General features: G+C 40.3%; 2 protein-coding genes, 4 long non-coding RNA genes and 1 pseudogene across 13 annotated transcripts; 3 read left to right on the top strand and 4 right to left on the bottom strand.

Moving 5' to 3' along the window:
• Window positions 1-64,512: 64,512 nt before the first annotated feature.
• LOC100688364 lies at window positions 64,513-70,188 on the bottom strand (annotated as a pseudogene).
• A 21,553-nt stretch (window positions 70,189-91,741) lies between these two features.
• LOC106557921 lies at window positions 91,742-171,942 on the bottom strand. Of its 5 annotated transcripts, none has more exons than XR_005380079.1 (11): window positions 171,623-171,942; window positions 169,855-169,937; window positions 142,143-142,194; window positions 136,102-136,168; window positions 134,021-134,092; window positions 132,884-132,974; window positions 132,157-132,283; window positions 108,760-108,841; window positions 107,672-107,871; window positions 106,720-106,840; window positions 91,742-91,800 (listed from the first exon to the last, which is right to left on the bottom strand). It is a non-coding gene; the product is annotated as an uncharacterized LOC106557921 (long non-coding RNA). The 5 variants fall into 5 exon arrangements; XR_005380076.1 differs by having other exon boundaries at window positions 106,720-106,885; window positions 171,623-171,941; XR_005380077.1 differs by lacking the exon at window positions 136,102-136,168 and having other exon boundaries at window positions 106,720-106,885; window positions 171,623-171,937.
• Window positions 96,054-104,239, bottom strand: LOC119877649. The gene is made up of 2 exons (XR_005380084.1): window positions 102,404-104,239; window positions 96,054-98,497 (listed from the first exon to the last, which is right to left on the bottom strand). It is a non-coding gene; the product is annotated as an uncharacterized LOC119877649 (long non-coding RNA).
• Window positions 114,468-208,971, top strand: LOC102154451. 3 transcript variants are annotated; one of them, XR_005380081.1, is made up of 6 exons: window positions 177,040-177,562; window positions 182,546-182,660; window positions 185,124-185,238; window positions 194,324-194,372; window positions 201,166-201,325; window positions 202,881-208,971. It is a non-coding gene; the product is annotated as an uncharacterized LOC102154451 (long non-coding RNA). The 3 variants fall into 3 exon arrangements; XR_005380083.1 differs by lacking the exons at window positions 177,040-177,562; window positions 182,546-182,660; window positions 185,124-185,238; window positions 201,166-201,325 and adding exons at window positions 114,468-114,835; window positions 143,948-144,079; window positions 171,942-172,157; XR_005380082.1 differs by lacking the exon at window positions 201,166-201,325 and having other exon boundaries at window positions 177,043-177,562.
• On the top strand, window positions 144,949-146,003 carry LOC119877650. Its single transcript, XR_005380085.1, has 2 exons — window positions 144,949-145,034; window positions 145,548-146,003. It is a non-coding gene; the product is annotated as an uncharacterized LOC119877650 (long non-coding RNA).
• A 3,876-nt stretch (window positions 208,972-212,847) lies between the features above and the next one.
• LOC119866347 (translation initiation factor IF-2-like) lies at window positions 212,848-230,482 on the bottom strand. Its single transcript, XM_038577919.1, has 4 exons — window positions 230,339-230,482; window positions 228,039-228,164; window positions 220,412-220,886; window positions 212,848-213,870 (listed from the first exon to the last, which is right to left on the bottom strand). The coding sequence occupies exons 1-4, from the start codon at window positions 230,480-230,482 to the stop codon at window positions 213,584-213,586; spliced, it is 1,032 nt and encodes a 343-aa protein (XP_038433847.1). The 3' UTR covers window positions 212,848-213,583.
• SLC38A2 (solute carrier family 38 member 2) lies at window positions 229,910-244,150 on the top strand. Of its 2 annotated transcripts, XM_038577436.1 has the most exons (16): window positions 229,910-230,227; window positions 231,449-231,645; window positions 232,043-232,124; window positions 232,287-232,402; window positions 235,331-235,404; window positions 235,497-235,589; window positions 235,720-235,801; window positions 237,237-237,319; window positions 237,716-237,774; window positions 237,865-238,032; window positions 238,639-238,718; window positions 238,834-238,934; window positions 239,490-239,614; window positions 239,998-240,142; window positions 240,246-240,343; window positions 241,142-244,150. In XM_038577436.1, exons 2-16 carry the CDS (start codon window positions 231,530-231,532, stop codon window positions 241,238-241,240), a joined length of 1,521 nt encoding a protein of 506 aa, XP_038433364.1. In that variant the 5' UTR covers window positions 229,910-230,227; window positions 231,449-231,529; the 3' UTR covers window positions 241,241-244,150. The 2 variants fall into 2 exon arrangements, with proteins under 2 accessions (XP_038433364.1, XP_038433365.1); XM_038577437.1 differs by lacking the exons at window positions 229,910-230,227; window positions 232,287-232,402 and having other exon boundaries at window positions 231,506-231,645.
• Window positions 244,151-244,520: the final 370 nt, after the last annotated feature.

Here is a 244,520-nt window from a genome sequence, read left to right as displayed (position 1 = left end):
GAAATGATGCTTGGATAAGTAACTGCTGGAAGTCCTATAGCTCAAAGCCCATGTCCTCAAACACTGTTTTACTCAGCTTCAGAATAATCCAATTCCCAAACACAAATAAATTCATTGTTACCACATGCTGTGAAAATTGTTCTAGATAATGGTTTTCAAACTTTTGGATTTCACAAACCATGAAAGCTAAAGGAAAAGTTGGAGAAACCAACATGGAGTTACCAGCTTTCTGTTTTTCCTAGGAGAAACATTCTTTTTTATTACCACTATTGCAAGCATTTATTAAGAGAATAAAAATTCTGGCATTGATAATATAATATTGTATTCAATTACACTGCAATTTAAAAAACTTTTTTAAGAAGAGAACATAAGAAATACGTAATCTTTGGATTAAGGACTATCCTTTAAATGAAATCAAGCTACGTTTTTAAATCCATTACATTTTCCTTATTTTTCTCATGCCAAGTACTTACGAGAACTTCTCTATGGATCAGCATTTGGAATATACTATTGCTTATTGGGGTTGGGAATAGGGGGATATCCCGACACATTTTATGATAACCTAATATCCTAATCTGAGAAAGGTAAAACAGACCAATACAACAAATGAATGCAGGCACAAAAGTTCTAAATGAACAATTAAGCAGATAGAATCCAGACCTATGTTAAAATAATAATAAACATTTATTATTTCAGGAATTTCAGGTTTATTTCAAGAATGTAAGATAGTTTCATCCCAGAAATTCAATCAATATAATTAGCCAATATGTTTGCATCAGCCAACCATTGCTACAATAATGCTGAATAATGGAACATTACAAAGTGTCAGCAGCACGCAGTAATAAGCTTTTTTCAGGTGTCAGTGGGATGTCTCGAGGTTGGCTGACTAGGCTAGCCTCAGCTAGAGGAGCTCTGCTCCTGTATCTCTAATCTTCTTTGGACCAGCAGACTAGCAAAGGCATATTCTTCTTAATAAAATCATTTCAATAATTACAATATATACGTTTTAAGGAAAAAGTCCATCTCTTAGCAAACTAACTTAAGAAAGATATTTTTTTCCATTATGATAAAGCTTACCTTGATTTTAGTCATTATCATACTCATTTCTAGATACCAGATCATTACACTTTCATTAAGGTCAAAAACCAAAAAAAATACAAGTTATCCCTTACTCAACACTGAAAATAAATAAAAGAACTCAATAAATAAAAGAAAAAGAGATATAAATATATCTCTGGGTTAGATGTGTTCCACTATTTAGAAGTTTTCATATTTTTAGAAAAGTTAATTTACTACCTATCATGTAATAACAGAAGCAGATGCCGACGTCTATAATCAACAATATTTCTATATTAAAATGTGTGAATATTAACACAAGATGTAAACATAGAGACTACAAGCTGCCTCACATCCCTGCCAGTCAGATTTTAGTTCCAAACTTACAAACTTGCCATTTTTAAAGTAAATTGCAGATAAGGGATTATGAACTATTATTAAAGAAGAAATCAAATTTTGATTACCAGCAGATTGCCTGCCTACAAAATCTCAGAGGATTAACTAGAAAACTATAATAGGAACTTATAAAGGTGATCACTTATTAAAGGCATAAAGTGCTTTGTTTATGCCAACAAAACTCAGAAAACATAAGGCAAAAGATAGTTTTTGTGATAGAAACAAGACCTTACACAGCAATGAGCTCAACAAAAGAGGATAGTTATTTTTTTTGAAGCAGACTTTAAGACTTTACCAAGGAACATTAAATAAATTAAAAATAATTGTAAGCAAATCCAATTTAATTTGATGGGAAGATATTATGTGGTGGAGTCATCAACTCTTTCAGATTAAAATCATTAAAATGTGTATGTTTAATGATATTCTCAATTTCCTATTAAAGATTTTTTTGGAATTTCATAAAAGTAATAACAATTTCATCTGGAAAATAAACAAGAATAAATAACTAGATTTTAAAAAGAATGGAATAATGGAAGGACTTCCATCAACATATAATATTAGTTCACTAGAATATTTACTACAAAACTATAATAATAAGAACAATAGTAATAATGTAGAAATAAAATGATAGAAATATATATTTCCCTGTAGCTTGTGATAAAGTCACTTTTGGAATGCTCAAAAATCCACTACAAATGTAATGGGTGAACTTGATAATAGCTTTAATTTTGTGACTTTTGGGGATCCCTGGGTGGCTCAGTGGTTTGGTGCCTGCCTTTGGCCCAGGGCGTGATCCTGGAGTTCCAGGATCAAGTCCCACGTAGGGCTCCCGGCATGGAGCCTGCTTCTCCCTCTGCCTGTGTCTCTGCCTTTCTCTCTCTATCATAAGTAAATAAGTAAATCTTAAAAAAAAAAAAAATTTGTGACTTTTTCCAAGAATATTTCAGTTCGTAGATCTAAGCTACTACAGGTTGTTAGACCTTTCAACCTTTAATTTTTATCTTCCTTTAGTGTACCTCAAACACCCTCACCACCAAATTTCCTTTTAATTTTTCTCCTGAGAAATTTTCAATTTAATGATATTTTCAGAAAGTATTGGAACCAATGTCTTGATAACAAAATGGTAACCTTGTGTCATGTTTTGCACTTTTATTCTAGACTTGTCTACCTAAAATGTTGCTGACAATAATAGAGCATGCAGAAAAGAAAATATCTCCTTACACAAGATTTTTTGTGTGCGAAACATTCCCTTCAAGAGTAAAAATTGAGATATTATGAATATCTATTCCAGATTTTGGAAAAATCAATTGGACCTAAGGTCATGACCACTTGCCTGCCCTGCGGCCTTGGTCACTGCTACATTTTACAATGGTTAAACCTCAGTTATAAGTAATGTTTGCTATCTATTCTCAGTCTACCTTTTAAGGATTTCTCTCTTGATATAAAGTCACAATTAGCTGCTAGAGGAACCTTGCCATTTTGTGTCACAGATTGACAAAGCTCCATTTCCATCTTTGTCCAAATAGTTGAAAAGTTAGAGAAACCCCATAATGGGGTGGGACTTTAGCAAAGTTTTTAAGTATTTCACATCTCCTTTGAGATCCCAAGTTCTACACTCAACGTTTTGCGGCAGGCAAAGTAACAAACTGCTGCAGGTGGCTCTGTCAGGAAATAGCCTCTCCTAGACCCCTAGGTGCAGTCCACTCACCAAAATAAGTGGAGATGGTCCTGCATTTCCCACAACTTTAAAAACAATACATACACGATTCTCCATCTATGCTACAAAACATTATTTGTATAATGAAAACAAGTGACATCATGCAAAAGGAATAAAATGTGTGAAGCAAGATGGTTTTCTTTTAAGTGGAGTTTGTGTTGGAATTGGAATTCAACATATCCCGATAATGTTGGGTAATGGACTGAGTAATGGAAGAAACTGAATAAAGATAAATTCTGGCAAGCAGAATAGAAACTGAACTAGTGTAGGATGAGGAAGATGTGTTTTATGAACGGTAACGTGGGTAAAATAGATGGCTGGGTTTGAGTCAGTGGTCACCTCAGCATGAGTCAACAGCAACACGACCTCATAAGGTGGCAGACACATGGTCTGACCCCAGTAAGGAAATGGTTTGGAGCCCTGGATCACCCTCATTATAAGGAATAAAAACCAATTCAAATGACTGCAGAAGAAATTAAACAGGATGGAAACCTGACCTCAAACTATATCATCTGAGAAAAATCAAGCAAACAAGTGATCTAGTAGAGAAGTCCAAATGGGAATGTGAACATTGCCCTCTGATACATAGCCGGCTCTGTTCTGCGTGCTGCAGAGACTGACAGGGAGACTGATGGGTGACTTGGTATAAGGAAGTACTTCATAATTTTCAAAATAGCCCAATGATGGAAATGTTGTTGCCTTAGGAGTTTCAATATCACTAGAGAAGCACAAACATAGCCAGGGAAAAATATCTCTTGACAAGGCTTTTGCAGAAATCAATGGGGAGTTTGGACTAAATGACCTTTAAAGTCTCTCCCAACCCAGATTCGTGATTCCTGTACTCTAAAACAAGTAGTTAAAAGCAGCAGAGGGATGCTCAGTGTCTCAGAGGGTTAAGCATCCAACTCTTGATCTCAGCTCAGGTCTTGATCTCAGGGTCTTGAGTTCAAGCCCCATGTTGGGCTCCACACTGGGCATGGAGCCTACTTTAAAAAAAAAAAAAAAAAGCAGCAGAACACAAGGGATGTCTGATATCTTAACTCCATTAAGTCACCCTAGTTAATGGAAATTCTCCATTACTCATGGCATAACATGGCATAGACAGAAAAGCAAGCCAGCAGTGAAGACAGACAGTGTTCAAATATTGGCTCTACTACTTGCTGCCTGAGTAGACATGGATTAATTCTCTGGGAGCCTCAGTTTCCTATAAAATGGGGATAAAATCGTGTACATCGCAGGTAGTGTACACAAGGAGTCTAGCGCCAAAGAGATTCTCAATCCACAGCAGATATTGTCAGTATTACCATGGAGATCCTGAAAACAATACTCCAGTTACAATGACACAATACTGATTTAGCACAGCCTGATAAACTTTACTGCCTTAAATAAAACCACTGACCAAATTAAATAAAGGGTGAAAAAGAATTAAAATAATAACCTCATCTTTAAGGAATTATACCCAACTTCTTTCTTTACAAGTGTGAAGATCCTTCTAACTTTTGCATCTTTCAAAATTGCTTAAACACCTGTTTGTTTAAATCCTACAGAGGAGAGTGTAAATTGATATCCCCTGGCTGGAAACAAACACAGCTTGACCAGTGATGTGCACAACCACAAGGGATGGGTGGGCTGAGAAATGACAAAATGGTCTCAGAGGGCAGCTTCTTTTTCCATTCATTTCAGTTCCAACTAAGGGGAGGCCTGATTTCTCAGCAGGAGGCCCATTGTTTTACTTTCTGTAAGTACTTTTTTTTTTTTTATCATGAAGTTCCTGGTGAAGAAATGTTTAAGAAAATCAAAATGTTGTCCCAATAGTTTAATTTTGCTTTTATTTCCCTTGCCAGAGGAGACATATCTAGAATTACCATATGACCTACTACTAAGTCCCCTCCTGGGTATTTACCCAAAGAAAATGAAAACATGAATTCTTAAAAGATATACATACTTGTATATTTATTGTGGCATTATCCGCAATAACCAAGGTATGGAAGCACCCAAGTGTCCATCAATAGATGAAAGGATAAAGAAGAAGTGGTATATATGTGATGGAATACTACTCAGCCATAAAAAAGAATGAAATCTTGCCATTTGTAACAACATGGATGGAGCTAGAGAGTGTAATAATACTAAGTGAAATAAGTCAGAGACAGACAAATGCCATATTTCATCCATATGTGGAATTTAAGAAAGAAAACAAAGAAAAAAAGGAGACAGAAAGATAGACTTTTAAATACAGAGAACAGATTGTTGGTTACCAGAGGGGAAGGGGATGGAGTAAGTGGGTGAAATATGTGAAGGGGATTAAGAGTACACTTACAAAAAAAAAAAAAAAAAGAGTACACTTACCGTGATGAGCCTTACTGCATAGAATTGAATCTTCATTTTGTACACCTGAAACTAATACAACACTATGTTAATTATACTTGAATAAAACCATTTTTAACAAAAAATAAAAGTCTTTTTCAATTAAAATTCTAAGGGTTGCTATTTTCCTGTCAGTGAGATAAGAAAAAGAGAAGGTATAAGCATAATTTTTATTATTTGTGTTTACCACGTTCTGGTTGAAAAAACCCGTCTATGTAATATTGTCTGTAAATACAGAGATTTCCTAAAAATTTTCCAAGAACTGTTCTCTAGGTTCAACTGCAAGTATACAGAGCTACGTGGCATAATGGGAGGACCTATGGGCTCTACCTTCAAGAGATGTAGGTCCCGGCTGATCTTGATTTGGGAGTCATCCTTCTCAAACATAAATAAATCACGTCACTCTTCTATTCAAAACCCTCCTAAGCCTAAAGCCCAGAATTGTTACCAGGCGACTCTTCCCTTGCTACTATCGGATCACATTCCCTGCCATTCTTCCCTCCCTCTATCCATTTCAGCCACATTGACTTTTGAGTGTGGGTCCACCCCAGGGCCTTTGCACTTGCTTCTCTCTGCCTGGAATGCTCCTTCCCCAGATATCCACACGTTTCACTCCCTCACCTCATTCAGGACTCTGCTTGAATGTCATCTCCACTGAACATTCTGTCCAAAAGAACACTCTCACTGAGGGGGGCACTTGGCGGGATGAGCACTGGGTGTTATCCCAAATGCTGGCAAATTGAACTCCAATTAAAAATTTTTTTTTTTTAAAAAGGAGTGCATTTGCCAAAATGAGCAACAGGTGTTATATGGAAGTGTTGAATCACAAAATTGTACAACTGAAAGTCATATTACACTGTATGTTAGCTAATACGAATTTAAATTGAAGTTTAAAAATAAAGAGTAACAAATAAATGAAAGCCAAAAAAAAAAAAAGAGAGAGAGAGAGAGAGAACACTCTCCTTCACTACCCTTTATCCCTTACCTTGCTTAATGATATTTTCTGAATGTTTACCATTATCCACTATATATTTATTTGTGTGGTTTTTACTGAATGTTCCCTTCCCATTAGAACATACATCCGTGAAAGGAGTGACCACATCAGTTTTGCTCACTGCTGTAACTCCAACAAGTAGAACGGTACCAGGCATACAACGGACACACAATAAATATTCATTGAGTGAACAAATTAAAGAATGACCTCGTACAAGACACGTAATCCCACTTGTGTTCCAATTTGTACATTTTTTAGAAAATCTTTAACTTCTCCTCATGCTCTCACATTCTAAGATTTTTCAGTTTCCTAAGCCAGTGTTCGCAATCATTATATTAGGAAAAGGAAAGAAAAAGTTCCTATCGTTAACTGGGTGGCTTATAAACAGAAATTTACTTCGCACAGTTCTAGAAGCTGGGAAGTCCAAGATCGAGGCACCAGCAGATTCTGTGTCCAGTGATGTCCTCTTCTCAGCGCATAGATGACATATTTTTGCTGTAACCTCACATGGCAGAGAGGGTGAGGAAGCTCTCTAGGGCCTCTCTTACAAGGTCATTCATCCCATTCATGAGGGCTGTAAAAAGGGGGAAGGATTTCAACATATGAATTTTCAGGGGACCCAGACATTCAGTCTCTACAAAGTAGGGCAAGAGGCAGCTCATTCCTTTCATGTCGCAAAGAGAATTCAGGACTTATTAAATATGTGATAACATATACCCTTGTATCTGCAGCCAGCCAGCCCAAAAGAGGGCTCTCAAAGTGTTGGACCAATCAGATTGTCCTCAGCTTGCGAAACCTGCTTTACACTGGGTCACTCTTTCATCATTTGTCCTCGATTACAACATACCCTATTTCCCTAATATGTTGAATAACTTTACACATTTCCCTTCTACAAATGCTGAGAGGTACACCCACCCCTATCTCAGAGATGACAAGCCAAGGGTCAGCTAGAATTAAAACATTTGACCAAGAATATTTTTCTCCCGTGCACAAAACCACAGTTCTAGGACCCAGAACACAGTAGCACATAAAATATTTATTGTGCAGTGGTGGAGCCGGGGTTGAAAGCCGTGTGATATTCTGGGTTCAAAGGCAGTTCTTTTCTGACTCTGCCCTGTGGCCTCTCAGTACACACTGGGTCAGGAAGGTCAGAGGCAATTGGAGTGAAGCAGGATAGACGCAGACTTGTGATGGCTCCTTCATCGATTGCCTCTTAGGGTTCATTTGGAGCCAGAAAAGGTTTCTCTTCTTGGACTCATGAAACGATAGAGCACAGTTAAAAAAACATACCAGGATGAGCGCTTAGGAATTCTAGGTTCAAGTCTTGCCTCCGACTCAGGACAGACCACTTGGGCTCCCGGAAGGTCAGTTTTCTAATCTGCAGAATGGTGTGCTCGGTCTCCTACTCAGAGGGTTCCTGAGAGCCGGGGTGGGGGGAACGTACTGCCTGGCACTTCGTAGGCCTGCAGTTTGGGGTATTCATGATTAAATGCCAAAGAAGTGGCCTGATCTCTGCGGATCTCTGTGGATCCACCTGCTGTGCCACCGTGCTCACTCGGGAGGCCAGTTGCCGCTAGAGGACACTGAGCTAGCAGGAAACTGAAGCCAGAAGGAGCCAGAAGGAAACCCAGGCGCCTGCTTGAGCTGATGGCCTCTCCCTACTGGCTGAGCTGTTGAACTGCATGTGCGATTGAGCATCACCATTCAGGCCGGAGAGCCTTCCAGAGAACAGTGCTCTGAGGACCACAAAGCAGACCCAGGCTGCAAGGAAAGAATTCTCTTTCAATGCTGTGATTAGATGGCGGCATCAGTAATCACAGGGGCATCTGCACATCTTGCACCGGCCACGGAGAGACAACCATCTCCCCCTGAAGTTTCTAACAACACTGGGTTCTAGGCTTGAATCACAATGATCAGAGATCTCTCTCAGTCTTCTTACTAATCCACTCAGATGGACACTTCTGGCAACCTCCCTGCATTAGTTTAGCAGGAAAATAAAAGTAAGTTTTATTCCCCTGGCTCATGTAAAAGATATTTTTTTTAAGATTTATTTATTTATTTGAGCAGGGAGGGCCAGAGGGAGAGAGAGAGAGAGAGAGAGAGAGTCTCAAGCAGACTCTGAGCCCCCGAGAGCATGACCTGAGTCAGACACTCAACCGACTGCGCCATCCAGGCACCCCAAAGATATTTATGTGCATATGTCATATACAGGCTCGTCCTCTGTTCCCTTCCTGACCCTTGTCTAAAGGAAGGTGAACTCTCTTAGAGACATCCGGACAGGCATTACCAGGAAAGGAAGCCAGAAATGAGAACTTGAGGTCATCCCCTGTGTATGTCCTTAACATAAGACAGAAGTATTTGCTCTCCCTCCATCCTGAATACTATTTCTAGAATTTTCTGTTTTAGGTTGCAAAATCTTCAACAGCAAAGATAGAATTCTATGATCTAATGCTTAATTCAATAAAGCTCTCAGTTCCAAAGGTTGGTCTCAATTGGCATCAGCATGACCACGTTACTTATGACACAAACAGGCATTTTTGAGAGTGAGATGTGGTGTTAATAATTATGATAGACAACAGACATAAACCGATGAGTCTGTGGTCACTTTGTGCTTAATTATGCTTCGAACCCATCCCACTAAAACATTTACTATCTTAACATTTTTACCTCAAAAACACCTTGCCTTAGAAAATTTCTTCACTTAAAAATTATGTGGGCTTTTTCTTTTTTTTTTTTTTTTTCTTTTTTTTTTTTTTTTTCTTGTGGGCTTTTTCTATACAAACAGGACTGGCTTCATTCCCAGGACAAGTTGGTATCTGCCTCCCTCCTTCATCTATTAGCTGTAGAGCCTCTCTGGTGACTATATTCTTCTAGACTTCCTCCTTTGACCTCCCAGGCAGGAGCTACACAACTACATTTGTCTTTTCACTGTGACTGCTTTAAAATGCCTCTATGTAACTGTCATTTCAAAAATAAATTAATTAATTAATTAAAAGTTTCCTATTCTAAACAACACCTGCAATCCATTTTTACAAGAATGAAAATGACCTATCAAATACTCAATTAGTGGCCCCTAAAAAGTAAAATGTTGCTTCTTTAATATGAATCCAGAAATAGGGACAGAGATAGAATATTGAATCAGTAGATCTGGTTGCTACGGACAAGAAGCAGATGCCCCGGGTTGTTGATGTAGGTCAAGTGACAAGAGTGCCCACCTCCACTTGGCTAGTTTCCTACAAACCATATAGTGGGTGTATTTGCTGGAAAGTCCCACTGAAAAGAAGGGAGAATTATGAACATGCTTAAATGTTACACATTAAAATTCACACTAAACGAGGAAGTAGAAAGGAAGTAATGGACAAAGAGAAGCCCAATGACAAGGGCCATAATTTATTGTTCTCTCTGCCTCCTGGACACACAATTTTTAAAAATAAGAATATCTGTTACTTAAAAAATCCTCTTGATTCTTCAAACCCCTCCCTGATTACTTCCAGGTGGGAGGTAATCTAGATGTGTAACAGCAAAGTAGAAAATAAAAATAAAACGTTTCTGTATTGAAAAAAAAATAAAGTGCTTTAAAGTTTCCTGGGCCAGGTCTTCTCTTTTTTGAGCAAAAAGCATTTCTACTTTTATTCTCACTTGCCCATTTGTTCAAAATAGAAGGTTCTAACACAACAACAACTTAAAAAAAAAAAAAAATTTCCTCCGGGGTCACTAGCTCAGAGACAAAAAGAGCTTCAATTAGGTGGTAGCTGTGTTATGAGCAGCTTCCATCCAGCATTCCAGGAGGAGTCCGGCAGTCTGCAAGGCATTTTTAAAAACAGCTCTAGATTTCCCTTAGCAGCCCACCCCAATCAGCCACAAATATATTTATTACATGATTTCACCAGTTATTCTAATAACAGCCTCTACATACCATTCTTTAAAAAAAAAAAAAAATGCCTAACAATCAGGTTGGTCGAAACATCACTCTGACTTATACACACACTTGGTCCCTTTCTTTCCCTTTTCTACGGCCTGCCCTGAAGCACAAAATGTTCAGTGAACAGGACCCGTCATTATTTCTCTAGGGACCCTGAACACTGGACTTCTGTTTAGAAGTTCAGTTCCCAAATACTTCCCCAGAACACTCAACCCACAGTTAAACCCTATTAGTTAATTTGGTCTCCATGAATACACCATACACGAGTTCCCTTATTTTCTGGTAAAAACAAAGTTAAACAAAAAATAAAAGATTTGCAAATGTTTTTCTCATAAATAAAAAGGTGTTACCCCAAAGAGCCTCTTGTTTAGAGGCACAGAGGTGGTCAAAAAATTTTTAAAAATGAAACTTTCTGAGCACTAAAATACAATTTGCACCCAAGTAAGGAGGAAGGTTTGATGCCAGTGCACATAGGCATTATAATTATAAATTAGCTGATTTCTCCTGGGTCCTGCTGGGCACGAAGAACATTTGGCCACGTTTGTGTCAATTTACCTGAAGTCATTACTCAGGAAACAGGCTTATGTTCCTCACTTAGCATGTTCTTTTTAAAGCACTGGGAGTGGTTCACTAAAAGAGCCTTTTGTGAAGCAATGAAACTCTTGCTAGGAGTGTGAATTTTACCCCACTAATTGCGAAATTCCTTTTTTTAATGTATAGGATTTCCTCAAAGGGAAATACCCTCATTCAGTGATTTGATACCAACGACATACCATGTTAAATTTCCCGTAAAATCTAATAAATTGAGGAGGGAAGTAAAATCCACAACTGAGTCTTTCCCTCCTTATGACGGGAGAGGAAAATTGCTCCCTCTCTTGTAGTGTTTAACCCTTGATTCACCAATGTCATCTCACCTTGCAGACTCCCATCCCAGGGAATGGCTGAAAGCATAGCCAGGTTCCCTTTATACTATGAAATACACTGCAGTACTTAAAATGAATTCTTTTCCACTTTTAAATCATGTTTATCATGCTGAAAAAATAAACCTGAAATCGTACAAAATGTCTTAGTGTCCAGTTTAAGCCCTCGTGTGGAAATGTCCATGTGACTGGGTTGTTTCCTTACCTGTAGATCACCTGAGTGTTGCCCACTCTAACTGGAGTACCTGAGCATGTTGGGGGGACAAAGAGGGTATGAAGGTAATTCTGATCTAGGACTGATGGAATAACCCCAATGACTAAGGCACTCAGCCCCCTATTCAACATCCCTTGAATGACAATTCCACTTGATTGCATTTTTCTGTTTATCACGTTTTCTGTTCATTTTATTCTCCAACGTGTATGCAACTGTTAATGGCCCTAATGGTGTCTCTGGCTGTCAAGAGATAGTAAGTGTAACTGGCCATCACTTAACAGCCATGCCTATCTGCTAAGGGACAGCATTTGTAAATACGGGTCCTAATATAAATGGTATTTTATGACCGTTATGCCTCAAAAGTGGGTTCTTCCTCCCCATCACCCCAAAAAATTAAGACTTCCTGGAAAAACCTTTCTCCCTGTATCCAATACTGCACACACCCCTCCTCTGAAAAGGAAAACAACTCAAATAGGACAACTTCCCAAACTTGTTGATGAAGCTCTGGTTTTGCTTAAGAAAAAAGAAATACATGAACATTTCTGATTGTCTCCAGCATAGAATTTCCTTTTAAGCCCCAAGACAATATATGTGTTGGCTTACATGGCATGGGCTTTCCCAAGGGAGAACATATCCCAATTCTGATGAAAATATTAGCTTTCCCTTATAAGAACTGGGAGAGCCAAAAAACAATCTCTTTGTCTGGAGCCAGTGCCCTTCACCCAAGCATATTATTATTGTAGTAATCTATTTCATTAAAAAAAAAAAAAAACAACAACAACATTTGATCAAAATTAAGTTAGGGTGTCTCATCGTCTGGAGCCTCTACTGCTTGGTTTCATTCTTCACAAGTCCATATTTGACCCAAAGTTCTAGGAGATTAAGATACCTGAATGAAAACACATCCTTGATTATTTTGCAAGCTTTCCAGCTATGTAGACCCAGAAACTAATCTCATAGAGTTAAAAGGATTTTTTTTTAAGATTTTATTTATTTATTCATGAGAGAGAGAGAGAGAGAAAGAGAGGCAGAAACACAGGCAGAGGGAGAAACAGGCCCCATGCAGGGAGCCCAACGTGGGACTTGATCCCGGGTCTCCAGGATCAGGTCCTGGGCTAAAGGCAGCACTAAACCACTGAGCCACCCAGGCTGCCTGAGTTAAAAGGATTCTTAATGTTTATCTAGTCTTATGGAGAAACTGAGGCTAAGAGAGGTCAACACCTTGCCAAAGGATTCAACTAAGCAGTACCAAGAACCAGTCTCTCCTGTCTCCTCATCCAGGACTCTTCCCATTGCGCGGTATCACCATAATTTAGGTCAGCATTCAATTTACGAACCATGGCAATGTGCACCCACTCTTTATTTTCACAAGTATCCTAACATTCAACAAACTTATATAAAACATATTTAATAACTAACTAGCACTTAGGGAACTATCATCTTACAAAAAATTAGTATTTGGTAAATCAAACCACCCAGTTTTCTGATATATTATATCCCTTCAATCAAAGCTCTAAATCTAGAAGAAATTCAAGCACAAAGCCGGAAAAATAAATTAGCAGGGTGGGCCCCACTAAATATGGCAGGCCTCAAGGCAACTGTTCCAAGGGGTGGGTGAGAGAGCAGCCAATCAAGAGCACCCATTGAGGGGCAAAGAAGCAGTGCAAGAATGGGGCAGAGGTGGATATTCAGAGCCAGAGACCCACCCCTGTGCTCAGGTTAACTGCCCAGCCTGCACAAGGCTAACAACCCTCAAAATAGCTCAGCCAAAAGCTAGCAACAAACACAATAATGCCCAAGAACATTTTTGTTTTGACAGTCTTCAAATTACTAGAAATTTCTTAACAATGTACCCCTCCAGCCCCTACCTTCAGGCATTATATAATTCACACTTACATAACCACCCTGTGACATTTCAATAGCCCTTTTATATTTCACCAAAACCTATTTTTCCCATTTTTCAAGGCGGATTATGAAAGCATCTTAAGGCACATGACTCAAACACTGAAAGTCATATTATCGCTGAAGATACTGCAGAAGCCAACTCCCACCACCTTTTGTACCCAGGGACACACACGCACACATACATCATTCCCTAAAATATAGGGAACTTTATACACAACTGGAAAAAAAAAAAAAAAAACCCTAGAAAAAAAAGGGGAAGGTAGTTTGTGTCCATCCAATATAGAATCTCCCAGGTAGATCAGACTCTGAATCCATCACCAGGGTTTACAGAATATCAGCTGAGGCCAAAGTATCACTGTGGTATCTATATTCCTTAGAGCGTTTGAATTCTCTTTTTAAAAACAGATCCTACTGAGCATTAAACCCAAATACCACACTGGTTCCTTTAGAGAGACAGAAAAAAAAAAAAAAAAAAAGAGCCAATTACTAGATGTTCAAGGGAGTCCCTCAATTATCCTGGAAAACAGAGCCCTAGACCAAACCACAAGGTTTATATTACCTGCTTCTCCGAAACTCTGGACGTTAATGCCCCTACTGTGGGTTCTTCACTCCCTCTGCTTTTCCCATGACACAACGTACCCAACTGTGTTTTAATTGCCTTTATCTGAAATTCCCATTAGACCATAAGCCCCATGAGGGCAGGGCACCCTGCCCAATGTTGTCTCATTCACCATTGTATCTCTAGAACTATCACTCATTCATATACAGTTCAACAAGTATATGAATTTGTTCAACAAATACTTGAAGACCTACTATGTACCAGGCTCTCTCTGTTCTGAGTGTTAGAGGTACAGTATGAAAACAACAACAACAACAACAAAAATCAAGTTACCAGATCTCATGGATAATACTGTGGTGAGGTGTGTAGGAGGTCATTCAGTTGCCTATCTCAGATTCCCTTCATCCAGTCAGCACATCCTCTCCCTGTTTCTGTGTATTGGCTCCCAGCTCCCAATGGCTCCCATTCCCAAGAGAGCTGTCCTCAGCTGAGGGGTGCTGCCTCAGCCAGGAAGTCACAGTGCCCTCTCCCTAAGTCCACAACCAATGACTAATTTACAGGGCACAAAAGGTCAGCCCCTTGTCTCCAGGTACCATTCAGGCACCACAAATTCTTTCCCAAGACTAGACTATGCCTGACACCATCCCCTCGCCTGACTGCTTTCCCTTATGCTCTCCAGCTTCCCTCCCTCCCTCAAAGTTTTTTCCTGCACAGCATTCATGCAGTTTGCATTTGAATCCTACCCTCAATCTCTGCTTCTAGGAAACCCAACCTAATGCAAGATGGGAAGACAGTAATCAGCAAGTAAATATGCAAGCGTACACCACGTCTGATGGTGATCACTGATTTGGAGACTCATACAGCAAGGGAAAGATAGAGGGGTAAACTGGGAGAGAGGAGTCCCATTTCAGCTAAAACAGTTAGTGAAAGTCCAATAAGATGACACTGGCAGAGACCTAGAGGAACTGAAGACGTGAGAAGTGTGAAAGCCTGGGCATGAACATTCCAGGCAGGGAGAAGCATGCTTGCTTCTCACAGCCAAAGAGCTAGGAGGAGGCTGGAATAAAGCAGCCAGGGGGAAGAGTGGGGGAAGGAGGAGTGTGGCCATAACCAGATGAGGAGACGCTGGCATCCTTAAAGAGGACTATCACGGGTTCTCATTGCAAAGTCATGGAAGTACCAGAACATTGAAATAGGAGCAGGACCTGAATACGAACAAAGTCACCTCGTGAGACTGAGTCTCTTGTCAAAATGGTATGGATGAGAAAATGTATGGATGAGCTTTAGTGTGGCATGATGGAAATGCAAGATGACAGATACCTTAGTAAAAATGAGCAAATAAAGAAGAGTCGGGTTCTCGATTCCATATTTTTCCATGAGGGTTTTTTTCCCCCTCTTCTTTTATGCTTACCCTCTTCCCACCTATATTCTGTTCATCCTAACCTGGAATGTGACTTCCTCTTATCAATTCTGAATTATTATACTACTATTATTTCACTACTTCGGTGATAGTAATGTAAAATACGTCACAGCCATATTTATGGGAAGGAACTGAATCGTAATTTTTTTTTGGTCTCTTCTCCTTCCTTCCCTTCTCTTCCTCTTTCTTCTCTTTTGCCTTTTCTCTTCTTTTCCATATTCTCTCCTTCTCTTGCACTTGGGAAATAGTTGCAGTAGTAAACAAATACGGATTGCTGCCATACTTACTCAAGGATTGTTCTTCCCTCTGTTGCCTGATACCAATCAGGACGGTAATGTCCACTCAATGAACACAAACTCTTATTAGCAAAAAGCAAAGTAGAACCTACAGAGTGATCCTCAAAAAAAAAAAAAAAAATGGATATTAGTACAGTCTGGGGTTTGCTCTGCTTATCATCATCGTTCCACCACATGGACAAATTTCTTTTCTACCTTTTTGTGGATAATAGTACTCACATGAAGAGTGATTCCACAGCATATATATCATAACAGTTGCTAAAAAGTAAGACTTTTAGCCAGTTTTCTGCATGCTCGACACTGTGCTATTCAATTTACATGTATCATCTCACTGAAAATTTTACCACAACACTGGGAGGTGGTTATTGTTATTATCCTCATTTCACCCGTGAGAAAATGAGGCATCAGAGTAATGTAACTTCCCCCAGGGTCACTCATCTAGTCCTGGGCACATCTGGGAATGCAGCCAAGGTTGAATGAGTCCAGAATGGGAGCTCTTGAATTCCACTCTACACTGCGTGCCCCCCACCCTGCCTCATTACATCAATTCACAACTTTTTTGTTTCCAGTTCCACCTATCTCTACCTCTCCCCATGCTCTGTGAGCTTCCTGAGAGTAGGGACTAAATTTTATTCATCTTTGCTCATCAGGCACAGTAAGAGGGTCCCGATAAAGTATATCTTTGTTTTCTCCACTGAGTTCCAAACTAAATGAGAGATAAGACAAAAAACTAAGGCAGACATAGATAAAAATATTAGCTTCGTTACTGAGAAGGACCAGGCTGGAGGAGGTGGGTTTCCTGGTGCCAAGTCCCAGAATTAGCCATACTAATCCTCCCAGTCAAGGACAGTACCAGGAAAACCACAGGCTTCCACTCTAAAATGTAGCACATGGTAGAGCAGCCCATAGTGTATGTGGAGAGAGGAAAAGGAGCGGAGCCATCCACACCTTATCTCAGTACTATCAAGTGAAGAGCCCCTAGTGGCTGTCCTTCCACAGAAAAATAAGGAGCCCAGACCGAGGAGGTTCCAACTGCCTCCACTGACCTCAGAACCTGGAACTCAATGTTCTTGAATTAGTTAGACAGGAGGGTTGTATTAAGGATAAAAAACAGGGCAGCCCCGATGGCCCAGCGGTTTGGCGCCACCTTCGGCCTGGGGTATGATCCTGGAGACCCAGGATCGAGTCCCATGTCGGGCTCCCCGCATGGAGCCTGTGTCTCTGTCTCTTCTCCCTCTGCCTGTGTCTCTGCCTCTCTCTCGCTCTGTGTCTCTCATGAATAAATAAAATAAAATCTTTAAAAAATTTTTAAGAAAAAAAAAAAAGGATAAAGAACAGCTTCATAAAAAGCCCAAGCAATATGACACATAATTAATCGGCACTCGGAAACCAGAGAGTCCAAATCCAGAGCAGATTTGGAGAGAGAACTCAGGTTTCTTAATTCCTATATCAAGTGTACAGTCTGCTAGTTCACACCCAGATGCCCCCCCTTTTAAGCTCAGGTTTTTACTGGGGGTTGAAGTGGCCTGGATCGAGGCCAGGACATCATGGCATGTCTTCTGGTCCTGGGGGTAGGGTACACACAGAAGTCCCAGTAAGTCCGAAGCCATCACTGAGAACAGGAGCCCCATGAGAACCAGAACACGGCGGGCCAGGAGGTAAGCACGCATGTGACACTTTGTGGTGAGGCAGCAGTGGCACCACCTAGAGCTTTCAGAGAAGGGGAGAAGCTAACAGAGCAGAACAAGAGTGGAGAGTTGCATTAGCTACCCAGGATGCTTTCCTTTCCCACTAGAAGACCTTAGTTGTGCCCAAGACCTCTCCGAGCAGTGGGATGTTTATAAAATCGCAGACTCTGCTCCCTACCATCCTATCCACCCCCTTTCCTTAATCATCTCATTGAATTCATATGTGTCAATATTTTTACTTTGGGCGGGGGAGAGCTGTTGAAACCAGAACCTATAAGTCAGCCAGTCAAAGCAAAATAGCATAGCCATGCACAGAATTTGAGTCTTCTTGGAGAGACAGTCTATACTCAAAGAAAATAATCTTTTGCTTAAATTGTCAAAATTGGCTCTTCTAGCTCTAAATATATTAAATTTTGACCTTCCAAATTGCTCTGGCTCTATTGACCCAGGGGAGTTGTTCTCTGCTGCCAAATAAGAAGTGGGAAATAAACACCATCTCAAGAATGAAACGTTGGCACCCTCTCACCGGGAACCCAAGTGTCACGGCCTAACCCTTACCACTAGATTTTGTCCAGAAATCTGGGTAAAAGAACCAGCCAAAACTGTTTTATCAATCAGCTATTTATTTCTGTGGACATTACTTTAGAGATTTTATCCTATCCAAATAACACTGAAGGTAATCATGTAATCAGAATCAAATTAAATGCCAACAAACCCCGTCACACCTCCCATACGTTTGTCACCCTAATAGCCTGCCTAAGCCTGTGCTCTCCAGCATGGCGGTGAAGAAGAGGTTCTGTAAACACTTCATCCTTATCTATTGTGGTCTGCTTTGCACAGATAAAATCAGTGGCCAGGAACCAGATATTTCACTGGTGGCCCCAGCTCTATCACAAATAACCCAGAGAGGATCAGGGAAAACCAGACCAAGGATGACTCAGTAAAATCCATTGTCTATGGGAGAGACATCAGAATAGGTCCAAATGGCAGTAACATTTGTGTAGAAGGAGCATGGGTCTATAAAATGTTATCTCTGGAGCTAAGCTGTTCAAACAAAAAGATAAAATCTTGAAATAATGGTTAAATTGATGTAATCTACTGTGAAAGGTTCCAACCCTGTCTGTGATATCATCCAAGGCCAAGTTAAATCAGGCGCGGTGGGAATGATGCTATCTCTGCCTGGCTCTGTCTAGACAAACACAACCACCTAAAAAAAGCATTAGGGTCCAGGTCAGTTGTCGACCAGAGATAATCTCTAAAATCATGGAGGCAACAGCAAAGCTGTTTCTCTGCTCACCTTTCAGCAAGACAATAAATGTCAGAAGGCTGTGTGTGTAGCCCCTGGGGTTAAATTTCACATACCTGATAAATTCAGGTAAATAAAGGTAACTGCTGGCATTCTGATTGGGCTTTAAAGACGGGAGATTAAGTTATTTTCCCTGGACAAACTGCAGACCCCAGAAATTATTATTTTGAAGATACAAAGAAAGAATTGATATAAAGGAAAGTGCTAGGTAATCAGAAAACAACATAGGTACTGGAAAATAATTTAATATTTTAAATATTAAACTCTCCATATTGGATTTCACTTGCCCCCTTGACTCATGCGGTTTTTGGAGTTAACGCAGTTATCAGAATCACTCAACTGTCATGATAGTTAATCTTGCACCATTATCCAGGTTAACTAGCGGTGTTGGTTTGGTTTGCGACCCTTTAGAAATAGTTAACAATGGAGTGGAAATCAAAATCACAACTAAAAAATGTCTGAGAGAGTTATCTATTTTCCTCAAGAATATTTACATAAGAGACCCCTGGGAGGCTCAGCAGTTGAACTTCTGCCTTCGGCTCAGGATGTGATCCCAAATCAGGGGATTAAGTCCCACATCAGGCTCCCTGCGAGAAGCCTGCTTCTCCCTCTGCCTGTGTCTCTGCCTCTCTCTGTCTCTCATGAATACATAAATAAAATCTTTAAAAAAAAAAAAAAAAAAGCCTATGTCTTTATAAAAAAAAAATTACATAAAATTACCTATCTTCTGAAATAAAAAGCCTATTTTTAAAATAAAAAGATTAAAATTTTATTTTAAAAATCTAGCACCTTAAAATGATACAAAATAATTTCTTTAAAGAAAACCCTTTTAAGATTTATTTATTGATTTATTTATTGATTTGTTGATTTGAGGGGGGCACGCACAAGTGGAGGGAGGGACAGAGGGAGAAGGAGCGAGAAGCTTAAAGCAGAATGCCCGTTGAGCATGGAGCTCAACATGGGGCTCAATCTCACAACCCAGGAGCTCATGACCTGAGCCAAAATCAAGAGCTGGATGCTTAACTGACTGAGCCACTCAGGTGGCCCAAAATGATACAAAATAATTTCTAAAGACACCGTCAACATTATTAAAAATATTAAAACTAGTGAAGGTAGTAAAAAAATAAAAAGCATCCACATTGGATACCTGTAAAGACAATTAAATAAAGCTCAGAGAACACATTTAAGCTTTAAGGTAAAGTATAGGATCCTAGTCTCTGGTACCTCCCTCGTTTCTTACTCCCTTCCATGAAAGACACTTAAAGCACCTCCTAATAGCCAAGGTTAGACAAATTATAATCCACTTTATACTGTTTATTTTAAAAAGCAAACAAATAGGCTAATACAAACATAGCGACTTTATCACACAAATATAAGAAACATCCATGACTTGAGGTGGTAACGCATGCCTCATAACTTCTCTCCTTCCAGATGATCCCAGGATTCATTTCTGCAGGATGCATGCTTCTGCTCCCATCTCAGCCCAAGAGAAAGTTTAAGCACCTTTCTCAACACTGTGTCTAACAACTAGCTGCTTTTTAGCCTCCTGGCTCCACTGGGAATTGGCTTAAAGGCAGAAATGTGCTGCTCAGTCTGGGTGATATGGATTTAAAAAAAAAAAAAAAAGTAAAAGCAAACTTTTAGGGAATTGACACTTACCCTGTGAACCATTTCTTGTGTAAACTGCCTCACACCTATCGGGCGAATGGCCACAAACAATCTTGCCGCTCACTTTTATGGGAAACAGCATTTCCTGAGTCACTTCTGAAGCGTCCCCACTCACAAAGGAGGGTGGCAAGGCCTCTCCTAAACTTTAATTTGCACATCGAAGATGTTTGTCACTTGAGCATGCTTACTGCCACCAACCTCACTTCTAGAGAGCAACGTCCATGACATTTTGGCTTTAGCCCTGACAACCCTGAACCCCACGTCCCTTCACTAACATTATCCTTGCACTGAATGACCAATGCCTCTCCTGTCTCTGTACAAGCTTTCCCAGTCACACCCGCCACCTCCCCCGCCACACTCCAAAGATGGCAGAAGGCCAGCTCCTCTTGGTTGACCTTAACCCCAGCAGATGTGCAGCACTGGTAGGTCGAAAGGACCACAGCTGCCTTCTGTAAGCTACCAACTGGCACCTCCATTCATCCCCAAACTCCACCTTTGAATGGTTTGAGGAGGGTACAAGAGAAGGGGGGGAACGAAGCCATCTTAAAGCCTGGCCAGGGTGACGGCCTCTCCATTCTTTCACACACGTGAGTTCTGAGGTGTGATGCTCCCTCCGAGACATGAGGTCTGTGGGAGTTGACAGACAGTCAGTGTGGGAATGAGAAGGGTTTCGAGACCAGCCTCAGCGTAGTTGTCCTACAGTGACTTCACACAGAGCCAAAGCATTGCCTTCCCTGACTCCAGAACAGATGGCCCTTCTCTCAGCCACACTTGAAGCTTCATCCTCCCCCTCCTTCCCTGAACATCCCTCCAGATCTCCACAACCAGATGAAACGCTCCCTCTGCGTGGCCTCTGTTGCACTGTTGCCTTTCGTATTGCTCATGATATTTTAAATGTTTAATTTGCATTATAAACATGTGTGATTGTTTAATATCCCTATTGTATGGTAATAAAGAAAGAGGGTTTTTTTTTTTTTACCTCCACAGCACCCAATGCTATGCCCTGATCTGATAGGAACCCAATAAGTATTTGTTATAGGGAACAGAGACAATGCACTTGGTCTGCCAGCATCACTGGTATGTTGCCAAGATTAATGTTTCTGTCTCTCACTCTAAAATATCTGAAAGCCTCAAAAAGGGATCTCCTAATAGAACTCAGTGAAAAAAATTCTAAATCAGGATTCAATTTGAGCTTTTATGCATGTTTTTTCCTAAAGGAAGGATTATTTAGACCAAAAACCCAGTGCTTAATGATTTCCTTATGTATGTAGGTCACTAGATGTGGGCAGAAATATGTAATATGATAAGGCAATATTTAAATCGTTAATAACAATTAACCATGACAGAACAGAGTGATTTTCTTTTTCTGCCACTGACATGCGCACGCTGTCCCTCTAGAGGGTGATTATGTACCATGCCATTGAAATTCCACTTGCCCCACCTCAAAAATTAAGTGTTTTATGATATGGAGGCTGCTCACCAACCTGAAGTATCTTAAATTTCTCCCTCTTTCTTATTGTAAGAATTGCTCTGTCATTTTCAACAGACTTTGGATCCAGGGACTCGTCCGGCCCAGCACTGCAGACAGGTGCAGCCAGCAAGCTCGCCAAATGGCAGGAGCCAGATCCTGGAAATTTGAGTTAGAGAATGACACACAAACCCATCATACCCGGGCTGACTGCAGTTCCCGGAACCACTGAGTTGCCAAAATAGGTCATCTTGCATTCATTCTCCAGCTTAACGAGTGAGGGCTTTGGTTTGTGATCCTTTAGTTAGCACTAAGAGGCAAAACCGAGGGGCGCCTGGGTGGCTCAGGTGGTTAAGCATCTGCCTTCAGCTCAGGTCATGATCCCAGGGTCAAGCCCCGCATCAGCTCCCTGCTCAGAGGGGAGTCTGCTTCTCCCTCTCCCTCTGCCCATCCTCCCCACCCCACCCCCTTGTTCATGCTTGCTCTGTCACTCTCTCAAATAAATAAATAAAATCTTAAAAAAAAAAAAAGAGGCAAAACTGAAATCACAAATGAAAAATATCAGAGAGAGTTACCTGTTTTCTCCAGAAACAAAGAGCTGTGGGTACTTCAGTGAGTGATTCCAGTGAGGGTGATAGAGAAATCATGTAAATCAGCATCCAGTGTCCTCGCCTCTCCCATCAGAGTGGTCCACCCACGCTTCCTCTGCCCCAGACGGAGTGTGATGGTGCTTCCATGACTGCCCGAGATGACACAGACATAGTATGGTTCAAAGCATACTAGGTCTGCATTCAAATCCCTCTCCAGCACACTGACTGTATAAGGATATGGATATTTATTTTTTTAGTTAAGTAGTATATGAATACGGGCTCATTTTAAGCAGCTCAAACAACAAGGAATAATATTAGGAAAGACTAAGTCCCTTATTCCCACTGATCTCATACTCCTCTCCAGAGACATAGTCCCAGTAGAACTTTTTTTTTTAAGGGAGGGAGAGAGAGAGAATCTTAAGCAGGCTCCACACCCAGGGCTCGATCTCATGACCCTGAGATCACGACCTGAGCCAAAATCAAGAGTCAGAGCTTAACTGACGGAGACACCCAGGTGACCTTACTAGTGGAACCTTTGGTACATGCCCATCTGGGTCTTCTTCCTGTGTGGGTATGTATACACATTTATATGACCATTAAATATATATATATATATATATATATAATATCAAACCTATCATGTAACTATTGTAGCTATCAAATCATTTTGTAAATACTCCTCTGATTTACTATAATTCACCAACAACATGCTTTAGCATTCCCTGTGTGCAGGAACTATGTGTGTTTCCAGTATTTATGTATTCCCTTAGTAAGTTATTTAATCTCTGAGCTTCAATTCGGGTCTTTTCTTGGTAAAGTGAGGATATTACATGATACCCCCTCCCAGGCTTAGAGTAGGTAAGAAAGAAGCCATATTCAAGGCAGAGATTCACAGATTCCCTCCTGGTGAGCACAGCCTGAAATCCTCACCTTTAGCTGTTGTTTATATATTTCTTTTCTTTTCTTTTCTTTTTACATATTTCTTTTCCGTCTTCAACCCCACGGGCAAATATTTTCCTTGAAGGCGGGTTCGGTGCCTTTTTAGTGCTGTGTCACCAGTGCCTGGACCAGAGCTGGCGGATAGTATGAGCACAGTAAATGCTCGCTAGTTGGCTGGCTTGCCAGCTTCTCAGCCGTACTCACCTGTACTGGTCCTGCCCCAAACTGCCAGCTGAGCAGCTGAGCAGGAATCACCAGGTGGGGGAGGTTTGCTAGCCTACTGACAGAGTGTATGTGGTCAGGCCCGGGGTTGCCTATTAGAAAAGAGTACATGGCCAAGGGCAGAGGCAGATGGAGCAGGTCAGGCAAACGTACTACGACGTGCCAAAGAGATGGGGCATGAGCAGAAAGGTGGTGTCGGAACTGGGGCTGAAAGAGGATGCCTACCAGTGAGACTCTAGGTGAGTCGGCTGATTATCTTCCACCTCCTGGGTGGGAAAGGCCTAGGCCACAGATACAGGCTGGGTCAAACGCAGAAGCACTCTGCCAGGGAGCTCCAGCTCTCGTTTTCAGGAGGCAGCACCTAGTCTCAGAGGTAGCAGGAGAGCTGCCCGTGCAGGGAGTCTGCAATCCTGCATGCCAGGGCTGAAAGGGGTATTGGCAATATCTAGTTCTATTAAAATGCAAGTTCCTAGACCCCACCCACAGAAGTTCCGAATTCTGATTCTGTAGGCTCAGGGACATGGTCCAAACTCTTAGATATATAGATGAAGAAAAGATCCAAGCAGTGTGCACGCACTAGAGTGGAGCCAGCGCATCTGACATAGGGAGAGAATCCAGAGGGTTGCTCGGCAAGAGGGCCTGGGAGGCAGCAGGAAGCCAGGAATGCTGTGTTTCGTTCACTCGCTCCAGTGCAAGGCAGCAGAGCACCCAGGTGGGCAAGGGTTCTCCGAGTCTGGACCCCAGACCAGCAGCATCAGGACCCCCTGGAACTTGCTGAAAAAGCAAAGCCTTACACCCCACCCCAGATCTACTGAATCACAGATTCTAAAACTGGGATCCTGCAAGCTGGTTTAAGAGACTCCAGGTGATTCTCATGCACAATCAGTGTTGGAGAACCTTGCCACAGGGGGTAGTCAGGTAACCATTTGTATTGCCTCTTGGAAAAGCTCAACTGGCTTCTGGACACGGGTGTACCTAATGTTCTGGAAACTCACTGGAAACCTCACTGCCAGGAGACTGTCAAGGTCACACCCAGGAGAATCTGAGAAAAGTGGAGTCATTTCTATCCAGCAGGACTGATCGGTTCCAACAATGTCCAGAAATCCATGACGTACCAGGACTCGATGATACAGTGTCAACTCCAGCTGAGATGCCACCGATGGGACCTGCTGTGGGACACAACTGCCGTCATCGTCATCCCCATAATCTCCACCACCCTCCTCATTGTCAACATTTACATAATGCGCCCTGTGTGTTTAGCACGGTTATTAGAACTTCATAAGTAGTTCTCTACTTAATCTTCACAAACACAAATCATACAGTTGGTGCTTATTTGTATTCTCCCATTTTATAGATCAGAAAACTGAGGCAAAGAGAGATTAAGTGACCTGCCGATAATCCCACTGCTCCGAAGAGTTGAAGCAGGGTTTTAAACCTGAGTACGTGGCCTCCGGAACCTCCACTCCTTAACTCTGGGCAAGCCAGGCAGCCTGTCAGTGGTGGTGGCCAAGAGCACTCATTTGGAGACAGGTCACCTGGATTTGGACTCTGGCTCTGCCACTTACTAGTAGCCAGTTGTCTATTAACTGCTCTCCTGGCTTCTATTCTCACCCTCTCCTGAAAATCTATTCTAAAATAATTATCTTTCATATGGAAATATATTTCCATCACTATCCTCTTTAAAATTCTTCCCTTTTTTCCCCTTCCTGTATAATAAAATCTAAGCATTCTATGCCACTTACAAAGAAGTTTCAATGTACTCATCTCGCTTCATCTTCTACTGTTCTTCGCTCGTGCACTGAGCCATGGTCATGCCGAAGAGCTTACTGCTCCCTGATTAAATCAGCCTGTATTTCCTTGACTGGAATTTCCTACCACGCAACCCCTCCCTCACTTGGAAAATTGCTACTTTCAATTTTGGCTAACCACTGCTTTCTTTGAGGAAGTCTTCCCTGGGGACCCCCTTTACAAGCGTAAGGCGTCCTTTTCTTTCTGCTTCCATTGGCAAAATCTATATTATCATGGCTTTTTTTTAATTATTTTTTTAAGATTTATTTATTTATTTGAGAGGGGTGGGAGTGGAGGGAGAGAACCTTCAAACAGGCTCCTGGCTGAGCATAGAGCCCAACGTGGGGCTTGATGTCACAACCCATGAGATCATGACCTGAGCTGAAACCAAGAGTCGGACGCTCAACTGACTGAGCCACGCAGGCGCCCTTATTGTGTCTCTTATATTGTGTTGGAATTGCCTGCCTGTGTCTCCTGTAGCCTGTGAATTTGGGGAGCAGAAACCATCATTTCATCTCTGCCATAGCCCCAGTGCATATTATAGCTGTAAATAAATATTGATTGAATAAACGGAGGGAGAAAATAGGGGACAGGTGAGCCCTTCACTCCAGAGAAGGCAAGAGACAAAGTTCAAAAACAACTAGAGAGGGAACTGAAGTAACAACGAAGTGATAATAGTTGGCATGAGATAATGCTCCAAGAATCCAACGTATAAACACTGCAGCATCCTAAGCACACAGCTGAACGTGATATGCATCATTTCCTGACGTGACATCAGTGAGATATCTTCTACTGGGCATCCAGTCCTAGGAGTCATTTACTGAAAAATGTCTCTACCTATCCTAAGATTTCTTGGTACTCTCTGTGACACAGATTTCTGAAAGTCCCAATAGGATTCTTTCCTCCATGGCTCTTGACAGGGGTTCTTCTGGTGGAGACTTAGTTCAAAGCTTCATGGCCAAGAGGAACCCCTCCCGCCCCGGGGATGACCACCCTCAAAGGCCACATGAGAGCAATGGCTGGAGTTAAAGAAAAGATCTGAAACTGTCTGAAGACACGAAAAGCCCAGACTTAAGACTTTAAACCATCAAACATCATGTCTTAATAAACCAAAAAAAAAAAAGACATTCTGTTAAATCTAGATTTTCCTTTTGTTAAGAATAAAATGAAACTACCCAAAACATACCTGAAGTTTCATTATAGTGGTTTACATAGTTTCATGGTGCATCTAAGAGTGCTTTAGGTCAATCTGCTTATCCGGGCACCTGGGTGGCTCAGTGATTAAGCGTCAGCCTTGGGCTCAGAGTGTGATCCTGGTGTCTTGGGATCCAGTCCTGCATCAGGATTCCTGCATGGAGCCTGCTTCTCTCTCTGCCTATGTCTCTGCTTCTTTCTCTGTGTGCCTCTCATGAATAAATAAATAAAATCTAAAAAAAAAAAAAGTCAGTCTGCCTGTCACTGATTTTGATACATTAATATGCCACTAGTATTTATAGATTCTAAAAGAATTTTTCATGATCTATATGATGTCATAATATATATAATAAAAGCAAACCCTAATGGCATACCCCTTTAATAAAAACCTTCCACATTAAAAAGCATCCCTAGTCTTTGAAAAGGCCTCTTTGAAAAGTAACAGCCAGCTCAAAACTGTTTCTGGGGTAAAATTCTCCAGATTTTGGTTTTCTTTTTTTTTTTTCTAAGATTTTATTTATTTATTCATGAGAGACACAGAAAGAGAGAGAGAGAGAGGCAGAGACATGGGTAGAGGAAAAAGCAGGCTCCATGCGGGGAGCCTGATGTGGGACTCAATCCCAGATCCCCACACCCTGGGCTGAAGACAGCACTAAATCACTGAGCCACCCGGGCTGCCCAAGATTTTGGTTTTCAATTACTGTTTAAAGTCTGCCAGATGATAATGGAGAAAAACATTCCCGAACGAATGATCTAGGACCTTTGGGCCCATTGCTGGAAAGTCTAAAAGAGGCAAACTATTAAAATGTAGCACAACCATAATTCTAACTGTAACGTAAAACACCATATCCTTACAGTTTGAAAGCAGCAAGGGTATCAAGAAACACAGTGCACTCCAGCTCTCTGTTGTCCTTTTGAGGACACGTGACCCCTGCTCTTCATGGGCTTACACTTTGTTTAGTGATTAGTACACACACACACACACACACACACACACACACACACAATTAGATTCAGAAGGAAGCCTATTCTACATATAATAGAATTGGTACAAATAAAAAAAAATGCTTCAATGCTTCCCCCTAGATATGCAAGTGGCTCACCCCCTCACTTCCTTCGGGTCTTTACTTAAAAACCACCTTCTCCATGGGAGCTTCCCTGCCTACCTTATGTAAAATTTCAACCCTTTCCACCCCCTAAAGTATCATAATCTATGCTCTAGATATTCTTGTTAGTACTTATCACTATCCAAGCTTTATTTTAATTATTTATCTTATTCAATGTTCCTTCCACTAGAATGTAAACTCTCTACAAAGCGGGGAATTTGATCTGTTTTGTTTACAACTTGATTCCCAGCATCTAGAACAGTGCCTGGCACAGAGTACATACTCAGTAAATATTTGTTGAATAAATAAATAAGTTGTATGGAGGAGAAAGCGGTTGATGAATGGGCTATTATTAAAATATCAAATTGACAGAAATAGAAAATTTACATGAAAGAATCCAGCTCATGAGTTTGGGCAGATGATTTGGAGACAATTGGGGAGAACTTGGAATGTCCTGCCAAGGTCTCATAAATAAAAGGCTTCTGGGAAAATTTGAGGGGTCATCTGGTCTACTTCTGTCATTTCTAGGCAGCCCTATCCATAAGTCATCCCAGACAAACCAAGCTATTCAGCTTTCTATTTACACAAGGTTCATTGCATATTCCTTAGAGGCTGGGGCAAACATCACAGAGCTCAAATTTACGGCCTGGTTGTTCCATTTTCAACCTCAGAGGGGGATATTTATGTCTTTGCAAAGCTAAGCCACTGAATTCCCTCTCAATGTTTCAAGAGATTTGCCTGGCTATAACTTCCATTCACTCTAACAGAAAAACTGGAAAGGAAAGGGTAGTTTCATGTGAACATGAATTTTTTTTTTTTTTTCCAACCTGAAGTCCCTGGAACCTACGGGGGGGCCCCTGGCTCATTGGCATTTACTGCTATGGTTGCACTTACCAACAGAGAAACTGCTAAGCAGTTGAAGCCTCGGGCAACCCTCGTATTCTTACCTGTTGGTGTACCCCAGGCAGGGTCCTAAACTCTACCTGCATCCATTTACAACACTTCTCACTCATCTAAATGAGAAGAAAAGGTAGACGAAGACATGAAACATGGTAGACATTGATTTTTCTCTATGAAAGGAAAGCAGCCATGTAGCTTGCTTGCACCCCACACTCCACTCTGCCACTTGTGTAGACAGGCCATTCATAGGTGCGGGTGTCCATTGGCAATATAAGTCCTAACCTGCTTCCCAACAGGGAGCATGTGATATCATAAAGAAAGGTAAACAAAGGCAAAGTGACCAAGAAAGAAATGGAGGATGGAGCAGGAACAAGGAGGCTTCGAGTCAACCACAAGCTGCACAAAGTAGGCATTCAATATCTCCTAGCTGAATTAAATTATCTGCTGAAAGCTGAACTTGTTTTTAAGGAACATTTACTCCCACTTAGTTGGTTGAAATGGGTCTTAACATATCTGACAATAAGCTATTGCACCAACTAGCAAAAACACACGCCTGGATGAGATGGAAAAACAACCCTAATTAACATTTGAAATTCTTCAGTGAAATATTCAACAAACTGTTAATAAAAACAATGCAAATAATTCAAATACCTACAAGCATAGTACCCCCCTTCTTTGACCCCTTCTTTTAAATCAGACAGGGAAATAAGAACTTTGTATTTCTTAAAATTATTTTTCCTGCACTTTTCACTCCATATCCAATATTTAGTATTTGCTTTTCCAATGTAAATATTACACAGCTCATATTGATTTTAGGCCAGGAAATGCATGGGTAGTATTCACCAATTGGGAGGAAAAAAACCCTGAAAACATCAATAGACATGAAATAGTGTAACACTGTCACCGAGCTTCTGTTTTGTTGTGAATCTATGCTCTGGGTTTCCCTGTATAGTTTCACAGGTGACAGCACTATTCACCAACTGTCCCATAGCTCCCATTTTAAAGATAAGCTTGTCAATAAAGTGGTGGGATGTATATAACCTACAGTGCCTTTTCCTATTTTGAAGAAGTGACTTGTGTCTCTGGAATTTGAAGTACTGATTTAAAACAAAGGAAGGATTTAAAATAAAAGATTTCACCCTTCTTTTACTTTTGTCTTTCAATATGTTCTTATTAATCAGTTTGCCATTGTACTCTGCCTACACAGTCAAAAGACACAGGTTTTATTGACAAATATTGAAAAATGCTCATTTTCATGGGCCTATAATTTCTAACTTGATAGTGTTAAGACTTTTCTGGAAGGGGAAGGGAGAAAATGAATATTGAACAGCTTCTCTGTGCCTTCTTTTTTGTGTGTTGGATGTTTTATATGTCAACTCATTTCGGTGTAGGTATGATATCCTTATTTTACCTCTTAGGAAACTGAGACTGAGTAACTGGCCCATGGTCATACTGCTAGAAATAGCAGAGCCAGAATCAAATCCAGGTCTGTCAGATTCCAAGGCCTGGGCTCTTGTCCAGGAGGGGACAGGAGACAGGACTATGCATCAATTAGAAGGAGCCTCAGAGATTGCCCAATCTAGTCCAGCAAACCCTCCCTCCTCCTCCATTTGCTTACAACTCTGCCAAATACATACATTTCACAGAGCAGGGCACGGAAAGTCAGATCACGTGAATCCTCTGCCAATCCACAAGGTATGCAAATGGTGAATGTGCTCATGCAAAGCGATATTTAATAATTTTAAAGATGTAAAATTATTTATTTTTACATTCCCCCAGCTCATCTTTTTTAAGTCAACTTCACTGAGGTAGAATTCATCTTCAAAAAATTTCACCCATTTAAGGTACACAAATCAACTAGTTTTGACAGATGTATATGTTCCTGAAACCATCTTGACAATCAAGATGTAAAACATTTCCACCCGCCCCAAAAGTTTCCTTGAGTTCTTCTACTCTCCCCTGTACTCACAACCCAAAGCAAAAAACTAATCTGCTTTGGTCACTTCTGATCAGTTTCTACTTCCTAGATTTTTATATACTTGGATTCACATAGTATGTTCTCTCTTGTGTCTGAATTCTTTCCCTTACATAATGGTTTTGACATTCATCCATGTTGTTCTGGGTATTAGTAATTCAATTAGTAATCCGTTCCTTTGTATTGCTGGGTAGTAAGTACTTAATTAGTGTATGGATGTACCACATTTTGTTTTTCCTTTACCTGTTGATAGACATTTGGGTGATTTCCATTTTTCTTGGATACACACTTCACAGTGGGGTGGCTAAGCCATATATTAGGTGTATGTTTAACTTTTCCAGAAACTGACAGTCTTTCACAATCCCCCCAGCAATGTCGTGTTCCAATTTCTCCACATCCTCCCAACACTTAGTCAAAATGCTCAGTCTTTTAAATTTCAGCCATTCTGGTAGGTGTATTGTGGTTTTTGTTTGCATTTCCCCAGTGACTAATGATGTTGAACATCCTCTCATGTGCTTATTAGACATCATAATAGTCTTTTGTGAAGTACCTGTTCAATTCTTTTACTCATTTTTTTATAGAGTTGTGTGCCTATCATTGTATTTAGATGTTCTCTGTATGTTCCATACATGAATTCTTTGTAAGATAGATGTTATGGTAGCTTTCAAGCTATGCCCATGGATTCTTGGATATTCCTTCCTTCACAAGGTGAAACTTAGTTCAACTCTCCTGAATATGGGCTGGATTTGGGGGTCTCACTTCTAATGAATAGAATATTACAGGAGATCTCTCTTAAGAGAGTAGGTCATAGGGGATCCCTGGGTGGCTCAGCGGTTTAGCGCCTGCCTTCAGCCCAGAGTGTGACCCTGGAGTCCCAGGATCGAGTCCCACATTGGGCTTCCTGAATGGAGCCTGCTTCTCCCTCTCTCTCTCTCTCTCATGAATAAATAAATAAAATCTTTTATTATTAAAAAAAAGAGAGAGAGTAGGTCATAAAAAGACTGTTGTTTCCAGTGCACTCTGTCACGGCCTCTCCCAAGCTACTCACTTGAGGAAAACCCAACTGCCATACCATGAAGACAGCCAGGGAGCCTATGGAAAAGCTCATGTGACTAGGGACTGAGATATGCTAGTGGACAGGCTTGGAAGTGACTCCTCCCCCAGCCAAGCCTTGAGATGACTACACCCCCAACCACCAGCTTACCTGCAACATTTCAGGTTCTTGGCTTTTGGGTGACATAATAAATGTTTGTTGTTTAAAGTTGTTAAGTTTGGCATTGATTTGTTATGTGGCAATAGATAACTAACATATATGCATTGTAAAAAATGTTCTTCCATTCTATGGCTTGTCTTTTCATTTTCCCAAGGGTGCCATTTGAAGAGCAAAAGCTTTTAATTGAATATTCCAATTTATTGTTTTTTTTTCTTTAATAGCCAATATTTTTGTGTCTATCTAAGGACCTTGGGCAGCCTGGGAGGCTCAGCAGTTTAGCGCTGCCTTCCGCCCAAGATATGATCCCGGAGACCCGGAATAGAGTTCCATGTCAGGCTCCCTGCATAGAGCCTGCTTCTCCCTCGGCCTGTGTCTCTGCCTCTCTCTCTCTCTCTCTTTCTCTTCTCTCTCTGTCTCTCATGAATAAATAAATAAAATCTTTTAAAAAAAATTTTAAAAACCTATCTAAGGACCTTTCCCAAGGACAAAAGATTTTTTTCCTGTTTTCTTCTAGAATTTTTATCATTTTTGTTCTTAGGTTTAAGAACCATTTTGTATAGGGTGTGAGGTAAGGATCAAGTTAATTTTTTCCTTACAAATATACAATTTCCCTCTACAAGTATATAATTTTGGTCATTTCAGGTTATTTGCATTCGTATAAATTTTAGAATCAGCTTCACAATTTCTAACAAAATAAGCTCCTGAGATTTTGATTGAGAATCCATTGAGGGGGATCCCTGGGTGGCTCAGCGGTTTAGCACCTGCCTTTGGCCCAGGGCGTGATCCTAGAGTCCTGAGACCGAGTCCCACATCAGGCTCCCTGCATGGAGCCTGCTTCTCCCTCTGCCTGTGTCTCTGCCTCTCTCTCTCTCTCTCATGAATAAATAAGTAAAATCTTTAAAAAAAGAGAGAGAGAGAGAGAGAATCCATTGAATCTGTGGATCAATCTAGGGAGAACTGAACATTTAACAATTTTGCATCTTGGCTGTATATTTTTTATAATATTATTGAATTTGGAGGATATTACTAGCATGGAACATCAGACCTAAAGGAAATTTCCTATTGTGTAATTATTTGTCTTTTTCCCAATTTAGTTTCACAAATGTTAGATTCAAGTCTAAACTCCACAACTTGGGTATGCCTTGGTTTCCTAATCAATAAAGTGGAAAAGCAGTATACTTACCTCTGGAGGATTGCAACTGGAAGGATAGTGTAGGAGAGAAGAATTCAAGAACTAGAGTCCTATTTGACACTAAGAATTTCTGCAGGATAAATGTATCCCTAGAACAATTTTGGAAAAGAATTCTCTAAGAATGCATCTTAAGTAGTAGATTTGTTTTGTTTTGATTTCATTTTCTGCTGATCTACAAATGGGTTATGCAAGCAGCTAATAATTTGTACAAACTTGATAAGAAACTGGCTTCGTTTCATTCACTATTCAACAAATATTTACTATGTACCAGGCCTGAATTAGGCAGTGGATAGGAAGTGTGTGTGTGTGTGTGTGTGTGTGTGTTCTTGTTGTGCATAACATACCTACAATTATGCATTTGTTTATCTGCATCTCCATGTAAATGTAGATGAAACTACTACAATTGCTCTTGTCCTTCTCCCTGTTATCTATTTGAGCTAAGACAAAAACTTTGTATCACTGATTATTTCAACCAGTTCTCAGTTTATTTTGTCCCTGATATTGTTGCATGAACATAATTTCTCTGGCCTTTGCCCTGGAGTTTGGAGAAGGAGGAGATGGAAACTGAAGTTAGAGGTAATGCCAGCCAGAGGATCTCACCCTATTACAGAGCTGAGGCTACAGGCATCCCGCATTACAGGGGAAATACAACAGGCAACAAATATCTACTATGCGCTTTTGGGTGCCTGGACTTGAATATATTGGAGGCTCTTCGTGTCCATATTGTCATAACTTAAACTGCATGGTTTACCTTTAATAACTTAAGAAGGCCGCAAGGATGCAGGCAGAGCTGCAAGGAGGTTCCTGTGATCTTCCAGGCAACTTGAAGTCTGGACCAGTGGTAAGAACAGAAATGGAGAGCACTGAATCGATGTGGGGAATATCACAGTGACTGATGGATTAGATGTGGGTTTGAGAGAGAATGATGCCCAAGTCACTGCAACTGCTACATGATCAATTTGTCTTATTCGTGTTGAATTTAAAGGGCTTTTGAGACCATCAAGTGGAGATATAAAGACACATGTGTCCTAGGAGTCAAAGGAGAGACCTAATCTAGAGATTTAAATTTTCAAGCCACAGCCACGTAGATGAAAATTCAGGCTTGGTCATGAGAGCTTGCTGAAGGAAAAAGAAGAGCAACAAGCAGGGCCCAGGACTGAGCCTTTAGGAATTCTAACATTTAATGGCCACGCGAAGAACATGAACCTAAGAGGAAATTAAGGAAGAACAGACAGAAAATTAGTTGGGAAACCAGTAGAGAATGGAAGCCAGAAGAAGGTTTCTAGAAGATGGGAAGGGAAGGGGTGAGAGTGGTCTTTAGTGTTAAATGCTGCTGAAAAGTCAGGTAAAATAAGAACTGGATTGGCAAACTATTTGATGATAGAATGATACAGTTTCCAGCTAAGGAAAATCTTATTAGTGAAAGAGAGAGAGAGAGAGGGAGTAAAAGGGGAAGGGAAGAAGGAAGGAATGAAAGAAAGAAAGAAGGAAGGAAAGGAGGGAGAGAGAAAAGGAGATGATTTCTTCAGACAAAAAAAAAAATAGAGGCATGATTGATTCTTGGCACTTGCTACCTATGGATCAGAGATTCCTAGTTTCAGATTCCTCTTCTCATTATCTTCTTTGGCTAGCAAGCAGAAAATAACTTTCTTCACCCTTTGACAGATTAGAATTATGTCAGTGCTGTCTCTTGAGAAGAGTTCTAGATGTGAGATTGTCTAGCTTACGACGAAAAAAAAATACAACCTCTCACCACTCAGACCAACATACTCCAGAAGGAAATGTCAGGCTGAGTGAGCGTCTTCACTCCCCATAAGATCCAGTTCATGACATCTCTATATAGCCTGAAGCTCCTAAGCCAGTTAGCAATCAGTAACCCAATGCCTTGATTTCATAACCATCATTTAGACAACTGAGAATTGGTGACGTGTGTAGACATTCCTCTGTTCTCGGGGGTAAATCAGCTTTGAAACAGAGAGAGGAGCATATCCAAGCAAATGAAAACAGAGGCTATTACCACAATATACGGTTTTTCCAAAGTTTCTTTTTGACATGAGATTTTTTTTTTTTTTTTGGAGCTTCTCAGCAGAAAGGCTTTGAGACTAGAAGTCAAAACACTTGAACTTAGTTTTGTTAAATACACCAACTTGCTTTATGATGTGGGTGAGTCATTTCACCGTGCTGAGCTTTGTTTCCCCATCTTTTTTTTTAATTTTTTTTATTTTTATTTATTTATGATAGTCACACAGAGAGAGAGAGGCAGAGACACAGGCAGAGGGAGAAGCAGGCTCCATGCACCGGGAGCCCGATGTGGGATTCGATCCCGGGTCTCCGGGATCGCGCCCTGGGCCAAAGGCAGGCGCCAAACCGCTGCGCCACCCAGGGATCCCTGTTTCCCCATCTTTAAATTTTAAAAATGTCTGCCCTATGTTTCGCTGTTGTCATCGTGACCAAAGGCCATGCACAGAAATGTTCCTTTAAAACACCAAATGACATAAAAGTGCCATAAAGATATTTGCATTAAGGTTTTGAATGTATTAGGAGTATGACTTAAATTTCCCAAAATGGTTAAGACATTTTGACAAACAATCTTAAGACATTAAGACAAACAATCAACAGAACATCCAAGAGTTTAAAACAGAGATTTCAAAACTATTTTATTTAGACATCATAATTCATATCCTATAATTTCCATGGTATTTTTAAAAATTCTACCCTGATGCTTTCTCAAAAACAAACAAATAAACCCGCAAGTAAATGTCTTACTTTGGCTTTACCTTAACACTTAAAAAAAAAAAAAAAAAAACCACACTTTATTCAATGGTAAAACTCCACACACCCATTTCAATTCTTGCCCTCTCCATGAGAACTTTCCTGGCTTTAGCTCCATAGCCACAGGGATCAGCTTGTGCTGTGCTCTTTTACCCTGGTCTCTATTTGTTCTAGTTATGTGTATGTTTTGCCTCTCCAGGTTCAGCTATGATAACGAGAAACAGCACCAAGCAATCCAAAGTACCACCCATAGCTCTTTTACAGTTTCTCATAGGACCTAAAGCATACCAGATATACATGTTTATTATTTTTTAAAGATTTTACTTATTTATTCATGAGAGACACAGAGAGAGAGGCAGAGACACAGGCAGAGGGAGAAGCAGGCTCCATGAAGGGAACCCGACATGGGACTCGATCCCAGATCCTGGGATCACGACCTGAGCCAAAGGCAGATAGATGCTCAACCACTGAGCCCTCCAGGCCCCCCAGATATACATGTTTACTAAATTCTTTTTTTTTCCTTTCTTTTCATGTTTAATAAATTCTTAAACTGAAATAGCTTCAGAGAGTGTGTGGGGTAAGGAACAAAAGACTCTGAAGTTATAAAACTCAGGTTCTAGCTCATTTCTTCCACTTACTAGCTGGTGACACTGAGTAACTCACTAAACATCCTGGAGCCTTCCTTATCTGTAAATGACAAAAGTTGGACTGAGTCCAGTCAGTCCCTTCAATGCTTTGAATAGCAAGATTGCATTGATATATTCTTTCCAACAATTACCTTCAAAATCTCTCCCTAAAAAGTACACACAACACCGCAGGTCTGTTTTCAGACCTAACTTCCAGTTACTCTCACCACTTACTACTATTACTACCACTACCATTGCCACCACTAGTAGTGCTTCTATTAGTAACATAGTGTTCATTGAGTGACTACTATGTGTCATGCCCCGTGCCAAGTGCTTTCCTTGTGTTATCTCATTTCGTATTCACCTCTCTGAGGTAGTATGCCAATCAAAACCTGTAGAGCAAGCTATAAAAACCAGTTTGGGCTCATTTAAGAGTATCAGGAAGCTCACAGGATTTCCAGAAGGGCTAGAGAACCACTTTTGATATTCTATGGACAGAAACATCACCGACAATCATCCCACTGTACTAGTTTCATGAGGCGGCCCCTGCTGCTCTGGAAAGTGGCTGGTGCAGCTGTCCTGTTGACACTCCTAACCCTGGACACTGAATGCCACCACTGGCACTTCCATCCCTGCCACCACTGCCGCCTCTGGAACTCAGTCCTTTTTCCATTATCCCAATGAGAAGTTCCTTCCGACCTGCAATGGTGGGGCAGGTGCCTGCACCCTAGATGCGAGGGAGGCTGAGAGGGCAAGTAGCTGACATGAGATTGTGAAAGCATTCCTTAAAGAGAGGAAGGAGAGTCTGCATGCTGCACAGCCAAAAAGAATGGCAAATGACCACTCTAAGTATCTCCCCTATTATAATCCCTATTTTTCAGATCAGGGATGTTAGACTCAGCAAGGTTAAGTAACTCGCCCCAGGTCATAGAGACGGCAAGTGGCCAAGTCAGTCTAAGTCCAGTAATGCTCTGTTCCCTCAGTCTCCATAACTTCCAGTGAACTTCCAGACTTCAAGAACAAGTTAGTTTGGGCTGTAGATTTCACTTATCTTCATCCTCTTCACTATTGTTATCACCATTATCATAATATTTAAAGATAGAATCTACAATGTTGTGGCTCAATGACCCCAGCTGCCCACAAACCTTCAACTCACTGGAATGTACCTGTTGATAACAATAGAGAGGAAGATGGATTTCAATTAAAACATTTTCAAAGTAGCTCCAGGGACAGAAATGAAAATAGATAACTCCAGACCGGGGTAAAGACATAACTCCTAACTTGGGAGCCGAAGATCAGCAGCAGGCCAGTGCTGAAAACTAGTATTTTTAGCTCCTAAAGTACTCACCATTTTGCAAAAAAACTCGGTAACAACTTTCCAAATTGCAATCTGTTTTCTCTGCAGCTGTTTCCATTGTAATTATAAAAGAAGAAAGCTCCCAGCTTAGTTATCCCTCGAGTGGGATCCATATCAAGAAAGACTTGGTAGAAAAAAAAAAAAAAAAGAAAGAAAGACTTGGTAAAAAGCATCCTCTTCCCCTTCGCACACACCCTCAAAGGGCATCCTCCAGAGCATAAGAGACCTACCATGCAATCAGGTCCTGGTTACCTGCGGTATGGTAGGAGAGAGAGAAGGGCAGCATGGGTAAATTAAATCTATCCATTGTCCCCAAACCACACTTTATGTTACGGGCATCAGTTTCCTCCACTGCAAGCCCTGTTTCAGTACTTAAAATAAGAGACAAAATTTCCAGTTGGGGGTTGCTCTTCCTGCCCTCTTCCCAGTGCTGGCTGCCGGTCCTCTTCAGTAGTGGAGGTAATAAGCAGGTAAAGGGTCCAAAAGCTAGCACAATGGGGATGGCAGGGAGAACCCACTGGCAGAAAGAATCCACAGGAAACAGGAAGGCAGTTACTCATGTCTGAAGGAACCAAGGATCAAGCTACATTCTTGCTCTCAAAGCATGAATTCCTTCACATGACTCTATTCAAATATTGAGCTTTGATCAATTTCTAGAAATTATTTTCAGCCTCTAAAACCATATGTATGATCTGCTCCATCTCACTGGAGAAAGTGTGTGAAATATGTGTACTCACTTGCCCTTAGTCATCTGATTCTAATTTAAACACACTTCCCAGCTTCCTCCTCCAACCATAACTATTCATTGCACTGAACATAATAATTCGCCTAAAACAAGCAATAAAAGGAGCAGAGCTTCCTTCTGTGGCCAGGAACTTTCCCAAAGCCTAGGCCTGCCAACAATGACATGCCTTTCACTCTAGTGCCTTTACAACTGCTAATAAGGCCTCTTGGTCCCTTGGAACCACAGCCCTTAGAGACAGAGGGCAAAAACAACAAAGAGGATAGACTCTCAGAGCAGTCATTTTGCTAACTGTCCCATACTGAAAACCCTCTACTCTTGGCAAGGAGAAGCCCACCAAGAGACTACTTAAAGGTCAGACACCAAGAGAACTTTGAGAGAAAATTCCATATCCTGAATGATTAAGAATGATTCTTTTTAAAGAAACAATAATGGTTTTACTTGTAGACACTTCAATTGGCAACCATGACAAAATTATTTTTGATAATCAATGGATTATTGATTATCTCAAAAGAGGAGGATTGGGGCACCCAGGTAGCTCAGTCAGTTAAGCATCTGCCTTCAACTTGGGTCATGATCCCAGGGTTCTGGGATCGAGTCCCACATCAGACTCCCTGCTCAGCAGGAAGCCTGCTTCTCCCTCTCCCTCTGCCCCTGTTCATGTTCTCTTTATCTCTGTGTCAAATAAATAAATAAATATTTTTGAAAATATTTTTATACTAAAAAATAATATATATTTTTAAATATATTTTTAAGAGGAGGATTATTTGTAGGGATTTTGAAACAATGGAATAAATTTTGGAAAGGTCTATTGTTTTCATTCATAACTTTGATTGGCTTAATTTTTTACATATCCAAGGTTTAAAGTACTATGATCCATATATGAATAGCCCCAGCAGTGATTCAACTAAAGAACTTTGAGACCTACTTTGGGTCCATCACTCTGAGAAGGAGACGAACCAAATTTGAGTGTGTTGAAAGGATATCACAATAGAGAATGAATTGCCTATGATTGCACAGCCAGGTCAAGAACGTGGTCCTCTGACTACTCAGGGCACTTTCTCCTCTACCTTTGAACTTCAGACTTTGAAGAACAGATATAACAACTTGGTGAGGACCAGTATGTTATGAGATACGATTGTTAGTTGAAAATATTGCACTTAGATCGAAGAGAATTATGTATGCTGAGGCACCATGATCACTGATCTTCCCCAAACTTACTTGTAAATGCCATTTTAATACCTTTGGAAATGTCTGCAGCTCTCTTCACGTAAAATGCACCCTCTCCTGCTCTCTGTTTCCCCAAATTCTACTTGGCCTACTAAGAATAAGGACAATAGTATGTAGTAAGTACAATATTTCAGGAAGCCCTCTTTGATCATTCTGATCTTCAACATTTCTCCACTCCCAAAACAGAGGCAGCAGATCCAGGAGAAGACAAATGAGGATTTTAGTCAGACAATACTGGTCTGAATCCAAAATCTGCTTTTTACTAAGTATACAGGTTTATGATCATTACTTATCCATGATGTAAAATCATATGTTTTGTTCCTATTACATTTAGTTTAAAAACAAAATCAAATCGGGCAGTCCTGGTGGCGCAGCAGTTTAGCGCTGCCTGCAGCCTGGGGTGTGATCCTAGAGATCCAGGATCAAGTCCCACATCAGGTTCTCTGCATGGAGCCTGCTTCTCCCTCTGCCTCTCTCTCTCTCTCTCTCTCTCTGTCTAAATAAATAAATAAATAAATAAATAAATAAATAAATAAAATCTTTTAGCATTATTGTCTACCCAGAGCTTCCCAAATAATATGCCAAGCACATTGTGACCTAAGAATGGATTACATTGGTCATAATAAATCTCTTTGCCATTTGGTGTAGCCAGGGAGAGCTTGAGGCATCTGAGGTGACCAGAGTCTTCCAGGTTTGCCACTTCTGGTCATGGGCAGCTACAAGCTCCTTGGTTCCTATAAAAGACACGGTGATGAGTTGTTTCTAGCATTCACTCCTCCACCCAGAATGGGAAGCACAGTGAAGAAGGTCATCTACTGCCAGGTCATCTGTGTCAACAGTCAGCTTTGGAGTAGCCACCACCCATCACGGATAAGAGACTTGGAGTCCAAAGTTGCAAAAGTCCAAGGTTGGGCCAGTGGCAGAGTCAGGGATGGGAATTAGTCAAAAAAGGAGCTCCTGTAAGGCTTATCTCAAAGCAGCAGACACAAAGTGTCTTCACCTATTTTGGATACTTTATAAACTTAAGGCTGGTCTTAACTTTTTAATATTATACAAGTCAGTTGCAGAGGATTTTTTTTTAAGATATTATGAAGTGTGACACTACAGAAAATATCAGAGTAGAAAATTCTAGGAATCAGTACTTCCTCCAAAACAATCATTGGCAAGAGCCATCAGAATCAAATATTTTGGAACTCTGGGGCCTAGTTAAACACTTAAAGAATCCAAGGGAGGGCCCAGTTAAGAAAGAGGCTAATTACACTGTGTGTTAACTAACTAGAATTTAAATTACAACTTGGGAAAATTTTTAAAATAAATTTAAAATGTGGAAAATTTTTTCAAAGAAGCTAGTAAATTTCAGTGTATATTAGCATTTTGCATAGCAAATACTACCTCCTACTACAGCTTTGCAACAGGCAGCTATGAGGACAATGGCATACTTTCCAACTGTGGCTTGCTGGTACCAGGGTGGGATATAAAGATTTTATCCTCCCCACATCGATGGGTGATACATTTTGATCTTTCTGGTAGATCACTGAGGGACAATCACAGAGGGTAGCCATTATTTTATAATCCTTTTGGGCTGAAGCCAGCTTCCCTGATGGAATTTGTGAAAGGATTTAAAGAAACAAAGACAAACAGGTTTTTTTTCTTCTTCTTCTTTTCTTACTGAATCAAGGCATTTAAGGAAATCTCTGCCAGGTCACTGGCTGGCCACAGAGATAATGGAATAGAGAATGTAGTGATCACACATAACAAGGAATATTATTCTGAGGAAAAAAATGATTTGAGAAAGTTTATAAACAAATGATGGCTGCAGTTCTCAACAAATAATAACTATAAACTTTGAGAAGAAAAATAATCTGATTTCCACAGTTACATTACAATATCCAAAGTGTCCACTGCTCAATAAAAAATTACAAAACATATAAAGGAACAGAAAAACATGGTCTATTCAGTGGGGAAAAAAAAGAAACTGACAGAAATCATCCCTGAGGAAGTGCAGGGATTGAACTTACTAGGTTTTAACTTTAAATTTAAAGATTTTAAATTAATCACCTTAAATATGATCAAATAATGAAGTAAACCAGAGGCTAAGAACTAAAGGAAATCTGAAGAATGCTATATGAGGAGGAAAAAAAATATCAATGAAGAGAAATTATAAAAGGGAACCAAATAGAAAATCTAGAGCCAAAAACTATAATAGCTGAAATTTTAAAATTCACTAGAGGGATTCAATAGCATGTTTTAGGAAGCAGAACAAAGTATTGGAGAACTTAAAGATAGGGCAATTGAGATTATCCAATTTGAGGAGCAAAAAAGAAAAAATAATTAATAAAAGTAAACAGAAGATAAGAGAATTCTAGGACACTATCAAGCGGACTAATGTTCATATTATAAACATCTCAAATGGAGAAGAGAGTGGAAGAACAAGAAAGGTAGATTATTCCAAGAAATAATGGCTGGAAACTTTCCATATTTGATGGAAAACATGAATCTACATTTCTAAGAAGTTTAAAAAAACTCCAAGCAGGTTGTACTCAAAGAGATCTACAATGACACATTATAATCAAACTTTCAAAAGACAAAGAGAGAAGCTTAAAAGCAGCAAGAGAGAAGAGTCTTGTCATGTACAAAAGATCTTCAATATGATTTACAACTGATTTCTCATCAGAAACCATAGAGACCAGAGGGCAGTGAGAGGAAATATTTAAAGTGCTGACAGAAAAAAACAAAACAAAACAAAAACACTATCAACTTAGTCTGTCAATCAATTCTCTATCTGGCAAATATATCCTTTAAAAATGAAGGCAAAAGTTAAGACAGTTCCAGATAAACGTATACTAAGGCAGTTTGTTGCTACCTAGCAGACCTGACTTATAAGAAATGCTAGAGGAAATCTTTTAGGCTGAAACAAAAGGATACCGGACAGTAACTTAGAACCATAGATAGAAGTTAATACCAGTGATAATGATAACTACACAGGTAAATATAAAAGCTAGTTTTTAATATTTTTGTTTATACCTCCTTTTTTGTTTTCCTATATAATTTAAAACTAAATGCATTAAAATAACTAAAAATTCATGTTAATGTATACACAATATACAAAGATGTAATTTGTGGAAAAAACAACATAAGAGGGGGAAACAGAACATGATAGGAGCAGAGTTAGTGTATGCTGTTGAAGTTAAGTTGGCACCAATTCAAACTATATTGTTATAAATTTAGAATATTAGCTGTAATTCCTATAGTAACCATTAAGTAAGTAACTTTCTACAAGTATATATAGAAGAAAATGAAGACAGTATCAAAATGGTACACTAGAAAAAATGCAAACACATAAGAAGGCAATATTGGAGGAACTAAGAAACAAAAATGACATATATAGAATATCAAATGACAGAAATAAGACACTTATTATTAGTAATAACATTAAATGTAATTGGATTAAATTTATCAATCAAAGGACATTGGAAGAGCAGACTTTTTTTTTTAAATACTCCAACTATATGCTCAGTTTAGACCCAAAGATACAAATAAGCTGCAAGTGAAAAATGAAAAAAGATATTCCATGCAAAGATTAACCAATAGAAAGTATGGTAGCTAAACTAATACCAAACAAAATAGATCTTAAGTCAGAAATTGCTATAAGAGGAGCTCCTGGGTGGCTCAGTTGGTTAGGAGTCTGACTCTTGATTTGTGGTCTCAGAGTCATGGGATTGAGCTCCAAGATAGGCTCAAAACTCAGCATGGAGTCTACTTCTTTCCCTCTCCATCTGCCCCTCCCCTTCCTCAGATAAACAAATAAAATCATCTTTTAAAAATTGCTCCAAGAGGGGCACCTGGGTGGTTCAGTGGCTAAAAGTCTGCCTTTGCCTCATGATCCCAGGGTTTTGGGATTGAGTCCCACAATGGGATTCCTGCAGGAAGCCTGCTTCTCCCTCTGCCTCTGTCTCTGCCTCTCTCTGTGTGTCTCTCATGAATAAATAAATGGAATCTTAAAAAAAAATTTGCTCCAAGAGACCAAAACAGAATATTGCATATTGCAAAAAGGTCAGCTCATCCAGAAGATACAATTATAAATATATATATAACAAAGAAAAGAGCCCTAAAATACATGAAAGAAACACTGACAGAATTAAAGGGGAAAACAGGCAGTTTTTCTAATAGTTGGAGATTTCAATGCCCCACTTTCAATAATGGATGAGACATCTAGATATAAGGTAAATAAGGAAACAGAGAACTTGAACGACACTATAAACCACTGAGGCCTAAAAGATATATAGAGAGTATTGCATCCAACAACAGCAAAATATATTTTCTTCTCAAGTACACAGAGAATGTTCTCCAATATAGACTACATGTTAGGTCATAAATCAATTCTCAACACATTTTTTTCCAAAACATTTTTAAAAGATTGAAATCATACAAAGTATGCTTTCTGGCCACATCAGAATGAAGCTAGAAATCAACAGCCAAAGGAAACTGGAAAATTCACAAATACATGGAAATTAAACAACACACTGTCACACATCCAGTGGATCAAAGAATAAATCACTATAGAAATTATAAAATACTTTGAGATCAAATTTCTAAAAATACTAAAACTTACTGATGTAGCTAACACAGTGATTAAAAGAAATATATAGCTGTAAATGCCCATATTATAAAGGATGAAAGCTCACAAGTCAACACTCTAACTTTACATCTTAAAAAACTAGAAAATAAGAGCAAAGTCAACCCAAAACTAGCAGAAGGAAGTAAATAATAAAGATTATAACAGAGATAAACAAAATAGAGAATAGAAAAGCAATAGAGGAAATCAACAAAATCAAAAATTGTTTTTTGATAAGATCAACAAAATTGACAAATTTTAAGTTAGACTAACTAGACAAAAAAAGAGAAAAATGCAAATAACTAAAATCAGAAATGAAAGTAGAGATATTACTACAAACCTTATGGAAATGGAACTTTAAGAGAGTTATATGAACACATATATACAGTTGTTATATGCCATCAAGTGAGATTTAACCCAGAAGTGAAAAGGGCAATTCAACATAAGAAAAAAAGTAAATGTACTTCATCACATGAATGAAGGTAAAAAATACATGATCATCTCATTAGATGCAGAAAAAAGCATTTGACAGAATTCAACACCTTTTTATCATAAAATACACTCAGAAACTAGGAATCAGAAAGGGAGATAGAACTTGGAAGACTCCTAACTGGGAAACGAACTAGGGGTGGTGGAAGGGGAGGAGGGCGGGGGGTCGGGGTGACTGGGTGGCAGGCACTGAGGTGGCCACTTGACAGAATGAGCACTGGGTGTTATTCTGTATGTTGGCAAATTGAATATCAATAAAAAATAAATTTATTATTAAAAAAAAAGAAACTAGGAATAGGAAGAAAATTCCTCAACACAATGTAAACCTCAATATTTTTGAAAAATCAACAACTAATATCACATTTAATAATGGAAGACTGAAAGCTTTCTTTCAAATATCAGGAACAAGAAAAGGATGCTTGCTTTCACCACTGCTATTCAACATTGTATTGGGACCCTAGCCAGAATAATTAGGCAAGAAAAAAATATATAAAAGAATCCAAATTAGAAAGAAAGAAGTAAAATTATCTCTACTGTAGAGGACACTATTATATAGAGAAAATCTGAAAGATCTACAAAAAACCCTGCTAGATGTAACAAACTCAGCAAGATCTTGCAGGGTACAAGATCAACACATAAAAAAAGACATTATTAAATGAATAATCCAAAAAGGAAAGTAAAAAAAAATCCATTTGCAATAGAATCCAAAAGAATAAACGACCTAGGAATAAAATTAATCAAAGAGATGAAAAATTTGTACACTGAAAAACTATAAAACATTGCTGAAAGAAATTAAAGAAGACCTAAATAAATGGAAAGATGTCCCATATTCATGGATTGGAAGAACATATTGTTAAGATGGCAATATTTTTCAAAACCGTGTATAGATTCAATGCAATCCCTATCAAAATTTCAAAGTTCTTTTTTATAGAAAGGCAAATGCAATCCTCAAATTCATATGGAATGCAAGGGGCCCAGAGTAGCCAATACAGTATTGAAAAAGGAAAACAAAGTTGGAACACGCACATTTCCTGATTTCAAAACTTACTACAAAGCTAGAGTCATCAAAACAATGTGATACTGGCATAAGGATAGGCATAAAGACCAATGGAACAGAATAGAGTCCAGACATAAATCTGTGCATTTATCGATGACTGATCTTCAATAGGCTGCCAGGAATACTCAATGGAGAAAGAACAGTCTCCTCAACAAATGATTCTGGGAAAACAATATCCACATAAAACAATGAAATGTGGACCCTCGATCTCATATCATACACAAAAATCAACTCATAAAAGACCTAAATATAAGGCCAGAAACTGTGCTTCCTAGAAGAAAACAGAGGGAAAGTGTCATGATATTGGTCTTAGCAATGATTTCTTGAATATGATACTAAGTGCACAGATAACAAAAGCAAAAATTGTCAAGTGGGATTACATTAAATTAAAAAGCTTCTACGGCAAAGGAAACATAGAGCAAAAGGCAAGCTATGGATTGGGAGAAAATAATTACAAACCAGGGGCACCTGGGTGGCACAGTTAGTTAAGCATACTCTTGGTTTCAGCTCAGATCATGATCTAAGGGTCATGAGATCCGTGCTCAGTGCAACATTCCTAGTTATCAAGGAAGTAGAATATGAAATTACAAGACATCATCACACACCTTTTAGGATGGCCATTATAAAAAAAAAAAAAAAAGGTAAGTGTTGGTAAAGATGTGGAAAAATTGGAACCCTTCTAAGCTGTTGGTGGGAATACAAAATAGTGTAGTCACTATTAAAAACAGTATAGAGGTTTCTCAAAACATTAAAAATATGATTACCATAGGATCCAGCAATCCCTCTTTTGAGTATTTTTCCAAAGAACCAAAATCAGGATCTTAATGAGATATTTGCACCTTCATGTTTATTGCTGTATTAGTCACAATAGCCAACATGTGGAAGCAACCTAAGTGTCCATCAATAGATGAAAAGACTTTTTAAATGTAATACATGCATATAGTAGAATATCATTCAGCCTTAAACAAAATAAAGGAAATCCTGATGTATGTGACTTGAATGAAGCTTGAGACATTATGCTAACTGAAATAAGCCAGTGACAGAAAGACAAATATTGCATAATTCCACTTATATGAAGTATCTAAAATAGTCAAATTCACTGAAGCAGAAAGTAGAATCTGGGAGGGGAAAAGGGACAATTGCTGTTCAACAGCTATAATGTTATATAAGATGAGTAAGTCCTAGAAATCTGTACAAAATTGTGTTCATAGTTAACAACACTTACACTTAAAATTGTGTTAGGAGGGTAGATATCATGCTATCTGTATTTAACCACTAGATAAATATACAAAATACATGAATAAATAAATACATAAACAAAATATTTTAAACTACAAGACACCATTTAACACTCATTAAGATGGCCATAACAACAGAAAAAAAGAAAACAGAAAATGTTTTTCGTTGTCAGTGGTGTCAAGAATGTGAAGAAATAAGAACCCACATATATTATTGGTGGGAATGTAAAATAGTGCAGTTTCTATGGAAAACAATTTGGCAGTTCCTCAAAAAAGTTAAATGTAGAATTACCATATGACCTGAAATTCCATTCTTGGGCATATTCTCAAATAAATTGAAAACAGATACTCAAACTAAACTTGTTTATGCATGTTCATAACATTCACAGTAGCTAAAAGGTGAAAACAACCCAAATGTCTAACAATGGATGACCATATCAACAAATTGTGGTATAGACATACAATGGAGTATTATTTGGCCATAAAATGAAAGGAAATATTGATACATGCTACAACTTGGAAGAACATCAAAAACATTAAGTGAAAGAAGCCAGACACAAAGTCATATATTGTTCGATGTCTTTTATGAAATATCCAGAATAGGCAAACACGTAGAGACAGAAAGCAGATTGGCAGTTGTCAGGAGATGGAGGGAAAGAGGGATGGAGAGTGACTACTTAGAGGTAAGGTGTTATTCTAAGGTGGAAAAAAAACGTTTTGAAACTAGAAGGAGGGATGCCTGGGTAGCTCAGTGGTTGAGCATCTGCCTTTGGCTCGGGGTGTGATCCTGGTCCTGAGATCAAGTCCCACATCAGGATCCCCACAGGGAGCCTGCTTCTCCCTCTGTCTGTGTCTCTGCCTCTCTCTCTATGTCTCTCATGAATAAATAAATAAAATCTTTAAAAAAAAGAAAAGAAACTAGGAGATGGTTGTTGCACAACTAATGCCACCGAACTGTACACTTTAAAATAGTTAATTGTGTATCATGTGAATTTCATCTCAGTAGAAAAACTTCATGTGAATTCTACAAAGTAATATTTTGCCATTATTTGAAAAACTTGGAACGTTTAATTTCATTTGTCATTAAAAGGAAAAAAGAGCAAATCTTTAAATGTAATTTCAGCTACTGTTAACTTTTCAATTATGTTAGAACTTGTTTTAAATTTTGTATTACGTATGTGTCTGAACCCGTTTTCTCATCAGTAGAGGTTCTCAAGGCTTTGAAGTGAGCATCGTTAGAATGTCTTGTTCAGGAATTGTATGTAGCCATTTCAAACAGAAATTTAAAAAAAAAACATTATTTTCATAAAAGCAATTTCAAATTTCTCCTTAAAATATTTTTTAAAAATTTTTGGAAGACTTCCACAAATTCAATATTTTGCATTACATTTTTGCATAACCACAATTGCACTGTATAAAAAATGCTTAATTTTTTTAACCAGATCTCATATAGATAACTCAGTTACTTCCAAATTTATCCATATACTACTTAAATAATTTTTTCCTATATGTACCATGGTGTGAAAAATGTTAGGAAGTTGGAAGCTATCTGCCCTTCAAAGGTAATGAAATATAGTATTGTAATTTTTTATTGTTAAGTTTTCTTTTCTTAAGCAGATCAAACTCCTACTCAAGGGCTGTGATCGTGCCCTCAATTGCTGGGCTTCTTTTCTATTTTCCATAGCAAACAGGGTTGGGTAGCTCAATCAATCCTTGTTGAAAAGAACTGAATCACTGGGAAAATGTTCCACTCTTTCAGGTTGATGCAAGCCTGGCCTTGAGGTGTTTACTTTGCAATGAGCCCAAAATCATATTCAGAAAGACACATGGTAAATATTTGGCTGTCTAGAGAATCTCAAGAGCTTTCTCACTGTTATGTGCTTTCAACTGTGGTCTTGCTGTTCCCTCAAACCTCCAGAAGATGTGTGTGCCTTAGGCTGGAGCCAGATGTGCCTGTTCCCTTTGACGGAAGTGGTAGCACCACATGGATCATTATCCTTGAACTGGAGTCATCACGTGACCAAGGACAACCCACTCAAACAGGAAAGCCTGAAGGGTTCCTCCATGGAGTTTAAACTCTAAGGGAGATGGAACGGTCTACTTTGTGAAGATCTGAAAACCAAACCAAACAAAAAACAACAAAAACCTCTCATTTCAACACCCACTCCTCATGGGGGAAAAAAAAAAAAATCTGTGTGTTTTGATTGGTTAGCTTTTTTCTCATTGAGAAATAATCGAAAGATCCAGCTTTACCAAACTTGCACGCTACATTTCCAGAAAATACACTAGAGTTTTCTTCTACAAACATAAGTAAAATGGAGGGGGGATCCATGCTGATGTGGAAGAGGGGGGATATTCTGGGCCAGATTTAAATGTGGAGACCAATTCCCGTAAAGTTTGTCTGTGTGCTAGTTTTAAAATAAAACCTCATTAGGTACCCTGCTTACAAGAGACTTCTTAAAAATTCTACAGAATAAACAATAGCTCATAGAAAGAGAGAAAGGACAAGTGAGGACTGAGAACATTGCCAGGTCTTAAAGGCTATTTTTACTCACAAAATGAGAGAGGAAGGACTCAGGATATATGGCCTCTGGCTCTTTAAGTGTCCAGCATTTCCACCTAGGTGCTCCCACAAACCTCAGAAGCACACACCTAGTTAAAAAGCCGGCCACATGCACTTATTTCTGGAGAGACTCCTTATGCCTCAAATGGAACATGCACTTAACATTTTTTGTCCATGTTGCTCTGGGCCTCATTCCAAGAACACATTCTGTCCATTATGGCTGGTTGACCCTCATAAGACACCCCCGGAGCTGTCATTGTCACCCATGTAGGGTGTTACATCTAATCCAGCCTTTTCTGGGATTTTTCGACAATAAACTAGCCTATCACTGAGACTTTAATTAAGGGAGAGGTTGAGGAATGGAAAGGGAGAGTGTGATAAACAAGCTAATGGCACTGACCTTCAGCTGACCAGGGAAAGAGAAAGAGAAATGATTTCCACGAAGCTAAGGACATTAATCTCTTAAATCACAGTTTCCCTACTATGCCATCCACATTTCACCAAAAGGGGGAAAGAAGGAGGGACAAGGGAATATTAGGAGCAATAAAAATTTTCCACTTCTGAAATCCAATCTTCTCTACAGCAAGTGTATTGTAGTATGAGATATGCTCCCCTTCAAACAGGGACACATCGGGCCCAGAGCACTGGAAGGGGGAAAGCAACATAGAAACCAGAGCCAATCACTCCACTTTGCAGATGGGGACACAAAACTGTCCCTTGTTCCTATTCAAAAACTGAGTTGATGAGAGAAACCCAGGTTTCTTGGCCGTCAGACTTGTTCTCTTTCCACTTCACCACATTCCCTAATCCATGCAGAATGCTGATCTAAAATGTACCTTTATACTGGGAATCTCTATCTATTTCCATTAGCCAGACCTTCAAAAATGGAAGAACAATAACCTTGGGCTGTACAACAAATGAACTTTGTTAATATAAACCCATCCACAAACAACCTATTTATTTAGTCTGTACTTGCCAAACTACCATCATGTAATTACATTACTCCCACCATTGCTTATCGATGTTTTAAGATAGACACTATCCATATTTGATTAACTCTGAGTATCCAGAATAATGTCTTAAACTTTAACAATATTAGCGGAGGTTACGAGAAAACTGATATAGTTTAGATAGTATGATGACCAGAAATCCAAAATATCCAAATCCTGTTCTACCGAACATCTCTCTTCCCTGCACACCACTGAGGAAGTATATTCTCAACTCGTTCCATGCTACTAAAAGTTGATCAAAAGCCTTAAATGCCAAGGAATAGCTTTCAGTCTTAGTCTTGGGCCTATATAGGGTATCCTGTTTCCTTATTCCAAATGAAAATCTGAGACCCAGCATGTTCAGGCGTCTTTTGGAGAAAGAGGTTGAATCTTCACAAAAGACATTGGCCAAACTCTCTCACCCAGGGATATAATAGCAGAGGCAAATTAAAAGAGTGTATGCAGGGCAGCCCCGGTGGCCCAGTGATTTAGCGCTGCCTTCAGCCCAAGGGGTGATCCTGGAGACCCGGATCGAGTCCCACGTTGGGCTCCCTGCATGGAGCTTGCTTCTCCCTCTGCCTCTCTCTCTCTCTCTCTCTCTGTGTCTGTCATGAATAAATAAGTAAAATCTTCAAAAATAAACAAATAAAATAAAAGATTGTATGCATAAATATGCAATGTCTTCTAAGGCAGTAACCCTTCTGGTGAACGTGGCTTATCAATGTCTTGAATTATAACCAATCGCTTTAGGGGCTCCTCTCTCGATGATGATCATCATCTTATACAGATGCTGCTACTGATGCTCATGGCCATCTAATGTAACTATGATACAAGATATGGGAAATCTGAAATCCATATAAAAACTTAATGCTGGAAAAAAAAAAAAAAACTTAATGCTGCCTCAGGACCTCCCTGACAGACACCCAGATCACAGAAGGCCACTGAGCACAATCCTTCTTGGCCAGTTCCTACCTGTCTGACTCCAATGTGAAGGAAAAAACATTCCCAAGCCTGCTCACCTAAAGTTTTTGTAGAATATTTTCACCACCTCTGGAACAATGGCCACAATATACTTTCTCTTCTAGTGCCCCCAGGTCAAAACTCATCTTTCAGAACACTCAAGTGAATCATGTGCAGAATCAGCGAATAGAATCTCCTCTTCTCCAAATCAAAAGCAAACAAATCCTACATTCTTTACTACCACTATCCCCCAGCTGAGTTTCACAGTACCTGCTATGAAGAAGATAAAGAGCAAGTGGGAACTTGATTAAGATGATAGATTAGGATGATAGATCAAAACTGAATCATAGTATTTCATGCTAGTTGTCTTATTCTTACGTTTGTGTTTTTTTAATTTGCAAAAAAATTAAAAATACATGTACAAGTGCATCCATGTCAATGAGATTCAGAGTAAACTTAGGGTCATTTGTTAATTGCTATGGCACACAGTCTCCATGTTTCAATTCTAAAAGCACTGTCTTCCATCAGATGCATTTTACTGGGCATCTGCTATGCTCAAGGTGCTGGTCTATGAAAGGTATTGTGAAGAATAAATAAAAATGAACAAGAATACATAAAAATGAACAGTTCATGCCCCCAAAGAATCTCACAATCAAGTAAGAGAAACAATAACAATAATATGAGTGCCACAAAGGCATTCTATGCTAGTATTAAAAGTCTACACTGTGGAGTCATACCTCCCAGTTTTAAATCCCACTTTGGTCATGTATCATTAGCCTCTGGACCTTGCACAGGTATAACAACTGCTTTGAGCCCCAGTTGCCTCACCTTCAAAACAGAGGTGATAAAAAATGGTATCAACTTTGTGAATTGTTTCAGGATTAAATGAGATTTTGTTTCTCCTTCTAAGTCAAAATGGCTAGCATACATAAAAATTTAGTTAACTTAGCTATGATTATATTATATCAGGTATATATCATATATCATATATATTATATAATTATACATAATGGGTGACACGCACAAAGCTGAATACATATATTAAGTGGTTTAAACAGCTACCCCTGCAATCAGTGAACTAGTACAATCCTTGGCCTCTCTTGATAGACAGATGAGAGATGATAGATATATAGCTAGATAGATACATAGATACATAGATAGGTAGATTATTGATAGATGATTGATAGATCAATAGAAAGTTAAACCAGCTTTTACCCAATAGAACTTAAAGAGGGAATTACCTCCCATTCTTACATCAAGAAAAATAAGATTCTTTTTTAGTTAGAGCTGCCACCTGCCTTTCTTTTCCACCTTTTCTCCTGGCTCTGCCTGAGATAATGCTCACTGTATGACTGTGTCTTGTGGGGGCGATGCTTCCTTGTCTTCTTTGATTGCTATGTTCTTCAGAGTGAGGAGCCTAAGGCCAGGTCCAGACTAAAGCAAAAATGAACATGGTGGGAGAGAGTGTCTCTCAAGTAATTTACACAGTATTGATCTAAAAAGCCCACTAAATCAATGTGATAAAAAGCAGTGAACAACGTTCAGAACTCTAGTAACACTTGTCAACAGTGCCAGAATGAACTAGTCTCTGCATTTTAAAGAAAAGCCTAATTAGTATAAATTATCATTGTGGGTTCATTCATTCATTCATTCATTCAATCATTCAAAAAAATGTGCAGAGTGCTTATAATATGCCAGGTACTGTTATGACTATCAGAGATATAACAGGGAACAAAACTAATGAAAATCCCTGTCTTTATGAAATTAATATAGGCAATTCATTATCATTGGGTCTGCTATGTGCTTAGAGTGATCTTTTCAGTGCCAGAGGGAGTCCAGACTATTTAAAAGCTACTGGGCATCGATCTTCTGGTGCTTTATAATCTTGATTACCCATGGAGGTGGAATGAAAATGAAACACCTATGAAGTAGCTCATTGCAATATAATGCAAAGCAATACAAAATAGGACTTATTTAAGACAAAACAAGTGTGGATCAGGTAATCAGAGTCCAAAAAACTCAAATGTATTTTGTACTTAGCAGGCACATTTGATGAATAATTTGAGCAAGTAAGTTTTTAGTAAGGAATTTTGTGGAATTTGAGGACTGAGAAAAATGGTGGAAACAAAATACAGTGGTCCAAATAGGGTGGGTTATTTCTATTATTGTTTATTTGCTTGCTCAAAAAAAGATACTCTATAATTTACTAAAATTTAGAGTAAAATAGCACTTTGTGGCCTTTGAAACTTTGATGTAACCCTACTATTTAAAATTATATTGGCGGTTACAGATTAATATCGGCCAAAGTATTCAAATTACACAAAATTGTATTTTATGTAGCCAAGTATAAGTGACTTCCAAATGCGTTTGATTTATGTCCAAGTTCAGACCATAGCCAATTTGCGAGAATGCCTGACACTAAATTTACTTGATTAAATTCCCCAGTCTCACTGTTTTCCAATGATAATTTCTAAGCTAGTCCTTTATTCATGTAGCTCAAAAAGCAATAATGACAATGTTTTAGGGGGAGGGGACAGGATAAGAGTCAGTTGTTTTTTTTCCCAAAGTCAGAGAGCACCATTTCAAGATTTATTTGAAAAAAAAAAAAAAAAAAGGCATACAGAGTCAGGAGATAATAGGGCAAGTGGACAGGGCTTGCTATTTTGCTTTCCATATTTGTTAAAAGCCAGGCCTGGGTGATGGTAACATAGCTTATAATCAACAAGTCTAGGAAGTAAAATATTTTGAATCCATGATGTATCTGGTTTTCCTCTTTTTCCAATAATATGAAAAATGTATTGCCTTCTGATACATTGAAGAGTTTATTGCGAACATTTTTAAGTATGCTACACTCTTTGAAGACATGGTTCCTTCACTTATTGTACTTATGGTCCATTGGCAAAAATAGGTACATGAATAATTTAAGATCATAATCAAAAGAACAACCAACTGCTAAGTGTGAGTTGCTTTGAAACTCTCCAACCTCTAAATTCTAATTCAAAAAGATTGTATTCTGGGTGGAGTCTCTCCAAGCACTTTTTCCTCAAGGTACCAAAGTATACATCAGGAGTCAATAGTGAAATAGCCATGCTTAAAGCCCTGGTAATGAATATTGGCCTAAGGAATCCAGCTTGCAAAATAACAAAATGGAAACTAGCACATATTTTAGAAGAAAGGTCTGGAAGCCAAGGAATCTAGCCTTTCAGGAAATAGAACATTTCTCTCTTTTAAAATGTGAGCTAAATTTAACTGAGTTCAACCAGAGTTACCCATAGATTTGACAATGATAAACAAATAGGCCATGATCACAGTCTTCATTCAGAGTGGTTTCTCAGCCTATCCAGAGAGAAGCCAGACAGGAGCCAGAAATTGACCCGCTGTCCAATGGGAGACAGAACTACTAGGCACCCCTGCAAAAAGCCATGTGAGATCTACAAAGTTTGTGGCAGTGGATGGAGGGGCTTTAAGTTACAACTACCATCGCAACCATGGTATTCAAAAGACAATGCCACTACAGTAATTATATAAATTGTTAGCAAGTTACTCAAGCACTTGAAATATGGGGAGGAAAGGAAAGAGTCAGAGATATAGCTATGCAGCCAGCAAATCCTACTATGGCCCCCAGAAGGTTTCTATATATAAGTGGCCAGTGACAAAAAAAAATAAAATAAAATAAAAATAAAAAATAAAAAAGTGACCAGTGACATTGGATGTTCTTCAGCAAAACAATCTCCCCCACTTTTCTCTAAGAACCAACCCCCAGTCAGCTTTTAGAATCTCATCTCTATCCTTATAAACCAGTTTTAAATAGTTTAGTCATGTATTCACTATACATGAAACGTATTCATGGATGGCCTAGTAATTCTCTTAATGATGTCACAAAATCCTCAGACTGAACCAAACCTGTAAGAGAGCCTCCCCATTTCAACAGACAGGACAAGAACCACTTGGAATGTCAACAGCTGTGACCAAAATGAAAATCATTTCTTCTAAAATTAGTGAGATTCTATTTTAGTATCTTTGGGCTCTTTCAAGGGTCCCGGCTGTTCTTTAGCACTTCCCCAGACAGTCCGTATACTGACGGTTATGCAGACTCTGGCCCTGCGGTAAGTCTGGTCTGATTGATGGACTCATAGCACTGCTCATTTATATGAAAACAATACTGTTGACAATGGTCGCTAAATGCCAAGGTTTGAAAACATTCATGTATGACCAACAACCCCTTCTACTCTGTGAACTAATTGCCTAGAAAAGGTGGGGCTGGTGAAATTAGGACTGAAAAAGTTGAAAAAATGAAGATCAATTATTGACTTCCTACTGTGCACAGAACACTATACATTATGCACCAAAGTGGGGTTAAAATAGGTCCCATAGATTCTGTGTGATCTATTGGGTAAATAATCTTTACACCTACAAAAGAACCTTAAAATGTACAGAGCAACGATCTAGAGGATGCCCTACAATTACTATTTTACATTCTCAAGGAGGGTTCTCAACCAGGATCAATTTGCCCCCCCACCCAGGGCATATTTGGCAAAATGTCTGGAAACACTTCTGGTTGTCATAGCTGAGGAGAGTGGAACTTACTGGCACCTAATAAGTAGAGGCCAGAGATGCTACTAAACATCCTACAATGCACAGGACAGCCCCTTCCAACAAAAAATTATCTGACCCAAAATATCCACACTGGTGGAGTTGAGATACCCTGCTCCAGAGCAGTACTGTCCGACAGAAGTTTAATCTGAAGCCACATATGTAATTTTAAATTTTCCACAGCTCCATAAAGACAAAAGGAAAAGAAGTGAGAGAGTAACTTAACAATATATTTTATTTAGCCCAATATATACAAAATAATGTTATTTTCAATCTGGAATAAATATTTTAAAAATTAAGACATTTTCCCCTTTTTTGGCGCTTTGAAATCCACTGTGTATTTTACACTTATAGCATATCTTAATTTGGATTAGTCACATTTCGAGTACTAAGCAGTCACATGTGGCTACCATATTGGAAAATGTAGTTTCCAGAGAACTGAAAATATATACTTCACTTTGTTGGTATCAAAACAGCTGGTTCTCTCCAACTCAAAAGAAATGAGGAACGTGATCTTCCAACTTCACACCTAGATTTTCCTGACTCTAAACAAGTGCCACGGCAGGGACACAATTCCTGCCAATTGTGGACACCCTTAGGGAAAACTCAAAGTATAGTATGAGAAGAGCAAGTGAATTTTAAAAATAGAATTGTCCTGCCACAGGCTGATGGACTTTGATTTCATTAATGTTATGGTAAATGAAACTGAATAGGACATGGCCAGAGAACAATTCTGAATGCTTACAACATAGAACACATGGGTCTACTCACCCATTATATTTGAAATCCTCAGAATGTATTAAAACTAGTTATCTAACAGAAATACTATAAATTTTAAAGTCTCTTTTCCTTCCACCCAAAATTTAAAACAACTTTTGAATAGCCAATAAAAAAGTTCCATTGAGTGCCAGATCAATCAGTCAGCAACATTTATTTAGCTAGCACTGTACAAAGACCATTATATTATGCAATAAAATGGTATTAAAAACAGCTCCTTTGAGTTGCTTACAATCTGCTTGGGAATAAATAAATGATAACATATGAAAACAATTTTAGGACATTTACAAAGCAACATTTTACTGAGTGCCTCTATAAACACTACTTTATACTCTGGGGCATCTTAAAATAATATGGTTCCCTTTGTTGATGTAGAAATAGCTGAATATCATAGAAATCTATTAAAATTTATTGCCCACAAATCAGCCAGCTAAACCAATTACAAACAATTGAGTGCAGGTTTATTTAGCGCACATAAGGGTAGTTAGTTAAATAGTCTGCTCTTAAAATAATTCCTCATGTGCTATCTCTACAGAAAAGGGAAATTTCACGGCTGGATTTAATAAAAATATCTATGCCACCACAAAAATGTCACAAAATAGAAAAACAACATTCTTTCTCACCTCTATTCTCAAATGATAAACAGACTCAGATGTGCATCGAGCAATGGTACCTTTGTGAATCAGTGGGTGTAAATAAACACCTTCTTGAGAGTTGGGGGACTCGAACCACAAGCTAAAGTCTGTGTCTTCTTTTGCCTTGAATTTAATGCCAAAAATATCCCGAAAATGGAAAAACACTGTCAGTTGTATATATTTATCTGGTATTTTTGTAGGCAAGACAAGAGTCTGCAGTAGTTCTTAGAACTTCTGACTGAGTTCAGAAATAGTTGTGAATGTGGACAAAACAGAAACATGCATGGATTCGCTTTGTGGAAAAATTATCTCCAGCATCTGGCTAGGCAGAGATAGCTAGAGATACTAAATCTCTGCCAGATATACCTAAAATGAGCTCCACTTGATCACATTTTAATTCAACGTTTCATATGTTGTTTTCTAAAGGAATAATAAGGTGGTTTGTTGCAAATAATGGAAAGCAGAATTCTGCAGGTGGTCAGATTGAACCTCTCTCCTTAGGGATTATCAATCTTCTTTACTGCTCATGAACAACAACAAATAGCCCAAACCACCTGATTAAAAAGTAGGCAAAGGACTCAGATAGATTTATCTCCAAGAAGATACACAAGTGGCTGAGAGGCACATGACAAGATGCTCGGCATCACTAACCATTAGGGAAATACAAACCAAGATCACAATAAGATACCACTTCACAGGCCTTAGATAGCAGACAGATGGATAGATAGATAGATAGATAGATAGATAGATAGATAGATAGATAGATGATAGAACAGAATAACAAGTGTCGATGAGAATGTGAAGACATTGGACACTAATGCATTGCTTGTGGGAATATAAAATGGTACAGTTACTGTGGAAAATAGCATGGTGGTTCCTCAAGAAATTTAACATAGAATTGCTATATATAAATAAATATATATATATATAAAAGAATTGCTATATAATCCAACAATCCTACTTCTGGGTATAGACCCCCAAGAATTGAAAGCAAAGACCTGAATGGATATTTGTACACCCATGTTTATAGTAGCATTACTCACAATAGTCAGAAAATGGAAGCAATCCAAGTGCCCACTGACAGATGAATGGGTAACAAAATGCAGTACCTACATATAGTAGAATATTATTCAGCCTTTAAAAGCAAAGGATTCTTCAATATTGTAGAACATAGATAAGCCTTGAAAACATTATGCATAGTGAAATAAGCCAGACAGAAAGTGCCAAATATTGTACAATTTCACTTCTGTGAGGTGCCTAGAATAGTCAAAGTCATAGAAACAGAAAATAAAATGGCGGTTGCCAGGGGTCCAGGGAGGGGAACCGGGCAGTATTGTTTTATGGTTACAAAGTTTCAGTTAGCTACTATCTCCACCTGATGTCACAAAGGCATCTTAAGGCCAAAGTATGCACAACTGAACCCACTGTCTCCTCTCCAATACCTGCTTCTCCTCTTCTGTTCCCGAAGTATGTATCACAGTTCTCTTTGTCACCCAGTCACATGTCTGGATCCAGTTTCTCCTCTATGCCCTCCTGCATCTAACTCATCATCAAAAACTGATTCTGCTTCCTCACACCTCATAGATCTACTCCACTTCATCACATTTTCCAATATTACGTCAGTCCCTAACTAGATTCTGTTGTCAGTTTGGTCTTCCTCTATTCATCCTTCACCAGGGGACCAGTGTGACCTTTCTGAAATGTAAATATGTACATATGCCTTCCATGTTTGAAAAACTAAAATAAGGACGCCTGCTACTGCCCTTACAAATGAGTCCTATTTCAGGAAATAGAGGCATAGATGCAAAGAAGGTACAATAGGACCATACCACGTGTACTATCTGTTGAACAGGATTACATAACTCTGCTAACATCCATATGTATCCCCGATGAAGCATTTGCGAATTACATCACCTCTGTCATAAACTCATCTCATGGAAAAGTTCTTCCATATTTTTACACTCCATATTTTCTCACTCTTGATTCTATTCTTAGTTTCAATAATTTTCCAATCTCCCAATTATGTGTATCATATATATATATATATATATATATATATATATATTTAAGAAAAATGTAAGATGGCAACAACATCCACGATATCACTAAGCAGTGAGCATATCTTGGAAAAGGAGAAAGTTGCATTTCCATGGGATATGAGTAGATACAAAACTGCCTGTACCTACTTCCTGCTGAAATGTAACTCTGCTGGCATCCTGGGAAGCTGGACTGTAGGTGTTGGAAATGCAAGGGAATGTGACTAACATCAAGTGTTTTATATTACAATATTCCAAAGATGAAGAGTGTGATGAAATTCACAAAGAGGACATTCTTTAAAAGGGATTAAATTATCATTATCCACACTTAACAACTTCGATTTTGAAAACTCCATCCAGGCAACCAAAAAACTAGTATAAATAATGAATCAAGACCCATAGCTTTCTTGGAAACCCACGGAAAAAAGAAAAATGTATGAAGTATGAAAAGAATCCTATTCTCAAGAGCAACAAAAAGCAAAATACTTAAAAATCATATTTTCAGGGGTGCCTGGGTGGCTCAGTTGGTTAAGCGTCTATGTTTGGCTCAGGTCATGATCTCAGGGTCCTAGGATTAAGCCCTGTGTTGGGCTCCCTGTTTAGCAGAGAATGTGCTTCTCTCTTTCCCTCTGCTCCTCCCCCTACTCCTGCTCTCTCTCTCAAATAAATATGTAAAATCTTTTTTAAAAATCACCTTTTTAAAATATATGGGAATTAAGTGAGAGATCTATTATAGTTCTAGATAAGAATATTGAATTTATAAAGTTAAACTTCAATGCAATTATACTTAAAATTCTGATAGGATTTCCTTGGTAATTTGATGAAATGTTTCTAAAATTTACAGAATAAATTGAATACATTTTATCTTTTTTTTTTAAACATCTCATTTATATATTCATGAGAGATACAGAGAGCGAGGCAGAGACATAGGCAGAGGGAGGAAAATTGAATATATTTTGAATAAATATAAAAATTTCCTACTCTCCCCAGTTTACTTTTTAAATTTTTTTTTTTCCTGGAGTATAGTTGACACACAATGTCATATTAGTTTCAGGAGTACAAACAACATAGTGATACAACATCTCCATAGGTTATGTTCTGCTCACAACAAACATAGCTACCATCTGTCACCACACAACACTGTTATAATATCATTGACTAATTTCCTATGCTGTACCTCTTAGTCCCATGACTTACTCATTCCATACCTGAAAGCCTGCATCTCCCGCTCCCCTTTACCCATTTTGCGCATCCTCCCCCTTCCCCTGGCAACCATTAGTTTGTTCTCTGAATTTATAGGTCTAATTGTTTTTTGTTTGCTTGTTTATTCATTTGTTTTGTTTTTTATAGCCCACATATTAGTGAAATCATATGGTGTTTGTCTTTCTCAGTCTGACTTATTTCACTTAGCGTTAAACCCTGTAGGTCCATCCATGTTGTCGTAAAAGGCAAGATCCCCTCTTTTCTTTTATATGGTTGTAAATATTCCATTTTTTATATATTCCATTTGAAATAACATATATTATTCCATTGCAAAATGTGTGTATCTATCTATACAACATCTTCTTCATCCATTCACCTATTGATGGGCACTTGGGTTGCCTCTATATTTTGACTATTGTAAATAATGCTGCAGTAAACATAGGGGTGCATATATCATTTCAAATTAGTATTTTCAGTTTCTTTGGGTGAATCCCTAGTAGTTGAATTACTGGATCACATGGTATTTTTATTTTTAATTTTGGGGGGAACCTCCATACTGTTTTCCACAGTGGCTATATCAATTTACTCTTCAGTTTATTCTTTCAGAAATTGCCAGGCAGGATTTTAGGCCCTTGCCTAATGTATACCTCTGGCCTTATTACACTTCATATTGGCTCTTCATTCCCATGCCTTTTGTCCTGTTGAGGTACTTGAAGGTCAGGAACATCATCATTCATCATTTCTACCACCCAGCATGAAACCTGGCTCAGAGGGAAGACTCAATAAATATTTCTTGAATAAATAATTTTCAAACTGGTTAAATAGCTGTGCCCACAGAGTGATGATTAACAGACCAAGAGGGCAGCCACCAGTGCCATGAGATAGGATTCTCTTATTCCACCCTAATCATCGTTTCATCAGTGATTACGTTTGTACATGATACACTTGCTATTTTGTCAATGTTGACAGTCTGGGAGGATTAAATAATAAGCCGGCAGAAGTGAAAATGCTCCCAAACGCTGATAGGAAATAGGTCCAATTTAGGAAGATGAAGTTCAGTAAGGGCAAGAATAAAATAGCACACACACATACACATCTCTGGTAATGAAGGTTGGAGAACATGAGATGGGAACAGTATTTTGAGAACATACTTAGGATCTTGGAAGCCACACTATGTTCCAGAGGTCTCCAGACTCTGGAATAAGGTGACTTTGTGTGGTCTAAATAGTCCTAGACTCACCTTGAAAAGCAACGGGAGATATAGTTTCCAAATTCAATAACAATCTGCCCAGGTCTGGATAGTAACACTCTACGACCTATCCCACAGTTTTCGGCCAGTGGTACTCCTACTGATGCTCCTTAGCGTCTACAAGGCCTTTGTCACAGAGACCTTTATCCACCCCTGTTCCCTGGGCAGCTGGATAGCACTGCTGGCCCAGGTAGTGGTGACAGGGCTGCTGGCCCTTAGCACCCTGGCCCTGTATGTCCCTGTTGTCAACATGCACTCCTAGGCATGGTGCCCCCAGATATTCACATACCCTTTCCCTGCCTCCAGGTTTCAGAGAAGTAAATAGTATTTGGAACATTTTTTTAAAAAAATTATATTTTGTTTGGATTAGAATCACCTAACATTGGCTTTCATTTTCAATTTTTATGACATCAGTTCAACTGTGTCCCCTTTTCTTAAGCAAAAATATGATTTTGTATCACTAAACAGTAGGTTCTATGAGTCTTGGGAAAATTAAACTTTGCCCTGAAGCTTCATAGCATGTAAGGACTCGACTAGATTCAAAGTTAGACAAGAACTTGGCCCTCACCCTTTCCCATAACCATTAGAATAGCACAGTTATGGCTAAATGCAGATAAGCAGTCAAGGCACTTGTTCTGCTTGTGCACTTCAGTGTTTTCTGGAAGGTTCTCAAATATAGAGATATACCATATAGGAGTTTCCTCCATCAAATAAATTTTCCTTGAAGATCGTATCAGAACATCAAGATATGGCAGAGCAAGGCATATCTGTTAAAAACAACATGAGAGACCTCCCCAACCAAGGACTTAGGTGTGGTACCCATGCCACCTCTTAAAAAAACATCTTTGCTTTTCTTCCTCTGTCCATCTTTCTTTCTCTCTCTCTTTCAATATGTACAATCTTGCTTCTAACAATGCAGCACAATGGAGATCGTAGACAACTTTAATTTAACATAAACAAGTTAAACTTTAGATTCATCTCCATTTTAGACAGATGTGAAATTTGTCTTTCTAAAAGGGAAATCAATGACCCAAGTAATGGGTCATTGATACTTTTTCACTATAGCCCATGAAGTGGGCATCTTCAAACATGTAGATACCAGTCTTCAAGCCTCATAAAACAACACTACTTCCTGTAAAGATTTCCACATACAAACAAATTCCCCTGCATGCCATGAGGAATGCTACAAAGCAAGGCAACCTATAATTACACTTCCAATAAATGCAAATGCACAAAATAGTTTCAAAACGGTTGCCACAGATTTCAGCAATACCTTTTGGTTTACCATATGCATAACCGACTAGCTCGAACTTGACTTAAAAAATCAAAATAATGCTAAATGCCTGGTACATTTGTAGAAGGAAATGCCAACAGCACCATGTGCTACAGATAAGTGAGACTATGATAGAAAGTGAAGCCCAAGAGATCAAAATTCTTCACATCTACTTCCTCCTTAATAAATTATTATAATTTCAGACAGTATTAATGGAACCCAAATATCAGCTGAAATCTACTTCTCCTTGATTCAAACATCCCATGGGTTGTAGAAGACCAAAGTCCTCTCCAAAAGTTCTACACAGTTGGGGGGATGAAGAAAGGTGTTGCTGGTATGTTGACAAGGCTGCCTTGCCTCTGAATGCCTGCTTCTGCCTAATTTGTTCATGTTTTTGTTTGGTTCTTTTTGTTTGTGCTCACCCTATTCTATCCTACCTGGAACAAGGTCTTTCCCATTACTCTAAATCGGAAAACAAAAGCATGAATGCTTAGGACAGACTTTACTAAAGGCTAAGGAGTCAGGGCAATTTACAACTGCAGAAACAGAAACAATCTCATCAAATATTAAACATTCTTGCTCTTAAAAATCCTTCAATCACCCCAATTGATGGGAATTTCCACTCACTGCCTTTACCCTCTGTGGCCCCCCAGCATCACAGCTCCTTCCCGGCTACTCTCCTCTTCTCCCTCTCCTCTCCTTTATCTTCCCAACCCCAGCTCAACTCTCTGCCTGCCCAGCCTTCAAAAAATTCATACTAAGACCCCTTCAGATATTTAGACCCAATATGGTACGCAGCAGAATGAAACAAATCTTCAAGGGACAAGATCCATTTACCTTTGAAGCCAAATGTTGTTGGTCTTGCCCTTTCCCCCATTGATAGTATAATCATGTTTGTTTGTTAATGTAATTTGTCACAGGATTTGAAAATCTGGAGAAATGAATGATTTATGTCTTTGTATATCAAAACCTTTTTAAAATATAAAATTCAAATTAACCCAAGTATTCAAAGTAATTCTAATGAGCCAGGTCTCACATTTGGAGGGGGTAGGGAGCACATGAAAATTTATTACTGTCATGTCTTCACCATCAAAACTTATGATCTTGGTCTTGCCTTCCTGCCTTTTTACAAGATCAGAAGAGACACATTGGCAACTTAGACAACCTTAAAGTGAATTCCAGGAGTGTCACCGACAGCATGACCTTTGGGACCAAATCCTACAACCAGAACTTCATCATTTTTCTCAATAAAATTCAAACAACCATCATTGGGTTTTTTTTGGGGGAGGGGCGTCATTTTTTATTTTATTTTTTTGCCATTTTTGATCAGCGAGACCCTGACATACTTCCTGATGCCAGAATTTGGCTGTTTGGCTTCAACCTCTACTTTTCCCAGCACAGTTCCCTTTGCACGGGAAGCATCTCCAAAAGGATTGGCTTTCAAGACTGTGCCCAAATGGGCTTTCTTGTCCTGTTTATCATGCCACGTCTGATCTCATCGGTGACTATGAAGATTCCTGGCAATATGACACTTGCCCAACCTGCCAGCACCATGGCCCTAAGCAAAAGAGACACCAGGTCCCTCATTTTGTGTCCATGTTTGTTCAGTCTTAAACTTCTCCATATGGAGGGCCATGCTGGCTCAGTGTCTTGAGGCACTTTCTCTGATACAACTATCTCCAACTGCTACAGAGCCTCTAAGAAAGATGGGAGTGGTCTTAACATGAGTGAATTGTGACAGTTAAGAGACTAATCTTGGGCAGCCCAGGTGGCTCAGCGGTTTAGCGCCACCTTCAGCCCAGGGCCTGATCCTGGAGACCCAGGATCAAGTCCCACGTCAGGCTCCCTGCATGGAGCCTGCTTCTCCCTCTGCTTCTCCCTCTGCCTCTCTCTGTGTGTCTCTCATGAAAAAATAAATAAAATCTTTAAAAAATAATAATAATAATAATCTTTTCCAGTTTCTAACTGACTTTTGTTATCACATAAATGTGACCCTAATTACTTTCTCTTCCAAATTGGGTTTGTTTGTTTGTTTGTTTTTTGGCTTTCTGTAGATCAAATTTGTTTACAAATCATGTGCCTTCGTACTGTTTTCAATAATTTGTAGTCATGTAATAAATGACAGTTAAATAGGGGCAGAGTCTTTCATTCTCAAACGTCACTATCTGGAGTGTCACTAATCCTAGTATTCAATTCCCAAATATGAAGTAAGTCTAAATGATACCACACTTTCACACTTTTCTTTTTTGGTCGGGTTATTAATCTAATAATATCAGTTTGGGATCAGTATACTTTGAAAAAAAAAAAAAAAAGGAAGAAGTATTTTTGCTAAAGAGGAAAAGAGTTCCCAGGTTTACCTTTTTTCTTCATCTAGCCAAAGCCATATTTCTGGCTAAAGGTGTTTCTTACTCACCTTGTTATTCAATTCATGGTTTAGAGATGCCCTGGAGGCAGAGATGATTGCTGAAGGCTTATTCTATCCAGCCCTATGACTCATCAATCCTATGAGTCCACAGTTTGTAATTATAACATAATGGAAGATATTATTTTATGAAAGGAGAAGCTATGACTTGTCCAAAAAAGGAATACAGCTTATAGTAAATATAAGAGGAATTAGAACACAAGTTAACAAACACTTTCCTTTTGTATGAACAGGATTTGAAAGAGTCATTTTAGATAGGAAACAGAGACGCCTAAAGCTTAATTTATTATTTAAAACACTTGGTTTATTCTTTATGAAAAATTTATCCTAAGTTATGTGGGTTTTCTCTTGAGAAATTAAGCTTTTGAAGAAAAGGGTTTAAATATTTTAATATTAATTAAAATGTATTTTTACTAAAAAAAATGTATTTTTACTTATTCAGTTACTTAAGTTTATATTTTAAATTTCCTTTTACTGTTGATATACTTTCACTTAATTAACAAAAAATGCATCACTACCATAATATAAACACACGTGTTTTAAAAAAAAGCAAGCGATCTGCCAATATGATGAGTAGCTACATTTAAAATGCAAATCCTTTATGAACCAACTGACTTACAGTAATTGTGCTGTATTTTTCCATTACAGACAAGAGCATTTTGGACTATCTTATGAATTCAGAGTCCAGGGAATTCCAATGAGATAATGTCATTGACCTTGAGTACAAATAATCAGTGGTGAATATTGTAATATGATAATGTGAAAGTTGCAAGGAGCTCATTCTCAGACTCTACCAGAAAACCTGCTAAATCAACAATAGGATGAGACACAGTGTGAACTAAGAGAGCAGAACTCTAAGGCATGTTACCTAAAATAGAAAGGCTTCTAAACAACTGAGAGATTAAGTGTGAGCTCTCACGATTAACTGCTATTAAATTAGTTTGGCTTGTGAGCATCTATCATGTACCTATCAGCCCTGTGTCACTTAAGTGGCCAAAGGTAAATGTCAACTTTCAGCTGAGCGGTTCTCATTGGGTAGTTCCTTCTGCCTATTGTATCATATAAATCAACTAGTGTTCCTACCACTCTGAAAGTATGCAGCTTCCTCAGAAATGCCCGTTTCTGCAAGCAGCACAGTCCTCGGTGAATAAAAGACAAATACTGACTCTTTAAAGGGGAATACCATAGGAGAACGGGATTATCTGAGCCACGCTATGTACGTTTACACCCACAGGCTGCCAAAAAAATCCTTGATATTTGTCAGAAATGCAGTTGTAATTAGGGAAAGCAGGAGAAAACCAACCTCAGTTTGCTAACTGACCTGAGGCATCTAATTTATGTACATGTTCATTTTGTTAAAACATGCAAGCAAAGAGCTATTGGAAGCCATATGCCATTCGTTATGAAAAGCACATTCCTTTAGTCTTTGTAACAAAAGCCATATGGCTTTCCGAAAGTTAATTATATCATAAATATGCTGTAATAGTGGGGAGTGTGGTCTAGCAATTGCTGGAAGAAACTTTTGAGACCTGGCTTTGAGTCAATTTCTCAATGGATTCCATTTAGAACCTTGGGGGAAGTGACATGGTCATTGAGCCTCCGTTTCCCAATATTCAAAGTGAAGACCATAATAATATGGAACCTACGTGGGAGAAGAAAATGGAAATGTCTTCCCACTTAAAGGTAAAATAATGCTTCAGACTATAACTCGGGTCAATAAAACAGTAAAGCAGTAAAAGATTTTTTTTGAAATACTGATTGGTTCATCAAAACGGTCTCTTCCTCCTTCTAATACATCCTTCCCACCATTGCCAGAGTAGTCTTTCTGGAGGTTGTTTAACTCCATTGTTAAATGTTACTTATAAAATAGCACTTGAACTCTATAAATGGCCTTTATAGTCTGCCCCAGCCTGCTGTCCAGATGCATCTGCCAGCAGTCTCTCCCTGCCCTGACACACAGGCATACACACCATATCCCAAGACAGATCATTCTCGTTTATTTCTCTGTGTGTTTCAAGGTCTGCTCCTCTGGCCTGCTCCCTTGGAAGAGGCCCTACCTCCTCTTCACCACTTATTTCCTATATGCGTCAAGACCCAGACCGTCATCTTACCCATGGTGAGATGTTGGACTTCCTCAGGCCATTTGTAGTTCCCTGCTCGAAGCTACCATGGCACTTGCTGCATACCTTCTTAAACACTTATTAGATTGTGCAGTCTTTATTTGTAAACATACCCCCTTCTCCTCCACCAGAATTGGGCTTCCGAAGTAGAGAGTCTAAAGCCTGGCAAATAGTAGGTACTCAATAGTATTGAGTTTACTAGTTTATCGTCCACTTTTTAAAAATAGAGGCAACTGGCTATTTGACCCCGGGAGTCAAGTTTTTAACTAGTTTCCATATTCATTTCAACCTTTCAACTCTCCCTCCATCTGTAACATTTTCTAATAGTCCAGAAAATGACCCCAAGGGACTCATAATGTTCTACCAACAACAGACTCTTCCACTGCGCTATCTTTTTGATGCAAGAAAATGAAAGGATTTTAGAACATTTTTAAACAAAGATTAAAGCCAAGAGTTTTCTGGTTAAACTTCAGCTAACCAAAAAATTAAATGAAACACAGTCCTCATTCCTGAAGCATTTCAGTTAATCATGGTTTTATGGAAACTTAATCCAGCACAGAGGCTGAACTGAAACAAGACAGCCAACAAGTCCAACAGATAATTACATCTTCATCTGACATAACCAAACTGGGTATAGTTGTGCATGGCGTAATAGTAATGAATGTAAATTGTCTAACATTAAATTCTCATCTCAGCGATACAAAACATTGCTCTAATAGCCTAATTTGACTTTTTAAAAATGTTACTTCATTATGCTTCTGGTTTACACTTAAATGAGACAGAAAAACCTCTCTCAGACTCCATAGGATTTGGATTTTCTAAAAAGTGGGTGTCCAAAGAATCCTCGTTCAGAAACTAAATCATCTCCACATGTGCTAAGAGTAGCAAAAAGAAAGAGAGAGAGAGAGAGAGAGAGAAAGAAAGAAAGAAAGAAAGAAAGAAAGAAAGAAAGAAAGAAAAAGAAAGAAAGAGAAAGAAAGAAAGAAAGAAAGAAAAGAGAGAACATTTATGTCTGATACGCACATAACTTGGAAAAAAACCAAAAGAATGTCTGAAAGTTAAAGAGGAGAGAGGGCAGAGAGTCTGACTTACAAATTGGTTGGGAGCTATTTTATAGGGAACAAGTTTTAGGATCTGATTTAAGGGCAAGGCAACAGGGAAATACTAATAATAATAAAGGCAAGAGGGAATCATTGATATAGTTGAGCTCCAAAACTTTAATTTCCTCAAAATAGTTTCCAGATGGTTAAGAATGTCTTTCTATGTACAGTATTTTCAGGAGCAAAATAAAAAGTTATCCATTAGCTTACATGGTAATTTTTCAGCAAGATGCCACATTCATTTTAAATTGTCATTGCTGATATCAACCCTTTGATGTTGGAGACACCTGCCTGGGGGCCAGCAGCATACTCTATCAGAATGTCAGGAACTGTCACGAGGACCTGGGCCCTGGGAGACAGGGCTGTGCGTCATGGGTATGTAGCAATTCTGTGCTTTGATGTCTACTTTCCCTCCAGAAGGAGAGTACTAACCAAATGTCTCAAGATTTTCTCCTTTCTTCCCTCTGCATCTATAGGATGCAAGTCATGGAATGATTACAGGGAAGAAGTAACGAAAAGATTACAGAGGGAAATAAGGTGGCATTTCTTGATTCTTCTTTTCATCTCAGTGACAACAGACCCAGACTGGGACTCAGAAGACTGGAAGCTCATCCTCAAACCCATTTCTTTGCTAAATTAATGAATTTCTCTGTACTTCACTTTCTCTGCCGTCCTTCTATTTTCTTAATAGAAATATGACAGTATGAATAACCCTAGTAACTGCATGCGCATTTCTTAAAAGTCTACTATATAAACACAACGACTTTTTAAATTACCAAACCATGCATTCATTCATTCATTCGACAACTACGTTTGAACGCCTGCTATATATCAAACTCTGCTGAAATTTAATGGTAATTAAAACACGGTACCTCTTCTCATGGAGTTTAAAGTCTAATTTGGAAGCCAAGGACTGATCAAATAATCACACACATAGGGAGTTACAAACTGGTGTGTATATAATTACAATACACAGTTAGTAGCGGTGGTGGTATTATCTTCATTCTACAGATAAGGAAACTGAGGCCCACTCCCGGGGATTAAATAACTTACCTGCTGTCATACAACCAGTAAGTAGAGTCAAAATTCAAGCCCAGCCTCTTGTTCCTACCGTTTGTCTGCTGAAACATGTCGAAAACTATGGTTTTTTGGTAAAATAATCTAGACAGCATGTTCAAAACCTATCTCTGTCCCCTCACTGTTCTGCTGGTGATTTTAACCGCCTCACACAAAGGATAAATTCCACTTGGTAACTCTTTGTGAGAGTTACATTTAAAACAAAGAAAAGCAAAACTTTCAATTCCTTTCAATCAGAAATTTGATCTACTAGGATAAAAAAAAAAAAAGGAGATGATTTCCTAATTGCTTTTAGAAAACAGGAGGCTCTGTTGCTCATGTTTTAGCAAAATGTCTTCTCCCATTGTCCTTGCACAGTAAGCTGTACATAGGTTGATAGAATTTCTACCCTGAAGGAAATGATTCTAAAATTTGATGCAATGCAATGTGAAATGGTGCCATCAGTCTATATTTGAGTCTTAAAAATAAGGTGGGAAAGCCAGACCTGAACAGACCTCGCTCCACACCATTTTGAGGCTAGAAACGCATCTACAGAAGGTATGTTGTTGTAATTACTACAACATTTTCATATCAAATCATGCTGCTTCCCAGGCTTCAGCCATGCCAGAAGATTTCAAGAGCAAAAGAAAAAAAGGAGCACAGCAAAGGAGACGTGCTCTGACAAGTTAGTGTGGAATGCCTTTTGACTTTTTCTTACAGCGGAAAGATTCTTTGGGGGATGAAGATTAAGCAATCATCAGAAATGAGCCTCCTCATATGACTAGAGAATTAGCACAGAGACTATTTTTTGAACTTAAAGCATCAGAAGCCCAGATTGAAATGAAGAATTACTACAAACAACTAACCATCGTTACGCTTGATACTGCTTACAAGACAAAACAGGAATCTTTTGGGCAACTGCCATCAAGATGTGTTAGGGAGCAGGAATTTCACTCGTGCGCAGAAAATTGAGAACATGAAAAATTGTGTATAGTTGTTGAGATGTATAAACATCTGAAACAAAAATAACACAAGAATCTATAAAAGCACTTTTCTTCTCAGCAGGGTCCATGAAATACATGGAGTGCTGATTAGTCCTTATTTTGTAAATGGGGAGGGGTGGGGGGAGGAAGCCCAGCTCTAACATGACAAGTTAATACTTTAAGAAAAAGAATATACCAGAATATGCGGGCCCACATCACTCCTTAACAGAACTCCAACTTGAATCTCCTAAACTTGTCATGAAAATGTTAGCTTGGGATCCCTGGGTGGCGCAGCGGTTTGGCGCCTGCCTTTGGCCCAGGGCGCGATCCTGGAGACCCAGGATCGAATCCCACGTCGGGCTCCCAGTGCATGGAGCCTGCTTCTCCCTCTGCCTGTGTCTCTGCCTCTCTCTCTCTCTCTTTCTGTGTGACTATCATAAATAAATAAAAAAATTTAAAAAAAAAAAAAAAAAAGAAAATGTTAGCTTTAAGCAGGTGTGCTTTCTCAGGAATGGGAGGGGTCCAGCTAAATAATTGGTGATTGGCCACCAGGAAGCAAAATGTAAATGAGGAAGATAAGTGGGGGAACCTCCCCACCCAGTATCATATTAAAAATAAGTGTCTTCACATAGGTCAGAATGGCAGACTATTTTCCATTCCCTTCACTCGACTCTTTAGTCCTGTAAATAAATAAGAATGCTCTTTCTCCACATCCTCTCCAACTTTGGTTTTTTCCTGTCATGTTAATTTTCCCCATTCTCACTGGTGTGAGGTGGGATCTCACTGTGGTTTTGATTTGTATTTCCCTGATGGCAAGTGATGTGGAGCATTTTCTCCTGTGCTTGTTGGCCATGCGGATGTCTTCTTTGGTGAAATGTCTGTTCATGTCTTTTGCCCATTTCACGATCGGATTGTTTGTTTCTTGGGTGTTGAGAAACGAACAAAGGGTAGTGGAAGGGGAGGCGGCGAGAGGTGAGGTGACTGGGTAACAGGCACTGAGGAGGGCACTCGATGGGATGACCACTGGGTGTTATACTATATGTTGGCAAATCGAACTTCAATTAAAAAAAAAAAAAGGTAAAGCTTAATAAGTTACTTTCAAATGGGTTAAAAAAAAAAAAAAAAAAAAGAATGCTCTGAGCAAGATACACCCAGCAAGAGACACACCCCTTTCAGACAAAAGCTAAGCTTTGTCTGCTTTCCCAAGGTGGCCTAGATTTTAGAGCTAAGATACTGAGGTGGGAACAGTTGGAAGAACTGGCTAAACTAACTTTCTCCGCCAGAAGCGGGCGTAGGAATGATGTAGGAAATAAAGGGATCTCCCAGACCAGCTTTTCCTGTTTTAAGCCACTTATAACCAAGCTTAGGGGTCTTAGTACATAGGAGCCTAATGACTGGATTTCAATTTGAAGAACGAAATGATTTAGAATGAAATGCAGCCAGCCGCAGCGCCGCATGACTAAGAGTCCACTGAGGCAGACCTTTTGTCTATTAACAAAAGACCTAGGAAGTGTTATGCCAAACAAATCAAAGTTCGATCTTTAGGGGAACTTAACAATTGTCTGGGAAGTGCCCGCGAAATAGCCATGCAAATTTTCAAAGCAACAAACCGTAAAAGCGAGCCGTATGGCTCAAACTGGGTAATGAATCACAGCCAGTGTTTATCAAATGCCAGACACTTTACAAACATCTTAACCTCCATTTCACAGATGAACAAACTGAGGCTCATAGGGCTTATTTGCCTTGCCCAAGGTTACATAGAGGTTGGCTATATATCCTGCTCTTCTCTCTACCATCACTCACCACCCGTAGATACAGTGCCCTACTACTATTGTAGCGCGGGTAACCTGGAAAAATCATTATAAAATAATGTTGAATGAAAAAAATAATATGAACTGTGTACATCACAATCATGTAAAAGTTCATATGCAGGTAAGAAAGAAATGGAAGGAAATAGGAAGCACATTTAAAAGTCGTGTTAGGGTGGTAGGGTTATGGAGGAGTCTTGAAAATTCCTCTTTATGTTTTTGCAAATAGATAAATACTTGTCAAATGTTTAAATGATTATGCACTGAGGAGCATGTTCAGAACCAGGTAATATCAATCACCAGGGAAGACTGCCCGGATAAGGCGGGTTTTCGTGACCATCTTGGGGTTATGTTGGCCAAAGGGAGAAAGAAGTTGCCAGAGCAGTGACAAGGCTCTTAATTCAGCAAATTCAAAGGCACTAAAATAAAGCAAGGCCAGTGCAGCATGGAGACAGTTGTCGGGAAGGACGAGATGTCTGAATTTTATAAGCTGGAAAATAAAGAGTAACACCATGACAGCGTATGAGGAACTTTATTCTAACCGCTGTGTGCAGGATGGTTGAGAGGACAGAGACCAGGGCAGGGAAATCACCAGAAAACTGTGGAATGAGAAAAGCATTTGATGTGGTACAAGCTTCCAGTCTTCCCTCAAAGCATAGCATTATCTAAACCACCCCATAAACTACCCTCAGATAAGCACATCCGCTGCATGTTCCTCTTTTCGTAAGTGAGAGTTGGGGTACCTACAATCTCAGTGATCCCGTGAGACTTGTACCACACCAAGGTGATCACACGCATGAAGCTCAACAGGTATATAAATAATATGAATTAAATCTATTCAATGCACTGAAGTGTTGCTCTTCCCCTGCCCTTGAGAAACCCAGGAGAGCTTGAATAAGCCTCACGTGTGAGTGGGTATCCACGACACACCCATTAGAGAAATAATGTAATTAAAATGAAATGCTCTGACTTGCATTTCATTAGTCACCGATAGATAAGCCAAATATAGCGCAAAGTTTAAATATGTCTAGCTGGGTGGTGGACAAGCTGCTAGAGGTAAGTAAGTGAATAAATTGACGTTTAAAAATAGCTGCTATTTTAGGGCCATACAACACAAGGGCTTTGTGCGCTCACTTTTGTGTGACTTCACACCATGGTAGGAGCACATACTTCAGGACGACTGCTCTTGTTCTAATTATGGAAATGACGGGACTGATCGAATTACTCACAGCCTATCTTGCATTACACCAAAGAAATGACTGGGCTTTGATATGATGACTGAGAATTACAGCCATTTGATAGGATGATTGAGAATTACAGCCATTTCTCCAGGCCTTTGAAGGAAAGGAAAGCTCAACTGATGATACAAACGTAAACCAGGGCGGTGGAAGGTTGTTCGACCTTCCAGACCGCTCAGTGGGCTTGGTTGTTTTTACCCTTAGCTACTCCTGCCTCATTTAAAGGAAACTAGCTCATAGGAAAAGGAGCTACTGTAATCTGGACAGAACTACTGTTTTTTGATGGTTCTTTTTATAGGTATTGTTGATGGGTGTCTCCTTTGTATAGTATCAGCTAGATTTTAAAATAAGCACTTTGTCCAACTAAAAAGGATCGGGGGAGAGGTAGAATGACTGATGAGCCTGTAGTGGCCTGATGTCCATAATCTGATTGGTTCACTCCCCATGTCTTTGCTCCTAGAAATACCACCAAAGGATTCTGAAGCTTCGCCTACCTCATGGGTTCGGTGGCTTGCTGTGGGTGGTGTGGTTAGGAAAACAACCAGGTCGGGGGGGGACCCCTCTTCATTCCTGAAGCTGAAACCCTGGGCGCTTGTGCAAAGGGAGAGAATGAGACTTCTCCTGGGCTGCCTGGGGCAGGGAATAGAAAAATCAGTGGCCACACGGACACAGCACAGTCTTGTCCCTTCATGCCCCAGACAGTGAGTATTATATGCATGATAATACGGTTTCTGCTCACATTTATTTTCACCTCCAGGTAGATGGTGGTTATTAAAGAGTCAATTGATCCACTTCCTTGGGCAATGCCCATTCATTTTTGACATTCACCCTTCCCCATCCTGCCGGATACTCCTCCACACGCACAAATACGTGCCAAAAGATGAGAAAGCCAAAGTTCTAAGCCAAGGTGTAACAGTATAGCTTCCCAGATGCCAGTGTCTCGATGGCAGAGTCATAAATGACCCTCCCCACGGTGCTGCAGGTCAAGTATGGAAGGACACTGAGACGTCATGGCTCCAGATCCAGTTTTTTTCTCCCCTTCTCCGGTTAGCCTAAGCTAGGGCAAAGGGTCATGAACAAATGCATGAACTAAATTTCTACCAGCCCATAATTTACTGAGCAACTTACACAGAACTGCATAAAAATAGCATAATGGTTAACCCCGATTAGTGTGTATTTTCCTGCCTTTCCAAATCAGGTTTGCTTCCTCTCCCTGCTGACCCGCACTGTATTCTCTCCCGCCCTACCCTCAGAAAGTGTTCACAAGAGGGGAGTCAGAAGACTGATGGTCCTTCAGGACAGAACGACTAATGAGGCTTTCAGTGGGCCCTTCTTTCGAATAAAGAGCTGTAGGTCCCTGCAGCTGATAAGACCAGGGCCCAGGAAAGGTCTGCTTGGAGCCTCTGAAATGCTGCCTGCCTTCCCCCAGGATTCACACACATCCTTGAGTTGGCCCCGATGCCAACTGCCAGGAGAACCAACTAGCTGCTCATTGCTTATATTTCATTTATATCCATTCCACCAATATTTATTTCTTGGTTGCTGTGGCAGCATGTTTATTTGCTCTGAGTTCAGTATTTAAAGGAGGCTGTGAGGGTAACGTCCTTAACCAAGAAATGTGAGCTGTGTCTACATCCCTGGAACCCTGGGCTTCCTGGCCAGTAGCTTCAGACGCCCGGCCCCCGTTCTCTGTTGGCATGCTTCCTAAAACTGGAAATACTGACCCAAAGAATCCTGCTCCTCAATCCTTCCTTTATCAACAGCGACTCTGGAGGAGGCAGGAGAGCACCATGATGTCAGCAGGACGCTGACAGGGACCTTCTTGGCACCTCCTTCCCCGCACTCACCAACACCCCCAGGTGAGAGCAATGCGGCTTCCGTGCAAGCAAAACTCAGCACAGAACTGGCCGGGTTGGGTTTATGTGGGCACACACTTATGCTGCGTGATCACCATCTTCCCCCTTTCCCTCTCCGAAGCTTCTCGTCCTGGTCCCTCAGCCCAGGCCACAGTGACTGATGGCATGAGCTGGGGAGACGGATACTGAATTCAAATCCCAACGCCATTGACTCCATATCAAGTTTTGGGCAAGTTTCCTAATTGCCCCGAACCTCACCTTCTCCATCCGTAAAATGGGGATATACGACCACTCTGCAGACTGATACAAGGATGAAATGGAATCATGCGTGCAAAGCAGTATGCCAGCTACCTAATAAGCACTCAATGAGTGCCAGCTACTATTATTAATGAACCTCCATACATGTAGGTGCTCAGTTGAAGCGGTACCCTAGGCACCATTCCACTTTTCCTTCTCTGTAGTCGACCTGAACTTTGGGCCAATTAATTCTACCTCCTAAATTCCAGTGAAATCCATTTCCTCCTTCCCTTCCCTGCGACAATAGCTCAACGTCTTTTCTACTATTCTAATCTTTTAACTTACCTGGTACATTCATCCTCTTCCAACCATTCTGCGCACTTCCCAACAGTGTGAATTTTCCAAAATGGAAAGGTGTTCCTGACATTCCCCGTGTTTGGGTCCTTGGGGGGGCTCCACGTGTTGCCTTCAAGATGTGGTCCTGGTTCCTCCGAGCAGCATTCAGAGCGAGGACCGCATCTCACTGCCCCCTCTCCTTCCTCACAGAATGGTTTCTACCTCTTACAACAGCCTCAGGTCCAATTGCCTTTGCACAGACTGTTCCCTGTACATGTTCTTGTCTTGACAGGATGGACTCCCATGTATCCTCTTTTTTTTTTAAGATTTTATTTATTTATTCATGACAGACAGAGAGAGAGAGAGAGGCAGAGACACAGGCAGAGGGAGAAGCAGGCCCCCCTTGGGAGGCCTGGTGTGGGACTCGATCCCAGGACCCCAGGATCACACCCTGAGCCCAAGGCAGATGCCCAACCGCTGAGCCACCCACGCGCCCCTCCCAGGTATCCTCTTAAGACTCCATAGCCAGAGTTCTTTCCCAACAGTCTTCCTAACTCCTCGCTCACACATTAGACTAGTTTATTTTCTGTTCACTTGTCTGTCTCCCTTTGTTTAGGACTGAGTTCCTTGAGATGAGGGGCTGTTTATCCTGCTGCATCTGTATCCCCAGCAACAAACACAGATGCTGGGTCAGTTCATCCAACAAACATTCAATGAGCCAAGCGCTGAACTCGGTGCTAGGCACACACTTGCTCTCCACCACTGCATAGGCCCCTGTGGCTCTGTGAGTCTTGGTGCCACAGGGAAATGTGAGCAGGATCTGACTACCTAAGCTCTGTCATCAGGATTCCCACGCAAACCTCAATAGCTGCCCACTGGTAGATGCAAACCCTTCCGTGTAAGTGTTACCTAAATTTAGTCTCACAAAAACCCCGGAAAATATTACCTAAGTTTTGCAAATCAAAAAGCTCTGGGAGACTTAATGGCTTGTCCAATGTCAACCGGCTGGTGGTTGGCATCCCTGGGTATTAGGAGAGGCGGCCTTGCACAGCAGTTATGAGATAGCTTTTGGAGCAAGACCAATACCAGTTCAAATCCCAGCCTTTCCACATCTGAGCTGTATGGGCTTACAGAAGTTACTTCATCCCTTTGGGCCTGAGTTCCCCTCTCTTGGAAAGAGGGAGAAATAATACTTATCTGTCAACTTCACATGGGTTGTGTGAAATCCAAATTAAAAACTGAACATAAGCTTTTCGTCCCAGAGCCTCTAAGATGCTCAGGGGGACCCAAAATCATTTCAGAGCCCATATTCTTAATCATTCCATGGTTCTTACTTTCTGAAGAAGGATTGAGACTGAGAGGAGAAAAATCAATTCGATCAGAAGTTATACAGGGAACCTGAGGTCCAAACCGAATGCTCTTGTGTCCAGTAATCAAGGACACCAAGAAAATGACCTGTGCGCCAAGTACATTCTAGATATTTCTTAGAGAATTCAGATCTTGTCTGCCACCGAGTCATGAGGCTTTGTGAGGCGGGGAAGTCCTTCAAAAAGTACAAATAGACAGGATTGTTTTCATTACTAACAGTCTGAGTTGGGGCCTTCTGAAGGTCCGGTGAAAATGTCAGGTTATCTAAACATCATCTCCTTCTCCTATCACTTCTGTGGGTAGTAGGCATTTGAATACCCACTAAAATTAGTTGTTAATTTTGTCAGGTAGAGTATTTTGGTCCCATTTTGTGAAAATAACGTGACCTACTTATAGGTGTGGTATAAACGGAATAAAATTGTTTTCACCGTTAATCGTAATCTTAAAGCTCTAGACAATGATAATAATATTACACAATCATTAAGCTCATACTATGTGCCAGGTACTGGGGATTTTTTTTTTTAAATACGTTATTTCACATAATGGAAGAACCCAGTGAGCTATCTGAAGCCTAGTTATCCTCAGCCATTCCGTACGAAGTACCTATTAGATAGTAGGCCCTGGGCTCTCAGGGAACCAATATAAGTAACATGCCTCCCCTGTCCTCAAGGGACTTACCATGCAGCTCCAACTTAGATCTCGCCTTGGACAAAAGAGGGATAAATAAATACCTAGGTAGACTCAGTGGAGTAGTCCGCCTTAATCTAATACAAGCCAACGGGAAAAGGAGGGTAAATCATCACTGCAGTGTAGAGGCAGTAGGAAAGGAAAGTAGAGCTGGGAAATTAGGAAAGTCTCCATGGAAAGACACTCTCTGAGATCACGAGGCCTCCATAGGATCGTCTTAGCTCTCGACTCCAGTGTCCTTTGCTATTCTCATTAGAATTTCCATTCTATTTATAATTTTGACCTAAGTCCCAGCACCTGTTGTGATTCTATCTCGCAATCAAAGTAAGAGGATCTGGCTTGCCTCTGTGTGTGTGTGTGTGTGTTCACAGGGTTGCTCCCTTGCAAACCGTATTTTCCCATGATCTGCCTCTCACCCTTGACATAGTGTGACTGCCACCAGAGCACAGGTCCCTTGGTCCGTACCTCACTGAGTCTGAGTCACGGAAACATTCCAAACGAGGATGGGAAATGACAGAAGGAGTTCCTGGCTTCAGCAGGATTTGTCTTCTTTGTGAGGACAACGTGACCTCAAATTAGACTGTGTCTTTTGGGTTGGGATATCATACCATTTTGTGAAACTGCTTCTAAAAATCATGTTTTATATTAAGACCAAGTTTTCACTAAACAGTGAAGCCTTTCGTTTGGCACATTAGACGGTGTTCTTTAAAAACCCCAATATTCAGGAGGCCTGGGTGGCTCAGTGGTTGAGCGTCTGCCTTTGGCTCAGATCAGGATCCCGGGGTTCCAGGATCAAGTCCCACATCGGGCTCCCTGCACAGAGCCTGCTTCTCTCTCTGCCTTTGTCTCTGCCCGTCTCTGTGTCTCTTGTGAATAAATAAATAAAATCCTTAAAAAAATAAAAATTTAAAAAAAATAAAAACCCCAATATTCAGTAGTAGTCTTAGGATTACATTTACCTTTGAGTTGGATCTGACAAAATTTCACCTTGTCGGTAGTTCTGGTGTTGACAGACTACTCAAAAGCATTAACAACCTGGAAACATTCACTCCAAATATACAAATAACAACACTTGTGCATAAGCCGATATAACTCATCCAAGATTTAAATCATTGCATTCCTTTGTCCTAATACGTCTTCCTGGTTTGGGGAGGCTTTGAATTATATAGCTCAAAAACCACACACTAGCAACTCAGACACAAGCATACACATGCTTGAGGCTTGTGTGTATTTGCAGGCTGTAGACGTGACTTTTATGCCGTCCTATTCCCCCCTTTTCAGGGTAGCCTCGAGCTGTAGAATGTGCCAGAAGCCATTTCTCAACAAGGTAGATCTGGCCAGGCCCCTTGTCCACATAGAACCTCGCCATCAATTACTGAACCAGGTTGAAGCTCCCTAAGGAGGATGAAGGTCTGCCACGGTGTCTCCACCTGAGTTTCAGCAGGTTCCCCAGCTGCCCCAGGCACCTGAGGATTTCCAGCCTTCGGGAATGGACCCCCTCAGTCCCCTCCACAGGCTCCAGCTCGCCTACTCTGTACCCTTTGCCCAGACTCCCCCTCAGCCTACAGGACCTCCTGTCTGGAGCCCTTCCAGGAAGACTTTTGTCCTTGTCCTAAAGACAAATTCAAACGCCAGTCTCCCTGAGGTGGCTGTCACTCTTTCCCCACGTCCTTCCTCGGGGGTCACAGCATCCTCTCCCACTGCCCCACCTTAATGACAGTTCGTACACGGTGCTGTCACTATGGGCTGACGGGGCTGCCTCCCCTACGCCCGGGCCCCCGGAGGCCGAGATGACTTCTTCCCCAGCCCCAGCACATCGTCTCCATCAACAGGGCCTATTCGCAGTAGATGTTTGTCAAATAAATAAGTGAACAGAATAGGTGAAATCCATCTTTCATCTTCCTCCACCTTCCCCATCCCCCGCTGCCCTTCCTCACCCTTCCTCCCACCCCTGCCCCGGCCCTGACTTCCCGGCCCTCGTCAATGCCCTCTCTCGGTCCCTAGATGTCCATTCGGTTCCAGCCACCACACTCCTCACCTGCTCTCATTAATGGTTTTGATAAACTCATGAGGCCGGTTGATAAACTCAGCGATCATGTCAATGCTGACGTGGGGTTTTGGAAATTTGCCAGGTGACAAAAGCTTTGGCCAAAGTAACGAATGTCTAACTGTAGGACTTCAGGCCAGTCGGAGGCTCTCTCACCATCCCTGCACCCACGCCTGGCATTTTGTGTAGGAGTTGACTTCTCATGACTGTTACAGGTGCCAGTATCTCTGTAAACTCTTGGCTGTGCGGATCTGGGCCCTGGGGAGTCAGCCAGCCTCAAACCGAGTGGCCCAGTCATTCTAGAACTACCAAATTATTGAGGCTGCTTGAAAAAAATAGATGTTTTGGGTTTTTTTTCATTTTGTTTTTTTAACAAGGGTCCTCTCATGTAAATTACATATAAGGGAGGCTTTACCTCCGAAAACAACAAAAAAATTAAACTCAGCAGACCTTATTTAAACACATTAGTTCATTGCATCTTCTTATTTGGTGAACAATTGAACACATAGTTATTTCCTAATGGGGGAAGGGGATATAGAACCATTAAAACCCTGGTGAGAGCTGAGCAGAGGAAAAACTCTTTCTCAATGGTCTCTGAGTAGAGATAACGAGGTAAAGGGTAAACAGTAAGAAGATGAGCTCAGAAGAAAACCAGAGTTTTCAATGAACATCCAGCTCTGTTGCCCAGGAATCTGCAAGCTCCCTCTGTTGGGTGAGACATCCTCTTAGGAGAATAAAGGACACATAGTGAGTCCTACCACCTGTACTGCACATCAAAAGAGGGCATGAGCTATATGGAAGAGCCACTCTCCCCAATTTCTGTACATCAGGCTGCTAGAGCTATAAACAGATAAAGAGGATACCGCCTGCCTTAGCATCCTCAGAATGGCCCCTGAAGCCAAGGCCACACTAACCAAAGCAGGAAAGCCAATCACAAACCATCTGGCTACATAGAAAGATCCTGAACTCACCTCCCCCCCCAACCCCCAGACTGAATCCACAGCTACAGATGGAACAGTTTCCTCTTCAAAAACCCTAAAGGCTGGCTGAGTGACAACTACATGGTAGGTAAATGAGAAGAAAACTGGGTGGGAGAGGCTGTGACACACTCTCACCGTAAACCCCATCCCTGGCGCAGTGACTCATCACTGGGAGGGAACTCAAAACCCAGAGCTCCTTCCTCCCTGAGGAGCAAAAGGCTCAAACCCTACGTCGAGCATCCCAAATTTTATGACACACACATAAGAGATGACCCTCCCAAAGATCTAATTTTGAAAACCAAGGGGGCCCACAGTCCCAAGAGCCATGAAACAGCTGTGATCTGAGACAGGGCTCTTAAAGGGTCCACTACTCACCAGGGCCAGGGCCCAGCTCACAGGTAGCCTTGGCACCCACACTTTAGTGAAAGAGGCTCACCCACTTCTACTAAGCCCTGGCTGAGAAGCAGGCATCTGATTGACGACACACATTTAGGAGGTGGCTGGAATGCTGTCCAGGGACAAGCACTGGTGGCATCATCTAAGCACTCTCTTTGCATGCTCCAGAGCACCAGTGTCTCCTAAGAGGGAGACTTTACATGCATCTGGTGTCCTGATTTTTGCAGTTGCCACCCAGGGGATGCCTGCCTCTTGATCACCTGGCACTGGAGGCCAGGGGAGCTTGTTTTTCTGTCACATGGCACTGGAGTAATTCCCCTGTCCGGCACCCCAGTTTTTGTGCTGCCAGGGGATGCCTCTTTATCACCCGGTTCTAGGGACCAGCAGGGTTGGTGCTGGTGGCCCTTCAGAACTGTATGTATTTGCATCCTGTTATAAAGTGTTGCCTGAGAGTCTGGCTTGAATGTAGGTGCTGAGATCCTCCCCTTTGGGACACTGACAGGTCTTGGCACATCCTCCACCGCTGGGTGCCACTGAAAATATACTAGGCTGTTTACACAAATACAGGAGTTTGAGGAACAACCAAAAGCTGGGGCAGAGCTAAACAAAAAGCTTCAACTCCTACACGAGGCCGCTCCTTCAAGATCAGGGAGCTGATTGTTTCCTTATTTTCTCAGGTATTCATTAAAAATGCCCCTTTCCTACAGAGGCCTTCCTTGGCAGCCCCAAGTAAAATCTCAACCTCTCCTTAATACTTTCTAGCCCCCTTCCTTGTTTTTCTCGAACACATTACTATTTAACATGCAAAATATTTTCATGCTATTTTGATTTCTCCCACATTACAACAAAATCAGTGATTTATATCTATTTTTGCTTTTTTTTTTCACTGCTTAGCTCCTTCTTGCAGAGCAGCACCTGACATATGGTAGGTGTTCTATACATACATAGCAAATGAACGGATAAACATAAATATATCAGCCTTCCACATATGTGTGGGTTTGTTCCTGGGCTCACTTTCTCATGCTATCATTCTAATTGTTTACCCTGCACAAATATGACACTGTCTGATTATAGCTTTGATATAAAAAGTCTTCATATCTGGTTAGGAAATTTCCTGCCTCTTTTGCCCCAACTCTGTATCTTGACTTTCCTCAAAACCTTTTGTCTTATAAAGGGGCACCTGGGTGGCTCAGTAGTTGAGCGTCTGCCTTTGTCTCAGGGCGTGATCCCCAGGTCCGGGATCAAGTCCCGCATCGGGTTCCCTACAGGGAGCCTGCTTCTCCCTCTGCCTATGTTTCTGCCTCTGTCTGTGTGTCTTTCAAGAATAAATAAATTGGGATCCCTGGGTGGCGCAGCGGTTTGGCGCCTGCCTTTGGCCCAGGGCGCGATCCTGGAGACCCAGGATCGAATCCCACATCGGGCTCCCGGTGCATGGAGCCTGCTTCTCCCTCTGCCTGTGTCTCTGCCTCTCTCTCTCTCTCTGTGACTATCATGAATAAATAAATAAAATCTTTAAAAAAAAAAAAAAAAGAATACATAAATCTTTTTTAAAAAAATTTTGTCTATTATTGCTCTTTTGCTGTTTTATATATAGTTTAGAGTCATCTTGTCAAAACGCTATGGGGTTTTTGATTTGCAATTTATAGATTAATTTGGAGGAGGATTCACATTTTCACAATATCGGGTCTTCTTGTCTGTTGTAACAGGTAGTTCAATAAGTGAAAGAGCCCAAATGAGAATCCAGGTCTGTCAGCCTTTCACAGCAACCAATTCTATTTCCTTCTGTTGAACTTTGTGAAACTGATTATACATGTGGCAGCACTCTGGAGCTCACTCTGCTTAGTGTCATAACCACATCCTAAAATGCTGGCGGATTGCCCTCCTTCACTTGTAACACGTTCTGTAATTGACTCAAGGGGCTGTTGTCATCCTGTGGTCAAATGCAGTCAGTCCTCTATGTCTTCTCTGAGTGTGGCAATGACCTTCACCTCTGGAAAACATCTTTGTAGTCACCCTGGGAGGAGGGTTTTTGATTCACTTTTAAATTAATTGCCTTGGGAATAAAAGGGAAAGTTTAAAAGGAGATAGTGACATATAGCACCCAGGCTCCTTTCATTTTACTCTGCTAACATGTTCCTCATGAACCATGAGAATTCATGAGGCAATAATTGGAGTGCTTGAGCAATCCCTTAAGGGATTGCAAGTTCCTGTTAATGTGTGCTGCTACTCTCCTGCCCCATGCCAGTGAGAGACTGCTAGTCAAACATCATCCTCTTCACCAGTGAGCCTAGACGGTCTTAGAATCCTTTCAATATGGTGCTCCAGTAAGGGCTACTAATTGATTGGCTTTGGTAAAAAGGGGAAACCTATTTACCTTTTTCTCTTTTGGTCTAATAAGTTTTGAAACACTTAAAACTGGGATGAGGACAAAGTCAGGGTCTGCTCTGTGGCTTTGGAAGGACACTAGGAACACTCACTCTGAGAGAGCATGTCAGCCCCTTTGTCTAAAGGCCTTGAGTGGAGGAGCCATCTGAATTTGTGAAAGCAGAGGTTTGGCTCTGATAATGGACTAGATAACAAAGTACGTGTGGGTGCCCAAAGGGTACAGAAAGTACTGGACTTAGTAGCAAAAGCAGATGACCCAGCAGGTGGTGTTGGTCCAGAATGCAATGTATGAATACTGCCTTTCTTCAAGAATAGCAAGGGACATCACGGGTTGGGTTATAGAACTACTGTCATGTTAATTTCAAATAATAAACTTGCACATCAGTAAAATCATATTTAACACCAAAAGAATATGGATTCCACTCTTACTTTACTATTATTGATCCAAACTGCCTATTATCCTGTGGATCCAGGATTGATGTTGAGCAAGGCAGTACTTGAACACGGCTGAGCTCTGCTGGGGTCAGACATGGGTTCAAATCTTTGCCACTTTCAAGGCGTGTGTCTTGAGACAACTTATATAATCTCCTTAGTTTCCTCCTTTGTAAACCAGGGATAATAATAGAACTTACCTAAAAGGGTTGCTTGAAGATTGAACTACTGCATTTCAGTGCTTAACTTGGCACCAATAAGCGCTCAACCCTGTATTAGTATTAAAAGTTTCTCTGTCTGTCTTACTCATACACAATGAGCTTAAAAGTGATGACAGAGTTTGGGGGTGTCTGGCTGGCTCAGTCAGTGGAATATTTGACTTTTAATCTTGAGGTCATGAGTTCAAGCCACACATTGGTCATAGATCTTACCTTAAAAAAACAAAAAAACTTAAAAGAGAGTTTGGGACTGATTAGGAGAATGGATTTTCTTGATGTCTGAGTCTTGAATCAATATAAATGTGACATGATCTTTGCTGCTAAGAGGCCGATTTGACTCACAAATTATATCTACACATTTTAAAGAATAAAATTTGGGCTCTAAGTTACAAACTATATCAAAAAATTCTCTTGACTTTTAATGTCATCATTTAAGAATCATGGATTCCTAAAATCATTTTAGAATCAAATATTGACAGGTTAAAAAGACTTTTGCCTGAAATATTAAAAGTTAAATATTGCTGAAGGTATAGTTTTAGTTTTAGTTTACATTTTAGTCTTAAACTTTCAGACTATTAACAAAATAAGCATTCGGATAACTAATACAGTTTAGAAAAAATTAGAAAAAATGCAAGGATTAAGAATTTCTGATAGGTCTATGTGATTTAAGAGATACATGAAAATGGGAATATTTCATATATATTTTTGACAGAACAATTTCTTGATGCCCTAAAAAGGGCACAGAAAATGTAAACTTTGATTTAGTTCCCTGGAGAGGGTTTTGATTTACATAACAATCCTTACTGTATATATGACTAACAATCAAGTGTCAAAATATGTAGGCAGAAACTGATAAAATTAGAAGGAGAAAGAGATGAATCCACTATCATTTTGGAGACTTGAACATGCCTTTTATCAGAAATGGACAGATACAGCAGACAGAAAATCAGTAAAGACATAGTTGAACTCAACAGTACCATTAATCAACAGTATATAATTGACATTTATGGACTATCTCATCCAACAACAGCAAAATATCCATTCTCGTGCTCACATGGAACATTCACCAAGATAGACCATATTCTGGGCCATAACACATGACTTAGCAAATTCAAAATAATAGAAATCAGGAGTGCCTGAGTAGTTCAGTCAGTTGGGCATCTGACTCTTGGCTCAGGGTCATGAGATGAAGCCCTGGATTGGGCTCTGCACTCAGTGAGGAGTCTGCTTGAGATTCTCTTTCTCTCTCCCTCTGGTCTTTCCCTTGCTCATATGTGCACTCTCGCTCTCTCTCGCTCTCTCTCTCTCTCAAAAATAAATAAGTAAACCTTTTTTAAAAAGTAATAGAAATCATACAGGGTCTGCACTCAAACCACAAGGGAATTAAACTAGGAACCAATGAAAGGAAAATATCGGAAAATGCCAAAATACTTGGAGATTAAGCAACATACTTCTAAATAACGTGCATCAGAGAAATTTTGAGAGAAATTTAAAAATATTTTGAACTGAGTGAAAATGAAAATACAACTTATCAAAATTTGGAAGATACAGTGAAAACACTGCATAAAGGGAAACTTACAGTTTTGAAGATATGTTTGAAGATAACAAAGTTCTAAGTTTCCACCACAGAAAACTAGTCCAAAATAAGCAGAAGAAAACAAATAATAAATAATAGAGCAGAAATCAATGAAAGTAAAAAGGAAATCAAAAGAAAGTCAATGAAATGAAAAGCTGATTCTTTGAAAAGATCAATAAAATCAATAAGTATCTAGACAAAGAAAAAAAGACAAATTACTAATATACTAATTACTAATAAAAGACTTCATACTGTCAAGATGTCAGTTCTTCCCAACTTGATCTATAGATTTAACACAATCTCAGTCAAATTCCAGGTAAGTTTATTTCATGAATATCAATAAACTGATTCTAAAATTTATATGGAGAGGCAAAAGACCAGAATAGCTTAAAAAAATCACTGAAGAAGGACAAAGCTAGAGGACTGATACTACCTGACTTTAAGACTTAATATGAATGTATAGCAATAAGACAGTGTATTACTGACTTATACACACACACACACACACACACACACACACACACACACAAATCAACAGAACAGAATAGAAAGCCCAGAAATAGACTCACAGGAATATAATCAAGTTGCCTTTGACAAAGGAACAAAAGTGATACAATGGAGCAAAGATAGTCTTTTCAACATGATGGTGCAGCAACTGGACAATCACATGCAAAAAAAAAATTTAATCTAGATCTGCATTGCTTCAAAAAAACTAACTCAGAATGGGTTATAGATCTAAATGTAAAACACAAAACTACAAAACTACTAGAGTATAACACAGGGAAAAATCTAGATGACCTTGAGCAAAGCGATGACTTTTTAGATAAAACTCCAAAGGCACAATCCATAAAAGAAATAATTGATAAGCTAGACTCCATTAAAATTAAAAATTTGGGGAGCTCCTGGATGGCTCAGTCAGTTAAGTATCTGCCTTCAGCTCAGATCATGATTCCAGATCCTGGGATTGAGCCCTGTGCCCTGTGACGGGCTTCCTGTTCAATGGGGAGCCTGCTTCTCCCACTCCTTCTGCAGAGCCCTCTGCTTGTGTTCTCTCTCTCTCTCTCTCTCCCCCCACCCCCAAATAAAATCTTTCTTAGAAAATTAAAAACTTTTGCTCTGGGAAAGATTCTGTCAAGAAAATGAGAAGATAAGCCACAGACTGGGAGAAAATATTTGCAAAAGACGTAACTGATAAAGGACTATTATCCAAAATATACAAAGAACTCTGAAAGCTCAACAGTAAGACAAACAACCCAACTATTAAATGGGCAGAAGACCTGAACAGACACCTTACCAAAGAAGATATATAGATGGCAAATAAACATATGAGAACATCTTCAACATCATACGCCATTAGGGAATTGCAAATTAAAACAAGATACCAGTACACATCTGTTGGAATGGACTAAATTCAAAGTCCTGACAACACCAAATGCTGACAAGGACATGGAGCAATGAAAACTCTCATTCGTTGTGGTAGGAATACAAAATTGTACCTCCATTTTAGAAGACGGTTTAGCGATTTCTGACAAAATTAAACATCCTTTTACCATGCAGTACAGCAACGGTACTTCTTGGCATTTAATCCCAGGAGCTGAAAACTTATGTCCACACAAACACTTGCAAACAGAAATTTACAGGAGCTTTATTCATAATTGCCAAAACTTTGAAACAACCAAGATTTCCTTCAGTAGGTGAATAGATAAATAAACTGTGGTATAGTCAAAGAAAGGAATATTCAACACTAAACAGAAGTAAACTATCAAGTCATAAAAAGATGTAAACTTAGATATATATCATTAAGTAAAAGAAGACTTAGCAAAACTATGGAGATAGCAGAAGGATCAGTGGTTGCAGGGGGTAGGAGGGATGAAAGGATGAATAGCAGAGCATAGAAGATTCCAGAAAGCAGTGACACCACTCTATATACTATAAGAGTGGGTACATGTTATCATGCACTTGTAATAACCTATCAAATGTGCAACACCAAGAGGGAACCCTAATGTAAGCAAAGATCTTTGGAAAAGAATGATGTGTTAATATAGACTCATTGACTGTAATAAATATGCCACCGTGATGAGAGATGTTGATGGTGAGAGAGGCTGAGCCTATGTGGGGATTAAATAGTATATGGGAACACTGGACTTTCTGCTTAATTTTGCTGTAACTCAAGACTACTCTAAAAAATAGTCTATTTTTAAAACCTGTATATCTAAAAATGTAATTATTCTTTCATACACATGCTGTGTCCTGTTTTCTCTCTTTTTTCTTTCTGTCCTTCGCACTAGTTAGATATTGGACGTCTTAGCTTATCCTTCTAATTTTGTTCCCTTCTTTTTTTTTTTTTTAGAAGATTTTATTTATTTATTCATGAGAGACACAAAGAGAGAGAGGCAGAGACATAGGCTAAGGGAGAAGCAGGCTCCATGCAAGGAGCCCGATGTGGGACTCAATCCAGGATCCCGGGATCACACCCTGAGCCAAAGGCAGACGCTCAACTACTGAGCCACCCAAGCGTCCCTGTTCCCTTTTCTTTCCATTGCTGTTGGTTTTGTCTTTTTGTTCTGCTTTCTGAGAAATTTCTTCGTTATACTCCAAACTTCTTCCTGATTTTTTTTCTGCTATAGCGTTTTTAAATTTCTATGTGTTTCTTGTTCTCTGCGTTTTTCCTCCTCCTATCCTCTACCTCCCAGCCCTAGATTCTGTTTATTTCTTATAATATCTCCTCTTATGCATAGGTCTTATGTATACAGTTTTGGTTTTGTGTTTTATCCTCTTTCCTAAAATGTCTTGGGTTTTCCATTAAGTTGTAACTTTTAATGCCTATGTGTTTTTCATATTGGAAGTTTTCCTCCTATATCTGCAGATTGTCTCTCTCTATTCATATTCAAGAGTGAAGCCCTACGAAGTTGATTGTGAACTAAGTACATGGCATCATTGTAGGATGATAGGGCTGAGAGTTACCTTTTCTGTTAATTGACCCACGAATATGGTACCTATGGCTTTTTAAGTATCTGAGTTTGGTTAGTTTTGTTTCTCCATAAGAGTTTCCAATTTGTTGTCTTGCTTATATCACCCTGGCTGCCAGTCAGTGTTCTGGAGGGATCTCATCTGTACACTTACAGACTTTCATTCAAATCTCCATTTTTAGTCTCTTGTATCTCCTGTAGCTTTTCTCCTGACCCCTGTCATCCTAAACAATCACAAGTCTACAAGGTTCTCTGGTTCATTTTCTCCAGAGAATGAATTCTCTGTGTCTTTGGATAGGAAGGGATAGTCTCTTGGCTATACTCTGTTTTTGTAAAATCCTCCCATGTGATCCTGACCATTGTCATTATCATTGTTATTATCATTCCTCAAATTTAAATGTCCAATGTTTTTTTTTTATTTCAAGTCATAATCATGTTTTTTAGCCAGTGAGGTTATGAGGCCACACTTATTTCTGTGATCTAGTAGAGTCAAATCATTCAATCTATTTGGTCACAGAGTAAAGTAAAATTAACTAAGTTGGGTATGCCCTGCATTACTTTGGGGGGTCAGGGGATATTTTACTGTTTTGTTGGGAGTGGAATAATTTTCATGTTTTATTTGTTTTGTTTTTGGATAAAGCTCAGGAGGTCATGGTTCCCAGCTGTTTTCCAGCAGCCATGGCATTTTGTATAGCTTAGAGCATTTTGTGGGAGTGTATTTGCTAAAATATGTCTGTAGGTGCTGGTTATTGTTAAATTATACAGCTGGAGCCCTGAGATATAAAGGCATATTATCTAATTTTCAAGCAAATACAATTTTAATGAAAGTAATCATTCAGGGATTTTCTTTGCCACATTTGCTTTTTACGTCTGAGCTACTTTTATGAAAGGAAATGGGAAAAATAATTTGAGAATCTAAAGTAAATCAGACTTTATCCACTGATATTCTTAAACTGGACTATCTGAACTCATAAATGGTGGAACTTACAATAAATTGCATAGAAATGATCAGTTCTTCTTAAACAATTCTTAAAGCCTTCTAGATCGAGAGTAGATCTAGTAGCCCTGCCACTAAAAAGCTCTAAGATATTGCTATTATTACTATTAATAGCAACTTTTATTGAAAGCTTAGTATATACTAGTCATTGTGCTACAGGCTCTACATGCATGAGCTCTTTTCATCTTCACTACACCCCCATCAAAGGGTTGGACTAAATAACTCCCCATCCCTTTTCCAGGCTTAAATGGTTCCAGGAGCTATGTCTCTGAAGCCAGACCACAGTCCCACTAGCAGAGAGGGGAGGAGAATCAGAAAATGAAGAAATCTTATCTTCAGTAAAAGAAATGGGTAGACAAGCTATTTGGAGCCTGAGATGAAAAATTAGAAGCAGGGCTACCTGGGTGGTTCGGTGGTTGAGTGTCTGCTTTTGGCTCAGATTGTGATCCCAGGGTCCTCTTGGGGATCCAGCTCTTCATGGGGAACCTGCTTCTCCTTCTGCCTATGTCTCTGCTTCTCTCTGTATGTCTCTCATGAATAAATAAATAAAATCAAGAAGAAAGAAAGAAAGAAAGAAAGAAAGAAAGAAAGAAAGAAAGAAAGAGAAAGAAAGAAAGAAAGAAGAAAGAAAGAAAGAAAGAAAGAAAGAAAGAAAGAAAGAAAGAAAGAAAGAAAGAAGAAAGAGAGAGAGAGAGAAAGGAAGGAAGGAAGGAAGGAAGGAAGGAAGGAAGGAAGGAAGGAAGGAAGGAAGGAAGGAAGGAAGGAAGGATGGATCCCTGGGTGGCTCAGTGGTTTAGCACCTGCCTTCAGCCCAGGGCATGATCCTGGAGTCCCAGGATCAAGTCCCGCATCAGGCTCCCTACATGAAGCCTGCTTCTCCCTCTGCCTGTGTCTCTGCCTCTGTGTGTGTGTGTCTCTCATGAATAAATAAATAAAATCTTAAAAAAAAAAAAAAAAGGAAGAAAGCAAAAGAGAAACATTAGAGCCATTTTTTATTATAAACCAATATATAGAGGCACCTGGGTGGCTCAGTGGTTGAGTGTCTGCCTTTGGCTCAGAGTATGATCCTGGAGTCCAGGGATCGAGTCTTGCATCGGGCTCCCTACATGGAGCCTGCTTCTCCCTCTGCGTGTGTCTCGGCCTCTCTGTCTCTCATGAATAAATAAATAAAATCTAAAAAAAGAAAAGAAAGAAAAAGAAAAATTAGAGCCATTTTTTATTATAAACCAATAAATAGGGGCACCTGGGTGGCTCGGTGATTGAGCCTCTGCCTTTGGCTCAGGATGTGATCCTGGAGACCCGGGATCAAGTCCCACATTGGGTTCCCTGCATGGAGCCTGCTTCTCCCTCTGCCTGTGTCTCTGCCTCTCTCTCTTTGTCTCTCATGAATGAATAAATAAAATCTTTGAAAAAAACAAGAAACCAATATATAATCTAATATAATGTATATTATAATCAGATGTTTTAAATAGGTTTTTGTGGTGGCCCAAGCATCTGATAGCCAAAATAACACTGCCTTCTTAGATCACAGCCTACTTAAATTGGGCAAGGAAAAGGTGGCTTGTAATGACTTGCCCGTCAATGTGGGGTCTTGTGTTTGACTACTTTGCCAATAACTCTACCAGTCAAGTGGCATAATGTCTTCCATCACAGTAATACCACCACCACCTCATATTTATAAAGCCCCTTGGGGTTTTAAATGCATCTCCTCGCCCATGATCTCATTTGATATCTAGTCCTCAACACTGTATCATTATATTACATGGCTGGAAGGTAAGAACTTCTAGAATATTATTTTTACTGTCTGAGTGCAGGAGTGTGTCACCATCCAGTGGATTTAGGGAGGGAAGGTAAAATCCAGAGACTTATTCGCAGTTCTGACTCAGCAGACTGAAAGCTTTCACTGCCTAATGATTCCTTTTTTCCTTCCTTCCTTTTCTTTGTTTTTCTTTTCTTTTTTCTTTCTGGTTTTCTTTTTCTGGAATTTTACTTAAAAACAGCTCACCCACTTCCCCCACCTTCCACCTCCTGGCCCTTGTAACCACCAATCTGTTCCCTGGATCTATGAGTTTAATTTTTGGTTGGTTTGTTTAGATTCTACATATAAGAGAGATCATGTGATATTTCCTTTTCTCTGTCTGACTTATTTCACTTAGCATAATGCTCTCAAGATCTACCCATGTTGTCCTAAATGGCAATATTTCATTCTTTTTTATGGCTGAGTATTATTTCATTGTAAATGCATATCACATCCTCTTTATCCATTCATCTGTGGATGGTTAAGTTATTTCCATACCTTGGCTATTGTAAATAATGCTGCAATGAATATGAGGATGCATGTATCTTATTGAATTAATGCTTTTTTTTTGGCTAAAAACCCAGAAGCAGAATTACTGGATCATATGGTAGTTCTATTTTTAATTTTGGGGGGGAACCTCCATACTGCTTCCCATAGTGGTTGTATTAATTTACATTCCTACCAACAGTGCAGAAGTTTCCCTTTTCTCCACATTTTTGCCAACACTTGATACTTCTAGTTTTTTTTTTTTTTTTGTCAACCTTTTGATAACAGCCATACTAACAGGTGCTTAGTGATAGATCATTGTGGTTTTGATTTGCGTTTCCCTGATGATTAATGATGTTAAGCATCTTTTCATGTACCTGCTGGCCATATGTATGCCTTCTTTGGGAAAATGTCTATACAGACCTTCTGCCCCACGTTCATTTTTTACTATTGAGTTGTATGAGTTCTTTAGGTTTTTTGGATTATTAGCCCCTTATTGGATACATGATTTGTAATTATTTTCTCTGTTGTCTTTTCATTTTGTTGATCACTTCCTTTGCTGTTCAGAAGCTTTTTTGGTTTGATGTGGTCTCACCCATTTATTTTTGCTTTTGTTGCTTTTGGTTTCAATTTTTAAAATGTCAGATTACAAAAATCATCTCCAAGACCAATGTCAACAAGAAGCTTACTGCTTACATTTTCTTCTAGGAGTTTTACGATTCAGGTCTCATGTCTGTCTTTAATCTATTTTGAGTTAATTTTTGTGTATGGGGTAAGAGAGTTTCATTCTTTTCGTGTAACTGTCCAATTTTCCCAACACCATTTATTGAAGATACTATTCCTTCTCTCATTGTACACTCTTACTCCTTTGTCGTAAATTAACTGACCATATATGCATGAGTTTATTTCTAATCTATTCTGTTCCGTTGATCTATGTTTTTGTTTTTATGCCAATACTATACTGTTTTTGGGCAGCCCGAGTGGCTCAGTGGTTTAGCGCCACCTTTAGCCCAGGGCCTGATCCTGGAGACCCAGGATTGAGTCCCACGTTGGGCTCCCTGCATGGAGCTTACTTCTCCCCCAGCCTGTGTCTCTGCCTCTCTCTCTCTGTGTCTCTCATGAATAAAGAAATAAATAAATCTTTAAAAAAATATGTTATACTGTTTTAATTACTATGTGTTGCAATATAGTTTGAAATCATCATGGTGAAACCAACATGGAGCATGGTGCCTCCATCTTTGTTCTTGCTCAAGATTAATTTGGCTATTTGGGGTTTTCTGTGCCTCAAATAAAATTTTTAGGATCATTCAATTTCTGTGAAAAATGCCATTAGAATTCTGATAGAGATTGCACTGAATCTGTATATTTCTTTGAGTAGTATGGACATCCTAACAATATTAATTCTTCCAATCCATGACCATGGGATTTCTTTCCATTTATTTGTGTCTTCTTTAATTTCTTTCATTAATGTCTTATAGTTTTTATTGTAGATGAAATTTACAATGGGATTGTTTTCTTAATTTCTCTCTCTGATAGTTTGCTATTAGTATAAACACAACAGATTTTTGTATATTGATTTTATATCCTACAACTTTACTGAATTCATTTCTTAGTTCTGTCCAGTCTTTTGATGGAATTGTTAGATTCTTCTATATACAATATCATGTCATCTGCAAACTGTGAAAGTTTTACTTCTTCTTTCCAGTTTTATTTCCTCTTTTTTTTTTTTCTGGCCTAATTGTACTGGGTAGGACGTCCAATACTATGTTACGTAAAAGTAGTGAGGGTTGAACCTTGTCTTGTTCTGGATCTTGGAGGAAAAGCTTTTGCTTTTCACCATTAGGTATGATGTTATCTATGGGCTTGTCATCTGTGGCCTTTATTTGTTGAGGTAAGCTCCCTCTATGTCTGCTCTGGTCAGAGTTTTTATCATAAGTGGATGTTGAATTTTGTCAAATGCTTTTTCTGCATCTTTTGAGATGATCATATGTTTTTAATTTTTTTTATTGAAGTGAAGTATAATTAACATACAGTGTTACACCAGTTTAAGGTATACAACATAATGATTCAACAATTTGATACATTATTTGGTGCTCAGTATGTAATTGTAGTCACCATCTATCACCAAACAATGCTATTAAAATCTTATCAACTATATTCCATACACTGCACTGTTCATCTCCATAACTTATTTATTTTGTAACTGAAACTTTGTACCTCTTAATTCCCTTTATCTATTTCAGACATTCCCCTGCCGACCCCTCTTCTGGCAACCATTAGTTTGTTCTGTGTAGTTAAGAGTCTGGGTTTTGTCTTTTTTTTCTTTGTTTGTTTGTTTTCTTAAATTTCTTATATGAGTGAAATCATATGGCATTTGCCCTTGTTTGTGTAACTGATTTCATTTAGCATTATACTTTTTAGGTCCATCCATGTTGCAAATGGTTAGACCTCATTATTTATTATAGCTGAGTAATATTCCTCTGTGTGTGTGTGTGTGTGTGTGTGTGTGTGTGTGTGTCTCACTTGGGTTGCTGTTTATCCTTCATTTTATTAAGATGGTATATCACAGATTGATTTATTCTGGCATCCCTGGAGTAAAGCCCATTTGATCATGGTGAATGATCCTTTTAACGTATAGTTGAATTTGGTTTTTATGTTGTTGAAAATTTTTCCATCTAGGTTCATCACTGATATTGGTCTGTAATTGTCTTTTTGTGTGCGTGGCATCTTTGTCTGGTTTTGGTGCCAGGGTAATGCTGCCTTTATAAAATGTGTTTGGAAGAGTTCCCCTCTTTTCAATTTTTTAAGAAGAATCTGAGGACTAGTATTAATTCTTCTTTGAATGTTTGGCTAGAATTCACCAGTTAAGCCTTCTAGGCCTAGACTTTTGTTGATTGGAGGGTTTTTGATGACTGATTCATTCTCCCTGCTGATAATTAATCTGTTCAGATTTTCTATTTCATAATGATTCATACTTGGTAGATTGCATGTATCTAGGAATTTATCCATTTCTTCTAGGTTGTCCAATTTGTTTGCATATAATTAATTGTTCATAGTAGTCTCATGATCTTTTGTGGTTCTGTGGTGTTGGTTGTAATATCTCCTCTTTCATTTATCATTTTATTTATTTGAGTCCTCTCTCTTTTTTTTTTTTTTTTTTTTTTTTGGTGAATCTAACTGAAGTTTTGTCAATTTTATTTATCTTTTCAAAGAATAAGCTCTTACTTTCATTGATCTTTTCTGTTGTCCTATAGTCTGTTTCATGTTTTCTGCTCTAATCTTTATTATTTTCTTCCTTCTACTAACTTTGGGCTTCATTTGTTCTTTTTCTAATTACTTGAGGTATAAAGTTAGGTGTTTATTTGAGACTGTCCTTGTTTCTTGAGGTAGGCATTTATCACTATGAACTTCTTTCTTAGAATTACTTTTACTGCATCCCATAAATTTTGGCATGTTACATTTCCACTTCTGTTTGTCCCAATGTATTTTTTAATTTTCCAGTTTTCTTTATGCGATTAATTTCTAGTTTCATATCACTGTGGTTGGAAAAAATACTTGATATGATTTCAACCCTTTTTAAATGTAGTATGACTTGTTTTGTGGCTTAACATATGCTCTATCTTGGAAAATGTTCCAGGTATACTTGAGAAGACTATGTGTTGTGTTGCTTTTGGATGAAATGTTCTGTAAATATCTAAGTCCATTTGGTCTAACATGTCATGTAAGGTCAATATTTTTTTATTGATTTTTCTGTCTAGATAATCCATCCATTGATAGTGGTATTAAAGTCCCCTACTATTACTGTATTACTATTTATTTCTTCCTTTAAGGCTGTTAATATCTGGGTCATATATTTAGGTGCTCCTATGTTGGATGCATAAATATTTACAAATGTTATATCCTCTTGTTGAATGGACCCCTTTGTCTTTTAATAATGTTTCTTTTATTTTAGTTTTTGTTTTAAAGTCTATTTTGTCTGGTATAAATATAGCTACTTCAACTTTCTTTTCATTTCTATTTGCATGAATTATCTTTTCCAGTTTCACTCTCAGTCTGTGTGGCCTTACATCTAAAGTGTATCTCTTACAGGCAGCGTATAGATAGGTATTGTGTTTTTATCTTTCCAGGCACTGTATACCTTTTGATTGGAGAATTTGGTCCTTTTACACTTAAAATTATCATCAGTAAATATGTGCTTATTGTCATTTAGTTGTTTTCTGGATGTTTTTATAGTTCCTCTCTTTCTTCTTTTCTTGCTATCTCCCTTTACAGTTTGAAGATTTTCATTAGTGGTACAGTTACATTCTGTTCTCTTTATTATTTGTATATTTACTATAGGTTTTTGCCTTGTGGTTACCATGAGGCTTCCACATTACAATTTATATCTATAAATTTATTGTAAGTTGAAAACAACCTAAGTTTGATCTCATTCTAAAGCTCACTATTTTTACTCTCCTTCCATGTTTTATGTTTTTGATGTCATGTTTTACATCTTTTGAGCCCGTGTATCCCTTAGTTAATAATTGAAGTCATAGGTATTTTTCCTACTTTTGTCTTTTAACCTTCATACTAACTTTATAAGTATTTAACCCATGATCTTTACTACTACCTTTACTTTTCCAGTGAGATTTAATCTTCTTTCATATATATTCTTATTACTAATTAGTGCCCTTTATTCAGCTTAAAGAGGTCCCTTTAATATTTCTTGTAAGGATGGCTTAGTGGTGATCAACTTCTTTAGCTTTTGCTTGTCTAAAAAGCTTTTTCTTTCCTTCAATTCTGAATGTAGGTAGAATATTCTTGGTTGGGAATTTTGTTCTTTCAGCACTTTGAATATATTGTGCCACTGCCTTCTGGCCTGAAAAGTGTGTACTGAAAAATCTGCTCGTGGTCTTATGGGGGTTCCCATATCATTGTACGTAACAAAACAAGTTTTGGGTTTTTTTTTCTTCCTGCTTTTAATATATTTGTCTTTAAATTTTGATATTTTAATGTGTCTTGGTGTGGGTATCTTTGGGTTCTTCCTATTTGGAAGTTTCTAGGCTTGCTGGATCTGGGTGTGTGCTTCCTTCCTGAAGTTAAGAAAGTTTTCAGCCATTATTTCTTCAAATAAGAATTCTGCCTTTTTCTCTCTTTCTTCTCCATCTGGAAGCCCCAAATTGCAAATGTTAATCCATTTGATGTTGTCCCATAATCCCTTTATACTATCTTCACTTTTTTTTAATTCTTTGTTTCTTTTTGTTGCTCTAATTGGGTGAGTTCCACTGCCTTGTCTTCAAGCTGACTGATCTTTTTTTCCTGCTTCATCAAGTCTGCTATTGAACCCCATAATGTCGTCTTCAGTTTAGTTATTATATTCTTTAGCTCCATAACTCCTAATTGGTACTTTCTTACACCTTCCACCTCTTTGTTGAAGTTCTCACTGTGCTCATTCATTTTTCTCCCCAATTCAGTATCTTTATGGCCATTACTTGAACTCTTTATCAGGTATTTTACTGATCTCCATTCACTAAGGTTTTTTCTAAGCTTTTATCTTGTTTTTTCATTTGGAATATATTTCTCTGCTTCTTCATTTCGCTTGACTCTCTGTGTCAAGACACAAAAGCACAAACCATAAAATAAAAGACTGATAATATGATAACATGATAATAAAGAAAAGATCTAAACATAAAAAGACAGTATGAACAGTAAAAAGTAAACAAACAAACAAACAAATGCCAGACTGGGAGATGATGTTTACAAAGCATAATGCTGGCATTTGATTTGCATCCTAAAAAAATGTACTTTAAAAATCAAAGAAAAAGAAAAGATAAAAAGCTAAATTTAAAAATGAACAAAGGGTATGAGTAGGCAATTTTAAAAGATGCATCAGGGAAATGCAAATTAAAACCCGACATCTTACAGATTAGAAAAAGTTTAAAAGTCTGACAATTCCAAGTATTGGCAATGATGTGGAAAGATGACTCTTACACTCTGTTGAGAAGGAGCATAAATTGGAAGAACCAGTTTGGAAAGTGTACCATAGACACCAAAATTACACTTCTAAATATAAGCTCTCTAAAGCCATGATTTTCAAACAGTAGGTCTCAATCCATGCAAGTTAATAAATCACAATCATCTTTTTTTTTTTTTGAAGTAAGGCAAAAATAAAAAGAACAGAATATGCCACAGAGGCTCACAAATAGTAAAAGTTTAGTTTTGTGAAACTTTTGTTTCAGTTATGGTTATTCTGAGCACAGCATACAAAATTTATTTCTTATTGGGAGTCAAGGTCAAAAATATTTGAAAACCATTGCTTAGAACAGCAGTTCTCAAAATGTGGCCCAGAAATTCCTGAGAGTCCCTAATGTTAATGGTAGGTCTTCATGAAAAGGATTTTTTTTTTTATGTTGTCCCAGCACACAAAGACCTGTGACTTATTTTTCACAATTTATGTGACTGATTTCATGTATTTTGACATTTTGGTCATATATGTGTAAGTATACACCTACCTGAAAATGATCTCAGGGTTGTGGGATCAAGCCCCATGTGGGGCTCTGTGTTCAGAAGGGACTCTGCTAGAGATTCCCTCTCTCTCCCTCTCTTTCTGCCTGTGCACCTCCTCCATCTCTCTTGCTCTCTAAAAGTAAATAAATCTTTAAAAAAAAGAATCTTAAAAAAATGGTAGAAAAACTTTCAAGTTGAGTTATCCTCTCAAAGTCATCACCAATCATTACAACTGAAATGTTTAGGTTATACAAAGTGTAATGGTAGGTCTTCATGAAAAGGATTTTTTTTTTATGTTGTCCCAGCACACAAAGACCTGTGACTTATTTTTCACAATTTATGCGACTGATTTCATGTATTTTGACATTTTGGAAAATGCATTTTTTTTTTCTTTCTGATAAGTTGGGACAACTTGTGCCTCTCCATCTCTATGATATAATTATAGGAGCAGTGCTGAGGCATGTATTACACCAGTATAAACAAAAGGGCCACATCCAGAATGAGGGATAAAGATTTAATCCCCAAAACTGGTAATTGTCAAAATTAGAGATGTGACATTTTTCCTTAAGCCAAAATCTCTCAAAAATAAGGAGGAGCACACACACACACAATTAGCAAATGATAGTCATATGCAGTCCTATTTTCTCTGTTAAATAAAAAATACACACTAAAATCATGAGATATTATTGTTTTGTCTTTCAAGGTACCAAAGATTTTTTTTATAGGAAATATTCCATCCAGCAAGAATTGGACAATACATACAGAGTGAATTCATACATTTTTTTAAAGGAACAGAAATATATGCTGTATATACATTGCAAACAATATATATATACAATATATATACATGTATACAATTATACATCACCTATATACACTGTATTACATAATATATGTAGTGTTTCCCAGAGTTCCTTTGCAAAACCTTGGCTAGGCACACAGGTCTAGCACCAGGTACAACACTAGCACTGTAGAGTGTTGAAAAGCATTTGGTGACAAGGTATTATCCTAGTCTAATGTGATTGGGGAACACTGGGTTAAACAAACTGAAATAAATTTTCTTTAATAAGCTGATGTGCATAATAATAAACCTCCAAAAGATGATCTTTTGAATGCAGCAGTACCCAAACTTATTTATGATGATACCCTCCTTTCAAGGAAATTTCCTTGTGAATAATTTCACTAGAACACAGTCCAGGAAATGATGCACCTCACCATCTACAGTGCTCCATATCTCTATAATCTCATCCCTAGAATCATAAAGGGAATTGGCACCTGCGTAATAATTCATACGGTTGGCAAGGCTGTGGTCCTGTATAGATGCTGTCTTGTTATTACAATTGAAAACATAGAGGATTTTGTTGATATTCTTTGAAATAAGACATCACCCTTTACAATGAAAACTTCTGTCCTCAAGCTCTCCTCACTTGCTATATCCCTAATAGGGAGACTTCTCTGCTGTGAAAACCATCACTGAGAAGATACACAAATAGGGAAGTCGGAACTTTTTCTACTTTATCGGCAAAACACAGAAATGTCTCTAGAATTTTTTTAGACACAATACCTGTAATCCTTCCATGAAAATGTTAAATACCCAAAAGAGAAGTATTGACTTTACAGAAGTCCACACACGGAATCGTTCCTGGCCTTTAACGTTAGATTTGCCTGTCTCGGCAGACTAATTGTTAGCATCCCTGCCTGAGGGAGTAGAGCAGGGTGGGGGGAGGTGCAGGGAGGGGTGTGGGGCAGGTAATGCCATCAGCTGTTGCATGTGGAACTGCACCTGTGTGCCTACCCAGAGCTCTTTGAAGAAGTGTAGTCCCATCCAGAATGTTTCTAGTCACTTGAATATTGGTGAAGACAAGTACATTGCTCCTTACCTTTGGCAAAAATGCCCGAGTCATGCTGGCTCCTCTTTCTTTTGGACTCTTACAGAATACTAATTTCAACTCAGACAATCTTGGAAAGGGTAAGAAGGAATTTTTTTCCTCCTCTTCTCTGCACCCTCCAGCCAAGCTTTATTTTTTTTTTCCCCTAGCAGAGGGGTCCTCAATCCCCTCTATCCCCTGCCAACCCAGATGGCCTAACTTTCCATTTGGTGAAACTATTATGTCCAAACCCTTGACCATGGCCACCCACTCTTTGTCTTCCTCTTCTCTTCTAGCTGACTTAATTTTTTGTCTTCCTTCCTTCTCTCCATCTAGATCTCAAAGCAAAACCCCATTCTTTGCTTCTTGTTTGTACCCTCTTTATTATTTTCAGGGTGAAGTTCCCAGCAGTCCTCCTCGACTTCCTGTCTCGAGGTAGAGAAGTGTCAGACAGACCAGGGCTCAAACTCCAACTCAGCTACTGTGTGGATTTGTGCTCTGGTTCCCTCATCTGTACAACAGGTATTTCTCTAGATACTTTCCAGAATTTGGGGAGAAATAAATGTATGCAAAGTACCTGATACTTAATTGGTGCTAACGAAATGGGACCAATTATTACTGTTGTTACGTTAATTATTATCACTTCAATCTACCAGTGATCCTTTTTCCTGGACTTGCCCTCACTGTGCTCCGATCACTGTCCTCTCCCTTCTCTGATAGAGGCATGGGGCCCTGATCCATCCCCGAATTCCTAGGTCTTTTGGCCAAGGGCATTTGGTTACTAACAAGAGCTTCTCCTCCCATCTGCTTGGGAAGTGACCCATGGGTCACAATATTTTGCCGGAAGGCAATTACAACTAAATGAGAGTAGGAGATTTCACAACACCAGGCTACTACCTCTCCTGACCAAAGTGAAAATGTGGAGACTTTGGCCACAACTGGGAGTAAGGACTTCCCGTGCTTTCTCCCGTTAATTTCAAGGGCGAGGCCTCATTCCAGATATCTCCACAGCAAGAGGCTTCCTTCTCTCACATTTTAACTGTAGCCCCTGGCGCCAGACCCTCCCTCCATAGAGAATGTGGAGAACTCATTGTCTGGCCCAGAATTTGCTAAACTGAGGAACCTCGCCCTTACTAACCTGCTGTCCTGGTCCAATTGTCTCCGGAGAATTCGGCGCCCCAGGGGAGGGTCCAGCACAGCTGCAGCCTGCAGTAAGCAGCCCCTCAGATAAACAGGCACCTCCCTTGCCAGCACTGAGAGAAAAGCCAGGCCCCCGGGGCTCGGGGCCAGAGGAATTTAGAGGGCCTCCTCTCCGTTGGGTCAGCCATTTCCCTGAGCCCCAAGGCCCTCCGCACCCGCCCTTCCTCTGCCCTCTCCAGAGGGGTCACAGCTCCTCAGCCCACCCGTCCACTCCGACTCAGCCCCCTTATCCACCCCAACCTGCCTCCACCACTACTTCTAGGCTTTTCCTTGCTCCTCCCTGTACATGGAAAAAGCCAGCACAGTCCCTCCCATTCTGACCTACTACCTTGGAAGGCACAGATGGAGAGATTTTTTTTTCATTGTGCAACCCTCTTGACACCAGCCCTGTTTAGGGAGAGAGGAGGAGGGACCACCAGTGTTTGGGTCTTTCCAATTTCTCTGTGGTTGAGCTCTCCTCCATGGGACTCAGTTAGCAAGACTGCGAATAGTAGAGATGACAGCTCTCAGGCGGACTGTACTAGATATTCCTACTCTTTTCTAGAAAACCTGTTCTGCTCACTGTCTGACAGAGGCAGCTTTAACTTTCCACGAGATCTTAACTGCACAGGCCATGACTGATTGGATCACAGGTTAACAGCTGACCAAAAGAAAAGCCAGTCGACTGGCTGGGCCATGGCTGGTGACTCATGTGGCCGGGCTCAAACAAAGTGGGCCAGTCCAATTTCTCTCATACATTGTGTGTTAAAACACACAAGTCTGTTGCAATCAATGGTGGCTAGGAAGCCACTGGAGCCACATGCAAGATGAGTAAGCAAAGGAATCTGGCCAAGAGAGAGGAAGAGAGTGCAGAAGTATGGGCAGAAGCACAGAGCAGAAGGCCACATAGGGACTGAGGAACAGAGACCTACCCCTGTTGTGGGTCCCAGCCCCCAGCAACCCCTGTGAGCCTGACTTGACCGTTCATCTTTGTCCTGTGAGATTCTTCTATAAACTCTCATTCACACCTCTTCTGACCAGAGCTAGCTCCAACAGGCTTTGTTTCTTTGCAAGCATAAGAATCTTGACTAAAACAGTTTATTCCAAATAGACACCAATGTCTCCAATGATTCCTCCAAACATGCTGCATTACAGTTTGAGTCTCCTGTTAGTTTGTCTACAAGAGTAAAAAACATAGCCATCACTTCCTGAACACTTTCTTTCATGCCAGGGAATGTGCTAAGAGCTTCATACACATTGTCTCACCTCTTCTCATCTCAGCCCTATGATGTAATATTATTATTCCTGTTTTACATGTAAGAAAACCGGCACCTTGAGAGCTGATGTAAATTGCCCAAGGTCATGCACTTTCCCAGGAGCAGAACCCAGCATCTAAGTCTAGTTGGTATGATTCCAAGACTGTACTCTCCACCACCAAGATTTGTCTCCCATATAATCTGACAAGGCAAGATGAAGCCATGTCACTGCTACCTACAGGCATGTGGTTACAGGCCTCCAGAGGCTCTCCTGAGAACGACCCAATATTCCAGAGCTACAAACCAACAGGGATGCCCAAAGCGGGATGCAGAATTATGGAAACAACCACAGATACTGCTCACAACGCCTAGTGTCCCACAGGTGTGTCCTAAAGGACATCAGACATGTACAGGCCCAACCCCCTGCTCACTGCAGGCTTTCGAAAGCAAATGTGGGGGCGCCTGGGTGGCTCAGTCTGTTAAGTGCCAGACTCTTGATTTCAGCCCAGGTATGATCTCAGGATCTCGAGGTAGAGCCCACATCAGGCTCCTGCTCAATGCAGAGTCTGCTTGAGTATCTTTCCTCCTCTGTCCCCCACTATTCCTCCCCTGCACCCCAGCTTGTGCTAAACAAATAAGTAAAATCTTTTTTAAAAAAGAAAGAAAGAAAATGGAATTAAAAGCAGGTTAGAAAAGGCAGCTACATCTGCAAAATTACCTACAGCAGTGATGACCTTTTGAGGAACAATTTCAAATATACTGAGTAATAGATCCATTTTATTTTTTAAAAATCCTCCCTCAGTTTACCCCTTGTTGAACCCTAAGCATTGTTTAAAATTGACATTTTCTAAAGTAATTTCCTGGGGATGTTTTTTATTGTTAGGCTCCCATTTTGTTGCTATTCAACCCATGAAACCTGTCCATTTGTGCGGGTAAAGATAAAAATAGGTGCAGGTTGACGCTCTTATGAAGTATAGATGGCAGCAGAATATTCGCCAAGAGGCTCAAGTCCCACTTCTGATCAACGACTATTGATTATCCCTCCAGACTATCTTCTAGGATAATGGAAATCATACTAGGTGAAATCGTTTTATTGAAAAACACATTTATCTTTTCAGGGCAGCTGAGTGACTGGTCCAGGGGGCCATGCATAAGTAGAACACTCTTATGGGAAGGAAGGCGATGATAAAGGCAGATAGTAATTAAATGTGCCCTAGAAGTTGCTGGGGGTTTTTTAAACTAGATCTGTAATTATAGGGCTACTAAAGATGTGAAGGATATAGTTAAGGTTTCGTCAGCACTTTTATTGTAATACTTAGTGGGATTAGTCATTTTAGTGTTGCCTTTCTATGCCAAAAATGGAAGACAGCTGTTTGTGCTCCAAAAACTGTTTTTTAAAGGATAGTTCTGTTTATCAAGTGTCTTTTGCCACCAGGAAAACGTATCTTAAAGCTTTTGCACTGTCAAAATGAAGTAAGTCGGAATGATTACTTTAGCTGTTCTGTTACTCCGAGATAATGACAGGAAGCTTTCAATATGCAGAAAAGCCATGCAGGGATGCTAGGGAATATCGGGTACACAAATATTCCAATTCCCATCTCCTGCCAAAAGGTATTCCTGATGGCACTGGTCAGTCCCTAAGTTCATTCCCTGAGCTCGAAAGCAGCACAGGAATATTGAGAGGCAGCTGTATGAGGGCTTGGTGACCTATATCAAGGCCATCTTGTCACCCAAGGACAGAAAGCCAGATTCTTTTGTAAGACGGCACCTCTTACTGAATCAGATCTAGATCCAGGAGTTGTGACTGGCTTGGATGTAGTCATCTTCCCAAGTATAAACCTCAAGAATGTGTTTCCACTAGTATATTAAATATTTGCAATCTCACACACCAACAAATCTGGAACCTAATTAAATTTTAAACAAAGCTCGTGTTTATCATTTGTTCTTGGTTCCAACTTGTCAAGTTTCTCCAAGAGAGGTCATATTTATTTATCTCTCTTCTGTGAATGTTTTGAAGACTGTCTTATTCTTTCTTCCAGAGGTACCCAGTTATTTTGTTTCTCAATTCAATCAGTGACCGAATAGGAAATCTGATGTGTGGCTTTACAGAAGGGGTTAAAAAAGAAATCCATAAAATGACCCTGACTCTTTTATTTTTTGTTTCCTTTTTTACCATATATTATCTTGTTTGGGATTTTGTTGTAGTCCTAAGGCACTGACTTTTAATAAGGTTATACTCCAGTTAGTGTATAAAGACATAAAACATTTAAATGATGAACACAAATCGGCATGCTAAAGGTGCTACTGGCACAGATAGGGCCGCGCAACTCAGATCCCCCCTTCCAGAAAGGACTCACCGCCCAGCTGCGAGGACTATGGTGAGCCTGCAGCCTCCAGCTGTAGCTCCCTCGGCTTTCAGGTCAAGGCCATGCTCCTCTCAGGAGGCCCCCAGAGAGCTGAACAGCACAGTAGTATAGGGTCTGGCCATTTCCAACCAACAAGTAGCCCTCTAGCAGGCCATCTTTGCCCCAGGACTCTCCATTGAGCCGACACTACCAGGTCAGCGTGCAGGGCGATGGCTCCCTGTGCCTGATTCCACCTCCCCTTCTTTTCCTTTCATGGAGATCACTCCTCAGTAAACTTCTGCAATTCTAACTGTATCTCAGAAACATACCCTAACCTGCAACAATGTCAAAATGTTAACAGAAATCAAGAATGGGTTGGGACCAGGATGCCGTGGGTGTGCTTGTATGTCAGGGGGTGTTAGAAGGAATATTGAAGTTCCCCAAGGGAATTGTGATGACTCATGAATTTTGGGCTCCACTGCCTTGAAAGATACCTGCACTTGGAAGCCAGGGAAGATCAGGAGCCAGTGAAGGAGAGACCTGGGCAGACCAATCCAGTGCAGGTCAAGGCAGAAGGGCACCGGGGAGTTGGCCCTTCCTCCCACCTCTACTGAAGAGACTGTTGCAGTGATGCAGTGGGGGCACTTGCCTATCTCGCATTCAGAAAAACTTACCTTGAGTCTTAGCTCCCTGAGGACCTGTGTGACACTGGGTGGATCCCTTCACTTCCCGGGACCTCCTTTGCTCACTGGGGTTGATGCTGATTCTCCTGGCCAATCCTACAGAGCGCTCAGGCTGAATCAAGTAAGACAGTGAAAGCACTCCGTTGGCTGAATGGCCCTAGGAAGGTGGAAGGTATTATTACCCTGTCACTTCTGAAAGGTTAGGAGGAAGCTTGTATAATGGTGGCCCCAGGGCAACAGCACCGCCTCCTCCAGGCAGTGAGGTATGCAGAGCTTATCCGCCCTGGCAGGGTCACTCCCCTGCTTTCCAGCACCACCCTGAATCTGAACATACATTTAGCTTATCTGAACTTAATGCTGAAGATATATTAGCATATCCCTACCTTTTCAAACGTATATCAACTAATCATTTTATTATTTTCTTCCTGGTAGAGTTGTAATTTAACCTGGTGATCCAGGCATCAAATATATATTCAATAAATATTTGTCAAATTGAATTGAACTGACCCTTTCATTATTTTGTCTCTGATCTCTAAATGCTTTGTGACAGCTTTCACAAACTGATCTTTTATGGTACTGTACAATCCTGTTCTTTATACCAGAGTGATGATTTAGCCCCTGGCTCTTAAATAACATGTTAGCTACTCCCTTCACTAGAAGACAATGACGAATTCGAGGTCAATTTATCAAGGCTGTGTGAAAACAAATATTCACGGGCTTTAGCTTATCTTTAGTGAATTTTATCCTGAAAAAGTTGCTTAGGATTCAAAGGTATTTCTTATGTATAATGTATGATGTAAAAATAATTGTGTTCTAGACAAATGGTAGATATTGCCATTTACTCTGGTTTGGTTTGATTTTGCTTTTTCCTACTCAGAATCCCTTCCCCCAATTTCTCCTGATAATTACACTCCCACTTTTTTGGGGGAACCACTCTCCTTACCTCCCCTTAGCCTTGGTGGAACTGCCAATCCCAGTAAGTGTGGCCCTGGCCTCAGAGTGAGGCCACAGTCCAGATGCACTACATCATGGTATTCATCCCTTTGGCCTAGGACACTGAATCCAGGAATGTAGATACTACCCAAGCTGGACAAACTGAAGTAACTTATAGATGGTTGCTAGAAGAGTGGAGATATCTTCTTCCTATAGGGTCAAGGCCAAAGCTGGTGTCAACATAGAGTTATCTATGGTCAAACCCCTCCTTTTCCACACAGGGATGTCTGTGTGCACTGCACGAAATGAGGTCAAACTACAAAAGAAGCAAAACTGAGGGAGGGAGAAAGGAAAAGAGAGGTAAAGAGAGAGAAGAAGGAGAGAGAGGAGGAACAGAGAAGAAAATAGGTTAAAGTGGAAAAGAGAAGAGATTATGTGTGGGCAGAGGGAGGGTTGCGAGAAGAAAGAAGAGAAAAGGTAGCAGAGAGGAGAAGGGCGAGGAAAGAGAACAGGGCATTGGAGAGATGCGTAGAAGTGGAAAGAGAAGGGAAAGAGGGTAGTAAAGACAACAGTATAAATACACTATAGACAAAGTGAAATGTCTCTGCATTATCATGGTGGCTTACTTGCTAAATCACCAAAGAATTTTTGAGAAAGTACATTTTGTGATTGAGAAAATAACATACTTTTCTAGACTAGAGAGTACAAATAATCATAGAGTAACTTTAGGATCGTGGCCTTGAAAACTTTTGAAACACTATGTCAGACAATGCAACTTTACTATTTCTCCACCTTATACAATTAGGTGATTAAGATTCCTTAGTCAGAAATTACATCTTTATTCCCTTCCGTGCCTTGGACACAGTACTCAATGAATGTCTGTGAAATTAATGTGGGATGGATGGACAGAATGAACACACTGAAATTTGGAGGCTCTCAAATTGCATCATAAAGGCTCCTTCTAAGACCCCGTAATAAAGTGAGAAGTAACATTTGCCTGTGGCTTTCTCAGCCTCCTCTTTATAGATACTTTTATCCCTTTTTGGCACCTGCTCCATCCCCCAGTGCTTTTCCCACTTCCCATATAATAAAACCTACCTTCAAAGCACAATCCAACACCCCAGCTATAAGAGTTGTAAATAGCCAGTAGAACTTAATGGTCTGTTCTTCAGGGGTCCTCCTAAGGGCATTTTAAGAGGAGACAAAGAAAGAAAAGCTTTAAAATTCACAAAAATAAATGTGTAGTTCTGGAATTTCTGGCCTAAGTGAGCCAGTGCTAGAAGCATTTGGAATGATGGCACAGGAAGGCAAGGGCCTCCTGGGATTCCTGTGGTCACATGAGTGGTTTGGGTAACTGTGACACAAAGTCAGGGTTCAGGTTCAGAATTCCTGAAATACTGACCACTGGGCCCCAGAAGGAAACCCATCTGTTTGAGTCTGATTTCATCTGTTTATGTTTTGCATTTTTTTCTTGTAGGAAAAATACATAATTATTTTGGCCATGTTGTGCCCACTGAAATCACAGAATGTTTTCCAATGCTTTTAATGTCCACCCTGAAAAGAACAAATTTATTATTATTCCACAACTAATGACCAGAGTGTTTCTCAGAACCTATAAACAAAATATTCCTTATTAATAAATGAACACATACAGAGAAAAACAAAAAGGAAGGGGAGGGGCAATTAAAAACGTTCATCAGTGATCAATTCGAACCTTGTTATAGAACGCTTCCAGTCTGCTTCTGCCTTGATTTACTGATGAAGAAAAGCATGGCTTTGTCGAAGAAGTATCAGGTAATTTCTGCATCAAATCTAATGTTCATCTTGCTTGCCAACTCTGATGAATTGCTAATGGCTGAGTACAGCAGTGTATTGACAAGGTTGCCAAAACCATGTCCAATACAGTAGGAAAAAATGTACCATGATCGATTATCATCTGCCCTGGATGCAGTGGGACAAAAAGGTAGAGCACATGCCCTCAACTGTATTTGTCATTCTTCTTCAAATAACTGAAACCAGATTACCAGATTTCCCCTGGGTAAACAACGCAGCCTTCCAAGCAAGCCCATATACATCATAGAAGACCAGGTCTAAGCTAGTCAGTATTTCCTATTCTCTGGATTATAATTATAGGTTTCTGAATGATCAAATGACCCAATCAGAGCCAATGAAACTTCAGGGGATGCCACAACAGTGCCTTTTTTTTTCCTGCAGGATCTCAGCTTGGAAAGACTTTATATTTCTTGGTAACTATCTTGCCATCATGGAAGAATCAATTCCGAGGAAGTAGAACCAAAATCTACTGCGTGAGAAAGAAATTAACCTGGAGTAATGGTACCAAAATGGACATAAGCAACTCTCGGTAGACTCATCTTGGCCCCTATTGAAAGCCAGGCCTGAAGCCATATTTTTGCTTTGCTTAAGCTACTTTGGGTTCAATATTCTATTACTTGCAAAAGAAGAATACTAACAGACATAGCTGTCAATTCTATTTTCTCCCTCAGCTGTAACCTTTAACAAGTTTCAAAATTAGTTTATCATAAAGAAGATATCAAACAAAAATTGAGGGTTAAGACTTGTGGGTACAATTTCAGAGGCATTCAGTAATTCTAGGGTCTCACGTGCCAGAGAACTTCGAAACACTCCATGCCAAAGAAATATAAGCTTCACGAAGATTCAGACTTTACCTCCCATCTACCCCACTGGACATCCTCACTCCACTCTAAGAAATTCTGAGAAGTGACTGGAGGGCACAAAAAGGAATTCCTGGAATATGAGGGTGTTCTTCTGAAAAAGAACCTTGATATAATCAATGACTATTTACTGAGCACCTGCCACCTGGTAGGCCCTAGTCAAGGAACTGAATCTAAGAGATGAAGATAAAATATAATCTCTGACATCAGGGAGTCTGTGAGGTAGCACAGGACACCAACCTATATAAGCCACCTCATCAGCACTCCAGCTGTGTCTGATCCAGCGCTGTGAGGAGAAGTCCCAAGTTTAGATAATTAACTCAGGTTCCACGCACGGAGATAGAGACCATGCACTAGAGGTATTTTTTTTTTTTTTTTTTTTACTCATAATAACTCATTTGAGTACACTCGGTACTCTGTAAGGAAAGAGAAATTAGCCTTGCAAAAAACCATTTCCCTTGCTGGTTTATGTTTTCTTCCACCTTACCAATGAGCGTTCTCAAAGTGCCAGTCTCAGAAGTTCCCCACACCCTTCCCCTAAAGAGACTATGAAGACCTTGCATCTTTACAGCGTCACCATTGTAGGGGTGCCATCAGAACTGAGAGAAACAATGGCTCGCTTTAACACTTGTCTCAATGCGTTCCGGTCCAGTCTCGCAATGTGTATCTCTACCCCCAGATTCTTTTCCCCATCACCAGACCTGTAATAACTACTGGACACCTCTACTTGGCTGTAACAGAAGCATTTAAAGTACACTATGCCATAAGTGGAACTACTTTTTCTATCTCAGCCTGCCCTACCCCATCTCAGTGATCAGCCCTGTCATCCACCGGGCTGCCCACACTAGAGCCTTGTTCCATCCTCACCTCCACTTATTCACCCCTCATTTCCTGCCAAACACAGCCTGTTGATTTCTTGTCTCCATCACTTCCTTCCATGACCACCAGCACCGCTTTGGTTCGGTCCACTGCTCCACTGCTTGCTCTCTCTCAGATTCCTGTTATTCTTCTAACTAGTATCCCCACTATGGCCCTAGTCCAGTTGCCACAGCAGTTTTGATAATTCAAAAATATATGGGATCCCTGGGCGGCTCAGTGGCTTAGCACCTGCCTTGGGCTCAGGTCATGACCCTGGGGTCCCAGGATCGAGTCCCGCATCAGGCTTCCTGCAGGGGGAGGGGAATCCCTCCACCTGTGTCTCTGCCTTCCTCTCTCTGTGTCTCTCATGAATAAACAAATAAAATCTTTAAAAAAATTTCAAAACTATGATCATGTATCCCCCATTTCAAACACTTTAATAAGACCTCATTATCATCAAAATAGTCCTTAACGTAACTCACCATATTTTTCATTACGTCACTTCTGCTGATTGCTCTAGCTTCACATGATAACTCCCTATATTATTTGCCACAATAAATAGGATTCTTTTTTTTTTTAATGCAGGACCTGAACTCACCCCTGAGATCAAGATCTGAGCTGAGATTAAGAGTCCCCAGCTTAACTGACTGAACCACCCAGGCACCCCAATAAATATGGTTCGAATTGCAGTTCTCCAAGTAGAAATTGCCCTTCATTGCCTCTGGGATTTTGCACACTGGCTGAAATATTCTTTCATTGCCTTCTGTCTGTCTTTTCCACCAACTCCACATTCCTTCATTTCCTACTTTCCCCTGCATTTTAGTTTACATGTTTACTTACTACATATGTATTATATACTATTTCTCAATCATCTCATTTCTATTTCAATGACCTTGTGGTAAGCATATGACAAGAGGATTGAGCTATGAAGACACTGTTCCTTGAAACTAATGACCTGGTATTGCAATAATTTCTCCTACAATCGTGCAAACTATAGCTATGGAGTGTATAAGAAACCACCTGAATTTTGATTACCTGTGTGTGTATCTGTGTGTGTATGTGTGTGTCACATAAAACTTTAGAAACTGTAATTTCTAAATTCAACACCTCTCATGGGTGCAGTAACCCACACTGTCCCTCTCGGGGCCCTGCCCTCGATGGCCTCTGAGACAGGTCTGCACTGTAATCCTGCCCCTCTCACCCCAGCTCCTACATCCAAGGTAGCCTAACCCACACTGGCCCAACAAGACTCTTTCTCTTAAGAATAGAAATCTGGTGCTTATCTAATGTCCCTAGAACTGAGTCCATTTGACATGACTTCTAAATGTCCATGGTACCTCATCTTCAACTCACCAAGCCCACCTGTTCAACTCCTACTTAGGGCTTATGAGAATGTTCAGAATCGTTTAAGTGAATTCTCTCTTTTTAAAGTTACTGTCTGTGACTTCTCCCTAAAAGAACCTTTCTAACTTATGCAGCAGCAAAGTTACAAAAATCTATGAGGACTATATTTTCCTTATTGGCTCAGGTTTCTCAGTGGTGATATTATTATTAAAGGCATATCATTCCATGAGTTACAGAATGCCTTATTAGATAAAAGGAAAATAATTCAATTGTATCTTGTTAAAAGTCTAAATTTTAAAAAGACATTTTTAAGAAAATCTTTCTCAATCATTTTTAAAGGCAACTACCTTATATCCTGAAGCTTCACTTTAATGCTCTACTCAGAGCCCATGTTTTGGAATCTAATGCAACCCTAAAAGAAGAACATGGCCTGAAAGTTCTACAGAATCTCTCATGTCGGGCAGCCCAAGTGGCTCAGGGGTTTAGCACCGCCTTCAGCACAGGGCGTGATCCTGGAGACCCTAGATCAAGTCCCACGTCCGGCTCCCTGCATGGAGCCTGCTTCTCCCTCTGCCTGTGTCTCTGCCTCTATGTGTCTCTCATGAATAAATAAATAAAATTAAAAAAAAAAATCTCTCATGTCAGAGGGCCAATCCTTCTTATATCTTCCTTAACATGTAATCTGGTCCTAAGTGAAAAGACTATGGTGTATTTCATCAGTTTCTTCTAGCAATGACCAGGCATATTTTGAATACTGACTCCTTTCTCAGAATCCTTTCTATATTGAAAATATTACAGCAAACTGGGTTTTATAATTTAAAGCTGGCATTGAAAAGCACAATGATAAGACAATAAGAAAGGTCTGTAAATTCTGAAGGAATAATGAGTCTCTATTAATTTATAATTCTACTATATGTGTTGCTATTTGTACTTCATGCTGCTTCTGCTAAATGATCTTTTGAGTGTCCTTAAAGCTGACCTTTCTGCATCACACACAAAAGCTATAATTAGTTGAAGAAGAGAAATTCAAATTCCAGATGTCTGAGTGAGTATTTTATTTTAAAACCAAACACTTCCCTGCCACCCTACCCCACTCACCCCACACACAATCTTCTATTTCTTTTTAATGAATATGCAAGTAAGAAGAGGCTAAGTTTTTTTACACGGTTTCTTTGATAATTTAGGTTTGGGTTCAAAAATGCTTCAGACTCTTAGAAGTTTATCAAATTATACTAGACAGCAGAAAATAATGAAAGTAACTTTAAACTCAAAGGTTTTGCCTGTTAGCAGTGGTGCCCAACTGATGGGTGAAATTGTTCTGCACACAGGGAAGGACGCGAGGAACATCTTTACCACCAGCTCCCCACATTTGTCCAGGGTCCACCAAGCCCACCCGGGGGCAGCCCTCATGACTTCCATACCAAATGAATTTTTAACAATACTCCATAGGCTGAGGGCAGCCCCAGTGGCCCAGCAGTTTAGCGCTGCCTTCAGCCCAGGGCATGATCCTGGAGACCCGGGACTGAGTCCCATGTTAGGTTCCCTGCATGGAGCCTGCTTCTCCCTCTGCCTGTGTCTCTGCCTCTCTCTCTGTGTGTGTGTGTCTCTCATTAATAAATAAATAAAATCTTAAAAAAAAAAAAACTCCATAGAATGAGCAGTCAAACCTACAAGTGGACAAAATTCATCGAAGTCTTTGTAGATAAACATGGGTGTCTCTCTGGGTTAACTATAGTCCTATGGAAAGGAAACTTACCATAGACTTCCCCAAAATGAGGCTTGCTCTCTCCACTAAGACAGATCATTAATGTCCAAAACTTTTGAAACATTAACTATTTACTTAAATTTTGGGAAATTGATGTTACCAAAAAGTCCCAGCAATTCGAGCCTCCTTCAGAGAGCAGTGATACTGGCTGAACACCATGATTTACATTCCATCTTCAAAGCGAGATAATGCAAGAATGCCAAAAATTCAACAGAGCCTTCTCAAGTAACAATCTTGTCCTTGAGAGAGCAGTGGGATTTTTGAGTTGTGGGATTTTCCACTCATTTCTTCTATCGTTTTCCAACTTCCTTGCCTTCAAGTGTCAACTGGCTCCTCTCATTCACAGCTGTACAAATCACAAGGACTTTCATTGGCATGAGACGTATATATTATTCATCTATCCGGTTTCATCTGAAGGAAATCCAATAAAGGCACAATTTTACTTTCCAATGAAATACTCAAAGCTGCTTTTTCCCCATGAGAAACTGGGCAGACAACTTCATCCATGATCAATGTAAGTACAAAACTTTTTTGCCTATTAGAGCATGTATGAATTTGATTTTATTAAAATCCATGCCTGCTTTCTTCCCCTTATGCTTCATAGCACTTTGTGTATAAATATGTAGCAAATTCAATGTTTTCACTAATTTATGAAGCCTTCTGTAACATAATGATACCAAGAATGAACACCCTGTCCTCTTCCTTGCAAATATTGACTTAAAAGGACACCTTGTTTACATTTGTGCTACATCCTTGATAGAATGCTTGTCCATATGGCAGGATTTGTTTTCCTCTAGTTGTAAATACAGTGGAGCAGAGTGGCGATACATTAAGTAATTCCCTTTGCTTCTGGGTTGCTGACTGAACTAGAACCCAGGTTAAGGTCATCATGACCCTCACTTAACAGGCCCTCTGTTGCTAGAGGAAGTAGCCTGTGCCAAACTCAACACACACTCACACACCTTCCTACTTGACAGAAGCCAGTTCTGAGTCCCAAAATCCCATAAAGAAGAAAATGAAGTTAACACTGGCACAGAGGTGTTTATCAACCCCTGCATTTGCCACAATCATGAGTTAATTATATGCTGTAAGGAGACACCTTTCTCTCCTCCAGGAGACAGTTCACCCCACTCTGTGAGAAGGTTGTGGGAGACACAGAGTAGCAGAGAGAAACGTCCACCTGTCCCCCAGGCCCATGTCCTCACATTCAACCCAGTTCTCCATGACGGAAGAATTACATCCTCAAATAATAACCATCAACCACTGAACAAAAAAAAAAAAAAAGGTGTGAGATCCATGCTCTCTGTCGGAAGATAAAAGTTACATTATAAAAGAGACAGCCACTTCTTTATAAACAAAACAGAACTTTCTCAACATCTCAGAGCCATCTCATTAGCCAATGCTCTCTCATCATGAGTGATCATGGTTATTTAGAGTCAGAAGCAAAATATGGAGAGATCTGTCTGTAGGCAAGTGGAGACAAGGCATAATAAAGGAAGAGCTAGGTGTGTGAGGAAAATGATGAAGTGGACATACTTCAGTGCTTAATTCATAAGGAAGAAAATGTATCAACTCGAGCAGGGATTTAACCCCTTCTGGTTGGAACGTCAGATCCCCATGTAAACAATTACTTCTATTTCTTTCAGCATAATCTACTCTATATGGTTTGAACTTGACTTGGGTTTATTTCAAGCCTTGGTAAAGTCATCTCATAAAACTTCAACATGTAAAACGGTATGCATTTCAGTATATATAATTGTTATTTAAAGCTCACTGATTCCAAGTCAAGAAAGTTATAATCTGTGATGATTCAGTTCCAAGCTGCAGCAAGGTGTACTGTTGAACTCACTGCTGGGCACCTCAAATGACAGATGGAGAGAATGTCTGGGGTAGCTAAGAGGATGGCCCTGCAGCAGCTGATGAAAAAGACCCTAATGTCAAATAATCCAGTGCCCCTAGAACACACTTTACCAGCATCACACAATCGGCGAGCCTTATCTCTTCTACAAAGGCTTGTTCGCCAGCCTTGATGTTTATTGGTGACATCACCTTACTATTTCCCCATTTCAGGTTGCCCTCCTATTCATTTCCACCTAATTTTGTTTGTATAAACATGTTGGGGCAAGGGAAAGAACTTTAGGCTTCATATTCCTCTGTAAAGGATTTCGTATTACCTCTGAGAAAAGGGTCCAAAAATGAATATTTTAAGAAATAAGTGGGAGGGAGGAGAGAAGGAGTAGTTATTTCCTTCCCTGTTTTTCCCAAGTTACAATGTTTTGAAGGGTTAGCACACCTGATGTTTATATATAAATAAAAATGATAATGATATGTGGCTTTTGCTTATCCCTGGAATTAGGCTAAGGTGGAGCAGGAAAGGGTAGAAAAGGCTATGACGAGACAGCCTTAGATCCACAGAGCTTAAGGTAGGATGTAAATGGGAGAGAGGGCTGCTAGTTGTGGAGAACTAGCACAAACTCTCAAGATCAACTGGTTCAACCCATTTGTTTGAGAGCACAGAAACTGAAGCCCAAAAACAAAGAATAAAACAGCGAGGGTTATTATATAAAAATTGCAAACATTTTGGGAGCACCCGGCTGGCTCAGTCAGAAGAGCAGGTGACTCTTAAAATGTGAATTGTACAAATTGGCCAATTGCTAGCTGTGTCACCGGGAGCAAGTTACTTAACCTCTCTGTGCCACAGTTTCATCATCTGTAAAATTAAGATAATAATGGTGCCTACTTCTCAGCCTTACTGGGAAAAATCAAATCGGTTACTACTTGTAAACTACCTAGAACAGAACCCAGAAACAAAAAGTATGTGATCAATGTTAACTCTTTTTATTTTTTTATTCTTATCATTACCACTATTATTGATACTTCAGGCAGGCCTTTCCCAACTAAATGTGGTTTTGTTAATGACCTGGAAAACTCAATCCACTGTGGATTGGCATGTCACATTGGCATGGATGTCAACATTTTGGTATACATTGGGTTGGGGCCTCACTTTGGCTAAGACCCAAACACAGGTGGGGGCAGGATGAGTCTCATCTCCATGACTAATCGCCACTCATACTTAAAAACACTTAGATAGCAACTCCTGAGTAGCCTTAAAAAAAAAAAAAAAAAAAGCAACTTCCAGGAATGGAATTGAAAACCCAAGCTTTCTCGAATCCCAGTTTTGATTTTTTAGGAACTTTGGCCAAGCCGCTTCCTCCTACTTGGTAGTTTCCATATCTGGTGTTAATAACAATTTTCACCTGAATTATTGTAATGATTAAATGTTTTGAAAGAGCACTTTATGATCAAGAAATTTTACAGAGAAGCATTCATCCTTAAAAGCACAGTGTCTTATAAAATATTTCTCTTATTTTGAAATCATAGGAAAAAATCATTCTTGCTTTCTTTCAAGGATTTAGCGTTGACCATGAAAATAGAATATGTCATGAGAATGTGCATGGAAAATGTATTCAAAAGAGAAAACACTGAGCTGGCAAGCTTAAAGGTTTGGGTTTTAACTCCAGCTTTCCCATGGACACGTCCTATAGCTCCAGGCAAGTCACTTAGACTTGCTGGCACCCAGCTTCCTTTCTTGTAAAACAGAGGGTGAATTAGATGAGCTCTCTCCCCTCTAAATCTATAATTCCGAGTGTCATATATACGTTTGCATGAATCCATGAGTCACTAAAACCTGGTAGATTTCAAAAATTTACTTAATAAACAAAATGTCTCATAAGCAATTCAAGAGATCTTGGAACTGACTCTCAAAACATTGCATAATCATGTTTAGGCAAAGACTTCAAACCCAAGAAGAACATCTTGGAATTGGGCCTCTCTTCACCACTATTGCAATCTACAGAAGACAGGCTGTCAGTTCACGTGTCCACACGCCTTCTGCCCTGAGGGCTCAGAGCATTTGAATGTCTCATTAATTCAAGGAGGACCTTAATAAATAGAAAATGGTATTGCCTCGTTCAAAATGAAATGAAAGCCTAAAAGCATGTTTTATTTCCATGACATTCTCAGCATTTCAAAATACTTCGATAACAACTTTAGCTTTCTCTCTCTCTCTCTCTCTCTCTTCCTCTCTCTCATATCTGACTTGATCAATGTAACAACTTTGTGAAGTAGACGGGGCCTAGGGATTATTGTGCTCATTTTACAAATGGATATCCTGGGACCAAAAAAATAATTTGCTTCCTACTAAGAGTTGATGGTCCTCACACTTGGATCTCCTGATTCACAAACAAACTCCCAACTCAGTTTAGGAGGGACCTACTGGCAATTATACACCTGCCTGGACTCGACCAGCCCCTCCCAGTGCTTGGCTCCACCCCTCCAAGAACAAAATGCTTTCCTCTCACTTACTGGCCCAACTCACTGTCTGGGACCCCCGATGGAATGGAAGTGGTTCTCTGAATGCTTTAGCCCTTTTACAGGACTTCCATGGAAAAATAAAATTTCCAGATAGGAACAATGGGCTTACTGATGAGTGAATTAGACCCTGCTTCCCATACCCTGTGGTTTCTCCCCATAAATGTTTTTCCAGTAATTCAGTGGCTGCTTTGGGAGAGCTGTCCAGAACACTTTCATCAGGGCTATTTTTTCATCCTACAATTTTGGCCATTTCTCAGTTTATTTTTCACAAGGGGAAGGGGGATGGATCATGTCCTAGAGAGAAAGATCCTACAAAATCCTAAACATCTTAAGTCCATGAGATAATTAAGTGGATTTGAGAATTATAACTCCATTAACTGACTGAGTAGATCAATGTCAAATCACAAATACAGGATTCTGAAAACAAAATGTAATTGAACATAATTCGCTTCCCAACCCGTGTGGTAGAAATAAGGCTGTGATATGTTTGATGTGCTTGCCCTGGGCTTGGTTGGCAACTAGAATCCAACAGAGCCAGTGGGTTGGGGACAAAAGATCACACAGAGATAAGCTCCACAAGAAACATGCCTGTGTTTGCGTAATATTCATACCTTCATAATACCTTAATTTTATTTAATCCCAAACTGAGTGGCAGAGGCAGCTACTCATCGTGGTATATATGGTTACATTGCTTCTTTTGATGGTTCTATGGGAGAAGCATTATTGCTTTCCTTCTAGCTATTGAAGCAGAATAAACACAGCTTTAAATCTTTGACTCGTTTTTTCACTTATGATAGAAGATAGTGACAGCCAGACACATCATTTCACCTGAGTCAGGTCCACAAATGTTGAGAACCTACTGGAGGCAAGGCATCATTTTAGATGCTTTGTGAGGCATTTTAAATCTGAGCAAGACACAGCCCCATCTCCCAAAAAGATATTTTGAAGTTTCCAAAAGGGGATGGTTCTTAAATCAAAGGGCTAAGAAATGGTTTTGTGAAGGAAGTAGCATTGAAAAGGAGTCCTGAAGCTGGGTAGATTTTTAGTAAATGGGTAAAATGATAGCAAATATATATATAATACACAACTTTAAATGGCACTATTACGTATATCATGCTACTGCTTAAGAAAAAAAGAAGGAGTCCTGCCAAGAAGAAGCACACTATACACCAAGGCAAGGATAGGGAAGCAGCAGACATTTATAGGAATTAGCAAATCCGTTTTCATGCTCATGACAAGACTTTAGTAAGTACCCACTGTGTTCCAGGCATGCAGTATAGGTGATACAGAGATTGTGAGGCATAGATGTCTGTCTTCAAGTGTCACACAGCCTGGAGGAGAGGCTAACGTACTCAGCTAAGAAGTTAGGTGTCAGGAGGTGGTAGGAGATGAAAATGGCAGGCTATACCAGGACCATGTCAAGGCGGTCCTTAAAATGAAGTTAAGGGTCAGTACGTAATTCTGTGACAACAGGATTATTAAATATTTGGGGCTGAGGAGTGACAGTGATGGGTTAAATACAGAATTCACTTAGAGCAAATGCAATGCATTCGTTCAGAGCAAGAAGTGAGGAAGAAAGACAGGTTCAGAGGCAACAGCAAAGGTCCACCAGGCTACAGGCAACGGGGCTCTGAATACGGGAGCACAGGAAAGGATTAAAGAGAATGAAAAGGAGAAAGACTCAACCAAAATAGACAGTGTAGGACACTGACTTGCTTGAAAAGAAAACGTTTGAGATCAGGACGCTGACAGGATATGGAGGGGAGGTGTTCCGGCAGCAGTTGGACATTCAGATGTAGGGTACCCAGGTGCTGGCAAACAAGATACATTTTGGTGCTGTCCACAAGAGAGTGGCTATTAAGGTCACAGCATTGAGCAAGATAGCTGAGGTAGCAAGGGCAGGTATAGAAAGAGGAAGATGAACAGATTCCTGGAGGGTATTTATATCTATAGGGTAGAAGTAGAAAGAGAAGCTCGTGAAGAAGATAGGAGACATGAGAAAAAAGTTGAGGGTCAAGATAGTGCAGTACCAGGGAAGGGGAATGTTTTAATGAGGAGGTGTCAACAGTCAGATGCTAAGGAGAAGTCAGGAGTTGTAGACTGAGATGACATGAGCCATTGGATCTAGTGCTGAGGAGGTTACTGGCTGCATCTGAAAGAGAAACTTTAGTGGAGCCAACAACAGAGAAGTCAGCACTCAAGACAGGAAAGGGTGAGCAGTGGACAGCAAGGAAGTGGACTTTAGGAAGTGTGATGGAGGGATATAAAGCGGAAGATGTAGGGCACCTGGTTGAGTGGTTGAGTGTCTGCCTCCAGCTTCAAAACAATAAAGATGTAAATGAAGAGGGAAGGACTGATGGGGGCGGGGACAAGGGACTAAGGTTTGCAGAGAGGGTTAGCACGGCAAGGAAGAGGGCACATACACCTCCAAAGCAAATTCAAGAGAAGAAAGCATGGGAGAGGAGGCGAGAATACAAAGGCTCTCTCCCTAGATCATCTAGCCCACACCTGTGGCCATCATCGCCACCTCTCCTTGGGACGACTCACAAATTTCCACCTCCTGACCTAATTAAACTCTTCCTGAGCTCTTGATCTTTACATAAAATGATCTACTGGACAAGTCCACCTGAGTGTCAGAAAGGCACCTCAGACTCAACCTGCCCACATCAAATTCATGAACTTTTCTCCCAAAAACAGTCCTCTCCCGCTCCCTTCTCAACAAACAGTATCATCATCCACCTAATCACCCAAGTCAGAAAGCACTTCTACTGCTCTCAAACCCTCACACTCCAAAGTTTGAATTCATCTCCTGAAATCTGCCTTTGCCCCCTTCAAAGCTCCATCTTGCATCTAGACTGACCTCTTCATAACTCAGGTCTGATCACACCCACCTCATGTGGCTTCCTCTTCATCAGGGTCAGAGTCTGACGTGACTGTCCGGACCCTGCCCACTACCCCCTGTCTCACCTCTGACCCTACCCAGCCCTCATGCCCTCTCTTTACTTTCTCTTCCTAACACCTTTTTTTTTTTTTTTTTAAAGATTTTATTTATTTATTTGAGAGAGAGAGAGATCATGAGCAGGGAGGAATGGTAGAGGAGACTCAACTCCAGAACCCTGGGATCATGAACTGAGCTGAAGGCAGACGCTTAACTCACTGGGCCCCCCACTTCTGTGCTCTGTACATGCTGTTCCCCCTGCCTAGTACCTGCTTCCCTCCATTCTTTTCACCTGGTTAACCTCTATTTCAGGCAGTATGGGAAATAGTCTGCAGAATGGTTAGGACCAGCTCTACCATCACACTGAATTCCAAGCCCACTCCTCTGCTCACCCGTGCTCTGCTCACCTCTGCTCCTCTGCTCAAGGTGCTTACTGTCTCCACACTGAATTTTCTCACCTGTGTGTGACGGAGTCCATACCTCACACAAAATTCATTGAAAGCACTGAAATCTGGGCCCAGCACATAATAACCACTTAGCAAATGTCAGCTATTTTTAAATCTTCTTTACCACCTTGAGTCAATCACCACTTCCTGGAGAAGCCTTCCCTGACAAGGTCACTGCCCTCAGCCTACACTCTGAGCCTCCTTCTTTCTATCACAGATTTTTATATTTATTGGGGAGCATGAGTGGCTCAGTCAGTTAAGCGGCTGACTCTTGACTTGGGCCTAGGTTGTCATCTCAGGGTCCTGAGATCAAGCCCCACATCAGGCTCCACACTCAATGGGGAGTCTGCTTGAGATTCTCTCTCCCTTTTTCCCTCCCCCTGCTTACACACACTCTCTCTCTCAATTACATAAATCTTTAAAAATTTTTGCATTTACTACAAGATTTTTAGATTATGTCTGTCTTCTTCACCAGTTTGAAGGCTACTTGAGACTAGGACTTTACCTCCTTTGCTCACACATACAGCCTAGTCACTGGCACAGAATAGACGCTCAACCAATATTTGTCCAATAAATAAATGAATAAACAAGCAAACAGGAGCAGCCTAGCTGTGGCAAGAGTATGCAATAGTTAGCATACCCAGCTTGTCTTCTATGGAAAAACCCAATATTTTGCCACTTAGGAATTACATCCCTGCTTTTGCAGGGGCTAGATTAGTAGTGTTTTGTTTTTTCTGTGAATACCAGCAAATTATTATTGGCAATATGTATTTTTTTAGAAATCAGATGAGTCTGGGATAAAATTCATATTTGTGTGGCCCTCACTGACCCAGGACATTTGGTCATGCACAGTTGAGGTTAATGAAGATGATGATGACAATGATGACAATCTCATAATCATTAACAAGGCTTATGCATATTAGCATATTAAGTCCCAGCTACATTGGGCTCATCAGTGGCAAGTACAGGACAGAAGCTCTTGAAGGTCATCTCATGTGCCAAATGAAAAACACTGAGAGAGAGCCAACCTCCTTGCTCCCGTTAGCCCATCTAAATTCTCCGTTGTAGATACACACACAGATGTCTACCTGGATGTGACATTCTCCTGTCTTCTAACCATGAACTGTGACCTTTGGGCTCATGAGGCAGGCCACATGGTTCTGCATCCTTCCCTCCCACCATGTCACCTTTCCCCAAGGTCTTTTCCAAGGAGGACCACTAAGTTGGCTCACATTTTATTCTAGGGAATGGTTTCTGAATAATTCTCTTGGTGTCTGATAATGGGTTGATACTAACCCCCTGAGAAACTCCTACACAACCCTGGACAAATATGAGAAAAGCAGATGAAGGATCCCTACAACTCCCAATAGATTGCTTTTACTACAGCATGCAAATCCTTTAATGCCTCCCTTTGCTTCTACTAACAAAATGTTCTCTCTCTTGGATGAACAGCTTGGGAGCTTTGGAATGACACAGTGAACAACAGATTCTGTATTGTCACTAGAGTGTATACTATTATCAACGGCCTTTCTTTTATTGAGTCCCTAGGAAAGATGGCAAACCACAAGGCCCTAGGTGTGTTCCCTTCCAGAAAACGAGTTTCAATGCCTTGAGGGTAAACTCTAAGAGACTGTGCTCTTTATAGAACAAGGGAGGAGAATCAAAGTCTTCTTAGTGTTCACAGATATGTCTTGATCTCCTAGGGTTGTTTATCCTAGGAGCTCCTTTTGGCTCCTGGCAGAAACTGTTGTCTTAGTTGCAACAGTAAAAGTACGATTAACCACAATATGGTAATGTGGAAAATAGCACTGAAAACCCTTTGATTCCAGAACTTAGTGAACCTTTTTGGAGAAATCCATTATTGCCTTGCAATTCTATTATAAAACACATTAGGGTTTCAAAATGCAAAGTGACTGGGAAAAAAGGCTTATGTAACATTAGAAGTGAAAAAAAAAAAAAAACCTGATTGTAAAGTTGTGTCTATGCAAAGATTGTAACTATATGAAAATGAGATAACATATTGACAGTAACTGGAAGGAAACATTAAAACAGCTGGTTTTTAGAATGGCAAGATTACAGATATTTTTTTTCCTCTCTTTTTTGCTTGCTTGATTTCTGTTATTGTCATAATAGCATTGTTTGTACAATAGAAGGTTGTCAGCTAAACATATACTTTGCTTAAAATATTGTAGAAAATCATAATTCACTTGTAGCACAGACATTAAAAATTATACTCTACCTTAAAATTGAATATGGAAAACACGGAGCTACTCTATCTTATCTTTAAAAGCTACTCTTTATTTTGCAAAATAAGACATAGAACAATTTCTAGCGTTATTCTTAAAATTGGTAGAAAGGAATTTCATTTACGTCCTTTGGCATCACTGACAACAGCTTCAAAAATTTTATTTTCTTCAATGAGAAATGATAGAACAAAATAGTTTTTTATTAAATTTTCTTTCTATTATCTAGCAGACCAGAAAACCTCTAGGGATACCTGGTTGGCTCAGTTGGTAGAGCATATGACTCTTGATCTCAGGGCACTGGGTTCAAGCCCCACCGTGGGCACAGAGTTTACTTAAAAAAAAATTAAGAAAACCACTCGGAAAAACTATCATCCATTTGAGGAATCCTTAGTAGGCCTGGGTCAGAAAATATTTCATCAAAAACATGCCATGTGACAGCAAATGCTTACAGACAGAATGCTGGCTGGGTGCTGACCACTAGATTGGAACCACTGAATTACAGGTGTACAGATTCAACTCCAAAACTAACCATACAGTTCCTCCATTTCTTAGCCTTCTGGTTATTCAGTGTTTCACCCCACAGCAACCTGTTGCCTATCAACGACACAGAATTTAGGGTTAGGATAAATCCCACACCAAATGGATGTTTCCTTCTTTCCAGAAATTTCCATTTACATTTTAATGAAATGATGCTTATCCATGAGTACAGAATGCCTATTCCCTCCAGCATGTCATTAACAGGTTAAGGTAGTCTGTGGCTAGTTTGGACTTTATGTGCCTTTTAGAGCTCAGGCCTCCCCTTCTGTCCCTTCTATGCAATTGAATCCAACAAAAATATACCCAGCTGAGTGACTTCCAGAGCTTTGGGTCAATAAGCTCTACCAGGAGGCTATGGAAACACCATACTGGCTCTTGAACACAGCATCTCACACACATTAGTAGTTAGCACAGCTCATGCTGGACTTCTAAACAGTTCCATCAGGAATCGGCTGGACTGCATGTTCCTAACCTTCTTCACATGACTGGTTATAGGTGGTAAGAGTTATCAGCTGCAAAAACAAATAAGCCCAGTGCTACAATAACAAGCAATATGCTGAACAAGAAATGAACATCCCAATACTGATAAACTGATGGTCACACTGAAGATAATAAACTTGGACCTGGGGGCAACAGGGGCCACGGAATGACTTTTGAGGAGAACAGGGATAATATAACCTAGGTTTAGGATAAGAGCTAAACTGAGAAGCTGGATGAATGTAAACTAGAGAGAGGAGAAACTGGCTAGAATCTGCGAATTAAAAGGAAGCGATGGGAACGGCTGAATTGGCTTGAACCCATGCAGCGACACAGTCATGGAAATCAAGTAGAGACGAGTTTAAATGGATAACCTGATGCCACAGATATGAGGCATGTTAATGAAGGAAAGCACGATGTAAAGAATGAGAGAAAAAGAGTCAACATTTCTAGAAACTTGTAAACATATGCATGAAATTTTCATTTATATTTTTTGTCTGTTCTCCCTCTTCAATTAGAACGTCCGTTTCTTGACAGCACGTTTTATTCCCTACTATATCCACAGTGCATGGCATTTAGTAGGATCTCCATAAATAATGTGAATGAATGAATGAATGAATGAATGAATGAATGAATACATGTGCAAACGTGTGGATCCTTAAAGATAAAGGATTTAGTTCCAGTAAGATGGAACACTGACTCAGAAATAATTCCATGCTGTTGAGCTACTCTAACCTGGATGTTTTGCTGAGGTAAGCCAATTAACCTCTCTGGCCCCCATTGTCCTTCTTGCTAGAACAAAGCCAACAATTGCCACTTTCTTGCTGAAGACGGAAGCAACGAAGAATAAGCAAGATGAAATCTGATGAGTGCCTGGAGTTTTATAAGAGGAAGACACTCTACTTAACTCTTCAACCCACCATCAAGATGACAGACATAGGCCAAAACAGCATAATGAAAGGCTCCAAAGTCACTCAAATAATTGGGCTACAAATCCCCAAACGGCCCTGAAACAATAATAGCCTCTCTGAATTTCCACCAAGCTGCGGTGTTAATGTAAACCCCAGGATGACAACTCAGTGTGGTAGTTCCTGAAGTACAAAAAACAAGGCCACTCCCCAGAGGGATTAATGATTGCAAAGAGAACGCACATGCCCTAGGCCAGAGCAGGTCAACTCCAGTACACAGGAGCCCACTGCTGCAGCAATGGGTCAGCAGCCCCAAGAAAGCTTGCTTTCAGATCTTTTTGAGATCTATCCAACCAAATTGAAAAAAATAACTTAGTCTTAAGCTTTTTTATAGGTCCCACAAATGGAAGGGCAGCCCCGGTGGCTCAGCGGTTTAGCGCCGCCTTCAGCCCAGGGTGTGATCCTGGAGATCCAGGATCAAGTCCTGCGTCGGGCTCCCTGCATGGAGCCTGCTTCTCCTTCTGCCTGTGTCTCTGCCCCTCTCTCTCTCTCTCTCTGTGTGTTTCTCATGAATAAATAAATAAAATCTAAAAACAAAACAAATGGAAGCCAGCTTTTTAAGTATAAGATAATGGCTCAAGTAGGGACAGCTCTGACTTAAGCAAAATCACCATGAACCACCCTATTCTATACAGCATCTTCACTGCCCTTATCACTATGAGAAATCACCTTGTTCTTTTATTCATTTGTTCTTTTCTTGTCACCCACACTCTAGAACTGTGCTATCCAGTACCATAGCCACTAGCCAAATGTGGCTTTGCACATTTAAATTTTTTTAATTATATAAGATTTTAAAATTCAATTCATCAGTTGTCCTAGCCACATCACACAGGTTTAAGAACTACATGTGGCTAGTGGCTAACATTAGACAGCAAAGATCTAGAACATTTCCATCACTGTGGAAAATTCTTTTTTTTTTTAAGATTTTATTTATTTATTCATGAGAGACACAGAGAGAGAGGCAGAGACACAGGCAGAGGGAGAAGCAGGCTCCAAGCAGGAAGCCCGATGTAGGACTTGATCCCAGGACCCCAGGATCATGCCCTGAGTCAAAGGCAGATGCTCAACTGCTGAGCCACCCAGGCGTCCCACTGTGGAAAATTCTAATGGACAAGTTCAGCTCTGGAAAAAAAAGTTTCATGCAGAACCTAGAAGAATGTTTTTCAAACCACAGGCCGTGTTTCATTCATGAACTGAGATGTTCAGTGGATTATAACCAGTATTAGTGAAATAGAAGATAACAAAACATATCACATTAAACACAGAGTGAGAATTCCTTAGGAGAATTTGTTTATATGTATGTATGTCCTAGTTGGTATTATAAATTGTATTTTTTATCATATATCATAGTTATTAAAAAAAAAGCTTCTGTGTAGTATCTGTATAGTATGGGCTGAAGATGTTTGTCGAATCAATCAATAAATGAAATGTTTTATAGAGTTTATTTGATTTAATTTACTCCCGACTACACCCCTGTGAGGTAGGAATTATTATGCTTTTTTAAAGAAGAGGAAACTAAGGTTATGGGAGTTAAGTGACCTGCCCAGATGACCAAACTTAAAAGGGATGGAATTAAGAGTCAAATGTGAATCTCATAGACTGGAGATACTATGATCTTAAGAATGGGTCCATTGCTTTTAAAGCGCTGGATGTGGCTGGCTCTCCTACAATGGGACAAGATGAGGAACTTGGGGAGAACTGAGAGAAAATCCGGCACCGGGAAATGGGCAAAGGAGGAAGAGTCTTGAAGACCACTGAGCAGCCAGGGATAGCCTCGAGAAGGAAGATATGTCAGAAAGGAGGGAATGGTAAATGACAGAGTGGCCCAAATTTGAGGGGAAAAAAAGACTAGAAAATTTCAGTAATTTTAGCATTAAGGAAGTCACTGCTGACTTTGGCAAGGGTCAATTCAGTGAGGTTATAAGTTCAGAACCTACCACTGAAGGCTGAAGGGCAAGTGGCAGGTGACTGTAGACAACTTCCAGAAGCTTCAGCTGTGAGTGGGAGGAGATAGGTGCAGTCAAAGCAGAGTCTCTGCTTATTTATTTACTTTCAAAATAGGATCTTCTGAGCAATTCCATATTGATGTGAATGGAGAGGCTGATATAAAGAGCAAGGGTGAGGAAAGGAACAGACTTCCGGAGCAGACAAGAGGTGATGAAACCCAGGGGAGAGATGGACAGAGAGCTCCTCCCAGCTGACAAGGAAGAAGGGAGGAAAGGGACTCACTGGAAGCAGGACATTGCAGGGGCTCCTCTCCAGTGGTCTCTTCTTCCTCTGGGAAGCAGAAGGAGCCTCTTCGTGTTTTGAATGGAGAGCAGAAAAGATGTGGAAAAGGCGTTTTTGGAAAATAAACAACAAGGCTTTATCTACTTTCCAACGTACACAAATCCTCAAAAACCCTGTTCACAGTTGTCCTAAATCAGAAAGCCAGAACTTCCCTCCATCACAGCACAATAAAGAGTAGAAATACAAAATGTTGACAGAAGCACGCTCTGACCAGGTGAAAATGAAAGACAGAGCTGCCAGCAGCAAGCAGGACCAGAGGGCAGCATGGAGGGCCCCGGGGAAAGCTGGAGCCTGTGAACTTTTAGCGACACCAGTCAGCAAACTTCCTGGAAATGCCTGGACAATCTCTTAATCTAATTGAGCCATTTAACACATCAGACCTTTAGTAGTAAGAACCTGACCTCATCTCTCCTGTGAACACTAAAAGCCTAAAGAAACAAACATCTAGCTAAGAGCAGAAGAAAAATGTAATAAATGTAGTCATTTCTGCAGGACATAAGAGGCCCTCAGGTACATAAAAATGAAAATTAAAGTTGGACTTTTTTTGTATCCAACTAAGAGTACCGTATGTGTTCACTGAAAGTTACCAATCCTGCGCTCAGAGGTGCATAGGATGATGCTACTATTACAGAGTTTATTTGAAGTTAGATATACTTAAGCCCTTCATATGCTAAAAATTCAGTTCAGTCTACCTCCTGAGTAGGAAAAAAAACAGTTCTTCCCTACTGTGTGTTTCTCTCCTGTCTATCTATCTCCTTTACTACCCACATGACACACTTCACTTCTGGTCACCAAATGTGTGGGAGGTTTTATCCACATCAAGGGCATGTTCTCCATTGCCAGCTGGGTGCCCTACAATTTAACTCAATTCTGGCGAGATCTGCCAGGAGGTAGCATCAGATCCCACAATATAAGGACGCAGTCTCACTAGATTGTCTCTCACTTCAGATGACACTCATAAGTCCATGTTGTCACCACCTGTGCTTCTGATCGATTGACTATAAATGTGAGGTTCCCACAACCCCCTCTTCGGGTTCAATTAATTCTCTAGAGTGACTCACAGAACTCAGGAAAACAGTTTACTTATGTTTACTTGTTTATTACAAAGGGAGATGATAAAGCCTACAGATGAACGTCCAGATGAAAGAGATGTATAAGGCCAAGTATGTGGGAAAGGCACTGAGCTTCCATGTCCTCTCTGGGCACACCGTTCCCCCTGAACCTGTACCTGTTCCCCAACAATTAGGACAAGAGATGCTCCTAGCACTCGTCTCACTTAGGAAATTACAAAGGTTTTAGAAGCTCTGTACCAGGAATGAGGGCAGAGACCAATATATTTTTTTTCTGTTATTTTACACCTTCCAAAACCTGTTCAGAGTTGTCCTAAATCAGACTTTTAAAACCTCCTCCATCACACTGTAGTGATATAATAGGAATACAAAATATTGAAAGTAATTCCATTCCCAATGGCAACAACAGCCCTTGTTTCTCTTTATCTAAAATGTTTGTCTTCTCTACTTACACTGCCACCCTCATAACCTCTCACTCCAGCTCCCTCTGCTCCAGTGAGTCAATATTCTCTTCTTCCCATAAAAGTCAACATTCCTTCCAGAGCCCTCCCATGTCTTGATTGCAAACACACCGGCAATGGGATGGCACACTACCTTATGCTCTTCAGAGCCCAGTGTAGCTCCACAAGGCAGGGTCACATCTTCTCCCCCGCTGCAGCCATACTCTACCTAGCTTAGGGATGCCCAAAATATAAAACTCAGAAAGTATGCAAAAGGCCCCCACAACTCTCTTGGAGAGAAAATTGGATTCCTATCTCACACCAGACACCTACAAAAAATTCCAGATAGATCAAGATTTAAATGAAAAAGTAAACCATAAAAGAATGAGGAGGGGAAAGGTTGGAGAATATTTTAATAACTGCAAGGTGAATAAGGCCTTTTTAAATTTTGCCATAAAACCGAGAAGCTACAAAAGCAATGATTGATGGACTCAACTCCATAAAATTTTTTAAATTTCTGCATATTTCAGAATACCATGAGCAAGATCAAAAGAAATTTTACTTTGTATCACAGACTAAGAACTAATTTTGCCCATGAATAAAGAGCTCGTACAAATCATTTGGAAGAAATAGTTTAAAAATGCACAATACATTCAAAATAAAAGAGATGTAAACTGAAATTACAATGAGAGACCAGCATTCAACAATCAGACTTGCAAAGACCAAAATATTTGAGAATATTATGTTGGCAATAATTTACAGAAACAGGTACAATGCTGCATCGCTGGAGGGAATATAAATTATCATAACCTCTTGGAAGGCAATTTGGCAATAATCACTAAAATTGAAAGTACATGTGTTACTCGAACCAGCAGTTGATTCATGGATATTTATCCATAAATATATTCCCACAGGTGAAAATTCACTTTTTTATGCAATAACAAAAAATTGGAAGTAACCGAAATGTCCTTCCATACAACATTGAGATAATCAGTCTGAACTGCCTGAATTGTCATGCATTGCGATGCGTAGATCTCCAAGATATAGCTAAGAGGAAAATGATACAGTTGAGAAGACTATATAAAATATGTCACTATCTGTATGAAAAGAGAATATATATACACACATATACTTATCATCTGTATGAAAAAATATGAACAAATGTTTGTATATGTTTATAAATATGTAACAGACGTCTGGAAATATATGAGAAACTGGGAACAGTAATTGGGAATTAGATGGCTGGAAAATAAGAGAAGGAAGGAGATTTTCTATTCAATACACTTTATGTGGACATTTTGAATCTCAAATACATGCTAACCAATGTCCAGCAAACTAACAAGGATACCACCAACTTATATAAACATAAAACTCGCTTAACACTCCATAAAACTATAGGAAGTCTGATAAGGGATCAGCTGACATCATCTCTGAAAGAACAGAGCCCAGAATAGGGAACCCTGAGGTTCTTCTCTAAATAGGAATTATGCCTGAACATTACAGCTTAGCATTCCTGTGGGCACAAAAACACACATGTGCAGTGGTCAGTAGCTTCACTGGTGGGCAGAACAGAACAATTCAAGTAGCTGATGTATGAGCCAAGGAAGCTTCCTTGCTCAGTCACCATTACATGACTCTGGCTTAGTTCCAATCTTAATTGAAGGTTAATTTTTTTAGTACTTTATACCAAGATAATCGCAAAAATTAAAACAATCAGAGAAAAGAAAAATCACCAAATTGTCCTGACTTGATCAGAAGGAGCATTTCTTCTGGCTCCACACCAGGAAGAGCCAAGATGGCCTCTGAGTTAAGTTTGAGTCTGATTAAAACTTCCTTCCCAAGACTGTACTTAGGTTGCTTTGTGGACTGCTTGTCATCAAAGAAATCTGGCACATTATGTAGAAGAGAAAGATTAATGTGATTCCCAAGTAAACCCAACAGTGAAATTCAACCACAGTTACTCAAGTTGATAAATGATTTGGAGTACTGGTACACTGTTGTAAAACACAATTGACTTTTTATAAAACAGGGAAGCAATTTCTTCTCTTACATTTTCTCCTCCAGCATTTCTGAGCAGTTACATTAGGAAGTGGCTGTTTCCCCTGGCAGCTGGGCTCCATATCTTCACCACTAGAGAAGCAATTTCCAGTGCTCCAAACATCTGGAGAGCTGGCTCACTTAAAAAAAAAAAAAAAAAAAAAAGAACTTCTATTTCATTAAACTCTAGTGTTAATCATTGCCAGAAAGGCAAGAGTAGAATGCAGGTAAATTGAGCCTCAATCCAAACTTTGCAGTACCTTGGACTCTAGGTCTTATGAACAATGAGGCTAATGAATCCAGCACCCAGCACACATGTGAGTGTCAGGAGCTTTCCAATTCCTTTATAATTCTAATAATTTATCTTACTGTGCTACCAAGGTATGACGCTTCTTCTCTGTTTCCTTGTCAATAATAATAATAATAAATAATGTCTTGTCTACCTGTATTAGGGTTGGGGTAAAATTCAGTTTACTGTGCCTAGCACCATATCATCTCTGGGAGGACTAGCTCATAAAATAAATACCTTTTTACATTGTAGGCAAAAATGAGAAAGTAAAATTATAGTTTTACCTATCACAAAATTTTATTGCATAAAAGATATCTATTCAACTATACTCACAAATCCATATGTAGTAATTTTTTTCTAATTTGCTTATACATTTCTACTCTTTTCTAACACAAACAGAAGAAAAAATTATCTCTGGATACTTCCCAAAGTGGATGCATTTTTTTCTTACCTGGGCGTATAGCCAATAAAGATTAAACTGGGGAAGGAATTGATATGACCTTGGGTAAGCATGTTAACCCTTCAGGATCCAGTTGCCTCTTCTGTAAAATAAGAAAACTGGATAAATAAGTACTTCTCAAGCCACAGTGTGTTTTGGAATTGCCTGGGGAACAGGCATCTTGGTCACTAGAGTAGGGTCTCTGCATCTGTCTTTTGTTTTTTTTAATGGGCTCCCCAAGAGACTCTTCTGATACATGTCAAAGTTAGAGAATCTCTAAATCCAATAATCTCTGAAGTCATTTCCTGCTCTAACAATCATTAATCTTTTTTTAAACATATCTTCCCTGTGTATACTGATAATCTCATAAAAATGCAAAACTGCAATCATAGCATGCTGTAGGGACATTTTCTTCTATTTTCCTTCTTTTGTGGGGCTTCCCCTTCTGCTGTTCATCCCTTTCTGCCCACAGCTTTCATTCTCCTTCCACAGGACCCTAGCTGAATACTCTATCAGTGATAAAGCACGCAGAGTCCTGCTGGTCCCTTCTTATGGAATTGGATGCGGAATCCCAAGCCTCAGATGTATCTTTCTTAATCTAACTGAAAATTCTGTCTCCTCTCATTCCATCTCCCTTGCCACCATCCAAATAACCCCATCTAAACAGCAATTGCTCCTGTGCAATCACAACTGGTTGCCTCTGTCTCCAGGGCCTACCTCGGTGTTTGACAGGCACTTGGTATTGTTTGTTGACTGACTAACCGGCTTTGAAAGAAGAAAATTTCAGGAAATTTGCTATGATTGCTTTGTGAGTCTTCATGAGTCATTGTCATTACTGAATAGTTGAATGTAAAACTACCCAAGATAAATGAAGGTTGCAAAGGATCCAGAAAGCCAGAACCCACAGTCTCCCATGAGCCCCATCTCTCTCAACTCACAGGCAAAAGAGACTCTGAAAATGGACTTATGTGTATATAAAAATAAGAAGAAATAATGGCTCCCTTCAAAATGGTTAGAGTCCTTCAAAAGATCATACCCAAACCTAAATAAATACTGTGTGAAATCTCATAAAAGGTTTTTATGCTCAGTTTCATTTTATTATACTTTGTTAAATGCTTACATTGGGCAAGAAATTAATAAATACCTTACCGATGGATGGAAATCTTCATGAGACTGAAATTCAATTAGTTTCCTTTGGCAAAACGTTTCCTTTGCAAATCTCTATGGATAAGAAATTGAGGTGTATGATTTGCTATCCCATGTTCTGCACAATGCATTGGAGCTCCCTCACCATATTTTATTTTGTGTCCACCCAAACCACCTTGAGGTATGGGCAGGCACAAGAGTGGACATGACATCGCATTGCCCATCTCTGAAGTGCCAGGAAGGACTGTGCCAAAACCATCAGGGAAATGGACTGCACCGCCTACCTTGGCAACACAAACCTGTGTATAATAGCCCTCCTAGTCAGGTCACTCTTCTGGTGCTGTTAACATCTATTACAAATTGAATTAAGAATTCAGCGAAAGAGCCAAAGATCAAAAGAGTATGGCTCATGACACTCTCTCAAATCCTGAGGGAAAAAAATCAACATAGAGCCCAAACATTGACCTGTTTTTGAGAACACTTGCAACGGTGTTATGCATACTGGATAGCTCTCACAGAAAAGACTTTGGTGCTCAGAACTCTCAAGCAAAGCTTCTGGTACAGCCTTGCAATAAACATTAATCTGTTGAGTCAAGATTGGGACATAATACAGAGTCCATTAGGACCACACTTTCATATTACATCCTTCCCATGTCTATGAGTCACAGAGACCATGTGCAAGCATGGAATGAGAAAAATCAGAGGAAGTGGACAGGAAGGTTCCTCTGGTGAATTATATCAATTTCTGCTCCTGTTCATAAGACTCTTCATAGATAATAGCAAACAGAGTTCATTTCTTTCTTCCAGGTGTACAATGACCTGCATAGTTCTCAGAACCTAATGTAAAAGGGTGTTTGTATTCACTCTCCACACCCTTAAGAGGGACAGAGCTTAGTGAGAAGTGTGAATCTTGGAATGTAAATATGTCTGAAATGTTTAATATGGCTAATCCACACTGTTTAGACAAATTTTCCACAGAGTAGTTCCGTTAATGTAGAAGTGTGAACTGGGTCTGAGGTGAAGCAAGGAAGTCAAGCAGTTACTATATGTGAGATCTAGACAGTTAGATTCTATTTTTACTAGCCTCCATATCTGGAGAAATGTATCTAATTATGTCCACCAATTTTTTAAGTTCCATAAGAGACCTCAATATCTGGAACTACAACAAATATATACTAATTCTTATTTTTTTAATTCTTATTTTTATTAAAATAAATGTTATCTATAATATACTACTAACATACATTTACATGCATAGTCTCCAGCTCTTCTATCAAATCACCCTTCATCCTATTGCTCGAACCCAAAACTTAGTCCCTGTGGTTCCTTGCTTTCCCTCGATCCCACACCCAACCCACCATTAGCTCTCACACATATATCTTGATTCTTTCTACCTCTCCCAGTTCTCTGGGCACCACTCTAGTCTGAGCCAAAAATCATCTCTCCCGCGTCCAGCCCTGCTCCCATTCCCTCCCATTCACAGATGAGCAACCCTGAGAACACTCCCTAATAAATTCCTACATGCTGGTAGTTTTCTGCATCAGTTTCCCAGGATCCCAGTGTACAACAGTGTCATATTCTGGACATGTCTTGAAGGTAAAACCAACAAATTTGCTGCTGAATGTGATGAAGGGCATGAAAGAAAGGGAAGAGGCAATAGGAACCCCAAGATTGGTATCTTAAGCAACTGGAAGAACCAAGTTGCCATTTACTGTTATGGGTAACTACAGAAAGAACATGTTAGGAATAGCAATGAAACTCAGTTTGGTACTGTTCCTATGTGATGCCTATGAGGCACTCAAAGGGAGTTTCAATAACCACTTGGACTTACAAGCCTGGATCTCAAGGGAGAAGTCAGGGCAGAAAGAGAAATGTGGCAATTGTTAGCATGTGGGTGGTAAAGGCTTACAACTGGATAAGAATACCTTTCGATCAAAAATATATATTCATCATAATTTTGGCTAGCCTTCCCAAAGTAGACTTTCTACATTAGTATGACAGTATTTCACTTTTGAAATTTGAGACTTACTTTGTCACTGATTAGCTATTCTATCTTAAATAAATCATTTAATTAACTTATTGACCTCTTGGTTTATCCATCTGACATGCAGAGATAAATAATAATTATAAACTCCAACTTCAGGGGTGGATCTGAGGATCAAATGAGAAGATAAGAAGGCATTTAGAAGAGTTAAAACATTATCCTAATGAGACATTTTATTTCTATTAGTTTTTTTTTTTCAAAAATATAGTTTCTTTGTTAGTAGGAATAAAAGTGAGACAAGAATTAAATTAAACATCCATTAAATTTCATGTAAGGGAAATAACAAAAGAATCATCCAAAGGGAAATACAAAAGTAAGTGAAACAGCATTAACAAAAATGGAAATAAACACACTGGAAAACATTGAAATTCTAGAACAGCTAAAACTCAATTTTTTAATAAGTTAAAAATACAAAAACATTTTGCAAATTAATAAAAAACAAAAGATGAGCTTACATATGTCAAATGAATAAAACATAAAAGATTTTTGAATAAAGTGATTATCAAAAGTATGTTAATTGACTTAAAAGCTCCATTCAGATGATAATTTTTCATCTTAAAAAGAACATGAAAACAAATTTATTTCTCCTGGAAATTAATTGGAGTTCCTTTGTGCCTGAACAAGATATCATTATGTGTTGTCATTTTTGTTTCACATCACTTTTTAAAATGAGAAATGGAATTCTAATCGTCTAGAAATATTTTTAAATTTTTTTAATGGGAAAATATCACCAGACTAACTTAAAATATAAGGCAGTCCCATACTTCTGATAACCCTTTTCAACTATGCTGTGTAGGTGCACCTCATCCCTCTCCACCCACTGCAGTGTTGCTGGGGTGAGGCTCTGCACAGAAAGGGTTGACTTGGAAGATGTCCAAGTCCTTTTCCCGTGGAGAATAAGGCTCTGGAAATTGAGCAAGCAGAGGGCTTGGGTACAAATATTTTATGTTCTTAACTTTAAGATATAATTAGAGATGACTGAGGCCCTTTCATTCTGGAATAATGCACTATCTTTGCCATGACAAGTCAAGAAGGATAAGAATTCTGATCATCTTGGCAACAGCCCTTCAGAAAGGTAGAAGTCTCTTTGGTGGAAATCTTCAGATGTCTTTTTCCTAACAGCATCTATTTCTCCTGAACTTGCCTCTCAAACTTGGTGTACCCTCTTTGGGACCAGTCCTCTTCTTCCTCCTCTTACACACTGGTCTCCTTCTCTCAGGACTGTACTCAGCTCCTATGTATTACTTTCCTTTGCTACCTGCTGATGGAGGCTCTGTCCTAATTCTACCCCACCTAAACAAGACAGGGTAGTCAGCTCAGGCTACCATAAACACCATACACTGGGTAGCTTAATCAGTAGACCAAGATCAGGGTGCCAGCATGGTCAGTGTCTGGTGAGACCTCTCTTCCTGGCTCGCCAGCAGCTGCCATCTTGCCTCGTAAGATCATCTTACGTGATCTATTCTTTGTGCCTGGGAAGGGAGAGGCAGGGCACTCTGGTGTCTATTCTCATGAGGACCCTAATCCTATCCTATCAGGGCCTGTATGACCTCATTTCTTCTTAACACCTCCTTCTAGGCCCTTCTCCAAATACAGTTTCACCTTGGGAGTTAGGGCTTCAGCATATGAATTAGGCAAGGGGTGTGGGGGTGGGGGGCAGGTAGGAGAGGCACAATTCAGTCTATAACAGACTAGGAGAAAATTCTAAAACTAATCTCAGAAACAGTGTTTTGAGATTTCATTTAATCCGATATAAATTTACCTTTACTTTCTGTTCTTTCATCCATCTGCACGGTCTTCCTCTCTTCCTCACTAACACAGGATGGGGATATACAAGATTCTCTTCTCAGAATGTAGTAGTATTTTAAAAATAGAATTACTTTAAATTCAGAGAAAGATACCAAACTATGAACAGCAATTACTTCCCAGGTGGAACTGGTGGAAAAAGGTTTGTATGAGGGTTGGGAGCATAATCTTGTTGTTTCCTAGTCTATATGATTGATGCGTTTTTTTAGATTATGACAAGAGACATGCATTCCTTTACAACTGAAAAGAAAAATAAAATATAAATATGGAAAAAAATTCATTGAATCAGAAAAGCAAAATTTAAAGATATTTGCTGTGAATGTTAAGGCTACAGGAAAAAAAAAAAAAACAAAAACAGTTGCCTGCTTTTTTAGCATATTATTTAAGCAACTCTGACCCAGACTTCTGAATTTTCCTACTTGTCATCCATCCCCCTTTTTTTTTTTTTTTAAGATTTTATTTATTTATTCATGAGAGATACAGAGAGAGAACAGCAGAGGCAGGCTCCATGCAGGGAGCCCGATGTGGGACTCGATCTCAGGACTCCAGGATCATGCCCTGAGCAAAAGCCAGACTCTCAACCGCTGAGCCACCCAGGCATCCCACTCTTTTATGTTCTTTGCATGATTTTAAAGCTGGAAATAGATTCCTTAAGAATTTTAATAAACAAAAAGCTGGAAATTTTTTAAAAGAGCTTGCCTTATTTTTTTTTCATTTTATCTCCTGTTTCCTTCTGCATTCTTTTAAAGAATCCAATCTAAATCTACATCCTTAGGTGCACCTGGCTGGCTTAGTCTGTAGAGCATGTGATTCTTGGTCTTAGGGTTTGAGTCCCATATTGGGTGTAGAGATTACTTAAAAATAAAATCTAAAAAAATAAATTAAAAATAAACCTGCATCTTTTTTAGAGATGGTAAGACATAAAATCACCACTTTTTTTAAAGAATACCTGTTTAAAATAACATTTTAGATCTTGTAGTTACTTTACATTATTCTAAGTCATGTAAGGATGACATGGAAATGACCTAAGGGGAAAAAATGAGCTAAGGAAGATGGATGGGTTGGTAAACAGTTCATCTGGCTCATCCATGAAACGCCAGTCAAGTGACCCTAGTTTCATCACGTGGTAACTCATTTTTTCTAGCTGGGCAACAGTCAATTTCCATAATGTGTGACGTGGGAACTGTGAAGATTCAGGAAAACTTGTCTTCAGTAGAGTATATACTTGAAAAACTATGGCTGCTCAAGAGAGCCCAACACATAACAGGTATTCAAGAAGTATTCAGTAAATGAATCAAATTGGTAAAATTATTGATAACCTAACAGATATATGATATCTCTAGAAATTAAATTTCTAAAAATTGCAACAGTTCAAAGACACTAATTCAAAAAGCTATAATTATTCTGATTTATTCTTTTTTCACTGGATTCAAGAAGGATTGGGAGGATGAAAACTAATTCCGATGATTTGAGGGGAAGAAAAAGAAACAGGAACATCTGACTAGGCTACTAGTACTAGTTCCAATAGCTACTTTTTTAATTGAATCACAGGTTGGAAGTTGTTTAAATGACTTAATTTCTTTGAGTGGTCCACAGTTAGTGGACAAAGTGTGCCCTCTCCTCAGAATGAAATAGTTTGCTCTTACCCCATCAACTGAGCCTCCTTTCTCCCCGGTATTTTTAGACTGCACAGGAAACACTCCACCGTAAGGAGGTTGCAATGTGACTGACCTTTTACCTGGAATGATACCAGCAGCACTGGCATGTGCCACCAGTGATGTGAGAACAGAGCTGACGAGAACTCTTCGCTAGACAATTGAACAGCTTCTTTTCATTTGACCTGATGTCTATCCCTTCAGTTTTGCAATGTCCTATAACTACACCAGACATCACTGATTTTAAAACAGGGCATACCGTACTTTATAATCTACTCTTTTTTTTAACAAATCATAAGAATGGATCATTATTTTTGACTGAAGATCCAAACGAATTAATGAAATGGCAGTCTAGCACAACTATCTTCAGCATGTACAGCTAGACCATTCTCTGCAGCCATCCAAGACTTCCCTGTGTGAGGGATCTGGTTACTATCTCATTAGGATAGCCTGAGTAAATGTCTATATCATTCCAATGTCTGCTCACATAACATAAAGCAATTGACCAGAATTCTGGTCACTAAGATTTAATAGTGCAGCGTAATTATCCTTTGAATGTCTTTCACACTCAGCCACGAAATAACTGTTGGATAACTTTGGGCCCAATTTATAGAAAATCTTATATGATACTTGCTTCCTTCATACTTGTAAACCAAAGAAGATGATAGCATCTTCCTTTCCTCTTATTTAATTATATGAATCAGAATCAGGTTTTTAATTCACACCAGGTAATAAGCATACAATAGTACCTACACTCATTTTGCATATATTAACTGAAAACACAAATTTATTCTATTACCCTAAAATTCTCCTGGCAGGATTCTGGAGGTAGTAATCACCAAGTCTTGCTGAGGACACCCCCCAAGTTGCTCATCTCCCTTGCCAGTGGCACCACTCTAATAGCCTGAGCTGCTACCATCACATGCCTACATTACTGCAACTGCCCACTGACTATCCTTCCTCTTACCTCCTCTAATGCATTCTCTGTTCCACCAGAGAGAACTTCCTAAACTCTGATAATGAGTCTGGAGTCTGATAATGCCTCTCCCAAATAAAACCCTTTGATAGATGCTCACTGCTCTAAAATAGAATGTTGGATCATGAAGATGGTCTAAAAATAATTGGACCCCTATACCCTGCCAGCCTTACTCCTCACCCTATTGTCAAACCATGGAGTATTCTCACTTTCAGGAGCATTCACTAAAGAAAATGTATGTTCAGGAAGCATCTAGCTTTTTTAATAATAGAGAGGTGGCTACTTTTATATTATTATACAGAAAAAGTCATCCTTATCAATCCCTAGCCAATATAATAGCTATAATTTGTTGAGTTTTTAATATGTGTCAGACATAGATATGTACTTCACATACACAAATCCTCATCTAATTCTCCTAATAAACCTTTGAGATAGGTAACATAGCATCTCCATTTTACAGATGAGATACCTAAGTGCTAGGACTGCGGATTCGTTCACTCAGTTTTCATTCATTCTCATTGGAATTTTACAAAGACAAAAACGACATCTCCCAGATATCCTTGAAGCTAGGGCTCTGGAAGTAAATTGGGTCCCAAAAGGTGGTTACACACAAGTAAGACATGGAGATATAGAAGGTAGAACTGAGGCAGACACTCCTTTCCTATCCCTTCTTGACTATTTCTGTGGGCAAGGAAATGACACCTCCTTGGCACCAGGCTACAGGGCCCATCCCATAGCCACGCTGGTGTTCGAAACTGTGGTGATGGCAGCAGGTTCTTGGTCCTGGCCTAGTTCCACTGCTGATCTCAGAGGTAGGAGCCCCCCCGGTGGGCCAGTTATGTCAAGTTTTAGAGCCATTCCTGGACAACTTTGGGACAACCTAGAATCTGCTTCTTCAACCCTTCTAATGCTTTCATAATGCCTCGTCCTCTGTGTTAAATCCCTTCCTGTTTAGAATACTTAAAGCTGTTGCTTTTTCTTGTATCGAACCTGACAGTGTGCAAAAACCTAAGTGTTAAGCTGCTGAAACAGAGACTCCTCAAAAATAGAGTGGTTTAGGGGCGCCTGAGTGGCTTGGTGGTTGAGCTTCTGCCTTCAGCTCAGGGCATGATCCTGGGGTCCTAGGATCGAGTCCCACATTGGGCTACCTTCAAGGAGCCTGTTTCTCCCTCTGCCTATGTCTCTGCCTCTCTCTCTCTCTCTGTATCTCTCATGAATAAATAAATAAAATCTTAAAAAAAAATAGAGTGGTTTAAATAAAACCAAAGTTTCCTTCCACATAACAGTTCAGAAGTGGGTGATATCACACAGGCTGGCTGGCTCTCTTGTCATCAATATGCAGCTTATCTCTAGGGCCCAGAGAAGCTTCTGTTTTTATATTATTTCTCAGCCAATAGGAAAGCCAGGAGATGGAGAGAGAGCAAATACCCAATGATTTTCAACCACATAAAAACTCTCTTTCACAAGCCATTGGCTAGAAATGAGTCACAATCAATACCTAATCACAAAGAAGGGTGAAGGAATATAGTTACTAGGTAGATAACTGTGTACCCTGCTAATACTTGGGGAGGGAAGGGGTGGGTGGTGGTGAAGATATCCTCTTAGAAAAAGAGAGAAAGAAAAACGGTTATCAGGGTAACTTACCAGTCTCTGCCATGTTTACCACTGCTCAGTATCCGTGCACACATTCTTCTTCCTGCGGATAGACCACATTCACCCCCACCCTGAAGTAAGATTCCAATCTATTGGCTTCCTTGTGAAAGTAACAAGAGCCAAAGATCTCTCCGGTCACAGCTCTTGAGCCAAGTCTCCTCTTTGATTTACTGGCCTTTAGGCTCAGCCTTTTCCTCTTTTTTTCAACTTAATGTTGGCTACCTTTGGTGAAAGCCATCTGAAACTGTTGGGAAGGCAATGTCTTTAATTCAATCTTTGCTCTGGGCTGACTTCCATTGTCTGGCCAAGCAGAACACTTAACAGAAAGCTCATGAGAAAGACCTTCATCATCAAATTTACCTGCAGCTATTTGGGGATGCAGACAGATTTTTCCAACCTTGTGTGGCCCAAACTTCTAAGTTCTGAGTCACATTAGATTACAAACCATAAATGAGAAAGTCTCTATTATCAGAGCTCTACTCCTTTCTGTCTCTGCTTACTGATTAATGCTTGCACAACTTCCCTTTCCTCTTATAATACACTATAAACAGAAGTGAGAGCTAGCCAACATAACCTATGTTCTGAGCTCTTCTCCTTGAGTTAAAGGTCATTAGGAGCATGGCTCATCTTCTAGATATAAGCCAGGTTATAGTAGGTGACTACTTTAGCAAACAATATGCCACAGAATAACAAGTGTTACTGATTTTCCTAGCTAAAATATTGTGCCAGTGTCACGTTTTGCCTGTCACTATTCAAAGCCACAAACTTTAGGTTTTTGTTATGGTAACACCAATTTCTGGTACCAATTTTTATATTAATTAGGGTACATGCTAAGGTCTTTTTTTAAAAAAAAAAAAGATCCCCTCAAATACAATGTCTTCATAACACAGAAGTTTGTTTCTCTCTCACCTAACAGTGCAGAGGCAAGCAGGAAGACTCTGCTACCAATATGTGACTTTCCTCTCTGGGCTCCTTTTTTTTAGCTGTCCTATTATCATTTCCCAGCCAGAGTAAATGTTTTTTAAAAGTAATATCCAGAAGGTGCTACATCACTTCGGATGACACCCCACTGGCAAGAATTTAGTTTTGCAGCTACAAAGGATGCTATGAAATACCATGTCTTGCTAAGTATCTGTGTGCCTTGCTAATACTCAGGAATCCCATTACCAAGACAAGCAGAGGAAAAGGGGCCCTGGAAGATTCTCAGCAGTCTCTGCCACCATGGGGACTAGAGTTACAATTGTTTGATTCCAAGATACCAAAGGCAAAACTACTTCCAAAACCGCCTTCCAATATTTTTAAGGAATGTTACGGCTCTTAACGCTACTCTTTCCTTTGATGATACATACTCTCCAGAATAAGAAAGTTATGATGCTTTGTTTCTCATCTTGTTTTCACTGGCTTAATCTTTCATTTATAGATTTATTCTAGCAGCCATCATTTATTGAATCCCTACCATGTGCCAGACATTCAGTTAGACGGTAGGAATACACAGATAACTAAGAATCATCTGAGATCCATCCTTACTTAAGAGCTGCTATTTACTTGGATTACTTAGAAAATTCATACAACCACAAAAATTTGTTTAGAAGTAATGAATTCAAGGGAAACACACAAGAGAGAGTTTTATTTTTCACTTTCCTCAATTTTGTACTACTTACATCAATTGGCCTAACTAAAATTATAATTTAGTGTAAAATGAATCACTTAAGGTACAGAAATCTTGGCAATAAGGACAAGATTCAACTCCATTACACCTACACACTCTTACTAATCAACTGCTATGTTGATACCAGCTTTCCATCATGACAATGAAGCTGCAGTACACAGAAGACTTTCTCCACTAAAGGCCCCCAATTTGGAATCCTACTTCTTATGGATCAAAGCCAACACCAAAATATTCCCCAAAAGAAGCCAGACACAAATGAGTATGTACTGTTCTATTCCATTTATACTTGAAATATAAAAACAGGGGGGAAAAAAACAAATGTATGCTGTTAGAAGTGAGGATAGAAGTAGTACTTGGTGGAGGAATACAGGATGCTTCTGGAATGCTGATAATGTCCTATTTCTGTATCAGAGCGCTGATTACACAGGTGTGTTCAGTTTATAAATTCCATTTGACAATTTACTGAAAATTCTGGTAAATCACTGTTCCTATTATTTAGAAGGATCTGGAGAAACCTATGGGGTACTAAGTATGGTGCCAGTCACTGTGAAGGTTTTCAACAACATAAGGTATATGTGCCTTTCTGTTTCCCATAAAACTGAGGCAGGTGTCATGTGAAAGAAAATATGGGGAATCAGGAACTCTAGCATTGTGTATCCATGTGTAAGTCCAAGCTGATACTCACCCCTTTCAGCCTCTTTTTTGAGCTACACCTGAACTCTAAGGCTCTTCGCTCTATAAATCTGTCTTGATCAGTCATTGTTGCCATTTTTCTCTTTTGATCTAAAGCAGCTTTTTTTTTTTTTTTTTTTTTTTGGCATTCAAATCATCAAATTAGGTAGACACTGAAAAAAAAATATTATACCATGACAAATCTGCATAGCTCTTTACCGAAGGCAGGACACCCAGGCTGAAAAACCCTGGGACAGGGTACTCCCTGACCCAATGCATGGCCTGTCATTTTTCTGGATCTGTTTTGTCATTTGTAAGTCAAAGGAGCTGGATCGGATGATCCTCCAAAATCCTTCTGGATCAACGTTCCATTTCTGAGTTAAATTGTTCAAACCTAAGAAGTAGCAGAACCATAAACTCTGGGTTTATGGCTCAAGCCCAGTTTTCTTTCTACAGATATGGATGTAAAAAAGCAACTTTAAGTCAGATTTTAAAATTCTTGTTGCCCAGAATGTGCTGGATGCTGACATCAACCATGCGAGGTAAATACATCATACTTGCTTTTCAGATGAGGAAACTGCCCATCAGGTGGGCAGCTGACTTGCCCCAGTATGTGTGCCTGACCAGTGCCAGAGGCAGAATGGAAAGCCTCGCCCTGCAGATTTCAGGGCCTTTCTCTCCCAAAACAGGCTTGCAATATGCCCCCAAATCAACAAATAAGCTAAAAATAAATCCAGTCCCAAAGCAAAAATAGTCCTTCTTTTTCAAGTTTCCTCCAGTTAAGAAAGAAAAACCAGAATTGGGAGTTTTGTTTATAAGAACAAAATATCATGTAATTTATTAAAATGGTAAAACTATGTACAGCTGTGTAAGGTCTCACAATGGCTTCAAAGCCCCAGCATGTTTTCCTATTTGATATACATGTCTTTTTACTGCAGTTTACATTTTCTCTGGGAAGATATAAATTCTTTGGGGGTATAAAAGGCATTTTAAGCACAGAGTCAAAGATCATCAAGGGTTTTCTTTTTCTTTCTTTCTTTTTTTTTAATTTTCAGGCAGACCACTCAACCTGCTATGACACCCCTACCGGGTGTCATGCACAACAAGAGCCTGTCCTCATGGAAACAATTCTAGGACACACAGGAGGCATTGTGAACAACACTCTTAGCAAACTTAGAAATATTTTTAATTGTTGTTTCAAGCTGGCTGATGATTGTTTTAGAACAAGTCTCCCATCATAGCCTGGAACTTAATCTGCAGAATTCCTTAAAAGACACTGAGACCAGCAGACAGTAATATATCATATGCCCAACAAAGACTAAAAAAAAAAAAAAAAAATGTCCTGGACGTTGTCATAACTCTCCAAGAGTTGTTAGAGTTCACTTAAGTTCTTCTAAAAATATGACAGGTTAAACTTCCCCAGCTTGCTTCCTTTAGATGGACCATCAATAAATAGACAAATAACAGTTGTTACAAAGTAGCTTTGAGAAAAAAAAATGTACAATATTTAATCAGTCCTTGTTCTGTGATTTATCTGTGCTGAATCTCCCATTCAATTTTTATCTCCAAATTCTATTCTAAACTGAACCCTGAGGTTTGGGGCTAACACTACATATAATAGGAGGAGTTTCTAAATCAGGTGTCATGAACCTGCCTACTTGTTTTTTTCTGTAGTTGTAAAATGCATGAACATGTTCCCATTAAAGCTGTGTTCTCATGTATCCCTCACCCCCACCCCCCTGGCATGGTGACCTTATGGAGTGCGAGGAGAACACCTCTTAGAAACTGCTTACGTCCCATAGCACTTTCTAGTGTTCCATGTATCATTTGTGAAACATATTTTTAGAATCTATCATGCCAGAGGCCAGGAGTTACAAACATAGCACAGCACGTTGGACACAGCCCTGTCTCCACAGAAGTGACTGCCAAAAGGGATATGGCCAGGACCCCTGGGGTGCCCACTGCGAGGGAAGTGGAGGGTCCTGAGGAAGCTCGCTGGAGGCCAGTAGAGGCTTCTTAGGAGAAATTGTGACTGGGCTGAGACTTGAAGGGCAAGTAAGAATTCACCAAGTGTAGAAGGGACATGAGGGGAGGGGTGCAATGTGTGGGAGGGCCAAGATCTGGAGAAATAGGATACCTCTGACAGAGCCCTGAATGCCCCGTCTGAAGGCGTGCAGCAGCCATTTGCAGGTGACAGTCTACGACACTGATGAAGTGGATAATGAATGTTTTGAGGCACATGGTGCTGAATGAAGACCCTGCATGCAGGGCCCCAGTCAGGGTCCCACCACCGAGGAATGCTCCTCCACGATCAGGACCCTGAATTGTACTCAGTACCCATATCTCTTATCAGCATGTGCAGTTCGCACCTTTATTTGGGGCCCCAGAGAGCACAGGGACAGGGGAAGCTCTACTGCCCACTCGTCTACAAGCTTACACTTGGGGAACGCGCACCACGTGGTGGGGCGTCCAATGTGTGTTGTGACTAGTAACAGCAAACTCTGAGTCAGGCACTGTCCTAAGCCTTTGTCATATGCTCGTGAATTTTTTTTCTTTTAATTCTTCCAAACTCTCCCTGAGGTAGTACACACTATTATCCCTATTCTACAGATAAAGAAACTGAAGCACAGGGAGGCAGAATAACTTGTCCAAGGTCACACAGCTAGCTGCTGTGTGGAGTAGCATTTGAACCCGGCCAGCCCAGCTCCAGCCTGAGCAGTTGGGCCCTGGGCCCTATGCTTCTCCACTTCAGCACAAGGATGAGCACACCAAGCCTCTCTTCCCTCCAGGCTTCCAGAATTTTTCATTTCTGCTGGGGAAGGTGGACACAGACACCAGCCTAGGGTTCCAGAAACACCAATCACACAAATGTAACCCAAAAAACAAAGTTCAGGAGGCATAGTCCATAACATGCATACAAAACAGCATATATGGGCCACAAATGGCTGCCACTAACTTGGGGTGCCTCCCAAGTACCTGGCATTTCGTTTAAATTACCTCATTGCCTTCTCATAACAACTATGCAAGGAAGATAACATCTGTTCATCTGATGTAAGAGGAAAGTCAGGCTAAGGTAAGTTGTGTCGCCAGGTCCCGCTGAGGAAGCTGAGGTTCTTCTCCTGCTCACTGTGGCCTCCTTAAACGGTGCTTTATCCTTACTCCTGAGAGTCGGAATCGATTTCAGGTAACCTCTCTTTGTTGTAGGGAGTAAGGGGAAGTACTTCAGCTCAAGCAGTTGCCAGATTCACTTCCCAAATTCTACATCGTGCTTACAGCTTCCTGATTACTTAGAGAAAAACCTCTAGCTGCAGACCACTCCATCTGAGGCTGCCAGGAGCCCTGCCCAGAGCACCATAAGGTAGAAAGGCATCACCTTGGAGTTCCAGATCCTACCGGGCCAGGGGAGAAGGGGTTTCAAGAGGATCACAAAGCAAAAGGTGGGGCGGGGGGGAGAAGAAGGGGAGGGCAGAGGAAGGAAAGGAGAAGGATGGATCACATCCACCCAGACAGCACAGCACAGTTAAAGTTTTAATCCTTCCAACAAGATCTTCCTTCAACAGCAACAGGTGCCTAACCTATGCTGGTCAATCCAACCTCTGCTTTGGTAGCCAGGTATTCCAGGAAAGAAAACTAGGAAGCAAGGGTTTATATCTAATGTCTCAGGAGAGGAAGATACATTTTAACCCTTAAGAACATTGCATCAAAGGAAAAGGAAAAGACGAAAATTATACCTTTGTTCTTAAGCATATATTACAGTTTTATAATAACAGCTTCCTTTCCTCCTTCCTCCAATCCCCCAGCCATGTGGACTAGTACAGTCACGTAACCTGAAGATCAGTTTATATTAGTTTTTAACTTCTTTTGGAGAATAGAAAAGGGTCAAGGTATCAGACTTTCCAATGAGAAGAAAAGAGAAAAGAACATAGAGGCAAAGAAAACCAACCAAGCATTTGGGCATCGAGAGTAGCAATGATTCAAATTAGAGTATAACAAAGGAGGGGGTGTGCAGCTGAGTCAAAAACATAGTGATGTGTGTGATAAACAAAGGGAAGCGAATCTTGCCCCTTCTGGCCCGTGAGTGCAGACAGTGTGCACGGAGCCTAGTGGCAGCCTGCTTTCCCCTGGGGCTGTTTGGGGGATTAGGTAAATATAAACATCTTCAAATAACCCAAGATGTAAGAAATTGAAAGCATAACAAACTGGAGTAGTCATCAGATGATATATTTAGGAGAGCTTATTTTGCAAGCTAGAATTACAGAACAGCAAGATGTGGTCAATTAAAAGTATTTAAGGGTGAGTTTTTATGACTGGAAGGGAGTCGTGATCTCCGACAAAGAACAAGAAGAGACCACCATTCTCCGAAGATCAGGCAATAATTTTAACAAGCTGGCTCATTCAACCATTGCCCCAACAGCCAGTTTCTACATCAAGACTAGTTCAAGATTTCAACAAGAGGAAGTGGTTTACAAAAGAATTACCAAGAACTCAGAAGTATTTAATAAGGAAAAAAAAAAAAAAAACCTGCTATACAAGGAAAAGCTTTCTCTGTATACCATTTAGGGTACACATGTTTTTCAAATTGGGGGGTGGTGCTAGTAAGAGGTAGGACCTTAAAAAGCAGATGCTACCATAAAATCACTACATTCACCAATCCTGTGCAGCCTTGAGGCATGGTCAGGCCCCTCACCTCCCTGGAGCCTCATAATTAGCTACTTAGGTAGAACGAGAAATATGCTCACTTCGCACAGGAGGAAACGGAGGCTCAGGAAGGTTAGATATATTGATATAGTCACACAGCTAATAAATGCAGGACTGAGATAATCCAAATTCTTTTTTCCAAAGCCCATGCTTCCCCCCCATCGGGGCCATTTGTATCTCAAAAAATAAATTCTGAGATCAAGGATGTTAAAAAATTGAAAGGATTTCAACTTCTTTGACTTGCAGTTCAAACCTGTGTTCTAGGGGTTCCTGGGTAGCACAGTCTGTTGAGTGGCTGGCTCAGGTGGTGATCTCAGGATCCTGATCTCAGGTTGGAGGATGGAGCCCCGCTTGAGGCTTTGCACCCAGTGTGGAGTCAGCTAGGGTTTCTAACTCCCTCTGCCCCATCCCCCAACACTGCCTCTCCCTCTCTCTCTCTCTCTCTCTCTCTCTCTCTCATAAATCTTTAAAAAACAAAAACAAAAAAAATGTCTCCCAAGTTGCCTTGACTTAGTTATCATAGCTCTTCTCACCTCTTCTGATGCACTTTCTCACTTCTTTGCCGCTCAAAATGACCCCATTACCTACAAGGAGCTTTCCTGAAGACTGCAAACAGCGTCTCCCTTCTGGTTCTAAAGCAATGGTTACCTCACTTTCCCCAGCTGTCAGGTTTTGCTAGGTAACCTTTGGCCTGTATAGGATTTGCCTTACCCATAAAACTGTATGCTTGGGGGTAGAAGAGTCATACATGGGTTCCCTTTTGTGAGCCACCTGCCTTACCCCCTACAGCACCCACCACTGTACCTGACACACAGGAGATGCTCACTAACTACAAACTGAATTGCAAAGAATCACTCGTTCTCTCAGCATTCTATTCTTGCATGATAAATTGCTTCTTGGCATCATGTAATTTGGGCATTACAATAACTTGTATGATATATTGTGGGAAATTTATCAATTTCATAAATATGTTTCAGTTGCATGAGATTCAGGTTGCTGACTTTGTTTTAGTCAAAAAATTTATCTTAATTTCATCTGCCTCCATCATAGGGAAGAGTGGAAAAACAGTGATAGAAAATAATAAGAGTAATAATAATAATAGCTTATATTTATTAAGTGTTTATCATGCCAGACACATGCTAAATTATTTATATTTATTATTTCATTTAACCCTCATAGTCCCTCTCCTGAATTTATAGATGAGGAAATGGAGGCAAAGGAGAGAGCAACAACTTACAGGTCACACAGTTTGTAAATGGCAGATTCAAATCCCGCCCTGGAAGCCACATTTTAAATCAGTCGCTTGTTGCAGTTATAGAAACAATTACTCTGTAGTCTTTTCTAATGGTTCTTGAGATGTAATCACCTTACAGGACTTCTCTATTTAATTTGCACAGAAACACTTGAGATTTGTAATTGTCTTCTTCTGAATCCAGCATTTAATAAGTTCTGTAACTTTGAGAACACTACTAAAACTGAGGCTTTCTGCCTCCATTTCCTCCTCTTTAAAACACAAATGTGATTAGTTATTATAATGATTAAACTAGATTATGCGTGGAAAACACCTGTAAGCAGCACCAAGCTCCCACGCCCACGGCAGAGCTCTATAGGCTTCAGCTTCCTAGCACTGTTGCTACTGCCTGTGGCTCACCTTCCCCAACACTGGTACCATCTCTATCGTAGACTCACTTACTACCACACTGAAGCATATTTGTGTGTCTCTCCATTGTTCAGGATGTGCTTTAAAACAAATTGGTTTGCAAATATAAAAGAAATATGCCTAGACAACACTCTATGCTATTATAAAATATAAATGCACCTAAAACGGTGGCACATATTATTAGGCCATTGAATATTTGATGATAAATGCATAAATAAGTGAATGGATGGCCTAATAAAGGAATAAATGATCAAAAGCTCAAACAAGAAAGTGAATGACTAATAAAGTTATGAAGTGTAAATTGCTATGCATAACCTGGGAATAAATGAATGCAAAGAGGAATACAATGGAAGGCACATTTTTTCCCCAAGAACGGTATTTCACTGTAAGCCATATCTCTATTAAAATGCAATTAGGGGATCCCTGGGTGGCGCAGCGGTTTGGCGCCTGCCTTTGGCCCAGGGCGCGATCCTGGAGACCCGGGATCGAATCCCACGTCGGGCTCCCGGTGCATGGAGCCTGCTTCTCCCTCTGCCTGTGTCTCTGCCTCTCTCTCTCTGGTCTCTCGTGAATGAATAAATAAATAAAAATATATTTTAAAAAAATAAATAAATAAAATGCAATTAATAGTTTCCCAAAATAAGTAGTAGGAAGTCACATTCAAAGCTAATGAAGTCTATATCCAATTATAGGAGAACCTCAATGAGATCTCACTCAAAACTGAGGAAGGAAGTCTATGGTCAGGTTTTTATTTCATCCTTAATTTCCCACGCTTTTCAAAGAGCCATATTCTAACTCTTTCTCAAACATTTGCAAGGAAGTATTGAGACTGTGAATATAGATACTCCAAATACCTACACTAAATATTTACATTCTGCCTTTTTAGTTAAACAATTGACTTTGTTCTTTAGCATTTTGGTCAAAATACTTAAATATTTTAAAACATCAATAACAAGAGGATATGGTTTTTCACCAGATAGTCTAAACTTACTGGTTTCAGCAAAAGCTTCACAAGCAGAAATTGGGCAATTAAAAAATGTTAATATGCACACGCCCTGAAAGTAAGAAAAAAAGTGGGTGGCAGTTGGCCATTTATTTTTTCTAACAGAAAAACACACCTCTTCCATCTCCCTATGTTTATGTAGTCAAGACTTGCTGAGCATTTACATTCACTTATGTCACTGTGACAATAACCTCAATTTACTGACTTTACGTAGGATTTATTTCAAAGGAGGTCTTAGTCTGGCATGCATTGGTGTATTTACTTTTCAGAGCATCCCAGTACATAGGGATGTAACTAATATCTTATCTTTATCACACAAGGTTCAAACTGTAGGTACTAGGAAATGAAGTGGCTTGCCCAAAGGATACAAAGTCACATAACTATTATCTTACGAGACTTGGCTTAGAACTCATGCCTTCTTTCATATTATAAGGTGTTTTCCCACAGGATTATTCTTCTTTTACGTGAATTTAAGCAGTCACAGTGCACAGCTGGGCAGGATAGACAGACTACCTAGACAATTTCCAAGAAGGTTTTTGGAGGTTGGGTTAACGTGACCCAGCAGGGGTTGTGAGATGGAGGAGAAAGAGAAGTGAGGCAGATAGAACTGTGCATGTTGAGTGACATTCAGTGAGCAACATGTAAATTATCATGACCAGGTCAGCAAAAGGCAACTGTGTAAGAAAAAGTGAGAAACAGGAGCACGTTATAACATACTTCTTTCCCCAGTGGCCTCATTTGAAACTTCCACCCCAGCCCTGAGTTTTATATCCTTACCTAAAGGTCAGCCCGAACTTGAGCTCTCCTACCTAGGCTGGGGTTGCTCTGGCAGGAGCCAGGAGATCTGGATCTCTAGCAGCTGACTTGGGGCAGGGGGCTTTGTGAGAGGAGACTACAGATGGGGACATCCAGTTGCACCAAACCAGTCATATCTATGACACTGGAAATGGCACATTCTTTGAGGGTGAAGCCATTCAAAGGTTCTCTGCTATAAAAGTCACAAAGGCATTTGGAATCCCATGGTCACCTCTTTCAAACCTGACTTGAGCTGCCAGGACTGAGTCACTTTCTTTCACTGTGGGTATCATTACTGCTGGCTAGTTCCACCTGTTTTAATATTTGGTAGATGACAAAAGTGACCCTGGAGAGCTGAGTGACAAGAGCAGCTGAGCAGGCTTCCAAACCAATTGTGGGAGAAACCAAGATAACCTGCCCATTACAAATGGGACTATGAAGGCAACTAGGCCAAAATAACATGTTCTAATAGGTACCTTTGTCTAAAGCTCTTTCCTGGGGTTAACCAGTATTGGGGGGAGGGTGTTGTGGATCAGTTTAACAGTAGTGGGAGATGAAGTGAGCTCAACTTCCAACAGTAAGAATGCAGGGGAGATATATGAAAACACCTCTGGACATATGAAATTAACAAGAGAGAAGAATGGCTGGACAACACAGATCTCTAAAAGAGACAGCTGGAAGCAAGATCCATCACAAGCCCTTCTAATGCTAGAATTCTCTAGAAGGAAACAGGCTTCTGTCAAATAAGGCACCTTTGAGAGAAGAGAGACAAAATCCTCTGCTATCTTGAAATACTCCTCCCTTAAATCCCCTTATCTTTGCCCTCCATGCAAACCCCACCATCACCCATTTTGTAAGTTAACGGCTACATTCTGGGATATAATACCAGAAACAGATTTCTTCCAGCAAAGCTTTTTATCCCACACAACTTCTCAAAAGCACTGGATCTTTCCAATCATCTCTCATGAGTGGATGAAGTGACTAATTCCTAACTATTTAAGCAATGAAGTTCTCCTCTGTCTAAATCTTGCAAATCCAAGAAAGGATTGTTTGCTCTCATAGAAACAGGGACCAATGTCTAGGTGTGGTAAACAACTACTTAAAGAGAAGCTCAAAAGATCTGGGGTTTTATTTCAATCTTGCCGCCTATTATCTGTGTGACCTTGTGTTAGTAACCCAACTGCTGTGTCTGCTTTCTTCCTCATAATATCTGCTAATGTCTCCTCTTTATCAAGCATTGTAAATAACAAGGATCCAGGACTCAACACAGTCTTTCTTCCTCATGCACTTGGTCATTCACACTAACCGTTTCAGGTCACTCCCTAAGGACACTTTTGTTTCTGGAATGTGTATATTCTGATCATCAAAATCCCAGAAAAAGACCACAAACAGGCAAGACCACCAAGTTCAAAGTCGTTCCTTTACAAGTGGTTATATGATGTTAATTATATTCACCTCTCTGAAATGTAGTTTATCACTGAAACAATTTACTCTATAGAACAAGAATAATGTTGTGATTAAAAATTATTTCAATTTAAGAATTGTCAGTGATTTCAATGAAAGGTAGACTTGAGGTAATTGTGTATTGTGTCTGAATAATCTGTGACGTTCTTGACGCCTTTTCTACTGCTACAAGCACTGATATTTTCAGGATATTAAAACATCTGTGTTGGGGTGCCCAGGTGGCTCAGTGGGTTAAACATCTTCCTTTAACTTGGGTCATAATCTCAGGATCCTAGGATCAAGTCCCATGTCAGGCTCCCTGCTCAGTGGGGAGTCTACTTCTCACTCTCCCTCTGCTACCCCCCCATCCCCACTCATGCACGCTCTTTCTCTCTCTTTCTCAAATGAATAAAATCTTTTTTAAAATAATAATAAAAATAATGGTAAAACATCTGGAGTGAGTGGGGTGAGCTTGGTGGCTGGCAGTGTTCAGGGACCCCGAGGACACCGTGACTAAGAGCCAGAAGGTGAAGTCTGCCCAGGATGAGATGTCTAATAAAACTTGCTCTCCTAAGGAACACTCAGGAAAAAAATGATATATTTTATTTAGGGGCGGGACAAGATGGCAGAAGAGTAGGGTCCCCAAGTCACCTGTCTCCACCAACTTACCTAGATAACTTTCAAATCATCCTGAAAACCTATGAATTCGGCCTGAGATTTAAAGAGAGAACAGCAGGAACTCTACAGAGAGAAGAGTTTGCACTTCTAACAAGCCACTCTGCACTGAGCAAAATGACTAAAAAGAAGAACTCACCACAAAAGAAAGAACCAGAAACAGTATTCTCTCCCACAGAGTTACAGAATTTGGGTTACCATTCGATGTCAGAAAGCCAATTCAGAAGCACAATTATAAAGCTACTGGTAGCTCTGGAAAAAAGCATAAAGGATTCAAGAGACTTCATGACTGCAGATTTTAGATCTAATCAGGCCAAAATTAAAAATCAATTAAATGAGATGCAATCCAAACTGGAGGTCCTAACGATGAGGGTTAATGAGGTAGAAGAAAGACTGAGTGACATAGAAGACAAGTTGATGGCAAGGAAGGAAGCTAAGGAAAAAAGAGAAAAACAATTAAAAGATCATGAGGAAAGGTTAAGGGAAATAAATGACAACCTCAGAAGGAAAAATCTATGTTTAATTGGGGTTCCAGAAGGCACCGAAAGGGACAGAGGAAGAGAAAGTGTATTTGAACAAATCACAGCTGAGAACTTCCTTAACTTGGGGAGGGAAACAAGCATTCAGATCCAGGAGATAGAGAGATCCCCCCTAAAATCAATAAAAACCATTCAACACCCTGACATTTAATAGTGAAACTTGCAAATTCCAAAGAGAAAGAGAAAATCCTTAAAGTAGCAAGAGACAAGAGATCCCTAACTTATATGGGGAGAAGTATTAGATTAACAGCAGACCTCTCCGCAGAGACCTGGTAGGCCCAGAAAGGGCTGGTAGGATATATTCAGGGTCCTAAATGAGAAGAACATGCAGCCAAGAATACTTTATCCAGCAAGGCTCTCATTCAGAATAGAAGAAGAGATAAAGAGCTTCCAAGATAGGCAGACACTGAAAGAATATGTGACCACCAAACCAGCTCTGCAAGAAATATTAAGGGGGACTCTGTAAAAGAAAGAGGAAGTCCAAAGAAATAATCCACAAAAACAGGGACTGAATAGGTATTACAATGACACTAAATTCATATCTTTCAATAGTAACTCTGAAAGTGAATGGGCTTAATGATCCCATCAAAAGATGCAGAGTTTCAGACTGGATAAAAAAGCAAGACCCATCTATTTGCTGTCTACAAGAGACTCATTTTAGACCTAAGGACACCTACAGCCTGAAAATAAAAGGTTGGAGAACAATTTACTATTCAAATGGTCCTCAAAAGAAAGCAGGGGTAGCAATCTTCATTCCAGATAAATTAAAGTTTATCCCAAAGACTGTAGTAAGAGATGAAGAGGGGAACTATATCATACTCAAAGGGTCTATCTAACAAGAGGGCCTAACAATCATGAATATTTATGCCCCTAATGTGGGACCTGCCAAGTATATCAATCAACTAATAACCAAAGTTAAGACATACTTAGATAATAATACATTTATACTGGGGGACTTCACGGCACTTTCTGTAAATGACAGATCTTCTAAGCACAACATCTGCAAAGAAGCGAGAGCTTTAAATGATACACTGGACCAGATGGACTTCACAGATATTTACAGAGCTTTACATCCAAACACAACTGAATTCCCATTCTCAAGTGCACATGGAACTTTCTCCAGAATAGACCACATACTGGGTCACAAATCAGATCTTAACTGATACCAAAAGATTGGGATTGTCCCCTGCATATTTTCAGACCGTATGCACACAACTGAATTCCCATTCTCAAGTGCACATGGAACTTTCTCCAGAATAGACCACATACTGGGTCACAAATCAGATCTTAACTGATACCAAAAGATTGGGATTGTCCCCTGCATATTTTCAGACCGTATGCTTTGAAACTAGAACTCAATCACAAGAAGAAATTTGGAAGAAATTCAAACACGTGGAGGTTAAAGACCATCCTGCTAAAAGATGAAATGGTCAACCAGGAAATTAGAGAAGAATTAAAAAAATTCATGGAAACTAATGAGAATGAAGATACAACTGTTCAAAATCTTTGGGATACAGTAAAAGCAGTCCTGAGGGGGGAATACATCACAATACAAGCATACCTCAAAAAACTGGAAAAAACTCAAATACACAAGCTAACCTTGCACCTAAAGGAACTGGAGAAAAAAACAGCAAATAAAACCTATACCCAGCAGAAGAAAAGAGTTAATAAAGATTTGAGCAGAACTCAATGAAACAGAGACCAGAAGAACTGCAGAACAGATCAACAAAACCAGGAGTTGGTTCTTTGAAAGAATTAACAAGATAGATAAACCATTAGCCAGCCTTATTATAAACAAAAGAGAAAAGACTCTAATTAATAAAATCATGAATAAAAAAGGAGAGGTCACAACCAATACCAGGGAAATACAAATGATTTTAAAAACATATTATGAGCAGCTATACACTAATAATTTAGGCAATCTAGAAGAAATGGATGCATTTCTGGAAAACCACAAATTACCAAAACTGGAACAGGAAGAAATAGAAAACCTGAACAGGCCGATTACCAGGGAGGGAATCGAAGCAGTCATCAAAAAACCTCCCAAGACACAAAAGTCCAGGGCCAGATGGCTTCCCAGGGGAATTCTATCAAACGTTTAAAGAAGAAACAATACCTATTCTACTAAAGCTGTTCTGAAAGATAGAAAGAGATGGAGTACTTCCAAACTCGTTCTATGAGGCCAGCATCACCTTAATTCCAAAACCAGACAAAGACCCCACCAAAAAAAGGAGAATTATAGACCAATATCCCTGATGAACGCAGGTGCAAAAATTCTCAACAAGATACTAGCCAATAGGATCCAACAGTACATTCAGAAGATTATTCACCATGACCAAGTGAGATTTATCCCTGGGATGCAAGGCTGGTTCAACACTCACCAAGCAATCAACGTGATAGATCATATCAACAAGAGAAAAAACAAGAACTGTATGATCCTCTCAATGGCAAAACATCTGTGTTAAATCAGAATATTTAACGCCATCACAGGTCAGCATTTCCCAGTTGAGAAAGGTTTTCAAGAGATGGTATTTATGGATGACTTTTTATGATCATTAAGCCTCATCACATTATTACTAAATATTTATCTTCTATGGAACTTTGAGGATCATAACAAATATATTAAGCAAGGAGAGAAAACAGACACATTGACCATGAATCACAAATACAGGTTTCTGAGATAAACAGAGAGCAGAATTCTAGGCATGGGTGGTTGACTCTATCTCCTCTCTTTGACTGTGAACACATACGCCCAAAGGGATATAGACTTTTCCCTGTGCCTCACAAGAATTAGCATCAGAGAGGTCACACTGTTTGCCCCTCAGCCCCCTATGCTCTACAGGTAATACTCTGAGGCCCACAGAGTTCAGGCACTTGCCCAAGATCACATAGCTAGTCAGAGAGGCCTCCCTCAGCACAGCTCTTTCCCAGACCCTGCACCCCCCAGTTTCATCTTCCACCACCATGCAACCAGAATGGGCTTGCTCATTCACTCAGCAAAAATGTACTAAGAGCCCATCAGCATACTAAGCCCTATGTATAACACAAGTTCTCATCAGCTAAAGCAGGTTAGGTTACCTCCCTCCCCGGGGCGGGGGTGGGGCAAGCTAAAAAATCAAAATGAACAGATAAATAGGTGAGAATGAGCCTTAACACAGTCTTTTTTTTTTTTTTTTTTTTTTTTAATTTTTATTTATTTATGATAGTCTCACAGAGAGAGAGAGAGAGAGGCAGAGACACAGGCAGAGGGAGAAGCAGGCTCCATGCACCGGGAGCCCGACGTGGGACTCGATCCCGGGTCTCCAGGATCGCGCCCTGGGCCAAAGGCAGGCGCTAAACCGCTGCACCACCCAGGGATCCCCTTAACACAGTCTTTAAGGTTACGCAGACCTGGATGCATAGCCTGACTGTACCCTTTACTCACTGTAGGACCTTGGACTTCGGTGTCCTCGTGTGTAAACTAGGACAATTTCTCAGAGGTGTTTTGTAAGGATTAAATAAGATAATGTTGCCATTTTTTTGTCCACAGTGCATGGACAAAAGGTCTTAATAAGTGGTAGTAATTACTACTGCTACTGAGCAAATCACATGAGGAGTGGATAAGTACTCTTCACTCCTCCATTCCACCCCCTCCCCAAACCTGCTAGAGAGCACTCAGCTCTGGCCACCTGTACCACGGCAATGGGGCGAGCAATGGGGAGCCTACAGGGGCTCGCCAGGCCTCAGGTCCTGGCTCTTCCACAGGACTTCCTAACTCTCTGTCTCTCACTTTCTCAGTACACCATGACATTTAAATTCCTTGGAGTCTATGAATCGTCCACCAGTCCAAACTTGTACACATTCCTGCAAGAAAAATTCAGAACCTTGCCTAATATGTATTTAGTTAACAAGAAGATAGCAGATGAAGATGAGAACTGCTATCCCAAAAAAACAGAAGAAGTGTATTGTGAGCTTTCCCCAACACACCCTTTACCTATTGTCTCTGAAATGCATTTAATATGTAGCAATGTGGGGCATTACATGAAAAGCAGCCCTGGCTCCCTATCCTCCTGAGATCTCCTGGAGGAGATCGGATAAATACTGGTAAACACCCAGTGACGGATATGGAGACACAAAGGCAGTCTCGGCTATATAAAGACAGGCACCTGTTTGGAAAGGCTTCAAGGGAAAGAGTTCTAAAGGGCAGTGGGTGCTGGGCAGACCTCAGAGCTGACCGGAAGCAAAGTGAGGCAGTAGAGGGCAGCAGGAAGAGTGACCCCCTCAGTAGCTGAGTGCAAGAGTGAGGGAACCTGCAAACTTCTCCAGAACACCTTAGCGCACACAGAGTTAACAAGAACCAGAGAGCTGAATCAGATTAGAAGACAGACGTAAATTACGTTGCACGCTCCACCTCACATGTTTATCTGTATTGATCAGGTAATGAGTCAGCTTCTATTTACCTTTACCATAAGTGGGAATGCGAATGCCCCAAACCCAAGTAACTTCAAAACCCCAGAAGTGACTTCTTGGCCTCATCTAGATCACTGATGGCAGAACTTTTTTTTTTTTCCTACTAAAAAGTATAAGAAGAGCTAGAGAACTGCAAATCTATCTATGGTCTTAAAAATTACATTTTTATGAGATGTCTGGGTGGCTCAGTGGTTGAGCATCTGCCTTCGGCTCAGGTCATGATCCCGGGGTCTTGGGATCCAGTCCCACACCAGGCTTCCCTCAAGCAACCTGCTTCTCCCTCTGCCTGTGTCTCTCTACCTCTCTCTGTGAGTCTCTCATGAAGAAATAATTTTTTTAAATTACATTTTTATAAGTGTTTTTGTTAACATGTACTTGCCACATAACATAGCAAGTTTTTAATGACCAGCAGTCATTAAAGTTTATATTTTTGCTTTATTTTTTATTTTTCTTATTTTTTGCTTTTTGGACAATGATCTCTAATACGGCAACATGGTGTTGTCAGTGGATACTGTTATAAATACTTGTTGACTAAGCTGGTCATGCTCCTTACTCAGGTCATAAGACACACACATATCCCTTTTAAGAAATCTTGATTCATTCCTCCACGAAGGCCCTGCAGGCCACACTGGTGATAATTTCGAGAGTAAAATAATATTTCTCCTTTAACAAGTTCATTTGACGTGACAGGTGCTATTCTAGTACTTTACTCATTACTTCCAGTCCTTGCTGATTAAGGAATCCCACCCTATGATAAAGCAGCTGTCATTACAGATGAGAAAACAGGGCCTAGAGAAGAGAAGCAATGTTCCCAGGTCACACAATTAATAATAAGTCACTGCAGGAGACTACAGTCCAGCTTTATCTAACTCCACACTGCAGCTGTAGGGTCTTGCTCAAGAATGAGACAGTTGAGGGGAAGAATCTGGGAAGACTCTCTCATCCCTATCCTTCCAATTTAAAACAAAAAACAAAAACCCCAGGGGCACCTGGGTGGCTCAGTGGTTGAGCATCTGGCTTCGGCTCAGGGCTTGATCCCAGGGTCCTGGGATTGAGTCCCGCCCGCATCGGGCTCCCTGCATGGGAGCCCTGTGCCTGTGTCTCTGCCTCTCTATTTCTGTGTGTCTCTCATGAATAAATAAATAAAATCTTTAAAAAAAAAAAAAGTCTTTGTAGACCTTTAAATTGTCTTTCAAATAGAAAATGAAATGAAATACCCAGTGAATGAGCCCCAACAATCACCACACAAGATTGAAACCAGACTTAAGCCAATGAAGAGCTCTTTTCCCAAGACATGACTATGGAAAAGAGGTCAGGTTTCTTCGGGCTCCCCAAACACCTTCTTCCACCTGCCAGGAGTTCTGCTGTCGAGGTCTAACACCAGCCAGGTTGAAAATAATTGCAGTTTGAGGGCTCACTTCACCACTGACAGCCAAAATAAATCTCACTTGTCAAGATAATCTCATAGGGAACAATCCACTGTGTCATGCAGACACTTGCCACTCAGAAAGATGGATCTTGCACAGCCACCTCCCTGCCCACCCTCTGGCCCCGGGCTCTGCTTGCAGTGAGGAGTGCCTGTGAGCCGGGAGCGGCTGCCAACTCCAACAGCAGCCTGGACTCCCCCGGCATGCTGGCTCCACAGCCCTCAGGAGGGTGCCTGGCCAGGGCACAGGAATAACATCAGTCTCTACAGAGGCAGCAGGGCAAGGCCAGTGTGTTCAAACTGTTGTTTCTGGATCGGTTCAGCAAGTCTGGGCCTTGGGAAACACAAAATTGGGCTGAAAGAGGCCCTTGTTAAAATGGAGCTGCCTCCCTTCTCTCTGCACATAATCTGGAGCGTGCGGCCTTTAGGACTCCTGTACCCCTCCCACCATCTGATCTGAACTTTGAGAAAACGACAGCCACCACCTTGGGAATCCACTGTGCCAATGATGCCACGGAGATGACACTTTCAGCTGACGGGCAATCCGAGCAGTGCCCGTGGAACTCACTAAATAAAAAAGTGGAGGTGAAGTGAGGTATGAAGCCCAAAAGACAGGTGACTTTATTATTTGAGAGAGATAAGAGATTGGCCAGGAGATACAGCTCAACCTAGACAAAACCAAAGTAATGCTGGTCACTGTAGAAAGAAAGAAATTAAAAATCTAGAAGGAAAAAAAAAAAAAAAAAAACCTGAAAAACACGTCATCCTTCTTAAAGAAGGTACAGATGTGGAATTCAAACCAGTTATATTTTCCAACCCAGAAAAATGTTGATCAGACTGCCCATTTATTTGGGGTTTCGATGCCACTCTATAGCCTCTCTCTCCAAATACCCTTCTTCTATTACTATATGAGTAGACTTTTTAAAATATTGACAATTCGTTTTTCTGAATCTCTCCCTCTCTTCCAGCTTGAGTCTCCAGGAATAATAATAATAATATAAAGGAGAGAACAATCTTTTTTAAAAGAAAGAAAGAAAAAAAAGAAGAAAGAAAAGAAAAAGAAAGAAAGAAAGAAGAAAGAAAGAAAGAAAGAAAGAGAAAGAAAGAAAGAAGAAAGAAAGAAAAAATATCTGAATTTTTTTAAAGATGTTATTTATTTATTTGAGAGAGAGAGTACATGCACAAGACTGGGGAGGGGTAAGATGCCTTGCATAGCAGGGACCCCGATATGGGTCTCGATCCCAGGACCCCAAGATCATGACCTGAGCTGAAGGCAGATGCTTAACCTACTGAGCCATCCAAAGGCCCCAGATCTGAAATGTTTTAGATATGAATTATGGTTGCCTGTAGAGGACATGATTTCTTTCTACACTGACTTTATGAACATATGCTCAGCAGTGGTTTCATGGTTTAATCCCTGGCTACTTTTTGTCTCTTGCTGGGGAGCTAACTACTATTGCTTTCTCTGCCTCCAAGCTCACACTCTCCAAGCCGCCCAGCACCCTGCTACCCAAGCAGCATTCTAAATTTTAAATCTCTCCATGTTCTCCTTAACATTTTTTAACAGCTACCCATTACCTAGAGCAGAGGATCCTAATGTTTTGGGAACACCTGATGAGAGCTTTGGTTACTGTTTTCCACTCCTTGAAAGTGAATCACCCATAATATACCTAAAGTTCTCCAAAGAAGAAAGGGAATCTACCAAAATTGGAATGAATTGCATCCTATGTACAATAGGGTACCATCTGTGGTTAATTTTATAAAATTAAGTCCTTTATGAAGTGGATTCTTCGCAGTTCTTTTAAAATAGATTTTAAAAGTTTATACCCATACCAGTTTGCTAGTTATGTTGTGTCAAATACTTAAAAGAGTTGTCCAACTAAAAGATGACTTACACATTTTTAAAAATATTTTATTTATTTATTCATGAGAAACACAGAGAGAGAGGCAGAGGGAAAAGCAAGCTCCATGCAGGGAGCCTGACATGGGACTTGATCCCGGGTCTCCAGGATCACGCCCTGGGCCGAAGGCAGATGCTCAACCGCTGAGCCACTCAGGGATCCCCAGACTTACACATTTTTTGTTGGCAAAAAATGAGGCTCTCAAGTTGTGTGACCTTTCTGTGCTGACTAGTGGCTGCCAGGATCACACAGATATTTTCAGAAAAATAAATATGCTTAACATATCTCTTCAAGGTAAAGATGACATATTCATCGTAAATAAGTATTTTTCTAAATAAATCTGCTATTTTGAAAATGGGTGTAGTAGGCAGTCTCTGAGACTGTCCCTTTCCCCCTTGCTCCCCCACATCCCCCCCTCTCCCCCTCCATCCTTTCTTCCTGGTTCTTGTATAATCTCCTCCACTAGAGTACAGGCTGGATGTAGGCACTGACTTCTAACAAACAGAATTTTTTTTTTTTTAAGATTTTATTTATTCATGAGAGACAGAGAGAGAGGCAGAGACACAGGCAGAGGGAGAAGCAGGCTCCATGCTGGGAGCCCCATGCGGGACTTGATCCCAGGACTCCAGAATCACATCCTGGGCCGAAGGCATATGCTCAACCGCTGAGCCATCCAAGCATCCCCAGACGGAATATTTAAAAAGTGACTTAAGCTTATGTCACAAAAAGATTGTGACTTCCATCTTCTTTGCCCGCTCTAATTCTCACTTTCTGGAGAAAAGCACTAGCAAGGAACTATCTCTGGCCAACAGCCAGTGAGGACCTAAGGCCTACCAACAGGCACGTAATGGAACGGAAAAGCAGATTCTCCTCCAATCCAGCCTTGACTGGAGGATTGGCCACCACCTCAACTCCAGCCCTGAGACAAAAAGAACACAGCTAAGCCACTCTCAGATTCCTGACCCAGAAAAAAGATGAGCTGTCTGCTGTTTAAAGCCACTAATTTGGGGGACAGTCCGTTACACTGCAAGAGATACACTTGGGGAAATATTTCCCCAACATTAATGAGTTGATGGCTGAAAATAATGTGAATGTGTCTCAGTTAAAAAAAAAAAAAAACAGCTGAGTGAAATAAGTCAGTCGGAGAAGGACAAACATTATATGTTCTCATTCATTTGGGGAATATAAATAATAGTGAAAGGGAATATAAGGGAAGGGAGAAGAAATGTGTGGGAAATATCAGAAAGGGAGACAGAACGTAAAGACTGCTAACTCTGGGAAACGAACTAGGGGTGGTAGAAGGGGAGGAGGGCGGGGGGTGGGAGTGAATGGGTGACGGCACTGGGGGTTATTCTGTATGTTAGTAAATTGAACACCAATAAAAAATAAATAAAAAAAAAACTCTCCTATCTGCATATTAGAAAATTAGAAACAGAATTCTCTAGGCTATTTAAAGTTTCCCAGATAAAGACTATGCATGGGTTTGAAACAATTGCTAAAAATGCAAACCACAACACCTTCCAAAAAGTTTGCAAGAATGACTTATTAACATCAAGGAAGATGGAAACCTAATAATTAAATTTCAAGAAAAACTTGATTATAGCACTTGAGATTTTGGGGAAAAAAAAAGGCATCATGATTTAGTTAATCCTGCCAATAAACACTTCTTTGATTGGAACTCTATCTTTTTTTGAAGTATCTTGTTTTGATTAAACCCAGAAATCAAAATAAAATGAACTTAAACCAGTCCTTTAAATTACTCTATCCCAAAGCATTAAATCAAGCAAAGTTTTCAAACATCCAAACACACTGCTCCTTCTAATTTTGAATATTTTCGTGAGGGCAAAAGAAATATCCTTAAATATTGTCTGTGTAATCTTACCCCTATGTATTTTGTAAGCGATACAACAGACTAGTAGGACGTACACAAGTAAATATCCATATAAAGTATTAAATGATTATATATTTGAAAACTAACAGGCTCAAGTTGTTTTTACCACTAGGTGTATGCAACTGAAAAAGTACATATGACCCCGACCTCAAGGTCAAGTGCAAATGCTTTCCTGTAGTATGCAGAACTTCCAGCTCTTTCCAGCCCTGTACTTAGAGGTAGGTGCAAGCCACTTTCAAGGCACCTTTGCAGCAAATTTAAAAGCAGACCCTCCTGGTAGAAGGCCTTCATACCACCACCCACCGACACTGCCCCCCTACCCGTCCCCATGCCCACCGAATAGAACTCCTACTTCAACGCCCAGCTTACAGGTCAACCATCTCAGAACATTCCCCGCTCCAACCCTCCCTCCTCCTCTCAATACCCTCAGGATGTGGGGTATAAAGAGGTATAAAGGAATCTGTGATGCCTTTATTAGAGGACTCACCACGCTACGACATATTTTAAGGATTTGCTTATTTTTCACCTCCTCCTACTAAACTGAGGGCTTTTGACAACATTTGCTCAGGAGCAGACAGTCAACAAACATCTGTTGAATAGATGAATGTACGGATTAATTCATTTTTTTTTCAGATCGTTTTTCTGTACGGCTCAAAGTGCAAGCTGAGAAGGACCTCTCCATCTCATCTTGGCCAGCTATCTGGCTATCTCACCACCAGGATTTAATTTCATAACTTTTTGTTTTTTCTCAAAAAAATTCAAAAATTGCTGTAAGGATCAGATCCAGCAATGTGTCTCACGATATCATGTAAGCGGCGCTGCTGGGTGGTAAGGAGCCAGGCCACCTCGGGTTCCATCCACCTGGGTCACTTGGCACGTGAAATAGCCTCACGCTGCTCAGTGTCCTCCCCCGATAAATGGGGAAAGGGTAACACCTGGCAGCGGTGCCCCCCGCAGTCCCTGGATCCCGCCCGGCGTCACTGGGGGGGGGGGGTAACCTGCGGACCCCGTCGGCGGGAGGGGACCCCAGTGGACCCCGTCATCAGGGGGGACCCCGCGGACCCGCCGACGCCCCTTCTTGCAGCCTCCCGGCCACACACCGGGCCACCGTGTCCTCACCCCTCGGGCTCCGGGGCGGCCGGCACCCCACCTGGGGCTCTGCGCCCGCCCCGTCCGCCCCGCACAGGCCCGGGGAGGCCCTTCTGCCCTCCTGCCCTCCTGGGGGCCGCCCGGGAGCACGACCCGGAGCCCCGCAGCCTTCCGTCGGCGCCCCCCTCCCCGTCACCCTGGTGCTGGGGCTGGTGCCTGAGCCCCTCCGCGGAGCCTCTCCCAGCCGTGGACCAGGGGAAACAATAAAGCTTTTTGCAGCAAAATAATATAATAATAATAATAATAATTAATGCATATAGGTGTGGCACAGAGTAGGAGTTCGATAAACGTTGGTTATTAGCCTACTGCCCCGGCAGAGACATGAAGCAAGCAAGTAGCAAGTGCTAAATACACTCCCAGACTAGACGTGCCCTGCACCTCCGGTGAATACACACATGCACTTCAGATAGAAGTACCTGAAAGGCAGAGACTCTGTCCCCTTGGACTTTCCTTGTCTTGGTCCCATTGCCTGGCATATAGTAGGTGTGCAATTAACATTTGTTGCTTTATTTCAAAACTGCCCATGTATTCCTGCCTTGTACAGATTTGGATTCACATTGTGTTTCAGATCATCCTTTGGAAAGCATTCTTAGGGTATCTATTGTCAGAAACAGGATGTGGGAAAATAGTTAGTGTGGCTGATGTCTTAGGAAAAGCTGAGAAAGACTCGGGAGGAAATTACAGTCAATAGAAACCAAAAGTCAATCAGTAATTTAATGGGAAATGATTCACAAAAGCAGTATTTACACACAAGGACAGCTTGTTCCAGTGACTTTAGAAAGTAAAAAGAGTTTATTTAAAAACCAACAAACAAATAGCAACTTTGGCAAATTCTGACACAGAATAAAAATGTTTGCAATTAAATCAATTCTATTGTCAGAATTCTTTGAATTGCAAGTGACCAATAGGAAATTAACTAGTATAAGAAAAGAAGTTAGTGGGTTCACATAAGTGACAGTTTTAGGGGTTTGTTGCAGGGACTTACAAACTGTCATTAGGTGGGTCCTTCGATCTATCTATCTACCCCTTTATCCCTACATCCATCCATCCATCCATCCATCCATCTCTCTGACTCCTGATCCATCTCTCTAGCTTACACTTTTCTTGGAGGCAACCTTTTTTCTTTCTTTTTTTTTTTTTTTGAGGCAAGCTTTTTTCATTTGGTAGAGAAAAAAAGGACAAAGTCACCAAAACTTCAAGCATACATCATCCCAGTTCACTGGCCAAGAGTGGAAAGTTTCTTTTTCCTCTTGGGTCCGTATAGGGTAGAAAGGAATACAGGGTAACCCAAACAATATTTATCTACCACTCCACAACGGAAAAAACACTCCGAATCCAACTATTCCAATGCACAAAACCCCTATCCATCTCATATTTTTTTCATGTGATATTTTGTCATCAGCATATTACCTATCACTACATAGACTTCATAATGATCACTTTTAAGTGTCGATGTGACATTTAACTAAGTCCTTATTCACTATGCAACAATTTACTTACGTCCTTAATGATTAAATTTTTGCAATTTCTAGATGTCGCTATAAATTTAAAATATGGTAAGTATTCTCTTCTTACCTATAGCACGTTACTTTTTAAAAAGTATTTCCTTAATATAATTCTCAGAAATTGGATCAATGAGTAAAATTGTAAGAACATTTGCATAGATCTAGTCCTTAAAATATATAACCAAATGTATGTACCAAAGCTGTACCAATTTCCAGTGCCTCTGCTGAGGTTTTCACGCCACAGCATTACCATGTCTTCATCAGCTTGGAGGTGAACTTTCATTAAGTCGTGGTCCCCAAACCTCACCAGTTCCTAGCATCTTCGTTAGCCCACTACCTTTTTAGCCTGACTCTCTCCTCTGAGGAAACATAAGGAGGTTGCCTCGCCCAATTGCTAGCACATAGTAGGCATTCACCACAGGTTGGGTAAATCTGCAGCTGAATCTTTTATGATCCTATCCACGTTCCTAGGGAAAACTGCCTTTTGAAATGCTGGCTTTGAGCATACAAAGTATGGAACAAAGAGAAAAATGTATCCGCGCGGTTGTTTCTACAAAAAACTATATAAAGAGGAAGGACTTACTTTTGATTTGTCTACTCTCTTAAGCTTATCTGTTTTGGCAGACAGATCTGAAGGAGTTATTCACACAGAAGTGTAATGCAATCTTCATTGGTCCTCTTCTAAAGAAGGCTGGGGGGGTGGGGGGGTTGTTTTGTTTTGTTTTTAAGATTAACCACACCAACATTGCTCAATGTTGTGGGTCAAAAGCCTGGATGCCTGTCAGAATGACCTGTAGAGAGTTTTTAAAATGCAGATGTCTGGGCCCCATCCCAAACCCTCTAATTTAGAATACCCACAGGGTGGAACCAGGTATTTATAACTTTTTAAATCTCCACAGGTGATTCTGACAGCCAGGGTATAGGGACCAAATAAATCAACCAGTAATGAGGTATTAGTATTAACGTCAGTTGTTCTTCATCCTTCTATTTAAATTGAAAACAAACTTAATGAGGGTTTTCTTTCCTTCTACCTTTCCCCTGTCTCCTGCCTGTGGGGGGTGGGGTGGCTGGGGGAGCTTTGTGGGCAGTCTGAGTCCCACAGGCCGTCCGCCCACCTCTGTGGATCAGCTCCTGGCTCCTGCACATTCCTCTCACCCAGAGGAGGCCTGGGCTTCTCTAGGTTGCCAGTGATTGCACCCGGGGCCTTTGCAGTGTCTGAAAACCTGGGAAGTTTCCTGGGCAAACAGATCCACACCATCTTGTCCAGAATCCACTCAACTCCTGGGTCCCTCTCAGAGTCTCCAAGGTCCTGACTCAGCCAGGAAGAGGGGTGCTATTTCTTGGGCTCCTTCAAAAACCCCACCAGTAAGTGGTCCATTTACACAGCTTTATCTTCCTTCCTGGACCATGTGCTTGTTGAGGACAAATTTGCACATCTCCCCGATGGTGTGTAAGGCATGGAGCCTGGCACCTAACAGACATCAGTCAGGTATGTGATGAGCAAAATATGAGGGGAGAACTGACATCCACTCCATACCTGCTCTGGGCCCAACATGACATGAGGCCTTTAGTTACATAGTCTCATGCTACCCACATCACATCCCTGTGAGGTAGGACTCATTAGTCTAATTTGCAGGCAAGAAGAGAAATTGTCAGCAAACGAAGTTCATTTCATCAAAAAGGCAGGAGCCTAAAAAAAAGTGAGAATTTATTCCCCTCCTTCTTCCCTCTGCCTCATTTTCTCAAGATAATTTAAGCACACAGCTAAAAGTCTAGAGATCCTTTATATGACAGATGCACAGTGATCTAGAGATGATTGTCCTCTTGGTTGCAAATTATCAAATTGATGAGGTCTAACCCAGACAAGTGCCCTCTCTCTTTCTACATTGTTCATTATCGTGAGATCTTGGTATTTCAAATAGGATTATGCCATTTGGGCTGGGCACTTAAGATTTCCCTAAGGGCCAAGGCTGAGTAATTTTCAGGTAATGAGCGTTAATGTCCAAGGAAAGAGACATCCTGAATCACCTTCTGAACCTGTGCCATGGATCTGCTGTAATAGTATCAGTAGTTCTAGAACCTTGCATAATTGATCTTGTGACTTGAAACTGAATCACTTTCAAGGCTTCTCCAAAATGGTTTTTGCCCTCCTGAACTATACTTTATTACAGTTACTCTTACCCAGACAAATGAAGAGAAAGAAAATGATAATTCTCCAGTGTTCCCACCTTCACTGAGGAGTCTTCAAAGTCATTCTGAGCCTCCTTTATCCACAAGGGCAGAGGGCACCACAAGCAAACTTTTCCCCGGCCTGAAAAATTATTGAGAGTGAGATGTAGAAGTAAGGGATGTTCTTCTACAGACCCAGGATTCAAGTTTCTAGTTCACCAAGGCCTCTGAGGCACCACCCCAAGGAAGTAACCTAAGTTATACAAATCCTTGTGCACATCACCAGAGAGAGAGTCTATATCGGTGTGCAATATCACTATGCAACGTATAATAAAATTCACTAACCCAGACCCTGCTCACTTAAAATTTGAGGTCACAAAACCTTCAACCTGGCACTCTTTCCTGGGACACTTGAGGACACAGAGGCTCAGAGAGGCTAAGTGACTTGCCAGAAATCACACAGCTATCAAGTTAGTAGCACTGCAGTTTGAGAGGTTTAGAATTTGAGTCCAGTCCTGCTCTGTTTATGAAAGTACTGCCCTTAACATGAAGGGAAAAATGAAATTTAACTTTCTTTTAAGGTAAAATAATTTACCACCTAGAACACAGCATAACTGAGGAGGGTATAGAGACGAGGGTAGACAGGAAAAAATGTATGCTTTTCCCACTGGAAAAGAGATTGTTAGGCAGGAGGAAGAAGTAGGCAGTAAGAATTAAAAGGCTACTCTTCAATTTGCCAGCTGGGTAATCTGAGGAAAGTTAGTTGACGGATGTGAACTTCAAATTTTTTCATCCATAAAAGGGACCTACTCCCAGGATTACTATAATATTTAAGTTAAATCATACAGATAAACTAGCTGAAACTTAGTTGCTCAATAAATATTACATCCCTCCCTCAAAACAGCTATAAATTAATTATTCTTCTCCAGTCATTAAAGAGTGACCCTTAATTTTTTCATGGCCCATCATTGCATTTCCTTATTTGCTCAATTGTTTATTTTCTGCCTCTTTCTATCAGGAGGTAAGCTCAAAGAGGACAAGTCCATTTCTGTTCTCATCCCCAGTTCCTACTACAGGGCCTGGCCTACAGAGACAATTAGAAAAAACTGACAAATTACATAAAATAATTAAAAACTTCACAGGGAGAAACTATTTTTCCCTGCCATTATTTTTTTAGGGAAAGGTAATATTTTACTAATTCTTTTATCCTAAGTGTGTCTATGTAAAGATTGTGTTTATATGCATATCTTAGGTGTGTGTGTATATATGTACATACATACACACACACATGAATCCAATATAGTGTACACTAATATAATACGTGTATACCAATAAGTCATGTAAAATACTAGGTTATATATAGTATCATATACTAATAAGTATTGCGTATACATGTACATTGTACATGTAATTTATTACATGTGTAATAAACGCTATAAACTAGATATCAAAATAAATTATGTACTAAATATGAGATACTGTTTGCCATCGGGGAGAGGTAAAGGAATAGGTACTTGGAGAGGAACAAAAAGAAGCTCAACATTAATCCCTAAATGTCTTATTTCTTTTATATGAAAAATGATAGGCAGAGTAAAAAAGAAAAAAGCTAATTGAATAAGGGAGAAAAACTTGATGGGAAAGAGGCACTGATGTGAAAGAAATTAGCATAAACTGACTCTGCCCTAACAACCTTATGAAGTAGACAGTCCTATTCCAAGTTTGCAGACGGGGAACTGAGGCCAAGCAATGTGTTCCAGGTCAAGTAGACAGCAGGCAGCAGTGGGGAAGTGAAAACAGAGGGTGTTAGACACCAGCCCCTGCTCCTACCTCTAGGATTCAGCTTGATTTCGAAGCCGATCAGATTACCATCCGAAGAATTCCCAGAGGATGTGTCTCTGGAAGAACCTACATCATTATGAGAGCAATGTCACTCTCTAGAGGACTGGGATCACTGAGCATCCTTCAGGCAAATACTTGGGTTTGTGAATCGTTGCCCTATAATAAATAAGATAGTGAATTAGCAAGTTTTCACTAGATTATAGTCATTAATAACCCCCAAATCTCAGTTGCTTTTCAACAATGAAGATATATTTCTCAGTCCCATTTCATTTGTTGGCTATGGCTCTGCTCCTGTTTTTTCATGCAGGATCAAAGCCGAAGGAGCAGCTTCTCTAGGAGACACACTGGACATGGCAGGGGAGAGAAAATAGAGGCCAAACTGCAATGGCCCTTGGTGTTTGCCGGAAACTTCCACTCAGACATGGCATACATTGCTTCCTCTCACTCTATTGGCCAAAACAAATCACATGGCCCAGCATGATACCAAGGGGACCCAGAGGTAGACTCCTCCCACAGAAGCACTGTAAGTTATATGGCTGTCAACAGAGATGTGTAAAATTATTAAAAGGTGCAGTAAAAAAAATCAACAATAATACAATATTCCATAGATTCCATGTTCTCTGCTTTCGGTAATCAACAGGTAAAGTTTCTGTTTTCATTCCCAACAAACATACTGACACTTTTTCTTACAATTTATTTACTTATTTTTAGAGAGGAGGGGGTATGGGAGAGAGAGAATCTCCAGCAGACTCCTTGCTGAGTGAGGAGCCTCAGGAAAGGCTCCATCCCACCACCCTGAGATCATGACCTAAACCGAAATCGAGTCAGATGCTTAACGAACCAAGCCACCCAAATACCCCTAACACTCACTTTTTATCATTTACATAAATTATTTCTTTCAGAGGTTCAGGCTACTGGAAAAAAAAAGTATTTAAATATTCCCTGGAGTTCCCAGAAAGTTCTCTGCAACTTTCTGAGAGAAATGCCATAAATAATAAACAACCATCACCTGTTTTAATACTCTATGGTTCTTTCAAAAATTACAGCCACACCCTAACCCTAACTGATTTAAATATATTCTCTTAGAACCACAGATGTTAGTTGTGTAAAAATGACATTTCAAAAGAAACAAATGGCATAAGTACCCAGACTGGGTTCATTTTGCTAAACAATGGTTTGGAATGTTCTCATTGTGGGTGTTGCAGTCTAAATGAAAGGAAATTCAATTAGAAGTGCCTATGCTTGATTTAGTACTCTTGTCTCTGTATTGCCATTCTTAATATTTTTGAACAAGTGATCTGCATTTTTGTTTTGCACTGGACTCCACAAATTGAATAGACAGTCATGCTCAGAATAGATGTTCCCTCCCCTGGAACAATTTCTCTGTGACCCCTTCAGTAGAGTCAGGTGCCTTTCCCAGGTGCATTCATAAGGCCCTGTGATTATGGCCCTTGATACCCTGTACTGACTTTTTTTTATATTCTTTCTTTCTAATCTCTGGGTTCTTTGAAAACAGGAACATTGACTAGTCCATCATTATATTTCCAGCATCTACTACCAAAAAAAAAAAATACTTGATTAATAAATGATTATCAGACATGGCGAATATTTTCTTAAAATTCCCAATTTTGTCAAATGTTATTCTCCAGCAGAAAAGAAACCATTCAATCCTGCCATAGCATGCCTCCTGTGCTTCTTGCCAGGAATTGCCACTGTGTGTGTGTAACTATACACAGAGACCTTATCTTCTTTATCCATTTATCCATTAATGGACACGAAGGTTGCTTCCATGTCTTGGCTCCTATAGATAAATGCTGTTATAAAGATGAACTCCTTCAGCTTCTGTTTGTTCAGGAAAATCTTTATTCTTCCTTTGTTTCTGAAGGACAGCTTCTCCAGGTATAGAATTCTTGGATGACAGTTATTTTGAATAATCATCCTGGCCTGAAAAGTTTCTGTTGAGAAATGCAGTCAACACGTAGCCACTTCCCTCATCCTTCTAATGCAGTCTATCTTAGTGTCTGTGGTATAGGGGGTGCCTCAGCCTCATCCTTGTGTTCTATGATTCTCTTAGTACTGTCTTGTTCTTGAATAATTAATTGTTAGTTGTTCTTGTGAAGGACAGTGAAGTCAGAAATGACCCGTGTTGCCGTCCTGGTGACAACATTTCCTCCTCCTTTGAATAAAAATAAATGTCTGGGTATCTTAGTTAAGCCTCAGACTCTTGGTTTTGGCTCAGGTCGTGATCTCAGGGTCGTGAGATCGAGGGTGGCATTGGGCTCCACTCTCTGCTCTCAGAGCCAACTCTGCTTGACACTCTCTCTCCCTCTTCCTCTGCCTCTCCCTGACCTCTGAAAGACAGAAATCCTTTAAATAAATAAATAAACTGGAGTATGTGCCATGTGTTTTCAGAAGTTCTGGGCTGTTAACCAAAAACCAAATTGGGACAAATTACATAACATCAGCATTACTTTGGGATGGAGGTATGCATCATGGTAAAGCATGTAGGTCAGCTTGGGGCCCAAACATTCCTGAGTTTAAATTCTGACTCTGCTATTTATTTGCTGTGAGAACTTGGGTCATTTACTTAAACTTATCCATGTCCATTTCCTCATTTTTTTAAGAGAAGATAATAATATCTACCACCTCCTGGGTTTGTTAAGGAGAATAATGAGAAGGCATAGAACACTTAGCACCGAGCCCAGGAAGTACAGGGAGACTCAGGAGCAGCAGGCACATCCCTCAAGTGGCTCAAATGCCCTTCTTCCCAAACACTCCTTGCTTTCCCTCCACCCCATTTATACGCTATTCCCCTCATCACTTCCTCCAAATAAATCTCTGGGTATAGACTCAGTTAATCTCCAATCCACAATGGTCAATAAAATATCATTAGAAAGGAATACCCTCCACCCTTGGTTTTCGTAGAATGATTCCTTTGGTAACACCTTTAGTAACAGAGGACTTAACGTACTCTAAAAATATACGAATACATCAGGGTTGCCTGCTCTGATATCAGTAAGGAATTCAAAGTCAAAAAAAAAGTCTTGCTTGGTTTCCTGAAAAGGATATGGCGTCACTGGTAACTTTCTGATAAGAGGCGGCTTATGCACAGAATGAATCTCCTAGGCCCCACCCAGGGGAATTGTTCTCTGTGACATTTTCCTTTCCAGTTGTTTTTAACATTCTTCATAAATAATATTTAACCAAAAAAAAAAACTCAATAGTAAAGCTATTTTTAAAAAACCTTTCATCAAAAAAGCATGTTTTATTTATTTCAGTTGATTGGGGTGCTTGAATGAAACCTGTAAAGGAAAAGATTTTATAAAACTATACAAAGAGAAAGTGACTTTTTTTGTTTGTTTGTTTGTTTGTTTGAAATGCCTTAATGAACCAAAGTCCTGGTCATGTTCAAATGCTACAGTAACCTGAGGTTCACAGATGGACCATCACACCTCCAGCAAAGTATGCAAATATATGGGTGTACCCACACATGGACATTTTTTTGAGTGTGGGAGCCATAGTTTCATGAGATTTTCCAAAGGATCTTAAGTTCCACACCAGCTTCTCGCCCTTCCCCCAAAAGTTAAGTGCAATCATTCTGATTTGGTATCTTCATTGATACTAAATGATATTCATTGATATTTATAAATTGAATAGCCACTTCTAATTCTATAAATTCAGATTTCTATTTTAGGAATTTTTTCATAAAGGCATCATGTACATTTGGAAAATTTTAAGGTTAGAAAGAAAACTGGACTCTAAACTGGTTTGATGTGGGCAGCCTGGGTGGCTCAGCGGTTTAGTGCTGCCTTCAGCCCAGAGCCTGATCCTGGAGACCCGGGATCAAGTTCCACATCGGGCTCCCTGCATGGAGCCTGCTTCTCCCTCTGCCTGTGTCTCTGTGTCTCTCATGAATAAATAAATAAAATCTTTTTAAAAACATAAAAATAAAAAATAAACTGGTTCAATGCAATGTTTCCATGCAAACAGGGATGGGATTAAACAGTTTAATATCCCTTCCCATTTTAAGGACTTAGTTACTGGTTTGCCACTTATTTAAAGGGATGACTTTGAATCACCTTAGAAATATCCTTGGCTCTGAAATAATCAGGACATAATAGCAACTCTTCATAAAATATTGTTCACTGCAATGTTGTTTATAACATTCTAATGTGAAAAAAAAATCAGCAAGTGATTGGATTTCCTACGGTAGATTACCCTGCAACATTTTTTTAAATGATGCTTTCAAAGAATTTTAACAGCATGGTAAAGGTTAACAGGAGTAAAGTAAGCTTAAAACAAAGGGAACAAAACTATAAATATACATTTATATTATATACATTTATATTTATATACATGTATAATATACATTTATAGTATAAATGTGTTGCAAAATTATAGGTAATGTTTGTATATATTCCAAAGCTGCCTCTGTTATAAGTAGCCTCAAAGGACAGATACCAAAATGTTAAAGTTGTTATCTCTAGATGGTAGGATCATAGATTGTTTTGTTTACATTTTGCTGTTGGTGGTGGTGCTCTCTTTTTTTAAAGATTTTATTTGCTTATTTATTTATTTATTTATTTAAGAGAGAAAGAGAGCATGAGAGTGGGGAAAGGGCAGAGGACAAGCAGACCTGAGCCTAATGCAGGGCTCCATTCCAAGACCCTGAGATCATGACCCGAGCTGAAGTCAGATGCTTAACCAACTGAGCCACCAGGTGCCCCATGTTCTCTTCAATTGTTCTTGTCTTATTTTTTTTTAAACGAAAATACTTTTTTTGTTTCTGGTTACCAAATAACCATAAAATATTTAGATAGTGCAGAAAGACACCAATTAAAAAACAAAAATCAGGGCAGCCAGGGTAGCTTAACGGTTTAGCGCCGCCTTCAGCCCAGGGCCTGATCCTGGAGACCTGGATCGAGTCCCGCGTCGGACTCCCTGCATGGAGCCTGCTTCTCCCTCTGCCTATGTCTCTGCCTCTCTCGCTCTCTCTCTGATGAATAAATGAATGAAAAATCTTTTAAAAAAAAAAAAAAGAAAAGAAAAGAAAAAACAAGAAAAAATCACTTAGAATCCTGACACTGGAAAATGATATTATGAACATTTTGACATAATCATCCTGAGTATTTCTACACAGGTCCCCCTATACACACTCACTCATGCAAACACACACACTACAAAAGAGAATTGTACACCTTTATAAAAACCTTTATAAGGTTTTTTTTTTTAACTAATACACCATTTCTTAGAGCAGTTTCAGGTTTACAGAAACATTGAACAGAAAGTAAGAACAGAGAGTTGATGTATATTCATTCCTCACCCTCCACCACCCAGTCCCCCTATAATGAACATCTTACATCGGTGGGGTCATTTGTTACAACCGATGAACAAATACTTAATAATAATATTATTAGTATTAGTATTAGTATTATCCAACGTTTACATTAGGATTCACTTTTCTATGGGTTTTACCAAATGCATTAGACTATCACACAGAATAGCTGTCCTGTCCTGAAAGTCCCCTATGCCCCACCTATTCATCCCTCCCTTCACTTTCCCCCAGCCCCCAGCAACTCCTGGTCTTTTCAAGGTCTCCATGGTTTTGCTTCTTCTAGAATGTTACACATCATGTAGCCTTTCGGACTAATTTCTCTCCCTTAGCAACAGGCATTGATGGTTCCTCAGTGTCTTTTCTGTGCTTTCCTGATGTGATAGCTCATTTCTTTTTATCACTAAATAATATTTCATTGTCTGGATATACCACACAGTTTACTGATCTATCCACCTACTGAAGAATTGGTTGTTTACAATTTTGGGCAATTATAAATAACACTGCTATAAATATCCACGTGCAGGTTTTTGTGTGGACATCAGTTTTCAACTCCTTTGCATAAATACCAAGAACTGTGACTACTGGATCATATGGTAAGACTGTGTTTGTTTGGCTTTGTAAGAAACTGCCAGACTGTCTTCCAAAATGACTGTTGTAGTCTGCTCTTTAATTAACGATTTATTGCAGACATCTTTTCGTATAAATAAATAATAACTGCATAGTATTCTACAGTCCATACATAGATCCTGTAGCTTAGCCATTCCCCCTATTTATGAGCATCAAGATCACTTCCAGTTTTTTGCTATTGCAAGCAATGCTGAGATAAACCTCTTTGATCTGAGATATATACCTCTTTGATCATTTGTCCAATTATATCTGGAAAATAATCTGAAAAATGTTTAAAGGCTTGAACATATTTAGTTTTCGTGAATGGCTACACAAATGTGCACTCGCACTTGAGAACAATGTACCACCCTCCTTGTCTCTCATAATTAGTCCTCCTCGACCTCACCAACCCAATTGGTAGAAATGTGCATCTCAGTATTGCTCTGGCTTATCTTTTTTAGATTCCTCAGAAGATTAGACATGTTTTCACTTTTGTTTGCGATTTGTATTTCTTTCTTTGTGAATTGTGTTCATATTCTTTTTACTTTTGCTATTGGAGTACGAAAGAGAAATTTCTTTGTTTTCTAAAATTCTTTGTATACCTTATTTCTGGTTTCTAGCAGGCAGTTTATTAGAATATGCACTATTAATTTAATAGTTCTTAAGAGCAAAGGGAAAGAGACATTATGTATACACTAACCTTGGAAAGGGTGAAAAAATAAGGAAATACAGTGTTTCTGCGATATGTGTTGGTTTTTGAAAAAAATCTAACTTTCGTGGTGGCAATTTTGATTTTTGTTTATTTTGTTTTGTTTTCGCCACATTAAACTTTTATGGTCAGATTTGTGAGCCATTCATTTGCGTTTTCCGGCCCTGTTGTCACGCTCTCACAAGCCTGCTCTAGTCACAGAGTGTGAGTATAAAAAGGTTCAACTTGGGCAGCCCAGGTAGGTCAGCGGTTAGCGCCGCCTTCAGCCCAGGGTGTGATTCTGGAGACCCAGGATGGAGTCCCACGTCGTGCTCCCTGTATGGAGCCTGCTTCTCCCTCTCCCTGTGTCTCTGCCTCTCTTTCTCTCTGTGTCTCTCATGAATGAATAAATAAATAAAATCTTTTTAAAAAGTAAAAAGGTTCACTTTAAGCGTTGTCTAGCAGCTTAATGTGTCTGTGTTTTTTAAGATTACACATCTTTTATCCATTTGTAATTTCTGTAAGTACAATCCCATACTTTTTTCTCCCCAAATGGCTATAGCAAGTTGTCCCAGCACCATCTATAAAAAGTCCATCTTTTGGGCCACTTTATCATATGCTAAATCTCCATCTATATTTGGGGCAATCTCTGAACTCAATATTTTTTCCATCCTTCCGTGGCTTTTTGGAGCTAAGACCACACTGTTTAAATTACCATAGCTTTTAATATCCCAGATAACTTCATGACTCACCCCCTGCAAGTCTTCACTCAAATACCACCTTCTCTGTGAGTCTTCCTGAGCACCCTACTTACAACCACAACTTCCGTCTACCCCCACCCTGCCCCACACCCTCCTTCTATCTAGTCCCTTCTTTGCTTCATTCTTCTCCTTAACACATGTCACTAGCTGACATCCTACATAGTTTACTTGTTGTCTGCGTTTCTAAACTAAGTTCCACCAGAATAGGGATTTTGGTCTGTTTTATGCACTTTCACGTCCTCAGTGCCTAGAACACTGCCAAGCACAGAGTAGATCTTCAAAAATAGTTGTTGAATGAGTGAATATCTGGTAGACAAGAGCATCCTATGTATAACCACGACCCTTTTTTTGAGAATTCACCAGCTCTTTTTACAAAATGATTTTTCCATGAAATATAGACTTGATCTGACCAACTAAAAAAGAAAAATCCATGGAATTCTGATAAGATTACTGTTGAATAAAGAGATTGTTTTTGAAAGAATTGACAACTTTATAGCATTGAATCCTTCCAAGTATGAACCAGTTATTTTCCTTTTTTTCCTAGTCTTCTTTTACGTCCCTCAGTATACTTGAGTGATTTTCTTCATAAAGGTCCTATGTATTTCATATCACAATGGTTCCTAATCATTTGGGATTTTGTTTTGTTTTGTTTTTAAAAGATTTTATCTATTTATTTGAGAGAGAGAGAGAGAACAAGCGGAGGGGTGAGGCGGAGGGAGAGAGAGAAGCAGACTCCCTAAGCAGGGAGCCCAATGTCCAGGACCTCAAGATCATGACCTGAGCTGAAGGCAGAAGATTAACTGACTGAACCACTCAGAAGCTCCTCTTTGTGATGTTTTTTTGTTACTACTTACTCATTTATTCAATAAATGTTTATTATTGTTTACTATGTACCAGGCACAGCTTTGGAGCTAGGGAGACAGCAGTGAGCAAGATGGTGTCTGCCCTCATGGAGTTCACGTTCTAATGAAAATGGAACTCTTTTTTTTCTCTTATATTTTTAACTGGTAATTTTGGGTAGATAAGAAAGCTACTGAATTTTGTGCATTTACTTTTAACCTATCTTTTTACTAAAATCACTTGTTTCCAAAAGTATAAAGATGGATTTTCTGGCTTTACCAAATAAATAACCACATCACTTGCACTAGTGATAATTTTGTATCTCCTTTCCCACGGTATGCATCTCTAGATCATTTTTCTTTCGTTTATCCATTAGCACAATGGAGTTTTCCAATAGTCCCTATATTTACCCACACTTTAATTTCTGGAAACTATTTTTACAGTAAAAAAAAAAAAAAGCCATATTTAAAAAAAATCTTTAGGTTCGTATAATATACCAGAAATTTTAATTTAGATGAATCAAAACATCTGATATGATACAATTCACATCCATTATATGCAACTGCTATAAAGGTCACTTTGAGAAAATCTTATGTTCCTTTCTCTTTACTGGCAGATTTTTCATATAAAATTGATAAAAAGAAAAGAAGATTGAAGCTGATTTATGTTTAGGTGGCTAATTTTTTTTAAAGTTTTTTTTATTATTATTATTATTTTATTTATGATAGGCACACAGTGAGAGAGAGAGAGGCAGAGACACAGGCAGAGGGAGAAGCAGGCTCCATGCACCGGAAGCCTGACGTGGGATTCGATCCCGGGTCTCCAGGATCGCGCCCTAGGCCAAAGGCAGGCGCCAAACCGCTGCGCCACCCAGGGATCCCAAGGTGGCTAATTAATTTATTGAACCAGCTACTGCTGAATCTAATTGTTTTTTGAAACAAAACATAAAACCATATTTCTCCATTGAAAGTTGGAAAATATTAAATCTTCTTACTTTTTATATTAGTTTAATTTACTAATTCCTTATGTGAATATTGCAATAGCCAACTATTTCATTTGCATATCTAACCACATTGAAATAAGGCAGCATGAGTAAAGTTTTATGCCACATTTGTAAACTAAGATTTTCTGGGGAGATTCATTTGTCCTATTAAAATAAAATAAGATTAAGGGCCATGATACAGTGCCCATTTCTACAGTTAAAAAAAAATGAGACTCAGGAGTCCTATGTGTCTTGCCCATGCTCACACAGTAGGTCCCAGAGTTCAGACCTAAACTTTGATTTTCTGTTACCTGTGAAATATTCTTTCTACATGCTCTTCTTTTCACTTAGCATTATGCATGTAATTAGAAACACTCAAGTGTGTTTCCTCACCTACTTAGAAGATTTTCTCGACTGTTAGTATTGCATATTTTAGGAGGAAGTTAATTCTTATAAAATCCACATGCGATTTTTTATTTGATGGCACCCTTTTCCTGGAGGTTCAAATAATTAAAGTATGTTTGAGAAGAGTAAATTCTTACCACAGTCCTGTGTATGGGGGAACAGAAATGATGAGTCTCCTATGATATGAATCAACATTCTAATCATTTAAAAAATAGGTGCATTCATTCATAAGTGTCACAAAGCCCTCCCAATTGAATAGGAAGGAATATCTGAGTGGAACTGATAACAGCTAAGCCTGAAGAGGAAGCACAACAGCCCATTACAAGCTATTGAAAAATTCCATAAAAAAAAAAAAAAAGAAAAGAAAAGAAAGAAAAGAAAAAGACATACAGCAGGAAATTCCTGACCAGTAGTGTAATCTCTTACATAAATGTGCTGGCAGATAAATGGATTTTTATGATTTTGCTTACACCCACTGCATATTGCCTCTTTAGATATGTCACCTTGCAGATGTATTATAACTTCACTCTAGCGCTATTAAATGGTCAGATTCAATAAATTGTAGGTTCATTTTAATCCCTTCAAAATACTCTTGGCCCTTAGCCCAAAAGTGAGGGGAGGGGTGAGTAAACTAAAATACCCAAAGAAATTTGCTTTAAGTCTCAGGAAATATATTGAGAATTCAATACCCTAATTTACTATTATACATAAGGAATTAGGTAGTGGAAATTTTTACTTACTAATTAAGCCCACAGCTATAGAATTATAAACATGGCAATGAGAATAAAGAGCTAAAAGTAAATGAAATAAATATGTACTAAGCTTCATGCACATGTTAAACACTGACCTGGATGTTTTACCTACATTATCTCATTGCATTTTTAGCAATACAGCACGCAAAATGACTATTATGCTCATTCTACAGATCAAAAAACTGAGTTTCTAAAACATGAAGTTATATAATCCATGCTCTCTCACTTCCTAGGCCGACCTAGATTTAGTCATTCCTGGCTCTACCACTTTCTGCCTACGCAACCCTGTATGAGTCTTGAACCTCTGTGAGCCTCAGCCTCCCTCTCCTCACTTGTTAAATTAGAGTGATGAGACCCACCTCACCTCCTCAGGAGGCTACTGTGAAAACAATGCAAAACAAAGCACAGGTGGTTACTACTATGGACACTAGCAAACAATAGTTAAGGTAATAAGAGAAAATGACGGGAATTGATTTCCAGACTGTTTTCTCGGACACTTTGTTTTCAAATGTTTGATTATGCAATACTGTACTATTTTCCAGGCAAGGTCTTTTGGGTTGAGTATCAATGAATCATTTCCTTCATATTCAGATGAAAGATATGCCTGGGTAACTCAGGTTCCCACCCTGCTTTATCTTAACGATCCATACATTGCAGGTAAGCAAACAATTAGTATTGTTAAGAATTTCACTTATAAGAGTCTAAGATTCCCTCTCTACAGATATTTCCAGCATAAAAGAAAAGGACTATTGTATTGGGCCATTGACCTACTGACTCTTGGTCTACAATGACAAGCTCTATGCCAGCAAAGAGAGAGACAAGAGAACCAAATCCAGAGTTTTCAACTTTCCTTGTTAACTAAATTTTCTTTTTTTTTTTTTTAAGATTTTATTTATTTATTCATGAGAGACAGAGAGAGAGAAGCAGAGACACACACAGGCAGAGGGAGAAGCAGGCTCCATGCAGGGAGCCTGACATGGGACTCGATCCCAGGTCTTCAGGATCACACCCTGGGCTGAAGGCAGCACTAAACTGCTGAGCCACCCAGGCTGCCCTAAATTCAGTTTTCAAATTAAATTCTATGTGGATCTACAACATAAAAAACAGACAATAAAACTAATATTTTATTAGAATATTTTATCATTTCAAAATTGATACATGTGTTTAATGTAAGATTAATAAACTGAGAACAGTGAGTTTTAAGGAACACAAAAAAATTGAAATTATAGGCTATTCATGGTAGTGATACAGATCTTAACCTCTGTATCAAAATATCTCATTTTGTTGTTTTGTTTTCACTAAAGTGAGATAAGCCTGATTCACAAGATTGCATAGGAGAACAGTTTTTGTTAGCTGGTTGTTTGTTTTGCTTTTGTGGTTGACTGTAGATTTGGTTGTTTTGTTGGTGTTCATATTTTTTTTTTAAAGATTTTATTTATTTATTCAGGACAGACATGGGGGGTGGTGAGAAGCAGAGACACGGGCAGAGAGAGAAGCAAGCTCCACGCAGAGAGCCTGACGTGGGACTCGATCCCGGGTCTCCAGGATCATACCCCAGACTGAAGGCGGCGCCAAACCACTGGGCCATCAGGGCTGCCCTGTGTTCATATTTAATAGCATATATTGCTTTTCAGTTAAGCAGTTTGCCAAGAGAGACTTTGTTAGAAACTATGCACATAAGTTAACCGAACCATACAACTTAACATCATCAATAATTTAATATTGTTCTGAAAGTATGTGCAAGTAAGTGATTCCTTAGCTGGAGAATTCAAGAGAATCAGCTGAACAACTATTACAAACAATGAAAAAATCAATAAAGAAACATAATATGGAAAAACAATAGTCTTCATACATACAAACAGTAACCAGGAGACATAATAGAAGGAATCATTACCCAAAAAATTAATAAAAAGATAAAAATTCCTCAAGATAAACTTAACAGTCATTTTTTAAAAGACTAAAACAAGGGTTAAAAGTAAATAAATAAATAAATAAATAAATAAATAAATAAATAAACAAACAAACAACAAGGGTTGTCTGGGTGGCTCAGTCGGTTGAGCATTTGACTCTTGGTTTTGGATCAGGTCATGATCTCCCCGTTATGGGATGAGCCCTGGGAGTCAAGTTCCATGTTGGGGCTCCACGCTCAGCACTGAGTCTCCTTGAGATTCTCATTCCCTTCCCCTCTATTCCCTCTCCCCAAATAAAAAACAAATAAAATCCTTTTTTAAAAAAAAACTTAAACAAAAATATCATGTTTTTTTTGGTTTTAAAGACTCATCATCTTAAGATGTCAATTCTTTCAAAGTGAACTTATAAATATTGTGCATTCCACTCTCAAAATTACTAGTGGGATTTTTTTTTCAATCTGGACAAGTTGATTTTAAGGTTCTGATATAAAACCAAGTCAGCAGTAAGAGCCAGGAAAAAGCACTTAGGGAAAAATAAAAAGAAGAATTAGGAAGGACTGATCATACCAATTATTAAAGAGTGAAAGAAGAAAAGGAGGGAAGGATGCAAGGTGAAAATGTAAGCCTGTATAATTGCTTGTGTCTGCACTGAATATCTCAGAAGAAATTGGCTATATTGGTTGGTTCTGTAGATGTCTTTTGTTCCATTTTAAAATTTTGCATCATATGCATGTATTATCCATTTAAAAATTAAAAAGAAAATAATTTTAATAGGTAGATGTTAATTGGATAAAGATAATACTTTTCTGTTCTATCAAACTAAAGAAAGCATATCAATTACATTTAAATGTCTGGAATTCATTTGTGTATAGTAGGCTTACAATCTTAATCAGAGATTAGTTATACCTCTGTAATAGAAAATAGCTTATAATGTGGTGTATTTTGAAAATTTCATCTTAGAATCTAGGACAGTTGAGGCTTCCAAAAGCCTTAGCACTCAGAATAGCCACTTAAAAAAAAGGAAAAAGAAAAAGAAAGAAAAGTACCTGTTTATAACGGCTGCCTAGGAGATACATTAAAATACAATTTTTAATACAAATACATTACTTTTCTCCCTTCCACCTCACTAGTATACAAATTTTATAGACTTCATGGAATAAATGAGAAATTATCTTATGATTAACTACTTCTCTGTCTTGAATTTCAGCAGAACTTCAATGATACTAGGAGACATGAAATCTGTTAAAACCCTTAATATTGTCCCTGGTACACAGAGGCACACAAGAAATACTTGTGGAATAAACACTAGCTACTAAAGATACTTGGTGAGTTGTCTTTTGAGATCCTAATGCCATTAAATGCCATTAAAACTATGCTAATTGGGATTTTTTTCAGGTGTAATTGATTTTTTTTTAAGATTTTATTTATTTATTCATGAGAAACACAGAAAGGAGAGAGAGAGAGAGGCAGAGACACAGGCAGAGGGAGAAGCAGGCTCCATGCAGGGAGCCTGACGTGGAACTCCATCCTGGGTCTCCAGGATCAGGCCCTGGGCTGAAGGCGGCGCTAAACCGCTGAGCCACTCGGGCCGCCTGGTGTAATTGATATTTTTAAACTCAATTTTGAAAAAGTTGAAATCACAGAATTAGTACCAAAATAGTATCAATACAAAAGTAACCAGGAAAGAAAACAAAGCCCATATTTTCCAATAAATATAGCAAAATATTCTAGTTGTTCTCCTATGATCATTTGGTCATTCAAGATCCTTGAAATGTATTATTATAAAAAGACACATCATTCCTTGAAGTATTAGAATAGTAGGAGAAAAAGTCTGAACACAATCTAAATATCTATCAGTAGAGAGCCAATTTTGAACAAATTCTAGTATCTTCACGGAATGGAACACTATGTAGCTATATAAAAGAATAAATTAGGTTTCTAAATTTTTTTTTCAATTTTTATTTATTTATGATAGTCACAGAGAGAGAGAGAGAGAGAGGCAGAGACATAGGCCGAGGGAGAAGCAGGCTCCATGCACCGGGAGCCCGATGTGGGACTCGATCCCGGGTCTCCAGGATCGCACCCTGGGCCAAAGGCAGGCGCCAAACCGCTGCGCCACCCAGGGTTCCCAAATTAGGTTTCTATATGCCAGTGTGGAACAAACAAGATATTCTGTTAACTTTGTTAAAAGCACAAAACTGAACAAGGCAGCCTGGGTTCTCAAGTCACTGCATAAAATTGCACAGTTCAAACGTCCCTCCAAGATCCCTTGGAGCAATGCCAGTTTGGAGGCTCAGAAACCCTCTCTCCATAAATCCACAAACCCTCTCTTGGTAAATCCTGCATTGAGCTGGCATTCCTTTGGCACCGAAAGACATTTCAGTTCTTCAGTTACACATTAGATGAAGCTGAATTCCCTTTAGGGGCCATGCTGTGTGATAAATACAGTCTTTAAAAGCTAGCCGCTCTTCAGCCACAAAGAAAGAAGAAATTCCTGCAATATGCAACAACATGGATGAATTTTGAGGGCATTATACTAAGTACAATAAGCCAGTTACAGAGGGACAAATGCTGCATGATTCCACTTATATGAGGTCTCTAAAGTAGTCAAATTCATAGAAGTAAAGAGTGGTGGTTGCCAGGGGCAGCAAGGAGGAGAAAGGAAGAGCCGCTAATCACCAGGTATAAAGTTTCAGTGGTGCAAGAGGAGGAAGTTCTAGAGATGTGCTGTACAACACTGCACCTGTAGTTAACAATATTGTACTGTGCACTTTAAAATCTGTTGAGATGGTAGATCTCGTGTGTTCTTACCACAGTGAAATAGAAATAAAAAGTGAGCCTCACCCTTGGCTCAGGCTATGCGTACTCTGAGGGTAAGCCCAGCTGAAGGAACAGGAGGTTGGGGTGTTGGTCTCCTGCCCACTCATTGAGTGAAATGGCAGGTGTGGTCACCAGCACTGATTCTCTCCTGATTTGGTTTTTTTGTTTTGTTTCTTTTTACTATTAATATGTTTGTTGCCTACTATATACAATTGATTTTTTTTCACTTCAGATATTTGCAGTTGATCTAATAAATCAGGTTCACTTATAGCAAACCTCCTCTGTAAAATTCTCCCACTTGTATAAAATAATTAAAGGACACATATCCACATATGTACTACCTGTACATGAACTATCTAGAGGGATCAAGAAACTGGAAATGCAGGTTACTTTTGCCAAGAACAGAGGACCTGAATAACTGGAGTCAGGATACTTTTTTGGTATATTGTGTATTGTTTGAATGTTTTACCATGTATAGCACTGTATTTAAAAAAAAAAACCTACAAATAAAATACTATGTTTAAAAATGTACACAATATGTAAAGGTTTAAAATTATTTAAGATTTAAGCATAGACTGAATAACTATTTACCTCCTGTTAATAACTACATACTCCTCTACCCCAGTTCTTAGCTTTCAGGGGGCTCATGGAATTTTTGGAAATTTGATAAAAACTAAAGCCCTCCTCCCAGTAGAATACAGATAGATCCATACACATAAATCCATGAGGTCCATTAACTCTAAATGCATAGCTATTATACCACAACATCCACCTGCGATTCTTGCCAAAAATGTTTAACCTGAATCTATTCATGAAGAAATAATTAGATAAATCCAACATATGGGACATTCTTCAAGGTAACCAGCCTAAATTCTTCGAAGATTCAATGTCATGAAACAAATAAAAACAAAATATAAATTCAAAGAGGTGAAAAGACACAACTAAATGGAATGTGGGAACGGTGATCAAATCACGAATTGGGGAGGGAAAAAAATCCGTAAAAGACATATTTAGGACAACTGGGGAAATTTACATATGGATTCTATATTGGATGATATAGAATCATTGTGTATCTCAAGGGTGTGATCATGCCTCTTAAACAGGCAAAATGTCAAGAGCTCTGTAACCTACTTTTATGGTTCAAAAAATACACAAATAGTGCAAATAAACATGATAGAATGTTAACAATTGATACATCTGTGTAAAGGGTATATTGGTACTCATTGTACTATCTTTCTAAGTCCAAAATTGTTCAATTTAAAAAACTGAAGGAGTGGCACCTGGCTGGTTCAGTCAGTAGAGCATGTGACTCTTGATCTCGGGCTCGTGAATTCAAAGCTTCACATTGGATATAAAAATAAAATAAGGGATCCCTGGGTGGTGCAGCGGTTTAGCGCCTGCCTTTGGCCCAGGTCGCGATCCTGGAGACCCGGGATCGAATCCCACGTCGGGCTCCCGGTGCATGGAGCCTGCTTCTCCCTCTGCCTGTGTCTCTGCCTCTCTCTCTCTCTGTGTGACTATCATAAATAAATAAAAATTAAAAATAAATAAATAAATAAATAAATAAATAAATAAATAAATAAATAAAATAAAATAGGGGCACCTGGGTGGTTCATTTGGTTAAGTGTCTGCCTCCAGCTCGGGTCGTGATCTTCGGTCCTAGGATCAAGCCTCACTTTGAGCCTCATAACAGGCTCCCAGCTCCCTACTCCCTGCTCAGTGGGGAGTCTGCTTCTCCCTCTCCCTCTGCCCCTCCTCCTATTCATGCTCTCTCTTGCTCTCAAATAAATAATCTTTAAAATAAGATAAAATTTTAAAAATAAAAATAAACTGAAGGGAAAAATTCCCTTCACTCTCTTTTAATACACCACTACCACCAAATTTTCCCTGCCCTCCTAACTTACCCATTTGATTTTCCATTTCTGCTGGTCAAAATGGATTGTTAGTGCTGTTCAAGAAATCTAGTACTTGATTCATTTCTTCCAAAAGTAATATGAAGTACAATGTCTCAACCTGAGCCCATACTTCCTTTGCCTTTGTCTCTCCTGGCTCACCTGTGAGCTTGGTGTAGTCAGGAACTTGCTCTTGGCATCTTCATAACCTGTGTTGAAGCACAGTAAGGGAAGGCAACAAACGTGAACTGAGCTGAGCCTCTGGACCAGTTCATGGATCTCTAGCACATCCTCTGTTAACCCTTTAGGAAAGTGGCTAACAGATTTCATGAGAAGAAGGAAAAAATGCTGAAACCAAATAATTAAAATGAAATTCTAGGGTTACCTCTTCAATGAGGATGCATAAAGAGAGCCATGCTTACGGTAGCTTTGCACTACCTTAGTAAGAATATGGAAATACGAAGCATGCCTGAAGTAGAATAAAGTGAAGGTTTTTGCACTGCCATCTGTGCGTGCTGCTGGCTCTATCTGACTTCCACCTGTTAGCTTTTTATTCCTTAATATCGTGCTGACGGCATTTTCAGTGGTGATGGAGCTGCAGAGCCTGTCATTGGCAACATAGCATCATCCTACTTTAGAGCAAATAAAACTATTTCAAGCAAATTGGGAACTAAATGACAGAAAGTGCCACAGATGGAACACACTGGGAACAGGAGGGGAATGCTGCATTGTTCATAGTCCCCACTGCCCAGGAATGGAGTGTCTCCAAAATGCTGGCAGCGGACCCGAAGCTGACTATACCATGTGTACATAGAACATGCCAACTGAATCGTATTCATCTTTGGGAATAAGAAGAAGCTCCTTTATTCTGTTACAACAGGAATCAAATCTATCCACTGTGATCAGTGTTTCACTTTTTTCTTTTTATTTTTTTAGAGAGGGGCTGGGAGAGGAGAAGAACAGATAGAGAGGGAGAGAGAATCTCAAGCAGATTCCACGCTGAGCACAGAGTCCCATGCAGGGCTCTATCTCACCACCCTGAGATCAAGACCTGAGCCAAAATCGAGTCAGATGCTTAACCAACTCTGCCACCCAGGATCCCCCCAAAAAGGGTTTCCTCTTAACTTTACTCATTGCCTGTTATTTTTCCTTCTCCTATACCCTCTCCTCTCTTCAGAGATGTCTCTAGAAAGGAAACACATGGTCCTCAACAAGTCGACATTTAAATTCTGCAGAACCTTCTGAAATATATTTTGTTTACAGTCAGGTTTAAGAGACCCAACAGAGCCTTTATGAAAGTCATGATGATTGGTTAAAAACAAAATTAAATTTAAATAAAAGTATTACTAAGAGTATCAGGAATGGTAAAAAATAGGTCTGAGGACTTTTTCTGGAAGAACCTAAGGCTAACATTAAGTTACCTGGTTTTAGGAAATTGCTTATTCTTTTTACAACCAAGTATTCCTTTATTTCCTGTTCTCCTTTTTTTCTATTAGTCCAGGAAGACATCAGAGGAGAATAAAAGAGGAAAAGGGGTTTAAGAAAACAGAAAATGAAAGGCCATTTCTTTCCAAGCAGTAATCAGGCCAGAGCCAGTCCACTGAAATTCCTAGATTTAGATCTACCAATGCAGGAGGTCTACTCTGCCTAGCTCTGGACAAAACATGCATAATTGCCCCACACTGGTGTGTGACCTGTTGTGTTACCTGCCTCTAATTATACAGTGGATCCTACCTCTTGCACTTCCTCTCCCAATCACTACTATCAGTTGTTCTGGGCCCGGGAGATCAGATATTCAGATTCACCATCTCCAGCTCCCTGCTAATACCAGAACTCTGGATCTGGCTAAAGGAAGGAAAATAGTGACTCACTTTTCACTGCTGAATAGTTTCAGCCCTGACTTCTTTCTAATTTAAGAGTCCAATAAAACCTAATCTCTTGATTAAGCTTTAAAAAAAAACTAGGGCAGCCCGGGTGGCTCAGCGGTTTAGCGCCTGCCTTCATCCCAAGGCGTGACACTGGAGACCCCAGATCGAGTCTCACGTCGGGCTCCCTGCGTGGAGCCTGCTTCTCCCTCCGCCTGTGCCTCTGCCTCTCTCTCTGTCTCCTCTCTGTGTATTCTCATGAATAAATAATAAAATCTTTTTAAAAAAATAAATAAATATAAATTAAATAAATAAATAAATAAATAAATAAATAAATAAACAAAATAAATAAATAAAGGAAGGGTCGTCTGGGGGTGCTCAGTTGGTTAGGCATCTGCCTTCAGCTCAGGTCATGATCCCAGGGTCCTGGGATCAAGCTCCGGGTCAGGCTCCCTGCTCAGCAGCGAGTCTGCTTGTCCCTCTGCCTCTGCGCCTTCCCCTGCTCATGTTTTCTCTCTCTCTCTCAAATAAGTAAAATCTTTATAAACAAACAAACAAATAAATAAAGATGTTTGTAATGGCAGAGCACACTGGCCCAAGACAGGGGTTAGGAACTGGGAGAAATGATTGGTGATGTAAAATATCTTCCCTATCCTAGCCTCTTTTGTATCTTCAGGTCCTTTCTTCTGCATCTACCTGCCCTCTCCTCCTTTTTTAAAAACTTCATTTTAATTCTAGTATAGTAAACATACACTGTTAGTTTCAGGTGTACAACATAGTGATTCAACAATTCCATACACCAACCACCCAGTGCTCATGTTAAGTGACTCTTAATCCCTTTCACCTAATTCACCCGTTCCCTCCCCCACTCTGGTAACCATCTATTTGTTCTCTATAGTTAAGAGTCTGTTTTTTTGTTTGTCAGTATTTCTCCTTTGTTCATTTGTTTTGTTTCTTAAATTCCAAATATGAGCAAAATCATATGGTTTGTCTTCTTTTGACTGACTTATTTTGTTTAGCATTATATTCTCTAGATCCATCCATGTTGTTGCAAATGGTAAGATTTCATTCTTTTTTATATGGCTGAATAATATTCATATATATGTGTATCTATCTATCTATCTATACCATATCTTCTTCATCCATTCATCAGTCGATAGACATTTGGGCTGCTTCCATAATTTGGCTATTGTAAACAATGCTACTATAAACACAGGGGTGCATATATCTTTTCAAAATAGTGTTTTTGTTTTCTTTGAGTAAATACTCAGTAGTGTGATTTCTGGAACATAAGGTAGTTCTATTTTTAATTTTTTGAGGAATCTCCATACTGCTTTTCAAATTGGCTGTACCAATTTGCATTCCCACCAACAGTGCTCACAGGTTCCTTTTTCTCTATATCCTTACCAACACTTGTTTCTTGTGTTGCCTTTTTTTAAGCCATCCTGACAGGTGTGAGGTGATAGCTCATTGTGGTTTTGATTTGCATTTCCCTGATGATGAAAGATGTTGAACATCTTTTCATGTCTCTGTTGGCCATCTGTATGTCTTCTTTGGAGAAATATCTGTTCATGTCTTCTGCCCATTTTTTGATTGGTTTATTTGGTTTTGGGGTGTTGAGTTGTATCAATTCTTTACATAATTTGGATACCAACCCTTTATTGAATATGCCATTTGCAAATATCTTTTCCAATTCAGTAGGTCATCTTAGTTTTATTGATAGTTTCCTTTGTTGTGCAGGAGCTTTTTATTTTGATGTAGTCCCAAAAATTTAATTTTGCATTTGTTACCCTTGACTCAGGAGACTTATCTAGAAAAATGTTTTGTGTCCACTCCCTTTTTGTCTCTTTCTTTTTTTTTTTTTTAGTATTTTTTTTTAATTTTTATTTATTTATGATAGTCACACAGAGAGAGAGAGAGAGAGGCAGAGACACAGGCAGAGGGAGAAGCAGCCTCCATGCACCGGGAGCCCGACGTGGGATTCGATCCCAGGTCTCCAGGATCGCGCCCTGGGCCAAAGGCAGGCGCTAAACCGCTGCGCCACCCAGGGATCCCTGTCTCTTTCTTTTGACCTCTTTCCCACCCTATGCTGGTGTCAACTAGTGACTGCTAAAGGCACCTGACTTGCTAAACTTACTGTCTCCTGGAGTCAAGACTATAAGCTTCCTTCTCCTTTTCACTCATTTGTCAGTTAGTACACAGCTAATCCACTAGTTCTACGTGCTCTGATGTTTATTGACAAATGCTCTGTACCAAGTACAAGTGAAAAGAAGAAAGCCTTATCCTTGTCTGCAAGAAGCCTGTGCCCAACAGAGGAAAACAAACATATACAAACAACTAAATCTAACACAAAAGAGAATCACAGGGATGCCTGGGTGGCTCAGATGTTGAGTGTCTGTCTTCGGCTCAGGGCATGATCCTGGAGTTCCGGGATTGAGTCCCACATTGGGCTCCCTGCATGGAGCCTGCTTCTCCCTCTGCCTGTGTCTCTGCCTCTCTCTGTGTGTCTCTCATGAATAAATAAATAAAGTATTAAAAAAAAGAGAGAGAGAGAATCACAGAGATGAAAATACAGAGGAGAAAGTGATTAAATACTAATGAATAGTAATTTCACCAATCCCTACCCAGATTACACTGTAGAAAAAAAAAAACTTTTCTAAAAACACTTAAACAGACAAAAGTGCAAAACAAAGACTTGTTGAATGTCAAAGAAACCTCCAACCTCTCCTCCCAAATTTTTGAAAGGGGTGAGGCATTGCACAGTACAAATGCTTATACTTTACCAGAAAGGGAACTATATAGATAGAAGACCAGGGTAACTTCTTAAAACATTACATCCCACCTGTAGTGACACTTATTCAAGATTAACATTTATTTTGCCACAAGATGCTACAAATAGCTGCTTAAATTGCATAGCTCCATGAAGACAAGCAAAGGACCTAGGTCTACACAACATAAGGGGAGGTGGGGGTAGGATATCCGACTGGTAGTTTATTCCCCTTTCCTTCTTTTCCTTATTCAGGGAATTAAGGGAGTTCAGGGAATCTAGGATATTAAGGGAATTAGGGGAGAAAGTGGGCCTGAGTGAGTAACCTAATAAATATTTTCTAGTGTTGGGCAACCATGACATATGGAAAGGGCAACACCACTGGGAGAAGACAGGAATGCAGGGGAGAGAAGGGCCCAGTCAGAGGCAGCATCTGAAGCCCCAGAGGCCCTGACTATAAATAACTGCCTTCCCCCACATCCCCCACGTCTTCCCAAAGTTACAGTTAGATTCCTGGCCAAAGGCTACATCACACTCCTGTGGCTTCCTTTCCCAAAAGGCGACATTCCCTAACCCAGTGTGGTGATGACTGTCAGTGACCTGCAGGGGTTTGGGAGGCCAGTGCCTCCTTATTTGATTCCGGCCTCCCATTTGCCAGCTTTTTGAATCTTCATGCTCCCACTTCCTCATCTGAAAAATGGGGACAGTGATGATGATGACGATAACTAGCAATCATAAAATAGACATTGTGCTAAGTGCTTACATGCATTACTTATGTAATCTTCAGAAAAAAACTATGAGGTGTTATTAATCATTACTATAAATTATAATACTTTCTCCTCTAGAGATGAAGAAATTGCAATTCTGAGAGGAGTGAATTAACTTACCCAATGTCTGACCTCACTGCTTAAACCCTTGGTCCCTTATCCTATTGTGACAATACCTGTCTAAACGAGATGTTGAAAGGGTTAATTAAGAATGTACACCGATTAATGCTCTTGTCATTATTCTTGGTGCTACTGCTATTGATGATGATACTGTTTTTGTTGCTTTTCTCTCTTTCCAGATGCTGAGTTCTGAAGTCTATTAGGCACAAATTATCAACTTCTCCACTGGTAAGTCTAAATCGATGCCTTGAGGACATTTTTGAGTACCAAGAAACAAAACCAATATACCCATTAGAGGTTTCATTATTAAAATATATCTACTGAGAATAAATGAGAGATCAAGAGGCAAGGAAATGGGATTCAGTACCGGTATTTCAACTTACTACCATGGTCCCCAATGCTTTTATTTTTAAAAAGTTCAGAATGACAAAATATTTGTACACTGTTCTTACATGTTTCACTTCAATTTCCTAAGTTAAAATACGTATCATATACTAAGTTTTGACTATCCAACCTGTATTGCTCCATCCTTATCTTCTAATTCACTTTTCATTATCGTGGAATAATTGTGATCAATGTTTAAACTTCTGATGTGCTAACATGCCAGTCAAATTAAATATAACAAGCCTTTGGCATACACCTAGAGACTTCCCTAAGTAAAATAAAATTATTGCATTTCATCACTTCCTTCCTATTGCCAACTGATGTCCCCATGTCTGAAAGGGTCATTTTCAAGGTACATATCTATTTATAATACCGCATTGACTGTCTTCCTTCCTCTGGCACATTGTCAGTGACCTTGACCATTTCAGGACTGATAGAATAGTGCCATCAACATATGTTGATGAACCTCTAGACATCTCGTAAGAGATTTCATAGTTATTAAAAGCAATAAAGAGTGACAAGGACAGTTCTATAATGCAATACTGCCTGTCAAGAGAAAAATGTCACACTTACCGTAAAGTACCCAGAGGCATAATTAGGGGTGGAAAGAGGAGTGATTTCCTGAACACAGTAATGAGGGGCTAGGGTAAAACATGGCAGGAAGGGAAGATGCCTTCTCTCCAACATGCCTGAGTAGGACCACCGTCCACAACAAAAGGCCAGGTAATAGTGGTTACTGTATGTCCAAAATGTGGAGTACCAGTAAATGCCCATGTTAGTAGCACATGAGATGCCAGTAAGAATTTCTGTGTAGAAATAAGATGATCTGAATTGTCTAACTTTTCTTAACGACATCAATATGAAAACTAAAATAATGAATCCTCCCGGGCACCTTCTAAGAACACTAAAGGAATTTAAACGTCAGATTTCCTGAATGCTCATACACATAAACACAAATCCATACACCCCATAGAGCTATAAATAAATTCTGCCTAAAGGTCTCGTTCCTGCTCACATATGTCTCCATAAAATCTGGTAGGATCTCCTCCCCTTTATCCTAGCCTTTATCCTTGTCATTCCTGTCTATTGGGGACAGGAGGTTTAAAAAAAAAAAAAAAAAGACACAAATAAAATGGGCTCCAGATGCCTGTTCAATTAACTGAAAAAGTCTGCTTGTTTAAGACCAAAAGAAAAGAGTGTCCCTGTACCCCAGCATTAAGTGCTTATGGCACTTCTTCAGGGCTCCAAGGAAGTTTAATATATTCTCAGCCATCCATCTAGCTCATTGTGAGATTCTGGGTGCATGGCTGTAGACAAGGGTCTCAGCAGCAGTCCCAAACCCTCTGTCCTGCACCTCTGCCTTCTGTTGGCAGGGCGGAGCCCAGGGCGAGGAAGCTGAACCACTCCTGCTCCTCATTGTTAGCAGTGGCTTCAGAGATGGAACAGCTTTCCTCCCAGGGACCTTTCTCATCTTATGGACAAATCATCGTTCCTCACTTTTGCTCGCAGTCTTATTGTCCTGTCGGCACCCACTCCTATCCCAGCTCCTCCACTTCCCAACTATGGGACCTCTCTGGGCCTCAGTTTCCCCATCTGTAAAAGGAAGATAGCAATGGTGTCTACTGCTGCCATGACATTTACGTTGCTTAAGGTGCAGAACATGCTTAGAACAGTCCATAAGACATCATGAGTACCAAGTCATTGCTCTAGCTTATATTATTCTTACTAGCGGTAATAGCAGTTAGCAGCAGTAGTAATGATAGTATTCTCTGTCACCAACTCAAGGGATCCCAAAGCTGTTATCTTTTCCTCTTCTAGATTACATTGAGGATGGGACACTTGGGTGGCTCAGTGGTTGAGTGTCTGCCTTTGGTTCAGGTCGTGATCCCAGGGTCTTTGGATGGAGTCCCACATCAGGCTCCCCCCACAGGGAGTCTGCTTCTTCCTCTGCCTGTCTCTGCCTCTCTCTGTATTTCTCATGAATAAATAAATAAATTCTCAAAAAAAAAAAAAAGATTACATTGAGGGTGAATCACTTAGATCCCCCTTTTAAAGAGCCTGGCTTAGAATAAAGCCTACTGCCAGTGCTCTGGGACCTCTACCGGAAGGTTTTCATTTTCTCTTGACAGGAGGCACTGTCGAAAGTGTCCTTGCCACCTCTCTAGTATTAATAACTACCAAACATAACTAGAGAATCATTAACATGTCAGTGATCTGATTCCATGGGTTTACATCATGATGGAAATAGTCAAGGTCACAAAAAATATGAAAAAGGAAAACAGCAGCTCCTTGATACCGAGCCTAAATTTTCCCCAGCTTTTCTGTCATGGGTACTTTTTTAGGATTTTTGTCCTATATACTGCCTGTGTTTGATGAATTAATTGTTCCCTGACTACATTTTGTTTTTTTAATAATGCCTCAGCTTATAGAATTGAATCAGGGTAATAACAGCAAATGGCAGAAAAATAGTGGTCTAAAATCATCCCCAAACCCAAGCTTCTTCTCTCAGGATGAAGTCCAGAGCTGTGGCAAATAGACTGACACATTACTTGTTTCTTCTAACCCAAATTTCTAGTAACACTCAAAGGCTGGGGTTTTGAAATATTTTACCTAAGGTTTAAAATAATAATAGATCCAATCACTTAAATTCTTTTTTGTTCATCCAATATTTGAAATCTTTATAAGCTCTAAAGTAATATGTTCTGGTTACTGAAAATTTCATTTTATGGGATCCTATAATTTCAATACATGTCTCAACCTAACTTATTCTTGTTTCACCCTAAATCCAGAGGGATCCTGATACCAGCCAAAGTAGACATGGTCAGAAATACTGACATAGACTTATTTACTTAGCCATTGTACACATTCTTCACTGGAGGATGACAGATGTGTTCAGAAATAAGTAACTGAAACAATAATAATAATAATAATAAAATATTATTATACTATGAAATTTTCTTTCAAAATTAAATATATCCTCACTTCGGTGTGGTTGGAGTAAAACAGTCAGAAGACAACATCTGCCTGCTGGTGGACTGATCCAAAGGCAACTCTTCTCAACACATTGTCCCCACTGAAAGGGCTCAGAAAGCTGTCCCGTGGATGGCAAGAGAGGCTCATGTCCTACCACTACCTCAAATCAACACATCCCAAACCCAAAAGCCTATACAACAGGTTCTGCACTCAAATCCAAGTGATATAATCCATCTCATACAGTGATGCAATCCATCCTGTACAACATCAAAGTATGGCAAGGAGTTGAGAGTGGCATCCCTAGACTAACTCATTCCTAGGTACTAACCATACTTAGAGTGGAACTCACTCTACCCTAGAGTTCCTCTCTCCCTGTGGTTTCCACTTCTCTGGTGTTCTGACCATCAGAGTGGGTTTTCAATAATACTCATTATCTACTCCACATGGTTCTATGACTACATAGGGAAGATTCAGATGTCTGTGGGTGGAGGTGGTTGGGGAGGAGTCCCTTACAGTGATCTGATCTCTGAGAGAGACCACCTTACATTGCAAAGTTACCCTCCATCTCCTCACCCATCTAATTGGCTTCCAACTCAAGCCCGTGTTTCCTCCTCAGTCATGACTCCTTCCTATCTGTAAGAGTCACCATCTCTGTGAAGCCTTTTCCTTACCACTGCAGTTAGCAACTGTCATCCCCATACATCACACCCGTGTGTCTCTTTATTCAGTCAGGGCTTTTCAGGTCCTTTTAGGGTCTCACACTTTCTTGAAAATCTGATAAAAGTCATGGGCCCCCTAAAAATCCACATGCTCTTAAACTTCTATGTAAAATGTCAGGACTCTACATTTTAAACCCTTTACTATAATAAGCATCATGGTTATTTTGTTATGACTATTTATTTTCAAACCCGTCTGCCTCACTAGAATGTATGCCATTCTAGGACATGTTCTTATCATGTTTTATCTTCTTCCTTCAATCCCTTTGTGTGTAGTGCTGCATTTAGTATGCATAAGGTACTAAAAAAGGTCAATGGACTGACTAGTACAATATTTAGGTATTAGGTTAATATAGCATTCCCGAATACTAGTCATTAGAGTAACACTCTCACAATTTTTGCCATATCTGCTACAATTTGTCCTTTTGTTTACTTTAAGCTTACCACTTGTGGTAGGTTATTTGCAAAATTATTGCCAAAGATTCTTTCCACCTTGGAACATGTGTGCCACTAACCTCCCAAAAATATATAAAGTCTGTTTTTCTTCCCTTTGGTTCAAGATTTGTCCTGTGACTTCTTTTAACCAATGAAATGTAGCAGGAGTAATGCTTTTTGACTCCCAAGTCTAGGCCTTAAGAGACTTTGCAGCTTTCTTTTTTTAATGTCTGGAGATCCATCTATGATGTAAAAAAGCCCAGGCTGGACTACTAAGGGATGAGAGGCCATGTGGAGAGAGAGAGGCTCAGCCAGCTTCAGCCATTCCAGGCACTCCAGCTGGGCTGGCAGACATGACGGAAGCTGTCTTGGACCTTCTAACTCTATCCAAGTTGTCAAGATGAAGGAATGACCCCAACAGCAGACATCACATGGAGGAGAAGAATTGCCCACGTGTGCCTAGCTAACCCACAGAATCCTAATAAACTGTTGTTTCTTAAGCCACTATGTGCAGGGTAGCTTGTTAAACATCAATAGATAACTGATTTACTACTCTTCCTTAAATAAACTTTTTTCAACTTAAGTACATGTTAAAAGAAAATTTTTGTCTCTTCCATAGACGGAAAATTAGTATCACTTTTTTCATAAAACTAAACTCAATAAAAAAAAAAGTAATATTATTCACTTCTAGCCAAATGCTGCTGCATACAGAAGTCTCTATATTAGTTCCAAAGGAAGATACCCAAATGTCAGACAGGTATTAAAGGTACACCAGAAGTAAACTGGAAGTCTCTCTTTGCTGTAAACTGAACTGAAAACAAACAGAATGAAAATAACATGCATACTTATCCTGAAATGTGCTATTATTTATCACCAGAATTCATCATTTTGCAGCTATAGGTACTAAATAATAACAAAGGTGGTAAACAGCCACGGCAAAAATTGAGAAAGTTACTCAAATGACTGACATTTGGAAGATGCTGTATTAACCTAGCACCTAAACATTGAGACAGGCAGGCAGTCAACACCTTTGGTACCTTCTACACAACAACACAATGCTAAACAGAGAGGTTTAATGAAGAGGCGTTAATGCTAAACAGAGGGGTTAAATGAAAGATAAAACATAATGCAATCCTGTCCAAGAAATACTTATATTCTACTGGAGGAGACAAGAATGTGAATAAATAGTGACAACTCATTAACCATGGTAAATGTAACTGTTAGATTGAAAATGTAAAGCCCATGAACTCAGACTCCAAATCTCTTAACATTTTGCATAAAAGTTTGAGGGTAGATGGCTATTTCTGGCCTCATGACTTTCATCAGATCCTCAAAGAATTCCACTGGAGTCCCACTCCATAATTTGGGAAATACTGGATTAGATAATGCATACTATTGTTCTTGGTTCAATTGCTTCTACCTCAAGACTTTTCCAGATCACCTAGACATTCTTTTTTTAGTTTGTAATTCTGAAGTCAAAACTCTGACCTTCTCTTTTCCCTTTATGGTTTTATATTTGTCTCACATAATTATACAAAAGTTCTTAAATTCCCTGATGACCAAACTCCCCTAAATATCTCAACCATATTTTAAGCTCTTTGAAGCTAGACATGTCATATAACTTCCTGCCTTCTATTTTATCAATAAACATCTGTTGAATGAAGAATAAACCTCCTAGAACTCCTGCAGGAAGTTTTTCCTGCTGTCTAGGACTGATTAAAATGTGTTTTCTATTGCTCAGACTATGAACACTGAATGTGTATTAAATCTGAAATGTTTGTATAATAAAATAGTTGTGGGGGGAGAAAGCACCAAGTTCTTCCTGCAATGTTCTATGTGTACATTCATCCACATCTGCCTGGACTGGAATTCTGTGTCTATGTCTGTTTAGGTCAATGTTGAAAATTGTAAATGGTGTGGGGACTGTGCTTGTTTACATACTGTGTGACGCAGCTTTTGCCATGTTATTCACACACAGGGCCGTGGGACCTCTCCCAGGCATGAAAGTGCTGCTGTTGACATTTATGCTTTTCTCACTCTTTCTTCTTTTATTCTCTTGCTTCAACATAGCAATTTTGCTTCTCTCTGGAACTGAAATCAATGAAAAATATAGATCTCTAAAATTTTAGTACTCTCATCAGAATTTCTTTAAAAAGTTAGCCATGTTGAGGACTGAGTGAGCTGAAGTCCCCTCTGTTCAGAGTTCTTGAAGGTTTGACATTTAAATTTATTCTAAAATAGTTTTTGCATGAAAAACCAAGAAAGGGAGGATTGTGGTTTGTACCTTGGCATGGAATTTTATGTGAGTGGGACAGAAACAGAGTGGCGGTGTTGGAGCTGTCTGCAGGATTTACTGGCACTGATTAGGGCAGGAGTGGTCGAGTGTCCAAACAAGCACATAATTCATATGACTAATTCTAGCTTTGCCTAATCCTCTACCTCCACACACCCCCACAACACACACGATCAACATATATGGAGATGTTAACAAAGCTATCATCTCATTCTCTTAGACTGTTTCTCCTCCATGATTCTCCAGGACTGAACTTTCCCACAAAGGAAAGGGTCTTTAGGGCAAGAGATTGCAAAAGGCAGCAAATCAATGGGAGAATTCCTGCAAAACTTTCTGTGAGGGGACAGAATGAAACATCTTTTATTCCAAGATATTTTCAAGTGAGTAGACTTCTCAGCCATAGGAGCATCTGAAAATATTACATATATATAAGTAATTTATATTATGTTATATATAATAATATATTTACATATGTAAAAAAGTTTATATATATACATTCTATTATTTTTTTCTGAATACTTTTTAACCTTAACTTTCATTTTTTTAAGATTTTATTTATTTATGAGAGACACACAGACAGAGAGAGGGGCAGAGACACAGGCAGAGGGAGAAGCAGGCTCCCTGCAGGGAGACTGACATGGGACTCAATCCCAGGTCTCCAAGATCACACCCTAGGCTGAAGGAGGCACTAAACCGCTGAGCCACCCAGGCTGCCCTTAACTTTCCTTTTTAAGGCATGTTTAAGTACCATGTAAATATACTCCTTGGGACACCTGGGTGGCTCAGTGGTTGATGAGCTCCTGCCTTCGGCTCAGGGAGTAATCCCAGGGTCCTGGGATCGAGTCCCACATCGGGCTCCCTGCAAGGAGCCTGCTTCTCCTTCTGCCTGTGTCTCTGCCTCTCTGTGTGCGTGTGTCTCCCATGAATAAATAAATAAAATCTTAAGATAAATATAAAATAAATAAATAAATAATAAACAAACTCTTTGGTTACATGTGTTAAATTTTAGTTCTTGAAACATCCTTTTCATTCATCTGTATCCCTGAATTTTTTAAATAATAACACTTCCTTACGAGTTTGAACTGATTAGCCATGACATGACACAATAGTGTACAAAGACTTAATACACGTTATGCATGTGTAATAGAAAACACCTGCCACTTGGAACGTACAGCTCACCTAGCACAAAGTAGCAGATTTTGAGGAAAACACCTGGCACATGGGATAACTGCCAGATGCATGTTAAAGCCCTACCTCCAGTGGCCTCACATAATGATTGCAGTGACAGCCCTTGAAATTGCAGGCATCAAGCTGAACTCTCACATCATTTTTCTCAGAGCTTCTTCCAAAAGAAAACAAAGCAGATGTGTGTGTGTGTGTGTGTGTGTGCATGTGTGTGTTTTCCTGTGTTGAAGGTACAAAGTTCTAGAAGTAGATGTTCGACTGTGCCTGAGATATCAACATAGCAGATAAAGAAAATGGGGTGCATATGGAGAGGGTTAAACCAGAGATCCTGGAATGATTCCAAGTTCAAAAATCTATTGTGCTCTGGTTCCTGGCAATTGAGTGAACACAAAACTCTGTTTCTCCCTAGACCTAACGAACAAAAAGAAACAGTAGAATGTCAACCAAAAGGTGGCTGGAGGATGAACAGGTGGGAAGGTGCAGTTCAAATGCAGCCCATCAAAGGCTGTGGGGAGTAGAGCAGGCTCTTGGGTGCTTTAAGCATCTGCTCTAGTGAATGGGATAAAAGGGCCATCTGTACGTTGCATGCATCTGGATATGTCCTCCACCTGGTGAAGACATCCCTGTGCACCTGAATGGATTGTGCATTCACACAATCATCCCTGTGGTGGGATCCTCTGTAGATACGAGCCAGAAAAAGACATTGAATCTTAATCTTGGGAAGTAAAACATCCCTTCCTGTTTCCACAGGTCCATCCCGATAGCAGTGTGGAACAACTCAGAAACAGTCAAAATGTCTGGATTCAGTTCCTTGCTCTATTGTTTATCAATGTGCGGCCTTATGTTATTGGCCAAACTGATTTGAGCCCAAGTTTGTTTTGTTTTGTTTTGTGTTTTAGAGAGAGAGAGAGAGCGCACACACAAACAAGTGGCGGGGGGTGGCAGAGGGACAGAGAGAATCTTTGGCAGGCTCCATACCAAGCATGGAGCCCCATGCAGGGCTCAATCTCATGACCCTCAGATCATGACCTGAGCAGAAATCAAGAGTTGGAGGCTTAACCAGCTGAGCCACCCAGGCACCCCCAAGCCCAAGTTTTTTAAACTGCACAATGAACATAAATGTAGTGCCTGCTTTACCAACATGAAGTGGTAAAGCTTTGTGAACAATGCCTGCGTGTGTGTGCCCACAAGGGGAGAGGAAGAGGTTAGTCTTCCATGGAGTGCCCTGGTGCACATGATACACCGGATGCATGGCAGATGGCACCGTAGTCTAATATGCTAACTGCCAACGAAGTTCACCTGAGCCACACTGAGTGGATGTCTGTTCTCCCACCCATGTAGGTCCCTCTGTACTCACACCCCAGCCTCACTCCTGTAGCCATGTGCAAGTTCATGCTCCTGACACTTGTGCTCTGGAGCCCATCCCTTCTCACCCAACACATTCCTCTGGCAATTGTCCACCCACTCCTGCATCATTGAGTTGTTGTTCCCTAGTAGATCATGCCTAGCACACAAATGTGCTGTAATAACTTCTTCCATTATAAATTTTTTTTTAATTCTCCTTGTGCCACATCCTCCTCTAGCTACCATTCCATTTCTCTTCCTTTTAAGAGTAAAACTCCTCAGAGTAGTCTGCCTCCTGTCCAGCTTCTTCCACTCCCTCTGGAATCCATTTCAAATAGCTCTCATCCTCATTACTTTATTGAAATTGTTAGTGTGAAGTCACCAGTGATCTCCATGGTGCTACACACAAAGGTCAGTTCTCAGCCTCCCCTCACTCACCCTGTCCAACACTGGACACACTTGCTTATTCTCACTTCTTAAAACACTTGGTTCACTTGACTTATGGGACTTTGTTCTGCTCAGAATCCTAGAATGGGAATACCTCTCACATGGAATAAAAAACAAAGCTTTAGAATGGCTCAAAAGGCCCTCTTTGACTACTCTTCTGTGAAGGTTCTTCCAGATAACCAAATAATTCATTTCCTGAATTCCATCAGCTCAAATACCAGTTTCAGTCTGCAAGTCTTTCCCTGACCCCCTAGGTAAAATAACTGCCTCCCTAACTTATCTCCCTTATTTGAAGCTTAATATTACAATCTACATTATACAAGTATAGGTTTACTTATTTTATATAAACTTGTTTTGTTCATGGCCCTATCCCCAGCACCTACAGCAGTGTCTGCACATAGTAGGAATTCAGATACTTAAGAAGTGCTCCAGTGAAGAAATCCTAAGCCCTGGAAACTGAGCAGAGGCTGTACACATAGCCAGCCTTCAATGTTTAGTTCAGAAAGGAGAAGTCAGAATAGAAGTGGACAGTGCTAGGGATGTTCTGTGCTATTTATGTTGGATCAGGTAAATTTCTCCCCGTGAGAGTATGAAGTGGGATAAAAGCGACATGATGCCTTTGAAAAGATTCTACAGTACCAAAGAAAATGCTGATGTCCTGTTTGGTATCCTAAACAGAAGCATATGAAGATATGATCTCTATAAAATAAGAGGAAGGAAATTCAAGAACGAATTGACAAACATGAAACGACAAGAGAGTACGAAGCCACTGGTATAAGAAAAAAATGCAAGGAAACTCAAAATCAGAATTTAAATGTTCCTTTGACACAGAATCATAATAAGTATTCAGAAAATTAATTGTTGCATCGTTGGATCATTTGAGGTTCCCTTCCAAAATGCAGAACAAAAGTGGAAAAAATGCATTAAAAAGATAAAAATTATTAACAAGGTTATTATCTTCAGTGATTTCTGTTGTTGTTCCTATATACTTTTTTCTATTTCTAAATTTTTCACAATGTATGTGTAGAATCATAATAATCAGGAGGAAAGGGAAAGGAAAAAATTAAATATGTATCTTAACACTATTTGTTTATAGCCTTTTTTTTTTTTTGGAAAGGACAGGAAATTCTTTTCTAGCTCACTGGGCCCCTGCAGCCTACTAATGCTATTCTTTCCGTCTAGCATCCAATGACATAATCTAGAAATTCCCCTAACACTTATTTTGTTGGATATCACTGTAGGATTTGGCTTTTTTAATATGACTAGATCTCAGAAGGATTCCGATACTTTGGATGCAATTGGGAGTATTGAGAAACAAACACGAAACAAAGGGTATTGTTTTCTTCACTTTCCTCAACTTTTTAAAAAAGATTTATTTAATTACTTTAGAGACAGAGAGAGATTTGAGAGAACAAAAGAGAGACAGCATAAGTGGGAGTGGCAGGGAGAGGGAGAGAGAATCTCAAGTAGACTCCAGGCTGAGCGAGGAGTCTGAAACAGGGCTGGATCCCACCACCCTAGGATTGGGACCTGAGCCAAAATCAGGAGTCTGATGCTCAACCAACTGTCCCACCTGGGCACCTCTATCTCTACTGTGCCCAACCATTTTGTTTAAATGCCTATTAGGGCAAAGAGTGTCAATCCACTTAAAGTACATATTTTGGGGCTCTCTGGGTGGCACAGTTGGTTGAGCACCCAACTCTTATTTTAAGCTCAGGGTCTGATTTCAGGATCATGAGATTGAGCCCCAATCAGGTTCTGAGCTCAGCGAAGTGTCTGCTAGAATTTCTCTCCCACTCCCTCGTCCCCTCCCTGCACTTAAACACTCTCTCTCTCTCTTTAAAACAGGTGAATAAATCTTAAAAAAAAAAAAAAGTACATATTTTGGGCAAGGGATAAGAAAATGTGCTTGGGCTACTGGGCCTATGTGATTGTTAGTGTTCTGATGGAGAATCTGCCTCAGGATTCTACAGCCCTTATGTGGTGGCCTTGGCTGTTTTGGGTAAGCTTCCAATACTGCAGTCAGGGTTTTTAAACTGCAATTGGCCCTGCTAATATATAGTGTTATTTCTTTCCCTCCTTCCCCAAATTTGCAAGCTTGTTTCTTCTTAAATGCGCCATGAGATGATGCATGAATGCATTTTATTTCCTCAATGGAAATGTAGATGCTGCACAGCTGTTAGACTTGAAATCACCAGGTGGTACTTGGAAACAGGAACTAAGATGCTGTTGCCAGGGTAACCACACATTCTTCCAGCTATGGGAAGAGCTGCCATGTTTTCTATGCTCTTAGGAATATAGTTATAAAAGGATTGGCTTAGTGCATATGAATATTTACTATTTAAAGAGAGCACTCATTTCTTCATAAACCAGTAGAATATTTTTTGATTATTCATATGCCTCAAAAAGACATTTTATCTTTTCAGGGCATCAGGTGTCATCTTTCTTTGCCATTATAATTGTAAGGATCCAGTACTAATATTTTATGGTACCAGTAACATACCAGTACACCTCGTTTTATACATTAGATTCATTTTAAGTAAGCAATTAGAGCTTAGTATTTATACCATTGTGAATTCTGTAAGAAGAATGTATTTAATTCATCAGTCATCTCCCTAGAATCTGGGAGATCTAGAGGCTAATCTGAGATTCTCAAAATTGCAGGCATTTGACAAATCTATAAGGTGGGTTGGGACCACTCTGGCAAGGAAGGAGTAGTTCCACACCACTCAGAACAAAGCAGAAATGAAGCCAATGACACAAATATTCTTCCTTCCTCCCACCCTCCCTTCTTTCCTTTTTTAAAGATCTATTTGCTGAGCCCCTAATTTGCATTAGGGCTGTGGCCAGGGCTGTGAAAGTTTCTCTAGAGATTAAACCCAGCAGTGGAGGTGAAGGTAGTATGGCCAGCTTCATCCACAGTCCTAGGTTTTGTCAAATTGTTTTCCAAAGTGGTAGCGTCAGTGAAATCCTCCCATGAGCAATGCATAAGATTTCTGTTTGTTCTGTTTGTTCTACATCCTCAGCAACACTTGATCTCTGGTGGATGCAAAATCCTATCTTCTGACCTTTTAAACTTTGCATTGCCCTGATCACTGTGCTCTCATGACAACTAGATATTTGAGCTTTCTTTTCCGTATATTGCTTGTTCATATCCTTTACCCATTTTTCCATTGGGTTGCCTTTCCTTTATTGATTTATAGGGATTCTTTATGCATTCTCTTCATGAATTTTTTTATTATATATTTAAAGCTCTTTCTTCCTTGCTCACTGGTCTTTCATTGCTTAAGCATCTTTTAATTTCTGAAGTTTCTCATTTTAACCTTATCAAGCTTATTTTTTGTCCGTGTTCTTCTTTATGTTTTTTACACATTTAAGAAATCCTACCTATTCCAAGTTCACAAAAATGGTTTTTTAGATGTTTAAAAATTGTGCTTTTCACATTTATGTCTTTAAGCTAGTTAAATATAGTTTAAGATAGTTAATTTTTGCTTATGGTGTGATATGGGAAGCTAATTTTTCTTTTTTTCCCCTACTGTACCAAAATCCACTACTGAAGCATCAAAATTTTCCCCAATCTGGCCTCTTACATATACCATGTTTTCAGATACATGTGGATCTGTTTCTAAACGTTATTACTATTCTGCCTTAATGACTATAGCTTCATAGTAAGTCTTGATATCTATTAAAGTAAAATTCTGCACCTTGTTCTTCTTCAAAATTATCTTAACTATTATGGGCTCTTTGCTCTTCCATGTAAAATTCAGAATATCTTGCCCAACTGCTATTGTCATCATAAATATTTTACGCTATGGATTATGTGACTGATTTTTACACACAAAGATTAATCAAGTGCTATACAATCTGATCAGCGGGTGCTTGGCTGCTAATTAAGTTGCATATATGAATTCTAAAAATGCCATACCCCAAAATCATATCAAAAAATGATTGCTGAATGACTTTGGTTGATTATGGACATTGACAGACTTTGGATCTTTCCTCAGAAACAGACTCGGCCATCTCACTCTACTTTGTATGATGCTACCATCAGTAGCCAGTGGCTCACTGTCCTCTCTGGATCAGTGTTAGTAGGTAGGCAGGAGCTTCCATGATTCCTGAAGGAGGAGGAAACCCTAGCACCAGCATCAGTATGGGAGGTGAGACTGAAAAATGTTTCACTTAGGGATGCCTGGGTGGCTCAGCAGTTGAGTGTCTGCCTTCGGCTCAGGGCAGATCCTGGAGTCCCAGGACCAAGTCCCGCATCGGGCTCCCTGCATGGAGCCTGCTTCTCCTTCTGCCTATGTCTCTGCCTCTCTCTCTCTTTCATGAATAAATAAATAAAATCTTAAAAAAAAAAAAAAAGAAAGAAAATGTCCCACTTCGTCTATACTACTCGCCTAGCACCTCCATGCTGCTTGCCCCTCAGAGTTCTCAACATTAATCACATCTCTAGGATTGGATTTAAATTAATCTTTGTACATTCAGAAACTTCAGACTTGTCACTGCTTCAGCAGCAAATGTATGAATCTTGGGGAGCTAAGATAATCTTACATGTATCTTTACATTCCTCTCATATATTTACTACCTTTTTTAAAATTATAATAATGTATAATAACTTGGAGCTACTATAGCTATCTCTGTCTTCATCAAATGCTGGGTATGAGCTTTGAGCACATTTTATGCACCAAGCATAATTCTCAATACTTTGCATATGACTTTCCAGATCATCCTTACAACACTCTTGCAAGGTAGATAATATAATCCCAAACTTACAGGTGAGGAGATTGAAGACCAGAGAAGTTATTGCCTAAGGAAGGTTCGTTATACTATAACTTATAAGTAGTACATTATAGAGTGAAGATTCAAGCCCAGAAATGTTCAGATTTCAAAGTCTTTGATCCTCCCTATAACACTTTAGACTATGTTAAAATCTTCTAGTTTAAAACAATAAACAGGGGCAGTCTGGTGGCTCAGCGGTTTAGCGCCGCCTTCAGTCCAGGGCCTGATCCTGGAGACCGGGGATCGAGTCCCATGTCAGCCTCCCTGCATGAAGCCCGCTTCTCCCTCTGTGTCTCTGCCTCTGTGTGTGTGTGCGTGTGTGCGTGTGTGTGTGTGTGTGTGTGTTAAATAAATAAATAAATAATCTTTAAAAATAAAACAATAAACATAGCATGGGGCACCTGGCTGTCTTAGTTGGAAGAGTATGTGACTCTTCATCTTGGGATTGTGAGTTTGAGCCCCACATTGGGTGTAGAGATTACTAAAAAATAAGTAAACTTCAAAAAAAATTAGAAACAGGATCCCTGGGTGGCTCACTGGTTTAGCACCTACCTGCCTTCAGCCCAGGGCTTGATTCTGGACTCCAGGGATCGAGTCCCACATCGGGCTCCTTGCATGGAGCCTGCTTCTCCCTCTGCCTCTTTCTGCCTCTCTGTGTGTGTGTGTCTTTCATCAATAAAATCTTTAAAAAAAATTTTTTTTAAGATTTTTATTTATTTGAGAGAGAGAGAAAAAAACACAAGCAGAGGGAGAAGCAGGGGAAAAGGGAAAAGTAGATTTCCTCGCTGAGCAGAGAGCTGGGGCTTGATCTCAGGACCCTGGGATCATTATCTGAGCCAAAGGTAGACACTTAACTGACAGAGCCACCTAGACACCCCGAGGCCCTGGATATTCTTAAAACCAGCTCAAAATTAACCTGAGTGTCAACACACCCTGAGAAAAAGTTAGAAAAAGTGAAAATGTTGAATTAGCTGGGACACATGATAAGCACAACAAAAAAGAAAAAAGAAATTCAAGGTTCTCTCCAACTGATTACTTTGAAAAGCTGTAGATATGCTAACTACTGTAAATTTTGCTGAAGAATTGTGCATTATCCTTTTGTCTAGTTTGAGTTAAAAACCCTACGAATTTTAAACCATTCCAAAAGATTCTATAAGTAAGTTGGAACAAAATCACAGACTAGCTACCAATATAGATATTTCCCACTACATGAACTGTGCTACACATAATCAAATGAGCAAAATATGTCTTAAAATTGTACTGTTGGGTAATTCTATCTATGGAAACTATGGGGAGGGGGAATCTTTCACTTTAGTCAATATAAAGTGAAAAGCCTGGATGTCTTCATAGCCTTTGGGTAGCACAGTATGTAGACCTCTGAGCTTTAGTTTTCAAGTTTGCAAAAAAAGGAGAAAATCATAAAAGCAATTGCAAAATCTCAGGTTGATTACATGTGATAATGCATTTGAAGAGTACTTTAGGAAGTATAATGTGTTGCATGCATACGACTTATTAGAAGTTTGATGATCAAAACACCTGTTTCCAAAGCTATGCTTGGACCATGAGTGAACTAAAAAAGCAGAGTTCCTACTCATTTTAGAATGGAACAAATCCAGAGCAGGAGATGGGAATGAAAAACGAGGAGTTTCTAAATGAAAAGGGATAAGATTAGAACAATAGAATATATTCCAAGTTTCCTTAAGAATGTGAGTCAATGCAATTGAAACAATAAAACTTTGTATAGGTGGCACTCTCTTTGTGAGGGGATAGTAAAGATCCTGATCCACACCTTCCAAATTTCAGGACTGCTGAAACTATATAATAAAAGAATCTGGAGAGATAACGTTAAAGAATTAAGACTCTCTGCTATGTTTGGTTGAAGTCCAAACTTTAATGGGGATTTTAACCTACTGCATATCCAATGAGGAATCTGACTGGATAATATTGAAGAGAAATATTTGATGAGAAACAGAAGAGGCCAAAACTCACAAATCTTGTGAGGCCATTCCTGACGTGATTCTATGTCAACAGACTGACTGGTTTACCCACGGCCCTTCCCAAGCTTTCAATCTTTCAGTTACAGCTTGCAAACCATTGGAAATAAAAATAAATAAATAAAATAGTAATAAATAATAAATAAAATTAAAAATAATAAAATGCATCATCTTAAATCATAAATGGATGTAGAAAAAAAGAACCAATAGCATTGCAGAAATATGATTGATGGCTAAAAAGGTCTAATACTCTGGTGTGTCTCTCTTTGTTGTCAGACTCCTAAAAGGTCCAGTGGTACCTTAACCCTAAATTAAGTGTCTTAATAAAACCTCTGATAGAAAACAGCCGTGGACTGTCAGCAAGATGCTTGTGGATTATCCTAAGTAGTGATTAGCAATTGTCATTGGATTCAATGACAAAAACCACTAAACCATCTCTTCCCCAACCCCAGCTACTTAAGTAGACTAAGAACAGAATGAACAACACATACTCTGAGCAGAAGCATAGGAAGTGATATGCAAAAACCTGTCTCCAGAGCTATGGCATTCAATGTGTAGTTTGTGGATGGCACCAGATCCTGGATAGAGGGGAGGTGGGGGCTGCAAGCCAACCTGTACTCCACTTGTCAGGTTCTATGTTCTGGGACAAGCTCTGTCAGCCAGCCTGAAGAGGAATTGTCTCCAAGCAAAAGGCCCCATGCCTCTGAAGGGCTGCAATAGCATAAAACTGTCACAAAACTGTCACATAGACTAGTGGGCCCTGCTGACTCAGCAGTGACTCCCTATATGACTTAGGGAAAACCACAACTTTTCCATTTCATCCAGAGTAAGCCCTTCATATTATTAAACTACAAATGCTTGACAATCCACACACTGACCATGTCCATCCATCACCCACTGATGAGTAACACCAAGGGTCTTTAGCTTTAATTGGAAATAACATAAACAAATTATCTAGCAAGGTCTCACTCTGAGGCTTTAAGCAAGGGCATGACACTCTGGTATACTTTCCTCATCTTCTTGTCTTCCAGCTTTAGCCCATTGAATGGAAGCACCTAGAAGACAAGTCTTCACAACAGTGGATTAATCCCAAGGATTGTTTTTCTTTTAACTACTGATATGTTGCTTCTGCTGGTACTCGATATTAGCATCTACGACTGGGCAAAGACAAAGTTTGAGATTTTTTTTTATTTGTTTAAATAAACACTTGCGTAAGTGTTTAATATGTATTTGGCACAGTTCTAAGTGCTTTCTTTACGAGCATGGACTCATTAAATCCTCACCAGTCATTATTCATTCTTTACATTTGTGAAAATGGAAGCACATAGCTAGCAAAAAGCAGAACCAGGAATCAAGCTAGGCAGTCTAGATCCAGAATCCATTCTCCAATCTAAATTGCCCGCTGTGGTTGCCACTTTAGCTGCAACAAAACAGGTATGTCTGAAAAATATGTTTTCCAATATCTCCACCCAGTGAATAATGTCCTAGGTTAAAATCTTTGACAAATAAATGTTGTTGTCCTGAAAGCCAGATACAATGCCTAAATTTTTAAAAATGTTTTTTAAAAGATTTTATTTATTTATTCCTAAGAGGCACGAATACAGGCAGAGAGAGAAGCAGGCTCCCCGGAGGGAGCCTGACGTGGGACTCGATCCCAGGACCCCAGGATCACAACCTGAGCCAAAGGCAGATGCTCAACCACGGAGCCACCCAGGTGTCCCTAAAAATATGTTTAGTATCACATCAAAGAGCCTATTAGAATGCAATGTTCTCAACTACAGTAAGTAAAGACCAGGTTTGCTTTGTATTCAAAAACAACAACAAAAAAACTCACATACTTTCTGCAGACAAATCTGAAACTTTTTTCAAAAACTTATTTATTTTAGAGAGAGTGGGGTTGGGAGGAGTGGGAGAGAGAGCTTCAAGCAGATTCCACACTGAGCGTGGAGCTGGATGTGGGGCTTGATCTCACGACCCTGAGATCACAACATGAGCTGAAACCAAGAGTCAGCTGCTCAACCAACATGCCACCTAGGTGCCCCAAATCTGAAATATTTTAAAGCAAAGTGAAATACTCGCCCTCAGCTCCTCACTTTCCAGAACCAAGTGACACAAAAATCCCATATTAACAATAATCTGACTTGTCAAAGAAGACCTTTGGCACTTTTTCTCTTTAATTCTTGTTTATAAGTTCAGGTTACAAAGTTTATGAAGTGAAAAATGTCAACTGTGTTTAAAAAGGCAAAGAAGAGTGGAGATCCCTGGGTGGCTCAGCGGTTTGGTACCTGCCTTTGGCCTAGGGCATGATCCTGGAGTCCCGGGATCAAGTCCCACATAGGGCTCCCTGCATGGAGCCTGCTCCTCCCTCTACCTGTGTCTCTGCCTCTCTTTCTCTCTTTCTGTGTCTCTCATGAATAAATAAAATCTAAAACAAACAAACAAAAAAGGCAAAGGAGAGGGGGAGTCTTTAACCAGGACTTCCCATGAAGTTGGTCTTCAGAATGACAAGCAGTTTCATTAGTCAGAAGAAGGAAACTAAATTACTACTCCTTAGATGGACAGAGGAACTTCATGTTCATCAAACTGGTACTCAAAATGAACTTCTAATCCTAATCAGATACATATGTGTGTGAATACACGTATGTATGTGTAAATATCTATGTTTTATAAGGTTGGAATCAGCTAGCTTAAAGTATCCTGCAAATTATGGCCAATTTAGAATCAACTTTATAAAGTAACTAGGAATTACTAGTTAATTAACTAACTTCAGGTTCCTCCCATATTCAGAAAGGTGGATTTTAGCCTAATGGATTAAAAACATAAGTACTAGGTACTTGCTGAGAGCACATCTGGAATCACTTTATTCTGAAACTGTTGTATAATGAGGTGCTAACATAGCCAACTATGGCTCACCCCCCACTGAAATGAGTGTGTGTGTCCTGGACTTAACCCCTTTTCAGTAGCAAGTTCAAATTCCAGAACAGCTTGTCCAGGGATCATGTTGGCAGGAATGTGCTTGTCTTGGAAACCTATGGACCAAAATATGCTCATCCTTAAGAAAAGTAGATCCTGCAGATAACAGACTGGCCAATCAGTGGTTCTCAGATGTCTCAGAACCGTTGGGTCTCCTATCCTTACTCTTTCCAAAGTCAAGCCCATATTCTCTTCAGCACAACCTGTGAAACAAAAGACAATAAGCAAGAAATTGTAACTAGTCCTAACAAAACATCAGACCAAGACATTTTGGGAGAGGCAATTTTCAGAGATGAGCAATTTTTCACGATGTCATTGATAAAGCATATGAATGGACTATAGATTGTGCGGTTGTCAATTCACAAGTTTTCTGGTGGAAACAGATTTATCTAATGGCTGAATAAGATTTATTAATTCCCTAGAAGGGAAGGGAGAAGAAATGGATAGGAAATATCAGAAAGGGAGACAGAACATAAAGACTCCTAACTCTGGGAAAAGAAATAGGGGTGGTGGAAGGGGAGGAGGGCGGGGGGTGGGGATGAATGGGTGACGGGCAGTGAGGGGGGCACTTGATGGGATGAGCACTGGGTGTTATTCTGTATGTTGGCAAATTGAACATCAATAAAAATAAATTTATTATTTAAAAAAAAAAGATTTATTAATCCCCGTGACATGACATTCTGAAGTGGAATGAGAAGACAGGAGACCTGGGTTCTAGCCCCCGTTTTCCCATTAACCAGTAAGTAGCTCAGCCAGTGATGTTGATTTTGTGCCCAGCCTCAACTGCTTCCCTTCATAAAATTAGTCAGATAAATCTTGAAAATCTCTTCCAATTCAGTAAAAAAAACTCAAAGTTTTTTACTGAACCTCAGACATGCAAATATAGATGCATGTGTATGTAGATTGGAAGAGGGATTCCAAACAACCTGTTGAAGAGTAAAACAGGCATGCAAATCCAGATGCTGCTCTATCCTATTCAGACAAGTCTTTAGTTATCATTTCTTCCTCATACAGGTCACATGGGGTGCTCACTGAAATAGGCTTGGAGTTCCCATGGTTTATACCTTTCAGTCTCTCTCATTTCCTTCCCACTTCTTACCCACCATCACACCAAAAGGGATATGGTATGGTGCAGAAATTTGCAAAACTGTACAATGCCATCCTTCTCCCTAAATGTTTTTATTTTGAAAAATAGAGCTATTTTCACTTTAGAATATTATTTATGTTAGCACATTATTGGTTTGTTATTTTTCAATGACTTAAGTATGTTTAAGATTCTAATATGGCAAATATCAACAGATAAAACCCACCTGAACAAACCCTTTGCAGTCCTCAATAGTTTTAAAAGTACAGGGATTGGTGGGGGGAGAGTCCTAAGTCCAGAAAGTTTGAGAACTACAAGTACAGCAGAGCCAGTCTGGCTGACTTCAAATCCCACTTGTACCACTTAGGAGCTGTGTGACATTGCGGACAGTTGCTCAACATTTCTGGGCCTCAATTTCTTCATCTATCAAATGGGCATAATAATAATCCAGCTCGCCTCACAGTATTGTCATGTGGCTTATGAGTCGGTACATGAACTGTACTTAGAACCATTGATGTTATCCATTCCTGTCTTTGGTGGCCTTCCCTTCCTCTTCACCACTTCCATTCCCCTGTTCTCTTTCTCGCTCTCTCCCTTTTGTTTGTTTGTTTTTGCTTGGTTGGGTCTGGTCTGGTCTAACTACTGCTGCCTCTGCCTTACCCCAGCAAGTAGCTGTGACCCACATTGCTTCTGCCAGGGCTAAAGGTGTAGCTGCCCAGGTCCCCCCATAGCAAGCACCACTTTCCTCCCCGTGCTGTGCAGCGGGCTGTATTTTGAGTTTGCCCTTCACAGAAGCTCCATCAGCAAAAGACAGCTGGAAAATCAAAGCAAGCAACGCTAAATTTTTAAAAACGTGCTATGTCAGATGAATTAAAACGTAAAGGAGAAACTTAAGCCTTAGGAATGATCAATGAAACAGAAGAAGGAAGTAGAGGGAAAATGCAAGCAATTATATTCATTCTTTAAAATAAAACTTGGTTGGGGGGGCATATGGTTGGCTCAGTTGGTTAAGCACCCACCTTTGGCTCAGATCATGATCTCGGGATCCTGGGATAGAGCCCCACTATCAGGCTCCCTGCTCAGGGGGCAGTCTGCTTCTCCCTCTACCTCTTCTTGTGCTCTCTTCCTAAAGTAAATAAATAAAATCTTTAAAAATATATGGTATTTTTCTGCCTCATGGGTCTTGGGGGGGTTTAGTTGGACAGACACTAGTGCCTACAGGCCTCCTTCCAAATTTTGTAAGTTTTCACTGCCTTCCAGCTCCTTTTTTAAATCTTTCACCTCCCAGAATACCCTTGCCTCCCAAGAAACTTCAAGGCATCAACTGGTGTAAATATTCTGATGAACCAGATTCCCATCATATGCAGTGACTGATAACTATTTAACCTTCAGGGGAGGGATGGCTTTGACCTTTATTAATATATGTAATCATAATGCCTTCTTTTTATATAGTTTCTAATTTCTAAAGTATTTTCACTGGCAGCCTGGGTGGCTCAGCGGTTTGGCTCAGCGGTTTAGCGCTGCCTTCAGCCCAGGGCGTGATCCCAAAGACCCAAGATCAAGTCCCACGTCAGGCTCCCCGCACGGGGCCTGCTTCTCCCTCTGCCTCTTTCTGCATTTCTCATGAATAAATAAATAAAATCTTTAAAAATATATATTTTCACATGAATTTTCCTTTAGTTCTTAACAATTAGCATGTTATTATTCGTATCTTAGAGTTTAGGAAACTGAGGCTCACAGAAGCTGGCAAACTTGCCCTGAACCACAAAACTTTGGACAGAAATTAAACTGGAGTACAAATGAAAGCGGAGGATTTTTTAAACCCCGGAAGGGAGTGGGATTGGCTGGGCAAAGAGGGGCGGGGCCTAGTGGGGAAAGGTGGTACTGGACTATTTTTGTCAGGGGGTTACCACTTAAGCAAATCTGCTCCACTGTGGAAATTACCTGTACTAATTCCCCAGGGTTTTTCATAGCTTTTGCATTACCTCCACAACTCAAGCTATACATTTTCTCAGAATTTCAAGATTTATCTTTATTTTTTTAATTTACTAATTTGTTTGCGCAATAGCTACTTTGGCTACCTGTTCTAAGAAAGAGTTTTAAAAAGGTATGCCAGGATGCTTTCATATTGGGGCTGCTTCCGAATAGTGTCTGTAAACTGACAACTGTCTGTATTGCATGTGTGATATCATTAAATATATATTTGGTCATTCCAAAACTATCTGGCATTTGTCCTTTACCAACATTACTATTTTAGTTTCTCAATCATGTGAGCTTAAAATGTACAGCTGAATCTAATGAATGTCAAACTTGTGCAGTGACTCAAGTTGATCAGAGTGCTTTTACACAGAAAAACATTTAAGATTCACAAAGGATCCGTTGGGGGTGAATATTTACTTTTTTTTTTTTTTTTTTTAAGATTTATTTATTTGGGATCCCTGGGTGGCTCAGCAGTTTAGTGCCTGCCTTTGGCCCAGGGCGCGATCCTGGAGTCCCAGGATCAAGTCCTGTGTCAGGCTCCCCGCATGGAACCTGCTTCTCCTGCCTGTGTCTCTGCCTCTCTCTTTCTCTCTAGGTCTATCATGAATAAGTAAATAAAATCGTTAAAAAAAAAAAAAGAAAAGATTTATTTATTTGAAAGAGCGTGCAGATGAGTGGGGGTAGGGGCTCAGAGAGAGGGAGAATGCCACGCAGACTCCCTACTGAGTGTGGTGCCCCATGGGGAGCTCAATTCCAGTACCCTGAGATCAAGACCTTAGTCAAAATCAAGAGCTGGCCACTTAATTGACTGGGCAACCTTGCCCGCCCCCTCCATTTTTAAAGATTTATTTATTTCAGAGAAAGAGAACAAAGGGTGAATAGTCACTTTACGGAAAACAAAGACAAATCGTTTTGAACCATCACTCCTTCTGAATAGGTTTAAATTTGCATTAATTTAAACACATCTGTTAAAGAAGAAAGTGTTATCTACAAGGAGTAAGACATCTGAAATATGTGATGTTCTTTGCATGTAAAAGAACTAAGCAATCTGAAATATTTTTAGCAATAGTGGTATGTTTAAGCCAATAAACTCTTCTTTGACCTATTTTTTGTAATTTATCAGTTCTGTCTAGCAGAACTTACTGCAATAATGAAAATGTCTATTTCAGTGCTTGCAATAGGGTAACCACCAGCCACATGTAGCTATTGAGTACTTGAAATTTAGCTAATGCTAGGAAGAACTTGGTTTATTATATTTAATTTTAATTAAACAACTTTGTGTGGCTAGTAGATATGCATCAGACAGAGCACTAATAAGGTCCCCCTACAGCAATAAAAAATCCTATGATTCTATTATTCTAAGGATCCCAAATTGTGAGGCCAGGATTAAACCTGTGGTTAATAAACCTCTGAACATTAATTAGGTACTGAAGTAAAATTGGCTAACCATACAGAATTTTTCAGTTGTTTTTGTTCTTATTTAGTACACTCCAAGAAAACTATTAGGTGCAAAATAACAAGTGGGGCAGTAGTATATATAGTGAAACAAAATATATATCCCTGGCATTGGGCAGTTAGTATCAAATGAAAAGATGATGGAGGAACCCTGGGCAGCTCAGTGGCTGAACTGCAGCCTTTGGCTCAGGTTGTGATCCCAGGGTGCTGGGATCAAGTCCTGCATCAGGCTCTCTGCTAGGAGCTTGCTTCTCCCTCTGCCTATGTCTCTGCCTCTGAGTCTCTCATGAGTAAATAAATAAAATCTTTAAAAAAAAAATTTTTTTTTAAACGATAGGGAATACAAGGAAATATAAGAAAGAAAGGAGGTTGAGGAGTTCAGTATGGACCAAGAATGGACAATGTTCCCAAGGGCACATTGGTCTCCTGGTTCTTAAATCTCAATTCAGTACATCTTTACAAGATAAGACTGATGCAAAAAAAATAAAAATTAAAAAAATAAATAAAAAATAAAAAATAAAAAATAAAAAAGATAAGACTGATGCAAACTCACCCTCTTAACCAGTACTACTGAGTCCCTATTTTAGGACAAACAACTGTGCTGAGCTCTGGGGACACACTGTTGAGCAGCACAGAATGTCTGCCGTTCAGGAAACTTAGGCATCTCCTAGGAGGCAAAGCCACGTGAACAAGCAATGAGAATACAGTGTGGTTATAGGTGCCACCACAGTAGCCTCTGGGTGGCAAGTGAGCACACACAGGAGGCTTCTAAGCCAATCCTGAAGGGGTCAAGGGAGGTTTTGAGGGCAGAAAAGAAGGTTCCAGAAAAAAATGAGAGAAGGGAGGGACGGAGGGAGGAAGGAACCCATAGTTACCTTCTTAGTGAATGTACCCAATATTACTGTTTCTTTTGGAAATTTCCTTTTCACTTTACGTTATGTCATTGACCATTTCAAGGGTGTTCACTTCTTGAGTATGTTTCCATCAATATACTTATCCAACACTGACAATTGAGAAGCCTCATCCTCACTTTCCTGGAGGTCTCACACCACTTCCTAGGGGCTAAAGGTCTTTGAAGACAAACACTACTCCAGAGAAAAAGAAGTTCCTAGGTCAAATATGTCAATACTCTTCCATGTATAAAACATGTAATACTGCCTTGGAATGCAGGAGTTCTTCGTTTCTTTTTTTAAATTGTGTGTGGTTTTCCACTCAAACTAAATTTAGACAGTTCTTCGAACTAAACTTCAGGAAGGTTAAATGAATAAAAGGGGGGGGGGAGGAAGGAATCTTGCCAAAATGTAAATTTAATATTTCAATACAATTATGTTTGTTGGTAGGAAATTTCCATAGCAAGTGACCACAGCGTGGGATTTATCTCCAACAGCCTGGCTTCAAATTCCAGTTGCTCCGCTTACAAGCTGGATGGCCTTTGCCAAGTTATCTGATTTATGTATGCCTCAACCTCCCTAGCTGTAAGGGATGAGGTAAGGCGTATAAGGAGACAGAAGGAACCCCCACCTCACAGACTTGACGAATTTAAATATGTTGACATATATAAATAAGTGAATCCTCACATATTTATAAAGAACTTAAAACAGGGCAGCCCGGGTGGCTCAGTGGTTGAGCCTCCGCCTGCAGCCCAGGGCCTGATCCTGGGGTCCTGGAATCGAGTCCTGCATCCAGCTCCCTTGCAGGGTCCTGGGATCGAGTCCTGCTTCTCCCTCTGCCTGTGTCTCTCTCTCTCTCTCTGTCTCTCATGAATAATAAAATTTTGGGGAAAAAAACAAACAAACAAAAAAAACAAGACAGCACCTATCTCAAGCAGTACACAAGTATTAGCTATTCTTTTTAGTTACAAGAATTCTAACGGCAGAAAAAATATACACTGTTCTGGTGCAAAAGTCAAACAAACAAAAAGCGTAGAAAAGGCATCGGGCAGGTCCAGCAGCTTTTTCTAGCCCGTGCTTTCGCCTCGAGGTGGAAAAGAGAGGAAAAGGCCCCAGAACAGGCTGCCAGGGGACCCGGAACACAGCAAACCCCCGATGCCTCCGCAGCCAGCGCAGCTGGTAAACAAAGATCTCAACTTTCTAATTCAGGCTGGTAATTTCTTTCCTTTTAATTTGCTTCCAACTCTTTGATGGGACGACTTGAGGAAAAGGAAGGGAAAAAAAAAAAAAAAAAAGGCCACAATTACTAGAAAGAACGTAAACAAGGGCACGCACTTGAGATGAAACAGTTGGGCGCGCTCCTGTAGGGCAGCGCCGGGGCCGGGGTGCCCGCGCCGCGGCTACTCAACACAGCAGGCGGACACAGGAAACCTCCGGGGCGCCGCCTCCCGAGCGTCCACGGGGGACTCATGTGGAACCGGCTGCAAGGCCGGGCCCGCGCCCCGAGGGCCGCCTCGCGCGCACACACCAGCGCCCGCGGGCCTGCCGGGGCACGCGGGTCGGGCCGGGGCCGCACCCTCGCTTCCGGCGTGCGTGCGTGCGTGCGTGCGTCCGGCGCGCGCGCCCCGCCGCCGGGGCTCTCCACGTCAGGAGCCACGTACACACGCGCGGACGCGTGCCACGGGGGCGCCGCCGTGCCCCGCACTGCGATGTCCGCGGCGGGGCTCTCTCCGCGGGAACCCGCAGGCCCGCCCGCCCCTTTCCTCCACGCAGCCGGGGGCCGGTCGTGCCGTCCCCGTCCGAGCGCCGTCTAGCTTCCCCGTCGCAGGCGGAGGCCAGCGTGGCCCGCCCGGCCCCGCCCCCCTCGCCGCGCCGCGCCGCGGGGCCTCCGCACCTCCAGGGCCCGCCCCTCCTCCTTTTCCTCCTCCTCTTCTCCTCACTCGCTCCTCTCCCCGTCGCTTCCCCGCCTCGGGCTCGGGAGGCGGCGCCTGGTGAATCACCGTCACGTGGGCCCCCGGTGCGCAGAGGCGGGCGGTGTCTCGGCGGCTCCGGCGCTCGAGTGGAAAATTCCCGGAGACCTACTGAGGCTGCGCGCGGAGGCCCCGCCCCCTCGCCGCGCCGCGCGCCGCCCACCCCCCCGCCTGCCCCCCCCCCGCCTGCCCCCGTCTTCCGGCCGCGGCCCGGCCCCGCCCCTGCGGAGGTTCCTCGGTCCCCCGGGGGCTGCGCTGCGCACGCCCCGCCCGCTGCGGCCCCCGGGCTGGCGCCGCCCGCGCCGCTCGCCCTCGGGTTGGCCGCGCTCGCTTCCTTCGCGCCCCTCCTTGGGGCTCCGGGCCGCCGCGCGGCCTTGCCCCCGACCTTGTGCGCAGCCCGCTGGCATCCTGGCGCCTCCGCCTTCGCCTCTGGGGCGCCGCAAGCGCCCTCGGGGCCGCCACCCCAGATCCGCAGGACACGCCCCCCCCCCCCCCCCCCCCCAGCTCGGGAGGCGCGGAGGACAAAGGCGGAGGGCCGCTCCGGTCGGCGTCCTGCCTGCCGCGCCGCTTAACGCACTGCGTCGTCGCTCCAGCAAAGCGCACGCTCGGCCCAATTTTCTTGCAGCTTCCCCCTGCCTAACCCCCTGCCTAACCCCCCTGCTCATTTGCTTGGCAAATAAGCTGTTTTCTCCATCCCGTGGCGTTCCTTGCTTCGCTTTCCCAACCGCGAACGACATTCATTCCCGAGACGGCAACTTTGGGGAGTCGGTTGACCTCATCCCCCCCAGGGCTGACACGTGGCTACACAATGACATTATCCCCCCCCCAAGGGGTGTGTGATGCGCGCGGTTCACCTCCAGAAAGCAAATGCATTTCACAGTTTGAGCGGCCGGTGGGCTGTGCACGACCCCTCTGGGTGGACGGATGTCCCTGGACGGGGTGGGGATGAGAAGTGGCATTAGCGCCAGATGTCCCCAACGTGAGGGTTACTTGGAGCTGGAGGGAGGAGGCATCGTAATCAGACACGGGGTGCCAGAGATTTCTGCTAAAACCGGGAGTTTTACCTGAGTCAGGATTCCAGAACCAAGCTCAGATATTAAAATGCTTTCCGTCTCAGAACCAGAATTTCGGGTATGTTAATTTTAATAAATCCCTAATTGAGTATCTTAGCCCTGGGCAAAGAAAGATCCAGAAACTGACCCAAGTCTACTGTGGCCTAAGAGTGGTTTGAGTAGAACACATCATGCAGTTGGCTGTCATTTCTCCTTGGGCGAGAAAACAGACCACTAACAAGCCTAGAAATAAAGGTATTTTTAAACCACCTTATTTTGGAGAATTTTAAGAGAGTGAAAATTCCAATTTTCTAAGGAATGGAGCGTACGTACTACTCTATTCCATAAAACATAAATCTTCTCTTTACTAAGTATGTACACATCTTGTCTTCTTAGCTTAATTTGTGATTCTTAGTGAGAACTTGGCACGTTCTGAATAACCTGGAAGCGGGCACGCGAGAATTCTCGTCTGTGATTTTGCTTTCACATTTCACTTCCCAAGCCACTTATTGCTAATTAGCAGGTGTCAGTTTATCCAGTGAAAGAACTATGGTCAATAAATCCTTCATCTTTCTGACGCTGTTTCTTTTTCACTTTCATTATTATATATCACACCTAGCAAAATAGACTATCTCAGGGTCACATGAAAAGGCCAATGGATAAATACCACAAAAAGGTCATTATTCAAGCCATTCCTTCCCCCCCTTTCCTTGGGGAGGAGACAAGAAAACCAGAGTACTGACACTCTGGAACGTTCTATAGTCCTGACAGAACTGAATATATTGATACTAAAATATCTGTAAAATTACCTTAATCTTTTTATTTCTTTCTTTTTTTTTTTTTTAATTTGAGCTTCCGGGGACACCATGATTTTCTTTTTCTGACTGCAAAGTGAGGTGTGTACCTGCAGAACAGTAATGCTTCCAAACATATGGCTTCACAATATGCATCTTGTATTTTTTGTGCAGGACTATGTTACCTAACTCTGGCCAGTAGGACCTAAGATGTCTACAATAGTACTTCCAGGAAATGTTATCTCTCATAATAAAATTGATTCACAGAATTGACATTCCTTTCTTTGTGGATGTGGCCAAGTCTGCATATGACCCCTGAAACCACTGCAGCCAACATGTGACCATGACAGGAGACATCTCCAGCATGCCAAAGATGTCAGAGTAAAGAGATGGTGAGCTCTTAATCTTTGAGGAGATTATCAAGCCCAAGAATTAACCCTATGACTGCCCTATCGGCTTCCTATTATATGGGACAGTATGTGAGTCCTTATTACTTAAGCCACTTTTCATTGCATATTGGGTTTTTTGCAATAAAATGTTTTCACTGCTGACAGCCCCTCTGTGGAGGCCAGCCTCCAGGATAGACCCCAATGACCCTCACCTCCTGGCATTCACATCTTTGTGTAGTCCCCTCCCACACCGAATCAGGGCTTGCCAGTCAGGCCATCAGATAACTACAGAGCTAACTGTCAGCTGACTCCAACCTCATAGAAGCCAAAATGCACAACTGATCTGCTCTTGAGTGTCCGCTTCACAGACTGAAACTTTGAAATTTCAGCCACTAACTTGTGGAATCATTTATTACACAGCAATTGCTACCTAATGGAGTATCCTTCAGCACCAGAAAAACATGCTCAAGTCACCAGAGGGCTCAGGCAGTTAATATTATTGCTTTGGGCTTGAGAGCTGTCTTATAAAGATAAAACACAACAGTGCATTTGTTGAGCACCTACTAAACATAATGCCAAGAATAAAATACATAAAATGGGCAGCCTGGGTGGCTCAGCGGTTTAGTGCCACCTTTGGCCCATGGCATGATCCTGGAGACCTGGGATCGAGTCCCACATCGGGCTCCCTGCATGGAGCCTGCTTCTCCCTCTGCCTGTGTCTCTACCTCTCTGGCTCTCTGTTTCTCATGAATAAATAAATAAAAGCTTTTTTAAAGAATACATAAAATGATAAGAGAAAAAGAAGAGTAGAGGAATTTGTTGAGGAAACTGGGAGAGATGACTGCTAAGAAATATGTAAGTCATTGGAATAAAGGGACAGCTATGGTTGGGGAAGGGCAAGATTTCACTATTTCTTCATAATGCCAGCATCCATACTTGAATTTTGAATAACACTGTCTGGACAAGGATGTCAGGTTGTGTACATTGCAAAAGGTCATATTAATTAGGTGAAATGGAGCCATTAGAGAGCAAGTTCTTGGGATCAGTTCTCACATTGTGGCTTACAGAAGACTGGGTGGAAGAAAAATCTGCCCTTCTCCAACATCGACTCAGTTTATTATTTGCAAAGCACTGTGTTAAACATACTAATTCTCTAAAAGAACTCTATGTACCTGGTGCTGTTTAGGCACTGAAGATTGAGTGATTTGGCAAAACAAAGGACTTTTCCTCTTGGAGTTATTTCACTAAGAGGTCCGGGAGAGAGACAGGTAGGGGAAGGTCACAAGCAAATAAACAAAGGATTAAATAATGTATTTTTCAAATCATGAAATAATACTATAAAAAAATCACATAGGACAGTGGTAAAAAGGAGATTGCATGCAAGGGGCAACTTTTGCCAGAATGGTCAAGGAAGTTTTTTGTTTTGGTTTGATTTGTTTTTTTTTTTTTTTTTTTTTTTTTTTTTAAGGAAGCAACACTTAAACTGAGACCTAAGTGGTAAGAAACCATCAAATAAAGATTGAGGCAAGGAGATTTCTTGGCGGAAGAAAGAGCAAGTGCAGAAAGTTATTCCCTGAAAGGGAATAACTTGGAGTGCTTTAGGGAGAAAAATAAAAATCAATGTGGCTAGAATGTGCAAAGAAAAAAGAGATGAGGCTGAGGAGGTAGGCAAGGGCACAACCTGGTAATGCCATGGTGAGTGAGGAATATGGATTTTATTCTGTTTGCCATGAGGAGTCACTGGAGGGCTTAAAGGAAGAGAAATAATTGATCCCCTTAAGCAAGGGATTTTATTTTTGTTCTGAGATCTTTCTGACTGCTGGGTGGAGAATGGAAAGTGAGCACTAAGTGCAGAAACCCAGAGATGAGTTAGACGGTGGCTTTGGCAGTGATCTAGAAGAGGAGTGACAGTCATCTGGACCAGAGCAGTGCAGAGGGTAAGAAGTGGCAGGATTCTGAATTTGTTTGGAGGCAGAGCCCTCAATATTTGCTGATGGATTGGATATTTGAGGATAAGAGGGCTCAAGATGACTCCGTGGTATGGGGCCTAAGCTATCTCATGAATGGCAGTGTTGTTTTTCTAAATTCTAAGAATTAAGAGAGGAACAGTTTTGCTAGAAATCAAGAGTTCTGCTTTGGCTAGTAAGGGATGAGATAGATGCCCTCTAGACATACCAGATAGCATGTTTGTTTCCTCCTGGTCCAAGAGAAGCTCAAAACTCTTTACTCCTGCATGTATTCATTCAACAAAAATGTGTTGTCAGGCATGTAATAGGTGCTAGAGCTAACAGTGATCAAAGCAGATTGTTAACCTTAAAAATAAAACTGCCAGTTATTTTACCAGCAAAAATGGGTTTATTTGGAAAGGGCAGAGAATTACAATCCGGGACAGGCAAGCCAAGGCAAAACCATAGGCAAGTCCAAAAAACAAAAGAGAGGAACCTTATTTTATGGAGAAGAAGGAGGAAGTTGGGAGGGGTTGTTTTGAACAAAAGTCCATTGGAGAGAAGCAAGAGTTCTAGTGATGACAGTTTCTCATGTACTGAGTTACAGGGGTAATTTCTTATAAGATGCAAGGTACATCTTCTCATGTTGGAGCCTGTAATTCCTGATTCTTTCCTGTTGAGGATTCTTCTGTTGGGTCTATAATTGACAATTCTTTCCATAATTGATGTTGAGTGGTACCAGAACTCCTACCAGCCTCCCGTTCTAGCATCCCAAATCCACTTTAGTGAGGTTTCCCTTTATTAATTTTCACGGGATTAAATTCCAGCTTTCGCGGAGCTTATAGTGAGGGAGATAAACAATAAATAAGCAAATAAGTAAATATAATTCAGGTAGGGATAGATATTACAGAGGGAAAAAGCGTATTTAATTCATCCATCTACTCGGTAAGTACCTTCTTTTTTACAGGTGACTAGGCTGGGTATGGTTAGCCAGACTCTATCCTGGAAAGACACGAACGTAAAATCTGTTACATAGACAACACAAAAAGGGCCACAAAGAGATAAGCATTTATAAAGCACTAAGTTCAAGTAGAATGAGCACAGTCTCAAATGGAAGCATCTAATAAAAAAAGACTAATGAAAGGTGTGATATTTAAGCTGAGTTTCAAAGGAAAGATAAAGTTTAGATATACAGTAATGGCAGGGAGCTGCCTACCACAGGAACTAAAGGATAGAGGTAGAAATATAGGCTAGGGCCAAATCAAAGAAAGTCACAAAAGCCAAACTGAAAAAGAAACCATTTAGGGGTGCCTCGATCGGTTAAGTGTTTGACTCTTGATTTCTGCTCAGGTCATGATTTCAAAATTATGAGATGGAGCATCAAGGTGCTTGCTTAGCAGGCAGTCGGCTTGAGATTCTCTCTCTCCCTCTGCTCCTCCTCCCAGGCTCCCTGTCTCTCTCAAATAAAAACAAGGAAAGAGGAAAACAAATCTATTTGGTTGGAAATGGAGACTAGAGAGAAGCAAATTTATTTTTTTTTAAAGATTTTATTTATTTATTCACGAGAGACACACAGAGAGAGGCAGAGACATAAGCAGAGGGAGAAGCAGGCTCCCTGCGGGGAACCTGATACAGGAGTTGATCCCGGGGGTCACGACCTGAGCCAAAGTCTCAGACCTTCAACCACTGAGCCATCCAGGCACCCGAAAGAAGCAAATTTATTTAAGCCCATTTCAGGCAAAGTGAAATGCTGGATAAATAGGTTTTTGAAAAAAGAAAAAAAAATTTAATAGAATTTTGAAGAACATCCTAAAGACCAATTGTTTAGCAACCATTTGGGAAAGTCAACTCTTTATGCCCCCAGGAAACAAAACTCTTGAACTTTATTAAGTGATAATGGTCAAATAATTCTACCCCCCTCCCAACTTTTTTTTAAATTTATTCATGAGAGACAGAGAGAGAGAGGCAGAGACACAGGCAGAGAGAGAGAAGCAGGCTCCATGCAGGGAGCCTGATGTGGGACTCGATCCCAGGACTCCAAGATCACGCCCTGGGCCGAAGGCAGGCACCAAACCACTGAACCACCCAGGGATCCTCCACCCCACCCTGAAACTTCTAACAATCTACCTTGACTGCATTTCTGAAAATCCAAAGCTGACAACTGACTGATATTTGTGGTTATTTTTCTGTCTTCGGATAGGTTTGCTTTCAGTAGCTTTCAATATTCTTTGATCCCAACCCACAGTAAGAAATACATTTTACATCATAACTCAGAATATATGCATATGCATAAATCAAAATTAAAGTTTTATAGAATAGTACTTAGCATTACTATATATAGCATAGTGGTATCTCTTATTCTAGTTTGTTCTTCCGCACTAAAGAAAAAAAAGCTCATAGTTATCCTTTGAATTCATCTCTGTCCACCATTGGGCTCCATTCTGCAGTTTGAAAAACATTCTTTTAAAACATTGGCTTGGAAATGAAGCAAAATTGTAGCACTTCTGACCAACAAGCATGAGGCAGCACAGGCACTCGGGAACTGGGTTAGGGCACCATGTCCCATGCATTTTAGCCCAAAGCGTAACCGTACCAGCAAAACCCCAAGCACCTAGGGCCTCCATTGGAAGTCACTTCAGTTAGTAGAGATACTCGAGATTGGCCTTTGAAAAACTGGGAATTAGAAATCAGATGCTTCAAGGTCTCCCCCTTTTTCTCTTTTTCCTCATTTACTGTTCAAGATCTTATACAGAGATCAGAACAAGATTACAGCCCTCCCCTCAACACACACACAGACACCCTGAATTTTACAGGTTCTCTTAAGTATGTGTTGCAGTACAAACCACCAAAAAGTCCAAAGGACAGGCGATCCAGCTGCGAACGGTGCAACTTGCCAGCCAAAACCACCCATCCTGAGGGCTTCCGTAGCACATCGGACTGGGCAGGGGAGGGGGACTCACCTGGACGAAAAAGTGGTTTAAGACCTTTTGATTTTTATTGGTGGAAACCTGATAGAGAGAAACTTGCAGGGAGTCCCCTCCAACCCACCACTAAGAGTGCTCGCCTGACAAGCGTTGATGGGTGTTATTAGGGAACGAATGTGGAAGAAAGGTAAGTCCTTTCAGCTCCGAGTGCATGTCAAATGCCAAACCTGCCTTGGGGAAGTGCACAATCTCCCTGGGGAGACCAGACTACAAACAAACTGGAACAATTTTGAGTACAAGACAGCACAGGTTTTAAGAAGTCCAGCACCACATGGTCTAGAAAACAATTCCTGCAAAAAGACGGGGGGCCAGCCTGAGGGGCTCAGTGAATGAGCCTTGAGTGACGGTGAGGGGAAGTTGGGCTGTAAAGCAAGGAAGAGTATTGTTAGGTCTGCCCAGCAGGAGGGGTGGGGAACAGTGGGGTGCAGAGGGGAAATCGGGTCCTCCCTTGTCACTCCTGAACGCCTGTGCGGGCCCGGGGCACCCGTAGCCTCACGTGCCACGGAAATAGACAGCTGTACAGATTTCCTCAGGAAAACATTGAAAGCAAAAATTGTGATCACACCCAACCCTTTCCTCTATGCCCTGCCCAATCTCTCCCACGTCCCCAAAAGGAAGAGAGCAGTAGGTCAAACTCGTTTGTTTATTCATTCATTCAACAAGCATTTCTCCTGAGGGGCCTTTGTTTCCAGCAAGGGACGGACTCGTGCCTTTTCCGCAGCACGAAGTATTCCGCAGCGAAGGGGCCCCCTAGTTGCCTGGCTCAGCAAGACCACATCACCACTGGAAGGGAGAGTCTCCCAGACCAGCATTCCAGGGGGGCCAGCGCCTTTGTAAATACAGGGGAAGAGAGGCGAGGAGGGCGAGAAGAGCTCTCAAGCTGGGTCGGGGGTGCTGGGATGAGTGAAGTGGGTCTGCAAAAGGAAACCTGGGGACCCCGTCCCCCTCCCCAAAAGAACCAGCTTCCCCACCCACCCCCACCCCCACCCCCAGCCCAGGCCCCTTCGGGATCCCCTTCCAAGAGGTCTGGCTGGCAGGTCAGGATGTAGCATTTCCCCCCTGCTAGGGTTTTCCACGTTCATACAAAAAAAGGGTGGACGGAAATGGAGCTGCCAACGGACCCACTCAGGCTAGTCCTGAAGAGTGAAAGCGGGTCTACATGGAGAAGAAAGAACGAGAACAGAAACCGGCCATGGAGACGACGCTGTTGCGTTGGTCCAAGTTTGAGAGAGAAAAACCCCAAGCAAACCACAAAAATAACAGGCAGGGAAGGGTCGGGTGGGCGGGATGTGTCCCCAAAACGCCTTGGGGAGAAAGCAAAGACTGCTGGTAACTCGGAAGGAAGGGATGAAGGAAGGAGAAGCCTCCTTAAAGGCAGCCGCCTGCGCGGGGCACCCATCGGGGCTGAAAGGAGCGGGCCGGGGGGGGGGAGCGGGGCGGGGGGTCTCGGGGCTGACCCCGAGGCCCGGGAGAACGGGGTTAGGCTTTGCCCGGGGGCGGGGGGTGCAGCGGGCGGGGCCGGCCGCCCCGAGGGCGGGGGGCGGGGGGGCGGGGGAGCGGGAGGCCGGGGGCGGGGCCTGCGAGCCCGGGCGGGCCGGGGGCGGGGCCCAGGTGGTGTTGATACACAAAGACGAGGCACCCGGGCGGCCGCGGCCCCGCCCCCTGACGCGTCCTCCGGGGCGGCCGCTATAACCCGCGGGCTCGGCGGGCAGCGGCAGAGCCGCGCGTCGCCGCCGTCCCGGAGCGCTCGGCCCGCAGCAGCGCCCGCAGCCCGGCCACGCGTCCCGCACACTCACGCCTTTCCCTCGAGACGCCGGACGGTGGGGGCGGCCACTTGCCATTTCCCTTTTTTTTTTTTTTTTAATAAAAAAAAAAATTCTTTTTTTTTTTTTTTTAAATTTTCCTGCCCTTTGTTGGTTTGGGTTTTTTTGTTAAACGATTTCTGTTCGGCGGAGGAGAAGCCGCTGAAGGCGTCTGCGTGACGTTTCCGGGATCGCAGGCGCGGGGACCACCGAGGTAACGTGCGCGGGGGCGTCCGTGCCCCGGGCGCGGGGCGCGGGGCGCGGGCGGGAGTGGGGGAGGGGCGTCCGGGAGGGGCCGCGACGGGAAGGCAGCTGCGGGGGTCACCTGCTCCCGGGACTGGCGGGTGACACGGGCCGGTGGGACCCGCCTCCGCCTCCGGCCCCGGCCCGTGCGGGGGTCGCCGCCCTCCTCGGGGCGGGGGAGGGGCGCGGCGCGGGGGTCTCGTGCCCGCCGCGAGCGGAGCCGCATCCTCCCGTGGGGGGGGGGAGGGGAGGGGAACCAGCCCGGCCCCGCGGCTCCGCTGCGGCAAGTCTTGTGACTGATTTGCATTAATAAAAAAAAAAAAAAATGAGCTCGGAGGGGGCCTGGGATATGGGGGCAGCCGAGGAGGAGGGTTGGGGCTTCTGGAATAGAGAGGCCACGGCGGGGAAAGACGGGCCAGGAACATTTGATAATCGGCGATCGATATTGCATCAGTTTCTTTTCCGGGCATAGGAGGGGCCGGCCGGGCGAAGCGCTCGCGAGCCAAATGCCTGTAGACGGGTGTGCTCGAGGGCACGGGCGTGCGCGTGTAAACAAACCCTGGGCGCCGGGGAACGGGTGCTCTCCCTCTCCCCTTGTCGGGAGGGGACCCGTGTCAGCCCTCGCTGCCCCTTGTGAGTCCGCTGTCTGCCGCAGAGGCATTTATTTCCCCATGTGGGGACTCCGGGCACGAAAAAGACGGATGACGCGCGTCGCCCGTTGCAAAAGAACCGAGGAGCTGTAGCGCTTGGGCTGCACGCACAGCTCGCCAGCCGGCGCCCGGGTGCGAAGGGTGCGCTGCACGCCCGTGCACGACCCGCGAGGCTGGAGGGAAAGCCTCCAGGGCCCCCCGTGCACCCCGGCCCGCGGGCTGGGGGGGACGGGGAGCGTGCCAGGCTCAAAGCCGCCGGAGAGGGGCCCCGGGGTCTGGAGGGCGCGGGCCTCTGCGGGCGCAGCGCCGCGGCGGGACCATCTTTGTTCTCCGCGGCTCCGCTGTCTGTACTTTTCCGCCCCTCGGCGCGCCCCCGCCCCTCGCGCTCGGCTGGTACTTTTCCACTCGCCTGGCCGGGGATGAATCAGCCGCGCTGCGCCTCCCGGCGGCGTCACGTGACCGCGGCGGGCGGGCGGGCGGGCGGCGGGCGGCGGGCGGGCGCGCGCTGCAGTCCTGACGCGCCGCCTCTACCTTCCTCGCAGGCAGCCGCGCGGGCCGGTGCACCGCCAAGGACAAAAGCCGCCCAGCGTCCAGCGCTGCGCCCTGTGCCTCCCGGGAGCAGCATGAAGAAGGCCGAGATGGGAAGGTTCAACATTTCCCCGGATGAGGACAGCAGCAGCTACAGTTCCAACAGCGACTTCAACTACTCCTACCCCACCAAGCAAGCCGCTCTGAAAAGGTGGGAGAAGTTGTGTGCTCTCCTCCTTTTCTTTCCCTTTTTTTTTTTTTTTTTTAATTTTTTAGTTTTTTGTTATTGTTTTTTTTTAACGGCTTGCAATCAGGGGCTCTTTACCTAGGACTCTGCTTCTGCTGTTGCAATGCACAGCTCCCTCCCCAGCATCTGGAGAGAGTGTGTGCAATCTCAAAAAAAAAAAAAAAAAAAAAAAGAGTATCCGATTGTCGCAGTGACAGTCTCTGGGGTGAAAGCCGACTCCTGCTTGACACTTGGGCATTTCGGGGAAGGTGTGTGACAGCTAGCTCTTTGCGTTCCCGCGATCCGTGGTATATTGCAAAACGACTGAGAATTGCTTTTTTTTTTTTTTTTCACCCTTCACCCCCCACCCTCCTGTTCACAGCCATTATGCAGACGTAGATCCCGAAAACCAGAACTTTTTACTTGAATCCAACGTGGGGAAGAAGAAGTATGAAACAGACTTTGTAAGTTGGAAATAATCATTTTGTGTGTCTGTGGCTTTATGGAGTTAAAAAAAAAAAAAAAAAGAATAGTTTGACTTTTAGATTTCAATCTAACTTGCCCAAAGCTGGTTTTCTCCATTTAATTATTGTTATATGTTTGGTTATCGTTTTCCCTCTATGTAGCATCCAGGTACTACTTCCTTTGGAATGTCAGTATTTAATCTGAGCAATGCGATTGTGGGCAGTGGAATCCTTGGGCTTTCTTATGCCATGGCTAATACTGGAATTGCTCTTTTTATGTAAGTATGTGTAAGTAGTGAGTCTGCCATGCAGGGCAGTTGATCTGATGATAAAACGTGAAACTTTTGGCTCCAGAGACAGAATTTACAGTTGAAATAGTTGACTTAAAAAAAGATCCTTTGTGTGAAATTTACAATGAGAAACCCGGAAACCTTAACTCTGATATGTAAACTGCATGATAACCAAGAAAGCCAATTAAGAAGAGGTGTTAGGACCACAGTGAAAACTGATCATTAAACCAAAATCAGTGGGAATAGTTAAGAGTTGTAACGGGTTGGATATTTGAAAAGAACCGTGGATGATAAATCCAGGGTAGTTAGAAGTTTTGTTCTGGCCAAATAGGAAACAAAATTAATTAGGATGGTACCTCCAAGTCCATTTATAAATTGGCATAGTCTCCCCCCAAAACCTTTGTATAAGGCAAAAAGACTTTTTAGAATATATGGGGTGTGGTGGTGTTTGCTTAACCTGGAACGTGTTCGTTCTAAGAAAAGTGAGTCATGATTTTCTGGACACTGAAAAGAAACCCATATGTTGGGGTAGGTTTTTTTTTGTTTGTTTTCGCTTTTTGTTTTTTAATATTTATTTCTTCCAGGTCTGTGTGATTGCCACATGCCATAGCAATAAAATAACTATTTTAATAGTACCTGTTTTTAAATGTTCTTTCTCTAGTTACCCAGTTAAAATGATTTATTCCTGTGCTTCCTAGCATAAATGCCTAGGATAGGACTTTGGATCTATAGAGGACTTGAGAGCAGTGCTGCTTAACTGTTGTGAGGTTACTGATTCTCAGATAATATAATCAGAAAAACTGGACCCTATTTCCAGAGGAGGGAATAGTACAAGACAAAAGTACGTGTAAACTTGAACGTACATTTTCAATGAAGTTTGTATCGTAGTTGTTGAGGTTAGGTACCTCTGGGCTCCTGGTAAGGCAATTTCTGTGGAGGATAGTATGATTTGTTGCACAAATGAAGAAACCATGCCTTACAGGGAGCAGGGACTTGTCCCATTGTGACAGATGTGTTTTTAGTTAGCTGACTGGTGCCATCTACTCAAGTTATTTTCTCCAGCAGAATAGAATGTTCACGAAAAGAAAAGCGGACCTTTGCAGCAAAGTTGTGCTTTGTGGTGAATATCTGTACTGAAGTTGAGCCTGGCTTTGAGCATGGGAAGCTAGGATCCCAGCAACTTGCTTCATTAGCATGAGGCTCCCTGACATCTCTTACTAAGGTGTGAAGGACCAGGAATTTACATGGAAGGGACTCTAAGAGTGTTTTAAAGTTTTTACTGGAGAACTCGAATGACCTTATTGTTAAAATATTCGAAATCCTTCCTGACTCTTACTATGAAAACTGGAGACCAACTTTAAATGCCGCCAGCGTGGTTCTATTTAACATGAGATAAGATGGCACCTGTTTCATAAGTAAAAACAAAATTTTGATGTTACCTTTGCACTTCTGAAATTACACTGTAATAGGATCTATGTGCTTGAGCAACTCTTTTAATAAATGGTTAAATAACATTGAGAGTGTGAAAGTGAGTTTTTAATCTCCTCAGTATTTTACAAGGTACGTTTAGAGGATGTAGAGGTTGTAAGAGGTAAATGGGCCAAAACCCATGTGGCTGCCACGGCATGGTTAAACAACTCTAGGCAGACGCAGACCTGAGGTTGAAAGCGACCTCAAAGGTTTTATAAAGTCCTTTGGTCCCTCATTGTAGTTAGGGCTGAGTTTGTCAGCATACTTTGAACATTGTTTTTGATTAAACTAACAACTTTGTTCAGTGAGAGGTGAGGCCGGAGGTGTCATTTTTCCACCTCAGACTAGGCCCCATAAAGCTTTTGGCATTAGACTGGCAATTCAGTGCCACTACCTAGGTTTTAACTAACAGACATCAGTTTCTTTGCTAGACCTTAATATGGTACCGGATTCAGTATTCCTGTACAGAATCAAAGTAACCATCTTGTTTACAGAGTTTTCTACGTGTTTCCCTGATTTGGAGGAGAGGGGGGTTGTTTTATTTTTAATAGAAAGAAATTTATATTTTCCTTGGCTTGCCCAGGAGGGGAGGAAAGTGAATCTGGAGTGAGGGAGAACTTGTATCCTTAAAGGAAAACTAAGTGACGTTAGGGAACCTCTAGTTCCTCCCTTTTTTTTTTTTTCTTTAGATTTTATTTTTATTTTTTATTTTCCCTGATCCACCCGATTGAGCAAAGAGCTAGCTAGCCCCGTCAGACTGATGGGCTGGGCTCCTTGTTCTAGCACAGGCATTGTTTAATGTTGTCATAATACCAGGCCTGTATTCCACACCATGGCACGCAATAATACAGCATATCTTCACAGCGATTACTTCTGACTTGTGCCCAGTTATTTGTAAAGCTGTGCCTGACACTTGAAATGTTAGTATCGATGTCCCTTTCTAGTCCCATTCCTCTTATGTAGTCCAGGTGGTCTCAAGGTCTTTCCTGAATCTGTCTCACTTTGGATTTCACAAGTGCCTTGTGGGCTGTATTTACTGGCAGACCTACCCATCATTTAAAAAAAAAAAAAAATAAACTAAAATGCAGAGAAGTGGCAAGAGTACAGTTAAATATTATGGCGCCAGAACCAAATTATAAGTCTTATAATTCCACCACCTTAAACTTAAGCTTTCCTGGGTCTCCCGACACCTTTGGTGCAGTTGGTAAAGCCCTGCTCTCCACCAATACTGTAGAACACCTGAGAAGCGATGCGAGTTTTTAGTACCAGATTCATAGATGTTGACACTCTAGCCAGGATTGTAAACACCAGGTCTTAGGGGCTTTCTATCTAGCACAGAAATATTAGGACACGTTCCATATTCAGTGTTTCAGTAACAAGCAAAAGATTGTCTTTAAATATAGCTGTGCTTATTTATAACTCTGTGCCTTTTCCTTCTCTCACCAGAATTCTCTTGACGTTTGTGTCAATATTTTCCCTGTATTCTGTTCATCTCCTTTTGAAAACTGCCAACGAAGGAGGTATGGTTAGCGTTCTTGCTATTTCTAAAGCAATTAACGCCTGTCAGGATTTTCCTCCTTTGCTTCATGCGTCTGTGTTCTTCGTATTTTAGGGTCTTTATTATATGAACAGTTGGGGCATAAAGCATTTGGATTAGTTGGAAAGCTTGCAGCCTCTGGATCAATTACCATGCAGAACATTGGAGGTAAGAATTTTTTAAAAGGTGATTTGGGTAGACTTTTTGCTCTTTGTGTAGCACAGAGTGGTGACACGTTACTTTTGGTGTCACATGCCACATTTTGCACTTGTAATGGTATAATTTTGTTTTCCTCCAGCTATGTCAAGCTACCTCTTCATAGTGAAATATGAGTTACCTTTGGTGATCCAGGCATTAATGAACATTGAAGATACAACTGGGTAGGTGCTAAGTAAGGTTACTCATAAGAAAAATTACAGTCTAAAATGGTTAGATACATTTTCTCAAAGGTGGATACAAAATAATTATCAATGAGTTATTTTTCCTAATGTTCCTGTTGAAATTGACCAAGAAGTCCCTCATGGACTGATGTGAACTCTTAAGAATGAAAGCCCAAAGATTGAAGCTCACGCTCTAATTTTGGATAATATCTTTAACCTGTGTGTGAAAGCAGGTTTTTCTAGAACTGAACTTTATATTTATTCCCTGAGAAATTGTAGCTGAATAACTCACAAAGTCCAACTTAAGTCAGGTTGAAGCTTTGAATTACATTACAAATCAGTCCTATCTGATTTTTTTTTTTTTTAATGAATTTGTGTTCTTAAAACTTAATCTGTTCAAATGCATAAGACCAGAAAACGTATGGCGGTGCTGTAGAAACCTTATCCTTGTAACACAGCTATTCCTCCCAGCGGACTAACAGGTTTTTATCTAAAGTAAACATGGGGAAGAATAATTTACTTCCCCACCTATTGAAGCTCATTATCTCAAAATAGAGAAGTGTGGTTATCTCTTTTGGCTTAGAAATTGAATAAGCTGTTCTTTAAACGTGAGTTTTCTGTGGGGTCTTTGTTGCTGAAGTAAGTAAGTGGAGTGGAATTCACAGGGCATTAGAATTTGAAAATAGTGACTTAAGAGAGGGTATGGTTGATTACCTGGAAAGGAAAAGATATTGCTAGAACTCTTAAAGGAGACCTGGGTAATAATTTCTCTAAGTTCGGGAAGGGACCTTTTGACTGTTTTTGGAGTCAAGGTGGGTCAAGGTGTCACAACATACTCCTGACAGTCTGGAATAAATCCTGGTTGGGGGCGGGGAGTTTTGTTATGTGTCTTTGCCTATGTATTTTACCTAAGTATAAAAAAATTTTCTTGCTGTGGAGTTGAATAATTACATTTGCTAATAGATGTCTAAAAGGAACTTGCTTTGAATTTCCTTGTTTCTAGCATTAAAAATTGCAAGCTAAAGCTATGACCGAGTTGGTGTACAATTTTTCTAAAAATGCTTAAAGATAAGATTACTGCCTTAACAATGCTGCTTTGTACACTACATTAGTATCAAGCCTTTAAGAAGCATTTTATGTTATGAATCAGCTGGGCAGCCTTCCCAGGGCAAACAGTGAGACAAAAGTTATACTGTTCATACCCCATTTCTAACCTGAGTAAATATTCAGCTAGCACACACAGAAATTTATTCCTATGTATAGGTTTTTTGTGAATAAGCAGTGCTTTTTTCCAAACCTGTCTTAATTTTTGTGTTTATTTTTATAGTATATCTATGAAATGAGTCCAGTAAGAAGAAGTGCATAGTATTCTGGGGGTTCTCATGATTGGTTTTGACCTTGTTTCTCTCTCTTTTTTTTTTTTTTTTTAATTCAGATTGTGGTATCTGAATGGTGATTATTTGGTTTTGCTGGTGTCACTGGTGCTCATTCTTCCTTTGTCACTGCTGAGAAATTTAGGTGAGTAAACCCATCTCTAAAGGGAATTCTCACTAGCTATATGTCCTCTTAATAGAAATTGAAAGCTAAAAAGCCCCAAGAATGTAACTTTGGGAGCTGCCGCATTACACGCCTAGGCCTTTCAAAATCCCAGCATGAAGGCTTCCAGGCGGGGCTGGGATATTTTGTTGATATTGGAGGATATCTTTGCTTTTAAATGATGATACGAAATTAAAGTCCCTTTTATTTTATTAGCAAGTGTTTTTAAGTAATTCTATACGTTAGTGTGTAAGAATTAGAAATTTGGTGTTGGGTTCATACTAAAGTCTTCCAAGCAGACTTGGGTTGCTTGGTTGAGAAGATATATTTGCCTGAAGTCTGTTGTATTGAAGTAATAATTTCTGCCACCCCTTACAGGATATTTGGGATATACCAGTGGCCTTTCCTTACTGTGTATGATGTTCTTCCTAATTGTGGTAGGTATAACTTTTCTTTAAAGCTAGAGATTTGTTTATAAGCCCAGTCATGTTACCCAGTTTAACAAACGCAAAATAATATGTTGGCAGGTGATTTGCAAGAAATTCCAGATTCCTTGTCCTGTGGAAGTTGGTTTGATAATTAATGAAACAATAAACAGTACCTTAACACATCCAACACCTTTGGCATCTGACATGATGTTTAATGTGACTGATGATGATTCTTGCAGACCACGTTATTTTATCTTCAACTCACAGGTAACTAAATATAAATTTTTTCTTTAGTTTTTGTTTTTAAGATTTTACTTATTCTACAGAGTGCAAACACAACCGGGGCAGGGGGGAGCAGCTCAGCTCCCCACTGAGCAGGGACCCCCCCCCCCCCCCCCCCCCCCGATGCAGGACTTGATCCCAGAACCCTGGGAGCATAACTCAAGCCAAAGGCAGAAGCTTGCCTGACCCCTAATTTTTATCTTCTTAAGAGAAGATTTTAGGGAAAAACAAGGGAAACTATCCACTGGAAATTTGAAAATAACTTCCATGGTAAGGGGAGGAGGGGTAAAAGCTACTCTTCAGAAAACATGAGTAGTTAATTATTGAGTTCTTGAAGACTGAGAAGAAAGCATTAGTTTGTATCTTAAAATGGATGGAGAAATGAAGTAATCCTGTGATGTTAGTAATTGACACTTTCTGAAGTTAGGATGTTGATCACAGTGAACAGATTGGAAGAAGGGAATCTAATTATGCCAGGGAAAGTTGTAGTTTTGATTCTAAAATTGGTTACTATAAAATACAAACTATAGAACTGGGATGACCCAAGTGTGTGACGTGAGGATTTTAAGTAAATGTTTTCATTTTTTGCAGACTGTCTATGCCGTGCCAATTTTGACCTTTTCATTTGTCTGTCATCCTGCTATCCTTCCCATTTACGAAGAACTCAAAGGGTGAGTGCCTTACATGTTTTTTATAAAAATTTATTGGGAAAGTTAGACAAATACCAGGTTATTGCTGTAACTACTGCTCAAATACATACTCGTATTTTTCTTTGAATTTATGTAGCCGCAGCCGTAGAAGAATGATGAATGTGTCCAAGATTTCATTTTTCGCTATGTTTCTCATGTACCTGCTTGCTGCTCTCTTTGGATACCTGACATTTTATGGTAAATAATGTCTAGCTTTCAGAAAACACTTGGTGAAATGAAACTGATTTTTTTTTATGTGTATAATTTACCACTTAAAATTCTATCTATTTTGGTGTATTTCCTGTTTGGGATCAGAAACTGATTTTTTAGAGCTTAGAATTTCCTATAATCTCTTTAATGAGTAATTTCTTGAACTCCGGTTCATATCATTAGTCATTTGATGGCTTTTTACATGATGTATTTGCATCTGAGTTCATACTGCCTACCACCTTCAAACTCTACAACACAAACTGTAAGCCAGACCGTGGGATTTAGCTATTTAGCTCCTGTTGGTTTTGATGGGGGTCATGTGGCTAAATCTCTACTTGGTATTTAGAAAAATTTTCCTTCAATGTTATTTTAATTGCATTAACCCTAATTCCAAATTAATCTTATTAGCCTCTTAGTTTATAGCCATTCTGTGAGTAGCTCATAACTTTGGTGCACATTTGCTCTAAGTTAGATTTCCCACCTAATGTCTAGAGGAAACCACTCACTTGAAGTTTTTTCTTTTTTTTTTGTCTTTCCCCATAGAACACGTTGAGTCTGAATTGCTTCATACCTACTCTACTATCATGGGAACTGATATTCTTCTTCTCATTGTTCGTTTGGCTGTCCTGATGGCTGTGACTCTGACCGTACCAGTAGTCATTTTCCCAGTAAGTAATCAGTAGTTCTTCTCACTAGGAACGAGTTTTTAAACAGGTGAAGACTTGTGAGATTTTCCTCTTCTGTGAGAAGGGAAACACTGCTAGAGCAATACCAAGTTGGTGGTTTTGAAGGGATTTTTTTAAATACTTGGTAGATTTTCAAAACCTCCTGGGTAATTTTTTCCATAATTGGAGATCTAAAATGATCTTCCAATGTTAAGGAAACAGTAGTAGAGGAAGGGGCACAATCTTAAGCATTGAGAAAGCTGCTTTGCTTTCCCCTGTTTTTTGTTTTTTGTTTTTCTTAAGATATTGCCCTTTATTTGGGGAATTTTTTCCCCCCACTAATGTAAAGCTGGAATTTCAATTTCTCTATTCGTTTGTTTTTGCAGATCCGGAGTTCCATTACTCACCTGTTGTGTGCAACAAAAGATTTCAGTTGGTGGCGTCATAGTCTCATTACTGTGTCTATCTTGGCATTTACCAATTTGTTGGTCATCTTTGTCCCCACAATTAGAGATATCTTTGGTTTCATCGGTAAGTTTTAGAAGGTGTCAAAAGTTCTTTCACATACCAGGGATTTTAAAGTTTTAAAAGGAATGACCAGTGATTTCTCAAAATGGCCTGTGTCTTTTTCCAGGGGCGTCTGCAGCTGCTATGTTGATTTTTATTCTGCCTTCGGCCTTCTATATCAAGTTAGTGAAGAAAGAGCCTATGAAATCTGTCCAGAAGATTGGGGTGAGTGGGATATTCTGCTCTACAGGCACAGTAGCAATCTTCCAAACTAGAATTTCCTCTCCTGATTTTAATTTTAGTTCCTTAGCTACCTTTTGTTAGAGTTCTGCTTCTCCTTAGCGTCTAGTGAATATTTCTAGAATGGAGTGCTTCTCAGGTAGAAGGTTGGGGCAGGGGAGGTGAAAGGGAGTTGGCCTTTGAGTACAGGCCTAAGTTAATCGCAGGAAAGCTGTTGAGATTTTTTTAGCGATAGGAACCAGAGATAAAGAGTACATGGAAGGTGTGGAGATACTGACTCAACTTTCCACATTAGTTTAACCCATGTATGTGGGGCTGTCTGTCCGTTGCGACAGACGCTTAAATGGGCCTCAGTGTATAAAGGAAGGAACTGAACTGTCTTCAGAGCAAAGCTCTGGGGGGGCTGTCACTATAAAGTCCTAAAATGTTGCTTTAAAGCATAATAACTGACTTTACAAAGAATATGTACATTAAGTACAGAAGATCGGGGTGGTGAAGTTATTTAGGAAAAAGACTGACTTTTAGTCCTTAGCCTGCTCCATATATAGATTTAGTCTGATTAGAGTATTAGAATTGTTTATAAACAACCGTCATCTGTTTCATTTATTTAGCAAAGAGAATTATTTATCCTTCTTAAGTTTAAATATCTTTAGCAAGAGAAAACCTTTTGTAAGACACTCGACATAATTTCAGTGATCACAAGCCCATTTTTAAAAGTAGAAAGGAATGTTTAGCAGTTATATTTTCTTGTTTGCTGATCAATTTCTCTTGTGCTCACCACAGGCTATGCTCTTCCTGTTAAGCGGCATAGTGGTGATGACCGGCAGCATGGCCTTGATTGTTCTGGATTGGGTACACAATGCCCATGGAGGTGGCCACTAACTGGCACCACGAAAACTCCAATAGCCCACTTGATGCCAGTGTTGAGTCAACTCTCAACTTACTATGAAATTTCACCTAATGTTTTCAGTTTCACTTCCTTTTGAAGTGCAGATTCCTCGCTGGTTCTTCTGAGTGCAGAATAAGTGAACTTTTTTTTTTTCTTTCTAAAGAAACTATTCTGTATGATAGAAATGGATATTAACAACAAAACCACGAGTCTCGGGTTAATGGAAGTGACAATTTTATTCCATTCCAGAGAATGGACGAACTCTTAACTTTTATCAAGCCACATGTTTGGCTATGTCATTGTTTAACTTGGATATTTTATGATTTTACTTGAATGTGCCTAATGGAACCATTCGATGTGAGAAACAATTCTTATTAATTTACAGCAAAGTATTGAAATAACCATTGAGAAAAACACTATTATTTTTTTGTACCAAAAATATTTTAAGACCTCAGAAGCACTATTTTACTTTTAGAAAAATTGCTTTTTTTTTTCCTGAACTTTATCCAAAAATGATTGTCCACAAATTCCATAAAAGAAATTCATTGGTATTTAAAAGTAAATATTAATATTGTGACATGATTTGCCTTTTTGTAGGCATGATAAGCCAAATACTTTTTTTAAACCCAAAAAAATTTTTAGAGAAAATGATGTAATGAAAAATAGTACCATGAATAGGAACGTAGTTTTTTCCATTCAGACTTCACCATTAAAGACTAATTGATTGATGATTGCTATACCAAATCAGATGAACTCGTTCATCACTTTACTTCTCTGGCCCCAAATAATTTGCTTCATTCAGACTGAAATATTTATGGCTTCAATCTATTAGAATGAAAGATACATAATGCAGATACTTCTATGGAGAGTAAAATAACTAATTTTGAGGTACCAAATAGTGCAATTGGGTAAAACAGGGTTTATTCAGTTGCATCTGTCTCCAGAGTTGAGTTGACAGCTCTGGGTTTTTTGGGCCAGCCCTTTTTTTGACATTGCTTCCAGCAGTGGAAAATGGGCATTTGATGGCTATAGGCCAAAACTGTTCTATCCAGAGAGTACAACTTTTTGAAATGCTCATCTGCTACTGGAAGTGTGAATTACTTGATAATGTATGGCTTAGTCGTGTTCATGTTTTGTCTACAGTAGAGGTCTAATTCACAGGTTACACCGATATTTGGTATAAGTTCTCTATATAGGCCACTGGGTTTCTCATGCAGTAAGTTTCGAAAACTCATTTGCACTGGATCGTCATCTCATTCTTGTACAACACAGAATTCTTTGTTTACATCCAACAAGTGGTTAGCTAGGGAAAACAGTGCAACCTGAGTGTAAGTAGTTGGTCCAACTGCATGATCACCCTTCCATTTCATTGCCAGTTAGAAGTGAAAAAATTACTTGGCTTTAAGAGCACATTTATTGTACGTTACGGTGTATGGTGAATATATTAAATAATGTGGTACTTTGCTCATCAGGCATAATGTCTAAAATCTAATATACATAATTCCATTAGTGGTTGAGGGAAGCAAATAATGGAATCATCAATTGGTCCTCTGGCTCTAAGTTTTTCTCTTAAAACTAAGCATTTTTAGTTTTAGGCAAGGGCCAGAAATGTGGCAGACATGGTTTTTGTTACACATTCTTGTATTATATGTGACTAAATTACAGACAAGATAATGTCTGTGAAGACCCTTGTGGAACTGGAAGACGTCTTGTAGTGCTACATTGGGTGAAACCAATGGTCCGTTTGTGTTTCTGCAAAAATAAAAAGTAATTGGGGACCATCGAGAAGGGCAGTGAGAAGATGGATTCTATGGCACTGCTTTCATTTAATTGGGCTTCAGCACTCCCTTCAAATCCAGAACCTCACCTCTAGTTCAGACCAAGAATTGGCACTTCGCTTGAGTTCCCGGAAGAATTCCTGATTGCACATCTGAGACCTGCCAGAGAATACCAAGGAGAGTTGTTTTCTACAGTTTACATCCTTTTGTGTGGGAGAAACTACCGTGGCAACCAGGAAGGAATGGGAAAAAAAGCATTTTCTTCTCATAGCAAATTGATTTGGGAAGACTCCTTCAATCCTCTTTTGGCTGTTTGAGATTCAAAATGAACTGCCTAGGGTAAATTCCATTGCATGATTTTCTTGGAGCTATCTTGTCTGCCTTGAGGTTCCTAAAACAGTGAATTCCCATTAATGAGCAGTCTTCAGTATTAAAACCACTGTCTCGTCACCTCATTTTGCATTACTGTCTTCCGTGGATGTTTCAGTTATAACTGTAATGTTATTTATAGAACAGCATTAATCCATTAAAGCTAACCTATTTTTCAATATTTATGATAATCTGTACATACATTGTCTGTCCATATGTATTTGTAATATATGATGTATATAATGTCAGGTTTGGGTCTTGGGTTCAAGTGTATATATTCCTGTAAGTTTCTTAACTGCATTTTGATGAATTCACATGTATCTATAAGAATTGTCCCCAAAGTACCTGTACAGAGATTTCAATATAAACAAATTGACTAATTATGTAAACACTAAAAATTTAAAATATTGCCTAAATTGCATTTGCAATAAACAGACTGAATGAACATCACTTTTTTCATGAAAACTTGGTGCAAATTCAGATCTCTTATTTAAATTTTAAATAAGGTCTAATTTTCAAAATGCAGTAGTTTCAAAATGTGATCTAAGGTAACGGAATCAAATGTGATCTAGTGTAATGAAAGATCTTTGAGAACCTGGGTGTGTTAGCTTTCTGTATATAGTGTAAATACCCCCACTCTGCTGTTGGAGGCCAACAGTTCCACTAGGACTTGTTGGCAAAGAGTGCTACACCGTTTCAATGAAACAATGTATGTTTGTTTTAACTGAACTAAAATAAATACATGCTTAATCCTGAGTAGCAGTGTTTTCTTTGAGGTAATGGGATAAGCAGTGTCTGATGGGTTTTGCATCGGTGCTGAGTAGGTCCCATGTAATGATAATGAGGTGCTGAGTAGGTCCCATAAAATAAGGAAGAGGAGAATGGTCAGGGAAAGTTTGTTTTTGGTTTCTACAAAGTGAGGAGGTACCTCAAAGACCCAGGGTTGGGCCTGCTATAGGTAGGCCACTAGTGCATCAGCATCATCTGAGAGCTTTCTGGAGCATGTGCCTACCCAGGTACTGCTGAGGAGCATGTGAAAGTAAAGAGTGGTGAAAAAACTAGGAAGAGGTCAAGAATTAAGCTTCTGTGCACCAATCCAGGAAGGGAGAGGAAGCGCGCTGGCTGC

Source organism: Canis lupus, chromosome 27, assembly GCF_011100685.1.
Source record: "Canis lupus familiaris isolate Mischka breed German Shepherd chromosome 27, alternate assembly UU_Cfam_GSD_1.0, whole genome shotgun sequence".
NCBI classification, from domain to species: domain Eukaryota; kingdom Metazoa; phylum Chordata; class Mammalia; order Carnivora; family Canidae; genus Canis; species Canis lupus.
This window is presented reverse-complemented; position numbering and strand designations above follow the sequence as displayed.

Bases quoted from the DNA above. Each gene is read 5' to 3' on its own strand.
- LOC119866347 (XM_038577919.1), bottom strand. From the start codon at position 230,482: ATGCGGCTCCGCTCGCGGCGGGCACGAGACCCCCGCGCCGCGCCCCTC. The intron at 228,165-230,338 runs GTGACCCCCGCA...TCCCCTGCCCAG, and splicing joins CCCGCCAGTCCCGGGAGCAG to TCCGATGTGCTACGGAAGCC. The intron at 220,887-228,038 runs GTAAAATTCAGG...CGGGGAAGCTAG, and splicing joins ACACATACTTAAGAGAACCT to ACGGCGCTCGGACGGGGACG.
- SLC38A2 (XM_038577436.1), top strand. From the start codon at position 231,530: ATGAAGAAGGCCGAGATGGGAAGGTTCAACATTTCCCCGGATGAGGAC. The intron at 237,320-237,715 runs GTGAGTAAACCC...CACCCCTTACAG, and splicing joins GTCACTGCTGAGAAATTTAG to GATATTTGGGATATACCAGT. The intron at 239,615-239,997 runs GTAAGTAATCAG...TTGTTTTTGCAG, and splicing joins TACCAGTAGTCATTTTCCCA to ATCCGGAGTTCCATTACTCA.